This window comes from Rattus norvegicus, chromosome 16, assembly GCF_036323735.1.
Source record: "Rattus norvegicus strain BN/NHsdMcwi chromosome 16, GRCr8, whole genome shotgun sequence".
Taxonomy (NCBI): domain Eukaryota; kingdom Metazoa; phylum Chordata; class Mammalia; order Rodentia; family Muridae; genus Rattus; species Rattus norvegicus.
The window spans coordinates 64,919,903-65,177,828 of record NC_086034.1 but is presented as its reverse complement, the minus strand read 5'-3'; the positions used below and the strand labels follow the sequence as shown (position 1 = coordinate 65,177,828).

The following is a 257,926-nucleotide window of genomic DNA, read 5'->3' as shown; positions in this document are numbered from 1 at the left end:
GCTGGGGGTGGGATTGTCATAGTTGACAGGTAGAGCGCATGCTCAAGGCTGTGGATTGGAGTCGCAGTGCCATAAAAATAAACGGAGGCAGGCGTGACGGATGGCTGTAATTCTGTCACTCTAGAAGCAGAGAAGGAGTTTCTGGGGCAAAGCTGGCTAGCGAGACTTGAGAGAATTAACAAGCTCCAGGTTCATCGAGAGACCCTGCCTCAATAAACGTAAGGGGGAAAGAATCAGGAAGACACCTGACGTCAACTTCCGGTCTCTACACATGTGCGCCACAACTTATTTTTGGTCTCCCTATGGTCACGCATGTACGTATGCAAGCATGCTGCCACACAAATACTTAACAAGAAAATATTGCGTACCTACCACAGCTTAGCTCTGATGGGTAACAATGGAACTTCTAGGAAGTATAAAAAGGGAAAAAAAATGCACATTTTCACTGATGTCAACTGAAGGAATTGTTTTATCATTTACATATTTAAGTGCTGGAGATTAAAATAAATAAATAAAAAGATTTGAGTGTGCCCCACCCTACCAGGGAGCTACACTCTCAGCCCTATTACTGAGTGAATGTTTTAAAATCTTTGTTTCTCACTTGGATGGGGGAAAATAAAAAGATGTTTATTTCAAAATTAGAGGTACATTTAACCCCTTTCACTTTACGCAGACCTTGAGGCAGATGTACATTTCCTCAGATGCCCAACCCTAGACTAGAGGACTGGCTACACCTTCCCTCCCAGCCTCATTCACAGTCAGACTGGAAGGGCGGCTCCTGGAGTCGTCCACCATCCTCTGTGGTCACAATGGCCTCTGGTATTTGTAGTCCGGTTTCCCAGATGCTGCCTCTTTACCCCTTGCATCCTGATTTGTCATGAGCCTGACCTCTGTACAGTGTGAGCTGCCCACAGCCAAACCGACCTCTCTGATGTTCCTCCAAAGGATCTCCACTGAGTTTCCAGGGCTCTTGGCTCAGGCTGCTGTCTGCTCTGGATCATTTTAGTGTTGTGACATTTTAATCCTGGTGGTATTTCTTTACTCTTCCTCCTACTTAGACATAGGGACCATTCATGATCACGTTTAGAATAAAAATATTCACTGGAAGTTCACGGGTGAATCACAAAACATTAAATTCTCCCTATTTACTAAGGCAACACTTCTCAACCAACAAGTCTATTGATTGTTTAATATTTAGTGAGCATGGACTTCGAGCCTAGCCAATTAATGGAGATGCATTCCTTTAAATAAATTTTTGAAAGCCTTTGTCTTTTAGGAATCACTTAGAAAGCTATTTGTATTGGTCAGGGTTCTCTAAGAGTAACAGGAGTTATAGAATGTAATGTGTGAAAAAAAAAAGAAAAAAATGCAAACAGCAAACACCATCATTTTAAAGGGATTGGGGATTTAGCTCAGTGATAGAGCGCTTGCCTAGCAAGGGCAAGGCCCTGGGTTCGGTCCCCAGCTCCGAAAAAGAAAAAAAAAAAAAAAAGAAAAGAAAAAAAATGCAAACAGAATGTAACGTGGGGGGGGGGGGGCTGGAACTCCCTCTGTAGACCAGGTTGATCTTTTTTTTTTTTTTTTTAAGATTTACTTATTTATTATTTATGAGTACACTGTAGCTGTCTTCAGATACACCAGAAGAGGGCATCAGATCCCATTACAGATGGTTGTGAGTCACCATGTGGTTGCTGGGAATTGAACTCATGACCTCTGGAAGAGCAGTCAGTGCTCTTAACCGGTGAGCCATCTCTCCAGCCCCCCAGGTTGGTCTTGAACTCACAGAGACATGTCTCGGCCTCCTGAAGGGTGGATGTCATAACATCCAGCTGATATGATTCCTTAAGAAAACTAGATATAGATGATTGGAGGCGTGGCTCTACGGTAAAGTACTTGCCTAGCATGTGTGAGTCACACACACACACACACACACACACACACACACACACAAACACATGAACCCACACAGAGATGGGGGAGAGAGGGAGGGAAAGATGAAAGATAAAGAGGAAGAGATAGACTAGAGAGAGAGAGAGGAGAGTCAATGTGACCCAGTAATCACTTCTTTGCATATACCCAAAAGAACAGAAGGAATAGCAAGCATATATTGCATCATTTTACCATCATCAAAAAACAAAACAAACAAACAAACAAAGGAAACCAGAAACAGCCCAGTGGTGGTGGCTCAAATCTTTATTCCTAGCACTTGGGAGGCAGAGGAAGTAGATATCTGCTAGTTCAAGGGTAGCTTGATCTACAGAGAGAGTTTCAGGATAGCCAAGGCTACACAGAGAAACTCTGCCTTAAACAAACCAAACAAAACACAGAAACAACCCAAAGTTCAACAGATAAATACAAAACAAAATATAGTATGTGAAATACTATTCAGCCTTACAAAGGAAGGAAATGCTGATAACACGGTATTCATGGATAAACTTTGAAGGCATTGCAGTCAATGAAGCAACCCAGATAGAAACACTAAATTGCAAATATGCCTGTCCAGACCAGGATGTTTTCACATCCTCCCACTTGCAACAGCCTTTCACCACAGAAAGATGTATATGACCCCAAAGGAACAGGCACAGTCAAGAGAGGCTTCGAACGTAGAATCGACAGGATTGGCTGACAAACCCCAGTGGCTGAGAGGATGGATTCCCACAGGTTACCAGAGCAACCTCACACCTGGCCCCTGAAAGCTGACTGCCAAACTTTCCAACAGATTTGCACGCTGGTTGTAAAACACAGCCTTTATTAAAGTTAAAACTAAAAAGCACATTTAAAATAAAGTAAATTGCAATAAAGTAAATTATCATTAACTGCAATTAGGTAAATCACATTAAAAACAAAGGTTACGGGGGGAGGGGGATGTTTGCCCGGAAACCAGGAAAGGGAATAACACTCGAAATGTATATAAGAAATACTCAAGTTAATAAAAAAAAAAACAAAAAAACAAAGGTTACAAAGATTCTAAGTTTATTCTTGATTGATTGTTCTATGATTCGTCATCTTGGAGGGATCTCCATCTACTGTGTTTGTTTTATGGAGATAAGAGTGTAGAGGGGAAGGAAGTTATACCACACAGCCCTCTCTACAGCTCCTCATCCACTGATGTTGCTGGGTCAGCAGCTTGAATTAGGTCAAGGTAGAAGAATTGACAGTGTGGGACTTAACAAGGCCACAAACTAGTGCTTGCTACCTTTACCAGGAGGGCATTGGGAGGACCCAATCTCTGACTCAGGTAACACTGAGTGTCACTTCAATAACTAAGCGGACATCAAGGAGCAAGGTTGAGGACAAAGCATTAAGGTTTTGTATTTTGTGTGTGTGTATGTGTGTGTATGTCTGTATGTGTATGTCTCTATGTGTGTATGTGTGTGTATATGTATGTCTGTGTGTGTATGTCTGTATGTGTAGGTCTGTGTGGTATGTGTGTGTATGTATGTGTATGTCTGTGTGTGTATGTCTGTATGTGTGTGGTGTGTGTATATGTACATGTATGTCTATGTATGTGTGTGGTGTGTGTGTATATGTGTGTGTATGTATATGTGTGTGTATGTCTATGCATGTGTGTGTGTCTGTGTATGTATTTTATGTCTATGTATGTGTGTGTGGTGTGTGTATGTCTGTGTGTGGTGTGTGTGTATATGTGTGTGTATGTATATGTGTGTGTATGTCTATGCATGTGTGTGTATGTATTTTATGTCTATGTATGTGTGTGTGGTGTGTGTGTATATGTGTATGTGTGTATATGTGTGTGTATGTCTATGCATGTGTGTGTATGTATTGTATGTCTATGTATATGTGTGTGGTGTGTGTATATGTGTGTGTATGTCTATGCATGTGTGTGTATGTATTGTATGTCTATGTATGTGTGTGTGGTGTGTGTATATGTGTGTATGTCTATGCATGCGTGTGTATGTATTGTATGTCTATGTATGTGTGTGTGGTGTGTGTATATGTATGTATGTCTATGTATGTGTGTGTCTGTATGTGCCTATGTGTACGTGTTGTCTTGTGTATGCCAGAGGAGGATGTTCAGTTCTTTTTGTCACTCTCCACCTTATTTTTGAGGTAGGGTTTCTTGCTGAACCTGCAGCTCACTGTTTCTGATAGGCTGAGGCCTGGGGCTCTGCCTATATCTGGCTCCCAACAATGTGGTTATAGACATGTACCACTCTCCCCGGCTTTCAAGTGGGAGCTGGGAATAAGAACTCAGGTCCTCAGGTTTGCATAGCTAGCACTCTACTCGCAGAAACCTCCCCATCCCCGCCCCATCATAATATCAAGTTTTGGGTATATCAGAGTTGAGGGGCGAACATAAAAGGGACTAAATTTAGGAACTATTTTAACCATGGAAAGAGGTTGAAGGATCACATGGGAGTTGGGGAAAGGCAAGTTAATGACCAAGAATGGATTGCTTCAGGTTTTTCATTGTTGCCTCGCTCATACCTAATCCAATCAAAAAATTTTTTTTTCTTTTCTTTTTTTCGGAGCTGGGGACCGAACCCAGGGCCTTGCGCTTGCTAGGCAAGCGCTCTACCACTGAGCTAAATCCCCAACCTCCCAATCAAATTTATTTACACTTTGTATTTTTTTTTTTTGTAAGGATCAAACTCAGGGCCTCACACACCGTAAACAGTACTCTACCACTCACCTACCTACGCCCTAGCCCTCAACGGTAATTTTAAAAAGATATTTGTCTTTATGAAGCCTATCTAAAGCATTCGGCATCAGGTGATCACGCTGCGTTAGGCTACGCAACGTCAAACTCAATTACATAGCAACAGTGACACCCACAACTCCCACAATCCTGTTGGGTCACACAGCTGAGACTCGATTAAGTATGCAATGGAGCCGATGGGAGCAAAAGTTCAACAGTGTTCAGTAAATAGCTCACACAGTTTGGAGAGCAGGGAGAACCAGTGTGTGGTCTGCAGCTAAGGGGACACCTGAGAGCCCCTATGGTGGCAGCAGCGTAGGTGGGTGGGTGGGGCCTGTGCCCGGCTGTTCCCAGACAGTCTTCTGCCAATTGAGTCTCAATGATTTTATTTGTGTGTTTTATACATTTGTGTGTGTGTGTATGTGTGTGTGTGTGTGTGTGTGTGTGTGTGTGTGTGTGTGTGTGTGTGTGTCAGAGCCACAGTGCGCATGTGGAGGCAGAGAACAAGTTGTCCGCTCTCTCCTTCCCTCCCTGGGTTCCAGTGATGGTTCACAGGGTACAGATTTGACAACAGACCCCTTTGCCTGCTGAGCCACTGTCCTGGCCCAGGTCTTTTAATTTTTACAATTATATAAAGTATCAGGGTATAGAAAGTGACATAAGGCTTGAAAATCTTTCGAGTAATGCTACCATTTATTTATTTGCTCTCTTTCTCTCTCTCTCCCTCTCTCTCTCTCTCTCTCTCTCTCTCTCTCTCTCTCTTTTCTTTTAGACAGGGTCTTACATAACCGGGCTGGCCTCAGACTACTGATTTTCCCGCCCCTGCCTACCAAGTAGTGACACCACAGGCATGCACACACCCCCCAGCCCCATCATACATTTTAAAACAAAGCCTCACATCTGGGCTTTACAATTGATTTCCCTGATTTCTTGGATCGTTAGAAACATCCTAACGGCTCGTTATATTAATGTAAATCATAGCAAGGCTTGCTTGCTTAGATGTGGTAGGTCCTTTGTACAGTAAATTAACTTATGAGTATCTAATGAGCATATAATTACGGCTTACTTCGAATAAGTGCTGTGTCTGAAACTTCTCATCAGTGTAATTGACGAGGAGGTTGTTTAGCAATGGGTGGACACCACTGTGTCGACAATAATTCATTCCCAGCCTTCCTTTCTCCCTAGAAACGTCATCCTAGAGGCTGGGCTACAGCAAGGCTGTGGTAGGGTGCTTGCTTAGCATGGCTAAGGCCCTGGAATCAGACACAAGCGCCAGCTGGAGAGATGGCTCAGTGGTTAAGAGCACTGACTGCTCTTCCAGAGGTCCTGAGTTCAAATCCCAGCAACCACATGGTGGCTCACCACCATCTGTAATGAGACCTGATGCCCTCTTCTGGTGTGTCTGAAGACAGCTATGGTGTATTTATATATAATAAATAAATAAATCTTTAAAAAAAAGACTTTGGATTTGGCACAATGTCCAGGAATAAGCAGAAATATGTGGGTGAACTTCACATGCCAGGAAGTGGAAGACGTGTATTTCGTGTGTCCTTCACGCAGTTCTCAGAAGTGTCCTAGTTAGGCATCTCTCACCAGAGTTAGCCAGAGCCAGGCTGACTCCATGACAGGCTGCAAACTGGCAGTTTGGCTGATTAGGCCTAAGTTTTTGTTTCCCAGCAATGAGAACCTGGATCCAGGAATCTGTGGTCAGCCAACCACAGCCGTGGGCAGTCAATCCAAGGACACCTTGTCATCTGGCCCGAAGCAAGAATAGGTAGCCAGAATGAGTAAGCGACCATGCCGCGAAGGAGAGCCCAACCAATTACAGAATCAGTCAGACCGCTGAGAAAGCGCTAACTAATCAAGGTAAAAAAGGACACACACCTCCCCGGGATTCCTGGAACTGCCCGTGAGAGCTGACCTTGCGAGTCTGGAGTATCTTGTGTTATGATCCTCACACCCTTACAATGTGAACTCTGGGTAAGTCAAGTCATCCAGGGACTTACCAGGAGCAGCTCTCAGAGAGGAGGACGAGATCAATTTGAGGAAGGATGGGAACCAAGGATAGTACATGAAGCTTTTTCTACAGAACTCAGACGTTGGCTCTCCAAGATACTCAGTCATAGGATTCAATGGCTACCCAGTGTTTCTGAGTGTGTCTGGCTTGACATTCACAGTTACGGGAAGGAAGTGTCTGATTTTTGGGGATTGATTCGTACTTGTGAAATGGAATGCTATGCAGGACAACTTCCTTAGAAGAACAGGAATTAGAGAAACAGTTGTCTGATGAATGTCACCAGAAGAAAGAGAGGAAAGGTTGCTGGCCAGGTAGCAGCATCCAATGTCCTCTAGACAGGTTTTGGGTTTCCAGAAATCTCTCCAAAAGGTGCAACGGTCTGTTTCCCCTAATCTCTATTTCTGGAAGATTCATTGCCCCTGATCCTCTAATATAGGCCTGCACTGTGGTTCAAGAAGCATTCGGCAGTAAAACTGATGCCAACCAAGATGAATGGTCTCATTTAGGGATGAATTCTTGGCTCTGGAAATCATATCTTAATGCCTGATATATAAAGAGGCATGAGTAATGTAAATTGGTGCTGTTGACATTACATGCACATGTGAGGGGAAAGTTGCTTGGTGTTCCTACAGGCAAGCTCTCTTGTTGCAGAGGGCCATTTAGAGCAAAGTTTGCTGGGTATAAAAGTGAGTAGGAGCCATAATGGTGATATATACCTGTGGAGGGCTAAAGCAGTAGAGTACTTAGTTTGAGGCCAGTCTGTCCAGAGACTCTGTCTTAGTTACTGTTCTTTTCCTGTAAAGAGACACCATGACCTTGGGAACTCTTATAAAGGACATTTAATTCAGGCTGGCTTACAGTTTCAAAGGTTCAGTCCATTATCATCATTGTGGGAAACATGGTGGCATGCAGGTAGATGCAGTGCTGGAGAAGGAACTGAGTGTTCTACATCCTGATCAGCATGCAGTAGGGAGAGAGAGAGAGAGAGAGAGAGAGAGAGAGAGAGAGAGAGAGAGAGACTGACTGGACCTGGCTTGAGCTTCTGAAAAATTCAATGTCTCTCCCCAACCCCCATAGTGGTACATTTCCTCCAACAAAGCCACACCTGCTCCAACAAGGCCACACCTCCTAATAGTAACACATTCCCTATAGACCAAGCATTCATACACATGAATCTATGGTGGCCATTCCTATTTAAATCACCACAAATGACCAAAGCAACTCTTAGAGAAGAAAGTGTTTAAATGGGGGCTTGCTTACAATTTCAGAGGGTTCGTCCATTTTCATCATGGCAGGAAGCAGACAGACATGGTGCTAAAGCAGTAGCTGATTGGTTTACATCCTGCTTCATAGGCATCAGACAAAGAGAGAGTCTAGCATGGACTTTTGAAACTTCAAAGCCCATCCCCAGGAATGTACCTCCTCCAACAGGGTCAAGGCTCTTAACCCTTCCCAAACAGTCCATCAGCTGGGGACTAAGCATGCAAAGATATGAACCTATGTGGGTCATTCTCATGCAAACCACAGAGCCTGTGTCAAAACACATATCAAAATGAATGGACCAGGTCTACCTTTGTCTTTGAGGAAGGGTGAGGCATATGTGATATGGTTAACTTTGAGGTCTGCTACTTTCAAATACCCTGAAGGCTCAAGAGGAGCTCTTTGTCTCCACGAAAAGTAGAACTCTGCCCTCTGGGCATGATGTGGTTGTTGCCTTTTTGAAATCAGAACAGCTGTGATTACCTGAACACAAAACCCTCACAAGACTGGGACCCATTGGCATTCCCTCACAGAGAAGAAGGGGGACCTATAAGGGAGGGCGCTAGACTCATAAGGCCTTACTCCTTCCACTCCCACCCCTGGGAAGATATATAGGCAGTTGCTGGAAGACAAGAGATTTTCTTCAGGGGTATAGCTGCTCATAAGTTGCACATCTTCCCGTAGGTAACCCTTCACTCATGTTCAAAGAGACAAGTCCATGTCTCAGTAATGGACATGCACAATGCATGCCTTAGTTAGGGTTTTACTGCTGTGAACAGACACCATGACCAAGGCAAGTCTTTGTCCCCAAACCTCCAGTCTAGCAAACACCAGCTCAGGGTTTACAGTGTGATCAAATATCCTGAAACATAAACCTCTCCTTGAAGGGTGGGATTTTTTTTATGTTTTTGTTTTTGTTTTTTGTTTGTTTGTTGAGGTTTTGTTTGGTTGTTTGGGTTTTGTTTTGTTTTTGTTTTTGTTTCTGTTTCTGTTTTTGTTTTTGAGACAAGATCTCTTTGTATAACCTTGACTGGCCAGGAACTCACTATACAGACCATAATAGCCTGGAATTCAAAGATCTACCTACTCTGCCTACTGAGTGCTGGGATAAAAGTCGTGTGCTACCACACCTGACTGGTTTTATTTTTAAATTACACAAACAAACCAATCAAACTTCTCAGGAGGATCCTGAAAGTGAGGAATGGTTGTTATAGCATGCATTCTGAGATAACAGACAGACCTATTTCAAGCAACGAAGCAATGACATAAAGGAATCTTGCTAGCAACCTAATCTAATGGGTTGAGCAACTGAGACAACATACACACACACACACACACACACACACACACACACACACGGATACACACACACAGAGACATACACATAGACACACACAGACATACACACACACAGAGACACACACACAACACACACAGACACACACACACAGACATACACAGACACACACACAGACACACACACAGACACACACAGACACACACAGACACACACACACAGACACACACAGACACACACACACAAAACAAATCAACCCAGAGTTTAAGGGAACAAGATGTCAGCAGAAGTGAAAAGAACTGAGAACAAGAACTTGAAGATTGTTTGCTTCTGCCCTGAAAGAGCAACATAAACCCCATTTGTCTCCATTTAAGGACCAGGCCTGATTTCAATAAAGGTCATAGGCACCAGTTTCAGGAAAAGACCATAAATCCCAGAAACTAACTCATATGACACCAGCTCTAGGAATAGACCATCACATCCAGGACAAGATGATAAACCCCCCTGGGGATAACCACAAAAATGAACTATCTTATCTCAGAATGGGCCATCTGCACTGGGGAGCCCTATCTCATTCTGTGTTTAAACGTCCATGACATAAGAATTCAGACCGCTGGGGTAGGTCCCCATCCAGTGACCATCCAGTACCTACAGATGGAATTTTAAAGAGTCCCCTGGTTCCCTATGAGAAGCCTGGCACCTCTGTCTGGGGTTGCCATTTTAGAGAATAGTTGATGTCCTGCATGCTGGTTATTTCTGCGGAATAAACACTCTGTTTTTTGCATGCTGAGTCTGGGTTCTTCCTTCAGCAACATTTGGACCCTTACAGCTCTGGATATGTCACCTAGGCAAGTGGTCTCATGTGTGGATGGTAACTTGAACTGTTGACGGTGAAGGAGAGCCATTGCTGATCACCATGGATGAGTCAGAAGCAGCCAAAGGAAATGTTAGGAACTGGGTGAAATGGAGTTACTTTTCCTGTAAATACGGTAACTGAACCCTGGGTAGACAGGGTTGTGAGGGGCATCAATTTTGAACCTATGAAGGGCCCAAGTGAGCTAGTTGAACTCAGTAGAGGCTTATTTCCTCAGTAGAGGCATGGGGCTGGAGGAAATGCCTTCACACAGCATCAAGGAGCCAAGCTCCCTGGGACTTTTCCTTTTACTAGTCTTTCGAAGGTTGGTTTCCGGTGTGGCTTGTCAGTCGATTCAAACTGTGTGACAACTGCTTCTAGCGTTTCTAGTGTCACATTTGTGTTCCAAACAGTTTGAAGTATGAGTACTATCTGTATCAGGAAACAAAGCCCTTGCCAGAAATCTCCAACGTGCTTCTGCTTATGTGAAAGTCGTGTGTCACATAGACATCCTAGCACAAGGAACTGACAAACAAGCATTCTGGATGGACACACCATCTAGATCAGTGGTTTGCTACCTGTGGGTTAAGACCCTTTTGGGGGCAGGGGACACATATCAGATATTCTACATATGAGATATTTACATTAGGATTCATAACAGAAGCAAAATTATAGTTATGAAGTAGCAATGAAAATAATTTTATGCTTGGGGGTCATAACAACATGAGGAATATGTGACATGTTGGAAAAGGTCACAGCATTAGGAAGGTTGAGAGCCACTAATCTTGATGCACACATCATCAACCTGAGTGAAATTTGAAAAGCAAGGGAAGGCGGGACTGGTTGGGGAGGTAACCTATGGGCTACATAGAAGGATATTGTCAGAGCCTGCAGCAGTGGGGGCTCACATCTTTAATCCCAGCACTTGGGAGGCAGAGGCAGGCCAACCTGGTCTACAGAATGTTGAGGTTTTGTCTTTTACTGTGTTGTAATGCTAAGTGTAGGCCCCCAAGACTTGGAGTCTGCACATAGGCCCTGTAACCCTGCCCCAAGTTAAGTCTGACTGGTGAATAAAGATGCCAATAGCCAATAGCTGAATAGAGGAGACATAGGTGGAGTTTAAGGTTTCGTGGGCTTAGGGGGAGAGAGCTACAAGGAAGAAGGTGGTGCAGGAGAGGAGGCAGGAGAAGCCACCATGTGTTAAGGGTCAAGAGAGAGTGGCCCTGAGGGCTGCCCAGTTGGAACTAAGAGCAGCCCAGATGGAACATGGTAAATAGAAAGTAATAACTATCGATAGGAAAGTAGATTCTAACAGCATGGAGGGGAGGCAGCTGCCCAGCTCTTGTGCTGCTTACAGCTTATCGTAAATATAAAGGCTGTGAGTGTGCCTTTCATCCGGGAACTCAATAGCCAAAGGCAGGGTAGAAACCCAGGCTGGGATTTTAATAATTTCTACAACAGAGTGAATTTCAGGAAAAAGTCCTTGGACCCCACCCCCACCTCCAATCGAGCAAAGCAAAGTAAAAATACATTGTTGTTAAACTCTTAGTTGCCTAGAGGAGGCATACCACCCTGGCAGGAGTGGGGAGTGTGAGGAAGCTCTAGGGAAATGAACAGCAAGTGTGGCCAAGAGATTCAATCATGGCCTCCATGGGTATAAGCAGGCAAAGCTGGTAGGCAGGTTTAGGATTCAGTGAAGATGGTGGGTGGTTTGCATATGAAGGGCATCCTCACGTAGATTTTCTTCATCTACCATTTACTGCACCTGGAAGTTGACCAGTTCTGAGAGGAGCCAAGCCACACCGAGTCTGAGGTCAGCCACACCTGGTCTGAGGTCTTTCTCAGAGGGCAAAGCGTCCGAACATTGAAAATAGCTGGGGTGTAGCTCAGTGGTAGAACATTTGCCTAACATGGTTGAGGCCCTGGGACCAACCCCAGCTTCATTTAGAAAAAAAAAATGGCTCGTACTTGTTGAAATCTAGCATCTGGGAGCTAGAGGCAGAAGGATCCTAAGATCAAGGCCAAGCTGAGCTGCCTAGCATGACTCTGTCAAAAACCAAACCAGAACATGGACAATCAGAGCCATGATTATATACAGCACGGTGGGTCTCATTCTCTAGAGCAGTAATGCAAAATCGTGGCCTTAATTAAAAGTATGGTTATCCCCCTCCCCCCAAAAAATTCAACATCAATTCTGAAACATCTCTTGAGAACGAGATGTAAGACTGCTTTCACTTTACATTTTAATCATAGAGTTGAATCGAATTTACAAGTCTCTCTCTCTCTCTCTCCTTGACATAAGATCTTTTGTGTGGCCCACACTGGCCTCACACTTTTTGGTGATCCTTTTGCTTCCTGTAAATTGGAATTACTGGTATGACGCACAGCACTTAATTCGCAGAGTCTCATACTTTTATGTTTCAAATTGCTTTAAGAAATATGTCAGACCATAAACCATATTAATCAAAATAGTATTCATCCATCAAGTAATTCATTTTTTAAAAAATTTCCTTATTTATTTTGAGAAGGATTTCACCATGTAGCCCTAGCTGTCCTGGTACTCACTCTGTAGATCTCAGAGATCCACCTGCCTCTGCCTCCCTAGACCTGGGATTAAAGATATGCACCATCAAGCCAGGATAAGCTATTTATTCTTTTATTTGTTTTAGACAGGGTTTCTCTGTGTAGCCTTGGCTGTCCTGGGACTTGCTCTGTAGACCAGACTGGCCTCGAACTCACAGAGGTCCACCTGTCTCTGCCAATGAAAGGTCTAGAAATCTAACGAATAAAAAAAAATTTTTTTGGTTCTTTTTTTCGGAGCTGGGGACCGAACCCAGGGCCTTGCGCTTCCTAGGTAAGCGCTCTACCACTGAGCTAAATCCCCAGCCCCAACGAATAAAAATTTTTAATTCCCCAGGAAGTATACTGATCTCTTCAGAGGGAGCCGCTGACAAAAGGACATTGATCAGTGATGGCCCTGACGCAGGGAGGATCAGTCTGGAGCTGAGTCAGCTCCTGGGACTCCTAGAAGAGATAACAAGGCCAGAATAGAGCTGGTTTCTGAAATTCTTCCAGGTCTCAGCAATTATAACGAAACTAACATAGCAACCAATCAAAATTGTACTAATGTCACTGCTTTGCCCCTACCAATCGTATTAGAGGTTACGTAAGCTGGAACATTCCCCTAGCACTGCATAAAATGGGCCTCTGAGCCCCTCTGGTCATCACCATTTTGATGAATGGCTGACCCCTGTGTGCTGGTAATTTCTGCAGAATAAACAGTCCTTGCCTTTGCATACTATTTCAGTCTGCAGGCTTCCTTCAGCTATCCTTGGACCCTAACACTTAGACTAACGGCATGTGCCACAGCTGCCTTGCTAATTTCTTCTTTCTCACATCAATGGCAATTGCTTAACATTATGCTTAAGTCAAGTCTTTAATTGGTAAGCCAATTCTTTAAGTGAACTAGCACCATCTAGTGGGGGAACATTGGAAGCTCTTCGTTCTCTCACTGAAGTCTTAATCCGTTTTCTTGTGTGTGTGTGTGTGTGTGTGTGTGTGTGTGTGTGTGTGTGTGTGTGTGACTAAGGCGATGTGTTAGTCTGGATTCGCGAGAGTAACAGAACCAAGAGAAAGAGTCTACATTCTTTCTTATTTTTAAAAAGAGATTTATTTATTTTTATGTGTATGGTATTTTACCTGCTCATGTATTTATATACCACACGCCTGGCCCATGGAGGCCAGAAGATGGTGTCAAATCCCCTGAGACTGGAGTTATGGATGGTTGTAAACCGCCACAAGGGTGCTCATAATCTAACCTGCATCCTCTGGAAGACAGGCCAGTTCTATTAACCACTGAGCCATCACTCCAACACCCGACTGAGTATTTACTCTAAAAGGAGATTTATCAAACAGCTTATGTAACCAGCAGAGCTGGTAGGCTGTGAGGTGCTGGGCCACTAGGATGTCCGAGTGAGATCTGCCTTTTGAATACACTCAACTATGCATGCAAACATTCTTTACGGAAATTACAGTAGTTTCATATAGACCTAAATCTCACTAAGCGGGGAACAGCCAGGCTGGAAATGCAGCCGGCTTCCGCTGCAGAATCCTCTGTAACTTTAATTCTTTAAAAGCTTACTTTTGATGACGATTTGTTTTTTGTTTTGTTTTGTTTTGTTTTTTTCCCCGGAGCTGGGGACTGAACCCAGGGCCTTGTGCTTGCTAGGCAAGCGCTCTACCACTGAGCTAAATCCCCACCCCCTTGATGACGATTTGTAAGTGTTGTAACCGCCCTTTGAGCCCACCACCCACCAGAGGTAGTGAAAAAGACAGGTTATCATGCTATGGGGGGGAAGTGGACCTGTTTAGAAATGGTTCTTCGAGGGGCAAATCTCATCTGTATTGTCAGGAAATCAGCAGTTTTGCTCACAGGTCAGTAACAGCAGTTCTATCTATTCATAAACATTTTACAGATGTAGCAGCTACTCCTGGTTGTCAACTTGACTATATCTGGAATGAGCTACAATTCAGAATTGGAGGGCTCGCCTGTGGTCCAGATCTTGAGGCTGGGAGATACAAGTTTCTGACCTGGATCTTGGCATGGAGATCTTGAGGCAAAGTGGCTATGAATCTCAGGAGACCAAGGCAAGGAGATCTTTTTAAGGTCATCTGGAACAAATCAAGTCCCAGATCCAGACTTGGTTGTACACACCTTTAATCTGAGCCATACCTTCTGTTGGAGACCTCCATAAAAGACATTGGAGGAAGAAAGAGCCTCATTACTTCCCCTGCCTGCCTTGTGGGACTGAGCCACTGCTAGTTCCTGGGACTTCCATTCACAGCTGCTGTTCGGAGTTGGATTATAGACTGTAAGTCATCAACAAATTCCCTTACTATATAGAGACGACCCATAAGTTCTGTGACTCTAGAGAACCCTGACTAATACAAAGGTTGGCACTGGGAGTGGAGTATTCCTGTGACAACCTGACCATGTTTTGGGGAGGACTGTGGAAGGTCATTGGGACTTTTGGGCTAGAAGAGCCATTGGGATGTTAAGAGCATCTGTAGGAGCTTGGAAGTTAATGTTGAGAACAGTGCAGAAGGTGGGGGCCTGGCTTGTGAAATTTCAGAGGGACGATTAAAGACTCTTGTCAGGGCTGTTGCTATTTTGATTGTGAAGATTCCGTGATTTTGGTTAGCTGGGGCTGAAGAATCAGCTGTGATTAACAGGATACCAGAACTACTAGTATTGTTGATGCTGGTCAGCCGGAACTAAGAAATTAGTGGTGATTAAGAAGAGACCAGCAGGGGTTGGGGATTTAGCTCAGTGGTAGAGCGCTTGCCTAGCAAGCGCAAGGCCCTGGGTTCGGTCCCCAGCTCCGAAGAAAAAAAAAAAAAAAAAAAAGAAGAAGAAGAAGAAGAGACCAGCATCATTGAGGTGAAATCTGGGAAGTGTTTTCTGAGAGCACAAAGAGGCTGTTTTCCAGAGAAAGCCAAGGTTGTACCTTGTGCTGTACCTTGTGCTGTGGCTGGACTTGGTACTATGTAAGAGTCACTCAGGTGGTACTGTTTTGAAGGCGTGAAGGGGTCATGAAGGGCAGCTGAGGCTGGGCACTGTGAGAGGCCATGGAAAGTCATTGGTGAAGGTGCAGCCTCAGTTGCAGTTGATGGCCCAGGACTGAAGGGGTCATGCAAAGGAGTTGAGGCCTGGCACCATGAGGAGAGCCTGTGAGAGGCTATTGGTGAAGCCTCGCTGCAGCGGAAGACAGCAGTGTTTTGGAGATGCCAGTACCATGAGCAGCCGCAGCAGTGGAGAACAGGCATCTGGAGCCTAAAGGCCAGGTGTGTGCTACATAGGGCAGAGCTGGAGAAGTGACCCAAGCCCTTGGGAGCTCAGAAGATCACGAGTGGATCCCAGATATTGGACGGTTAGAGTGTGATTTCACTTTTGATTTTGACTGTGCCCTGATATTTTTACCTCTTGAAGGAAGAAAGTATTTTGGTGAAGCCCACAGTTAAGAGACTTTGAATTTTAAAAGAGATTGGCTATTTTAAAGGGATTGAAAATTTAATATGTAAGAATTTGTAAAGACTGTGGAACTTTTGAAGTTATTTAGATTTTGGGAACTTTTGAAGTTATTTTAGATTTTAGTTATTTAGATAAGAAAGTAAGAATTGAGGCTTCATAGTGATGTGTTTGTGTGTCAACTTGACATAAGCTGGAGTTATCACAGAGAAAGGAGCCTCGGTTGAGGAAATGCCTCCATGAGACCGCCCAGCTATAAGGCATTTTCTCAACTAGTGATCAAGGAGGGAGAGCCCAGCCCACTGTGAGTGGTGCTGTCTCTTGGCTGGTAGTCTCGGGTTCCATAAGAAAGCAAGCTGAGCAAGCCAGGGGGAAGCAAGCCAGTAAGCAGCACCCTCCATGGCTTCTGCATCAGCTCCTGCCTCCAAGTTGCTACCCTATGTGAGTTCCTGTCCTGACTTCCTTCGATGATGAACAGCAATGTGGAAGTGTAAGCTGAATAAACCCTTTCCTCCCCAACTTGCTTCTTGATCATGATGTTTTGGGTAGGAATAGAAACCCTAAGACAGGGGTGATAAGGAGAAGGCTCATTACTTGAGTCAAGGATAGTGGAAGTTTCTTCTGATTGAGATTTTATAGCTAGGAGGAGCTGAGTCAGGGAACCGGAACAACAAAGAGAAGATTTGGAGGGAAGGTAAGAAAAAGCCTGAATGTAGGAAACCTCTTTCCATTTTCCAGATCACTGACAATAGTTGGAATAGGATCAAAAGTGCCATTAGGCAGCCATTTAGAATAGCCATCTAGTGGGCATCGGAGCCAAGTTTGATTACAGAGGCACATGAGTCTAGAAGCCTTTCTAGAAGTCAGTCACTAGGTTTAGAGGTTTGAGGTTTTCCAAGAGGCATTCCCAGTGGGGCGCCTGGAAATATGGATGAAGAAAGATGCAATTCCCATGAGCAATGAAAAAAGTTTTTTTTTTCCACCACTTGCGGCATCCCAAGCGTAGAGAAAATAAGAGTGCTAGTACAAAATGGCTGAACAAGTTGTCACGTGACAGCCAGGGACCAATGGGTATAAGCCGGAGAAACGTGGACCACCCTTCACTGGGATTGTCAAGAGAAAAGCGAAGAGAAGAGCCGTGTCTTGAGAGAAGTCGTGCCCAAGGGAAGAGGTCTATGGTGGGGGATGGTCAATTAGAAGGGTCCGTTGTAGCTGTGAAGGCTAAGGCTGGGGATTCCTTTGATCCAAAAGACACCAGAGGGACATCAAGAGCTCAATGGTCGGTCTCTTGTGTCCAGGGGGTCGTTGATACTGATAAGGAGGAGAAACTCGGGGCTGGGGATTTAGCTCAGTGGTAGAGCGCTTACCTAGGAAGCGCAAGGCCCTGGGTTCGGTCCCCAGCTCCGAAAAAAGAACCAAAAAAAAAAAAAAAAAAAAAAAAAAAAAAAAAAAAGGAGGAGAAACTCACTGACCTGCTGGTATTTGAAAGCAGAGCTCTAGTGATCCGGTGGCCAGAAAGCGAGTGTCCCAGCCTGTGAGCTTACCCCACGGTGGGATGCATGCAGCGGGGTGCACGCGGTGGGACCACGAATCTGACTCTAAGCTCCACTGACGGAACTAAGTGGTGGGTTTCGACAAAATCACACCATGCAACAGGTGCGGGAGGTTTGTTTAGAGAGAGGGGTGTTGGGGACACAGCGGCTGGCTCTGGGAGGAGGAAGGGAAGAAGGGGTGGGGGAAGGAAAAAAATGCAGCTTTTTATCGGGGTCGTGGTGCATGCTCAGGAGGACACATTACCTGTGCGACAATGGGAATGTGTTGTCTCGCAGAGGTTAGTGATGACGTGTCTTGTTGCCATGCTGAGTTCTTTTTTGGCTGGCTAGGAAGGTGCCTGACTGCTAACACCAAACACTTCGGAGACACAGTGCTGGGTGTCCTTAGAACATCTCTGACAGCTGCTCGGTGATGGCTGATGGGAGGCAGAGGCAGGCAAATCTCTGGGTTCAGTCTGGTCTACTGAGCTAGCTCTAGAATGGCCAGAGCTACACAGAGAAACCCCATCTCAAACAAACAAATGAAAGGAAAATTATACAGATTTGAGGTTTAAAAATATGAAGTTAAAAGAATAAGTTTTAAATTCAGACTCAGGGCTAAACACTGTGAAAAGCAAGCCCAGGCAGCCCCGCCCTGCCGCTAGAACTAACAGACCATAAAAGGAAAGGAATGCAGAACAGACCAGGAGTACGGATCTGACTCACAGGCCACCTGGCAGGAAGAGATAAGCCCCCAGCCCCCGACATCCAGGACACCCCAAACCTGCCAATGTGTGTAGCTATACCTTATTACCTCATCATGTGAAATAGCCAATCATATGTGAACATGTCTATGTGCCTCGTTTGAATCCACCAGTCCCCGTAACTATGCATCTGCTTCTGTACGCCCGCTTCTGCTTCCCCAAACCCTATAAAAGCCCCATGCTGGAGCTGCTGGGCGCGCAAGTCCTCCGAACAGACTGTGTGCCCGCAGGTACCTGTGTTTTCCAATAAACCCTCTTGCTGATTGCATCCGAGTGGACTCGGCTCGGTCATTGGGCGCTTGGGACTCCTCCTGAGGGAAAGGTCCTCTCCGGGGGTCTTTCACAAACAAACAAACAAACAAACAAACAAGCAACAGAAAAACAAACCAAAAACGTATCTCCGACAAACTTCTACATATAATGACATGATTCATTTTCTTCTTTTGAACTGGACCAGGGCGTGGGGGCTTACCTCACTTTGACTTTGACTTCTCGAGTTCACCCGTTAGGGAATAGTTATTTTGTTTACATTATTATAAGGGATTTGTTATGTCGTAAAGTGTAACCTAGGAAGGATCATCAACCACTTAATCAAAATGGATCTGGATTATTACTCTGTAAAATTCACAGCAGTATATTTTTGTTGAATATATAGGTTTGTTTTTTTTTTCGGGTCTGAGGACCGAACCCAGGGCCTTGCACTTGCTAGGCAAGCGCTCTACCACTGAGCTAAATTCCCAACCCCATATATAGGTTTTTTTAAGCTGGTGAGAAGGAGTGTTGTGGATGGGTCTGTTATGTATGGCGTTGTTAACACTGCCTCCCAAGATCTGGTCGCCTCAGGGACGAGAGAATCTTCACGGACGCCAGGTGGTGCTATGTGACCTTGCTCCTTGATTTAAAACTGTTGATTGAATAAAGATGCTAACAGCCTATAGCTGGCTAGAGAGAGGTAGGCAGGGTTTTGGTTCCTGTGCTTGGGGTCTGAGGCAGGACCTCAAAAGGAGAAGAGCGAGAATACACCATGCAGTAAGGGATGGTGAGAACTGGCCAGGAGGGCTGGCCAGGTGGAGTAAGAGCGGCCTAGGTGGAACATGGCAGGTCGTACCTCAGGGTTATCAGCAGGGAAGTAAATACTAATAGCTTAGAGGGTAGACACAAGCCCTCGTGCCTTCAAGGCTTACCACAGACCAAGTTTTGTGTCTTTTACCTAGAAACTGAATGGTCAAAAGTGGGGTAGGAAACTGATTGAAATTAAATACTATAACAACAGAGAGGTTAACTGATGTAGAAAGGGCTTTCGTCTAGGCGTTTTAGTTTGGCATAATGAGGAAGTCTAGCTAGCAAGGGGAGGGATGAGTTGAAGGCTCTTAAGTCCCTTACTGCTTTCAGGGGGTTGGGGATAAAGATGTCTCTTAACTGCCTAGATCTGACAAAAGGGGTCATGTCTAAAGGGCAGTGGTTAGAGTGCCTCGGATGATGGCCCATCCAAGGGGCCACAGTAAAATCTAACAGGCGGCAAACGTCTAGAATATAAGCCATTTGCTAATAATATAATTATGGATCGTGTTTTGGGAGGGAGGCAATGACTATACAACTTTGTGGGGAACACTAAGAGACCACGTTAATGAAGAAAAAATTTTACATCAAGCTTAGTTTTCTTTTTGGTAAGGTTGAATGTAATTGTACAACTGGCTGCACCCTGTACCAGAGTTTGATAGAAGGTGAAGGTAACTGTAATTAGCTGTTTGTTACATCCGACGCCTGCATAAGGAACCAGACCTGGAATCTTTGTAAAGAAAGTCAGTTAAATCCAGCATCTAATGTGTAGTTGAAAGGAGAAATAGAATCCTCTTGAGTCTTTCTTATAAGATTGCTGAATAGTTTTCCAAGTCTGATGACAGAGAGCCTACAGCTTCCTCATCAGGGGAACATGGGTGGTTAGGGTACGGATCCTGAAGTTCGATTTTGCTAAGAGGAAGAATTGAAAGCCAGGGTAAAAGTGATTTCCAACTGAACTAGCATGCAGGTTTCATACCGGTCAGGCTTAGGTACAAGACTCTCCTGGTCACAGCGTCCTCACATGTCAGTTCAGAGGACAACGAAAGCCGAATAAAGACTATTTGCCTCTCTGATGTTTAGACATTGAGAATGTAGAGCCTAACATCTTCCACTGGAAAAGAGAATCCATTGCCCTGGTCATATGGGGTAGGAAGAGTAATTCACCTTCCCTGTAGGTAAGCGGGGAGGGGTTTTCTGGTCTGGCTTACACAGCCTGAGCTGCCCAGGCTTGCATAGCTGGAGACAGGAGCAGCAGACAGGAGCAAATCTTAGCTCTCCAAGCATCCCCAACCTGCAACCAGGCTTGCCTGTTCCTGCTGGGGTCTAGGTACCATCCCAGGGAACTGGAGTCTGAGGATGTCCTGCCGTGCAGATGGCTGGTACATTTAGCACATTTTGCACAGACATTTCAAGTGTTTGTAACCAGGGTTTAAGAAAAACATTCCTGACTTTGAATATTATTTTACATTAAGTAACATTTAACTTTAAACATGGTGTACTGAGTTCTTTGTTTTAGGCTTTGACAACACACACAGAAGGCTGTATAATGGGAGATGTGAAATGGTCTCTTTCTCTAAGCTTGTCTCTGTAAGTGAATTTCATTTGTCCTTAATATGACTGCCAATACAACTCTGTGCTCATTAAAAAATTCAATCATGGATAAGGTAACTGATCATTAACTTTAAAGTCTTAACTACTTTTAATAGTTTATAATAAATTAGTAACTTTCATAAGATTAGGATTTTATTTTTATTAATTATTTAGGTTTTGTGAGACAGGGTTTTTCTATATAGCCCTGGTTGTCCTGGAACTCACTCTGTAGCCCAGGCTGGCCTCTGCCTCCCAAACACTATGATGAAAGGTGGACTATTACCGCCCAGTTTAGGATTTTATAACCTTATCCCTATTCAACTAAATTCAGTTAAATATTCAATTAAAAATCACAATTTTGGAGTTTATTTTAGTACCAAATTAAACTTTGTACAGTCCATGGAGAGACAGGGAACCTCATTTTCCTGCTCCTTTGACAGCGTACTTTTACACACTATCACAGTTTTTTGTGTGACTCAGATTTTTCTGATTAGCTAAGGCTTAGCAAAGTTAGCAAAGACATAGCTGGTTAGGCATACATCTTTAAATCAGTTCTTGTTAGCATGAAGACCCATATAAACTTAGGAACTTACAAATCTTACTCATAAAACATGTGATTCTTGAGTCCTATTCTCATATACCCTGTACTCAGACCCTTTGTGACTTAGCTATTTTGTTTTGGTTTTTGTTTTTTGAGTCAGTTTCTATGTAGCTCTCTCTGGCTGTCCCGGAGCTCACTCTGTAGACCAGGCTGGCAGGAAAGTTGGAGGTAGGGTACTAGGAAGTAAGCATCCTGTGTTGTGCTGTGGAAACACCCAGCTGGTGCAACTATGAGGGGGCCAAGAACATAGGCCTCAAATGTTAAGTTAGCAACCATCCTGAGGAAGTCCTGATGGCTCTACACGTTGTGGTATAATGATATGGCTGAGAGTTTTATCATGTGTGGGCTGGTTTTGTCAAATCTCTCATCATTCATAAAGCAGCATGAAGAATGTAACTAATTCTGTGAAGAGGTGACAAACTTGAGTATACAGTCTTTAAAGAAAGGAGTATTAGAATAAAAACTGCTAAACTGGGGTTGGGGATTTAGCTCAGTGGTAGAGCGCTTGCCTAGCAAGCGCAAGGTCCTGGGTTTGGTCCCCAGCTCCTAAAAACAAAAACAAAAACAAACAAACAAACAAAAAACAAAAAAACCTGCTAAACTGGGGTTGCCTGCAACCATTTCTCAGGGGGATGAGATTTTTAACCTTTGGGATTGTTTTTACTGTACTGTGTGGGTCTTCCCACGCTTGTGAGTCATCTGCTGATATGGTTCACCTGGGCAGTGGGTGCAGAGATGATGGGGGTGGGGTGGGAGTGTTCAGGGGTTTGGAAGTTCTGTGTGTACACATGGTGAATGACCACACATGGACCAGTTATCAGGCGGCAGATCAACTTTATTAGGGTGATTCAAGGTATATAAAGTTTTGGGGGACTGAGGGTAGGAACATCCAGGATGGGCAAAGATCATTGGTTGGCTATTTTAGGGCAGCAAAATGCCTCATTAGCGTGGGGAAGCATTTCAGGAATCTCAGGTGCTAGTTGAACAGGTTTTATCAGGAGAAAGAAAGGCTATGTGATTTTCCTCAGGTAGAGGTATATATGTGGGGATTTTGAATTCCCCAGACAAGGTCAGAGAAGGAGAAACCCTGCTAATGAAGGGAGTCTTCCATATTGCAGAGGCTGTCTGGTCATGGTAGACTTCCACCTTAATTAATAGAGTTTTCCCCCAGTATTGGACCCTATTGGGTCCAAAGTGAACATCACCAAAGTGGCAGTGCTGCTGCCAATGTCATACATGACAGTCTGGGTTCAGCTCAGGCTGAACTCTTGACAGCGTAGACAGAAGGATTGATGGTGGATAAACAAAGGCCTAAAATTTGCATTTCCCAGAAAATTATGAATGGGTCTCTGTTTCTCAGGAAGAGCACTGCTTCCCTTCTGCCTCTATGGCTCACCTCTGGCAGTGGAGCATCTGGTCCCTTAGCAACGCACACCTGTAACACACATCAAAGTCCCCACACTAGCTCCTAGGCTTTTCTGGACTAAACCTCCCTCCCCCTGCTAACCTAATTTCCGGGCTGTCCCCATTTACATGCTTCCTTTAGCTGCAATTTGTCCCTTTAAAACTAGCCAGGTTGCCAGGCATGGTGGTGCACACTGTTAATCCCAGCACTCGGGAGGCAGAGCCAGAGTTGGGGCCGATCTGGGGCCCATGGGAAAATTCCCACCACAAACCTCCAAGCACAAGGACCCCTCACTTCCAGGAAGAAAAGAGCTGGTTTAGTCCCTGGAACAGCTGCAAGCCAAATGGTCACACAAAGCTACCAGACTCCCAGCTGAAAGTCTTGAGTTGATCTGAAGGTTGTTTCACTCCACCAAATGTGCATGGTACCCTGCCTGGTTACCATTGTTTGAATTCTGCCCCAACTGTTTGCAAGGTATCCTGTTAAAATCTGCTTGGGGTCGTCTTTCCCTTGAAGTGATATGACCCCAACATGTTGGAATGATTAAACTCCCCTGGCTTTTTTCTCTGTGGTTCTCGTTCAGGGGATCCCAGGCGAGGTTCAATTTGGACCTCACAGTAAGAGGTTCTCCTTTTCTATAAGAAAGCGTGCTGAGCAAGCCAGTAAGTAGCACTTCCCCCAACCCCATTCCCTCTGCATTAGCTACTGCCCTGACTTCCCTCGGTGATGACTTACTTGGAAGCGTAAGCTGAAAGAAACCTTTTCCTCCCCAAGTGGCTTTCGTCATGATGCTTCATCACGGAAACGGCAACTCTAAGATTGTATTCACGTTTGGCACCAGATGTATGCAAGAGGGGTACAGTAAAGAAACTGCCAACATGACCACCCCATTATATGGTTAAGGTGTTTATTGGAGAGGAGGGAGTGAACAGCCAGAGGCATCTGGGAGAGTCCAGGGCAGAGAGAGAAAGCAGACTGGGCCTTGCCAGGGCTGTTTACAAGAAAAAGGAAAATGGCCACAGATAGAAAACCGGGCAAGCATATTGAGAAGAGCAGCAGCAGGAGCTGAGGAGTAAAAACGGATTGGCTACAAGAAAGAGTAACTGCTGGTTGAGGAGGGCTAGGAGACTGGTGAGCCGGCTTTGAAATGTGTTAAGTGCTTGTAAGGACTGAGGGAGCCTGGAGGCTGACAGCACCTTGTTATGCTGATGTGTCGAGAGCCATATGTTTCTTTTGCTGGAGGTAAGGGAAATGAGTCTTTTTTTCTAGATAGGAATCAGCTTCACTGATTCCAGAGGAATGCTGTCTTTGTCTGATCATTAGAAATCCTCCTATAGTTCAGGCTGAGTTCATTTATGGATCTTTGGACTGTCATTTGAAGTTTAGGGAATTAGAGTCTCCTTTGGGCTTGACAAAGATGTAGTTAAACATAGCTAGTTTCTGCATCATTAGTATCCTATGGGGGTGGGGAGGATGGACGACAAAACTAAGACCCAAGGTATCTAGTACTAATACACTACAGCTATGGGATGTTCACACACTGGATTAAGTTGTACAAACAAGGAAAGGATAGTTGGAAGGGTGCAGGATGGGCCAATTATTATTTGTTGTTGTTGCCAAACATTGCACCACATCTTTTTGTCCAAAGATCAAAGACAGTTCACAGGTATGAAAAGCCGGCGTTCGAAGGGTAGAAGCTGAGCTGTAAGTTTTGAGCTTGAAATCCAGAAGTTGAATTCTATGTTGAGTTTTGCCTTTGCTAGACTGTTTCCCCCGCCCCCCCACCCGCCACACTGTTAAAGGTTCTGGTGAATAGTATTTAAGATAAAGTAAAAAAGCTTAGCATGGAGCATACATCTGTAATCTCAGCACTTGGGAGGCTGAGGCAGAACGATCTCTGCGAGGCTGAGGCAGAACGATTTCTGCAATTTTGAGGTCAAAGTAGTCTAGAATTCAAGTTCCAGGCCAACCAGACAACACTGGGAGACCTTGCTCAAAAAAAAAAAAACCCAAAATAACCCATCCCCTCCCCCCATCATAAAATATTGGTAATGTTGCCGGTTGGGTTAGATTCCAGAGCCCACTGAAGGAGCTGGTCCTAAGCTCTTTGTGCCAAGGAAAGTATCTTCCTGTTCTCTAAAGTAGAACCTGTGACGTTAATGTGGCGGGTAGCCTCTGAGCGCCCTCCGGTCGTCATGGAGACTTAGGGCGGAGCACACAGTGACGCACGCGCTTTTCGGAGCAGCGTTTCGCGGTGGTTGCCGGGAGCAAGCGTCCAGCTGCCGCACCAGGAAGTGGAGGGCGGAGCCGGGACTGAGTCGCCGCCTCGGGCTCGGAGGCCGGAGGCTCGACCCCCTCAGCAGGTCTGCGCTGGGCGCGCGCGGCGGCGGGGAAGCGCTGACGAGGGGCGGGAAGTGGGGCCGCGGTGGGCGGGTGTGCGTGAGTGCGTGCGACTGAGGCGGAGGCCAGGAGGCGGCGCGGGTTGCGGGTGCTGAGGTAGGGGCCACGGCGGCGGCGGGCGAAGGGGCGAGTCCCTAGTGAGACTCCGCTACCCTGAGGCGGGACGCGGCTTCCGAGGGGAGGCGCGTGAACGCCACGCCGCCAAGCTGTTCTCCAAGCCGATCCCCTTTAGGGGCTCGCTCTAGCCAGCATTGTCTTTTAGGCCGGACGTCCATAAGGCAAACTTTTGGGTTGGAAACCGGGAAGATTCCTGGTGGGCGAGCGGATTGTACCGCCTCTGAGCCCCTAGGTTTTTAGTCTGTGTGGAGTTGGGGGCACCGTGGCGTCCCCTCCCGACTGGTGTCTCCCCTGCTTTTTCTAATGCTGCTTAACTTTTGAGTTGTGTGTTTTCTGAGGAGTCGAGAGACATTTTCCAGATTGAACTCTGCTGTCCGTTTTGTGGTGTGCTCTGGTGTCAGGGCGAGCCGAGAAGCCAGAGACAGAGTAGACAGGCTGGAAGATTGCAGATTCTGGGGTGGGAAAGAACTGGACAGTGGAGCCTGAAGATTTTAAATGTTAGTTTCCCGGTACTATCCGCTGTGAAACTCTCAGTCGTATATCCTGATCCGGGGGTTTTGATTGACCAACGTGGACGTGGGATATAGTTTGTCTGCCACACAGGTTAGCCTTGAGATGCGCCATGCAAAACAGATGTTGCAAAAGGAGGAAACGTTACTTGAATCCCTGGAAACTAAACCGCTTGCTCGGGGTGCCTTTGTTGGTATATAGAGGTCTCTTATTTTAGAGCGCTTTGCTAGGGTTCCAGGACTGGGGCACATGACTTCTTCCACCCGTGACCTTAGTTGTGCCTCTCCCATTCAGGTTTTATTTGTTAATTTGTTGCAAACTGCCTGTTTCCTCAGTCTTCTCACTTGTGAATTTTGTCTTACTGTTTTCATGCTTTCCCTTCTCCCTATACCTTCCTCACTTGCATAGTAATAGTTAATGTTAATTTCTTACCCAATACAACCAAAATAACAATTACTCTTGAAAAAAATCTTTAATAAATACTTCCTCACTTTTACAGTTGGGCCAAATATGTACAACACTAATAGTGCCCCCCCCTTTCCCGGACTTAGGGAGAAAATTGAATTTAGAACAGTTACGCAGATTGTTGCTTTGATGTTAGGAATTGAAACTGAGAGAAGCAGGTGTTTTACTCATAACAGGAACTCTTCAAACTCTTCTTACATGAAATTCACACTGAGTAAGGAAATTTCCTTATGAGTATTTTTTTTTTCTGGATCAAGATTGAACGTGCCACACTGCCACATGCCACTCTCAAGCTATATCTCCAGTCTCTATCTTCCTATTTTAATCAAGGAACTCAATGCATGTGGAACCAGTTAGATGCTTCAGTTTCCCTGAAGATGTGGAAGCAATACTTAGTAAGAACTGAACTTGAGGTTGTGATGTTTTGCTAGGCTAGTGACTTAGTGTTGTCCTTTAATGATGCTGGGCAGCCATATTGAGCTCCCAGTTGATATCACAAAGGCATAGTTGATACTCCATTGTGTACCAGGTTGCTAGGCATTTATGTTCAGTACAAAAAATGTATTAAATGAATTTATCGGCTTAAAATATTTTCAGTATATGAAAGGGTTATCAGGTATAACCCCATTGAAAGTCAAGGAGCCTCTGTAGAATGGTCTTACCACCGTAAATGAACACTTTCCATGTAGTTCTGGCTGTCCTAGAACTCTGTATGTAGCCCATTCTTACCTTGAACTCACAGAAATCAGCTTGCTTCTGTTCCCAGAATGTAGAGATTAAAGTTGTGCACCACTATGCTCAGCTTTTGTAGACATTTAATACCTTAATCCAGCTTTCTCAAGAAGAGAACACTGGTTTTTTAAAATACACCATTTCATTTATAGCAGTTCTGATCCCCTCCCCTCTTTCTTCCTTTCCTTCTCCCTTTCCCTCTCCCTTCCCTCTTTCCCTCCCCCTTCCCTTATCCCTTCCCTTTTCCCTTCTTCCTTCTTTACTGAGCCTAAATCTGCTCTCTAACTTCTGCCCAGATTTTGTTTCTAGAGCACTGGTGGTACATAGTATATAATATGAGCTTCAAGTATGAGCTATGTTTGTAATTAGAATTTGTGTGTATGATTAGATTATGGTACTGGGGATTTAACCCAGGGCCCCATGAAACAAGGCAAGTACTCTTATCAACTGATATATATCCTCAGGTAGGGCCAGCAAGGGGGGGTAATTTATCTCTCTATTTCTCTTGTCTGCGTCTCTGTCTGTCTCTCTTTGTATGTCTGTGTGTGTATGTATGTATGTATGTATGTATGTATGTATGTATGTGTATTTTGTACTAAGTCATTTGTTGCCATTAAGTTACCAATCTGAATCTATATACTGGGAAACACTGAAACTTTTTGCCACAGAAAATCATGTGTATGGCTAACTGAAGGATATGCTGTTATCACTAAAGAAAGGTTAAGAATTTTGAATACTTAAGACCTTACAGTTACAAAATTTTGTTCTCTTTGATTTTTATGACACAAAACTCAATAGATAATATACATATTACTACATATTACTGGAGATAAAACCATCATTCAAAATTATCAGTTGCATATTTTGGACTGCTCTTGAAGGAAGCTGTGTGCACTGATAGGGCAGAGTTGGTTTAGGGTTTGTTGGCTAGTCTATAAAGTTGGTGTGGCTATTAAACATAGCATTCTAGGTTTTCCCCTCAGCGAGACTATGTACCCTGATCTGTGGCTTTGCAAAGTGGCTGGGGCATTGTCCCTTTCAAGAGCTGGTTCTTGTATTGCTAATAAAGACACTCCTCACTCATCTCATAGTAGATAAGCTGTGTTCCCTGAAGGAGCTGATCCATTTCATTTGTTACATGACATGCAGATAGAGGCCAGATTCCAGGTTGTACCTTGTAAGCAAATCTCATGAATGTCAACAGGACGGAAGCCCTACACTCACTGAAAATCTCTGGAGACTTCTAAATGTCATTGATGGCTGAAGTTGGGAGACCCTAGTAGACTTCTAAATGTCGTTGATGGCTGAAGTTGGGAGACCCTAGTTGGCAGCTGGTTCCCCGAAGTGCTTGCTTCATGAGATAGTCCTGGAAGTCCCTGTGCACCACCTCCCCAGCCCTGGTCATGCCACTTACTGTGCAGCTGCTCTTTAGAACAGTGACACTTTATTTTGTGGGAACTAAGTTGCCAAGGACTGTAGACTTGGCACGCAGGTTTGAGTGATCTGAATTTATATTAAAGGTCTGTGTTTGTTTTGTAGCATTATGGACCCAAGCCTGTTGAGAGATCGAGAACTGTTCAAAAAACGAGCTCTTTCCACTCCTGTGGTAGAGAAACGTGCTGTGCCTTCAGAGTCACCCTCCTCCTCATCCAAGAAGAAGAAGGCAAAAGTCGAGCATGGGGGATCATCAGGCTCTAAACAAAATTCAGGTGAGGATTGTTTCGGAATTTGTTACTATTTTTCAGGGAACTAGTAATGGCAAGTTTAGTTTCTCTTGAGATATGGACTCCAGGCAGCCCCGGCTGGCCTGGAATTTCCTATGTAGACAAGACTGTCCGGTAGAGTTGGCTGTCCATGCCTCCTGAGAGCTGAGATCAAAGACCTTTGCTATCACACCAAGAAAGTTTAATATTATCAATGAGTTTCAGATTCTTGGTTGAATATAAAAGATTAATTTAGCCTATAGTATGAGCCTATAGTATGTTCCCAGAACCCACATGGCAGCTTGCAACTAATTCTGGTCTGCATGGACACACATGATGACAAAATATTCATAAAGTAAAATTAAAGGGGAAGAAAGTGTACACCACTATTACTAGGGGGAAATGTTTGTTTTTTTTTAAGATTTACTGTATGTGAGTGAGTATACTAGCTGTCTTCAGACACATCAGAAGAGGACATTAGATTCCATTACAGATGGTTGTGACCCACCATGTGGTTGCTGGGAATTGAACTCAGGACCTTTGGAAGAGTGTTCAGTGCTCTTAACTGCTAAGCCATCTCTCCAGCCAAAGGGTAAAAAGTTTTAAAGAACAAAACCAATAACCTATGCTTTACTGTTACAGAATATGCTCTTTATATTTTAGAAATATGATGCAACTATTACTCCCATTTTAGAATATTTCCATTATCATTCGATAGTCTGGTATGTGCTCATTTGCGGTGACTTCTGATCCCGGCCCCAGATGACCAACAATCTACTTTCTGTCTATACATTGCTTTTCCAGACAATTGCTGTAGGTAGACTTATATACAGAGTGCTCTTTTGTATGTGGCGTCTTTACTTAATGTTTTTCATTTTTATCTATGTTATTGAGTAAATCAGTATCTTATTGCCAAAGAGTATTCTTTTGTATTGATATATCACAGTTTGCTTATTTACTGGTTGATGGAGGTTGAATACATAGACTCCTGCTATGTAGCCAAGGCTGGCTTGGTTTTCACTAGGTGGGTCAGTGTAGTCTCAAATGCATTGATTCTCCTCCCTAGAGGCTGGAATTTCTGGATACTGTGAATTCGTTTAGCTTGTAAAGACACTATCAAAATGACTCTTGAGGATTGGTCTTTTTGCTGCTGTGCTAAAAAACACAGACCAGAAGTACCTTGGGGAAGGAAAAGTTTGTTTGGCTTATAGCCCATCATGAGGGAAGCTGAGGCAGAAACTGAAGCAGAGACCACTGGGTATGGTGCTGCCTACTGGCCTACTTCCCCTTGCCAGACGCCAACTCCTCCTTCTCCTCCTCCTCCTCTTCTTCCTCCTTCAAGATTCATGTGGGTGTTTAGTCTGCATGTATGTCTGTGTACCACATGCATGCCTGGTGCCTATGGAGGACAGAATAATTAATTGGATTCCCTGGAACTGGAGTTGCAGAGTGTTACGAGTTACATGCTGTTACTGGGAATTGACCTGTCTTAGGAGGAATAGCCTGTGGTTTTTTTTTTTTTTTTTTTTTTTTTTTTGGTTCTTTTTTTCGGAGCTGGGGACCGAACCCAAGGCCTTGAGCTTCCTAGGCAAGTGCTCTACCACTGAGCTAAATCCCCAGCCCCATAGCCTGTGTTCTTAACCACTGAGCTGCCATCTCTTTAACCTTAGTCAGCCTTCAGGAACAGCTCAGGAACACTAGCCCAGGGATGTCACTGTCCACATCAGTGAGAGAGTTAGCACTCAAGATGGTGCCCCACAGATGTGCTGTGTACAGAGCCAGTCTTGATGGAGGCAGTTCTTTGATTAAGGGTCCCTCTTCCCAGATGTGTCAAGTTGACAATCAAAATTGGCCATCATAGTAAGTAGATTGTTTTACCTTTTCACCAGTGACGAAGGAAGGTCTAGTAATTTCTCATCCTTACCAATACTTATTTTTTTCTTGTCTCTTCGTTTATAGCAGTTCTTAGTGGACGTGAGTGAATATTACTGTAGGAGTATCATTGTGTGTTTTTATTTGATTTATTTTTTTGAGACAGTCTCTTATTTTGTATTCCAGACTGATTTATATGTAGTTCATTGTACAGTCCATGTTGACATCAAACTTATGGCAATTCTCCTGCCTCATCCTCCAATGCTGAGGTTATAGGCATGAGTTATGGGCTTCATAGTGTTTTTATTTTTCTTCTTTAATTTTTAGGTCCTTATTTTTATGAGTATTTACCTGCATGTATGTATGTGTACTTCATGTGTGCCTGGTACTTTTAGAGACCAGAAGAGGATGTTGAATCCTCTGGAATTGAGTTAGAGATGACTGAGCTGTTGTGGGTACTGGAGCCCAAACTCAGGACTTCTGCAAGAACAGCAAATATTCTTTTTTTTTTTTTTTTTGGTTCTTTTTTTCGGAGCTGGGGACTGAACCCAGGGCCTTGCGCTTCCTAGGTAAGCGCTCTACCACTGAGCTAAATCCCCAGCCCAACAGCAAATATTCTTAACCACTGAGCAGCCAGTTTTTTTTTTTTTTTTTAATATATTGATCCTACGTGCCAGTGTGGTTTTGTGATCCTTGTGTGATCTCTTCTTATCCTTTAGACATATTTCACTCTTCTTGGAGGAGACACGTCTCAGTTGGTGGAGTGCTTGCCTAGCATGTTTGATGTCCTGAATTTTATCTTTGCATTTTATAACCTAGGTGTGGTGGCACAAATCTATAAAATCAACAGAGGGTTCAACAGTTCCACATATTCAGCATTTTTAAAAATTATTTTTTAATGATTTATTTGAGGCGCATTGGTGTTCTGTGTGCATATATGAGTCTGTCTGTAAGGTATCGATCCCCTGGAACTGGAGTTACGGACAGTTCTGAGCTACTGTATAGACTCTGGGAATTGGACCCGGCTCTCCGGAAACGGAAGAGTAGCTGGTGCTCTTAACTGTGGAGCTATTTCTCTAGCCTTATTCTTTTAAGAGACAGTCGTTCTGTGTAGTCCAGGTTGGCCTCTCTGTGTAGCCCTAGTTGGTCTTGAACTAATGGATGGTCTTTCTGTCTCAGCCTTTCAAGTGCTGGGGTTACAGGCATGTTCATGTGCAGCTTCTGCTTAGTTGATTTGTTTTTGTCTCTAGTTTTCTACTGGGAATAAAATTTTTTCACCATAGAGCTAGTTAGTAATAGGAGGCAAAGACTTTAGAAGTGAATGTGCAATTGGCTTATGAATTTGGATCACAGAACTGTGATCTTAGGGCCTAATGTCAGTATATGTACTTATATGCACACCTATTTTACCTGGAACACATGTAATAGCAAAGAGTTCCCAGAGCCCTTTGGTTGCAGTGTGTATTTTTAACCCCCAGAATATTGTATATTTTTGCATATAATCTACTATTTATAAATAAAGACAAACAAAAATACAACTTCTTTTTTAAGGTTTTCACCTAAAAGTTGTATTATATATTATATATTATATATTACATAATCCCCTTATTCTTGGGAATGCATTCCAAGAGTCTAGATGTCTGAAACTGAGTAGTACTGAGCCATATATGGATTTTGGTTTTCATATGCACATTTTTATACACTTAACTTGTAAATTGGATACAATAAAAGAATCAAAATAACTACTAATAAAGTAGAACTACTAAGAATTAAAACAAGTTGACCTGGTCTCTCTTAGACTATCTAATTGTACTTTTACTCTGATTCAAGATGCTATTATTCCTGCATGGTCTTAGGCCACTATAGAAGGGTTGCTTGAACACAAAAACTGCCTTGGTAGTACATCTGACAACCTAGACAATCACTTCATAACTAACACATGTGTAGTATATTCAGAGTGGATACACTGGAAAGAGATGACTCGTAGCCCAGGATGGACAGAGCAGGACAAAGAGCTGCCGTGTGGTTGGGAATTGACCTGGCTTTTTTAGAAGAGCAACAAGTATTCTTAACCACCGAGCCATCTTTCCAGCTTCTAATGTAGTTTTTAAAAATAGCATGTAAAATAACGGATTTCATCATGACGATTTTTTCAGACATGTATAGATTATTTATTCTGAGATAATTTCCTGGAATAAATTAGTAGCTGTTATTTATGGCCTAAAGGTAATGTACTGGTCTTTTTAGATTTCCTCGTAGGTGATAGCAAAACTATAAGAAGGTAAAATGCGTTTATCTGTGTGCCACTGGGGTAACAAGAAGCACAATGGGATGAGACGGTGGCTGAGCTGTGAAGAGCACTTGTGTTCTTGAAGAGGAACTGGGCTCTCCACCTTGCACTATTCGTGGAAGTTTAGGTCTCCACTCCAGTTCTAGGGCATCTGATGCCCTCTTTTGGCCGTAGTGGGCAGTAGGCACACATGCATATAGTGCACATAAACCAGGTTCATACTCATAAAATAACAAGAAAAGAAAGCTGGGTGGTAGTGGAGCACACCTTTAGTCCCTCTAATACTTGGGAGACAGAGGCTGGGCACATCTGAGTTCGAGGCCAGCCTGGTCTACAGAGTGAATTCCAGGACAGCCAGGGCTACACAGAGAAACTTTGTCTAGAGAGACGGAGGTGGGGTGGGGGTGTGGGGGGTGTGGGGGTGTGGGGGGAGACGAGGAGAGAGAGAGTGAGTTCTATTTCTTTTTTCTCTTTTCCTCCACTCCCTCACTTCCTTCCCCTCTCCCTCCCTTCCTTCCCTCCTCCCTTCCTTCCTTTTTGAGGCAGGGTCTGGCCACCTTGGTCTTATGGCAGTCTTCCTGCCTCTACTTCATGGGTGTTGGGATTACAGGCATGTGCCACCACATGTGGCCTAAAACTACTACATTGTTTTTTTTTAAGAAATGTGTGCTCACTTGTAACATGCAAAGTAGAGGCCAGAAGACAACTGTGTTTTCCTTTCCTTTCATCTTGAAACAGGGTCTCTTCCCAGCTACCTGGCATAAACTTGGGGAGGTTATCTTGTCTCTTGCTTATGAGTGCTGGGTTATAGCCTTGACCACTGTCTTTATGTGGGTTTGGGAGTCTGGATTTAGATCCTCACTGTATGGCAAATTCTTTACCTATGAAATTACCTTCTAATCCCCAGACGGCCACCATTCTTAGTAGGTGTCTAATGTCTTTAATATTTTTCTTAGAGACAGGTGTGGTAGTGTAAACCTGTAATCCCTGTAATTGGGGAGTGGAGGCTAGCTTGGGCTGCACCTCAAAATAAGTAAAATAAAATTGTCATAAATCCTGGGGGAATGGAGAGATGGCTCAGTGTTCAGAGCACTGGCTTCTCTTCTAGAAGTCGTGAGTCAATTCCAAGCCCCATATGGAGGCTCACAAACACCTATATAATTGTAGTTCCATAGGATCCGAAGTCCTCTTCTGTTCATGCAACAAAACATTCCTATACATAAAAATACACACACACAACCAATCTTGCTGGGTAATGGTGGCACATGCCTTTTATCCCAGCACTTGGGAGTCAGAGGACGGTGGGTCTCAGTGAGTTTGAGGCCAGCTTGGTCTACAGAGTGAGTTCCAGAATAGCCAATGCTAAACAGAGAAACCCTGTCTGGAAAAATGAAGACAAAAAGTAAAATAAATCCCAAACCAAACCCAAGCCTCCAAAACTCTGTCAGCTCTAACAAAAGCTTTTCACTTTTCTTAGTTTTTTGTACATTGAGTATCATTAGATCTTGATAGAGTGGGTAAGAGAAGTAAAGATAAAAGAATACTTTAGAGAAATGTAATTTACAGGTGTAGTAGTATGTTTCAGTTTGGAAGTAACCTCGGCTTCTAGACCAAAAACAAGTGAGTTTGTGGGAACCATACTTGGTGACCTTCCTGATCATTTGAGATACATTCATATTAACACTAATGTGTGTGGAAGGCAAGTCATTAAAAATACATTGTCTTCAGTCAGTTTTAAAGTACTGGGTTTTAAATCAATAGGGACTTTATGCCATGGTGCCACATGCCTATAATCCTGTCACTTTGGAGGTTGGGGCAGTATAGTTGCTGCAAGATTGAGGTTAGCCTGGGCTATAGATCAAGACTGTCTCATCCCTTCCTTGTACTGTAATCAAGGAATTCTGGATGGACATGCTTTATTCTGGGTTTAGAGGCACTTTTTTTTTTTTTTTTTGGAGCTGAGGACCGAACCCAGGGCCTTGCGCTTGCTAGGCAATGCTCTACCACTGAGCTAAATCCCCAACCCCTAGAGGCACCTTTTAACAGTAGGATTTTGCTACCTAAATACTACTTTTTAATCTGCGTGACCTTGTACAGAATGACTTATTTTAGCAGTCAGCTGTGCTTATTTCTTATAGTTTGCCTGGAAACTGGAATATTGCTGCTTAATGTGCTGGGGATGTTCATCTAGTTTTTGAGATGCTGTATTAAGTAGACTGGTAAGTTCACACTATGAACTGCATATTTAATGAGGATACATACACGAGAGTGCACATTTCACATGTTTTCTTTTCTACTAGAATTCTTTTAGCCATTCAAAGTCAGATCAATTTTGTAATAAAGGTTGGCCTCAGGAAAGTTTCATTTTCCTCAGAAGAGGCGGACGGCTGTTCTTAAAGCTTTTGTTTATCTTCTGTGGAAGGCTAGACCACCTCACTGTCACGTTTTCTGATGTTGTCCATCATACTTCTAAGAGGATTCGGCTCGCTTTTCAAGTCCTTCACAGTTTTGTTCTTTGCACAGCAGCAGCAGTCAAGTACCTCATAAAGGAAAGCCAGCACAACCAAGGACACCACAGTAAATATGAACAGAAGCAGGATGACAAAGCAGGCAGTGTTCCAGTTATCATGGAAAGGGTAAATCTTTTGCACTTGAAACCCAAGGTACTGGTAAACAGAGGTTGTGGTTTCATTCCAGTGGCTGGAGGCCATCCTTGAGACTCCACTTCTTGTACTGCTGTTTGGAATCTACACAAAGGAAGAAAATGAATATATATATAACCAAACTACAGATTGTGCATTCAGATCTCAGCACTAAAATTCCTTAGTAAATTTATGTAGACACTGTGGATTTACTAACAGAATTAATAATGGAATTAATATAATTTTTTTGTGTGTATTTATACCAATTAGTTAATTATATGCATTTCACTTATATAATATTTGTGTCTGGGATTCATCCACACACAGAAAGAAAAAAGATTTGCTTGTGGAAATTACAGCTAATAAAGGGGAGCACCTACCAACTTGAAGCTTGGCTACAGCAGTGGTCAGTGAGCAATGGTCTAAGGCCATGGGAAGTCTTGTCATCCCCTTTAGGTCCTTCTTACCTTCTTTGGTTAAGGTGTTTCTGTCTCTTATTGCCACTTCTGTTAGCTTTGATTTGAATCTACAAATGGTAGCTGATATAAAATAACAGAAAAAGAAAAGCCAAATACTGTCAGTTTTCAGAATGAGGATAAAATAAAGTTTTAGATAAGTTGACTATGAAGTCATGATACTGTTGGTAGTATTAGCTATGTCAATAATAGTCTTAAATATTTCATAAACATAAGCGGCCAGTGATATTTAAAATGGGTAAGCTTAGGGCTGGCAAGATGGCGCAGGAGGTAAAGACGGCGGCAGCTAAGCCTAATGAGTTGAATTTGATCTCTGAGATCTACGTGGTGACTTGCAAGTTTCTCTCTGACCTCTGTTTGCATTCTGTGGCGTGTACAATGGTCTTTTCCCATGGATAAAATGTAATTTTTTTTTTTTTTTGGTTCTTTTTTTCGGAGCTGGGGACTGAACCCAGGGCCTTGCGCTTCCTAGGTAAGCGCTCTACCACTGAGCTAAATCCCCAGCCCGATAAAATGTAATTTTAAAAAAGTAGACAAATTTAATCCTTTAAGAAGTGTCGATTATTTCATGAAGAAAGCTACTGAGTTAAATTTCTGTTTTTACACCACCGGGCTACTTCCTTGGAATTTATTTTTGGTGTTTTGTTTTTGTTTTTAAATGATAAACTCATCATGGTCTTAAGTTTGGTATGTAGATGAGGCTGACTTTGAACTTTGGATCTTTTTTTTTCTTTGCCTTCTTAGTGCTTGGATTGTAATAGTTGTCTTAGTTAGGGTTTTACTGCTGTGAACAGACACCATGACCAAGGACAACATTTAATTGGGGCTGGCTTACAGGTTCAGAGGTTCAGTCCATTATCATCAAGGCAGGAGCATGGAAACATCCAGGCAGGCATGGTGCAGGAAGAGTTGAGAGTTCTACATCTTCATCTGAAGGCTGCTAGTGGAAGACTGGCTTCCAGGCAGCTAGGGTGAGGGAGGGTCTTACACCCAGGCCCACAGTGACATACCTACTCCAATAATGCCATGTCTTCTAATCCTGCCACTCCCTGGGCCGAGCATATACAAACAATCAAAAAAGTGCATTACTATTCTTGCTGATTTCAGTATTTTTTGATTTTGTTGACTTGTTATATCTTACATGAGAGTGTGAAGATTGAAAATTTGCTGTAACAGAAAATCTATAGGTTTTTTTTTTCTTTTTTCGTTTTTTGAGATGGGGTCTTATTGTGTAGCCTTGGCTGACTTTCAGAAACTCATCTGTCTGCTTCTCAAGTCCTCAGTTTAAAGACACATGCCACCACTATCTTGATATTTTTTGTTTGTTTTGTTTTGTTTTTAATTCAATTCTCTTGAGACAATGTTTCTTTAAGTATCCCTAGCTATCCTGGAACTTACTCTGTAGACCAGGCTGGCCTTGAACTCAACAGAGATCCACCTGCTTCTGTTTTCAAAGGGCTAAGATTAAGGTTATATGCCACCACTATCTTGATTTTTTTTTTTTTCTCTCTTTAAATAAGGTTTTTCTGTGTAACCTTGGTTGTCCTGGAACTTGATCTGTAGACAAGGCTGCTTGGCCTCAAACTGACAGAGATCTGCCTTCCTCTGCCTCCCTCAGACTAAAGCTGGGTACTACCACTGCCCAGTTTATTATCTTGATTTTTTTTTTTTTTTTCGGAGCTGGGGACCGAACCCAGGGCCTTGCGCTTCCTAGGCAAGCACTCTACCACTGAGATAAATCCCCAACCCCTATTATCTTGATTTTTAAAAAACATTTTAAGTCTTTTTGAAAACAGTCATTAATGCCTATACAGTTAAAGAAAAGGAAGGGGCTGGGGATTTAGCTCAGTGGTAGAGCGCTTACCTAGGAAGCGCAAGGCCCTGGGTTCGGTCCCCAGCTCCGAAAAAAAGAACCAAAAAAAAAAAAAAAAAAAAGAAAAGGAATAAAATCACAATTTAATTTATTTAATTTGCCAGTAATATTTTCTCTACTTCACTACATTCTCGTAAACAGTTTCATGTATATTGACAACAAATGTCTTATCCACTGTGTGTACTGAATCTACAATTTTCTAACTGGTAGAGATGTCTTATGTGTATGTTTTTATGTGGATGTAAAGAAAATGTCAACCTAGTACATAAAGAATATAATACCCATGGCATTGCGGTAGGTGCCTGTGGTCTAGGCACTGGGAGACAGAAGCAGGAAGAACATGAGTTTGCGGCCAGCCTAGGCTACAGTAGGAGCTCCAGATGAGTCTGAGCTTTATAGTGAGACCTTTGTCTAAAAAAAGCAAAGAGCCTGTAAGGAGCCCATGTGTTCATGCTCTGTCGTTATCAGTAGTTGGGCATTCTGAGTTCACCTGCATGCGCCTGTCACATGCCTCATTGGAAAGCAACACCATTTTATCCAGAAATAATTCAGCACTTCTTCTTTGTTTGGTTGCCTTTTTTTTTTTTTTTTTTTGAGGCAGGATTTTTGTTTGTTTGTTTGTTTGTTTGTTTGTTTTTTTGTTTCGTGCAATCCAGACTGTGTTGGAACCTGCTCTGTAGACTAGGCTGGCCTTGAACTTAGAGATCTACCTCCCTCTGCTTCTTGGCGTGCTGGGATTAAAGGTATGCACCACTCCCGCCTGGCTTTCAGTACTTATTTGTAAAAGATGAAGACTGTTCTAAATACAAGCAGAGTGTTTCCACACCCAGACTGTGAGTTCATATTGGTTAAATTTCTTTGTTTTCCTCGTAAACAGAATTTTATAATTTTATAAAGTTATGTTTTATAAGGTTTTAGTTTCTGTTCTAAATCGTTTGTTTTTACAAAGTCCTATCTCTCTGGTTAGCCTCTTGCTTGCTTCCTATATTTTGAAGGTTAGATTATCTGAAGCCAGAAGTAAAGGCTTAAATACCTGTTTTGTTTGCATTTGAGACTCTGTTTCATGTGCATTGTCATTCTTCATTCTTCAGTGAGAGGCAACAGATTTAATGGGTGCATGTGATTGAATTACTTCTGTTAGGTATGTCACTTCATGGTACATTTCATTATTTTCAAGCTATGTCTCTAGATGGAGGATTTCAAAATTACCTTGTCCTTGGACTGTTCTCTTGAGAGTACATTCTTTTTTTTTTAAATTAAAATAGATTTTTCCATATAATATTCTGATTATAGTTTCCCAACCTCATATGCCTCTCAGTTCTTCTTCAATACCCTCCCATCAGGATCCACTCCTGTCTCTCCTTAGAAAACAAATAGGCATCTAAAGAATGATAAAAAAAAAAAAAAAGAATGATAATAAAAATAAAACAAAAACAAATCAACAGTATAAAAAAGCCAAACCAAAGCAAAAGAGAAACACCCATTTATACATACAGGGGTCTCATAAAACATAATGATAGAAGCCATGAGTTCACTGTGGCCCAAAGACCCTCCAGGTAGGCCACTGAGTTCATTTGCTGTTGGCCATCAACAGCTGAGCAAGCCTCATCCTGCCCTTAAGAGTGGCTTGTTTTCCCAGTGAGATTTCCCCTAGAGAAAAGTAATTTTTATCTGCAAGTGGCAATCAACTGGAGACAGCATCTGGGGATGTAGGTCCATTTCCCCCTTTAGTTCTAGGACCTCATCTGATATAGACCTGTGGAATGCATTCTTATGGAAAAATGACAGCAGTTGCTGGTACCACTGCCATAATGCAGTGTTAAGTGATGCCTCTTCTGAGTCTAAACAACACAGATACAAATGTACAAGTACTTGGAAACCTGGTTACAGAGAGACAAAATCTAGGGGTGTGTGTGTGTGTGTGTGTGTGTGTGTGTGTGTGTGTTTCAATAAAGGCACATGTATGTGCATACTTCCCATGTGACTTTAAGATAATTGGCTTTTGAAGCACCTTTAAGGTTTAGGACACTAGTATAGTGTGAATATTTTTGCAAGGAGACCACATATTGCCACAGTTGCTTTTATGTTAACATAAATGAGTTTTCAGATTCTTTTTGAAGAGCAGAGGTAATAGTGATAGATATAGGAAGACTCAGATTTCAGAAACTATGTGTGCTAGGAGAACACTCTGCCACTGTCTTATATACCAACTTACACGTGAAAATTCATATAATGGTTCACGATGACCATGGAGTAACAGTATGTTTGCCAAAGGTATTTATGTGCTCTGCCGAAAGTGTCTGAGCAGTTTAGGAAGGACTTCATATGAGTGGTAGTTTGAATAAGAATGGTTCCTCATAGGCTTATATATTCAACTCTTCAGTCACCGGGGAGTGCCATGATTAGGATTAGGAGGTGTGGCCTTGTTGGAGGAAGTCTGTCACTGGAGGTAGCTTTGAGGTTTCAAAAGCACATACCAGGCCTAGGCTTTTTTCCTGTGGATCAGGATGTAGCTGTCAGTTACTGCCCCAGTACCTGCCTGTATGCTGCCATGTTCCCACCATGATGATGGTGGACTAGCCCACTGAAACTGTAAGCCAGCCTTCTACTAAATCCTTCCTTAGTAAAAGTTACTGTGGTCGTGGTGAAGAGCAGTGACTGGGGTGCCGTTCCAAGGCGAGGCGTATGTTACACACTTCGCCACTTCCGACAGTGCTGAAGCTGATGAGGAGGTCAAAACAGTGTTGCTTTAGTTAACTGCTGGACACCTGAAACACGTAAGGCCTGGGTAGTAGGTGTCACTGCCCCTGCAGTTAAATGTGCAGTCCTTCAAAGTACAGAAGAGCTTAGTAGTCCTGCTGTGTGTCAGACTCAAGGTAAAGACTACATTTTATGGCAATGGTGTACTTAAGCACCTGAAAGAAGTACACCATGAAGGTGTCCTATTCTGGACTACGTTTTTCAAATTAAAATTAAATTTTTATAAAGGAAATGCTTTAAGCACATTATAAAAACTGGGAGAAAATGATTAGAAATACATTTGTGGATCCCCCTTTATAATTTTATTATAGGGATGGGAAGCTTGAAAGAAAATCATATAATTTCTAGTTTTGTTTTATTTTTTTTCTATATTCCTCATACCTGTTTTTCACCCTTTTCAAAAGGCTCCAGTGGAATATTTATGGGGCTAGGTCTTGTGACCTTGGATCACCAGATTAGAAATTATGAGTTAGCTCTAGTTACATGAAAACTGGTAAACTTAATTCTCTGGCACTTTGAAGCACACCACTTTGAAATATGATCAGTTAATTATAATAGCCTTTAAATATAGAGCCACTTATTCAGTTAGGTTCTGAGATTCTGAGATAGGGGATACTTGAAAGATGATTTGGTGAGCAGTAACAGACCTCCATTTATGCTAATAGTAGATCAGTTTGAAATTTTAAAGCGGGGGTTGGGGATTTAGCTCAGTGGTTAGAGCGCTTGCCTAACAAGCGCAAGGCCCTGGGTTCGGTCCCCAGCTCCGAAAAAAAAAAAAAGAAAAAAAGAAAAAAGAAAAAAAAAGAAATTTTAAAACTGTTAATTGACAGTTATTTTTATATTACCTGGTTCCCATATCTTATGGTAAGCAGAATGGTTTCTAGGTAATTAACCTGCTGTGCTGAACTTGAGATCTAGTGTCTTGTTACAGCAACCTTTGAGTTTCTCAAGAGATAATCTGTCTGTTTAACCTGAATGCTAAGAAACAGAAGGAATAGAAATTATGAAAAGCAGAAGTTAAAAAGAAAAGAAAACCCTAGGAGTAAATGCCCTTAGCATCCAGGTAAAGGGCAGCTGGGTAAGCAGAGTGTTAAGTGCATGTAGAGCGGCACCCACTGAGTAGGGTTTCATCTTCACATGCAGTTCAGACATTTGGACGCTTATGAGCTGGGAAAGTAATTCCACTTCGTAGAATCACTCTTCTACTGTAGCCAGTGCTACTGAGGACATACTTCATTTTAAGATGTACTTTATCAGACTGAATTCGGATGTATCAGTACCTAATTACTTTAATTTTTTGTGTGGCTTGTACTTTAAGGATATTTTAAAAGATTGCTGTGTAATAACATGGCTTATATTGTATGGTGAGATTTTACTGTGAGGAATTATTTTAATTAAGATGTTAGGAAAATCCGATGCTTTGTAAGTTATCTCTGTTTACAATATAATACAACTCACATAATGATATATGTTAAAGAATTTTTATATACAAATTTAACTGGCATTTTCTTGGCATTCTCTACATTAGTACTCAAAGTAAAATATAAATAATTTGAATTATCTTATTCGTTGAAATACAAACTTTCTTGTAACTGCTCTTTACCAGCTAGCATGATTTGTACATACAATCAGAAAGCTTTAGCCAAAGGCTTTCTGCTATTATTTTAGATGTTTTCCTTTGAGAACATCCTTTGTTAAGACAGACCAAGCTACTGAAATAAATCTGCTTTGAGAAAATGAAATTAGCGAGACTCAGGTTAAACATCAAATGCTTTTGTCTTACTTACGGTCTGGGTAGAGATCAGATTAGTAGGAAATGTAATGAATTTTCCATTAGGGCACAGATGGTAAGGATGCTTATCAAATAGCACAAGGCGGTCGTCATTTTCATGACAGAATCTTACCAAATAATGGGTCAGTACAGTTTTACGTCTTTAGCAGGCATAATGCTTTCTGGCTTTTGTGGTAAAATATTTTCCTACTGCTTCATAAGGGTATAGACTGCTGAATAAAAAGGATCAAATAAACCTACCTCTTGTCTGGAAAGATGCTGCTGAGGCGATGGTACCGTCTGTAATGCAGTCTAGTGCACAGCCAAGATGGAGCTGTGCTTCTATTGGTCCGACGCATAATGCAGCTGACAGTTTCCTTTGTGCTCATTTGCATTAAGTCCTACCGTCCTGAGGAGTAGATCATTCATAAACTTGAATAGGGCTGTCTGGGCTATCACCTGCCACCCCTTTCTTTTAATTTTTTTTGTCTTTAAGCTAATTTTTCACATGGGAACATATTACTGATTCTTATGTTTTTTTTTTCTCCTCCTATAAAATGTAACATCCCTCTGAACAGTGCAGTGCTAGAACACAGTCTCCAGAGGTAGTTACCTAGGAAACAGCTGCTCAGGTTAACCACTTTGGTAAAATGTTAGCAGGAAATGTGCATAAAATCTCATAAGTAAGTTTAAAGTTAAAACTTTTCCTCAATATGTTCTCAAGTCTTCTGGAGTTATGGACACAGCACTTGTATTTGGGAGAAATTTTGAGGGAAAAGAACAAATATTTTAGTTTTTAAAGATATAGTAGAGTTAATTTAGGTAGGTAATTTTTTTTTTCAAAATTGTAAGAGATAGATAGCTTTTATGTTTTTAATGGGGTCTAATTCAATGGGCTGTTCATCATTTTTAGTTATGGTGAAAAGAGTTTGGCCTAATCATAGCAGAATCAAGATTTACTTTTAATGAAAGGAGTAACTCTTAAAATGCAAGAGCTGTGCATGTTGGTGCACCCTTTTTATTCCCCGCACTTGAGAGGCAGAAGCTGGCCTGGTCTGCATAGTGAGTTCCAGAATACATACTGAGATCCTGTCTCCAACAAACAACAAAACCCCACCAAAAGTCAATCAGTGGAACATATACATATATGTCATTATATATCATATATTATCCATAAATTATATGTAAAGATATAGTATTGTAAGGTAAACTTAATAATACTAATTAAAATGGTATGGGTCGATCATCCAGCTACTCAGGAGTCTGAAGCAGGATCACAAGTTTAAGATCAATCTAAGTAACTTTTAAAATACTTATTATTTTATGTCTATGGGTATTTTGTCTGCATGCATGACTGTGCACTCATGTGTGCCCATAGAGACTGGAGGCAGGTGTCAGATCCCCTGGAACTGGAGTTATAGGTAGTTGTGACCCTCTGTGTGGGTGTTAGGAATGAACCCTGCAGAAGCAGCTAGTATTCTAACCACTGAGCCATTTCCCCAACACCAGTCTAAGTTAGTTAATGAGAGTGTCTCAAAAAGTAAAAATAGGGCTGGGGTTAAGCTCAGTGGTAGAATATTTGCCTAGTATTCATGAGGTCCTAGGCTAATGTGCATTTATTATGGATGTCTATGTTCTGACAAAATGGCCTATGTTAGATGGGATAATAATGTGTAGAGGGAATTTGGTAGATCTTAAGTAGGGCAATAATAGTACAGGGTTACAGCTTCATTTAAATCTGTGCCTTGTTACAACTCTCATAATTTTTATGTTTTTTTTTTTTTTTTCATGTGGAGAGGTTTAATGAGAGAAGGAGAGGAAAGGAGGCCAGCCATGGGCATGTGGTGGGAAGGGGGAAAGGGACAAGAACAGAGAAGAACAAAGAGCAAGCAAGAGAAGTTTTATGTTTAAAACAGAACAATTAGAGCTGGGGAGGTGGCTGAGTTGTTAAAGTGCTTATTGTACAAGCAAGAGCATCTTCTAAGTTCAGATTCCCAGCATCCATATGAAAGATCCTGGCATCCCAGTACTGAGGAGGTGGTAAAGGAAGATTACTGGGGCTTACTGGCCAGTTGGTGAGCTTTAGGCTCCGTGAGAGACCCTGCTTGGAAAAATATAGGGGCAGGAGAGCTGGCTTAGTGATAAGAACACTGGCTGCTCTTCCAGGGGACCTTGGTTTGATTACCAGAGCACACATGGGTGCTCACAACTGTCTGTAACTCCAGTTCCAGGCCATCTGATGCCCTTCCTATTCTGGCCTTTGGGAGCACCAGGGAATTCAAAGGGTTATAGGCAAAGCACCCATACACATAAGATAAAAATTAAAAATAAAAAAAGGTGGAGAAGCAGTGAGGAAGACCAACCTCCCCCATCCCCCCCCCACTCTAAATACATAAAAGAGGACAATAAAACCTTTTAAATAGATTTATGCATAAGGATTAAGTGTGAAATCACTTAGTGTGATACTTGGCAGATATTAGGTTCAATAAAAGTTACTATTATTAAAAACCTTTAAACGTTTTGGAAAATAACCATTTAGTTAGTATTTCATAACTGAAACAAATGTATTATTATTTTTGAGACAGCATCTTTTATAGCCCAGGCTAGCCCTGGAGTTGCTATGGAGCAAAGCATGACCTTAAACATTTAGAAAAATATTTATGTAATTTTGTATGTATCTGTATGAGTGTGTGCCACATGTGTGTATGTCCTTGGAGTCCAGAAAAGGACATTCGATTCCCTGGAGCTAGAGTTACAAGTAGTTGTGAGCTGCCAGAAGTGAGTGTAGAGGATTGAATTCATGGCCTCTAGAAGAACAGCGAACACTTCTGTTTTGGTTTGGTTTTGTATTTTTTTTTCTTTTGAGCTAATATAATTACATCATTTTTCTTCTCTCCTTTCCCCTTTCTGACCCTCCATACTTCCTCTTTTGTGATTCTCCTGCCTCAGCCTACCAAGTTCTGAGTTCAGAGATGCCACTACCTCTGGATTTTGAAACAGTGTATGTAAAGGTTTATCAGCTTATCAGTAAGGTATTCTTTTCTTTTCCCCTCCCTCCCTCCCTCCCTCCCTCCCTCCCTCCCTCCCTCCCTCCCTCCCTCCCTCCTTCCTATTTTGAAACAAGATTTCTCTGTGTACTAGAGCCTTGGTTACCCTGACCTCCATTTGTAGACCAGACTCAAAGATCTTCTGCCTCTGCCTCCCAAGTGCTGGCATTAAGGCATTTATAATGTTGCTGGTTTGGGAACATAGTATACTTTAATGTGCCAATTGAGGTACTTTTTTTTCGAAATTATAGGCTATTTCTAAGGGAAAATTTCAAAGGACATTGTATTTTATTAAAGGAAAGAAAACATGCAATAAAGACTTTTCACTAATTTCAAAGGAGTATTACATCTAGAAACTTGTTTTGGATCTCTGACAATTGTTGTATTTGACTGTGGTTGTTCTAATGCAATCTTTTGTTTAAATAGTTATTACTGAGCTGATGCCAGAAATAGCTTCCTCCTCTTCTCTTCTTTAACCACTCTCTTTGTGGGTGATCCGTGTGGGAAGTGTATATCTGATCTAATATCTTGCTAATAGAATGTGTGCTTCAGAAATGCTTTTCTTGAATTTATAATGAATTTTTTAACTTCTCTGGCTGTGGCTCAAATGCATTTGTGATACTGTGATGGCATTAAAGATCTATCTGGAAGGAGGCAACAGATTGGTAGATATTTTGAAACAGTACATAAGGATTTCTGAGAGTAGAGGGTCAAGAAGGGAGACAGATGAAGAGGAAGTTATGGGGGGATAGATAACAGTGTGGCCATCACTCATTTCCTGTGTTTATAACGTTCTCTTGTCTATTATTTGAGGACTCTAATCAAGTTTAAGGTAAGAGTGGAATGAGGCAGAAGTACTTAGGATTGTGTTTTGTTTTGGGTGTGGTGGCACAGAGCATTTATTGTAGTGAGGAGGCTGAGGCAGGTGGATCTTTATGAGTTGGAGACTAGAGTGGTCTCGTATTGAAACAAACAGCAACAAAAGAGTATTGTTTGGGCTAGTGCTGCAGCTCATTGTTAGTGTCTAATCCTCACACATCCCTAAATTCGGTTTCCAGCACTTTCCTTTCCAAACTATACTTTAATGCTTTTAAATTACTTTAGCCCAGGATATGGTATAATCTTATAATCCCAACACTTTTGAACTGAGGTGGGGGATGGCGAGTTCAAGACTAACCTATATTACAGTGAGACCCTCTCACTAAAGAAGGGTAAATGTGTGGTGGGAATTGATGATTCAATGTACATGTATGAATCTTGTGAATTTTGCCAAAACATGATAGGATAGACTTCAGTAGATGAAAAAAAATTCAAAGAATATTTATTTTTACTGCTTAAATCATAACATATATGAAAATGTTACAGTAATTCATTTGAACTTCATTTCCAGATCATAACAATGGATCATTTAACTTGAAAGCTCTGTCTGGAAGCTCTGGATATAAGTTCGGTGTTCTTGCTAAGATTGTGAATTATATGAAAGTAAGTACTTAAATAACAAAAATCCTTTTTTTTTTTTTTTTTTTTTGACTAAAGGGGAATTAGATTTGGCTTTCAGAACTTAGATATTTATGTAAAGATGCCAGGAGTTATTAAATTATGCATTTTATAGTCTGCGAGGCTTATTATGTTTGTATACTTGAAGTATCTGCGTATACTCAGGAAAGCCCTGACGGATGTAATGCTTACAGCCTTTTGTCCTCTGTTAAACTGGCACTCACTCCAGTAATGCACTCAACTAAAACTGGTTGACATCGGAGTCCGGTGCACAGCTCAAGCTTGCCCTCTGGCTTAAGAGGAGTGCGCCCGAGCAGTAGGATGGAGGGGGCCCCATGGCATCGCCTCCAGTCTCCTGAGCCAGATGATGGCCTCTGAGTCATCCTTGAAGCAGATGATGGCCACTGCTCTCTGCTTGGAGAAGAAAGTTAGAGAGTCACTCTCATCTTAGAAAGCAATGATGCGGGCTGGAGAGATGATTCCGAGGTTAAGAGCACCAACTGCTCTTCCAGAGGTCCTGAGTTCAGTTCCCAGCAACCACATGGTGGCTCACAACCATCTGTAATGAGATCTGATGCCCTCTTCTGTTGTGTCTGAAGACAGCTACAGTGTACTTACATATAATAAATAAATCTTTAAAAGAAAGTGTTGATGCAAAAGAATTAGAGGCTGGGTATATCTGACTGTCTCTGAATTTTGTAGTTTGTACTTGCTTGGTAATAGAAACATTTTAGTTTATATTTCTCAGTATTTGATGATAGTACATTTTGACTGTTCATTCCTTTCATCTATTGCCCTATGTGTTGAACAGTTATTATAATCTACTGCTGATAGTGGAATAATAAGAAAGACCATCCTTCCGGATGCTGTCGATCAGTTGAAGGAAATCAACAGTGGTTTACAATCTTCTTAACTCCTAATTTTACTTTCCTTTGTAATATACAAATAAAGTTAGCCTATTTATTGTGATCACAAAGCTTTTGATTTGAGCTGCTTTGCAGTTATTGATAAAGAGTTGATTAGGATAGACTGATTGAGTTTGCTTTGTATATACCAGTAATCCTGCAAGGAAATGAGAATAATCCTCTTCTTTCTGTGTCTGGGATGCTTGTTAGTGATTGATGGGGTAAAGTAGAATTTGGCACTAAATGTGCTGCTGCTTTTAGATTCGCAGTTTAAGTGCCGAGAAGTGAGTGCTCCTAAAGCTCAGTTCTAATGGAAGCTTTGTGACAAACACAGTCCACTTATCCTCACGCATCTGTCATGTGATATGTAGTTTTGTTGAAAATAGAACAGGGGGGCTGGGGATTTAGCTCAGTGGTACAGTGCTTGCCTAGGAATCGCAAGACCCTGGGTTCGGTCCCCAGCTCCAAAAAAAAAGAAAAGGAAGAAAAAAAAAAAAAAGAAAATAGAACAGTGAAAACTACCTAACTTGTCAAAGGATGTGTTATCTACCTGTCAACTACTTACTTTATTAGTCTTCAGAAAATGAGTCAGAAAGGTGGGCCTTGGGCTGTATAGCTCAGTGATAGGGTGCAACCATCCTTGGTACTCTCCCTAGCACTGCAGGACAAAACCAGAACAAGCCTTGTGTGTGACATAGCCTTGTAATCCCTTATATGGGAAGGGGATGAAGGACAGTCATTCACAAGTTTCAAGGCCAGTCCTTGTGGAGGTCAGAGGACAACTCTTAATGAGTTGGTTTCTTTTTTTTTTTTTTTCTCTTTCCTTTTTTTTTGGAGCTGGGGACCGAACTCAGGGCCTTGCGCTTGCTAGGACAAGCTCTACCACTGAGCTAAATCCCCAGCCCTGAGTTGGTCTTCTCCTTACACACTAAGTTCTAAAGATCAAACTTTTTAAAAAAAAAATTTTTTTTTTTTATTTATATGAGTACACTATAGCTGTCTTCAGACACACCAGAGGGCATCAGATTCCGTTACAGATGGTTGTGAGCCACCATGTGGATGCTGGGAATTGAACTCAGGACCTCTGGAAGAACAGTTGGTGCTCGTAACTGCTGAGCCATCACTCCAGCCTCAGAAATGAAACTCTTAAGGCCATCAGGTTAGGCAGCAAACACCTTAAACCCCCCCGCCCCCCCTTTTTTTAAAATTTATTTTATTTATATGAGTATACTGTAGCTGTCTTCAGACACAGCAGAAGAGGGCATCCAATCCCATTACAGATGGTTGTGAGCCACCATGTGATTGTTCTTAACCACGGAGCCATCTTTCCAGCCTTCCTCCCCCCCATTTTCTATTTTTCTATTTTTATTTTTTATTTTTTGGTTCTTTTTTTCAGAGCTGGGGATCGAACCCAGGGCCTTGCGCTTCCTAGGCAAGCGCTCTACCACTGAGCTAAATCCCCAACCCCTATTTTTAATTTTTAAAGACATGGTCTTACCATGTTGTTCTGGATGGCCTGGAACTCACAGAGATCTTCTGCCTCTGGGATTAAAGGTATATACCACTTAATGGGTTTTTACGTAGCATAATTAGAACAGCTTGGTAGTCCTAGTAAATATTTTTGTTACTTAAAGGAAATGGCTTCCCAGTAGATACTGCTTTAGCTCTTTTTTTTTTTTTTTTTTTTTTTGGTTCTTTTTTTTGGAGCTGGGGACCGAACCCAGGGCCTTGCGCTTCCTAGGTAAGCGCTCTACCACTGAGCTAAATCCCCAGCCCCGCTTTAGCTCTTTAAATATACATTTTTCCCCAAAATTAATAGTTAAGGAATGAACTTTGGGAGTCCTGAAGAAAATTACTTAGATTTAAATATTTGGATTGGGGGTGTTATTCTCTTTGTTTTTTATCTCACACTTTCCTGAGAACAGTGCACTCTTGGATAATACTGAATGGAGTTGAAGTACGTTAGGATTAGAAGAGGAGAAGTTGTTTAAAAGGGGAGCCGATCAGTTTTACAAAGTATATGAGAATTTGGAGTGTTGTAGGTAGGGCCAAAGTGCCCTGTGTCTGTGTGGAGGCATGGGAGGACAGTGTTGGTGATCAAACTCTGGGTTTTGTGCATGCTAAGCAATCATCTTTTATTACTGAGCACCACTTTAGGCTGGCCTCAGTTCACTGTCTAGAGGATGGCTTTGACCCTCCTGTCCCCAGCTCCCTGAGCTCCCAGTGCTAGGGTTATGGGTGTGGTGCCATGCCTAGTTAGGCTGTATGTGTGCTGGGCAGGCACTCTGCTCACTGAGCTATATTAGATTTTCTTTTTAAACAGTTTTTTGTTATTTTATCTTTGTTGCAAGGTCTGGTGTATGGACTTTGTAGATGACAACTGTGTCATAGTGTCAAAAGATTGAATGTGCCTGAATTTAAGCAAAACCCTTGCAAATTGTGAGTGGAAGCGGGCTGTATCCCTTCTTCCTTTCTCCCTCCTTTCTCCTAAGGCCTGTTTTTAAAGGGCAAGTGTGCATATCTAATAGAAAGTAACTTGTAAACTGGCAAGGTTTGTCAGTTGTCCTGTTTCTCTCCTTTTAGAGGATCTATAAAAGGAACTTCAAAAGCAAAATAGGTAAATATAACATCACAAATACTTGCAGTAGACCTCTTTAGTTGCTCACTAAAAACTATGGAAAGTTCAAGGAGAGTTATAGGGCAACCGAGGTAGATGCAGGGATTGTTGTAGTTCATTGCTTCAAGAGACACCATAATCAGTGCTACTCTTATAAAGGCAAACATTTAATTGATTTACAGTGTCAGAGGTCAGTTCATTATCATGCATCCAGGCAGATACGGTACTGAAGGAGCCAAGAGTTCTACATCTTAATCCCATCTTGATCCAGAAGGCAAGAGAGAAGATGAGTTCCGTAGTGGACAGAGTTTAAGCATAGGAGACTTTGAGAAAAGTCCTCCCCCTCCCCCTCCCCTCCAGTGACACACTTCCTTCCAAGGCCACACCTCCAAATAGTGCCATTCCCCATGGGCCAAACATTCAAACACATGAGTCTTCGGGGTCCTGACTATTCAAATCAACACAGTGATTTTACAGCAAGAAGTGAGAACCTCAGAGAAAGTGCTAGCAGATATGTGCGTGCATGTGTGAGCCACGCAGGGGCGCGCCCGCGCGCCCGCGCGCCCGCACGCGCGCACACACCCACACACACACACACACCATACTAAAATGTACACAGAAAAGACAGGTATAAGACCTTTGAAAATACAGAATAAATATAAAATATAGAATAATATGAAAAGATTGAGACACAAGTCATTCTCAGTCCTTAATCCTGCTGTCTTATCCCTGTGGTATCTTGTTCACCTTTTAGATGGATGTGTCCCATGAGAAGCCACTTACTTTAGAACACATTTCCCTTAACATCCAGGTGCACAGCGCGGTGACTGGATTAATCTTAGAATCTCACTGTCTTCTGAGAGGCCCGTTCAGGAGCCACATCCCCCACCTCTGGGTTACCACCTTTGGCATTCATAAGTTGGCAATATATATGTGTGTGTGTGTGTGTGTGTGTGTGTACAGTCTATCCCTGATCAGCTTTTGGATCTACTTACGGAAGTTGCCATCGGTGATCTCATTGTTTGTGTCCAGCCCATCCCTTTTACCACAGTGGAGGACACTAGAGGTGACCTTTTCTTGAAGCATGAGCGTACGACTATGGTCCAATAGTGAAATGGCCACACAGACAACTTCCTGTTTAAAAGAAAACAACTATATAGCATTTATTGTGCTGTAGCTAAATTAGTCCTCACCAATGGTCATGCTGTTAAGAGTGCATTTTGTTTCCTGTAAGGGTCGAGGTACTTTATATTGTGATAGTCAGTGAGAAAGCCTATTTCCTATGACGCATCAGACATTCATAGTTTTCTATCTGATCGTGAGAAGCATCTTGGCGAGTTGTCTGTTTATGTTTAAGGACATTTGAATTTCTTTTTCTGTTATCTATGGTTTCCTGCAAGTTTTGTTTAATTGATTTGCAATAACTAGGAAAGTCTGTTTTTGGGGCTGGGGATTTAGCTCAGTGGTAGAGCGCTTACCTAGGAAGCGCAAGGCCCGGGGTTTGGTCCCCAGCTCCGAAAAAAAGATCCAAAAAAAAAAAAAAAAGGAAAGTCTGTTTTTGCTGTCATCCTCCTCTTCCAGATCAATACATCTTCATCTTGTTATGTACCCTCTATCAGTTTTGAACTTTTATGTAGATTAGGCTAGACTTGAAGTCATCATTTCGCCTAGGCTGGTCTTCAACTTAGGACTCTCTTGCCTAAGCATCCCACATACTGCGGTTACAGGTGTGTACTCCCATACCTGGCTTAAAGTTGGAAAACTGATGTTTTTCCTTGTTAGTTTATCGTTTGACTTTTTACCAATCTGGTTTTGTATGATTTCATGTTGTTGATCCTGGTAGTCATACTGCCTCAGATATTACATGTTGTATATTCCTGAAAAGATCAGTTTATATCAGTTTACATATAAAACTTTCCTCTACAGACACGACATCAGCGAGGAGATACGCATCCCTTAACTCTGGAAGAGATTTTGGATGAAACACAGCACTTAGACATTGGACTCAAGCAGAAACAATGGCTAATGACAGAGGTAAGACGACTCTTAAAACTTGTAAAAATGGGTATTTGCTACATCTATCTAGAGGTGTGTGTGTGTGTGTGTGTGTGTGTGTGTGTGTGTGTGTATGTGTGTGTGTGTGAGTGGGGGAGGGAGGCAGGCAGGCAGGCAACGCAGGGTCTTTCGTAGTGTGTGTTGACTTCGGACTCAGGGCACTCTGCTTTAGCTTCAAGAGTCACCATGCTTGGCTCCGAGTGTTTCTTTGTTCTTTAAATAAATCCTGTAATTTGTTAATACTTTTTACTTTTTCTTAAAAGACTTGATGTAGAGTCTTGGTTGAATTTAAACATACACATTTCTATAATTTGGTTGTTGGTTTCCACATAATATTATAATTTTATTTATGTTTTAGAAAGTCTTCTAAGACTACAGTAGAGCTGTGAAGTCAGTCACCAATTTTGTTTTCATTTTCATAAATAGTATTTTGAATTGCTTGTAAGTTATATATTGCATGTGTGCTTTAGAAAACTTAAAGCCTAAGGCGTTAGGGACAGTAACATTTTATTGCATTATAGCAAATGAGTTATCATTTCTAGTTACTTAGAGGAATAATATGATTGTTATGTTAAATAAATACCACCTTGAAGGAAGCCTAAAACAGTCACCAACCATGCCAGTTTGCAAGTGAACGACATCTTACATCTTATCTATTTGGGTGTTCGCTTCTTTAAAGTCTATTGGTACTGAAGAATAATATGTTCAAGACCAGTGATATGTCTGAGGACCAATATGAGCGGGGATATAGTGGCACATGTCTGTGATCCCAGCACTTGGGATATCAAAGCAGAAGGACCCCAAGTTTACGGCATTGTTAGTTCCATAGTGAGTTCAAAGCCAGCCTGGCAACATTTAAAACATGAAATATCCCTAAACAACCCGATATAATTAATCATTTATTCATTTATTTATTTCAGGCAGGTTTTTATAGACATCCTCCCATCCTCCTGCCTCTGCCACCCAAATGCAGGGATTAAAGACATGTGCTGGGCTGGAGAGATGGCTCAGTGGTTAAGAGCACTGGCTGCTCTTCCAGAGGTCCTGAGTTCAATTCTCAGCAACCACATGGTGGCTCACAACCATCTGTAAAGGGATCCGATGCCCTCTTCTGCTGTGTCTGAAGATAGCATACTCATACATAAAGTGTATGTATATATATGAACTCATTTACATAAAATACAGTCTCTCTCTTTTTTTTTTTTTTCCGGAGCTGGGGACCGAACCCAGGCCTTGCGCTTGCTAGGCAAGCGCTCTACCATTGAGCTAAATCCCCAACCCCACATAGTCTTTTTAAATACATTTGCTACCATGACTGGCCTAACTGAATTTATTTTATCCAGCAAGATGTAGTTCTTGATTTTCATACTATAAAATGATTTGACTTAGTCCAAATCATTGAAGGTCACGACTTCCGTCACTTACCTGTTACTAGAATCAGAACCCACCTAAGATTGCTCTGGTTTTGCTTTATTCTTTTTATATGTGTGATTTTTTTTGGTTCTTTTTTTTTTTCGGAGCTGGGGACCGAACCCAGGGCCTTGCGCTTCCTTTTTTTTTTTTTTTTTTTTTTTTTTTCCGGGGCTGGGGACCGAACCCAGGGCCTTGCGCTCGCTAGGCAAGCGCTCTACCGCTGAGCTAAATCCCCAACCCCTGGGCCTTGCGCTTCCTAGGTAAGTGCTCTACCACTGAGCCAAATCCCCAGCCCCAATATATGTGTGATTTTTTGCTTGTTTTTGTTTTCTTTCTTTTTTTTTTTTTTTTTTTTTTTTGAGACAGGGTCTCACTGTGTAGTTCTGGCTGTCCTAAACTCACTGTATAGACCAGGCTGGCCTCAAACTCACTGAGATCCATCTGTTTCCCAAGTACTGGGGTCAGAGGTTTGCACCACTACTTCTAGCTAAAATCGTACCCTGTAGTTCAGGCTGGCTCTCACTTGGCAGTAGTTTCCTGCCTCAGCTTCCTAACTGCCGAGAGTACAGGTAGAGTCTCCACAGCCAGCTCTACCTAAGATTTTTAACTTGAATCTGTTTACACGGAGATGTTGTAGATGATGATAATAAATATTGGTGACACACAGATGATGGTAATCCATAGCTAAGTATGCAGAGTTACGTAAATGTAGTTCCATATAGTTAGCAACACTCAAGTTTTACATTTTTAAAAATTTTATCTGTCGTTATGAGCATAAGGGTGGGTAGGTACATGTGTGCCACAGTTCGCATGGAGCAGCCAAAGGCAGTTCTGTTTATCATCAGCGTTTACTCTCTTGTTCTTACCCATATGTGGGGTTGAACATGTGTCGTCAGGATTCTGTGTCAAGTGCTTTTAGAGAACTCTGAACCATGTTGCCGCCCAAAGATTATTTTTAGTCAGTACTATTCTGTTTCATTTTCTTTCTCTTTTTCTGTGCCTGATTGGCAATTGAGAAAGAAGTATGTAGGCTTCTTTTTTCTCTTTTTGGTACTATGGCTTGGACACAGGAAGGACTTTATATATTAGTCAAGTACTCACTGAGCTGTATCTCTGGCCTTCCTTTTAACTTTTTGCTTTGAGACTTAATCACTAAGTTGCACAGGCTGACCTAGTGTACCTGTAACCTAGGTGGTTTTCACTGTCTAATCTTCCTGTTTTAGCCTACTGAGTAACTGGGAGCTCCTTTACTACCAGGCTGGGTTGCTCTGTTCTTTTTTTTTTTTTTTTTGGTTCTTTTTTTCGGAGCTGGGGACCAAACCCAGGGCCTTGCGCTTCCTAGGTAAGCGCTCTACCACTGAGCTAAATCCCCAGCCCCGGTTGCTCTGTTCTTGAGGAGCTTTCCTTCTGACAGTAGCTTGGTACCAGATCTTGTAAGAATGTTAGGTTCAGTAGCTGTGTTCTATTGACATTAGAGGTAACGTTTCCATGTGCGTTAGGCTGGCCTTCTGTTCTCTCCACAGCTTCAGTTTCAGCTGATGCCAGGAGAGGAGGACTTACTGTTGACTAATTTTTGCCAGTACGAGATAGACTGGGTATACTTTGGAGGAGGAGTAGGTGATACCTAGTTCACTGTGTCTACTAATAGGTATTTTTTTGATTCTTACCTTGTCTTCTAAAAGAATAAAGGTTCTTCAAAGCAGTTGTGATAAACAGGTTTCTCTCTAAAGAATGTATGCAAATAATGTATAGATCTTTCATTCTTTTTAAATAAGCGGCAAGCTCTGTGCTGATCCACTTGTTCTGGGATCCTAGATGCCCAGTGTTTCAGGTCTGCTAGTTTATGTTTATAAGATACTTCAAAGGGGTGTTGGGGATTTAGCTCAGTGGTAGAGTGCTTGCCTACCAAGCGCAAGGCCCTGGGTTCGGCCCCCAGCTCCGAAAAAAAGAAAAGAAAAAAAAAGATACTTCAATATGCCACTATGTGGGGGATGTAAGAATTTAAGGACATACACATGAGGTTTGCTTTTATACATATATCTAAATTGTGTTTCTTTTTACAGGCTTTAGTCAACAATCCCAAAATTGAAGTAGTAGATGGGAAATACGCCTTCAAACCTAAGTACAACTTGAAAGATAAGAAGGCCCTGCTCAGGCTTCTAGATAACCATGACCAGCGAGGACTGGGAGGCATTCTCTTAGAAGACATAGAAGAGGGATTGCCTAATTCTCAGAAAGCTGTCAAGGTAATCATTCTTTTCCTCCTACATCGTAGCTATAGATTGAATTGGTAATGTCTTTTTTAAAATTTTCTTTATCTCCTGAGACAGGGTCTTACTGTGTAGCCCTGGCTGTCCTGGAACTCAGAGGTCTGTTTGCCTCTACCTCCTGAGAAATGGGAGTGAAAGCATGTGCTACCATGCCCGGCTTCCTATGCTTTTCAGATATATTTGTTTTTATGTATGTGTCTGGGTATCTGCCCACGTCAAGGAAAGGAGAGCATGTTGTTGGATCCCTTGGAGCTGAAGCTGCTACAGGCAGTGTGAGCTGCCTGCTGTTGGTGACGGGACCTGAACTTGGGTCCTAGGGTTAGGGTTAGGGTTAGGATTGGGGGGATATGGAGTTCTTTTTAAAGTGTTTATCCTGGCGTCTTAGTGATCCAGTTAAAGTTTGAACTTTGTGGGGCTGGAGGGATAGATGGTTTAGCAGTTGATTTTGTTCCCAGCACCCACATGGTGGCTCACAGCAATGTCTAACTCCACGTCACAGGGATAGTGGCTTCTCTTCTGACCTCTGAGGGCTAGGCCATACACAATACTCATACCTGCAGTTAGACAAAGCACTTATACTCACAAACTAAAAACACTCGGTGCCACAGAGCCAGAAAGAAAATAATCATCTCTGTGTAATGTTAACAGGTTTTTTTTTTGGGGGGGGGTGGCTTTTGTTTTGTTTTTATGTTGCATCAGGGTTTAATTCTTCAGAAGAGTTCTAGAAAGTTTTTCTCAAAGACATTGGTTTTCTTGTTATTTGAAATAAAAACTCTTCCAACAATAGTGTTTGATAATGCTTACACCGGGAACTAGAGGCATTAAAGCATACTAAGGCCATTGCTTACTAACAAGTTCTGATGTCCTAAGGAGTTTGCAGTGAAAGTTAGGGTTATGAACACGACATTTTGGGTTAACTCTGAGACTCACTTGTAAAAGCTTCTTGTTGCCATTGCATGTTGAGCAAGTGCTGAATGGCTGAACTGGACCTCCAGCTTACCCAGCATCAACTAAATGCCTCTGAAGGAATGAAATGGTCTCTTTTGGGAGGTGTAGCAGTGGAGGAGAGAGTCTGGGTCTCACTATATAGTTCTGCCCAGCATGAACCACTTTTTGTAAACCAGGCTGTTCTTAAACTCACAGAAATGTCTGCCTCCCGAATGCTGGGACTAAAGAGGGGTGTGTGTGTGTGTGTGTGTGTGTGTGTGTGTGTGTGTGTGTGTGTGTGTGTCTGTCTGTCTGTCTGTCTGTCTGTGTCTGTGTCTACCCTGGGCTGTCTTTTGATTTTGAGATAAGACTTCACATGCCTAAGACTGGCCTTAAACTCCTGGTCCTCCTGTTGACATCCTGGGTGCTGGACTGACGGATAGCCCTGGTGATATAACACCACCAGACGAGCTTCTCACGTGTTATTCAGCTTTCCTGAACCACAGTGAAATAATTGACATAATCAGAGTTACAAACAAAGGGCTTATTTTAGCTTATGATTTTAGAGGTTTCAGTCCATGCTCAGTTTTATGAGACAGTCTACCATGGCAGGAGCATATAGTAATGCAAAAGTACCACCACCTTCATGCCCAGGAAGGAAAAGAGAGTCGCAGTCACTCCCTTGGTGATCTAATGACTTATCTTACCTGGCTCCTACTGTGCCACCCTGAGGCCATGCCTTAAAATGTGGGTCTTTTGGGAAATGTTCAAGATCCAGTGTGTAGATTTATCAAAAGTAGAACTATCTTAAATTTTAACTTCATGGCATCAAATTTTGACCTGTATAGATGTTGTAGATAATGACTGTTGTGTATGTGAGTCGTGTGCATACCTGGTGCTGGTGGAGTGCAGAAGACGTGTTGGATCCCTGCAGCTGGAGTTACAGTTGTTCAGGAGCCACCAAGTGGGTGCATGGGACTGAACAAGTGTCTTAACTATGGAAGCGCCCTCCAGCCTGACCTTACTTATTTTAAATGTATAATTCAGAGGGGTTATAGTCATATTCTAATGCTCAAGATTTCCCGAACTGTTGTTGTTTTGCATAACTGAACAGCACCTTTCAACAACTACTCTTTCCCCACTGTTTGTAGCCATTACCAGTGTGTTTGAGTCTGACCTTACCAGTGTCTGTGTTTTTGTGACTAGCTTATTTTTATATCCTTATGGTTCAACTGTTGCAGCACATGGGAGGATTTCCTCCCCTTTGTTTGTTATATGTGTACATTGCATTTTTGTTGATCCAGTTATCTAATTTTATTTCTTTTGGCTTTGGTTTTTCTAGACAGGATTTCTCTGTGTAGCCCTTCCTGACTTGGAACTTGCTCTGTAGACCAGGCTGGCCTCAGAGAGATCTACCTGCCTCTGCCTCCGGAGTGCTGGGATTAAAGCATGTGGCACTTCCTGGTTTACATTTTGTTTTAAAAGATGAAATTTTGGCTCTCTTGCCTTATTGCTCTAGCTCTGTCCTCTCCCTCCTGCTCCCCCATCTCAACCCCCCTCCCATGTGCTAATGGCTGGCCTATACTCCTTTACTCTCTCTCTCTGCCTTTCTCTGTCTCTACTGCCCTCTCAACTTCCCTCCCCATGCCCTGTATAACCTCTATTCTATACTTAAAAAAAAATAGATGAAGTTTGAGGGCTGAGGATGTTTTGTAGTCAGTAAAATACTTGTTGGACAAGCATGAGAGCCTGAGTTCAGGTCCCCAGTGCCCAGGCAACAGTACCAGTACCAGCTCCAGGGCACATTAAAACAAGTAGCTCTCAGGGGTTCTCTAGCTCACCTAGGTTCAGTGAGAGATGCTGTCCCACAAAACAAGATGAGGAAGAAGATACCCAAAGTCGATATCTGGATTCTGCATTTCTTCAAGCACTAACAAGGACACAGAAACAGAGACACACATAGACCTTTATGTTCTTTGACAGTTATCTAAGAAATCTGAAAGTATCCACGGAGATAAAATTAGTAAAGAAAGAAATTCAGCTCCAACCTGGAGCACGTAGGCTCTAATGATGACTGTGGGTTGAAAGAAAAGCCTTTGTGTTCTCTCTTTCCTCCCTATATATAGATACAGATATGTGTGTGTGAGAGAGTATGTGTATCATATGTATAGTGTGTGTTTTTAAATGAGTAATTTGATGTTAATTAATTTTTTTTTATCTTTAAGGCTTTAGGGGACCAGATTCTATTTGTAAGTCGTCCTGATAAGAAGAAAATACTATTCTTCAATGATAAAAGCTGTCAGTTTTCTGTGGATGAAGGTGAGACATTTTCTGTAGATCTTAAAGTTGCAAGTATGTCACAGTTTTAAGGTGATAAAGCTCGCAATACTTATATTGTAAATTAATATTGTTGGCGATTTTAGCATCACCATCTCTTAGCTTATAGCTAAAAGACACATATCTACTATCACATCCTAGAATGCGCTGAAATGCTCACTTGAAAGGTTTTAAGTCATTTGTACATGAAATTACAGTGTAGTGCCTTGTGATTTAATTATTTTTTTAATGAATGTTTTTGCTGGCATGTATTTTTTTGCACCACTTGCATTCCTGATGCCCAACAGAGGCCAGAAGAGGGTACGAGAGCCTTTGAAACTAAAGTTACAGATCTTTGTGAGCCACCTTGTGACTGCTTAGAATCAAACCCAGGTCCTCTGCAAGAGCAGCCCAGTGTCTTCACCACTGAGCCAACTTTCTAGCCCCAGTTCCTGTTTTCTTATGCTGATATCTCACTTGTGCCAAGTAGAATTTAGTTTTGAATGGTCTTAGTCAGGGTTTCTATTCCTGTACAACATCATGACCAAGAAACAAGTTGGGGAGGAAAGGGTTTATTCAGCTTACACTTCCACATTGCTGTTCATCAAAGGAATCAGAACTGGAACTCAAGCAGGTCAGGAAGCAGGAGCTGATGCAAAGGTCATGGAGGGATGTTACTTCCTGGCTTGCTTCCCCTGGCTTGCTCAGCTTGCTCTCTTATAGAATCCAGGACCACCAGCCCAGGGACGGCACCATCCACAATGGGCAGGGCCCTCCTGCCTTGATCACTGATTGAGAAAATGCCTTACAGCTGGGTCTCACGAAGGCATTTCCACAACTGAGGCTCCTCTCTCTCTGATAACTCCAGCTTGTGTCAAGTTGACACACAGAACCAGCCAGGACATGAATCCTGCGGCTATTTCCTTAGTTTTTATTTTTAAAAGGTTTTATTACTGGCTCTGGGTGTGGTGGCCCAGCACTTTGGAGGCAGAGGCTGGTTGGTCCCAGTGAATTCAAGGCCATCCTGGTTTATATACCTGCTCAGAGTCATCCAGGGCTACGTAGTAAGGCAGTATCTCATAAACAGAACCAGACAGTCTCATCGTATATGGACCGTATGGTAGGGCATTTCATACAGTGCTTATGTTGTAGTAAGCATGGTTCCCTCATGTCTTCCTTGCCTTTACTTTCTCACCTCGTCTGGACTTATATTGACATCATAAGCTGAGAAAGACTTGATGCATGATGTGAAAATATAAATATTTGTTGGTGACTGATATTCTCTTGGGAATCTTTCAATTACTAAATTTATAAGAAAGAAATTCATGTTTTTCATTTACGACAATTGTATAGTTGTGTGCTATGCTATTTTGATTTGATCTTTAGAATTTATGAGAGAGAGAGAGAGAGAGAGAGAGAGAGAGAATATGAATCTGTGTGTGTCTGTGTGTAACTGAATTCAATGCCTCAAATTTGCCCAACAAGCACTACACACTGTCTCCAGGCCTCTAGCATATTCTTATCTCTGTTTCAGTGTCTCTTTCTCTTTTTTTTTTTTTTTTTTTCTTTTTTTCGGAGCTGGGGACCGAACCCAGGGCCTTGTGCTTGCTAGGCAAGCGCTCTACCACTGAGCTAAATCCCCAACCCAGTGTCTCTCTTTGCTCAGCATAAATATGCCACTTAGTTTATTCAACCTTTGTCTTGGCTCCTTTGATGTATCCACATGTTCTTGGTCACAGTTTTTCATGTGAAACTTGCTCTGTAGCATTGTCTGCTCTGGAAGATGTTTGAGTCAAGGTGAGTTGTTGATAGAAAAGAGGTTGAAATAGCCACAGAGAACTTCTTGATAGCAGTTTGTGGAGCCATTTCAGGAATATTCTTTGTTTAACAGTAGTAGAAGTGTGTGTGTGTGTGTGTGTGTGTGTGTGTGTGTGTACAGCATTCTGCCTGCATGTATAACCTAACAGGCCAGAAGAGGGCATCGGATCTCATTGCAGATGGTTGTGAGCCACCATGTGGTTACCAAGCAATTGAGGCAGACCCACTAGGGGAGGGATCCTGGGGTGTGTCAGGAGCAGGTGAAGGAGGTGTGCCCTAGTGTTTCTATAGCTGTGATACAACAATGTGATCAGTAAGTGATTTTGTAGGAGAGGAATTATTTCAGTTTTGAACTCGGGAATTGAACTCGGGACTCTGAAGAGCAGCCAGTGCTCTTAACCACTGAGCCATCTCTCCAGCCCCCAGGACCGTGTATTCCTACAGTCTTCTGCTAAGCTATTAATGTTGCCTGTCTCTAATGGGATTTTTCTAAGGATATTGCTGCTTAGCTTTGTTACTAGTTTTCTGTTTGTGTCTTTTACTCGCACTTAGATTATTTACTATTGCATCTAGTTTAGTTTGTCATTTATATGTCCTTTGTTGGCCTAAAATCTTACTTGGCTGGCAGAGACAAATGGGAGTTTTTATTCCCTCACCTCTCCAGATTATAAAAGTAATATATATGACTACATGTGGTAAATTTTCACATAACTTTCACATGAAAGTTATGTTTTTGACTTAGAATACAGAAAAGTAGGCAGGCTTAGCAGTGAAGATCCGGAAGCAGATCTGGGTTCTTTATAGCAACATATTCAGATTTATAATACATGTATGTGTGTGTGAGTCCAGGTATCCTAGGAAGCTAGAGGGTTTGATTCCCTGAAGCTGGAGTTAAAGGTGGCTGTGAGCCACCCATAATGGCTCTGGGAACTGAACCTGTGTCCTCCGCCAGAGCAGTACTCACTCTAAACCTCCACACCCTTTGCTCACATTTCTGCTTCAGCTTGGTCGCTGCTTTCCTGCTCTCCTTGCCTTCATTTTTAACTCGAGTATTAGATTCCTTGGATGCTTGAATGTGCTCAGTAGGATTCTATTGGATTGGTCGTCTTGTACTTTGACAGTATTTTTTTTTTTTAATTTAATCTTTTTTTTTTACATTTTATTTATTTATTTTTTTTTATTAACTTGAGTATTTCTTATATACATTTCGAGTGTTATTCCCTTTCCCGGTATCCGGGCAAACCTCCCCCTCCCCCCTCCCCTTCCTTATGGGTGTTCCCCTCCCAACCCTCCCCCCATTGCCGCCCTCCCCCCACCAGTCTAGTTCACTGGGGGTTCAGTCTTAGCAGGACCCAGGGCTTCCCCTTCCACTGGTGCTCTTACTAGGATATTCATTGCTACCTATGAGGTCAGAGTCCAGGGTCAGTCCATGTATAGTCTTTAGGTAGTGGCTTAGTCCCTGGAAGCTCTGGTTGCTTGGCATTGTTGTACATATGGGGTCTCGAGCCCCTTCAAGCTCTTCCAGTTCTTTCTCTGATTCCTTCAACGGGGGTCCTATTCTCAGTTCAGTGGTTTGCTGCTGGCATTCGCCTCTGTATTTGCTGTATTCTGGCTGTGTCTCTCAGGAGCGATCTACATCCGGCTCCTGTCGGTCTGCACTTCTTTGCTTCATCCATCTTGTCTAATTGGGTGGCTGTATATGTATGGGCCACATGTGGGGCAGGCTCTGAATGGGTGTTCCTTCAGTCTCTGTTTTAATCTTTGCCTCTCTCTTCCCTGCCAAGGGTATTCTTGTTCCCCTTTTAAAGAAGGAGTGAAGCATTCACATTTTGATCATCCGTCTTGAGTTTCATTTGTTCTAGGCATCTAGGGTAATTCAAGCATTTGGGCTAATAGCCACTTATCAATGAGTGCATACCATGTATGTCTTTCTGTGATTGGGTTAGCTCACTCAGGATGATGTTTTCCAGTTCCAACCATTTGCCTACGAATTTCATAAAGTCGTTGTTTTTGATAGCTGAGTAATATTCCATTGTGTAGATGTACCACATTTTCTGTATCCATTCCTCTGTTGAAGGGCATCTGGGTTCTTTCCAGCTTCTGGCTATTATAAATAAGGCTGCAATGAACATAGTGGAGCACGTGTCTTTTTTATATGTTGGGGCATCTTTTGGGTATATGCCCAAGAGAGGTATAGCTGGATCCTCAGGCAGTTCAATGTCCAATTTTCTGAGGATCCTCCAGACTGATTTCCAGAATGGTTGTACCAGTTTGCAATCCCACCAACAATGGAGGAGTGTTCCTCTTTCTCCACATCCTCACCAGCATCTGTTGTCCCCTGAGTTTTTGATCTTAGCCATTCTCACTGGTGTGAGGTGAAATCTCAGGGTTGTTTTGATTTGCATTTCCCTTATGACTAAAGATGTTGAACATTTCTTTAGGTGTTTCTCAGCCATTCGGCATTCCTCAGCTGTGAATTCTTTGTTTAGCTCTGAACCCCATTTTTTAATAGGGTTATTTGTTTCCCTGCGGTCTAACTTCTTGAGTTCTTTGTATATTTTGGATATAAGGCCTCTATCTGTTGTAGGATTGGTAAAGATCTTTTCCCAATCTGTTGGTTGCCGTTTTGTCCTGACCACAGTGTCCTTTGCCTTACAGAAGCTTTGCAGTTTTATGAGATCCCATTTGTCGATTCTTGATCTTAGAGCGTAAGCCATTGGTGTTTTGTTCAGGAAATTTTTTCCAGTGCCCATGTGTTCCAGATGCTTCCCTAGTTTTTCTTCTATTAGTTTGAGTGTGTCTGGTTTGATGTGGAGGTCCTTGATCCACTTGGACTTAAGCTTTGTACAGGGTGATAAGCATGGATCGATCTGCATTCTTCTACATGTTGACCTCCAGTTGAACCAGCACCATTTGCTGAAAATGCTATCTTTTTTCCATTTGATGGTTTTGGCTCCTTTGTCAAAAATCAAGTGACCATAGGTGTGTGGGTTCATTTCTGGGTCTTCAGTTCTATTCCATTGGTCTATTTTTGACAGTATTCTTAGGGTGGTCTTAGCTTTGTATTTACTTTTGTTCTTTTAGGTTTTCTCTTTTGTGTGTCAGTCACAGTAAATTGTGTTTTATTTCAAAATCATCTATTTGTAAGTTGCTTCTTTAATGGCAACAGACCTGCAGAAGATGGCTTCCAGAACCTTGATGTTCTGTTATTCTGCTTCTTAATTGCCAACTTTTTATACTTGCTGTGGCTTCTTTGTCAAACTATTATTTTACTCTTGTTGCTTCTTGTTAAGTTTTTACTTTAACAGCATATAATCTGTCAGATCATTTGCTACCTATACTCTGAACAATGATTAATCAGACATTAAAGTTTCACAGTTTTAATGGTTTTGTTGATCTCCTTCAGTACTTTGTATAATTGATATGTTACATATTTTCACGCAGTTTTAAGTCTGTGCATGTCCTTGAATGATAATAGTTTAAGGATCATACTCATTCTCACGTGGGGTTCTTCTCAGTTGCCCTGTGTTACTTTACTGCAGTTCAGTTCTTATATTAGAGTCCTCTCTAGCTCACGTGTAACATCTCTCTCACCTCTGGTTGCCTGACACAGTTTTGCATGGCCTTTGCTTTCACTTGCATCTTCTTTAAGCCATTTCTATTGTGGGTGGCTGTGATTGTCCTTAGCTTTTAACACAATTTCATTTACTTTCTTTATGGGTGTGGGTGTTTCACCTGGATATATAGTTGTGCACCATGTGCGTGCCTGGTGCTGGAGGAGGCCAGAAGAGGGAGTTGAATACCCTGTAAACCACCATGTGGGTGTTGGGAATTGAACTTAGGTCCTCTCAAAAGAGCAGCCAGTATACCCAACCACTGCTATCTCTCTAGCTCTTCTTTAAGATTTTTAATCAGTTCTGGTGCCATTTTATATTTCTGTCTTTCATGGGCATCCATCCTACCCTTCATTTTGAAAATTGTACAACTTATTTTCTTTTACTCTCTACCAACTTTTTTTTGAGACCAGCATCTCACAGTGTTATTCTGGCAGTGTAGCCTCACTCTATAGCCCTAGCTCTGTAGATCAGGCTGGACTCAAAGCTTCCTAAAGTGCCGGGATAAAAGGCATATGCCATCATACCAGGCTTTCTGCAGACTTTTTGTTCTGTTTTTGACAGGGTCTGGTTTTTACTTTAGTCTCTGAGTGCTTATGTAAACCTACTAAATAATTTGTTCTGTGTGCAGTAGTCGTTAAGTGAAGACATTCTACTAAAGGGTTCTTTTTCTCTTCTAACATTTGTTTGTTTACTGGGTGGGGACATGTACACCATGGCACTCATGTGGAGAACTATGTGTAGAGTTGGTCCTTCAAACACATGGGTCCTTACAGTTGAACTCAGGTCATCAGGCCTGCTGATAGACTATGCCATCTCGCCAGCCTTGAAGCCTACCTTCTGAAGAAGGTTGTACAAATCTAAAAATACTACAGATAGTCAATATACTAGGAGGGACATAAACAAGCTTTTTGCCATGCTTGTTTAAGGGGGAAGGTGGGTGCAGTTCAGAGATGACCTCGTGAAAATAGATGAGGTTAGCTGAAACCCGAGCCATGTGGAGCCAGCCAGAAGCACGTCCATGACTCCACATTTGATACGTGATAGCTATAGGTAACCAGTAGATGTTTGATGCATGGGCAGCATATGTTCTGTAACTCGTGACTTCCTTAGTCATTGCCTTCAGAATTCTTGGTGAAGCTCTAGAACGTGAAGAGTGTATCTCTTCTATGGTTTACAAAAGCAAGCCATTCTAGGTACAGTATACAACGTAGAAAATGAAGAATTAAAAAACGCAAAATAGTTGTAAACAGTATTGAATTATAAACTCCATTATATTATATATTATATGTATTATATATTATATATTATAAACTGGTATTTTTTAGTAGTTAATACCTTCTAGGAAAGATGATGGGAACAGAATTTTCAATTTTGGCAACATTGACATTTGAGGCTGAAATTTTTGTTGTTTTTGTTGTAGATAGTTATTCTGTGCAATATAGAACATTTCTCAGCATTTTTGGCTTGTTTAACTGTCAGAGTCACAGCTTCCCCATGGTGTGAAGCCATAGCTGCCTCCATATATTACCAAATATCCCTTGGGAGGCACACTTGCTCTGGATGAAGACTGGATTAAAGGTTCAGCTAATATTTATAAAAGAAAGAAGATGGACTGAGATATATGTTCTTTAAGTTCTTTTTCCCACGGGTTCATTCATTTAGCACACTCAGTGAATAAAGTTTTTATTGACCTTATAGGCAGTGACGTGAGAACCTCATTTTGCTAAATGTGCTGCTATTCAGTAGATTAGGTGCATTTCAGTTTATATGTTCAGCTTACCAGTGAGTTTATCAGATGTAACCCATTCATTGTAAGGCAAACATCTGTATGGTACAACATGCTGCATGACAATTTTATTATCATACAGTGCTCCAGAGACATCGTAGGGAAGAGTCATGGACAAGAGCCCTGAGGATACCATACAATTTTTTAGTAGAGTTTGGTATAAATCACTGATAAAACTTAATTTGAAAAAAGTTTTTGTTTATGATGTAAATATGTATTTCAATGTACAACCAATTGAAAATCTACAGATTTTGGAGCTGGGGTATTGTAATAGTTTTTGCCTAGCATATATGAGGCTCTGAGTTCATCCCTAGCCCTGTATCCTTCCACCCTCAGTCATGGCACACTGATACTTGTCTTTGCTGTGGTGGCATCAGTGGTGATGTTTGCTTTAGCCCACTAGGTGTCAGTCTCCACTGTAGCGCAGAAATGCTCTTGCATGGACACGGTTCAAGCAAGGGAAAGATCACCCTTAATTTTGTCTATAATAAAAGCACATGTCCTACAGTTTGTTCTGTAGGAATTTTCTTAATCAGAAAAGTAAACAAATTGAGACCAAAGCATGCAATTAATTTCAAAAAGACATTTATTTCCTTAAACCAGACTCGTATTGATTTAGATATAATATAAATGTTGATGGTCAAGAACAGTCCGAGGAATTAAATCTGTAGCTTAGACAACATAACTGGGAATCTTTACCTCGTGAGGTTATGATGTGTAAGTACAAGGAAACCTGGTTCCTGATTAGTACATAGGAATTGCTAGTAGTAGTATTGAAAAGACAGTGTCTAAAATAAAAGTTGTTTAGTCTACCTATCTGGCCACTTGTTATCTTGAATCAAGGTTTTGTAGTTTGGGGTTTGATTGGTCAAATAGGAAAGAAGTAGATCAATTTTAATAATCTGGGCTATGTTTGCAACTGTCTTCTACAGCTACATAGTTTAGTGGCTTTTGGTATTTCTGGTGAGAATCCCTGTATGAGACTATCTCCTCATTGCTGATAACTTTTTTTTAGAAGCTTAAACTGTTTCCTCTCTATTCTCAGAGTTCCAGGTTCCTTCTGGAAGCTGCAATTGTTGAGTCTTTACTTTGTACTCTGCTGCTCCTTTAAGTGATTATTTAGTTTTAGTTTTGCAGTGCTGTGAATGAACCTAGGACCTTATACATGCTGGGCAGGTTCTTTACCACAGCACGGCAGCCCATTTTGATGGTTTGGTAACATGTATTCCATGCATGTACTTTAGCACAATTTTTAAGCCGATCGAAAGTTTTTGTTTGTATGTGTCTGTCTGCTGTCTGTCTAGCCAGATGCTGCTATTATGAGTGATGCTTGATCTCATGCATGCATATGGCCATTTTGTTTGTTTGAGACAATCTGTCTACATAGCCCTCTCTGTCCTGAACTCAAAGTTCCTGCCTTGGCTTCTTACAAGGTTGGACTGTAACCTGTAAGCTCTTCCTTCCTGAGTTGGATTCAGTCAGTGTTTTATCACAGTAACAGACAGCAAAACAGAACACCTTTGCTTCAGAAATGCCTTCACAGGTATAACGAGAGGTGTATCTTATAGGTGACTCCAACTCTATCAGGCCAACAGTGAAGATTGTGTCTGTTTGTCTTCCTATCCACCTACTTTACTATCTGAGATAAGAGTTTCGCTTTTTCCACTTTGGTCCACTCCAGAGTTCAGTCTAGTCCCAGTTATATTGTATCCAGCTTAGTTTGTTTTTAAAGTGACTTGACAATATTAGAGGAAATAAGGATTAAGCTGGGTATGGTGGTAGACACTTTGGTCCCCACACTTGAGAGGCTGAGACAGGTGGGACCTCTTGAGTTTGAGATCACCCTGATCTACAAAGTTCCAGGACAGCCAGGCGACAGAGAAATACTCTGGGAAAACAACAACAACAAAAACAACAAAATAATAAAAATTACCTCGTTTTTTTTTTTGGTTCTTTTTTTCGGAGCTGGGGACCGAACCCAGGGCCTTGCGCTTCCTAGGTAAGCGCTCTGCCACTGAGCTAAATCCCCAGCCCCTCGTTTTTTAAGTAGTAGTTTTTTAGAAATGTTTATAAATGTAAAAAGTTTATTCCAGTTTGCACCATTATTGAACATTTTGCATCTTCAAAATGTTAAAAACCAATTAAATTTGGGCTCCTCTCAAGCACTATTGAAATTTGCCTTGTGATCTAATGTTCATCTTAAATATTTGAGTAGCTATAATATATCTATAGCTTCATTGATAACAAAGCCTACAACAGCATTAGGCTAAAAAAAAAAAAAAAGGTAAAGCTTCCATAAAAATGGTACATGCCGGGTTGGGGATTTAGCTCAGTGGTAGAGCGCTTGCCTAGCAAGCGCAAGGCCCTGGGTTTGGTCCCCATCTCCGAAAAAAAAAAAAATGGTACATGCCTGGATTTTCAATACATGGACGGTTGAGGCAGGAGGCCAGGCTGAGTAACATAGCTAGACCTTGGTTTAAAGCACACAGTACTTGGAGATATAATATAGCTAAGATAGAATCTTTGCTTGGTGTATGCAAGGCCCTGGAATTGTTCATTAGCACTGAAAAAAAAAAGGTAGGTAAATGAGCACAAAGAAATCAGGAAGTTTTCTCTGAAAATGATTTAGTAGCCACGTCTTTAAAGGGAATAGTTAAGTTTTGTTTTAATGCATGAAGAGTATTTATCTTAGATTGGGTTACTATTGCTATTAACACCATGACCAAAGCAAGCTGGGGAGGAAAGGGCTTATTTGGTCTACACTTACACAGCACTGTTCATCACAGGAGATCAGGAGAGGGGCTCAAACAGGGAAGGCGCCTGGAGGCAGGAGCTGATGCAGACCCATGGAGGGTGCTGCTTACTGGCTTGTTCCTCAAGGTTTGCTCAGCCTGCTTTCTTATAACACCCAGAAAAAAACAGTTCAGGGCTAGCACCACCCACAGTAGGCTAGGCCTTCCCCCATCAATCACGAATTAAGATAATGTCCTGCAGCTGGATCTTATGAATGCATTTTGCCCTTAGAAATGAGGTTTCCTCATGGTTTAGCTTGTGTCAAGTTGACATAAAACTAGCCGGGAGAGCATGTATTTTGAGGTTCTGTGTTAATGAACAAATTCATTTGTTAGACCATGGCTAGCACTATCCTAGTAAGGAACACTTTTATGACCATGTAATAAGAAATCTTTAGCACTCAAGCTACTTTTTGTTGTTGTTGTTGTTACTTACTTGGTAGACCCAGGCTGGCTTTAAACTCACAGAGATCCATCTGCCTCTGCCTCCTGAGTGCTGGGATTAAAGGCATGTGTCACCACTCCCTGGCAGCATGCAAACTTTTCCACACATCAAATAAAAAGGCAGATTAAGCAGTTCATTTTCAGAGAATTTAAATTTTACAGTGTTACCATCAGAAGCATGCTAAAAGTCTCTTGAATGAAATTAACCAATGAATAAGTGACTTTTTTTTTTAAGATTTATTTAATTTATAAGTACACTGTAACTATCTTCAGACATACCAGAAGAGGGCATCAGATCTCATTACAGATGGTTGTGAGCCACCATGTGGTTGCTGGGATTTGAACTCAGGACCTCTGGAAGAGCAGCCAGTGCTCTTAACCGCTGAGCCATCTCTCCAGCCCTCATATGTTACTTGTAAGTGAATGATATATTTTCATCTAATGTAGGCAGAATCATCACATTGTCTTAAAGTTTGTCTTTTAAGGGCTGGAGAGAGAATTCCACTGTGAAAAACACTAGTTGCTCTTGTAGGAACCTCTAAAAATGCCTGTAACTTCTGTTTCAGGGAAAATCAGACACCCACTTCTGGACTCTGCAAGCAAGTGTCTGCATGCAAACATCTGCATGCAAACGTGTATGAACCTCTACGTGCATATGCAATATATACACACATACTGATAATTTTAAAAATGAATCTTAAAAAGAAAAACCCTGGTTATTAGGTAGTTGGGAACTTCTAGCTCCTTCTTAGATCATACCCCTATGCCATGCCAGGAATCTGAAAATTTAGGACCTTTTTAGTCTGTCAGGGATCTGAGGTTACAGAACAGTCTATGAACAGATATCCCAAGAGAAGATGAGGTGTGGATACTCACTGAGATAGACAGAATGAGCACTAATCAAAAGAATGTAGCTAAAAGTGTGACGGTATTACTAAAGACCTAGTACTGATTAGTATGAGGACACAGATCTTAAGGGTGCTGTGGATTCAGGGGTACAAATTCCCCCCTCCAAGCCCTTCTCCATAGACTCCATTAGATTCTTAGCAGCGAAGGTTAAGGCTGTTCTTCTAGAGAACCTATGACTTGATTTGATTTCTAGCACCCACCCACATGGTGGCTCACAATTCAATTTCTAGGGCCTCTGATGTTCTTGTGACCTCCACTGCCCTGCTCACATATGGTGCACAACATACATGCAGGAGAAATACCCGTAGTAATGTGGAGTTCCAGAGCACACGCAGACATAGGAGAGACAGTGTAGCAGGGAAACCCAAGACTGGACATCAGCAGCCACTGAAAACACTTCTGGCAAACCAGGCCCTGTCATGAACACAAGGTGTGGCTTTAAGAATTGGAAGCTAGTTCATTATGGCTAACACGAGATAGCAGAAGATCTTGCTGACCAAGCTCACACCCTGACTGGATTGACTCACTCTCTGCAGGCTTGGCAGAGGAAAGGCGTTCCCATTTCCAGGCATACAGACTATTAACTCTGATTTCAACTATCCCACAGAGGATGTCCTGCTTTTAAAAAAAAAAAAAAAAAAGGCATTAAAAAAAGACAAAGGAAATGTCAGTAATGAGACCAAACTTTTTTTTTTCTTTTTTTTTGGAGCTGGGGACCGAACTCAGGGCCTTGTGCATGCTAGGCAAGTGCTCTACCACTGAGCTAAATCCCCAACCCCGAGACCAAACTTTTAAGACACACATACTTGAACTACTAACTACAACTGCCGGACACAGAATTTAAAATAACTGTTAATGTTGAACTAAGTAGTAGAAAAGGCCAGATCAACTGTTAGGATGAAGTGGAATATTTCAACTAAGAAAATCTAGTGAAAAGTGTGGCGACAGAGCTGAGGAACAGCTCCAGGAGCCTCTCGTAAACATGGTGTAACCACGGGAAATGAACGCTGATACACAAACAGAAGGAAGTGTGAAAAAACCAACTGCACCTTCGAGTTATAGGACAATAGCAGATGGTCTTCATGGATAATTTGAGTCTGAAGGAGATGGTGGAAGAGGCAGTTGAATGGCAGTGGCCAAGAATTTTCCAGAATTAATGACATCAAACCAGGATGGATCTAAATCATGAGGACATGAGATAAGTCGTCCCTCTCCAAACAAACGAAAGAGGAAAACACCAGACATGGTTTATTCAGACTGCTGACCACTGAAGATAAAGACAGTGAGGGAAGAGAAGGAGTCATTACAGAGGGACAAATAATTACAGCAGAGCTCTTAAAAAACTCTGTGTGCGTCTGTCATTAATCTTAATTGAGTTTACTGCTGCACAGAGTATGGGATAAAAACCTCCTTTTCTGCTTGTAGGTTCAATTATTTTTCTGGCCCACTTTATTTTTTTCGTGTGGGTGTTTTGCATGCATGTATATCTGTATGCACTTACAGGAGACCCACAGAGGCCAGAACTGAAATTAAGAGCCACCATGCAGGTGCTCAGGAAGCCAACCAGGTCCTCTGGAGGAGTAGTTGGTGCTCCTAACTGCTGAGATATCTCTCCAGCCACACTTGCTCCCCAACCCAAGACACTATTAAAGAGACTTCGTTTCATTTTCTGTTTTTAACATCTTTATTAAAAATCAACTGAGATATTTATTTTAGTGGATGTTAAGACAATCCTCTCTGTACTCTGTGTTCTGTTTCATAGGTTGACATTTCTTTATTTTTAGGCTGCTTTGATTACTGTAGCTTTGCAATGCGGTTTGTGGTCGTGTTGTCTCTTGCCTCCAGCTCTGTTCCTTTTAGCTTAAGATTGCTGTCCTAGTCTTTTGTTAAGTTATGAAGCAAAGCGGCTTATTCAGAGGCTTTCTTGTTAGAATTCTGGGGTATAGGGTGTCAAGTGTTGAAGGTGTGGGAACACACTAAACAATAGCCAGACTAGCTGTGTGAACTTTGATTCTTGAAATAATGCATTAGTCGCTTGCATGTTTTCACATGCACATAGCCTTAGTCGCCATTTGTTTGTTTTAGATTGAAAGAATTTGGAAAAAAATTTATCTTTTTTTTTTTTTGCATGAGTATTTTGCCTGCATGTATGTTGGTGCTCTTAACTGCTGAGCAGGGCAGTGGAGGTCACATGGGTGTGAGAGCCCCCAGAACTTGAGTTAGAGATGGTTGTGAGCCACCTTGTAGGTGGGTGCTGGGAATCAAATCTTAGGTCCTCTTGAAGAACAGCCTTAACCACTGAGCCATCACATAGCTTGCAAATGAAGTATGTGACAGTCTGCAGGACGGCTAGGGGACTGGCAAGGATGGGAGGTGCATGTTGGTGTAGGGGTTGGCATCATAGTCAGGAGCTTTCCCTTTCTCGGCTTCCAGAATACACGCTGCAAGACTGCATCACAGGTGGGTGTGTGTGGGGAAGGCTTCAAGGCTGCTCATGAGCCTGGTCGGGAGAGCTGTCTTTAGGAGCAGAATTGAAAGCATAAAGGATTTTTGTTTTGTACATATCCAGTATGAGAATGAGATATCTAGGAGACACTTGCCTTTTTCCTTTGTTCATGGTAAGGAGTGTTCTCCTCTTCCTCTTCATCCTCTTCCTCTTCCTTCTCCTCCTCCTCAAGTGCTAACTGCCTCTTCCCTTTGAAGATGGGAGAAGCTTCAACTACAGCACCCTCCTCCAGCTAAATCATAAAACATAGAGCACACTGGTGGTCCTGTCAGACGCCTTCCAGGTCACATGACCTACTGGTGCTTCTTCCAGCTTTGACATACGTTTGCTCTGTGTCTGTGTCTGTCTCTTTCCTTCTTTTTTGAGACAATGTCTCACTATGTATCCTCATTGTTTGCCTGGAACTTGCTATGTTAGGTGGGGTTGGCCTTGAACTTGCGGAGGTCTGCCTGCTTTGCTTCCCAAGTGCCGGGGTTTAAGGTATTTCTTTGTTTTCTTAGTGAAATCTCAGACGTGTTAATTTAGGCCCAGGACATATAATCTTCAAGGTGAATTTTGATCGCCAGGATGTTATGGTTTATACAAATTTATGGAAAAATAACTGCTGTCTTCTTGGTATAGAGTTCCAGAAACTGTGGAGGAGTGTTACTGTGGATTCAATGGATGAGGAGAAAATTGAAGAGTATCTGAAGCGACAGGGTATTTCTTCCATGCAGGAATCTGGACCAAAGAAAGTGGTATGTAGTCTTTAGAAAAGCAGTTTGTCCTTTCTCTTAACAGTTAGCTGCTTCTCATCCTGCTCTCCAACTATTGAGGAAGTGATTCCCTTTGATGGAGACAGCACAGAAATTCACTGCCTCTTAATGACTCAATAAGTTGTGTTATGCTTTCGTGCCTGCCTGTTCTTTTCCAGTGGAGGTTTATAAAGCCTCGTGGTGTCAGAAGGCACCAGGTCTAGCTGGAGGCTGGGTATGTGCTGTGAAGGGGGTGTTTGAGGCTGGGCCTCCAAGCAAGAACCAGGGAAGGCTCAGAACCCTGTGCCTATGCTGCTGGTCTTTGGGCTTGTTGAGTAAATGTTAACCATCTGCCCCTAGGGTCACTTGTGTTTAACTGTCTTTACCTTGTCCTGCAGGCCTCTATTCAGAGAAGGAAAAAGCCTGCTTCACAGAAAAAGCGACGGTTTAAGACTCACAATGAACACTTGGCTGGAGTGCTGAAGGATTACTCGGACATTACCCCTGGCAAATAGGGAATATTTTTATCCATAAAGTTACAGACGCACAGTCAAGATCTTTCTTGATGCTCTCGGGATCTGAAGACTTTCTGCCTTCCCGTCTGCTCCTCAGGACTGAGGAGAGGAGCAATTCAGTTTACAGAACAGGAGCGGATTACCAAACTCATTATTTTCATCCAGCAGGCTAGTGGGACTGGGTGTTCCTGTTTAACTTTCTGGGTTTGTTTGTTTTATTTTACTAGAAAGACACTTAGCATGGCACTCAGGTGTCTGCTGTTTATCTTGATTTCTAAATGGTTCTGGATTCCATGTTTTCTCTTCTGCTTTAGAACAAGTTGGAAGATAGTGCTGAATACAGCCTTTGTTTATTCCAAGAGAAATATTTATAATAAAATCATTTGTAGGAAGATCTTTAAGAAGTTAGGAATTTCAGTTTGTCTCTTCTTGAAAATGGCAGGGAGCAGCTGCAGTCCCTGACTTGTCTGGATGGGTGTTTGGGATGTGACAGAGACTGGAGTCAGTACTGTTGGCACGCTTGAGGACTTGATCTTTGGAACACAGGGTATGCCTCTGGTCAATAAGCTGAGCAATAAAAGTACACTAAATATAATTGTTATGCTTTCTTTTAAAAGGCTAAGCAGTTAATACATTGGATTCATGATTTGCTACCACCTTGAACATGAATGGGGAAACTCTTCTTGCCAACCTGAACATTCGCTTCACCATAGCCCAGTTCTCACTTGAGAGATGTTCTGGCCATTTCTACTGAGGGGCCCTCTGTCATTTGTTACAGTCCAGTTCAATAAAAGCCATTACCAAGTATGGTGAATTTGTAGGGTTTTCCCTGTACTTTGAAGAAGGCATTTCTTTTTTTCTTTTTTTTTTTTGGTTCTTTTTTTTCGGAGCTGGGGACCAAACCTAGGGCCTTGCGCTTCCTAGGTAAGTGCTCTACCACTGAGCTAAATCCCCAGCCCCGAAGAAGGCATTTCTTACCTGCACTTTCCTCTTACGTGCCACGCTCCTTTGAGTTGATCAATCTCGGGTCTTATCTCACATATTAAATGATGTTAGGATATAAAAGCCAGGTTTGACATCCTCAGAAAAGGTGGGACTGTAACCCAAAGCACTGGACTCTGATGAATACTTCATTCATTGCTTTACCTTTTTTTTTTTTAACCTCTGAGCTCCAAAATACAATCTAAGAAGATGTCACATTGTGGTTTCCATATCAGTTAGAATATAAGGAATGTATTGTCTTACTTGGTGTCTCAAGGTTTTTGCTCATAGGATCTGTAATGCTTCCCCATAAATTTAGAATTCACTTACCTCTTAGCAGTACCTCCACTTGCAAACCATGTTCTCCAAGCTAGGTTATGGCCAAGGTCTGGAAGGGCAAGTCTGTCTGTCTTCCTGCTTCATCTGGCTTTATAAGGAAGGAGGCAGACCTGAGGCCTCCTGGACAGGTAGGTGCTCATATACATGCTTTACTGTCAGGTCTGTGCTGGTGATTTCTAGCTCAGCCTGCCCTTGTTTGTTTTCTTAGGGACTGGTCTAATAATTAATTCTATTTTTTACCTCACTCCACAGAAATGAAGAAACTAAATCTAGAAAAACTAGTATCTCATTGTCAAACTGTAAATTCTCTAATTTTGTTTCATTCGCTTGCATTGTCTTCCATGCCACTGTTCTCTTTGTTGTTCTCTGTGCTGAAGTACTAGACGGTATCACTGGGAGGTGTGTAGGGAATAGATAGTCTCCGTGGGAAGCTTAAGAGCTTGGTTGTGTTCAGTGGCTTTAATAGAAAAGAAAAGATTCTGGCAGCAGTTCTTCTGGGTGACTAGTCATTCCTCCAGAAATTTCAAGTTGAAGTCTTGGTCTCACCTCTGTCTGTTCGTGTCAGATCTGCTGCCATTTAGAAGCAGGTGGGAGAATCGAAAGGCCCAGGCAGTCTTCAGTGCATCTGATCTATAATTCATCCCAGTCACAAGAAGCTTTTAGGACTAGCTAAGGGAAATGTAGTTGAACTTAGATAAAGTATAAAAAAATGACCATTTGGCTGCTGCTGTCACAGCCTGTAAATGTGGTCAGATGATGGGTGGACCCAGGGGATGGAGAAACACTCAAGACTTGTTGATGTGAGTACTGGGAAAAAGCCGCGTTGGAACTTCAGTCCTGCTACTTCTGGGGAATCTGCGGATGTACAGCCCTGGATTTCTCTCGTGAGCCTTTGTTCGGAATCACTAGAGCAGAAGCATGTTCTGAAGGTAGGCACTCATGTGGGACAAATACATTTGGATTTATTGAACTTCCCAGTTCCTGTAATGGCAATCATCCTAGGCATAGAAGATGAAATCTAGTGTCCCCTTTGTTTCTGGTACTGTTTTTTTTACTTTGATTTATTTTTGGGAAGGTTGGGACTTTTTTCTCAGGTTTCACTGTTATTTGCTAGCTGAGACTAGTGATGTGCCTGGGAACCAGCGATGACCTCTTGTCTATCTCATTGCTGTCTGTGGAGCTCCATGTAGGACAGTTCATTGTTTTGCAGCAGGTCTGTCCTGAGAGATGATAGGTGTTCATGAAAGGAAGGCTCAGTGGAAACCTCTCAGACTAATTTGGACCACCTAGCTCTGGCCTGTCTTGTGAATCTGAGGAGAACATGCTTTGGACGGAACAGTCTGCCATTGCCCCTCTTCTGGTTCTAGAGTAAAAGCACATTTTCCTTCACAAAGGTTTTTCCACTAGAAATAACTATGAATGGCTAGTTCTTGACCCTAATACCTTAAACATGTCTTGTCGTAGAAACTGAGTGTGATCTGGCATGCATGGGAGAAATACGTCCCTCTTTAGCAGATGGACAAAGGCTCTCTGGAAGTTGGTTAGCAATTCCTGTGACCTCATGTGACCTCCTGCTTCCTTCCAGTGACATTTCACCTGGCCAGAACACTGCATGCACATGGCTCGTGATAAGTACCTAGAGCCTAAACCAACAGCCTCATCCTCACCAGCCAGTTCTAGAAATGTCAAAACTTTTATTTTTGCACTTGACTACTAGAAGACACTGAACATGTTTGGCAAGTCCTTACACTGAAATCCTGTGTTGTAGTTTTAGGAGAATGCTCCTTTGTCCTGGTAAATATTTTAATTTGAACATTATCTCAAAGTGCATTTAGGCCTGTTTTTGCTCAAAAGACATCTTGGGTGAAATTTAAGCATTTGACCTAATCACATTTCACTGGGGATAGGGATGGGAAAGGGTGTGGTTTTGTAGTTCATTTCTTCGTCCTGTCTCAGCTCCATGAATGCTGGGATCACAAGCATGTGTTGCTGTACCCAGCTTCAAATCTGCATCACATCAGTTTTTAAGTGAGGAGTGCATATAAACAGTTGACACAGGCTAAACTGTTGGGTTATTTAACATTTTTTAAGTGTGTATTGGTGTTTTGCTTGCATGTATGTCTATGTGAGAGTTTCAGATCTGGGAAGTTTGGGACCATCCTGGCCTACAAAGGAAGTTTGATGTAAGCCTGGGAATTCATAAGACCTGGGGTGGGGGTGGGGGGAGAGTGTATAGAATACTGTCTATCATCTTGGCTAAATCAGCAGCTACATTTTTCTAGATTTTCAATCTTTTTCTTAAGTTTTCATTTTATTTATGTGTTGTATATGTACTATTACTATTATATATGTTACTGCTAGGAGTCCCTAGATTACTGGTAACCTAACTTCTGAGTCATCTACCCCCCCCCCCCCCACACACACACACAGAATCTGACCCCTCTTCCCAGTTTAGTTCTGGCTGTCCTGAAACTCACTATGTAGATCAGGCTGGACTCCATCTCATAGGATCTGTCTATCTCTTGGGATTTAAGGTGCATGCCGCTATGCTTGGCAGAATCTTAACAATTTTGACCTCAAACTGTAAGGGTCCATGATTCACTGACTAAAGATACCCCGGACTCAAATAGTAAGCAGAGTGTTCTGCAGAAGCCAGCATGCTTGGGTCTACCATGTACCAAGATGGACGCACCGCAGTGAGCTCACAGGGCCGATTTAAAGCACACTAGGGGAATGGGTGGGGGGGGGGTATAGGTGGGAGTGTCAGTGACCTCTATCTTAATCTGTTGGCTCTATTGCTAGGGACATTCCAGAACCATTGCTGGGAGGGGGTGGGGCGGAAAACTGTTGCTGACCCATTGCCCATGCCTCAGGCCAGGGATTTTTTTTTCAGTAGCTGACTTGCCTAGCCTACTGAACTGCCAATTTGAAGCCTGTCATGGAGTCAGCCTGTCTCAAGACTAGGTAGGTTAGGGTGGTTGGTACCTTTCACTGAGCAAAAGGTCTGTGGATCCCTTGGTGGCACCTGGGTGTGTTGTAATTACCCTGACTTCCACCACAGTCTGAATCCTGCCTCGTTTGCCACAGCCTAGAAATGGGAATCTCTGCTTTGTAGGACATGCTTGGCTGATGTTGTAAGTTGTCAGACAAATCATGTAATGGCTGGAATAAACTTTTATTATCTTTTAAAAAAATGACAATACAAAAGTACCTTTACACAATTATAAAAGCATAATCGATGATAAGTGGCTCACTCTCTTTAAAGCAAGTAGAGGAGTCTTACAGTCAAGTGGCACGGAACACCACCTGGATGCTAATTCCCCAGTGCTGCCTGCCCCGGCCTCTAGTTTACAGAGAAAAGGCCCTTATTACAGGCCTTGGTGTTTCTCTTTTTAATAACCTTTAAAAACTTGACATTTTTTACTTCTCTTGAAAAATAATGAAATAACCCTCCCAAACCACCGAAATATTCATTAAAATATGACGTTTTCAACACAATACAAGCAGATCAATAACAAAGATACAAAGATTGTGATTATGTCTAGTAGTATCAGCAGCTGGAAATTCTGAGGTCAACGTAGTATGCATGGCTCGTTTGAGGAGCGGGAAGACTGCCATCACAGCCTCTGGGAATGTGTTGGCACACAACACAAGACTAACTTTGGGCTTTGAAGAGGTCTTGAAGCAAGGGTAACAGTGTTCATCGCACATGGCCAAGTTTCATGCCCCACACTGCAATGTAGTAGGTAGTCTCAAGATGAGCATGTAGCGTTCCAGAGAATGTGATGGATGGTCTGACTGACATGGCTGCCAGACCAGAACAGCTAGCTACTCAGGCAGGCCAACGCTTTGCTGACCCACTTGAGAGATGTGATGCCCAGCGCAGGCTGAGTGGGCAAAGCCTGAGGCATGTTTGCCTCCAAACTAAAGGCCAACCACATAAATGGAAGGTGGACCTTGCAGTTCGTTCCACTGCGGAACAGTTTCTGGAAGTTGGGTGATATATATTAAGTTGCACACTCTGAGGGTGCTATCCTAAACGACACAAGCATAGAATGTCAATATGTCCCCGGGCACAGTTTGTATAGTCACAGCCAGAGTGGCCATGGTTTTCAGAGACATTACCTAAGTAGTCTTTGCCCAGTGGTTTATACACTACAATGGCAGATGCTTTGGGGCACTGATTGTCTTGCAGGGAGATCCCTGGGAGCCAGGATTACAGAGCTAATACTGCAGAAGCGCATTTCTACACCCAGCTACTAATGGGGCTGACTCTGGGCCAGGCAGAGGGAGTCCACACATTCACAACACAATTGTGGAAACTTGGATGCTATTTAGAGATATGTTTCAAACATGCATCTTATTTCAGAAGAAAAATAAGATAAACACCATTAAAAGCATTCAAAAATCAAACAAAAGTCGTGATGTAGCCTAGTGTAAAGAATCCATCTGTCCACTCTTAAAATGTCTGTTATAAAAATACTAACCATCCTGGCTTTACTGCTCATGTCTCCAAACTGTACAGAAATGTCAGACCATGCATTCACAAATAACACATTTCTTAAAATTATACAGTGTAAAAGAGTAAAACACATTTTATTATATATTTTTTTTTCTTTGAGGAAAACAGATGTGTGATAGAGGCTGTTATGAAGTCTTGAAGGGATCAAAACTGGGCAAGGTGTTTTCAAGCCTGAAACAGAAAGAAAAATGTGTTGGGAGGGTAACTTTGGAAATCCCATACAGTACTGTTACTGTGCCCCTGTGGGACTGGTAGACTCAGCAGACTTGTGGGCAGTAGGTGAGGACCAGGCTGGGTGCAGTCCAGCACTGGAGACCGAGGCAGGAGGATCAGCTGGGGTTCCAGGCCAGACAGGGCTAGAGAGAGATGCTGTCTGAAGGAAATGAAGCAAGAGGTCCAGCTAGACGGTTCAGTGGGTAGACATTGTTAGTGACCCAAGTTCAATCCTGGGGATTCATCGTAGAGAACAGATTCATGCAAGATGGCCTCTCACCTTCGTATCTCCCTCCTTTCCCTGGAGTTTTAACAAATGCCTGTGTGTTTTGCTTTGTGGCAAAGCTGTGGTTGGTCCTGGATTATTTTTTTATCTGGTTCTCCCGCTGAGTACTGCCAGCCTAGGTTCTGGAGTTTGCCAGCCACGCTCTGTGGTGCTCCCTGGGATACTCTGTAAGGCCCCTTTTTTCTGTCATTCATTTTATATTCTCTAACTCCCGTATTTTCTTGCCGTCTTACTGACAGAATAGACTCATAATACAGAAGAGATATGCCTATCAGTTCTGTACAGAGAAATGCTTATGTTGTATCAATGCCTACACGTTTTAAGGGTCAAATATAATCACCATGTACATGTAGAGCTTGGAAAGGCACCAGGGAGAAAGCAAGCTGTGCACAGCTTTCCAGAGCATCGGTGTACTGTGCTATTACTCGGCTTTTCTGTCTCTCCCAATTGTTGCAAATGTGGAATCCTGGCACATCACCACCTACTTCCTGTAGAGAGCTGTAGGAATGCTTTAGTGTTGCACACACAGTGACCACTTCCTTTTTCCCATCTCCTGGCAGCAGCATTCTGAGTCGCAGCATTTATCTAACAGAGATAACAACTAAAACCCCTCTAGGGAATTCTCACTTCTTGCTTCCTCTGCTTCCTGGTGTTTGCCTATTTAGTGCCAGCAGGGACCCACATACGCTGTGATGTTCAAGTAAAGGGATTCCATCTCTAGGTAGGGGATGCCTTTAACCTCATAGGCATGGAGATCTCTCAAGTTCCTGGCCAGTCAGAGAACTACATTTTTAGACACAAAGAACCACTCTCCCTAGAAGTGGGACTCTGGGGCAGAAGGTGCCATCACCTTTTAGGTGACAGCAACAGTAGTTCCTTTGTGAGCCTTTTACTGGCCCTACTTACTGCTCCACAGTCAAATCTGTCCCTGCACCGAGGCCTGGGTAGCTCCGTCCCTTACACAGGTGCCAACATAGCTTTCGCCAACCTCTCAATTTCCAGTCTTCAGCCACTTTGCCGAGTAGCAAAGTGAAAATGATTCTTTCTGTGGCTCATTGTGTCTTTTCATATTTTTCCTATCCTTAGATAGGTCTCAATCTTTCTAATGCTATGACCCTTTCATGTTGCGGTGACCCCCAACCAGAAAATTATTTTGTTGCTATGTCATAACTATAATTTTGCTACTGTTATAAATATTTACTGTGACCTGGCTAAGAGGGTTGTTGGACCTCCAAAAGGATTGAGCCCAACAGGTTGAGAACAATGCCTTGGAATTGACTCTGTCTCAGGCGTTTTTTCCCTCTCTTTTCTCACTCCTTACCCCCACACTCCAGCATTTATAAACTCTTGTCTTTGAAAACTCAACCTTTTCTAGGCCCCTCAGTTCTGAAGGGCTTTGTAATAAGTCCATGTAGAACTTTTAGATGAGTTATCTTGAATGTTATTTTCTTCCCTAAAATGATCCTTAATCCCAGATGGAGGTTACAGCAAAATGTTCCTTCATTGAGACACTTGGGCCCCTCTTAACAATGCTGTAGTCTGCCAGACAGGGGACTGCATCTGGAGGTCTAGCCTGGGCTCTACATAACCAGTTCAGATGCACCCTCTTTAGGAGGCTGATCCCTGAGGGTAGGGTAAGCAAGCCCCTCGTTCTCCACACACGCTTCCTTTCCCTGCATCTCTTAACAGGATCTTTTGAGGCTGGGATAAAGGAGACGTGCAGAGACTAGTTCACTGAGCTTTCTAGAACCTACCATGGAGATGTGATTCTCACATGGGAAAAGAATGTATCCACACTGCCATCTATGTCCCAGACTGAACACAAGGTCAAAATGGAGCTATTTCAGTCTCTGTAAACAAGAGCTTTAGCTAGGAATGGAGTTCAAACCTTGGAATGTGTTAACAAGGACATTTAAACAGAATCCAAAGACATCCGGGAACACAAAGCACCACAGAGAGGGACAGCAGGCTGGGGTGACTAGGGGCAGATTCTTTTCAGAGTCTTTTGGGAAAGGGGGCCCAAGATCAGCATGTAAATGATCTCCAAAACCCAGAGTAAACAGATGGCAACATGGCTCTGCAAAAGCCAGCCAGACACCTGCTCACAAGCAGCTCCTGAAGGTTGTTCTGCTTCAAGAACAGGTTAATGAATGTGGTGGTTGGGGGTCACCACAGCATGAGCAAGTCTATTAAATAAGGCTGAGAACCACTGTCTTATAAAGTACATACAATCCTAAAACATCTGACTTCACCTGGTTTTGATGTGTGAGCTCACTAGGGCACTTTGCTGACTGACGGCTGGAGGATGTAGCAAGAGAACTGTCTGGGCTTCTACATGGCTAAGCCACACTGCTGGCCAGGACCAGGTAAGCTTCTCCCCCGCATCCTTCTGCTTTCACCATCCCCATACGCTTGGCCTAACTACTGATTACCCTCAGCTTAACTTTAACCTAACATTCATTTTTGCCAGGTCAGGTAAGAAATACTCCCCTGCTGCCCTGAGTCCAAGTAAACCCAGGGCATTTGACAAATTAGTTTTCATGCCTATCAGCTTAATTTAATCAAGTACAAATATTTATGATAGGTGAATATTTGAAACATTTCAAGTGTTTGTAGTCTTCTGTAGAAACCAATCTTCCTGTACTCTCCTTGGCTGGGTTTATTCATGGCTTTATCCCTAAGGGCAGATGGACCACCTCCTTACTCAGCCCAGGTGTAACTTTCTGACAAGGTTGGCTCACGAGAGCATTGCCTTAGATTGGTAAGAACAGCCTCACGATCTTGCCTGTCTATAACCCATGGTGGTCTGGGAACTGCAGAGCCATGAGCTGAACTGAGTCAGTGTTACCACACCCCACCCCCCAGTACCCCCGCTTCACTGCCATCACCTGGCCTTTTTTCTGAGCACTCCAGGGGCATGTGACCCTCTAGTCCTCAGCCCATGCTTGCCTCCTTCTCCTCCTTTATTATTAGGTCCTTCTGGTATCAGATATGTCCCCACCTACTTCTGACACTGGGCTGGTGGTTGGTGAACAGCTAATATTTTGGATGTGTTACTGCATTTATGTCTAGCACTGAGGAACTCTGGGAGAGCACTTGGCATAGCATGCACAAAGACCTGGTTTCTAACCATGCCCACATAAACTGCAGGAGTAGCTATAAACTGACCTTTAAATTACACCAGAGAAAGGAAGCCCTTCAAAACAAAAACAACCCATGACCATGACACTTATCATGGGCACTACTGCTGAGAGCCACGATGAAAAGAAACAGATTCGAAGGGCATACAACTAATGGGAAATCATCAATGCCCTACGTGATGTATCACATATGGTGCCTGTGACAGCCTGTGCTACTATGGCAAACAAGACATCAGTGAGAAAAATACAATGTCAGAGGTGTGCACTTCTAAACAAGTGCTAAGAGATGGTACTCTCAGCATAAAGTCACTCAAGCCCCCAAAATGTGGTAATGACCTCCTTGGACACCACCTGACTCTGCCCTTAGCAGCAATCTCTTGTCCTCCTTTTTGACTCATCTTTTTTTATAGGCACCACAGAAGGAATGAAATTCACCTCCTTATTTAGGCTACAGCATGAAGTGTCCCTGGCATTCTGCTATCCACAGCCAATTTCTGCAAAGTCATGAGAAGCTGCCATATGAGGTAGCAGAGGGCAGGCGTCTGTCTGTTCATTATATTCATGTAAAGCCTCCTGCTGAGGGCCAGGCTGGGACACACCTGTAAGTTCAGCACTTGGAAGGCTGAGGGATGGAGGAAGATCCCAAGTTCCATGCTGGCCTGGGCTGTACAGTGAGAATCTGCCTTCCCAACCACACTAAACTGAAACTAACTGAGGCAGTGACAGCTACCGGCGGAAAGACGGGCTGTCAACTTACCAGCCGGAAAAGCACTGCCAGAGAGGAGCCCCGAGAGAGTCCCACAGTCACACTCATCCTGATTTCAGAAGACCCTCATAAAAACATCCCCTGGTAGAGAAATGGCTTCACTATACTTCATGTAATTGTTCAGATAAGAAAGGAACATATACATTATGTCTCAGATTTCCAACAAACTTCTAATTTCAAACCGAAGGCTTGGGAAGTGAAAGCGAGGAAAATACTTCATTTACGTATGAGATTCCCCATAGGTCATGATGCCAGCCTTACTTGAGAAGGTCATGGTGTGACTTATTGTCAGTCGTGGGGGTGGGGGAACACAGAACTTTTCCAGTGCTAGAGAGGCTGAGGCAGGAAAATCAAGATTAAGGCTAGTCTGGGCTACATAGTAAGATACTGTTTCAAAACAAAAGCACCCACCAATAAACCCAAGAAACAGAACTACCTATTATTAACATTCTGGCGGACCTTAAGTGGTTTGTGGCTGTGGAAGGGCCTGCCGGATAACTGGAAAGGGTTGTATGCAGGCACCATGGGCCCTTGCAGAGGCTGTGTTTCCAGGAGATACTGGTGCCCATCCTGCCCACACTGGTTGCCACCTGACTTTGGCACTCACCAGCAAGCTCCAGTTTTGCAGAACAGCTGGATGACAGTCGCCACCAGTGAAGACCGCATTAATACCCACAAGACAGATTGCAGCCGCCATCACACACCCGAGACCTGGGTGGACAGAGAGATCTGTTAACTGCATATGGTAACCTTTTCCATGGGTCTCATGCTGCCCTGGATCAAGCTGACCAGTCTGCACTGCTGGGGCAAGGAGCTGAGCGTAGCTGTCACTGCACAAGGACCTTGCAAGCAGCACAGAATGCTTGCAGACAGGAAAGTGATCTTGGGACTTAGAAAAATATGAGAAGGCCACTGGGACAGAGGTGTGGGCACAGAAAAGTTGCTGGGGTAAGAGCCGTCGTACCTGAGGTTATCTGTCTAGCCTGTGGGGATGCTGCCCCTGGAGTTACAGTGTGGGAATTCTACGGCCCCTGCTAGACCCCAAAGCCTGCCAACCAGATCATGAGATTTTAAGTCCACACAGACTTAAGACAGTCACCAGTTCCAGGGGCTGCCTCAGACCTAACAGCTTCAGACAGCGCGAGAGCCCTGTCATTAAGGTCTGCTATGAGCAGGAAGCACATCTGACTGTCTTGGAGTGCCCAAGGTGCTAAGAGTCGTGAAACAAATGTTACTGGCTGTCTCATCTTTAATATACTTGGCAACTTGGCTGGCCCAGCTGGGTTCTCCAAAATTCCGCATGCCAAGAACGGAGTCCAGCTCCATGAGTATGACCAGCGAAGATCCTACTGGAGTGCTGTTTCCACATGCTCACTGATACCTTCTAGACTCAGGCTGTTTCTAGCTCAGAGGGCTTCCTGTCTGGTGCTCTGGAATTCCATGTGATGGGAGTGCACGTGGAATCTGTTCTTTCTAGAATTAGGGGTGAGTCTGTAGGACAGGCTGCCTATCTTATTAGAATAAATGGGAAAGATTTCACTACAGAAACATTCAAGGAGTAGGTAAGATTCTGGTTTCCTAGTAGAAGCTAGGTTATTTGAGGAGAGAAAAATACCTGATTTCTCCCTCACCTTTGTCACACCCTCCACAGTGACCAAGGGTGCCCCCCAAAGACTTGCTAAAGTAGCAGGCCCATGGGGCCTCCTGAGGTTGCCAAGCTGCCCTGAGTTTTGTGAATGCCCACTGTTGCTGAAGTCACACTGGTGGCTGACTCCCTCATGACTTCTGGATTATGCTAAGCAGGAGGACTAACCCTGGCCCTATGTTCATCAGAACATGGGGCTTGGCCAGCAAGCTGTGCACACCAGGGCTCACGGGTGGCGGGGGGCAAAAGAAAGTCATCACAGACAGTAAAGTGATGATCACCAGCCAAGCAGTGTCCCAGAAGGTTCATTTTCCATATCTTGCTGAAAACCCCCTGCACACCCTCCAAAACTCAGAAGAGGCACAGGAACCGGAGGGTGGGGCAGAGGCTGGTTGGGTATCCCGCTCTCAGCATATAGTCTAACACATGGCCACCATCTTCAAACTTAGAGGGACAGCAATACATGGAACAGGTCAAGGGACAGGCTGCAGCTTTTGTGTACGTGTCTATCAGGGAGCCTGGTAGTCATGGTGGGAGCAAAAGTGCTGGGCTTCAGATTACAGGGTTTAGGAATCTGGGACTGCAGTATCTGGCAGGACAGAGGTTTGCAGCCTTGTAACATACATGTAACCACAACAGACCTAGGCTAGCAGCAGTAAGAGCCAGACCCCTGTGTACCTGTTGAGATGACAAGGAGGAGTCTCTCAGAAGACTTTCCCTGAGGCCACAGGTCACTGTCCAGGCCCATCTACTTTTTTTTTTTTTTTGGTTTTGGTTCTGGTTTTTCAAGACAGGGTTTCTCTGTATATTCCTGGCTGCCCTGGAACTTGCTCTGTAAACCAGGCTGGCCTCAAACTCAAGAGACCAAGACTTCCACCCTCACCCCTGGGTGCTGGGATTAAAGGTATGCACCACCACTGCCCGGCTCCATCTACTTTGATTTAGCCACGGGAGAGGCGATAGGATTGGAGTAGTTGCATTTCTGGTACAGAGGGGTCTGCTGGGCAGGATTTGGACGGCTTGGCAGACCTGCTTCCTACATGGAGCCTCACAAGCTGTTGCACCCCAGCAATTGACCTCCTATTCCTACCAGACCTCACGGTCCCCACCACACTGGGGTCTATTTGACCTATTGTGCCCATTTTACTACTCCATCCCCCTCCTTAGCACGCTGCAGGTGTTCACTGAATATTTACTGCGGTAAGTAGAAGTACAAAGGGAAGGTCAGTCACAAGGACAGCTCTATAGTCCTGGCTTCTGGGTACACTGCAATGTGGAGCACAGCACTGGGTGTCTCCTGAGGGGGAGAGCAGGGAGATTGCTACACATCAGCCTGCATGAAGACCCAGCTGCAAAGACAAGGACGGACTAGGCTGTTCCCCCCAAACAAGATGTAGTTTGCATAAACTGCTACAAGTTCCAGCTATTTTATCTCCCACTGTTCTCTCCGCTTTGCTAAGGCTGTAACAACACGTGCTTACAATTCTACGCCATGGTCCTGGTCAAAGGCCAGAAACTTCACAAGTTCCTAAGAATATTATCTCATCCCACACCAATTCCCAAGCTCTCAAATAATTGTTTAACTATATTTGGATATCCAACGAGGAAAGCCATCACTTCTACTTGCAAGGCACAACAGAAAACTTATTCATGCTCTCTTGTTCTTGATGGAGCTGGGAAACTGGTAATTTTCAAAACGTTAGTTTGTCTCCCAAACATTATCATAGTTCTCTGTCACATGGCTGGACCATCACCAACACTAGTGATGGGGTGATTGAACATGTAGACAGACTAAACTCAACTACCTACTACACGCCAAGTGGACATCAGCACCCTTGGCCCCTCTTCCAAAGGTCTTCCGCACGCCACCGATGAGAGCAAACCCACAGACCCTTCTCCACAGGCTGAGCCCAGGGCACCCTGAGCAGTTGTTCTGTGCAATACTGTGTCCACGAGGCTCCCACGAGAATGCAGGTACAGCCCACACTTACACAAAGAGTAAAGAGATGTCTAGTTTAGTCATTTATTACACGCGAGCACCAAAGAGTTAAAAGCGGACAAACTAGAGATCTCACAGGCTGCCAGGCATGCATGGCACACTGTACGCCTATAAGTCCAACACTTGAGAGCCAGAGGCAAGATGATCTCAGGTCTCAGACCAGCCTGCTACATGAGACGTCTCAGAGAGCCTAACACAGACACCCGAAGGCCTCTTCTGCAGCAGGCCAAGAGCTGTCCAGAATTTGAAGGACAGCATTCAACCCTCTGTAACATCAGGGGTGATGGTATGCTGTTTGGTACTGACATCCCTATTGCCTCCTGTGGTAGGGAGTTGGCCACCTGGCCAGCACTAGCCTTTCTGATGTGCTTTCGTCTGTGTTTCTATTAGCTCATCAACACCAGTGTTTCCAACTCTGTTACACATTCTGCAAGATTACACAGCTTGGGTTATTAGCTGACTTGGGAAGGACTTTATCCAAGACTCTGGAAGGAGCTGGAATGATGGCTATACGTGTCTAGCTCCACACGACAGTACTGGGCACCGCTCCCCAAGTTTCTTCCAGACTATCCCCACCGGACACATACCCCAAGAGTTCACACACCAGCCAAGCTCTGGCCCGTGGCCAGAGCTGAGAAGTCAGCTCAGAAGAGACGACTTGTTTTCAATAGATGCCACACTGTTTGGTTCGGGTCTTTCTAGGGCTTTTAGAATCTGTGTGTCGATGGCACCCTGTTTTGGAAGCTGCTGCCACCACCACTGGCCCTCTGACTGCTACTTTTTTTTTTTTTTTTTTTTGGGTTCTTTTTTTCGGAGCTGGGGACCAAACCCAGGGCCTTGCGCTTCCTAGCCTCTACCACTGAGCTAAATCCCCAACCCCGACTGACAGCTACTTTAATGGGTCTGTGAGAAATAAGGATTTGGGGGAAAACATGGCCATGCTAGTACAAAGCATGTGGTCTTTTAAACTGGAACCCATACACACAAAGACTTATTTCTTCCTTTAAGCTTATATAAACAGCAAAATAAACCAAAGAGAAGCCCTACCTTAGACTTTGTGTCATCATCACTGGCTGACTTGTCCACCAGCTGAACGCAGTGTTCTCAGAGCGCCTACCACTGTGGACAGAAGCCACGTGGCTCTCCTGCCACGCCGAGTACACTATATGGATTCCAGCTGGATGTTCCTAACAGGACCCAAGCCTGCTCCTCCGCCTGCTCGTCTCCCTTCCTCATTCATAAAACACTAAGCAAGAAGCTCCTGGGACTGGATCACTTAGAAAACGTCATTTTAGTCAGAATTCCCATCAAGTTACATACAGTTCAGAATTAGGGTGCCTCCTGCTTAGTCAGAAATTCAGTCAAGGTGCTAAACTACAGAAGGCAGTGTGGGTTTTCTCTTTGAATTGACAAGAGACAATTCACCTGACTGTTGTCTGAACTGCAGGTAGGCCTAACCCGGCACAAAGATGCTACTGTAGGACACCGCTTTTAACCACACTTAGGGGCAGGTCTTATGACCAAGATGGCCAACAAGAAACAAACTCAATGGCATTTGTGTTGACATTTTTGTGTCATATTGCTTTGTTTGGGTGTTTGTTTTAATGGATGGTCCTTTGTATATTATAGTTTTCATTTTTTTTTTTTTAATGACAGGATTTGTGTCTGTGTTTCTTGTGTCTTTTTTAAATTCTAGTTTGGTTTCTATTCATTTTCGATTAGGAGGGTGGGGAGGTAGGAAGGGGAACCTATGAACAGAAATATATTTGGAAAAAATTCAAGTTCAATAAACGGAAAAGGGAACATATATATATATATACATACATATACATATACATATATATATATATATATATACATATATATATATATGAATAAAGTGAGGGCTGGAGAGATGGCTCCGTGGGTAAGAGCACTTGTTGCTCTTGTCCAGGACCTGAGTTTGGTCCCAGAACACACATGGTGGCTCACAACCACCTATAGCTCCAGTTCCAAGGAATCCAACACCCGCTTTTGGGCTTTTACTATATGCATGTAGTGTGCATGCATGTGTGTAGGCAACACCAGGACCTCATACATGTAAGGAACAAATTAAAAAAATGAAAAATCATTTTTGTGGGTTTTCCTGTCTTAAAGCAGGCCTTGGCATCAGCACCTCTGCCTTCTGTACAAAAACTTCTGTATTTGAGTGCATGATGGGTCCTGATGTAGACGTTGGAGGATGTTAGGAGCAGGAGAAGCACAACCGAGTTCTCAAACCCCCGGATGCCTGGTCCACAGGCCCCAGCACTGCTGCTGACACATGGAACTGAGTCCCCCAGTGAGACTCAAGCCAGGCTGGGCCTGCTCCTCACGTTCCCACACGAATGCAGGAGATATGCCCACGTTCTTCCTGCATGGAGGAAACTGCGGATTACAGACATCCATCAAGAATGGGCTAGGTGTGCAGACCGACCTTCCCCTAGGGTACTTACACAGCCTCAGCAGAACTGCCGGGACTTCCAGCCCTGGGAAGTAGCCTCGGAGGGAGGGAGCCAGCGCATCTGAAAAGACAGGAAAAGCTGTGAGCCAGAGGTCCCCACCTCATTCTGGGTCTTCAGACCCCCTCGTTGCTCCAAGATGGGTCAAGTCACAATGGCCCAGTGGCATTTTCTGCCCAGGGTAAAGAAGTCCTACAGTAGCACCCTCAATCTGTATGTGCCCTATGAACTCCAGCCAAACTCACTGGGCAGCCCATTCCGGCCAATATTGACGCTCTGCCAATTCCCCTTCCTTTTCAGAGGTCACAGCCATTAGAGGCCATTATAGATTCTCCTCTCTGTACTCCCCAAGCTGGGGAGACTAAGTTAAAATATAAACAAAGGGAGGGGCAATTCATGACCCCTCTTGAGGCTGGCCTGGCTGGAATTGAACTTGGGTCAGCTTCCTGGTATATTGTACCACGCTAAGCAAAAGCTGAACAACAGAGGGCAAGCACATTTCATTCTCAAACACCCATCCACTGACAATGCCAGTTTTCTCTATAACCTGTTGGGCAGAAGAAGGCATGCTTACCAATGGCCGACCCACCATTCTTTTTTACTTTTTGAGACAGGGTCTCCCGTAGCCCAGGCTAGCCTCTTACTCATGAACTCCTGTTCCTTGTCTCTACTTCCAAAGAGCCTGGCTTACCAGGCTAACTCCTCCCACTGAGCATGAAGAGCAACACAGAAAATGCTCCTGGGGGCAAGGACTATGTAAATGACAGCAAAGCTTGGGAAGTAGGGGAGGGACCTTAACAGGAAGGTTTACAGAGGTTCCTTAAACATCAAGAGGAATGAAGCAGGAGCCACTCTGGCTGTGGTTGGGGGTACAACTGGGCCAGAGGCAACTTGCAGAAACCCTATGAAGATTCGGAACTGGGGGGGCTAGTGGAAAACTTCCCCTTTCTCTCTTTCACAAGGGTGGGAAACAAGCTGCCCCAGAATCCACCTCAGAAGGCAGAACCAGGGTCCATTAGGTCCTGCTAACTACCTGGTCCTAAAGGCTGAGAAGCCGAGGAATTGGGTCCTAGGGAGAAGCTCATTTTTGCCCCAGTCCCTAAGCACTCCCTGTGGTTTCCTTCTGACTCAAAGACCCCAGGAAGAGGCACACTGGGGAACTCCACTCCAACTGGGCTAGAGTTCTGGTCTGCGCTGCCACACATGTAGCCCTGAAGAAACCAAGGCAAACTCTGAGGAGAAGTGTCCACTTCTGCTACATCAGAATCTACCTCAGGTATCCCTTGGGGCATCTTATACACCTCGAGGACGTCAGATGTTATTTCCAGAGGCTCAGAACCTGTGAGGGTAAAGCCATTGCCTGGGAGTCATCGGAGCCTCGAGAGAGCCCTAGGCACCTCTCCTATCACTCACAGCAGGAGGAACTGAGTGACCCGACACTTATCCTTGGAGACAGCCTAAATACCCCACACCGATTGTCTGTAAAGCAGTAAGACTCACAAACAGACAGACGAACAGACAGACAAGAGGGGATGATGTGGAGAGAGGTGGGTTAGGAAGGCAGGAGGGTGGAAAGTCCGAAGGCAGAAGAGACAAGTACCTACCCTTGGCTCAGGATTCTCCTCAGTCCGTTTGCTCACTAAGCAGAGAGCACAGCTGGAGCTGCCTTCCTGAGACAGCTGGGGAAGGGCAGCCTCGGGGCCAGAGCCCTCCGGCAAGGGACGCTGGGGACCTAAACCCAAAATGGTCCATGTGCACTGGGTCAGTGTGGAGCAGTGGTGGTGGTTGTGCGGCCTGGGTGTGGGGTGGGGATGTAAGGCCCCGAGTCCAACATGGAGTAGTGGTCACCAAGGGGGTCACAGGGAGGGGCTGGCAGGGAGGACAGTGAGCTGCAGGGGAGACAGCATGGGTCTGAGACTGGTGAAGGTGACTGAGAAAAAGAGGCCTCCTTGCTGTCTGCCACTCTCTTGATCCAGTGCTCCCCACCCTCCATTGAGAGCAAGTGACACACACACACACACACACACACACACACACACACACACACACACACACCCCCTTCCTCCCTCTCTCTCAATCACGAATGGAGGATGGAGAAAAGATGAACTCCCAAATCTGCCTTCCAAGACATCGTGGCTCTTGCTGCTTTCAGACACCAGAGGCACCCACCTTCCAGCGGGGGGGCAGTGGATGCCAGGTCAAACTGGGCACCTTCCTGTTCTTGCACCCACAGAGGGGCAGAGTCCAAGGGGCATAGCCAGGAATGCAGGCAGCTGGCCCAGGAGAACAAGCTGTTTTGTGCTAATCACGGCTGTTTGGAGGATGGCAAGGAGAGGCTTCACCTTTCCTCCCATTTAGGCTGTTTGTTCTGCTGTAACTTTGGCCCAGGTCAACTCCCGTCCATGCCCTGGAGGCTTCCTGATTTCTCATTATCACTGCCTGCAGGGGCCACAGGCTTCCCCAGACTTGCTCAAACTCAACTCTTCAGAAACAGTTGAGGACATACATTGTAGCCATGGAAGAGAAGCTGGCTTACTTAACAGTCATCCTGGTGATTTCCGCACTATCAACAGAACACACACACACACACACACACACACACACACACACACACACACACACACACACACACACACACACACCACTCTTACATGCCTACATACAATTCCAGGGGTTTGAGGCTTCCATGAGAACTTCTAACGAAATACTTAGCTCACACAAACCCTGTCTTAGTTTGCGCCAGGCAGAGACAGTGTCAGGTGAACCAGGCTGAGAAGCCTAGAGGCCTGGAAGATTTCTGAGTAACAGTGATTCAGTTCACTGCTTGGTGCCACACTGTGTGGCCTCTACCATCACACTCTACTTCTCATCCCAAGGTGACTTTGTCAGACTCCAATATCCCAAAGTGGTGACAGACCAGATAGGAAGAGCGTAGAGATAGGAGATACCCGGGGAGTAAATAATCGGAAGGGAAAAAGAAATCACGCCAGAGATAGTAAATTCTCCCAAGATATGGAACAGAACGGGACACCTAAGCACCACACAGAATTTATGGTTCCCATGGTGAGGCCAAGGACAGAAAGGCCCGATGCCTCCAGGGTGGGACTCAATGCACCATCCCTGGCACATCTGTGCACCGAGCTACACAGGGCAGGGCAGGTCTAACGGTCACTGGCTCCGACTGTCCTCTCTTTAGTGACGGAGTCTATTATCACTGTCCTCTTTAGATTCTAACAGCCATGAGGAAGGCTGCCGGGCACACCGATCAGTAGTGAGCAGACATCTTTGGTGGCTTTTTCCTCTGGTCCACCAGGCTCACTTAGCTTGGCCTTTCAGAAATGTGGTCATTCTAGGGCTAGGGTCATCTAAAACAATCAGACGCTGTTTATTTCATGAATTCGTCTCTCTCTCTCTCTCTCTCTCTCTCTCTCTCTCTCTCTCTGTGTGTGTGTGTGTGTGTGTGTGGGGGCAGCCTGGGTGAGTGGGCGGGCTCCTGGTTCCACCACCAGGCCTCGTGGCAAGGACTCTTGCTTGCTGACTGACCCATCTCACTTGCATTTGAAGTGCTCACCCAGATGTGAGGTAGTACTCTTGACTTAGATCTTCAAAAGTGTGCCGGGAACAATACTTATCTAGAAAGGCTCTCCAACCCAGAAAGTTTCGAGAGCAACACACAGTGTCTTCAGGTTGACTGACACAAAGCAGTGTGTGAAAGGTTTGGCCGAGATACGGAGGGACTTGTTCCGTTACTCCTTGGGCATCCCAAGGTCATCTGACTGCAAAACTGTTTGATTCTCTGCCAGCTACTGATACCCATAGAGCTGGGAGAAGCCAGTGTGGGGCCCGGTCAGTGGTAAAGAGGTGGATCTAGGTGGCTGAGGTGTGAACAATGTGTCATCCAAACTTCCTGGTCTATTCGCTGCGGAACAGACCCCACTCCCTTTGACTGATACCCCGAATTCCATTCCTGGTCCACAGTGTAAGTTCATCATCATCTTACTCATCCTAGCACCTGCAGAAGAACCAAGTGAGAACTTCTTGGCTATAGCCAAAAGCTGGCTTATACTATAATCCCAGCACTGGAGAGGCTGAAGCAGGAGGATTACTGTGACTGAGGCTAGCCTTGAAGGCATGGCAAGCACTATCTCAAAATACCAAGAAGACGCAGCTGGAGAAGGCTGGTTCTTCAAAGATACCAGGATGACAGTACGTTGGTCACTGGCTTGTGAACCTCACAATGGAGGTCCTAGGACCACAAGTCCCCTCTTCAAAGACCAATCACGCCCCGGGGACCAAGAACAAGCTAAGCCCTTGGGGCTCTCTTTCCTGAGTCTCGGTCTTTCTGGCTATTCTGAACACAAGTTTGGTTCCTGTTTCCAGAGAGGTGTGTGAAATGTGCTTCCACATCTCCGAGTTCACTGAGACGCCACTCGGTTGAGGGCATCCGAGTGTGTAACACCCTGCGTCAGATTCAGTCCATAGTGGCAGCTTACCATCCGCATTTAATCATGTCAGCTTGTTAATTTTTAACTATGTTTGCTAGCAAGGGCCATTAGAGATCCCTGGGCGCTGAGCTCAGTGAAGCGAGCAGGGCTCGTGCACAATGTATGAAGCTTAAAGTTGGGGTGTCCCATTTTCCTATCCTGTCACTGGGCTCTGGCCATCCACACTGGCAGCACAAACTCTGAATAAAATATGATGCCATTTGGAGTCAATTTTCCTTTTGCTCCCGTCAAAACTTATTTTCTTCAAAGAGAAAAGTTCACTTTCTCCTTTTATGAAGCTGGTGCTCGATAATTACAAAGTTTCATTGCGGCTCTGGGTTGGTTTCCAAAACTCCAAAGTCACTTACTGAATGTACCTAGGAGCTTGTGCCTCGGGGAGCAATCCATGGTGGAACCCCAAATGTCACAAATTGGGGACTTGGGAGCCTTGCCTCAAGAAGCAACTAGAACCTACAATGGACCACATGGTGCCTCTCTTGTTCACACCACAAGCTCCGGGCGGTCGTGCCCACTCTTTCTGTGACCCCCACAACCAAGCACAAAGGCTTCACTCACCAGGTCCTACTCTGCAGATTCCTCCCGCTCACCGAGGTACTTGGGAGCCTCTAGTAACACCAGGCTACGTTCTGACAAAGGCAAGGTGTGGAGAGGCTCTTTAGTGAGTTCTGAATGCCACACATATTTGCATTCATCCTCTCAAATTAACGGTCTGTGACAGATGTTCATTCCTCTGTTTATACAGAAAGAAATGGAGGCCCAGGAGGATGAAAGAAACTTGCCTAAAATGTCAAATTTAACAGACTGGGTAGCAACCATCATTAAAGAAGAATCCTGTTCGCCGGGTGAGCTAAATGGTTCAGCAAACAGAGCACTGGCCGTGAAAGCCAGAAAACCCAAGTTCAAACCCTGGAGCTCACAGGAAGGTGGAGAGAGAGAGAACTGACTCCACCAAGCTGTCCTCTGACCTCAGGTGTGCAGTACAGATGTCCAAACACACAATCACAGACACACACAAGTGGTGGTGTGCCTGCAATCCCCACACTCGGGAGGCCTCTACAGCAGAAGGATCATAAATTTGAGGATGGCCTGGGCCAGAGTAAGACCTTGTCTCAAGAACCAAACAATAAAATTACTGTTGATTTTCTTTTTGGGAAACTTGTGAACTTGAAGCAGTGACCTTCCTACTTCTAGGTCCTGAATGCTGGTGTCACAGCCATGACCTTAGCTCAGAGATGTTGACAGTGACGACAAGGTCACTGACAGCAGCAGAGTCCCTGGGCTTGAATCACAGCTCTGAAGGGTAACGTTCCAAGGTGCCAGACATGCCTGGAGCCAGGAGACAGAACCCACAGGCCTTTCTGTGTGGATCTCTAGGCACCATGCTGTTCTCTGGGGTTCCCAGTGTCCTGGTATTGGCTGTGGGGGGAATCATGTTAGAGGTGGCACTAGCAGTTGAGGAAGACACTGCGGGGTGCTGCTGTCCCAGGGCAGCAGTGAGACACCTGTCACCTGATAACGCATCTCTCCCTGCCTGTCACTTTTCCGGTCTTTGGCTTTGGTCTCAGGGCTCGGCAGGCAGGAGAGGTTTTTGCTACTGCTGTCTTGTGGGAAGCTTGGGCTGAGTCCCTTTCTGTGCAGAAAATTCAAACATTCCTTAAAAAAGTCACCTTGAAGTGCTAAACTTGGGTAGGGGGGGTAGAGAGGGGATGGGGTGGGGGGTGATAGAGAAGAGGGGACGGTTTGTAAAACACAACTCGGGTGAAATGCTCTTCTAGAATGCTCTATCCCTAGTACTGGGGGGAAAAAAAGCAGCATAAAAACCCAAACAGCAAGTCACTCCGATGTATCAGACATTACTAATGCTTTATAACCAAGACTCTTAGCCCCACCATCTTGAAGCTCTGAGATGTTTAGAGCTGAGATTGCACAGCTGTCACAGGGTCCTGCACCACTCACTGCCTAAAGGAGGGCCTCAGGCAGAAAAGGGATTTCGACCTGAACAGCCGAGTCGAGCAATACCTTCTCCTATAACCCCAACCTCTACCACAGACTGCTGGACTTCCCACTCCAGAAAGCCTGCTGGGCGCAGAAGAGTGGCATTTTGTGGGGGTGCTCTCCCCAACACGGCCTTACAGAGCTGCAAGGTCGGGGGAGAAGTTGAAAGCGAAAAGCGCCCCGGCCACCGTTCAGCAAAGCCTGGACTTCCCTCAGCCCCTCAGGGACAGCAAGTGTTCAAGGACAAGCTAGGGCTATGAGATGATCTGTGGGTCATAGCAGTACACACCCCAAGTTCCCAGGGCCTACCCTGACCTCTGAGAAAGGCTATTACTAAGGTATTTAAACTCCTGCTGGGGGTCAGAAGGCCCAGTTTAGCCAACACAACACAACTTGCTACTGCTGAGCTAGAGAGAGTGTGAAACCTTGGCCAAACCATGTTGATTGTCACCAGGTACCAGATGGTCTCCCAGGGTCCTCATCCCTGTCCATAAACCCTTGTGCTCTGAGGCACACCTTGGGTGTCCAAGCCTGAAGTCTATGTCTCGTTCTCTGTTCTCCACAGGGCAGTGGTTACTGACAGCAAGATGATTATTAAAACAAACAAAATCTTAATCCAAGTCTTGTTAGATATATCACTGGGGCTGGGGAGACGGCTCAGTGGTCAGGGCCCTCATGGAACTGAGGAGTGACTGGGCGTGACTGCCCTCGTTAGGCCCAGTCCTCCACGTGCACACGTGCATGTGCACCCACATATGTGCACACCACAAACATAAAAATGGAAATAGAAAGTTACACTCCACTGAGTAAACATGCAGCTCTGGTGACAATGGGTACAGACCTGAGGTCAGGTAAACCTATACAGCCTCTAGGGCTAGGGTCCATCTGTGGCCTTTATTGGGTTTGCCAGTGGTTCTTTCCTGCAGACCAGTTCTTTATTTGTTCAAAGCTAAACCCCCTGTAAAAATTTTCCAGCCATGTCTCAGGGACATCTCAAGACACACGCGACCTGAGAAGTCTGCTATGGTTTACAAAGTGCAAAAGGAGTCTGTCCCCTGAAGTAGCAGACCTCGGGACCTTCTCTTGGCCCCCTCCCCTGAGAATCTTTCAGGCTCAACTCTGGGGCTGCCTCTAGTGGGGTATGGGGACCCCACTTCTACCATGAGGTGAGACCAGCAGATTCAAAAGGTTATGACAGGTGGTGACAGAGCGTCTGTATGTTGTTTACCTTCCAGAAAGTGGAAGATGAAACTTATCTGCTAACCAATGACTCACATAACGTATTTCGTAAATGTCACACATCAACGGCTGTGAGGTTAAAGCAGACATCACTTAAAAAATATTAATGACAGACATCTGACGTTGGCTATGGAGTCTCGCTTCCTCTGTAAGAATACTAAGGCAGTGCATGCACTCTGCTGTCCTGTTACTTTATCCGGTTGGAGAATGTGGGAGTTGAGGAAATCTTACTAAAGCATAGGCTGCCCAAGTGTTCTGGATTCGTCTGCCTCTGCCTCCCAAGCACAGGGATTACAGGCGTCTGTCTGCTACCATTAGAACAAAACCAGTGGCATTTGATAGCACAGGAGGACATTAAAACCAGAGCTGAGGATGGCTCGTGGCTAGAACTGAAGCAGACATGGGATCCAACTCATTTTTAATGGCAGGTCCTGTTTCTTGGCTCCTCCCTCCCTTCCTTAGGAGCAGAGCAGGAACACAGGGAGTATGTGTTCTACCTAGATACGTCAGCCTTGTTTTGTTCTGATGTAAGAACTTCTGGTAGCAGATGACTTGTTGGCCCGAGGATCTTCTAGCTTGGGGTGGCTTCGGAGCTCAAGAAACGGGAAGCAGCGTCGATGAGAGCCCGGCACTGGCAGTCTTCTGGGGTGCTCTTTCAGAGTGTGCTCCCATGGTACGTACAGCTTAGTTGCTAGGGGCCTGGTCCTCACAAATTTCAGTCAGAGATCAAATACCTCGGCTCCAAAATTGTAGCACCGTGAAGACAGAAAAAACACTGTAGTCTACTTGAGACCATTTTTTTTTTGCTCTGATTAAAATTTTTATTGAAATCTCTCAAATATCATCAAGAAATAGTTTTTGCAAAAGGGGGCAGGGGAGGCTTGCTAATAAATTCAACATGGGAGCTCCCTCTGTTGGTCTGCAGTGGGTTGATACGTGACAAACACATTCCCAGAGACAAATCTAATTTGCTGAAGAAGTGGACAAAAGACAGGTGTGTTGGGCTTTGCCTCTGGAGAGAAACACTAGAAGAAAAAAAAAAATCCATGTCTCAAAATAGAGCACAACATTGCAAAAAGAAAAAAAAGAAAAAAAAGGTAAAACTAGAAGACTCTCAAAAACTTTTAAGTTTCCAGAATGAAACCTAGTCTAGTAAAACAACAATCTAGTAAAAAAACAAAACAAAACAAAACAATCACCTAGTAAGGGGCCGCCCACTCTGCTCTCTCTGGTTAGCATTCTTGGAAGTCATCTTTGCCTCCAACTCTCTTCTGACAGATTTCCCACTTAGAGGGAAAAGTTCCAAGGAGGCCTCTCCAAAATTCCATTAGGAGAAAGTCTCTGGTGAGCCAGCGCCCTGCTGTGTTAGTCAGCAAGGAGGACAGGTGACACTTGCTCTAGTCACCATGGAAGCACTGTGATTTGGGGGCAGCTTTCCATCTTCTCAGACCTGTTTCCTCTTTATACAATGGGTTGGACCAGCTACTTATAAAGCCTCTACTGGTTCCCTCTGAGTCCCACCATGGACCAATACATTCGATAAGAATGTTCTATTAAGTGACTCCAGAGAAGAAGTGGGATTCCAAGACTCAGACCTCACTGCCAGCAGGTCAGAGTCCCACACAGTCTAGGATTCCAGGTGGGGTAAAGTCTCAGTAGACAGCGCATGGCCCAAGAGCCATCTAATCTTGCACCGTCCCTCCGTCCTTCCTTCCTCAGTGGCATAGGCTTCCTAACTCTCCTATGTTAGAACCTTCACCCTCCGTGTCCCTCCTGATCCGTCTGTGTCACATCATGACCAGAGCCAGCGTTCGCCGCTCTTTCTGGACACCGCCAGGTAGGTCCTGATCCTCCGGGACAGTCATGACTACCCAAAGCCACAGGTTCTGCAGACCACGTGCAACTGTGCACGGTTCTAAGGCATGACCCCTAATGACCTCAACTGCCGGTTGCTCCGTTCTGAGAGGGGGCACAGCACCCGCGCATGAGGTATGGGGCACACAGAAAAGGGGCTTTGAGTCACTCTTTGCGGTCAACAAAGAAGAAAAATATAAAGGACTCAGTGATAGACAGCCGCGACCTAGCTAGCCCCCCACCTGCCTGCTACCTGTCAGCTATGAGGGTTACTGAACACTGACTGATGCAGGGATGCTGGGAGGAGTACAGAAAAGCACGAGGCACGTCTGGTCCTTGACTTCACTTTGTTTCCTAGGGCCACGGCCATCCCCAGCCATTCACTGCCACCTCGGCACGGTTTCCTCATTCCCCACACTGCTTTACACAGGAGAGGGTATCTTGGCTTGTGGCACAGTACTGAGGGCTTCCTGCCTGCTTGGAGCTGAGGGGCCCTGGGAGAGCATCTCACAAGGCCAGTTGCCAACGCAGGCAAGAAAAGCACTGATGGATGTGTCAGATTTAGACTCAAAGGGTGCTCAGCCCTAAGTACTCCTGACGGGGTGGCATGGGGACGCTCAATGGGACCTTAATCAGGACTGCTCTGTGTAATAGGTTTCATCAAGAATGGGAAGGAAACACCAAGCAAAATTAAACACGCACCCCATCTGACCAGCCCAACAACTCCAAAAGGTTTACTGTGTTTGTTTAGCGTGCTTGTATGCACGCACCTCACACGTGCGTGTGCAAGGCAGAGGACAACCAGAAGGCAGTTCTCTCTTCCACCGTGTAAGTCCTGAGGATTGAACGCAAGTCGTTAGGCTTGGCAGCAAGCACCTTTACCCTGATGAGCCATCTCGCCCGCCCGGAGTCAGCCAGTTTTAAAAGGCCAGGCCGAGAGGCGTATTAGTGAGAAATATTTAATAGTGTTTTGCTCGTTAACAACCAGCACTTTCCATGGCCCAATGAAATGAGGGCCGACTTCCAAGGGTGAAGCTCAGCTCTGATTACTATCCTCACACGAGATGGATCTCGGAGAGCCATGGCCTCTGGGAGAGAGGAGGACTGTTCTTAACGAAGCAAAAGGACGCAGCAGACGTCTACCCTTGCCTTGTACCTGTCCTACACACAGCAATAAACACGCTTTTACCTTTCCTGAAACTTACATGAAAAGACCAAGCTTCCTCATGGAAGCTTCCCTTTGGTTCCTCAGCTTCCTGAGGACAGGAGAGCAAGCCTCTTAATTCATATACGCCAAGCACACATTAAAACCTGGGCCTCAAGTTCAGGTCTCCCTTCCATACCGGATGCACGCACGCATGCACGCAATCACGCACGCCCTTATGTCCCTGTGGTGCTCTTTTGGTAGCTGGGAGCCAAGGAGGGAAGCCGGCTTGGTCTTCGCGTGTGATATGAGGGTGAGATCATTAGGGAAGAGAGGTGTCCTTTGGGGGGGGGGGGGGGGAGGGCAGACATCAGGCAGTGGGTGGGATCATGGCTGTCAGATGGTCCTTGGAGGTCCTGGAGGGGTGTCAGCTTGTTGTAGAGGGAAATCATTCACTTCCTGGAGGTGGATCTGTTAGCTGGGTAGGTGTTAGTCACATGGTGTGCTCTGGGGGACCAGGTCTGAAAGGGCTGGTGGTGGTGGAGTGAGTGGAGTGGTGGCCGATGGGCATAAATTACCTGGGCATGCAGTGAAGCGGGATAGGTGAAAGCGGCAGGAGGAGGAAGAGCAGGCGCTAACTCCGCTGGGTACAGAGGGTACGGGGCCCACACTTCAGGGCTACTGGGGTAAAGTGCAGGTACTGTGAGCTCATCTGCAAGAGAAGAATAAGGAAGAGTTAGTGGTTACCACACGGCTGCGTTCACATCAGAAAACAAACACCCAGCAACCCTGAGCCCGGATCAATGTCAGGTCAGAGGTCAGAGGTCAAATACCCTCCCCTCCTCCTCCTTCTCTTCTTCCTCCTCACAACCTGCTGCTTTGCTCCTCCAAGCTCTAAGCAAAGAACTTTAAGTACGGAACAAATTAAGTCTAGCATCTGCTGCCTGTCCAGCAAGGTCAGTCATGGGCCTGGGCTCCGCCCTCTATGCTGTGATGTCTCTCTGGCCCGCCCGTAGCTGGGGACCCAAGAACAGTGGGAACTTCCTGCTGAAACAGAGCGTGGTCCCCTGAGGGATGGAAGGAAGACAGAGTGTGTATCTGGAGGAGACATCCCACGAGAACCTTCTGCGTGCCTCTCAGGGAACAATGGGTTACTGGCAGGACCCCAACAGGCCAGAACTTATCAGCATTGTTACAGACAAACCATGATAAAGCATTTTCCATTTTGTCCTCAAAGGACAGGGCCAAATACAGGGACCACAGGACACTTCGACTGTTACAAACTCAGAGAAATGAAGGGCCCTGAATGTCCCCAGTGAATCTGCCAAAGGACGCAGTGAGAAGGTTTCAAAGGCTGCTCATTCTGACTATTTTATTTGGTCTAAAAGTTCCTTGTGTAGCTCAGATTCTGTTCAGGTCAGCCTGCAGCTGCCGGAGGGGAGGCCCACTGCCCAGCTGTCCCATGCATCCAGAAGCAGGCGGCTCAAAGCAGACGCAAGTGCACTGGTGAGCTGGGCCCAGCAGAACCACTACCGCTCACAGGACTCTGAGGCGGCAATCTCGACATTTGCTTTTCTCGCCTGTCAACATCTGAAACCATGCAGGCTGAGGATGCTTCCCAAGACAGCCGGGGGAGGAAGGAGAGGGTGACTGTAAAAAGCCATTAGTAACGGCAGACCGGGCGGCCCAGAGATACAGGGGATGTGTTACCAGAGGGCAAGAGACACTTCCCTTCTTGTTTCCAAGCGACCAGCCTCCCTCTATCCTCCCCTGCCCCAGAAACTCTGGGCTTCTGCCTGGACCTTCAATATAAGGGAAGGGCACAGGGGACAGCAAACTGCTCTGCTGGGTGTGTCGTGGGTATAGATCCACAGAGCAGCCAGGAAATGGAGTAAGTGTACACGAGACAGGCACAGGATCCTGCATGGACAGAACTCTTCCTGTGGCAGCTGGGGGAATGGGTAACCCTCATTCAGAGGCAATGCTCATCTCCAGTCACACAAGATCCCCTTCCCTCCTCACACCTCTCCTTGTGGCTAGACAGATAAAACACGGGTGGAAACCGACCGAGACTCCAGGTGGCGGAGAGCAATGCTAATTGCTAAGTGTGAAACTAATTATTACCACTTAACCAGGAAAATAATAGGTCCACTAATGACTTAAAAGATAAATTACCAAGTCTACGTATCTACTTCAAGTCCTGGGGTGTGTGGCGCAGCTGAAGGCTCAGGGAATCCCTGAGAGGGTGGAGAGAAAGCCCCACAGACCCTGCACTTCCTGCTGGGAAGGGACATGTGCTTTTCATCAGAGTTGCTCCTGTGGGAGCCTGGCTAGTGGGAACCAAGGCCTCAAACAACCAACCACACTCAGAAATGGAGAGCTATTATTGTTGTTATTGTTATTTTAGCTACCGAACTATTTTAAGACATTCTGCGTCTTTTATAAAAGTCAAGAGTGTCTCATGCCCCGTGCACTCCTTGCTAGCTCTTGCTTATTGGGCCAGAGGTGACAGCAGGAGACGTTAGAGCTGACTGTTAACTGGTAGACACCAGCAGAGGGGAGTGCTCGACTGCGACCAGTCTGTGATCCCCAAGTCACACCAGTAACAGGAGGTGACTGACTCCAGGGGGAAGTTCCACCTACAGTGAGCTCAGCCTGATGATGCAGAAGAAGAAAAATCCCAGAACCCCCATCTGACAGCACACTGCGCCCTTCTTAGACACCCCAGGAATACTTTCAACAGATATTTTGCAAACGAGAGAATTTTAGTAGCTCCACAAACACTCTGAAAGAGAAATCCGGCCTCATGCCATTATAAGGGGTGAAATTATTCGCTGGTTACTTTTTGTCTCGACCACACGGTGGGGGATGTGGAGCCGGGAGGCGGTCGACATTTCTGAAGATGGCTGACTTGTCAGAGCACAGACTGAGCGGGAGGAGGAGGGCCCCGAGGATGTGGTAGAATCAGACTTCGGTCTTGACCTGATGGATGTGATGGAAGATTTCCAGGCCTTTCTACACTTTCATGATGACTTCTATCACATCTGTGTGGTAGAACAACTCACCTGAGAACAGTTGTTTGGATGGGGCTCAGCAGAATGGGATGGATTGAACATCCCCTAAATGCAGGTGCTGAGCTGGCCACAGCACGGTGTGGTTAGGGTGAGCCTCCTGGCACATCTAAGCAGTCCTCTCTCCCAGCGGGCATGAGTAGGGATTTATGGCTCCCTGAATGTCCAGAGACTGCTGCCTGCTCCTTGGGTTGCAACCTACCCCTGGAAGCAGTCCTCACAGGCTTCAAAAACATCCCCTTCTATGAAGCTGGCTTTCTGCTTGCTAATACGGTCTGGAGAAAAGGGCAGCTGGCAGAGCCTCGAGTAGAGCAAGGACACCTTCCCTAACCATCGCTCTAATGTCCAAGCCAGCAGGATGGGGAAGAGAGGGGAAGCCCATGGTCCGGGGGACGAAACACAGTCCAGATGGAGTCAAACCCCTCTTGAGCACCCACAGTAGGCAGATGTGGGGAGCAGGGCCTTTACATCTGGATTTGGTCCAAACTTCCCAAGAGGCTGGGCAAATCCTTTCCCATCGCACAGATCACCCTACAGCCCCATACCCTTTCTCCTTTTGCAACTCTGGGTTGTAAAGGGCAAAATACGGCTAAATGAGTCTTAAAGATGCAAACAAACCCCAGACCTAAGAATACGTGATCTAAAAAGCTCGTCATGTTCTGAGGAACAAGGACTGTACAGGTTCCCACTCTCTAACCTCTCTAGAGAGGGAAAGCGCAGATGGAGGTTTATGTAAGAGCCCTGAGGTGTGGAAACAGGCAGAGGCCAAGCTTCTGGTCCAAAGGGAAGCTTTAAGGGAACTGGAGTCAAAGAACTTCTGCTCCATATTTTCTTTCTTTTTTTTTTTTTTTGCCTCCTAGAAGGTTCTATTTGGTGACATTGCACAACAATACGCTCAACTGAATGACACACTGAGAGCAAACGCACCATGAAGCACCTGCCTGCCTCCATCCAGACTCTAGGAAGGACGCCCTTACACTGGTTGCCCAGACAGCAGGCACAACTGATTTGTCACCAGGGGCCTTGATTCAACCTTATCATGAAGTCTGACGTCAGCCACTTACAGTGCATTATAGAGGAGGGTCTCTTGCTTGCCACCCTAAAATACATACTCTGGTCTCATCATAATTCCCTTTCTCAGTCCCTGTGCAGCTCCTGGGGTGGTCTAAAAAAAAAAAAAAATCCCTGGATTTCTTGTTTTCCCTGTGGTCTAGGCTCTGACTGTACCCCTACCCCAGCAAATCTCAGGGCCCCTGCTGGGTAAGCTCTTAGTCTAGTGTGTATAAGCATGACAGGACTAGCAAAGAGCCAAGTGCCCACAGTTCATAAATGAAGATACACACCTTATCCTGCCTCCACAGAGTGGAAATAAATCACGGTCACTTCTCTGATAGGAAAGAAACATGCAGAAGTGCACCAAGGCCTAAAATCTCCAAGTTAATTTACAGGAGCCAAGGTCTCTTTCTCACTCAGAGTTCTGTTCACACACTCTCCACCCCTACCTACCCCTGCTCCCCTGCTTCTGCACAGGTAACGAGCTATTACAGATGGGGCTGGGGGACCCCAGAGGCAGGGTGGAGGTGGTCTTCAGCTGTAGCTTTTAGAACACCCAATTTATAATAAACTGAAGGACAGAGAATTAGAAACCAGAAAGCTTCTTTAACTTAAAAAAAAATTATTTATTTATTTTTGCTTTTTGAGACAGTTTTTCTGTGCAGCTCTGGCTGCCCTGGATCAAACTCTGTAGACCAGGCTGTCCTAAAACTCAAGAGATCCTCCTGCCAATGACTCCTGCATGCTGGGTTCCCGACTTCACAAAGCTTTTTTAGAAGACGAAATTTAAGCCAGGAAAATCAGTGGCCATAACATAGGCCTAAACATTTCTGTTGTTGTTGTTGTTGCTCACCCCCCCCCCCAAAAAAACCCAGGATTTCTCTGTGTAGACCAGGCTCTCCTCAAACTCCATCTGCACCTCCCTCCCTAGTGTTGGAATTAAAGGCATGGACCAGCATTGACCAGCTAAGAGAAACATTTTTAATTGAGAAGAGGAAAAAGAAACCCTTCTATTGGCAGGGACCCTTCACCTTGCCTACATACCCCAGGCAAGTGACTTAAGTACCCCTATAGTCATTCTGCTGGTGACCCCTCTTCTACGGTCTGACTCCCCAGGATACTCTTCTGTATCTTTCGTATTAGTGAGACAAGGTGTGCATTGGGAGGAAGGAAACCTCTGAAAGTTCTCGCTAAGAACCAGGAGTTCCAGGACAATTAGCAATGCTTGTATGAGAGCTACTTTACAGAGGAGATGCTCTTTTCTGCACAGATTATTTTCAAGTAAGCACAATAATCAGCAAGGAGCCACACGCTTAGGGGCTGAGCCTATATGATCTAGGAATGGCCGGATCTCTTCTCCGGGTATTTTCTGGAAACCTTACAGACAAACTTTTTCACTGTAAAAGTTACCTTAATTTCCCACGCAACCCTTGTGAGCTTATCAGATGTAATCCCATCCAATGCTGACCTAAAAGGCTACTGAAAGTGAGGGGGGGGGGGTGCACATGCCTGTCTGTCTGCCTCGGGTAGAGAATCTCCATTGGGGTTGCAGAGACACAAATCAGCACAGTAAACGTCTGGGTTCAGCAAACTGCACTAAATCCTGGGCACACGAGGAGAAGCCAGGGCTAGCTCCAGTCCCAGATACCATAGACCTTGGCCATTTCTTTTGTTCCAGTTACTAGTTATAATGACCCATTAAAACCATTTTGCTTTCTAACCCACTATACTAAACTCACCAAGCCCAATCCATTGAAAAGATCCATTCACTGTCATGTATCAACCAGTTCCTTTTCCTACTTTCAGTACATACATACATGTATATGTGCATGCACTGGACATGCGCGGGTTGTACACACGGGCAACGGTCAGAGGGGGATGTCTACTGTCGTCCTGCTCTATCATTCCTGGAGCAATCCTCCTGTCTCTACCCCACATGAAGCCGGGGTCACAGGCCCATGTGCTTCCTGAGTAGGTGCTGGGATGAACCTGGGAGGTCCTCATGCTTGCACAGCAAACACTCATCACACATCCGTCTGTTCTGCCCCACAATGCATTCCTCTCTCCATTTCACAAGAAAAGCCTCTTCACATCTCGTGTCCAAACAGCTGTTAATTTCTAGTGATAAAATAGAACAACGGAAACGACTTAACGCCAGTGGCGGTACTCAGAATGCTAGGTAGTTAAGTAGGTAGTTAGGTTGACCAGTTGGCTGTGTCCGTCCTATGTCCCGAGCGATGTATCACAGGCATGAGCACCAGCTCCTTGCCATTCTGGAGAAACAGGGAGGCAGAGCCCACTGTCTAGCCCAGTCGCTCTAGGCACAGATGATGTGGGAAGAAAGCACAGTTCACTGTGGGTGGTGTCACACCAGGGCCAGCTGTTTAAGAAAGCAGGCAAAGCAAGCCACCAAGAGCAAGCTAATAAGCAGTACCCGTAGATGGCGTCTGCTTTAGTTCCTGCCTGCAGCCACCCCACCCCCACCCCACACCCGACTGCCCTTCTTTATGAACTGTGATGGGGTCAGGTAAACCGAGTAAGCGGCTTTCTTCCCAGGCTGCTTTCAGTTGTAGGGTTTTATCACAACAACAGATAGCAAACTCTGTTTGCATATATGAAGTACATGTGGTCCCTTGTGTAATTCTGAGAAAACAAATGATGTGTGAAGAGGTCCCTAGCATACCTTATACAAACCAAGAAATGTGACTACCTTTACAGACACAACAAAAAACCAGTACCTAGCTTGTGAATTTTGTATTCGTAATGAGAATTAGGAGGGGTTGGGGATTTGGCTCAGTGGTAGAGCGCTTGCCTAGCAAGCGCAAGGCCCTGGGTTCGGTCCCCAGCTCTGAAAAAAAGAAAAAAAAAAAAAGTTTAGACAACGAGAATTAGGAACTTTTCACCACTAGAAAGCAGGGAGCCCAAAGGCTAAGAAGGAGCGGCCATTAAGATCCTATGAGTAAAAGTAAAAACATCATAGATAAAAACTTGAAAGGTTGTAATGTTTCCCCAGATTCTCATAGGAATTGAAATCAACACCGTAATTAGGACCCAGCAAGATGGCTTGGTACATAAAGTGCTTGTCATGCATATTTGAATCCTTAGAACTCAAGAAAAAGCCAAATTCCATAGCAAGCACCTGAAACCCCAGGGATAATTTCCAGAGACAGAGAAGCTCCCAAGAAGCCTGACTGTCAACTGGCCTGGCCCACAGCAGGGCAACCTTGCTTCAATATTAATGTGGACGGTGGAAACCGGCTGCTTCAAAGTGTCCTCTGAGCTCCATGGGTGTGCACTCACACACTCTACATGCTTGTGTACACACACACACACACACACACACACACACACATGTGTGGAGTGTGAAAGCTATCTGTGGAGCAGTGAAAGCTATCATCTCAAGACTTGGAATGTAGAGGCGGTTGGATCAACCTGTCTGTAGAAGACCCTGCCTCCCCAAAATAACCTCAGAACCATCAGATTGTTCAATGGAACACAGTAGCAATTTTGAGACCGAGCTAACTCTGGGCTCCTAACAATAAGAGTCCTTACCCCACCCTTACCAGGATATCCGCCTCCTTCCCACCCTCCTGGATGCAGGACACTGAGACGTATATCTGAGTGCAAACAGAGGCCAAATCAGGAGAATGGCATTTGGAATCAACGTGTTGTCAATGTCAAAGGGTCCCAGGCCCACACAAGAACATGCACTCCCACCCCTTCCTGCCCAGGCCTCGATTGGAAGACAGACTTGGGGGATGGGAGGAACTTAAAGTCTGAGGCAATCAGAGTGTCTCAGCTCCACCTCGGCTCTCCAGAAGGCCCCTCCCTCTGCCGGCACTGTTTAACGTTACTGGAAATACAGAGGTAAAGGGTTTAAAAGTATTTAAGTCTTTATCACCTACGTTCAATAATGTTATTTCTAGGGATTCACTCTACATTAACACAAACTACAGAAAAATATCTGAGAAGCTACAGAAGCTTTCCAGTGTCAAAACCCACAGAAATGGTTACTAGGGATAACTGTCCTGGCTGTCCTGGAACACAGAGGCCGCCTAAGTGCTGGGATTAAAGGCCTGTGCCACCATACCTGGCTCAAACCCTATCATTTAATGGCTTTCTGTCTATGACTTTCTGTCTTAATGATTCGCCTGTCTATGCTTAATTAAAGGCCATGAAAATGCTGATCGATTTTAAAGAAAGGCCTGATTAGGTATGATTAATGATTGAAATTCTACTTTAAAATTCTGTTAAGGGAGCCGAGAAATCTGAGCAAATCCAATACGTCCATTTGGGGAGGCTTTAGTGACTTGTGATAGGGGATGACACAGCTCATGTTGGGGCTGCAGTGGAGGGGAGGAGGCATTCTAGACAGACTGTAACCCCTCCTTTACACCGCCAGGCTATTCAATGGACCCCTTAAGTGTCCTCAGGCATCTCCAACTGGAGGAAGAGGAAGGCCAGATAAGCTCAAGCTATAATAATCAGGAAGACCTAGCCTGACAGCTCTGCCCCTACAAGATAAATAATTAGCATATGCCCCACCCTAGAAGGTAAATCAGCATATGCATATGTCCAGCCTTAGTGTCACCATTCCTAGAGAACTGTTAACACTGCTATGCACAGGCAGCAGTCGCTCTTTCCTTGTGTTTTCCTTTCCCAATTGGTTTCCAAATTTAAGATACAAGGAAATCATGCCATGAGTTTGTGAATCTCATGCTTGGTAACAGAAACAAAACCATGAAGACCAAGGACTGGACTAGCAGAGAGAGAGAGAGAGAGAGAGAGAGAGAGAGAGAGAGAGAGAGAGAGAGAGAGAGAGAGAGAGAGAGAGCGCCCCTGCCTCAAAAGAGAAAGAATGACAGGGGACATGGCATACCCTTCTACGTGAACATACACTCATACAAATGTACCTTTTGAAGGAAAAGAGCTGGTAAGGGTGGCTGAGGCAGAAGGGGACCCTGAAAACAAAAGAGCAAAAGAGCCTGAGTTCGATCCCTAGTGCCTATGACTAAGCTCTCTCGGAACTCCCTGGTCTCTGACCAGGTATTCTAGTCTAACTGGTGAGCTCCAAGCCAGTGAGACACTTCCCTCAAAGGAAGTGGATGCCACTCCTGATGATGTTGCCTGCACCCAGCATACATGCACATCTGATAATGAGATTTGCTTTTAGATCCTGACTCATACCGAGGCTCGTTACCTAACGGGTACTAACTTTCTGGGCTGGAGAGATGGCCAAACAGTTACAGGCTGACACAGGATAACCATGAGATTGGGCTTGGACCACAGAGCAAACAAACATCAGCCTGTGACATCCTGTGTCAAAATAACAACCAAAAAGCCCAGACAACACCCCCCCTCTCAGTTTGTGGAGGGCTTTTGGCTTTGAGAGATGAACAAGGCCACAAGAACTAGAGGGTCTCCAGGTAAGAGTCAAATAAAGAGAGTCAGTGTGAATAAATGAAGCCCACAGAACTAAACACACATCAGTTTCTTCAGGGTCACCCTCAGATTTTGGTCAACGTCTTCAATACCTACTGTGAACAAAAAGGCAGGTAGAGAATCTTGATTTTACTTTTCCAGTCCGCTTGCTGATTCCTGCTGAAAGCACTGGTACCCCGGGCACCCGGGCACAGTATCAGAACAACATTCTTGGAAATGAAAAGAGACCAGGCCCAAGTTAAGTCACGGCAGCAGTCTACTAGGGGACAGGTCACCAGACAGGAGCTGGGGCATTGGTGACTCGAATGGGCGCAGATGGGACAAACACAAGTGACGTCCTTGTATAATGAACTTCACACGAGGCTTCTCGAGTGTTACCCATCTCAAGCCGTGCACCAAGTGTGTGAGGTGATCTCCGAGTCCCAGAGGCTGGACAGCGAGGGTACAGGTGAGACCAGCCAGGTGAGTAAGAGGAGAACTGAACCAAAGCAAAGACACGAAAACAGGGGAGGACTTGGAAAGAACCAGGGTTTGGTGGGAATAAGATGAGAAGAAGGGAGGAAGAAAACACCATGACATGGAACTGTTCAAGAAAGGGGGTGGGGGTGGGGGAAGCCAGGTTACAAAGCATGAAGACTCTGAGATGCCCACATTAGAGACACACTAGCTGGCACAATCTGGAGCTGTGATCAAGGTGGCCCACGCTGAAGGAAATCCACTTGTCCTTCTTCAAAGATTTACTTTCGTTTTTATTTATGTGTGTGACTGCCTCAGCTAGGTGTCTAGAAGCAATGTGAGTTGTCCTTAATTTCTAAGAGCGGTGTTCACACCACAGTTTACAGTCTTGAGTTTAAAATTCACAGGTCTCTTTAAGAGCGGAAGGCTTCCTTTAAGAGGCTCCGAGCCTCCAGCTGTGCCCAGGGACTCTGACTTGCTCCAAGTTCTGGTTCATTAAACAGCCACTCAAGTGCCTCTGAAGTGTCTGACTCCGATTCCTTGAGCATCCGTCCAAAGTCCCATGCTGCATTCCCAAAGCAGCCTGAGGTATCCAATCACCCAGTCCTGACTGGTTAGGCTGGCTGGTATCCCTTTCTACAGAAATTTCACGAGTTTAAGAGTCATAGCAAACGCCTGGATTTCAATAATGCAGACTCTGTCACATGGTCGACTTTTCAGTGAGATAGACAGCTATGGTTTTGCAAATGCTGGCCTAAGAGAGCCCCTTCCCACCCTCTCATTCCTGGGGACTGTACTCATTCCGGGCAGTAAAGGACAAGCAGAGTTCATTTACTAAAAACAGGGCACCCTAACCTGGCTAAAGGCGGCTGAATATCCAAAGGAAACTGGAGGAACTAAACCAAGGTTCTGAGCTTCTGTCTCAGGATGGCCAAGGAGTCAGTGATGCAGCTTCCTCTTGAAAAGGGGCTCTCACTCTGACTCCACGAGACAGCAGGGAAGTGTGTGTGTGTGCAGGCAGCAGGATGCTTTTCAGGCAGGTAAGGTACACTGGATCATGTGGGGAGTCTTCTGAGGTGGCTTAGCCAGCTTGGTGTAAGGAAGATTTATGCTCCTTTCTCTCTGGCCAGAACTCATCAAAGAAGGAAGTGGAAGGTGCTAGAATCTAACTGAGGCGAAGGCTCTTCCCCCTACTATCAAGGAGGCCCTGGAATTGCCAGCAAAAATAAAACATAAACACATTTAATTTAATTAAGGAGGAGGAGGAAGAAAAAGAAGGAAGAGAGGAGCAAAGAAAAAGAAAAGAGGAGGAAGAAAAAGGAGGGGGAAAGGAGTAAGAAAAAGGAAAAAAGGAGGAGGAGCTGGAGGAGGAGGAGGAGGCAGCAGCAGGCACACAGGGGTCCGTGTCACTAATGAAGCGGGATGACAAGTCCAACATGGAGTGACAGGAGTGTGTGTGCACTGCTGGGAGTGCCCCGTGCATATCACCTGCCGATCTGTGCACGTCCTTCAGACCTATAAACACAGCTGTCTTATGTTTAACTGTTTAACACAGCTCTAATACCCCGTTTAATAATTATACACGCAGTGCATAGTTGTGCATTAATGAGCCTTCATCCCCGTCTTTTCAAAACTCTCACAACCATCTTTGTAATGTGTACTGAGCCCGCTTGTCCATCAAGGGTCTCAGCAGACCGTTTCCTGTACCACAGAGGAGGGAGACACGAAGAACGATTGGAGGGCAGCCCCAGATTGTATTGATCGTCTCAATAAACACACCTACAAATACATATACACCCAAGGAAGCCAGACACAGAAGGTCAACATTATAATCCCACGGATACTAAGCAGCTTGACTGGACAGAGTCACAGAGAGGAAGGTAGGGAGGCTAACAGTTGGGATCTGAGGTAATGAGAAGTGTGAGGTAACCACTGTAAAGCCTTGGACAAGTAACGGATGTCATTGAATGATTACACCAATCTTTTAAAGTGTATGTGACAGCACATGCACACGAAACGACATCAGAGGGTAACTTCATGAAGTCAGTTCTCGCCTTATGTCCACTCTTGCCTGCCCAGTGAATTATTATGTTTAAAACAGGAAGTTCTGTTGTACTTTACCACTTCTGACCTGCAAAAACAAGAAAATCCGAGGCTGGACACTTGGTTTGTTCTTGTTTTAAGACAGAATTTCGCAATGTAGTACAGGCTGTTTGTGAACTCTGGTTGTAGCTCAGGCTAGCCCCAAACTCACTGTTCTCCTCTTGTCTTAGCCTTCTAAATGCTTGGCTTGGAAGACTTAACTGTGCACCTCAGATGGGCACCTTACCTAGGCAAATTTTTTCAAATCTGTGAGCCTGATACCTCATTTTAAAAAAGCCAGGGCCAGCATCAAGCGTGCTATGACTGAGGATGACCTGGATTCCTGATCCTTCAGAGCACTGCCTGGCTTGACTCACCCCCTCTGTGAAACGAGGACAATTTGTGAAGCAGGCTATGGGGAAGGTTGACCAAGGTTATCAGAGAGCTTCAGGAGTCTGTGGATGAACAGCAGCTACAGTACCGGGCTCTCACCACACACGGTGGTCAGGCTTAGGTGGTCTGCAGGTGTGGAAGAGCTGCAGGCCGGTGGGTGCACGACTGGGGGGGGGGAGAGCAAATGTCTACACTAACGAGGCTGGCAGAAGGGGCCGGGAGCTCTCTCAGGGTGCAGCAGGGTCGTGCCCAGAGTCAGACTCACGGTGTGGATATCCCGTACAGGTTCTTTCGCTGGCTTCCTCCCACCTGCTGCAAATACAGAAGAAGGAGTGGGGCTCTATAGCCTGTCAGGGAGTTTCACAGGGTTCTGAATGAGCAGCGGTGATGGATAACAGGACCTCACCAGGTCCACACTATCTTACTAAAACTCTGTCTTCTGAAAATCTCAGTGACCCCCAGAGTACTCAGACTCCAGCTTGCTGCCTGGGATCTATAGTAACTTGTTCCAGGTTTTTGTTGGGAACTTATTTTTTCTTCAAGCACAATTTCCCATGGGTCAAAGGGTCCTATAAATAAACAGAGGGGACGCAAGGATGGGGCAAGTTCTGTGGGTGTGGAGAGAATGACCCACTTGAGCACTTCAGGATGTAGCGCCCAGCCCCTTCTGCATGGTAGCCTGCACTTCAGTGTTCCTATTAGAAGTGGAACACTGGACCCGCACAGACAGGCAAGCACCTTACCAACTGGGCTGCATCCTAGCCCACGAGATACACTTCAGTTATCATCTTCGTCTTTTTCAAATTAAAAAAGGAAAGGGAGGGGAAGCAATATGTATTTGTGTGCCTGTGCAGGGGTGTATGTGTGTCACGGGTGTCACAGGCGCCACAGTACGTGTGGGGAGGTCAGAGTACAATCTGCAGGTTTCACCTTCCACCATATGGGTCCTGGTGATTGAATTAAGTCATCAAATTTAGTGACCACCGTTTCTATCTGATGGCCCATCTCGTTGGTTCCCCACTTCCTTACAACCTACCACTCTCATAAAATCATAGATCCTACAGCTGCCAACACCTTCTGAACTGCTCACTTTACCGTCTTAAGGACCTCCGTAGAGCCCTCTCCACACGCTCCACCAACTCACCTGTGCCTGAGTAAAATTAGAGATGGCTCCTTGAACAGAGCCAGCCCTGCCACCCAATTTCCCTTCTTCCCCTTGCCTGGAATGTAAGTCATCAGAGTCCCAAGCTCACAACAGGTTTCCCCAAGGCATCATGGGAGCATTAAGTCCACTACAAGCTTTCCAGGGCTTCAAAGTCACTGAGGTCGAGACCGCATCCCGCACCCGTGCATTTGGGCAGTCTTCCCGGTTCTGTGGTTCTGCCCGCTTCCTGACAGGCTCCACCTGCTTTCCCTAGGACGAGGCAATCCTTTTGCCCTCTGTAGTCAGCTCATCTACAAACCTGCCCTGGTACGAGAAGTCACTCTTCCGGAACATTCTTCTCTCTCTGAAGAACCAGACCTCAGAAATCTAGATTCTTCAAGGAAGCCGTATGAGGCCGGTGAACACAAGTTCAGAGCACACGGATCTTGGTCAAATAGTAACAGAGATGTGGCTACAATTAATTAATTAATGACGAGTATTTATTACACAGCAACTATGTGTCAAGACACTATACAGAGCCTACTTTTATCATAAAGGAACCTACAGATCAGAGAGAGAAAAGAAGGACGGAAAAGCAAGGGCCTGGAAACGTACCCATTTGTAATCAGGGCACTCGAGGGGGAAGGTGAGGGCTGTGAGTCTGCGAATAGCACGCACTATACACAAGATCCCATCCCTCCTCCTCCTGCACCTAGTCATGAAGGAACTGAATGATGGCCAGGGAGTAACGAGTCTGAAAAAGGTTCAGAAGCAAGGAGAACATGGCAGACTCTTTGACCTTTGAGTGCTTCTCTGGACGGCAGAGAGCATACTGGGTATGAGGATTAGTGGTGGTGCCAATCAGAGCGTGCGCGCCTTGAAGACTCTGGGGGCTACATATGCCGCTGTCTTCAGGGTTTGCAGACTGTGAGATGGCTCAGCTAAGAGAGCGGCTTGATATGACCCACTATCAATCCCTGGAACCCACATGGCAGGAGGAGAGAACAAATCCTCCTTCAAGTTGCCACTGACCCCCACACTCATGCCCTGGCGTGCACATACATGTGCACATATGCATGTGCATGCACAAATCATGCCTGTTATCATGGCTATTAATCTAGGGACTAAAACAGATAAAACATTTTTAGATGATTCAACACATAGATGGTGATGTCTAAGTGATGAGGAATTCTTTTACACACCCATAGTTATTCAGAAAAGAGTCCAAGGGAGTTGGGCAGTGTTGGCGCATGCTTTTAACCCCAACACTTGGGAGGCAGAAGCAGCCAGATCTCTGTAAGTTTGAGGCCGGCCTGGTCTATAGAGCAAGTTCAGGACAGCCAAGGTTACACAGAGAAACCCTGTCTTGAAAAATACGTAAGTAAGTAAGTAAGTAAGTAAGTAAGTAAAGTAAGTAAGTAAGTAAGTAAGTAAGTAAGTAAGTGTGGTGTGTGTGTGTGTGTGTGTGTGTGTGTGTGTGTGTGTGTGTGTGTGTGTGTGTGGTGGTTAAGCAGCTGGCCCCATCCATGGTGACAGAGCTGGAGGGGCAGCTATGGAGGACACTCTCTCTGATGGACCCTGACCTCAGCCATCATCTACAAGCCCAGTAAAATGGAGAAGGAAATCAAATGCTTTTGCTAACAGCATTAGCCCAACCTACCTCCTGTACCCTCAAAGACTTAAAGCTCATCTCATCTAAAACACTCCTCACTGAGTTTACTCAGCAAGTGCCTTCCAGGACTCACAGATGTCCCAGTAACCAATGGGAAGGGACTTCATGTTTCCCAAGTGAGAAGCCTGGGTTGTGTCCCCAGTCTGTACTGTGACTTTACCTTACGGCTTAGAGACATTTGCCTCTGCTTGGTGTGTCGGCGGCCCTGAAAGTATCTGACCCGAGGGATGAGGGAAGGAGAGGTGATTCCTAAGCTTTCCACAGGGCTGCTCTAGGTTCTTCACGGGATGAGAGGGGGGACAAGTGGAGGGGGACAAAATGATTTGCTTTCCATCTTCTCTTTCCAAATAGTCGGTTTTCTTTTTGAGTATCCTTCCTGGCGCTTGTTGGCATCATTGTCTGGGCCTTAAGTGAGGTCAGAGGATTCTAGTCCTTTAAAGTTCTTTTGGACCTGGACTAGAAGCGGGAGGGGTTAAAGTCTAAACTTAACATCGCACAAGGCTATTTATTCAGTCAGCGTTTGCCAGAAGTCAAGTCACATTGCTGTTTTAGGGAAAGAGCTTAAGCAAGTTCAGAAACATTCACTGTGAAATCAAATAATCTCTTAAATAAATTTTAGTGACAGTTCATCAAACACATCTATACTAAATTTATCCAGGACATATAGTCACTGAAATAGCAGCGTGCTCGGAAACAAACGTGCAAGCTTAGGGAAGCTGACAGACTAGCCTAGGAGCGCCCATGTCCCTGGCACCGGCATTCTCTATGGATAGACTTGATAACTATCTCTGAAAGGCACAATAGAAAGTGGATAGATACTGGCTAAGGTTGAAATCAAGATTCCACAGCTAATACAGTCCAATTAACTCTTGACAAATGCACGTGACTGGAGGAGAGACAGAAACCGGTGTCAGCCTTGAGACAGAAGCAAGACTGTGTTGTGTGTTGTGTTGAGTTTCAGGTGTGGTTCTCCACACCTTGTGACCTGGGTGAAAACTAGGAGCCCAGGTTCATTTTACAAAACAATGGTTTGATAATTTAAAGTAATTTAAAATAAAGGACAAGTATGTAATCAAACGAAAGGAGAAACGGGCATAGTATATCTTGACTGCCCATCACAGAGGTAGGCAGTTCAATGTTTAGCAGTGTCATCATCAGAACATTCCTGAAGGGATCTAATCAGTGTCATTTGTTCATTGATTTATGATCACTTTACATTAAAAGGCACCCCATTCCCTGGCACACTGTCCAGATGGAGCCTCATGTACCCAGAGTTGTCCTCAAACTTCTTACGTAGCTGAACCTTGTGCTGCTTCTGCCTCTCTACCTCTCAAGTGCTAATTTCTGTATGTTGGTCTTCAAAACAAGTTAAATTACAACCAACTCCTGTGGTCAATCTTTGTGAGTACTTTTTCCCACACTTTATCCCTTCAGTTTCACACCCATCACTAGATAGGAAAGAAGGATAGGGGAGGAGGGAGAGAGGGAGAGGGAGAGGGAGGAGAGAGAGAGAGAGAGAGAACGAGTGAGTGCCTTGAATCGCTCAAAGTCAGGGGGAAAAAAGGAAAGAAATTCAACCCAGCCCTGATGGTTCACACCTTTAATCCCAGCACCCAGGAGGCGATGGCAAATGTCTGTGCATGAGGCCAGCCTGGTTTACACAGAGAGTTCCAGGACAACCAGGGCTAGACAGCAAGAACCTGTCTCAAACACCAAAAGAAAGAAAAAAATTTAAACAAGTAGAGGAAAAACCCAAAACTCCCCATAAAAGGGAAAACACTAATCTGAGTGGGTCCAAGCTACTATAAATCATGAGAATTAGGGAAGCCAGACGACTCAGCCCCCAGTGAAGAAATGGGGGAAAGATCAATGGACAAGGCTTTATAAAGAAGTTGGTGTGGTACATTATCTGTAATTCCAGCACTCAAGGAGTGGCAGGAGGGTCAGAAGAGAGGCGAGTTCAAGGCCAGCCTAGTCTACAAAAGGAGCTGCAGCTTAGTCAAGGGTATACCAGGACACTGTCTCAAAACATCAGCCAATCAAACTGATAAGGACTGTAACATGAATGGATGGATGGATTCACTATCTGAGTCCACAGTCCCTCCTAGCTCCCAACAAGGACTCAGCTTCACGACTGTCAGGGGAAGTGACGTCCATGTGGACCTAGGCTGCATTCTTGTTCAAAAGGCATACCCGAACTCCAACCTAATCTCATTGCCTTTTATTTTAAAGCCAACAGAGGAACAAGGGAACCAAGAAGGGCCCTGAAGACGAATAAAACCTACAGACCCCAAAGGAGGACTTTTTAATCAAGAAGGCGAATACCTTATCTTTAAAAATCAATGATATGAAAACGAAGGGAAGGAAGTGTTCTAGATTAAAGCCAGCCAAGAGACATAAGTGGATGCTACATGGTCCTGACAGAATGAGTCAATCACTGAGACCCCAGAAGGGATTCTAAGTAAATAATGGCCAAAAGTCTACTCGCTATGAATGGTGTGCTATTATTGGTTACACTGTTGTCTTTACATTGGTATATCTGAAAACATGAGGGTGTGTGTGTGTGTGTGTGCGCGCACGAGTGTGTGTGCGCGTGTGTGTGCGTATGTACATGTGTGCACCCCAAGTTCCTCAGCAAAAATAAAACATGAACCATGGAGATGCCAACCTTTCTATACAAAGGGAAATAGTAAAGTGCTTGCTTTGAGAGCCTGAGGTCCTGAGTTCAATCCCCACAGACAGCGTACAAATACCAGGTGTGGTGGCACATACCTATGACACGAGCATGGGGAGGTAGACATGGGTGGATCCTTGGGCTGAATGCCAGCTAGCTACGATAACCTAATTGGTGAGTCAGATTTTGGTGTTTCAAAGGAAGCAACTCTAGCTGTTTCTGTGGCCTCCACACACATTCATCTTCTAGCCCCATCCACAGTAAAGCGAAAACAATAAACAAGTCGCTTCTTTAAAAACTGCTGACAGACTCAATCCAACATGGACTGAGTGAATTCCACTGCCCAGGGAATGTTTCTACTAACAGTACTCCGCTCCAATCCCACCTGGTGTGGTCACTTCCTTCTGTGGGGTGCAGCTCTCCTGCAGCTGCCAGTTGAGCTGCTGGGGATTCTCCTCCTCTACATTTTGATCTGCACACAGGCTTTCTGGTCAGTTCAATTTCCAGAGGTCTTTCCCATGCCCAGCTAGCAAGTTCACAGAGTTCTAGTCGCCCCCTCTGCCTTCTTGCCCACGGTCCTCAGCCTCGCTGGTGTGCCTCTTCATAGTCTATAAAGCCACTCTTAGCTTTTGTTGGCTTCATGTTGTCGGTCCCCATAGGGTGAGCACAACTTCTCTCCCCTTGCCCCAAATGTTTGCTAAACTTGAGTGAGAGAATTAGGAGGGGAATTCAACACTGCTTCCTGTATGGGACTGTTAATGTTTGACCAGCTTGATCTCCTTGACCTTCAAAGACTATTTCATTAAAGGACAGAGAGGCACTCCTCCACCTCCGGCCACTAATTAAACTATGTTGAAGCAGACACACATTGCTTCTGTCTTTGTTGTATTACAGCTGAGCCCGGGGAGGCTAAGTTTCTGCAGGGAGCAGGGAAGACTCAAGATTTCAGTGGCAAATGCATTACACCCGAAGCCTTTCCACTTATGTCCCTCTCCTGGCAGAGGTCGCCTGCAGGGAATCCCAAGATTAGGAATCAGCTACACATTCCTGGGTATGAAATCCATGAGGCCCAAAGCTGGGAATCAAAGCAGATGTTGTTGGCACAGGAATGGATAACCCATTCAGTCAGCTTTCTGTATGTTTACTCACTGTTATTTACCCACCATACTAAAGTGCTGTCTCCTGGACAAACAGTTTTCTCCAAATTTTCTATTAAATTCAAACAGTCACATTATGATGGGGGAGACACCAAAGAATATGAAAAAATTATATACACATGTTTAAAATTCATGTTATGATGATGTCTTAAAACCACCATGTTTAAATGTTCAACGTCTGAACTCCTTGAGACACTGGCCTTGGTAACAAATGGGGAGGCCAACCAGGCTGGGTCATCACCATACGGAGTGACTTTGAGAATAACTGGTGGCACCATGCTATACCCGGGCAGGAGGTGTTCTTGCTTGATGAAGCAAAAAGCTTGCAGAGCCCCAGGTCCTTCCAGTCTCTGTTGCTGCCACACTCCCTTGTGCAGATTCCCAAGGCCACTCAACCGGAACAGATGTTAACGTTACAAAGCAAAGTAGCCCAGGATGACCAAGAAATTCCGATCCTCCTGCCCATTCCGGGCTGAGTCTAGGGCTCAGGTAAGCTAGACATCACTTGTCTGTTTTCTCCTAGACTGGCTCAGAACCTTCTGTGCCCAACTTGTCTGGAGGCAGGAGGTCTTAGGAAAAGATTTGGGAGAGAGGACAACCCAACAGCGATGACATTCAGGGGAACAATCAACGCTCCAAGGAGTCTGTAAGGTGAGAGCGTCAACTAACGCCAGCTCTGCTGAGCACACTAAACAGAATCCAGTTAGAAAAGCCATTAATATTAAAGGGGGTGGGGGTGGGCAGGGCATCACATTCCAAGACAAGACAAGGCTTTAGTTCTGTATTCGTGCAAATCTCTTTAGTATCTGGTTTACTTGAAGACAATTAGAGCCTCACATCTGCTTCTAATTAAATCCATCTCAACATACTGTTCTGCTTCTAGGGCATGACAAAAATATGGCCTGCACAACAAGCGGGAAGACCTTCTGATATCACAACAAACTGTGACAAAGAACATTTCTTTTTAAAAAGTAATTATTCTAAGCCAGTGAATGAAATAATGGTCTTCAATATTCATGTTTAAGACTTTTTCATTGCTTACTTATGTGCTATGTATTGGTGTATATTATAGCCTGCATGCATGTCTGTGTGAGGGTTTCTGACTCTGGAGTTACATACAACCGTGAGCTGTCATGTGGGTGCTGGGAACTGAACTCAGGACCTCTGGAAGAGCAGCCAGTACTCTTAACCACTGAGCCATCTCTCCAGCCTCATCTAATATAAATTTTCTACATTTATTCCAATGCACTTTGCTCAAGTTTATTCCTCATCGTCTGACCCTTTCTGCCCAATCCTGCCGAAATCCTCTCCCTCCTCCCTCCAAGACCCTTTCTACTTGATGTCATAGATAGTCAAATACAGACTCCACACATGAGAACACCTTAGGTGTGTGTCCCCCGGAAGGGGAGGGGGCCCATCACCCTCTCTTGTTACCCTCTCCCTTTAGATTGGACAAGTAGTTGCATCATGGGACCTAAAAAACATTACAATGAATGAATTTCATATTCTGTTACATTGAAAACAACGGTTAATTTTAGGATTTTCTTCCACATCCAACTTTGTAATAAATCATGCCATTGGAAAAATACTGGTTGAGTTATGTAGCTCTTCCAAATGTTGACTCATTCCACTGTGCAAAAAAAAAAAAAAAAAAAAAAAAAAAATCCATTAGCTTCATAGTTCTGTGTAGGGAAGCTGGAACTCATGGTAGAAGGGAAGTTACTAAACTAAATTTTCAATTAATTAAAACTTTAGTGTCTGATTTCTACTTCTAAATTTTTGGTCATAAGTTATTTTCTTTAAAATGACAGTTTTGCATATTTGTGAGAAAACCTGTCTGCCAAATCTTCCTGTGCCAGTCTATCAGTTTCTATTAAAGTCGCATTACAAAGGAAAGCAACTGGGCTGGGGAGATGGCTCAGTGGTTAGGAGCACTGACTGCTCTTCCAGAGGTCCTGAGTTCAATTCCCAGCAACCACATGGTGGCTCGCAACTATCTGTAGTGGGATCTGACGCCCTCTTCTGCTGTGTCTGAAGACAGCAACGTTGTACTCTGATACATAAATAAAGCTTTAAAAGGAAAAAAAAGGAAAAGGAGAAAACACCCATGTCCACTTAAAACTACAAAAGAACCAGTTTTTATTGACACACACACACAGACACACACACACACACACCCCCTTGGAGGATTCACTACTGCACTTACAAGTTGACAGATGAATATCATTTTTTTATAGTGCTGGGGAACCAACCAAGGGTCTCACTGACTCCAGTCAAGTGACCTGATACTCAGTTACCTTCTTCTACCTCCTCATCAAGGACATTATTAGATAAAATTTTATTTTTTTAATAGTAAAAGTGTAAAGAATATAATTTTAGCTGGCAAATCTTGTATAAAAAGGCCAGTAACTTCACCACTGTCCACTGGAGAAGAGAAACTACTCTCACGGGAAGAGCTAAACTGAGGGCTGCAGCCATTGGAGCTCAACTGGAGTGAAGAACAAGAAAGGGAGAGAAGACCAGAGACCACCTAAAGGTTGGAGGACCGCACTGAGAACTGCTGTTCTGTGCAAGCCGCAGCTGCTGTTTATTTGAGGACCACAGAATGGAAGGCAAGAACAAACAGAAATTTGTAAGAGTTGTTAGCAACATAGTAACACCTAAGGTGGTTAGCAACACAGTTTAACACCTAACAAACAACTGTAGCCCGCACCACAGAGTGGAGCACAGACCTGCAGTCACAATACTTGGAAGGTCCAGGACAGCCTGAGTTACATGAGACCCTGCCCTAAACAAGTCTAATTAAATAAATGCTACCTGCTTCTTCTTTTTTTTTTTTAAACAATTACTTTTTTTAAGTTTTTTTTATTTTTTTAATTTATTATATATAAGCACACTGTAGCTGTTGTCAGACACACCAGGCATTAGATGGTTGTGAGCCACCGTGTGGTTGCTGGGAATTGAACTCAGGCCCACTGGAAGAGCAGACAGTGCTCTAACCACTGAGCCATCTCTCCAGACCTACCTGCTTCTTCTGAATCAATCCTGTATGCTCAGTGCTTCTAGAAAAACTGTCACCAATAAGCTTAGTTTACAAAGCACGGATGGGGAAAATTGCCTGGATTACAAAGTCTATTATTTTAAAAACGATGGGCTAGACTTATTGAGATTTTCACACACATTTTAGTGTTAGGGGGGAAGAGAGGTGTTCAGGAAGAAAGACACACTCCAGTTCCTGGGTTCTGAAGGAGAGCTTGTTTGTAACAGAGCTAGGCTCTGATGGTGAAACGGATACTAAGCCAGCCCTGAGATCTGGGAGGAAAGGAATTCAAGGTCAGCTGTGTAACAATTTATTTTCCATTTGAAAAAAAGCTGTGTCCATAGTTAGATACAGTATCACCAAACTGATTGCCTCATAATGTCATTAAATTATTAAAACCATAAACACCGACCACTACAGGTATTCCTAGGTTTGAAGACAGATGGGCGGTGGAGGTGGACAATGTTGGGCACTAGAGTTGGGTCTTCAATATCCCCCAGGGGCCATTTTACAGGCTCCATGTACACAGTGGAAACTTCTGGTCTGACCTCATGGGGTCTTGGGGTCACCAAGAGCATGCCCTTTCTTTCTTGGCTTCTTGGTGATAAATGGGTGTTGATGCTATAAAGAGCATGTGCCATAGGCAAGAGGCCCAAACCAATCACAGCTCAAAATCGTGTGCCAAAATAAAGCTCTCTTCTTTGTAAGTCGGATTTTCTCAGGTATCATTACAGGACAGAAGGTGAGTAAGAGAGAATGGCTCGGCTAAAGATGGATCCTCCTTACAGTAGTTTGTCCTGGCATCTTTTGGGCTGGGCTGGCTGAACTGGTTATCCTCGCCTTCCAGGACCTGGGTACCTGGTGTATCTCCAGTGGCAGTCCTGTGGCCTCTTGGGACTATACCTCCTAGAGGAGGTCATTCGGGGAATGGGCAAGGGGCTGCTGACCAGTGTCATGTTGCTGTGACTGTTGTGAACTCACCAGGTTCAAGGACAGATTCCTTAGGCCTGAGTCCCATGACAGGACGCTCAAAGAGAAAAGCCGAGAGCCACCTCTCTCTTTTTTTTTTTTTTCTTTTTTTCTTTTTTTTTTTTTTTTTCCGGAGCTGAGGACCGAACCCAGGGCCTTGCGCTTCCTAGGCAAGCGCTCTACCACTGAGCTAAATCCCCAACCCCACTGAGCTAAATCCCCAACCCCGCCACCTCTCTCACTACAGGCTGGAGTACTGTCCCTGAGACCTCTGTCCCCCAGCTGACTTGTGGGGGTTTAGGGGGAGGTGGGGTTAAATCAGGGTCCTGGGCCCCAGGCTGGCCCGAACATCTGCACCCTTGGCTTCCACTTCTCAGTACATGCACCAACATGTCTCTTCCCTGTTCCCTGTTATTTCTGACCACCTATTACAGTTTCCTTTCAGCCCTCTTTTGGTTTGTTTTGGGGTGGGATTGGGGGTGAAGAACACTTCATAATGTTACCCAACCTGGCCTTCAAGTCAGTCAGTTTTCCTGCCTTGGCCTCTAGTGCACTGAAGCCCCCTTCCCCCCATGCCCAGCTTACGTTTAGATCCTTACCCATCAAAACCAGTTGGGGTAAGATAAATAAAGATGTGTGTCCTATCATCCCCCTCAGGAGTGGGTGGCCCTGGGGTATTCCAGGCCACGTCAAGGGGACAGTGAAGGGGCCAAGGTTTCTTATTAATATGTTCCTCCTCTATACATTATATCTAAGATATTTAAAAAGGTAATACATATAGCCCTTCTGTTCTTGCCCCTGGTCTTTCCAAGGCAGCTTTTCCCAAAGTGTTGGAGGGAGGATGAGTATCTTACTGTCCCCACTTGGCCTCTGCCCGTCAGCTGGAACTCACCCCTTTCCCAACTCGAACCTTAAAGGTTCTGCTCTGGTGATAGTGGTTGGACAAGTGAAACACAGCTTAGTCTTATAATTCCAACCAAACAACACACCAGGGCTGCTATTTTATACATGTTATGCCGTAGGTAGGATACACAGATGTGAGCCGAGTACTTCTGGATGGTGAGAAGTTATTATTACTGTTAATTTCTTTGACTGCAGATACAACATCACTGCTCACTTCCTTGGTGGCTGGTACCACTGTGCCTCCCGAACCATAAAGCAAAATAGCTCTGTTTGTCAGGAATTTCCTCGCAGCAGTGGCAAAAGTCAAGTACACACATCAAAACTAAACAGGACAAAGACGACTCTTTTCTGGGCCTGGATTCTTGCTTTCAATCCTGAGAGCTGGAAACAGCTCAGTTGGTAAAGTAGCTGAGTGGTTACTCAGGTACTTAATTACCCCCAGCGCCCATATAAAACAGTCATCTGCAGAGTGATTACGGTCTCCTGTACTCCCGCACGTGAGGGGAGGGGTTGGAGTCAGGAAGCTCCCCAGGTTTACTGCCCAGCTCGTGTAGCCAACCACTGAGCTACAGGTTCAGTCAGACCCTGCTTTGCAAGAATAAGGTGGCCAGTGACAGAGAAAGAACTCCTGTCCTCCACATTCACCTGCACAAAAGTTTGCACACATGAATAAACCACACACATGCATGCACACTCGACAGAGATCGTCAGGAGACACTTGAAATTTTTATCACCAGACCAATGAAGTTTAGGTTCTGCAAAGTTCACATGGCCCCTAAAGGAGCTGCTTCCGGGCTCAGGGTTCTGCTCTCAGCACTGCAAACCTGCGAGTCAGCATTTTTGCTTCCGGCTTCCTGTCTCCTGCCCACTCGATTCTCCTGCCCTTTTCCCACCTTCCCAAAAGGTCCCACTTATGGAGAGTAGGGTTCCTAGCACCTTGCAGCACTGGCACTGCACCCAGCACACTGTCAGGACAAACATCTGGACAGACAAATGTCTACAGAGACTGCAAAGGCATGCTGGGTTGCTGCTCAGGAAGACAAACACAGAGTTGTTGTTTTATGGTCATGTTGAGCTTCAGAGATGGAGGTTCAATCCCCAGGCCCTGCCCCCCCATTATGGACTTCACAGACCCAAACTTTCATGGGATCCCTTGAGGTGTGAAGCTTAAACAGTGCTGGGTGAATGGGAAACTGCAGTTGCAGGCTTTGGAGGCTGCAAGGACAGAGGGAAGATAGAAGGGTGAAGGTTGTTCAATTCCTTGGCCTACTGACATTCCCAAATACAACTGTGTGCCTAACAATTCAGAGGTAAAGGCCAGGGGACATAGCTTGGTCAGTAAAATGGCTTAGCCCAAAGACATAAAGATCGGAATTCAAGTTTTAGCATCCACACAGAAAGCCAGGCATGGAGGACCCTGCTTGTAATCCAGTGTTGGGGAAGTAGAGTCAGGAGATCCTCAAGGATTACTGGCCTAGCCTTTATGGTTAGCAAACTATAGGTTTCTGTGAGAAACTACAGGCCTCACACATATACTCAGTCCCAGTACAGATCCCACAGAACCATAAACCCCTAGGGTTGGAACTCCGGAAGAAGGATCACTACAGAGTCTGTGGATAATCTGCTCAAGGCTCAACTGAGGTCCAGGGATGGCCCCCAGGCGGCAGAAAGATTCAGTGCCCAGAACTACAAGAAACGTGGCCGTGGCGCTGATGAACACCCGGTTATCGGTTATCTCAGCACTTGGGAGGTGGAGGGAGGAAGACCAGGAGTTCAAGGTCACTGATTCAGGCACATAATGAGGTAAGGCCAACCAGCCTTTAAATAAAGAATGGAAAAAGAGGACAGTTTAATTTGAGCAAACAAAGGCCCCATTAGGTGTTGGCTGCCTCTGCCTTTAGGAACACTGCAATCTACGGCATGCTGCAGACAGTCTAAATCAAAAGCATTCAATTCCCTATGCACGATGGGAGTATGATTAGAGTTATACTTCCTAAGTACTGGGATATGCTGAAGTGCACGCAGACTGGACATCCTCAGGGGAGGTTACTAGGAAGATGGCTCAGCAGTTAAGAGCCCTTACTGCCTTCCAGAGCCTGAATTCGGTCTCCAGCTCTCACAAGCTGCATGAAAACCACCTGTACCTCCAGGGGATCTGACACCTTTCCCTGGCATCCACTGGCATGTGCATGCACGTGACACACGAGTGCACGCGCACACACTTTTACCGGCTTCTTACTGTGCAGCTTCTACATTTTGCTGGCAGTAAGCAATTATGAGCAGACTTAAAAAAACATAAAAGCAAATCCAGTTAAAAAAAAATCCATGAGCAATAATTCTGGCTGCTCGATATTGAATGTCCAAATGCAGACAACTGCAGGAGCCGTGACTTTGAGGAGCAAAGGCACGTAACACACATGTTTATACACACACACACAGGACCATCTATGAGGCCACTTTCAAACATCTCACATACAGCAGTAAGCCTGTGGGTGACTAACCAGATTCACTCTATGACACCTGAGAAAGCAAACACAGGATGACGGTGAGATGGTTAGACCAAAGGGGTCATGATCTTCAATCCATCCCAACATGCTGGTCTGTCAGGGCTGGCCTGACAGACATCCATAAACTGTGTAAACAATCATCTATCTGTCACACAGGCTTTCGGTCAACCAAGGCCAAGGCCAAGGCCAGGCAGGCCTGATTCTCCTGGGGCCCCTCCTTCACCCAGAGGGCTGCCATTTCCCATGTGTACTTAGGGGCCTCTCTCATTATGCCACAGAACTCACCCACCCTCCTTCCCTCCATCCCTCCCTCCCTCCCTCCCTCCCTCCCTAAGGATAATGGTGGTATTGGATGGGGTTCCATCCACCTAACTTTGGGTCTCATTTGAACTCAAATCACCTCTTTTAAAGATTTTTCTTGGTGGTGTTAACCACCCGTCATTAATCCCAACACTTGGGAGGCAGAGGCAGGTGGATCTGAGTTCAAAGCCAGTCTGGTCTACAGGGCAAACCTGTCTTCCAGAACAGCCAAGGCTATACAGAGGGATCCTGTAGAGAGAAGGCTGGGGATGTAAATCAAAGGCAGAGTACTTCTCTAGCCTGGGAACCTCAGTTTTATTCTTGGTATTGTGAAAACAAGCAGGCAAGCAAACAAAATCTCAACATTACCACAAAACATTAGACAACGACGGCTGCAAGGAGTATGAACTTCGAACAATTGATCTCATTTGTGAAAATACAGATAATCTGGGCACACACACAGCTATAAACAGGACTGAGAGGCAGACGAGCAGGAGAACGGCCTCAAGTTCAAAGCTGGCTTAACCTTCTCTGGAGTTCCAGGCTACCCAGGGATACACATTGAGTCCCTTCAGGATATGTTCCCCTCACAACTCCCCAAAATCGGTTAGGAAGGAAGACATACTAGTTTCCTGGAATTGTACCGTCACTCTCTCCTAAACACGAGCCACCAACTAGTGGGGAAGAATGGCGACCCACAGGCCCTGTAAAAACAAAACTGGGGGCTGGAGAGATGTCTCAGCCGTTAAGAGCACTGATTGCTCTTCCATAGGTCCTGAGTTCAAACCCAGCAACCACATGGTGGCTCACAACCATCTGTAATGGGATCTCTTCTGGTGTGTCTGAAGACAACTACTACGGTGTACTCATATACATTAAATAAATCTTGAAACAAAAACAAACAAACAAAAAAAAAAACTGGACTGCATCGTACATTCACCTGCCACGCCACGGACATTTACGTCTTCCTAATCCTAAACGGGTGATCCTGGGACATGGCTTTGTTAGCGCTCACAACGATCATGTGACTGAAACATAATTTTCATTTTATAAAGAACAGGAGCATGGAAAACTTAAAACGTTTTTGTGAAGGTCGATAAATGTGTCAACAGCTGCCACAGCCAAGGCTACCACCACCACCCTCACTCAGACAGTGAATCTGGTTCCTGGCCTCTGTGTGGTCAGCAGACAAAGGAAGGAGTCAGATGCCATTAGACTAATGCAGCGCCTCCCTCATGTCCTTCACAATGGGGCCCAGACTCCCTAGCAACTGCGACTGCCATGACTTCTTGGATTAATGGCTCCGGTGGGCAGCAGCCACAGCTTCCTTCTTTCCCAGGATGCAGTGCACGCTGACTCCCCGGTTCAGATCAGCGGGTATTGCTGGAGAACTGAGAGCAGTTGTTGGTTGTACGGTTGAGTCAGAGGACGGCAGAGAACTTCCCATGTGAGAAGACGGACAGCCTTCACGTCGGTTCCTCAGCTTTTCCAGCCCCAGAACTAACTGTGAGCTCCTCCTGACAGGTGGTTAAACAGAACAACTGCACAATACAACTGAACCAGCCAGGCCGCACCCCTCAGGCATTTAGCCTGGGATAGGATTCTCAGAAAACAGTTATGCTGTATGGGCTATGGAAAGTCACAGCTCCCAGAGGGACCGCCGGTGGATGGCAAGGTCAGCTGACTCACAGTGAAGGGCTGTTCGTCAGGGCCTCTGGCGTAAAAAGGAGCTATATAAAGAAAAAGTCTGCCTACTTTAATTTTCTCAAGAAAACGCTACTATTCCCCCCTCCCCCTCAAATGGCTTTCTGGTTAGGGTTTTGGGGACAGATCTGTTTTTATGGGGGGGGGGGGGGGATCCCAACACCTACTATGTAGCTCAGGCCGACCTCAAACTTCTTGCCACCTCCTGCTGCATCTCGCCACACCCCAGCGCTCGCCACCCTGAGCTGGGATTACAGGTGTGCACCACCACACCCAGCTTCACGTTTGTTTTGCCAGGATCTGCCCGGTTTGTTTGTGCCAGGGAATCTATCTGACCACTTCGGACTTCTGTTCTATTGCCATGCAAGGAAAGTGACCAGTGTGGCCAGACAGCTGAGCTCTGCCGACACGCGCTTAGGGGCCAAGGATGGTTACCAGCCCCCCACACACCCACTGCCCCAGCTTCTACCACCCTCTGTGATCAGGCTGTCTCTCTCGTCACTAGGCACGGGCAACGCAGGTTTGAATTCTAAGAAAAGCAGCCAGCATACATATGAAAGGCTGAAGGTCTGATCTATCACCAGGGTGACACTTCCTGTTTGAATTAATCACAGTCACGTGACGAGATCCAAGGCAGGCAGATATTCACACACACACACATACACACACACACACACAGAACTCAAAGCACCCTAAAAGTCTTTTGTAAATGCCCTGTCAAGAAAGAAAGCTTCCAGACACAAAGATAGGTGTACCTGCTTCCAGACAGCCAAATTCAAATCTTAACGTACTCGTCTACTTCCGTCAATAAATGTTTGTTTGTAAATAGAATATTATGTATCAGAAAGCACTGGCCTAACCGGGTCAGGATGAATTATGTGAGTCATGGCTTACATTCTCAGATGCAGTTCTACTTAGAGTCCCTTCCTAAGCAGTCAAACTTCTCTAAGACACAAAAGAGCACAGCGCACCCCCCTTCCCCTGCCATGACTTTCTTCTCTGACTCCATTAAAACCTTTGTGTTTGGCAGTAGTAGGGACGAAGCTCTTATCTCCTGTCTCCCTGCCAGCACCAGCTTTCTTAAGCTGACCGGGCTCCAGATAATTAGCTTTCAGGAGGATCTGATTGAATTTGACACGCGTATGACACGGGGCAGGCAAGGAAGCCACGTGCCTTTTAACTACCCCAGAGAAGGGTACGGCCAGGGAAGGGTCAGGACTTCGTGCTTTGGCAAGAAGATCAGGAACCATGGGACAGAACATTCCAGATAACCGTGCGTAACCTGGACGTCTACGAGTGTCCTGCCATATTAAATCACATATGGCTCTGTAATGAAAGGGAAAATTAAAGCCCATCTCATGCCTCAGCTCTGCCCCTGATAGAGCTTAGCTGAGAAAATGAAGTCAGCCCTCTGAAGTTATTCACCAAAGAAGTCATTGTCTCCATGGTTAAAGGCATAAGCTCGGTCATGTGAGGCAAAAAAAAAAAAAAAAAATCTTGTTCGACAATTAGCCAGTGTCCTTAAATAATTGAAAACAGAAAACCTAGGTTCTCTAAAGTTTCGCTGGTCTTAGAATGCTGGAACTGACTGCTCGGGGCTACAAGCCCTCTGTCCGTGCGTCCATTACTCGCCCTACGGTTCTCAACACAGGATCACTTGCTCCCAAACATCTGCTCCTTTTATTTTTAATATTTTTCCAAAGCCAAAGAACTGATGTCACAGTAAAGTGAATTCAATAACCCAGCCACTCCTCCCAAGAACGAGGACAGGGAAGACAGTTACAGGCACACTCACAGCGGCCAACGGCATGTCAAGCAAACCCAGAGAACGAAAATCTAGAAGGCACAGTTTTGCTCAAGCTGGACCGTGGTTTTACGATGGCCAACCACCAACAAGAGAGCCCTCAGGATTTAGACGGGAGGAACAGGCCATTTCTTCGCCACCATGGAAAACAAGAACCAGCTTGGCATCCCACGGTGTTATCTCACGAGCACCTCGTAACAGTCCTTTGCTGTTGCTGATTTCAAAATGAGGAGTAGATCAACTTACATGGCTCCCTGGCAATGAACTGAGGTACAGTGTTGGGCAGAGGAGTACTGGGGTTTGGAGTCCCTACGAGTTTGTTCTTGGCCATCTTCGTGTTTGCCTTAGCAAACTCTAGTCGTAGTGTTTGCGGGATTTCAGGATCGAAGCGGATGCCCTTTGGAAAAAGAGAACAAAGGGAAGATGTAAACCAGAATGGTGACAAAGTAAACACATAAACTCTGACCTATCCGGGAACAGGGCTGGCGAGGGCTCTCATCCTCAGTATTTACACGGAACATGCAAAGCTCACAGTACAATGTGGCTGGGCCACTGAATCTTCAGGTACGTGGATACTCGAACATCCCTGTTCCTCCTGACCCATCTCTACTTTGACTTTTAGAATGTGGACTGACAAGTTCACAACTTGTCAGTTGTGAACTTAAAGACACTGACTGGCGACTGCTGTCAGTGCACAGCACGGAAAACTGTGATCCAGAGAGTGACAAGGGAGGATGCCACCTGCAATCCTGAGCAGGCTGCACTCAGAACAAGAAACAGTCAAAGTCTTCCGTGTAGCTCCCACAAATAGAAGAAAGACACTCTGTCTCCAGTTCAGATTTACAAAGGCAATAAGAGGCCACGCATACCCCCGCATACCCGCAACAGAGGAATTCAATGGCTACAGTATTTAAATGTAACATCATTTGATTCTGTTACTACATGAATTGCTAGGCTAAAAGCAGTGGAATCCTAACTATTTTTACGGTTGGCTTTCTTTCTTTTTTTTTTATTAACTTGAGTATTTCTTATATACATTTCGAGTGTTATTCCCTTTCCCGGTTTCTGGGCAAACATCCCCCTCTCTCCTCCCCTTCCTTATGAGTGTTCCCCTCCCCATCCTCCCCCCATTGCCGCCCTCCCCCCAACAATCTAGTTCACTGGGGGTTCAGTCTTAGCAGGACCCAGGGCTTCCCCTTCCACTGGTGCTCTTACTAGGATATTCATTGCTACCTATGAGGTCAGAGTCCAGGGTCAGTCCATGTATAGTCTACGTGAGCAAACAAAAGACTCCACGAGCCTGAGATGAAGTTCAGGTGCTCATCCCCATCACCTTTAAAAATCGAGAGAGGATTTCGGCAAGCACAGTAGTGCACACCTTCAACACCAGCCAGGAAGGCAGAGGCAGGTGGTTCTCTTGAGTTTGAGGCCCGCCTGGTCTGCAGAGTGAGTTCCAGGACAGCCAGGGCTACAAGAGGAAACCCCCATCCCCCAAGAAAAAAACCAACAAAGACCATGTTTTAATAAAGCAGATCCCAAGCACTCTATACTGCAAGATTTACACATCAAGTGGGTTTCAGGACCTCCTCACTCAAGAATGTCTCCATGACCAGGCAAAACTAACAATCTAATGAAAACCATTCACTGCCAGGAATTCTGGGTACTACCAACGGTGTCAAAAAGACACACCAGATTCTGATCCCACGTTTGTCTCAGTCCTAAAAGTGAATTATTCTCAGAATACACACTTCATTTACGTGGCCCTGACTGTCCCCCACAACCCTTCCTTTCTTTAAATTTATCTTGAGAATTTCCTGTATGTGATCCCCCACCTTTTTTTCATTTAAAGAAAAGTTAGGAGTGTTTTTACAGGAAACTAATACGAATCTCTTGGCTCTGTAGACCAGAATGAGTGGCTCTGAACGTCATAGGTTCAGTTCCAAAGACACAAGGAAGAACCAGTCATAGGAACCCGGACTGTAGGCAAACCACAGCCCTGACACAGAGATACCCTGGAGGAGCATGAAGAACTTATTCCTGACTTAGTTATTTTCGGGGAATATGACCATTAAGGCTAGATAACACTTCGAGGGGCAGTGAACATCACATATACATAGATCTAACCAGCAAGGTCAAAAAGAGAAGTACCAGGTTTGTGAAATATATAACTATATATTTTATATATTATAAATACACACACACACACACACACAAAACCTTTGGGGCCCGTCTGACTGTATTCCCAGAACAGACATCAGGAGACAAGGCTGTCGTCTGGAGCAACATTCACTTCCGCCAACACACAACTGAGACCCGCTTCCTCCCACCACACCTGTTGTCACCAGCTCACACCAGGAGTCTTAGCACATGGGAGGAAGCAGAGGCAAGAGAGTTACCATGAGTTCCAGGATATCATGGGCCATAGACTAAGACCCTGTGCTGAAGGAAAACAAGACAGAAAAACCAGTAACGTCACCCTTACAACCAAGCAGTCTGGAACACGGACCTATAGAGTGTCTTTGCTGAGAGGTAACTGTGGTTCCTCCAGAAGGCCCTGAGCGTTCACACCAGAGAATGTCAGACACAGAAGCAGCAGAGAGTTCTCTCCTACACTAATCACCAACCTTTTCTGGAAGCATCTTTTAGTTCTGAGCCTCTATCAATCCAAGGAGAGATGGCAAGCACTCTGAATCCTGTTCATGGTCCCTATAGCGGCTAGTCGTAGGCTTTGGGGCTGAACATTTGAATTCTCCCTTCAGCTCGCCTATGGATTTTCTGGAACCCACCAAGACTGTCAGTGTGCTTGCTTCTTACACAACCAACCTAAAACTTGCTGGACTGAGCCTCCCTCCTCCCTGCCCCCTCCTCAGACCCTTCTCTTGTTTGAGCTAAAATAACATCAACATCATGTTCCAAATCAAAGTTCCAGCATCTTATTAACAAAAACAAAACAAAACAAGAAAGCTCAGAAGTTAAAATGACCTAATTTGTTTGGCAGCTTATTGGGCGGCCAGAGGCTCAGAATACAAGCCACATTCCGTCAGCATCTTTTGCAGCAATACCATATTTGGCAATCAATATCCTGCTCCACTAAGTTTCCATCCACAGGGATTAGCCAAGTCCCAAACATCTTAAATGGTACAGGATGATGAGCCTCGGGAGGGACGACATGCAGAGAGGGAGAAGGAAAAGGAGACAGACAGGACACGGCGGGGGACAAACACCTGGTGCTTCTCATTAGAGGTTAATAGGATTCATGTCTGGCTAGAGTAACTCGGTATTAAATGCTGTCAGAGTGAGAATATTTTTCAAGTTTAAAAAAACAAGACAAACAAAACAAACCAAACAACAAACAGAAAACCAGGGAGACTGCTACTCAAAATCAACTTCTGACCCTCCAGCTAATAATTTATCAAAACTCGATTATAACGTATCAAAACTCTCTTGAAAATGGAAATGGCCGAACATGGGCCAAAAAAGGATACTTTCTAACGATCAGTATTAATTATTAAAATAAAGAAATTGTTATTTATTGTTATTATTTACAAACCACCCAAACCAACTATTATGGGGACATGTGATGCATCAGAGAGCACAAGGGCAGATCCAGATGAGGCAAGTGCCTGGGAGAGTGAGGGAAAGAGCTGTGGAAGATCCAAGGCCCGGTTCACCAGGGGCAGAGTCACAAAGTGGCGGTGGGAGTGGCCATGGGTGAGCTCATACAGGGGTATCCAGACACTGGGGGGGGGGGGGGACCTCTGCAGTTACTGTGTGGCTGAGGTCCTCACAAGATCGCATGGGGACTTGCTTTGGTTGCAGGGCCGGGTCACTGTGATTTTTGGTGCAGAACTTCAAAGATGAAATCCTATTTCCCAAGACTGCTGGGTAATTCTGATGCCACCAGTGCAGCGGTTATGTGATTCACGGCAGTCAGCAGTAAGACAGGAAGTGATCAGAGTAAGAGCAGCTAGTTGGGAGGGCAGCTCAGTGGTCCTTCTCTAGAATGGGCACCGGGGGACCAATGTCTGTTCCCGGTGCCCTTGCTTCTCTGACCATAGCTGATTTCGCAAGGGATAGAGGGTCCCCTAAATGAGTAAATAATCCTTTCTGTCTTGGGACTGAAGCCTTGATACATACAGAAGGCGGCCAGAGTGGTCGCCTTGCCTCTTGGACATAGCAGGTGTTCATTAGATTCTCACCCCAATGCCAGGGAAAGTGTTATGTGGTAGGGTAAACAGAGTGCTTCAATTCTGTGTCTGACAACTAGGCTGAGGTACTTAGTAAGTAGTTCCATGATTAAGGGGGTCTACCAGTCCCCAGCACTGAGTTTCAGGGGCAGTGGAATCAAGTACGGAAAGAGAGAAAATACAGCAAGAACAAGGCAACAGTAGCAGACATAGACCGTCTTAAAGACATCCAAGGGCTGTATTAGGCTTTTGCTGTTTTAAGAAAGGGGAGAGTCGGGGCTGGGGATTTAGCTCAGTGGTAGAGCGCTTACCTAGGAAGCGCAAGGCCCTGGGTTCGGTCCCCAGCTCCGAAAAAAAAGAACCAAAAAAAAAAAAAAAAAAAAAAAAAAAAAGAAAGGGGAGAGTCACACATAGCCTGTGTCGTGTGGATCCTCATGAACCTCAGTTGACGGTATAATCGTTAAATTTATACATCCAGCAGTTCTCTTCAGAAAGAGTGAATCACATAATCAGTGAGGTTGCTGGCTGCCAACACACATGGTAGAGAGAGGTTTTCTCCTCTACTTCCGCGAGTTGCCCTCTGACCTCCACATGTGTGCCTATGGTGGTAAACACTAAATAAATTCTTTTTAAAGAGATCACACCAGAATCAGCATGAAGGGGCCCCTTAAGGGATACAACAGTCAGTTGGTGCTTTCCGCTTACCTTGGTGGATAAAGGTGTTTGCTGTGTAAGATCGACAACCTAAGTTCCACCTCTGGAGCCCATGTAAAATCGGAAACAGAACTGACTTCTGCAAAGTTATTTTCTGACCGCCACACGTGTCATGGCCTGCCCTCCTACCTGCCTCCCTATCTGTGTTTTTTAAATTATTGAAAAATAACTCGAGAATAGGTTTGTAGTAAGACTCCCTGGTGCCTGCATACAGGTCCCTGAGGCTGGTCTATTACCACACACTTCACTTCAGTTCTCCTCTTAGGCCTCTACGCACAGTTTTTAACCAAGCTTTATAAAGTAGTATTTTAACTTTATTGAGTCGACACTTCCTAAAACTGTGTTTTTTGATCCAGATTCTGACCCAGAATTATATGGAGTATTAACCTGTCACCTGCTCAGTCTCCTTGACATTTAGAGAGTACTGGCCATTTGTTTTGTAAACTGTCCCTCGATTCAACTTTATTGTATGTGTGTAAATTTCTGGTTTACATACAGCTCAGTTCCAGTAGGCACTTGATGTCATTCTAGTCCCTGAGGTGCTGACAGGAGCTTTGATCAGTTGCCAGACTTCCTCTGGTGTAAAGTTTCTAAAATTTTGTTTTTTGAGTTTAAGTGTCTCATTCTATAACCCAAACTCAGAGAGGTCCTAGCCCAGCCTCCAAAGCGCGTACAGGCCGGCATTGAGAGCCACCGTGCCTGGCTAGTTCTTCTTAGTTTCTAAGCGCTTCAGAAGAACCATCAGACTTGAGAAACGCCCTGTTTCTCCTCAAGCCTGCCATCAGCGTAAGGCTTACTCCTGATTCCTATGGCTGATGAAGGCTGGGTTATAATCGATCTGCCCCTTTCCTGTGTTTCTTCTGTCTCACTATGTAGCTCTGTGGGAACTCACTGTGTAGACCAGTCTGGCCCCAAATTCACAAAAACTTTTTGCTTCCTGAGTGCTGGGATTAAAGGTGCATGCCACCAAGCCTGGGCCCTTCCCTTTCTAACTGGTAATTTTCTCACCCCAGGAAAAATTTTCAGTTTTCCACTACCCTTTATGAGCCATGCACATTGAGACTGACACACAGGCTCAACCTACATGAACCTAGACTTGGAGGCGTGGCCATCATGGAGTCAACTGTTTGCAGACTGAGAATGTCTAATACTAAAAACTAACCCAGAATGTCCAGAAGAGCAGTGTACTGTGAGTTAGTTTTTACTGTCAACCTGGCATAACCTAGACTCTCCAGTGAAGAGGGGTACTGGATTGAGGAATTGCTCAGGTCAGACTGGCCTGAGGTCTTGTCTGTGAGAGATTATCTTGATCAGGGGTTGATATATCAGGGCTCACTGTGGAGGGCAACTGAGTAGCAAGAAAGCTGGCTTAGGAGCAGGCTCAGTTCCAGCATCTCTCTCTCTATGGTGGCTCTAAACTGTCACTCGAATCCCAGGGTATCTTGGTATTCCCTGCTGGCTTCTGTGAGCACTGTGCACGCACACGCACTTGCATGCACACACACACAACACTAATAGATCTGTCCGCCCACTCGTGCGCGTGCACGCCTTTTGTTTCAGTGCTTTTGGAGGTAGAAGCAGGAGGGTCTCTGTGATTTTAAGGCCAGCCAAGTTTCTATACTGAGGCAGATGAGCCAGACCTAGAGTCCATGTCTTTAAAAACAAAAAGAAAAAATTTAAAATAATAAAACAAAAGACCGAGAGCTTCTCATCCAGCAAGGCGGTGAGCGGGCCAGCAGGCAGAGTTCCCCAGGAGTTTCTGAGTTCCTGATCTGAATTCCTTCAGTGATGGCACAGACCCTTTCCTCTCGGAGTTGTTATGCCTGAGCGATTTATCACAGTGAGGAAAGCAAACAGAACACACATTGACACACGCCCTGCATCCCAGGGCCTGGAAGCCAAGGCAAGAGGATCTGACTCAAAGCCAGTCTGGGACAGAGAGAGATGCTGCTTCTGATGGTGGGGGGGGGGGGGGGGCGGGGAGGGGGAGACCCACACACAGAATGCTCAACATGAGCGGCCACACTAAGCTCCTTTCCTGTTGTTATTCCTGAACCATACAGGAAACCACTATTTACGAGGGACCTTGAGGAGCTCCCATCTCTGATCTGGGTGAGTTACAAAACATACTGGAGTCTTTCCCCTCAGGAGTTCATTCACATAGGCCTGTAAATCATGTGACAGGAATGCACAGGGCGGGAAACTGAGGCACCTGACAATATGTGGAGTAGGATTGTGCTCACACATTCCAGAAGCTCCTCCCCTCGCTGTGGTGGCTTACAGATTCCCAATGCGATGAAGCCTGATAGCCTTTTTGCACTCTAACTCAAAAGAAGTTTCCCTTTCCACCTTTTCATCTCCTTTGGACACCAACCAAAATCTTAAGCAGGCTGCTCAGACAGCCTGTGCCCTCTCCTCTTTCTGGCCAGCCTTCGCCTTCTTGTGCTCTAGCTCAAAAGACACAACTCTCATCCTCTCTCCAACTCTCTCTGTTCCTGGCAGCTGCCGGGAATGTCAGACAGCAGCCTGCTTGCCCCGTTGACTTTCTCTCAAACTCTAGTAAAAGGGTCCTCAGGCTTTTTTCAAGGTGAAGAAGGAACTCGAATCCCCCTAGTAACTCTACCGTCCAAGCCCAAAGTCTAAAGAACTTACTGACAGACAGGCTCCTGACTGAACTCTCAGTCCTCTTTGCGTCTCCTTCCCAAGTGTCTGCATGGATCATGGGGTTCCAACCACACCCCAACCCACTGGTTCAAGTGTGTGCTCTGATGAACAGTCATGTGGAACTGTCTCTGTTGAGAAGCAGCACACCACCCCCCAGAACACTCACTGTCAGACTTCCCCACTCTCTCTCAGCCTAGTGATCCATGGGATGTGAAATGCACGCATAGAAAACAAAACTTACGTTAGAGCTGCCGTGTCCCAAGGCTCAGCTCGCTCAGACTTTCCTTCCTCCACACCTAGCTCCTTCAGCTTTAAGGAATAGGGGTCCCAGAAGCAGACCATCGAGGTGCTTATGTCCAAGTGAGAGACAAAATGGCCTTTTATTTAAGTAACAGCAGTTTACCCAATCCATTCTTACTTTCAGAGTACCAGAAATTACACAGAGAATCGGGATGTAGGAAAGTCCATTTAGTTTTAAAGGAATCTGCTTGGCTCTTCCTTAGCCTTGGAATCACATTCAGGGCTGGCGACATGGCCCAGCCAGTAAAGAGTAGTACCGCTCCTCTTGAGGGCCTGAGTTTGATTGTCAGCACCCCCTTCTGGCCTCTATGGGTACCGTACTCATGTGCACATACTCATAGACATACCACACACACACACACACACACACACACACACACACACACACAATCAATTTAAAACAATCCTTTTTAAAAAATCATCTAACTTCATAGCACATCAACAGAACTCCCATGTCAAATCTCAGAAAACAGCAAGGAACCTGAGACGGCCCTCAAGTAAAAGCCAAGTGTGCCACTGAACCAACACTCTGTCTATACTGCTAACAGAGCCCGGATCTTCCACTGTTCCTTCTGCTCCACAACTTGGTGGTTTCCAGCTGTAAAACCTCCTATTCTGGAGTCCTGCTATTATCTTCTGGTTTTCCCAAGCACAGACCCCAGCAAATGCAGTTGCTCTGCACCCTACAGTTCCTTTATAACCCAGTCTCTACTGTGAAGAAGCTGGTTCACTGGCTCCTACCTGCCGCCCTGTCTTATCACTGCCTACATCGGGTGACGATCATGAATTACGTCTTATTTCTCTACACAGAGGTAACTCTCTCCTCCTGGAAGGCTTAAGAACTCAGTGAGGCTAGTGGGAGGGGCAGGAAAGTGATTTCCTGTACAACTATCAGTACGTAGCAAGCATTGAACAATGGAGTGGAATCAGAAGTGTTGGTTACTGTCAGCAGTAGCAACAGAAAACAGTGCCCGGAGGAGGAAGTGCTAACCCAGCCCTCAGGAGTAAACAGAGTGGTGAATGACCCGGTGGAGGTTTTCCTGGGTTTTTAGATTTAGGACCAGTGAGGTCATCACTTGGCTGGGCCTTACTAATCAGTGACTGGTCTCCAGGCAACCTGCTGCTTCTAGAAGAAAACTCTCTCCCCTGCAGCTGACCGTAATGGCTGGGAGGAGGACTTTTAGCCATTCTGAAGCATGCTAAACCCAAGTTTCCCATCACAGCGGCGTGTGGGAACGCCACGGGCAAGAGATCCAGGGTTGGAGGCGGTTTAATTATACAATATTACGTTCAAAATATTTCTTTTGGCTAGGTGGGGTGGCATTTGAGAGGCCAGAGGAGTTCAAGGGCAGCCCAGGGGTATGCAGTGAAACCTGTCTCAGAACAGACTTCCTGTACCACAAGAAATGCATCTGAGGCTTTGCTCACATTTCGAAAATAAATTCGGTACCAGTTAGCAACTACTCTCTTTCTCCCTTTTCTCTCCTAATTCTCCCCCCAACAGCACAAATAATAATGTTTCCATCTGAATGAGTACATAGCTCGGTATGTAGCATGTAGTGTTTTCTGACAGGACCCTTTATCAAGATTACTGGGTTCCAGGGTTGTTTATGATGTCGTAGTACACAGCAGTATTTCACTGATTTTCTGTTGTTGTTGAATAATTTTCCACTGTACAGGTATTAAATGACCACACCTTACTTAACAATCTTTCACTGGTTAATGGCCATTAGATTGTTTCTATGTAAAAAGAAAATTGGGGGAGAGGGGGGTGCACACTACATGCACCTAGAGGCCTTTGGGCGATCAGAGGAAAACTTGTGTCAATCAGTTCTCTCCTACCGCCACGTGGGTTCTAGGGCTCACTCAGTCTTGGGGTGCTAGGCGTGGCCACAAGGGCCATCACCACTCAACTACCTCACAGCCTGTTTCGGCTTTTTTACTGTGTTGTGACAAAGGCCACTCCACACCTGGAACAGGCCTCCGTAGGAACACACACTTTTACCACCCTCTGGGCAGAACTGCAGTAGGAGCTAATTGTATGTTAACTTTTCTGAAGAAGAGCTTTTCAAACCCTTTCGGTTCCACCATAAATGCCCAAGCCTCCTGATCTCCTCACGCCCTTGACCAGATACTACCTGCTGCCTGTCTTCGAGTTGGCCGCCTCATGGCTATGAAGTCGTTCCTGTTATGGCTTACAGGGAGAGTAAGTCTCCTGTTTTCAAAGGGCATTTTGGTCACAGAGAGAGGAAGTACCCTGGGGACAGGGCTTTCAACAGAAGGAAATTAAGCTGAAAGACCTGACTTTTACTTTAGAAATTAAAAGCAAAAGTGAGGAATAAAAGCAAGTTTTGGAAGGCTCTCATGGGTGTGCCACCTCTGTCACAGGGTAAGTACACACTTGAAAAGATGCTCCAAGGGCTCATGGGGGCTGAGGTGGAACAGATTTATAGTTTTCTTGAGTGTTATCAGCTTTCACTTCTGCAAGAATCATAAAACAGATTAGAAACAGATTCTGAGCAGGTTTTAGGCGAAGCTCTCCCTAGGGGTCTGTGAAAAGAACCTTTTCATTCAGCTGAGAATGTAGGCAGGGCAAAGACAAACCACTCCGGGTCACAGTTACCTGGGTAGGATTCATTCAGAGACAATAGCTGGCAGTCACAGAGAGTGCGGCCCGTTGCGAACATAAATAAAGAAGGGTGACTTGACAGAGGCAGGAAATGAAAGGATTGGGAAACAAAAAATATGTATAATAATAATAAAAAAAATCAATGCACAAAAATCTTTCTCATCTCACTGTTATTTCTGAAAATGAATTAGAAAATTCCTACCACTTAATAACCACCATTATGTCCCAGTGAAAACTTGTTAATAGTTTAAGATGAGGGAATAATGCAAATTTTATAGCCAAGTTGGAGGAGGACAGGCTGGGGTCACTGGTGCTTGGTGGAGGACTGAGGAGGACCAGGATGGGCTGTCTGGTGCTCAGTGGAGGGTTATCTATAAAAAGCAAGAAGTTCACACAATTTTAGAGGCCGCTTAGCCTACTGTGTTCTCATCTGCGCATAGGACTGTATGCTAGCCTTGGAGGTGCTTGAGGGCGCTGACCACAGATCTCCCGAGAACGGCACAAGCCTCGTCAAGAACAGACATAAGTGCCTGCCCAGCACGCACAAGGTCTCGGGTTCAATTCCCGGAAGGCTGGGGTATGAGGGTGGGGGTTGGGGGCTGTTAGGCTCACCTTAATCATGACCCTTGGCCACTCTGCATTGAGTAATCCACTCCCATCGCCAGGTGAATACTTAGAAGCCACCACACTTCACTTTTCTGTTTCTCCTGCCTGGGACAGGTTGCTCGTTTTATAAAGACCACATTGTTCATGTAATAATCACAGCTGTCCATTCTCCACTGTGCTGAAACCTGGGTGCACGTGGGTTCCCGAAAAGAATGAACAATGGGGAGCATCCATCAGAGGCGGCCGCATCTCATACTTTTCCTAAATAAGGAAGCTGCTGGCAGAAACCTCGGGACTGTTAATACCACAGCGAGGACTGCTGGGCTGCTGCCCATGGAGAAACTATAGCAGACCAATCACGCTCTGTTTTCTTCCTTAATCCAGCTACCTCCAAGAAGAGCTTGTCCCGGCTTTACCTCAGAACAATCTAATTTAATGCTTGCTGTCTGTGTTTGGGTTAGACCCACTTGACAGCATTTGTGCTTCTCCACCAGTAAGATATGGCTACACTTCAATAAGTAGAGCCCCTTTCCAGGGCTGTCTATGGACACATGGCTGTGTGGCCGGTGGGTTCAGCCTACACAGGGCTATGAATTCAGTCATAATTCCTTATCAAAGGAAGCACTAGGTTGCTAGATATTATCTTTTCCTTCATTAAAATCCTTGAATGAAAACTGGAGGGGGGAGTTGTCCCTTTAAAAACTATGAAACTGTATATTGCTTTGAAGTGACACAAGATAGCATTGCTCCAGGCCTAGTCTACAAGGTATCCAGAGGGTTAGACATCATTTCCGGAATGTGTAAATTTTACCTCTGACAAAGTAAGGTTTCTGAGTGCTACAATACAATGAATGTGACCCTGACAGAAGTCTGCTGGCCTTTCCTAGCGACCAGGCTATCTCCTCAAGAGCAGTGCGGCCTTCACTCTCATTCACGTGCTGAAATGGGAAGTCACAAGCCCCGAGCTCTCAACGCTGCCTCAGGTTAGAGATGCACATGTCTTAAAGATACACTGGGGAACCCTTATCACTGCCCTAGGATGGATGGTCTTGCTTGATTCCCTCCCACTTTCTATCCAGAAACAGTAAGAAAGCCAGAGGTCCAGAGGCTAATTACAGTGACAACTATGAAAGCAACGCCTAACATCCAGGCCACGATTCTGTGGATTCCTCGCAAGCAAGCTTTGATTCTGCATCACAGGGATAGGTTTTGGGGTCTATGGCTGCCTAGACCCAAACACTACCTTTCACTGCCGTCATCTGTATGTCAGACTTCTTAACTATAAACTGTGAATGGGTATGGTTGTGGGGTTTGCTGAGAAGAGAAACTGAGTCTCTCCTGTGGGTGTTTAGACCAACACACTGCATATGAATACACACTGATCCCAGAGGTCCAGCACCTACAACTAAGCACATGCTATCCCTCCTAATTTGAAGCTTCCTTCCTTCTTGTCCGTCCCTCTTCTGGAAGGATCTCTCCACCTGTCTAAGACCCCTACACACACACACACACACACACACACACACACACACACACACACACACTCCTTCCCTCCCTCTCTTGGCCCCTCTCCAACCTTTTTGGAAAGGTGTTTGTAACACTTGTGGAAGGAAGCAAAAAGAATGTCATTAATACTGGGCACTCAATTTGCCAATCGGGAGTCAGAAATTAGAACTCTGCTATCCAGACTAGCATTGTGTAGTTTGAGAGATTCTTTTCATCCATGGGATTCTACTTCTTCAGTTAAAAGCTGAACTCTGTTCTGCTTTGCAAGCCTGCTGTCTGCTGGTTCAGTCTGACCTGCTCCTAGGGGCCTGGACTAACCACAGAAACTGGTGCAACAGAGAGGGATCAGTCTCCACCCGACTTGGCTCCCCCAAGCTAAATTGATTTCCACTAGAACAGATGTACTTTCTGATAGCCAGGAGCCCCTGTGCATACAACCGTGCCCAAGAAGAATCTGCTTTGTATAGGATGACTATAAAGTCATGACAAGGCCTTTGAAGAAACTATAAACTCCATCTTTAACATGTCAACACAATCAGAGCCAACCAGAGTTTATTTTCCAAAAGGTTAAGAGGGCATGGGTGTTTGAACTTTTGCCTCTATGTTCTCAAACGCTCCTGAAAAGGATAATTGAAAGACCTGTAGGCTGACAATGTCAGGAAGGGGCTGTCTACAAGCCAAATGCAGCCAGCCAGCTACTCATTAAAGCAGAATTTTACAGTGTAGCTTTGAAATATGTATAGCATGAAAAGGGACATGGGCCAGAGAGGAGATGGCACTCTTTCCCCAGGGACCCAGAGGCTTCACTCCAAGAACTCTGGAGGTAAATAGGGGCACCTGCCCCAGAAAAGACAGACGCGACCTGGGGAAAACACAGAAATACCAGAGTGGCTGTGACAATCCCTGAACCCAAACTCCATACCTTCTCCGCTTTCCTGACTGCTGGGACACTGCACACGTAAGCATGGCCCTGTCCCCTGTCATGAAATCAGGTTTACTCCTAAGACTTCCACTCAAACAAGTGGGAGTCAAACTGGAAGCTTCACCAGGGCCAATGGTTCGAGCTCAGGTAGTTGACCCGAGTGCCTGCATAGCACACAGGACACCCAAAGTTGGTCACTAGTGCTCCATTAGCAAAGTGTGGTGGACATGACTGTGGTCTTAGCAGCTGGGGTGGATGCAGAAGGATCAGAAGTTCGAGGCCATTCAACCTCACACAGAGAGCTGGTTTAGAGACTGTCTCAAAATGTAAAACTAATCAAATTCACGAGTGTAAGCTAGAGTTCAGATCAACACTGCCAAGCCCAGGCCCCCGGGATCCAGCCAAAGCTGCTACTGCAGCTACGTTGTCGCCGCCATCATAATGATCATCGTCATCGGATGACGCAGAGCAAACTTGTGAGTGTACTTTCTCAGTGACCCACATTTGCTTAACGATGGCCAGAGTCACTGGACACCAGAGAAATGGAACACACAGAATTTTGGTAGTCACTTCACTGGCTTTTTTGTTCGTTTGGTGGGGTTTTGTTTTTGGAAATCAGTGAAGTGTATCTACCTCAATTACACACTTTATCGGACTTAAAGGGCCTATATGGGACTCAGGAAAAATTCCAAGATTAGAAATTGGACAAAGAAATATTAGGAGGCTGGAGAGATGGTTTGGTGGTGGAGAACTTCAGAGGACTTGAGTTTGGCCCCCATGTCAGTTAGCTTATTATAGCAACCTGCAACTTGGGGACCAGCACACGTGGGGAGCGTGCGCGCGCGCGCGCGCACACACACACACACACACACACACACACACACACACGAGTACACACATTTTAAAAAGTAAATACAGAATTAAGAGTGTGTGTAAGTAATCCTCCTATTTCCATGGTCGTGCATGTGATCTTTTTAAGATACAAGGAGACACACCTAGAGAAACAAAAGCCGGAGGGGGACTTGAAAGCAGGGTGCGCACACACACACACACACACACACACACACACACACACACACACACACGAATTTTAGTGTGTATGTGTGTAAGAGAGAGGTCTCACTGTGTATCCTTGGCTAGTCTTGAACTCACAGAGATCCACCTGCCTCTGCCTCCCAAGTGCTAACATTAAAGGTGTGTGCCACTATGCCAGTCTCCTAAAAAAAAAACTGAAAAGCTTAAACAAAACAACAAAACCCAACTTCTTTCTCAAGGCCCTGCGTGCACAGACAGACAGCTTAGCTTGTACACAGCACAAAGCCCAGGAACACACTGGGGAAGCTGAAACACTGATGTCATGGGGAACCTATCATATGCCACCTGTACCCAACTGTATAGGTGTTTTACAGACAACTCCTGTGGTAAAGGAAAAGAGGGATTACTGATGCTGACCTAACATTTGAAGGATATTTTGTCAGAAGTAATCTTCTAATTATTGAAAATGAGGTCTGAGTTTGCATGTAATACATGTATCTTACTACAGGTGAAACAAAACAAAAGCCCCCAGATACGTGTGTTTCACAGATGTGGAGATGTGTTTACTGACTAACACTGTACAACATAAAGATTCACAATTATAAAGGCCAACTTGTAATTGTGTGCCCTGGGGTCTACTGCTTAAAGCATGAAGAATAACACTTTGTAAGGTAGGCAGGCTGAGAAAGCATGTCTAACACGCTGTTCTCCTGGCCTAATCTAAGGGCTTGTCAGGTAATCTGAAGATCATTTAGCTTTCTGTGCTATAAGGATTGTTCTGGAAAGTTTACTTTGAGCTTTTATTAGTGGCTGGTGGAGAAGGGTAATGGGGGACAAGGGAGAAGAGAAAAACAGAACTGACGTAAGCAAAATCTACAATTGAGAAAATACAGTTGCCTGAACTTTCCAAGAGCTGTTTTTAAAAGGCTTCCATTTTTAAGATTGCACATGGACCATAGTGGGCCCTCAGGTTTATTTTAAAGCCCTCCTCGTATGGTCTAGTTTCTCTGTGGTCAATTCCCCCACTCCCTTACCCCATGCACTCCAGGCTTCCCAACAGTAATGAAGAGCAATCAAGTACATATATACAAGTATTTAAGCTATGCAGTCTGAGGAAAGTCCTCAGAAGGGAAAGGGTGCGCGTGTGCGCGCGCGCGCGCGCGCGCACACACACGCACGCACACACACACACACACACACACACACATACCCCTACCTTCTACCTTGCTCAGGATCGAATTCTGGGCCACGTGTGCACAAGTATCTTCTACTTCACCTCAGCGATACTCTGGAGCCGTGCACGCGTGCATGCCTATCTGTTTGTCTTCTACTTCACTGAGGATAATCTGGGGCTACCTATACCAACCTACTTACTTATCCTCAAAGTCATTTACTGACATCAACGCAGACAGGCTATTCACGGTGGGGATAAGTGGGCAGTCTCAAGAATACAGTACAATTTCAGAGCAAAGGGGGACAGGTTTATACCTTACAAATTTCTTATTGTTCTTTTATTACAGACAGAGCCATACCTGGGCTACCCTCGTGACATAGTTGAGGAGAAGAAGAGTTCTGGGGTTCGCACCCGGAGCTCTGAGCACAGTAGGTGGGCAAGGATTCTACCAGCTGAGCTATATCCTGAGCCAACATTTTTATTTAAAATGCTGGTGATGGAACCCAGGGCCCTGTACTCAAGAGGCCAGGATTCTTATTCAGATATATACATCCCACTTTTACAAACTATTTAAAAACCTTTAGCACAAACCATACAGCTCGAGCACTTATCCCAAATGAGGACTTGGAGCTTAGGCCCAAGTTGCTTAAACAGAATATAAACAGTAGAGTCTAAACTTTAGTAGGACTCCACAGTGAAGTATTTCCTGTTTTGTACAGGGAGCAAAACAATGAGGCAAAAGGCATGGAACCCTGAGGAGGCCGTATCAAAGCTCTCGCTCTCCACCGAGGAGCTTGAGATCACTCGGTGACAGCAGAGAGCTGAGACAGAGTTCCGCATACATGACAAACTACAAGTCAGACATCTCCCCTGCAGCTGAATAAAGAGAGGGTTCTGACTAGAAACCCGACTGAGTTGGGCACAGACAGGGACGCAGCGTTAAAGCGGGAAACGGAGCTGCGGTGGGACCTTTTGCTTTCCGACAGTTAGGCCTGAGACTGAAGGACAATGTCGCAGATCCCTGCCCCGGTCTCAAAAAGGCCCAAGGAAGGACAGATGGACTAGTGATTAATTGGAAGTCAGTGTTCACAAACATTCTGACCTCAGTGGAACTTGGAATTCCAGAGGAGTTATTTTTAAACCACTCTGCAGGAAAGGAGACTTTAGGAATAAATACCAGCGCTCTCCGAAGGCCGCCATTGCCATCCATCATCTGTGTTTCTACCACTCTGAACGCTGGGTCCAAAAACGGACTTACGTCCAGGGGCGGGAGAAGGGGCTCAGCAGTGCAGAGCACAGGGAGAGGTAAAGGACAGACCAGTCGCCCCTTTCTGGCCTCCACGGGGGAGGGGGGTGCACACCCATGCATGAATCTTAAGAATTTAATTTGATTTAATCTGTTCATGCTTTGAGGTGCAAGCTATCACACATATATTGTGAGAGTGGGAACTGAGGATGATTAAGGAGTCTGAGAACAATAAGCCATTTAACCAGAATTAAACCAAAGGCTGCCTGTCTGTGGCAGGTCCGTCGGTGGTCAAGGAGAAAGCCTATCTGGGGTCCTGAGAGTGTGATTCAGTGGTCAGTAAAGTCTACACTGCTCATGCAGAAGGCCCTTGGCTTCTCTCTACCACACTGTCCTTCCTTTCCCAAGCTCCCATTTTGGTTCAGATTGGGCTATGGAGTCTTCTACAGGTCTGAGTTCTAACACTGTTAGGTACAGCAGCACAAACCATCCTAACACAGCCAACATTATGCTTTGAATCACCAGTCAGTGGCCTTGAATTTTGGAGGTACTGGTAACGGGCTTCGTGGAGGGGATGAGGCAGACAGACATCTGGGTTGTGCCTGTGATTTTAATACTCGGAGGGCTGAGGCAGGAAGACTGAGCTGGAGACGGTGTCCTGACACTGGAAGGACACACTAAAACAACGGGAAGACTTGGCGATGCTGCTGCCACCATTAACAAGGCCACAGAAGGGTCTCCACTAGCTGTTGCTTGAGATGTCTACACAGTTCACCCAGTTCTCCACAGCATGCTCTGTGCACAGTCTGTTATCTGTAAATCGTGACATTTGTCTCCTGAGGGAACACTGAAATCCTGGGGGAAGTTAGGCCGCAGGATTATGTGTGGGTTCTGGATTTTGTAGTCGTGTAGAAACAATACCTTTAAACTTTGTTCCTTCATTAGAAGGAAGCGTCTTTTTCATCTAAACTCAGTTTGAAATTTACTCTTTCAAGGTACCTGAATGCTCACTTTGCTTCCGACTAATGTCTTGCTGGCAGTAAATAAGGGGAAACATCAGACTCTTTTAGCCACTCGTACCCGTTTACTGGACAGTGTTCATCTCAACTGCTGCTCTGAGGAGATTTTGTTTTGTTTCTGAGACAGGGTTTCAATGTGTACCCCTGGTCATCCTAGAACTCAATCTGTAGACCGGGCTGGCCTTGAACTCACGGAGCTCTAACTGCCTCTGCCTCCCGAGCGCTGGGATTAAAGGTGTGCACCACTGGCTCCCGGCTTGTTTAAGATTAAGTGTCACAGAATAACTAGAAAACCCACTTTGGATGCTGTTGTGCTGTCTGTTTCCCAGGGCACTGCCTCTGTTTTTCAAAACGTTCTGGAACTTAATACTCTGTTTCGAGGATTTATGCTGACCTTAAGAATAGACTTTGCGGGGTTGGGGATATAGCTCAGTGGTAGAGCGCTTGCCTAGGAAGCGCAAGGCCCTGGGTTTGGTCCCCAGCTCCGGAAAAAAAAAAAAAAAAGAAAAAAAGAAAAGAAGTCTAATCATGTTTGTTAATATATATATATATATAAAATATATAAAATTATTACTTTGCTATTTATCTCACTGTATTGGGGGACGGGGGGGGGGGGACCTGACATGCACATATGTATAGAGGTGGGCACATTTACATGTTCAAGCAGAGACCAGCAGAGGACAACATACAGCCTGCTCTTTGACTTTGAGACAGAATCTCTCACTGAACCTGGGACTAGGCTCTCGGTCATCAAGTCCTAGGGACACTCCTGTCCCCACCCCTCCCCCACACCTGTCCTGCGGTTACAAGTGTGATCGTGGCCAGCTTTGATGTATGTTCTGGGGACATCGCTTAGACCTTCACACTTAAAGCTCTCTTGACCAACCTCCACAGACTGTTAAGCTCGCGTGTTTAACGGAGGTAGCTGAGGTACCTTTTGCTAGGTAGCTAAGGCTGGCCTTGAACTCCGATGGTCCTGATTAGAATTCAGTTTTATATCTTACTCGTTCCATTCTTACATTTACTAAATATTAGACAGTATGTTTCCAAATTCTAGAAACGTTTATTCTCTCTTCTCACGAGAAATCTTAGCGGACCTTATCTTGAACGAGGGAGAAGCCTTCGTGTAGGGATGGCATTGGAGCTGGTAGCACGGTAGCTCAGCCCGGGGAAGAGAACTGGGTCCTGCTCCCGCACTGAACAGTAAAAGAGTGGTGAATCCTGTGGTTCTCATGTAATGGCCTACAGAATCACTAAGGCACAGAGCATGCAACTGATTACTACACAAGAAAGCACATTACATGGGAAGAAAGCACATTACATGAGAACTACACTGCAAACTTAAGACTGTCCTATCGAAGAGACCCTTCCTCACTGAAGGGGCCAAGATACACTCTACCCCTTATTTCCAGCTCCTTCTAAGTGCAGGTTTAAGACCTCAGGTGCAGACCTGTGTCACCGGGCTGGGGCCGAAGTCTCTGAAAAAGTGATACGAGTCTTCTGGTGACCAGCTGTGTTATAGGTGATGTGGATGTAAAGATTCAAGAACCGTTCCTCACAACACCTTCGCTCTCCGCCTGTTGTGACTAGGCGTGCCAAACACTGCATTTTCTACGTACATTTTTCTGAAGTACCTGGAGCACCCTGGAAACAGGGCAATATCAAATGCAGCGGCCCTTCTCAATGTAGCTGAAATACATTCAGTAGTAGATCCCCAACTATGGCCACGAGGAGAATCCAGAGCTGTCACTCACAGCCACATGGCACGTGACCATTGCTCTGTCTACAGAACCCTGCAGTGTCCCTGTGCAGACGGCATCCGTGGGCAGTGTGAGATCCTGTGGTCCTTCCTACCTGCTGCCCTCAGGAAAGGAGGATCCCGTGCCTCCTTCCTGTGATCTGCGATGTCCAGTTTTCCACTAGATGCTCAAGAAATGTCACACATTCCTATAAGGCAAAGACTAGTAACAGGAGACCAACAGATTTCATACTGCTGTAAGACACGAAATGTTTTTCCAGCACAATGCTGGCTCATTGATTGACTGATCGATTGACTGATGATTGGAACGATATCTTTAGCTGCATCCCAAGACTGTTTTCCTTCCCTGGTCTCCCTTCCAAGGAACTGCAGCCATCCTTAAGCTCCTTTCGACATAACTTCTAAGTTGTGGGCCGGACCTTCTGAATGGTTTAACAAGCATCCCAAAGTGCAGCGTCATTAGACGTCAAGGCTGTGGCTGTCATGCACCAGGCACTAGCTACAGAGTGCTCTCTGGTTTTGTTGTTTTTAAACTGAGTTTACGTGGGTTATGAGTCATTTGAGGTAGCTTATTTTTATTTTATGGTAAAGCTGAAACTGTGCTAAAATGGGAAGATTTTCCTCTTATTATTGTAAGAGTAAAAGTGTAAGTGTGTGTGTGTGTGTGTGTGTGTGTGTGTGTGTGTGTGTGTGTGTGTACACATTCCAAAACTGAACAGAGGGACGTCAGAGGGACAACATTCTGGAATAAGTTCTCTTCAAGTCACCAGGCATTTTTTTGTGCCTGCTAAGACATTTCCTTGGCCTTTGGGTAGTTTTTGAAGCCCAGGTTAATGCAAAGGGTCGAGAAAAAGAAATGGGTCTAACAGCAGCTAGCTCCGGGTCCTGGGGCTCTATCTAAGCAGAGGCCTAGTCCCCAGCTCTGTGACATCATTGGCTGCCTTAGAACTCCGAAAGCCAAGAGTCAGCCATTATAAACAGACTTAACAGATAAACAGCGGGTCAGCCCGATGGTCTCATCCTGCCGTCCTGCCTATTTCCCGAACGAAAGTCCCAGCTGGGCCCTCATTACCCGGGGCCTCTTCAACCACCTTGAGCAACAGGCTAAAGAGAAACTAAGGGAGAGAATTTCAAAAATGGCAAGAAACGCCCTGACAGGGTGCCTAGTGGGGGGAGGAAGGCTGAGAGAGGCCATCTGGACACTCGCATTTGTGAACAGTTCTGTTTAGTGGAAATAATTGACCCAACTCATAAGCTGGATAAATATTAAGATCAAAAGTCCTAACTTCCACAGCTGTCAGGAAAGCCTGGGTTACAGGAAACAGACTGACAGCACAGGCCTGACAGAAGCCAAAGGCCTTCTTCATGCGGCCTGGGATTCCTCTGGTACCAAGCATCTGGTAACATCTTAGGGCTAGGAAGGCATTTCCTGCCCTAGGTGATGTTATCGGTATGCAATCTTTGCAATTAGCAACTTCCCTTGACACTTCAGAATCAGGCACAACCTTGTCTTACAGCTGAGGGACAAGGCACAGGACAAATGAACTCATGCGCCTGAGGTCAAAGGAAGTCATGTGAAGGGCTGGAGAAAAATAACCTCTAAGTGAAGGATTTGCTTGAGTGTCTGTCAGAGTCATGAAGATTTCCTGATCATGCCATTTTTGGAGGGGTTGTTTTTTTGTTTGTTTGTTTTTTGGGAGGGGGAGAATATGTAGCACTATTTGGTGCTCTTTAAAATGTGTTTTAGGCGAGTGTGGTGGCTCTTGTCTTTAATCCCAGCACCTGGAAAGCAGAAGCAGGAAGATCTAAGTTCGAGACCAGCCTGGCTCACAGAGAAGTCCAGGACAGCCAGCACTGCATAGAGAACCCTGTCTCCACAAAAAAAAAAGCCAAAATATTTGTCACAGATCATTAAAGCTTTTTATAAAATTTCTTATCATAATGTATAAATCAAATTTCAAAACAAATGTCACGGCATAATTCCTTTGCGTGTCTTTCTCCACATATATCCAAAGTTCCTCTTTTCTCATTCACTAGAGTTAGTCTTCCCCTTCAGTTACTTATTAAAAGATAAAATACACTGCTCAAGGGTAATTGTGGCTCCAATCGGATCTGCCATCATACAGGTTTAAAGTCGTACAGGATTCACGAAGAACTCAACCGTACCAATGCAATCCGTCAAAGACCTGGGCTGTCTATGGATAAAGGACACCGGCCACCAACCGTGGCAGGATAAAACCTGTTTTCTCATCTCTACCTGAACACCCACATAGTAAAAATGAAACAATGAAACCTCATGACAAGTGTAAAACCACAAGGGCTGTGAGAACTTAAAAACAAAACAAAACAAAACAAAACAGTAACAGGCGCTGATGAGAATATTGAAACCAAAAATCTAATGCAAGTCCATGGAGAGGGCGAAAGGGCGAACCTCGAAACCACAGTGGACAGTTTGGTGATTACAGAGTGAACAAGCACACCACAAATGTAAAATTCCACTCCAGATGTGTACAAAAACCAGAAGACAGACTGAAGAGACCCGTATGTATGCCCACTGGGCATGTCAGCACTTGCTGCAGACAGGCAGACAGACGTACAGACACATGCACTGCCAATGTTCACTACACAACAGTCAAAAGGTAGAAGCAAGCCGGGTGGTGGAGTTCACACCTTTAACTCCAGAACTCAGAGGAAACAGAGGCAGGTGGACCTCTGAGTTTGAGACCAAAACTGGTCTAGAGCGAGTTCCAGGGCAGTCAGGGCTACACAGATGAACCCTGTCTTTTTTTTCTTTTTTTTTTTTTTTAGATGAATAATTCTATCCATATAAAATGGAGTACTTCCTTTTCACAAAAGTGAGTTATATAGCTGGTCAGACAGGGGAATTGGGTAGCGTGGGCAAGAAGCCCGAGTTTGGTCCCCAGGACCTCTAACCACTCTCAAAGAAGGGAAAAAAATTCATATTTGGAAAAGGTCTCTACATGAAAGATCCTGAACGGATCATCACACTAGGGAAGGAAGCGGCAGAAACAAAAAGAGAACTACGTCAATATTTAGGATTCGCAACTTGAGGCGGCCGGAAAGTGGATCAGAGGTGAGCGGTAGCTGGGGCGGGACAGCAGGCGAGGGTTGCTTCACAATATGGAGCCGCTGCTTGGTGCTTGAGGTCATGAAATGTTTTAGGAAACCATGAAACTTGCACAACCTGGTGAATAGAACTAATGACTCTAAATTATAGGCCTAAAGGTTGTGCAGATGGCAAAGCTTTGTGTCAACATAACTTTAAAATATTTAATGAAAATGTAATCAAAACTACTAAATTGTATGGTGTGGGAATCATACCAAGAAAGTCATTTTAAAGTGAAAACCATCCTGTGCACTAGAGAGCGCGCCGAGTGATGAGTGCCTTCTGAGACTATGTAAAGGGCGACACTCACTCAAAAATCAAGAGAAAACAAAAACAACAAGAATACTGTCAATCTGGGATCGCCTGGATCAATGTACACACACAATCACACACGCTCAATTAAGAATGTGGGTGGCTAAGGCAAGTTGGATTAACGCAGTGACTCGATTCTTTCGGTCCTCTCCGTCCTGCTGTACCTTACAGCAAAGTCTAAGCTAAAGCCTGTGTGGGAGCCGCTTAAGACGAGGGAGGGAGACCCGGTTAATGGCACCCATATAAAGAGCTGTGGTGCTTTACGAGCAGCTCAATTCCCATCACATCAGGGAACCTCGGCCAGGACCCTGATGATGGCTGTGGCTCTGAGGCACTACCTACCACCATCCTTATTTACTAGAACAGGAATCCTAGTAGGCAGTGAGGTGATCCGTTAAGAGATACCCAGAAATAGCGTTCCACACTGCTCAAGGGCTTGCGTGCTTCTGCTAAAAATTTCCCAAATCAGGCTAGCTTCAGATCATCACTATATTTACCTCCCAAAAGCACAAATAAACTCTACAAGCAATATAGTGCTAGTCAACTTTCTCGTTTTTCATGGGAAGAGCTAACTGTCCAAAAGCATCAACTGTATGCAAAGGGTAAAGTGGGCTAGACATTCTTCTGTTCAAGGATGGAAGGGGTTCCAGTCATGTGGCTAACAGAGCCCTAAGTAACCAAAAGGAAATCTGGGAGTGTGAGCAACCTTGGATCAGGGTTCAGTGTTACTACAACCTGAGGACACTGTCCCAGTAACTGAAGCTTGGGTCGGAAGTGGCAGAAAAGCCAATGGATTTAAAAGTCATTGTCTCCAGAAAGCTAACACTAATTACTTAATTAGGCAGTCACTGAGACAAAGTAACCAGGAAAGCTCCAAACAGGGAAGTGGTTCCTAACTGTCCATTATTCTCTAAGAGACGCTTTGTGCTTTGTGGATCAAGGTTTACGTTTCTCAACAGTGGAACCAAACCGGGTATTACACCACTAGACTATTCTCTAAGGATCCCAGCGAACGCTTTGAAAACAGCCTCAGCAAAGGGCACAGGGAACGTTGGGCAATGGCTGCGGGCAACAGAGATTTTTAGCTCCTTACAAAAGATGACCCTGGAAAGAGCAAATAGGTCAGCTCCAGAGAGATAATCAGTAGCTTATGTCTAAGTACATTACCATGAATGGACCCATTTTTCTCTGCAGAGAGGGGTAACTGGGCAGAACTTTATCCTGGCTATGTGTCCTGGACAGTGGGAAGTAACAGTTTCTAACTGCCATCAGAAACAGTGTAGCAACAAGCCAGGCGGAACAGACAGGACTAAGATGCTGACTGAGGATCTCAGGGTCTAACAGGGTCTGACTGTAAGTCACCAAGCCCACTCTCGGTCTTCTCTGTTTCCCTACTGCAGGTTTCTTTCTCTCCCCTCCCCCCGTTTTTCTTTTTAGTTTTTTGAGACAGGGATTTACTGTGCCCTGGCTGTCCTAGAACTCTGTAGACCAAACTGGCCTCAAATGCAAGAGACCTGCCTGCCTCAGCCTCCCAAGCACCACCTACCACCCAGCACTGCCAGGTTTCCAAGGTGCAGCAAAGCTCTAACGCTATGCTAGCAAGTTAACCACATCAAGAAAGAGATGATCCAGGCACTCAGTCAGCCCTGGGCAGCAGCAAGCCCAGACTCACTGTTCCACTCATAAAAAGAAGCCTCTTCAACAAAGCCGGAAGATTAGATCGCTATTATTTGAGATTCTTAGTGATCAACACAAATGATTATGACACCAAGGGACAAGATATGCTGTTCTTGAAACAGATTTACTGCTGGAGAGAAGAGAGAGCCGGGCACAAGATAAAAATCTATCACTAGACTCAGGACGACAAGGCTCCTGGGGCAAACAGAATACACCTGGGCAACAACCGAAACGGAAATGATGTCTGGTGGGTTTTACTTGGTACCGCAAGGAGCCATCACAGCCATCACAACTGTGGTTATTAAAACAGGAGCCTCACATATACGAAGCAAGGGAATGCTGCCCGCTTACTGACCGTGTCACTGTAGAAGCCTGTTGTTCTTAGGACGGTATCAGTGATGTCAGTTACACATAGCAGAAACTGGGCGGGGCAAACTAGGGCTGCACTGGCCACGCCTTCCTTTACAAGAACAAAGGAATTAGCTTTAAGGGACCCAGCACAGTTCAGAGTTTAGAAGATGACCACGTGTTGGGAATAAAAGAAAACGCAGCCTACACAGAGCTGGTAGGTTTTTTTGTCTAAAGTTTGGTGATACTGAGAATATTTTGCTTATATGAACATATAGTGAAAAAAAAAATCACTAAAAAAATTTTTGTGGAACTGACAACTGGGTCATACCTGCTAGACATACCCTCTGTTCCTGAGCTCTATAAAGTAACTATAACATTACAACATTCTATAACACACTGTTTCACAGTGTGAAGCCAGTGCTCAGTACATGACTGGTTTACATATTGCTCTCAAGAAGACAGTTATTCTGCCCAGAGGTCACTAACTCAACACAGGAAAAATTTCTACACTCGTTGGGAGATCCTGGAGTCCTAAGTCACCCGTAGGTGCCATGCACACAAGGATATACACATTATTTTTTGTTTCGAACCCTAAAATCCTATGTCACCATTATGTGGGGTGGAATATTCAGAGGTTTCCCTGGGACCTCCGTGTCAGTTTCAGGTCTCCCACAACTCATAACTACACATAGTCCACCAACACAGTCCTGGCTGTCTCAGAACTCAAAGACTTTCCAGCCTGTCTCCTGAGTGCTGGGGATTAAAGGTGTGCTCCGTCACACACAGTCAACAACTCTTTTCTTAAGGTCCATTACAGAGCGTCTAGACAAGTTCCAGGAGCTCATACGTGGCAGCACTTGTGGTCCGGTTGGGAAAACCTGGTTCACCTGAGCTGCCTTTCCTTTCTGCTAACTGCCTGGGGCACACCTCAGCCAGACTTCACTGAAACCCAAGGGCCAGCACGTGGCCAGCAGGAACTGAGCTCAGCTGTCTTCTCGCCCTTAGGGATGGTTTGTTTCAACATTCAAAAGGAGGGGAAAGCTCATTAGGAAAATGCTGGTATGAGACACTAACAAATGTGGTGAATAAGGATCCGTACAACTGACTACCACTGTAATACAGCACAGTAATGCAGAATGTCTTCCGAGAGAGCATCAGGTCCAAGTTGCTCTGTTCTTGGCTTAGGTGTTTAGGGCCCAATGGCGATCAGCATAGGTTCTCTATCGGCTTCTATGCAGAAGACAGACACAGATGAATGCCAGCATGGCAATGTCAGACACAAGTTACAACACATGCATTTTGGTAAGACTGCTAGAGGAAAAGCAAAGTGCTACTCGATAATTTGTCTGGTTTTGATCCAGGAAGAATTAGCTCAAGATGACTAATTAAATGGACAAGTCCCTTGCTGCTCATCTTGGGCACTCATATTTCTGTCACCATTCTGGCAAGAGTAAAAGTCTGTCTGTCTGTCTGTCTGTCTGCATAGTACTAAGGAATGGAGCCAGAGCCTTTGCATGCAAGGCGAGCATTCCACCATTAAGCTATAGCCACCAGTTTTGGGTGAGTGGGGTTGGAGACAGAGTATCCTATCAGCTCAGGTGATCCTCAAAGTCGCTTTGAACTTATCCACTTATCTCTACCCGTCAAATCTAGGATTACGTCATCCTGGGATTGTGTCATCACACTGAGTTCTGACGCCATGCTACAGATCAATGCCAGGGCTTCCTGCCTCCCAGGCCAGCAAGTGAGCTACAGACCAGCCTCAAAGACATGAGAGAGAGAGAGAGGGGGGGGGGGGGGGGGAGAGAGACAGACAGACAGACACAGAGACAGATACCTGCACCCAAAGCAGGAACTAAGACAATGGTGGCAGTGAAGGGCAGGTAGGCCCCAAGTTCATCAGGACTTCTGAGCTGTGTTCACCCCCAGGCTGTGCCCTGAACTTAAATTATAGCAGAACTCCAAAGATAGAGATTAGTGGTAGATTGCTCCTTATTTATTCCATTTCCCAGTATGGCTATACCACAAAACAAAAAACAAAAAAACAAAAAACAAAAAAACAAAAAAAAACAAAAACATTTCTATTTCAATAAGAATGATTTCCACAGGTTCACATATTTATATCCTTAGGCAGTGGCACTATTTAAAAGGATTAGACGTGGCATTGTTGGAGGAAGTGTGTTACTGGAGATGGGCTTTGAGGTTTCAAAAGCCCGTGTCAGGCCCAGGCTCTCTCTGATGGCTGCCTGGGAATCAGGATGTAGAACTCTCGGGTAGTTCTAGCACCATGCTTCCCACCATGATAAGCTCTGAGTGTGTAAGTCACCCCCTAAAAAAATGTTTTCTTTTTTTAAGTGTTTCCAAGGTCATGGTGTCTCTTCAGAGCAACAGAACAATGATGAAGAAACTGGTACCAGGAGTGGGATACTGCTGTGACAGGCCTGACTACACTGTTTGTTGTAGGAATGTGAGGAAACTTGGGAGACTTAAACTTCAATGCTTTAGGCAGAGGGGGAAATGGGGTGGGAAGCTAATGGACCAGCCTAGTGGGAACATGGGGGACCAGAGCTGAGGCGGATTTGAACTGTGGGAGCCCAGCTAAAGAGGTTTCAGAGAGGAAGAATATTAGTAAAAGACCTAGAGACCATTGTTGTTGAATTTTAACAAAGAACGTGGCTACTTAAAAAAAAAAAAAAAAAAAAAAAAACTAAAAAATCCTCTTGATGATGGGGCTGGAGAGACTGCTCAGTAGTTAAGAGCACTGACTTCTCTTCCGGAGGTCCTGAGTTCAATTCCCAGCAACCATACAATGGCTCACAACCATCTGTAATTGGATCCCATGCCCTCCTCTGGTGTGTCTGAAGACAGAAAATGAATTTAAAAAAAAAAAGTTTCAAAAAAGAAAGTCTTCCTGATGTTAAATTGAGATTAATGGCATTGGCAGATTTCAAAAGGGTCTAACATTGGCTGTGTTATGTGGTTTTAGCAATACCTTTTATGCATATCTATGAGGAAAGGGAACAAACTGGACAAAGACATAGAAAAGCGTACATCTTGAGGAGAACAGGAGCATCATGGGTGTAATGGAGCCAAGTCCAGTGCCTGCTGCAAATGGAGTAAAAAGAGTAGTGACCTCAGGGCAAGACCCCAAGCAACAGAGCTTTACAGAAGGAATTAAAGAGCAGCGTAAGCCCTGGAGAAAAGCTGAAGCGAATGTAATTGAATGCAGAGGCCAGGTTCCAGCCCCAACAAGCACCAGAACTTGGCAGCTTCTGAGATGTGGTTCCTGCTCTGGAGCCAAGGGCCCAAGAAACGGGCTGTGGAATCTCCCTCCAGGGCCAAGGAAAGCCCCTGAGGCCAGGTGTGTGTCAGGGGTGTCCCTGCAGGGAGGCCCAGAAGTTATTGTGTAAAGTTGTGAAGGTGCGGCCTGGATTGCATTGGAGACCCGGATATGTTGGAGATGCAGGTTCCTGGGATACCCACACAGGAAAGTCCCACAGGAAGGGTGTAGAGCGGGAGGGAAATCAGCCCAGGAGAAGACTGTTTGCAGTCAGCAAAACAGAAAGGAACTGAAGATCTGAAGAGCACTGTGACCATCACACATAGAGATGCAGAATTTGGGAGTTGACCTGCTGGTTTTTACTTGGCCCAGTATTTCAGCACTAGGCTCGCTCTTCTCCCTTTTGGATTGGTAGTGTGTATTCTGTGCTGCTACGTCCTCTATGTTAGAAGGATGTGATGTGCCGCAGAGACCCACGGCCCAACACTGGATGGAGCTTGGGGATTCTTATGGCAGAGTTGGGGGAAGGATTATGGGCCTTAAAGGGGATGGGAACTCCAAAGGAAGACCAACTGAGTCAACCAACCTAGACCTTTGGTGTCTCTCAAAGACTGAGCACCAACCAAAGAACATACACAGGATGGACCTAGTGCCCCTCCCCCTATGCGGGAAGATGTACAGCTCGGTCTTTATGTGGCTCCTGAACAACTGGAACAGGGCTATCCCTAAAGCTGTTGTCTGTCTGTGGAATCTGTCCCCTTATCTTGGCTGGCTTGTCTGGCCTCAGTGGGAGAAGTGTGTAGCCCTGCAGAGACTGATTGATATACAAGTGCGGGGGCTGGGGATGGGGGGTGGGAGGTCCCATTCTCTCAGAGGAAAAGGGAAAGGGGGTGGTTGAGAGGGACTGTGGGAGGAGGAACCAGGAGGGGAGACAGGGCTCAGGATGTAAAGTGAATTAAAAAAAAAACAAAAACAAAAACAAAACAAAACCAACAACAAAAACCCAAAAAACCAGTTATATAAAAACAGTACGTGATCGGTTTGTAAATTTTGATTTGACGGGGCTGGGGATTTAGCTCAGAGGTAGAGTGCTTGCCTAACAAGCGCAAGGCCCTGAGTTCGGTCCCCAGCTCCGGAAAAAAAAAAAAATTTGATTTGACATAGGATTAGAGTTAAAAAAATTGCCATGAACCTCTCAGAGACATTGAACTTTGCATTTATAAACAGTGTTGAGCCTGACAGACTATGAGAGCCTTTAAGCTGGACTCAATGTAGTTTTGCGATATATGGCTACAAGCCCATTGGGGACAGAGAAGGATGTGGCAGTTTGAATAAGAATGGCATCAACTAGGTTTGAACGGTCAGTCACCAGACTCTGTCTACCTGTGGGCCAGGATGTGGCTCTCACAGAGCTCCCCTCCAAGATGGATTTGCCCTGTTCTCTGTCTCTTCCCAGCAGTAGAACAGTGACTAAGACAATTAGTCCCATTACTATTTGGCTGTTTAATGGCGTGTAGGGGGACAAGAAGCCAGGTGTGGCTTGTCAGGGCTGCGGAAGCCCAGGCTTCCATACTAACAACTCCGGTGACACTCCACGTGACCTCTGATCTGCTGGGGTTCTACCGCTTCCCCATTACCTAAGGAAATGCACACGATCAGAGAGATGCACACTTACGTTCAAAGCATTCTTTGCGGCCTCTGCTTCTGAGCGACTGTCGAAACTGACAAAGCCTACGGGCTGAGGGAAAAAGAAAGAAAAATCAAGATTAAAAAAAAAAAAAAAAAACCAAACCAAGTTCAAGGGACATCTGTTTTCTAAGTCAAGGGCGGTGTCTAACTGAGAACTAAGATAAAGAGATGACCACAGGCAATGGGTAGAAATAAGAAAGCCAATCCCAAGAACCAGGATCTGACGGCTTAACCAAATTTCTTACGTGAATCAAAGGGAAGGTGAGGGCAGTTCTGAGGGCACAGCCAAGAATTTAGAGAATCACGTTTGTTAAAAAAGAAATTAAAAAAAAAAAAAAAAAAGAGGTGGTTGGAAGGTGAGTGGCGGTGAACAGGGGACAGGAAAATCTGGGCTGGAGAGGCTCTAGTCTCCTAATCAAATTCACTGTACCTCAGCTTCGTCGTCTTTTAAAATGCAAAGAGAAAGCGAATCACGTTTGGTTCACTGTAAGTGCAAGGAATATAATGATACAGTGGTAAGAAGCCCTGTGCCTTCACCGCGCAACCAAAACTACGAAGTGAGCCTCCGTCTCCTTCTAAGACACTTCACATTCACAGGCCTGCAAGGACACCGCTCCAAGTCACAGGCTCCTTTCAGATCCCTCGCTGGGTAGGCTGCCTGCAACCTAGTTCATCTCTGATATAGCAGAGGTTACCTGACTTACTGAGAAGCTTCAAAGAGAAACATTCAGACGGTCTCCGTGAACCCCGTCCATCACCATCTGCAGCCTGACCTTGCTACACTTCACTCTATACCTGGGTTCCGCCTGTGGTTTTCTGTTCTGTTGGGTTTTTCATTTATTTGTTTGTTTGGATTTGAGACAGGGTTTCTCTGTGTAGCCCCGGATATCCTGGAACTCACTCTGTGGACCAGGCTGTCCTGGAACTCACAGTGATCCACCTGCTGGGGTTACAGGCATGTGCGACCACCACACCACCTGGCTTTTCATCTGTGATTTTATGGGTTTGGTAGACAGTACGACTGATTATTTACCATCTAATATTCTTATACAAATGGCAAATATTTCATGAAGAGAACTAGTCAAGAACTGGGACTAGGGCTGCAGAGATGGTGCGCAGTGGTTAAGATCACTGAGAGGACCCATGTTTGATTCCCAACACTAACATGTAGCTTACAACTTTCTTTACCTCCAGTTCCTGGGGATTTACGCCCTCTTCTGGCCTCTATGGACGAGTGTATGCAAATATATGTATGCAATCTCTTACTATTTTCCTATACTAATTCCCAGTCAAGTTCACCTTTAATTCAGATAGCACATAGGTCCAAAATTCTAGTTGAAACAAAACAATATTTATTGGGCTTAATTAGCAAACAGTGACCATTTTTGGATGTTCTAAATCCTTACCTGTTTAGATGTGAGCTTTATGAGAGAACCTTCATAGCCCTGAAAAACAGAGACCAGGTTTAGAAGGAAGAAACAGCGTTACGATTCCATCCTCAAGTAAAATGAGTCATTAAAGCCTCAGACTGCGAACTATGCCGTACGTCTCACAGATGTTACTTAACAAAACACATTATAGACCAACACCAGACACACAGGATGTCAGGTGTAGCTCAGGGTAGGGTGTTTGACCAGCATACACAAAGCCTTTGGTTTAATCTCCAATACTCCCAAACAAAACAAAACCGATAACCATGTGAAACTCAGGAAAGGCTGAGCAGGAGAGAGAGCATTCCTTTGAGCTCTCATTGCTTAAATGAAATGACCAACTTCCATTGTGGAGTTTGATGGAGGTTGGGAGGCATTCCTGCCTTTCTCTAGCCCTCTTTCAGCCTTCCTGGATCCTCGGAAGAGAAATCCGTACTTCTTTCTAGAAATATCAATGGCTGGTAGAATGCACTGACAGGTGACACAGGGAAACACCGATTATCAGTGTAGAGACAGACTTGAAGAGCAGGGATGGCTGCCCTGGGCTGTAATTAAACTAGGGTTGCTAGGGATATGCCAAGGTCCTGACTTCAGCGTTGGGGTTTCTAAGCAGTGCTGGGACTGATTCATCCTTCTGTCTTTCCCAACAGAAAACTGAGTTGCCAACTAGTTACTGTAAGCATTTACATCCAAGGCCTTGAGTGAGGCTATCCAAGCTGGTCATAATTCAGAGCACTGCCTCTTCCTCTTTCCCAAGGGGCGCCTTTTCTTAGAAACTGCAGAGATTTCAAACCTTGAAAGTCTCAGATGCAAAGAGCAAGCAGTAAGACAGCACGAGAATGGTCACCAACAGGAACCAAATGGTTTCTCTCTGCTGTCATTGTTACTGATGCAATATGGGAATGGCTGTCTACCTGTCCACACAAGGTGCCTTCTTGGCCCATCAACTGTATTCTCATCTTTGTGGGTCATATCTGATTGTTTCCTGAATCATTCTCCTTTCCAACTCCTGTGTTTTCTGTCACCTTATCTCCACCAGGCTGAATCCTGTCTCTCAAGTGTCCTTTCATCAGGACAGTCCAGAAACCAAAGCCATCACCATCTCTCAGCTGTAAGGTTGGCCCTGCCGGGCTTCAGTTCTCTTCCTGCTGCTAACAAAACCCCACTTAACTCACAGGTCCCACACTCGGGATGCCTTCCCGGCCATATTCTGGGTCTGAAAAGCCAACCTTCAAGGTTTTGTCTTGAGATCATAGCTACTCCAGTTTTAGTCCAACTTTAAGGTTAGACTGACTTTAACTTGAAGCCCAACCTTCAATCCCCAACATTTAGTATCTCTAAGATGACTGTATTTCCACAGAAATGACGGGAAACTCCCTCAGACAGGTCATTAAACACCAGGCAAAGATTTCCCTTCAGTTCATACAAGTTAGCCTATAATGTTTTGCTTTGTTGAACATTTATGACGTTTGGTATAAATGAAGCACAAGGTTCTTAACCACACGCATACACGCAATTTGCTACAGGGCACTTTCTCAAACACATTCCCACGTTAAGGCTACACGAAACATCACAAAGTACCTTGAATGGCCTGAAGAGCAGGTACAGCTCTCGGGGCTTGATGTCCAGAGGCAGGCCACTGACAAACAGGGTCCGGACCTAGAAAATAAATGGAATAGGAGAGTGATCAAGGGTGGGGAGAATCCAGAGGCTACTTTTCACCTTAAATCTCAACAGGTCCCCGACGCCCCTACAATGCTCTCTGTGACAGAACGAATGGAAGCTCCGTATAATTTTAATATTGTTTAAAACTGTATCGTGAGGACGTGAGGACGATACAGACTTTCTGCTCTTCTCCCACAGCAATAGGTCACACTTGAAAAGAAAACTCAAGTTTTGGCTTCTCTTGCTTTCAGTCTCTCTGGTCATTGTGTCGCTTGGTGGTGTTAATTACCACCATTTTAATAAATATAAAAGAAGTGAGATTAAGTCAAGCGTGTTTACACAAGAGCACCCTGTTCCTCTCACCAACTGCTGTTTCTACGAACAACACACACCGTCAAGGTACCTGCTGGTGCCAACAACAGAAGTCGCCCAACACGTGTGTGAACATACACAGGAGACACTGCACACAAACAATCGTCTGCTAAGGTAAACAATCACAACCTACTTCTGACTGAAAACTCAGAGAAAGAAAGCTGGTGAGTGAACCAGAACCCAGAAAAGAGTTTACCTGAGAGAGATGAGGGTCAAGGGGGGGAAGGAAGGAAGAAAATTCAAGCTGGGCAAAGTGCAGGGCCGCACATTCTAGGGGCAGAGTGTGACAGACTACACAGCAACCTAGGGTCAAATCACAGGGTGCATGGAAAGCTAATGGCTCAGGAACCTCATCCGGACTCCAGAGTCAAGGACTGGCTACAGAGTAAGCATTGCCTAGCTTTCCACTCTCTTACTCTACTCAGGAATACAACATGACTGTGCTTCTCCTTAGATGTCATGTTCTACCATTAACTATATATAAGTGACAAAGAGGGACACTACATGACGTCTAACACTTTCCACAGTTGTGAGTACAGAATTGAAAATCGGTAAGGCTCTTTTATTGGTCCAGCAAATGTCAGGCCATCTGCATGTTAGTGGTTCATACACGCTGTTCACATAGCAATCTCAGAATGCTGACTGCTTTCTTTCAATTTATTAAAATACCTATGCTCTATGTCTTGAAAATGTAGGGTTTGTTTAGTTTTCTCTGTCTGGTCTGTCATTCTGTCTGACTGACTGACTGTCTGTCTGTCTGTCTCTCTCTCTCTCTCACACACACACACACACACACACACACACACACACACACACACACACACACATACACACACTTGTGAGACCATCAAAACTGAGTGAGAGAACCCATCACCTTTCATGGCGCCTCCTCAGAGTCTCACTTCACAGACCAGGTAGACCTCGAACTCACAACCCTTCTTCCTCAGCAGTAAGTACTAACCAGGATCACAGGCACTGGGCCACCATTCCTGACGTCACACATTCCTTTACTCCTCCCAGCCCTGTCCCACCATCCCCAGGTATTAGCTGTGACTATGGATGAATACATTTGCTCCAAAGTCAAAATAGAACCACAGAATAGAAGTGCGGACGGAGTTTGTCTCAGTTCATTCCTCCTTACAGGGAGCTAATTTCATCCGTACTGCTGTCTATCGGAAGTCCATCCATTGCCTTCTTACTGAGTAGTGTCCTGTTATATGGATGTACCAGTTCATGTATCCATGAACCTGTTCACACAGAGTAAGGTATGGTTTAACTTAAAAATGAAAATGCGGGCTGGAGAGATGGCTCAGTGGTTAAGAACACTAACTGTCTGCTCTTCCAGAGGTCCTGAGTTCAATTCCCAGCAGCCACATGGTAGTTCACAACCATCTGCAATAGGGTCCGATGCCCTCTTCTGGTGTGTCTGAAGACAATGACAGTGTACTCAAATCAATCTATCAATCAATCAATCAATCAATCAATCAATCTTTAAAAAAAAATGAAAATGCTCCTTCCATTCCTTGTCTTATGCCTCAGAGCACTGCACTGAGTTCCTCAGACAAGTGTATGCTTGGCTGATGCCCCATGGAGTAGTCTAATACAGTCAGTTAGGTCAGGTTTGTTGACCAACTCTGTATGTCTTTTTCCTTTCTTCTTTTGTCTCTGACACAAAGAAAGTTCTTGAGGAAAAGGTGAAATTGCTGACAGGTGCACGAGGGAACTCTCCTTCCCAGCTGCTCACCTGCCTTCTCATGGAGCAAAACTGAATAGCATCTGGGTCGTTCTGGTGGGGACAACATGGGCAAGAGAATCAACCCTAACTCCAAGTACCTGCCACATCCTAGCTCTGTGCAGAGTATGGACCGGATGGAAGATTTACACAGAAACGTGATATGCAGACCCTGTGTTGTACAGTTAGGACACTGTCTGCCCAGCAGGACAGCGAGCTGTGGGTCACACTGGGTAAGTTTGGGGAATTCACTCAAGAGATTAACTTACATTTCTTTTTTTTTTTTTTTTTTCGGAGCTGGGGACCGAACCCAGGGCCTTGCGTTTGCTAGGCAAGCTCTCTACCGCTGAGCTAAATCCCCAAACCCCTTAACTTCCATTTCTAATACTGTTCTAAAGAAAAAGGTTTTATAGACTTGCCAATTTACCAATGAAACTCACTAGATACCTGGAAATTGTGAACAAAAGGCAATGTGTAAGTCAATTACACCAATAATAAAAAAAAATATTATGCTACCAGTAAAAAAAAAGAAAGGTGTGAAAAACAGTGTCAAGAAGGCTCAGCAGATAAAGCCACTTGCCACCAAACCTAACCAGTGTGTTCAGGAGAGACCTACCTCCCCTATGGTGACCTCTGACTCTCTCATGCATGTACCCACATGTATACAAGAGAACAGGAAAAAATAAAAAAATATGCAAGGAAAAGATGCCATTTGGTTTCAGCATTTAGGGAGGGAAGCACCTTTAGCACACAGATGCGAGCATATACGATCCGCTGAGAAGAATGACCCCAGGGGTTATGACAGCTTCAGTGTTTTCTCATTCTGTGAGGAGAATAACCCAGTAGCGTGCATTATACTTGAAGGTGTTTGGGAGTTTCTGTTTTTAGACAGGATTTCGTGTAGCCCAGGCTGACCTCAAAATTGTTATGCAGCCAAGGATGACCCAAAAGGTAGAGTTAGGTCTGGGTATTGGTAAGGGTAGTGGTAGGGATTGGGTAAGGTAAGGATAAGGGTGAGGGTAAAGGTTACAGTTAGGGTTTGGGTTAGGGTAAGCGGTCTGCATTCACCTCCAAAGTGCTGGGACTAAGACATACCCTGCACCGTGCCTGGATTAAACACTTCAGGTTTGTAAGCGGAGGATCACCCGGATATCTGCTTTGTCTTAGAAAGTTAAGAGGTTGGTATTTATACTAACACGAATTGTAGTGTTTGTGGAGGAAGCCTTAGGTAAACATTCTGGACTGAGATGTGAGAGACTTTTGTTCTAATGTTCTAGAAAGAAACTGCCATATATGGGAGAGGAAGAAAAGCCAACTCTTGGTGTGCCCAAGTTTGCAAGTCACCTATAAACAAACACAAAAGGCTCAAACCAACTCTTCGAGTTGTGGGAAACTAATAAAAGACTGGCGTTTCATGTCAACATAGACAAAATGGCGTTTCCTAGAATCTAGGGAAGCTCACTCCATTTGAGAAGCCTACCTCACTATCTGGGGGTTGCTCACACCTTCTCCTGTGACTGAACATAGGAAGAAACTCATAAGGGGAAATAGAAATAAGTCTTGAGGGGTTAGGGATTTAGCTCAGTGGTAGAGCACTTGCCTAGGAAGCGCAAGGCCCTGGGTTCGGTCCCCAGCTCCGAAAAAAAAGAACCAAAAAAAAAAAAAAAAAAAAGAAATGTCTTGAATATTTACATTATACACTGCTATTCAACTAAAGGCCACTAGTTTCCAGAGTATGATGTGCTTACAATCGTTTCTAGTCTGCCCCACATCTGGTAAACTTAATCAGCTTCATTTAAAAAAAAAAAAAAAAAGAGGAGGAGGAGGGAAGAGGGTAAAGAGGGGCGGAGAACTAGAAGGAGAATGAGGGAGGAGGAGGGATGGAGGAGAAGGAGAAAGAAAAAAAGGAAAGACAGGTTGGGGATTTAGCTCAGTGGTAGAGCACTTGCCTAGCAAGCGCAAGGCCCTGGGTTCGGTCCTCAACTCAACTCAAAAAAAAAAAAAAAAAAAGGAAAGAAAAGGGAAAGGAAGAAAAAAATCTAGATAACAAAGAAGTGGAAAAATAACTCTGTAAATCTCAGCTGTACTCCCCTGGTGGCAAGCAGGGACAGAGTCACAGGATTGAAGGCGTATCTCATCACACACTCAGTCTGGGTCAGCACATAGCAGTGAGCTGAAATCAGAAAGACAAGATCCTCACTGCGGGAAGCTGACTGTCATAAACTCATCACCTATGGCAACATAAGCTCAGCTCTGTCACAAGGTGGCCCAGCTGGAACCGGAGGGGAAAAGGGCTATACTCCAAAAAATCCTTGTCCCCCTACCAATGACAAAGGATGTCTGTCACGGGAACTTTGTGGCAGCCCTTAATTTACAAGCACTGTCTCTGAACACAGACGTGCTGGGCACCATGCCTTCAACAACCCAGATGTTCCCTTTAAAAAAACACAGGAAAGGGCATCTCTTAGTCAAGGACAAAGAGAAGTTCAAAAGATGACGCTAGTGACAGATATATCCCAAAGGGGCTCTAAAGGATCCTGTGGGTGCGACTTTCATTCTTGCCCCAACCAGGCTAAAGATTTAACAGAAAAGGCTCTGCGCTGTGTTGGATGAGCATGCGAGCCTTAGCCACCATCTAACATTACTGCAGAACCACGGCTGGGCCTTAGGTAAAAACCACCATGGTGTACATCACTTCCTCATTGGGAAAAGAGCGTCATTGTAGTGGCTGACTTGTTACTCGATAAACTTCAGAAGTCACTGCAAATCTGAGGTTTGCCTACATCAGAAGATTATGAACCTAGAATATGGATCACATGAGGAGGGCGAGTCAGATCGGGGCGGTGGGGCAGGCGTAATTCGGGCACGTGGTAATGTTCATCTGTAACCGGCGGTCACACCTGACGAGCGTTTGCCCAAGGTTTGGTGTGTGTTTGTATACAATGGTTTCAAGGATCTCCTCCACGTGTTCTCTATATTTAAATCAGGCTACAGGAAGAGGTCGATTTCCACTTTCTAAAGGCCCACCAGAGTCCCTCTCTGCTTATCTAGCCCCCTGTAAAAGTTCATCATCTCTGAAACTACCTTTTCTTTTCATCAGGGTCTAACTATGTGGTAATGGCTAACCTCAAATTTACAACCCTCCTACCTCAGCCTCCCAAACTGGAGCACATGCATGGATCAACACACGGGGATGCAATATACCAGATCTGTGTCGTGCATGTGCACACGTGCTCTTGAATGTGTGGGCTCTCGCATGGCGGTCAGAGAATAACATCTAGGGATTGATTCTCCTTCCACCACGCAGGTTCCGGGAATTGAACTCGGGACACCAGGTTTAACAGCACGTGTCTTCAGTCAGAACTAACTTGTTGGCCTGTCTTTCCCATGTAACTGGTCTATACTTACACACACACACACGAAACTTCTAAATGTGTTGTGCGAATCATCCCAATGTAAAAACTATTCTTCTAGAAGCAAGATCCAAAGAAAGGATTTCTCTCAGGTTACAAAAGAGGTTCTTCTTTTTTGCCGTGTTTCACACAGTAGGAAGCACGGAGGGGGCAAGTATCCCTAGGCTGATTTATGAGTCTTCAAACACATACACACCCAAAGCACATAGGCGTTGCTTGTCAACGGTTCTGAAGATGTTGTGGCAAACAGGACAAAGTGACTAATTTCCCAGTCTCGCTGCACAGTATCAGCAGCTACAACACCAGTGACCAATCCCTTCATGGGACAGGCAGGCAGAAAAGATTAGTATGCATTAACCTCTCCTCCTATAAAATTAAGGATTAAAAAAAAAAAAAAGAAATCACACGTCATAGATTGCTAGGTGTGCCACAATGACCAACAGTTCAAAGCCAGCATGGTACCCATGAGATCCTGCCTCAAACAAACAAGCAGACCCAAGAGTGTTAGGGGACAAGACCCCAACAAGGGTGTGGGGGTGGGGGAAGCACATGTGTGCGGGAAAATACCATCTTTAAAAAACATGGGAAGCTAACTACATGTCTACTTCTGCTCTCACTTGGACACCTCACCCCCAACCCCCATTTTCCTGTTCATTCTTGATCCACAGGGTCAGGCTTACCTAGCAAAACAAAACAAAACAGGACAAAACCTCTGTGTAACATGACTCATTTCAACTCTGACCGCAAGGCAGTGTTTCGTTCTGTTTTGCTTTGTCTTGTTTCCCAGGTTGGCCGGGAACTACGGAGCTGAGGACAACCTTGAACTCTTGATCCTCCTGCTTTCTCGGCTGCCGTTACAGGCATGCACTGGTTACGTAGGCGTTCCAAACACATACATCTGAGACAAAACCAAAACCAGACCAACCAAAAAAGGTCACTGAGTTATGGCCCAAGGTGCAGGGCCATCCTGGTACCTGTGAGGAGACATTCTTGCTTTGAGAATGGCCCACTACTCTGGGATCAGTGAGAGGTCGGGTAACACAAAATCTTTAGGACTGAGACAGACTCACTTAGGATGTGGTGGTGCATGCCTTTCAACTTAGCATGAGAGGACAGGGACAAGTGGGTCTCTGGGAATTTGAAGCCAACCAGAAGTACATAGTTGGGGCTACACTGAGGGTCCGTCCCAGAGAGAGGGAGGGAAGGAGGTATGGACGGACAGACAGACAGACAGACAGATAGAGACTCAGCCATATAAATATTACTGGTTAATTATTTTCAGTCATCTAATACCAAAAGGTCGGCCGTAAAATATACACATACAAGTGACTTCCTGTAGACTGAGCCGTTTGTACTTTCGTATTTGGTGTGCGTGCGTGCGTGCATACACACATACACACCGGGGGGGGGGGGGGGAGGCGCACGAGCTAAGGACTACTAGCCATGTCATTGCCACGGGTGGCTTTTTTTTTTTTTTTTTTTTTTTTTTGGCTTCCTAGTCATGTGTTGACACCATGAAAATTGATTATACACAAGTAATAAAATGGTCTCCTGGGCATTTAATTCTAATTACAGGCAAACAGCAAGAAGTGACCAGTCTTTGTCAAGCTCCAGTTTCTTAACTGAAAGAATTTTTAAAGACTATTTATGTACATGAATACTTTGACTACATGTATGTATGTGTACAGTACATACACCTGCTGCCTACAGAGGTCAGAAAAGAATGTCAGATGATCCCAGAACTGGAGTTATTGGTGATCGTGGGGCACAATGTGGGTGTGGGGGAAACCAACTCCAGGTCCTCTGTAAGAGCAACAAGTACTTTTAGCCTCTGGTCCATCTCTTCAGCTCCAACTCTAGGTCCTTTTTCTGTTTAAAGATTTATATACTTTAAAAGGATTTCTTTATTTTATGTATGTGAGTACACTGTAGCTGTCTTCAGACACACCAGAATGGACATCAGCTCCCATTACAGATGGCTGTGAGCCACCATGTGGTTGCTGGCAGGACTTAACCACTGAGCCATCTCTCCAGCCCTGTCAACTCTAATTTCTTAACGACGCTGGCTTCAGGATGGAGCCAGGGGCCTGGTTCTGACAATGTCCTCAACACTAGACTTTACACACCTTTCTCATACCCTAGGAAAGTATTTTCGGGACATCAGCTATAGGCAGAAGACTGAATTGTGATAAGAGTCACTATACTGGAGGGAGCCCAAACTGCCTAATATTGCCTCCCTAATTTGAAGATATCTACCGTTTGCCACCATACCTAGTGGGTTAACCCTCTGCACACAGCGGCCAAACACCAGAGGCATGCCATGATGTTTTGCTGAGGTGCTCAGAAAGCTCCAGAAGGACCAGGACAAGGAGAAGAGCAATGCAAGAGAGGAAGCATTCACAGAAGCAATGTCAGGGCAGCACTGGGTCAATCCAGTCCCTGTGTCCAGTGGGCCTTTCTTACGACACGGTTCATAGTCTTTTACTTTAAGTCTCCCCTAAGCTACCTTCCAATGAAGGAGAAAAGGTGCTCTCACACGTGAGCACCGAACCTGCATTTCAAACCAATTCTTAGGGATCCAAGAAATCAGGAATCTGGAGTGTTTGTTAGTGTAACTAGAAAATTGTGTGTATGTGTGTATAGATATTATACATTGTATTATAAGAACTTCGTCAATGAAATTAACTTCGGGTCCTGTTGCTCGTCTGCTCAGGTCCCCTTAGTTCTTTTGACCCATTTCAGTGACCTGCTGCCGTGACCCTGAGTGGCCCACAGAGCTTTACTCTTCACTCAAACCCTCCTTATACCATTAAATCGTATTCTAGAACACACGTGTTAAAGTAGCACACCGTCACCAGCGCTGTGCCTTCCGGTTCCCTAGAGTACCCTCAAATTAAGACACGTCAGAAGAACTGCACAAAGCTGGCTTTCTCATGGACGGACAAAGTCCAAAGAGTCTACCATGATTCCCCAACCTCTTTTCCTTCTTCAGCACAGAGACTGGATAATGCTACTTGACAAGTCGGTTTTAAAGGCAGCTGTCACTCTGCATATCACAAACTACACACACAAAGCAAAGCAACACAGAACATGGATGTCTATGGTCCCTTAAAGGACCTTAATGGCACAGCAGGCGTACACAGGAGATGCTTCCAACACTGCCCAGGGCACTCACTGTTCTGACAGAAGTGGCAGGCAAGGCCACTTGAGGTGCCTTCCCTCTGGCACCACCTGGGTTTGCGAGCCATCCCCGGAACTACACACGATGTTTACTGTCTTCACAGGAGAATGTGAAACACAGAACATAGGGAACTGTAGGCAAGGGTTTGCCACGCTAGTTACCCAACACGTATCCTTCAATGCCAGCTTGGTTCACTTTCAGAGTGTTCCCATGAGAAATCAGCAGAGAGGGTGGATCCCAAATGATAAAGAGAGTTTCCTTGCCGCCGGGCGGTGCACACCCTTAACCCCAGCAGGAGGCAGACAGATCTATATGAGTTCGAGACCAGCCTGGTCTACACGGTGAGCTCTAGGACAGCAGGACCACATAGAGAAACCCTGTCTAGAAAGAAAGAAAGAGAAGGGGGGTTGGGGAGGAGGAAGGAAGGAAGGATGGAAAGAAGGGAGGGAGGGAGGGAGGGAGGGGGGAAGGAAGGAAGGGAGGAAGGGAGGAAGAAAGGGAGGGAGGGAGGAAGGAAGGGAGGGAGGGAGGAAGGAAGGAAAAGAAACCCGCAGGTTATCTTTATAATACACTAAATGAGCTAAGCATTAGTAAAAGAACAGGGAAGGAGCCATAAAAGAAATTACTATGGTTTTGCTTAGGAAGCAGCTAAGCTGGCAGGGTAGCTGTTACGAAAGTGGGAAATCCTGGGTTTGATGCCCAGGCTCCCAGAAACAGGTGAGGTGGTGCACACACCTGGAATCCAGCCCCGGGAAGATGGAGAATGGTGGGTCAGAGCGCAAGGTCATTGTTGGCTTCGTAAGGGTAAAACCAGACAAGGCTATGTCCTTGGAGGCCCTGCCTCCCTCCCAGCCCCTCCTCTGGCACATGGCAAGAGATCCAGATAGAAGGCTGAGGACAGCTCAGGCCACAAAAGGCTGCTCCACAGCAGGAGTCCCTGGATTTGGTCCCCAGACCCATGGTTTTCATTTTGTTTGGTTTGGTTTGTTTAGAGGAGCTGGGGATATATAGAAAGGAGGGGCTTTTGCAGTCGACAGGGTGGATCCCTGAGGCTCCCTGCCCAGCAAGCTTAGCCAAATAAAGGAAACCCCAGGCTACCGAGACACACGCACATGCACGCACAAATAACCTAACAGAAATGGAAACATAACAAAGAGAAAATAAAGTAGCAGTGGTTTTTTACATGGATTTTAGAGGTCTGTTTTATCAATTAAAAAAAAAAAATCCACCCGGGACCAATCTGCTTGTATGCTGTCCCTCATAGACAAGAAATGTCCCCTCGCCATTCTGAAATGTTCTCCTCTTAAGACATGCCTGCAATTCTCTGATACTTCTCTTTTCAAGATGTAATTTTGCGGGGTTGGGGATTTAGCTCAGTGGTAGAGCGCTTGCCTAGCAAGCACAAGGCCCTGGGTTCCGTCCCCAGCTCCGAAAAAAAGAAAAGAAAAAAAAAAAAAAGATGTAATTTTGTTTTGAAATAGGGTCTCATGTTACTGTGTAGCGGCTCCCCTCCCCCAACTCAGACCTCAAAGACAGCCACCTGCCCCTGCCTCCGCCTACCTCTGCTGCAGTTAATGGCTTACGCCACCATGCCTAGAAGGATATACACTGTAATTCTCTACTGTGTAACTCTGTAACATTCTTTATGCCTTATTTAAGATCCATAGCTGGCTGTATCTTCTCATATATAAAGAATTTTGACAAGAACAATGTTGGCAAAGGCAAGAAACAGAGCCCCACAGATGTTGGCGACATGATCACTCGGAAACGTCTGATGGTCTCTTATAACCCAGCAGTTCACTACCTCATGGTGATTCACATCCTTCGTCTTTGCGTTTGTTTGGTTTGGGTTTTTTGAGACAAGGTTTCTCTGAATATTGTACAGTCCTGGCTGTCCTGGCATTTGTTCTGTAGACCAGGCTGGCCTTGAACTTAAGGCTCGGACTGTCCCAAGTGCTGGAATTGAAGGCATGCATGACCACTGCCCAGCATGGCGATCCACTTCTAACAAAAGAGAATACAGCAGTCAGACACAAAGGCCAGTGGCTTCCATGGAGCTGTCCTGTTCCTTTACCTAGTGTTTACTCAATGGCCCCTACAAAGAGGCTTTGGGGATAATAGGGGTGGGGGTGGGACTCTGGGAAAAAGTCAGATACCCAAGGCTGGTAAGGTTTAAATAACTACAGCCCCTACTCAACATGTCTTCTTGCAATCTTGAGACCTTGGACTAGATCTGAGTAGCCAAGCTGTTTCTAGATTGCTGGCCCTCGTCAAGTAGCCAAGAGTTTTAAGCTGTTGTGTTTTGGGGAACGTTTTTAGGTGTTACAAGAGTAAAACGAATTGATTTGTGTGAAGAATTGATTTGTGTGAATATAGTATACATACAGAATAGGAGCAACCCCAGGGGTGGCCTGTCCCCTCTTCCTGCAGCTGGCCTTCGGTGGCCTGTAAAAAGGGCTCAATTACTTCCAGGGCAACAGAACCATGTGACTCAAGAGACTCAAATCTCAGTGTTCTCCAGAACGACGCCCAGGCCATCATGGGTACGCATATCCAAAAGGCCACCAAGTGAGAAAGACATCACTCTAAAGAGTCATGTGTGGTGGAGTCAGGAGGTGTGCCCAGATCAAAGGGCGGGGCACAGGGTTGGTGGCCCAAAGAGAGTAAATCTTGAGAGTAATGCTGAACTTATGGGCTTGGTTAGATGCAGGTTCTCTGGTCACTGAACAAACCCAAGAAACAAAGACCTGAGACGGATTGTCCATGAGAGATGATTTACCATCACTGAAAAGGGATAATAAACTTCCTATGCCAGAAGGGGAAAGGAAAGAGATATCCCAGAAGAGAGCGAAGAAGCCAAGAAACAGATGCAAACAAAAGCTTAAAAATAATACAAACAACAGCTCACAGAAACCAACATAGCACCTTCCCATTCTGTGAATGTTTTCACCCCTATCTAGCACTCCCCTCCCTCCCTCCCTCCCCCCTCCCTCCCTCTCCCCTCCCCCTCCCTCCCCCCTCCCTCCCTCCTCCCCCCTCCCTCCCCCTCCCTCCCTCCCTCTCTCTCTAGGAACTGGCTCCCTCCTTCCATCTGTCGGTTCCATCAATGAACTCAGGTTGTCAGGCTTGGCACAAACGCCCTTACCCACTGAGCCATCTTGCTGGCGAACTTTAAACAACCTAGACAGTTTCTAAAGCTGTTCTTTCCGAATTCGGAAAGAATTTCCCAAACTGTCAGAACCTAGGGGGACGTGAAAAATCTTTTTAGAGCGGACGTGATCTGGCCCGCCAGTGACCTCTGGAATCCAGTGCGCCAGCTCAGCTCTGACTGGAACACAGATGAAGATATGTGAGGGCAAAACAGCCCTCACCGTGCCAGAGACTCTATTCTAATATGGCCAAATAAAGACACAGCCAACGGCATCTCGCACGGGCAGCTCTGTCGAGCCAAAGCTTTTCCATCACTCATGCAAATAGTCAAATCTTAGTTACTGCCATTTGGATTGAGTGGAAGAATGTCCAATTCATCTACATATAATAAAGAACGTCATTCGAAAGCAGAGACAGCATAGGTAAGACAGAACAAAGTTATGCCTGCTGTTAAAAAGACAGGTCTTTTTAGTAAGGTCACCACCACAACACAACACTGTTTCTACATCTCAGAAAGATCCCCTGGCCTCTACCTCCTGAGTGCTGGGACTAAAGGTGTGTGCCGCCAGGCCTCGCTATGTGTAAATTTCACCAACTTAAAAATCTCAAACCATGGGGCTGGGGATTTAGCTCAGTGGTAGAGCGCTTACCTAGGAAGCGCAAGGCCCTGGGTTCGGTCCCCAGCTCCGAAAAAAAAGAACCCCCCCCCCAAAAAAAAATCTCAAACCATACAGTACATGATTTAACCACGGATCTATACATGTAAACTAACAGATTCAAAGACACATCAGACAGAGGTACCCTGTATCTCACAATTCATTGCTCTGTCATGTCAACATATGAGATCTCATCCATGGTTATTGACCAACGACATGACTTGAGTCTTTCCAGGAGCCAGCTTACCTCTTGCCGAGTTCAGAAGAATGGGGTAAGACTTTGAATTTGCAATACTCCAAAGTAAGTAATGTGCTGATGGCTGAACCTCAATGCAGTGATCAGCTGGGCTCGGGGGAGGGGCTGAGTAAGAGCTGACTTAAATTAGTGGATTAATTCACTGACAATCAATCTGAAGACGACCGGGGAGTTCAGAAACAAGGAGATGGGGGCTGAGTTAGAGATGTAGGCCACTGGGGGGCATGTCCTTCCAGGGAAGGCTGTCCTTGATCTCTTCCTGGCTGCCATGAACAACTACGATCTGTCAAGGGCTCTCTATCATCATATGCTGCCTTATTTGGGTCCCAAAAGCAAAATAGTGGCTCAAATATAGACCAGAACCTCTAAGAGCATGAGCGAAGGAAAGTCCTTCGTTCCAGAAACCGTTTTGTGGGTATTTATCGGTGATGAGAACCTGACCGAGACAAGCATTTAATTAGCAGGAAGTGGAAGGCCGGCTTCACTACGTAGCAGTAGTCTGTCTCTGTGGTTAGAGCACATCTGAGAACTAATGTAAAGAAAGGAACTTCGGGGTAAGAGATGACAAGTCACAGCTGGACGGAGAGGCACACTGAGATAGATCCCAGCACTTGTCGGGTGGAAACAGAAGATCAGGAGTTCAAGATCCTCTTCAAGTACGTATGGGGTTCAAGGTCAGTCTGAGCTACAGGAGACCTCTCAGGAGGGAGGTGGGAAGGGGAGCGGAGGGAGAGAGGCTATGTAACAGTTATGTATACCTCCTCCCTGTGACCCTACCCAAACACGATCCCCCACATCCCCATACGGTCTGTGTATCATCAGTTTCCAATTTGAGATCTTAGTTTCCCTGGAAGCAAAATGTACGTTATTAACGCACGGCTTGTTTGTAATGTTTTTCAAAAGTTAAGTTTGAAATGATTCATTAGCGCACATTTTTAGAGTCTGGGAAAAACAGCGCTTTGAGGAGCCATGGGCCCCCTGAGTACGAGGATGAGGTCCTGATGCGTGTGTGGGGGGAGGTTTGGGGGAGAGCACAGCCATGTTGAGGACCAATGCCTCTCAGACCCATGGGAAACTGGCACGTTTGTGTAAGCACTGACAGAATGCTCTGCCAGGTCTTGGAGGATGGTGCTGAGTTTTCAAAAACCACATAAAAACACCCCTTTAAACCGACCCCACTTGGAGGAGACTGTGGCCATTGGGCCTGCTGGAGTGGGCGGACTGAGCCGAGAGTGAATCCTGCAGAGGAGGAGAATTAGGTCTGCCTGATGAGAACAGATTTTGCAATTAAGTTTTATGAGCTACTTCTGACTTTACTTAGGAAACCGCGAAGCCTGTGCCCGATGGAGTGAATCACGAGCTTTCCTAGTATCTCCATTTATTCTTTACTGAATATGAATAAATAAAAGAAAATAGTCTCCTGAGACACTCCCGAAATCTCAGAGAAGCTAAGTCTATGTAGGGAGGGCTGCATCGTTTTATTTTTATTCATTACTAAATATACTGTAATAAGAGAACTCTTCTGGGACTGGAGAGATGGTTCAGAGGTTAAGAGCACTGACTGCTCCTCCAGAGGTCCTAAGTTCAATTCCCACAACCGCTTGGTGGCTCTCAACCATCTGGAATGGGATCCGATGCCCTCTTCTGGTGTGTCTGAAGAGAGAGAGTGTACCCATATACATAAATAATCTTTAAAAAAGAGGATCCTTCTGAGATACTTCCTAAACTTCTAAAATGCTAAACACCTGAGGGTTGGTTGGTTGTTGTATGAAAAGCAGACCCACTAGTCAGAGACAACTGTTAGCTAACGAATATGCAATTAACTCACACTTGAGCACTGGCAGCATCATGCAGGGTGTGTGAGCAGACTCAAGCTCTGACTGGGTAGACTAATGAGTCCTAAGAGTCTGCAAGATTCTACAGGACAGTCTCAGAATGAGTTACTGGACACGAAGCCTCCAGTCTCCTTCCTGCCTGCTCTGGTGAAGTAACTGATGGCAGGTCTTGGGAATCTCACCAGGAATCACATACAGGTGACTGTGGCACCAACACTGCCAATCTATAAAATACACACCGAGAAACAGAGAGATGTGCATGCAGGCCTGAGTAAGACCCATAGAATCCTGGGATACCAACAGACGGCTCAGCGGTTACGAGCACTGGCTGCCCTTCCAGGGTACCTGGTTTTAACTCCCAGCAGCCACATGGCAGCTCGCAAAACATCTTTAATTCCAGTTCCAGAAGATCTGGTATTTTCCCACAAACACATAATTCAGGCAAAACATCAGTGCACATAAATCTTTAAAAAAAAAAAAAAAACAGAACAAAACAATACCACACCCTTGAGTGCACACGGTGGAAGGAGAACAGAGTCCTGCACACTAGCTTCTGACCTCCACACTTGACACACATGCCCACACACAAAACAAATAAATGCAAAAATGGTTAAGCCTAGCTCCAGACTTGATGAGAGACCCTATCTGGAGAGGATGAGGAATGACAGAACTTACTCGTCCATTTTTAACTTCCTAGGCCTCTGCATGCACATGCATAGTACACACACACACACACACACACACACACACACACACAATTTTTTCTTTTCTTTCAAGACTAGGTTTCTCTAAGAAGCCCTGACTATCCTGGAACTCACTCTGTAGACCAGGTTGGCCTCCAACTCAAGAGCTCTGCCTGCCTCTGTCTCTGAAGTGCTGGGATCAAAGGTGTGCACCATGGTCTGCACCATGAATTGCCCAGCCAGAAATTAAATTTTTAATTTAATTTAGTGATAAAAACTAATAAAGTTTAGATTTCTTGCCTAGGAGTTTATAGGAATAGGGAAAGAAAACATTTGTGTTAAGTAAGTATATATTGCGGGCTGGAGAGATGGCTCAGCTGTTAAGAGCACTGACTGCTCTTCCAGAGGTCCTGAGTTCAATTCCCAGCAACCACATGGTGGCTCACAACCATCTGTAATAGGATCTGATACCCTCTTCTGCTGTGTCTGAAGGCAGCTACAGCGTACTCATAAATTAAAAAATAAATAAATATGTTGCAAAACACTGGTACCTACCAGAGCCCCTGTTATAGTTTGAATATTCTCAGCCCAGAGAGTGACACTATTTGGAGATGTGGCCTTGCTGGAGTAGGTGAGTCACTGTGGGCATGGGCTTTCACACCCTCATCCTAGCTGCCTGGAAGCCAGTATTCTGCTAGCAGCCTTCAGATGAAGATGTAGAACTCTCAGCTCCTCCTGCACCATGCCTGCCTGGATGCTGCCATGTTCCCACCTTGATGATAACGGACTGAACCTTTGAACCTGTAAGCCGGCCCCAGTTAAATGTTGTCCTTATAAGAGTTGCCTTGGTCATGGTGTCTGTTCACAGCAGGAAAACCCTAACTAAGACAGTCCCCAAGATGCTCTTAGAGACTGGATATAGGAATTGCAGTAAGAAAAAAAGAATCTGGGAAAGATACTAAAGTTCTGACTTTAACGGTAATGTCTAAATGAAAAAAGTGTTTTTTCTAGACAGCTATTATGTGCACAAAAAACACAAAATACCAGCTCCCCCCATAATCTCTAATGTATAACATATAAGTTATCATAATATTATATAGGGCAAAGATGGCTGCCCCCAAAGCCCTTCAGCACAAACACAAATAACTAGAGAGTTGGCTGGCATCAGAGGCTCGAGGATCACGAAGCCTTGCCCACTTAGGCATCTTTGTAGAAGTCTAAAACACCAACAGAAGAAACAAGGGCTGTGTCCGCACACGGACACCTCTGTCGCTCCTTTTGTTTGCAGAGACAGGATCTCCCTATGCAGCCCTGGCTGGCCTAGGAAGGGCTAGGCTCTGTCAAGGGCTCCCTGTCATCATGTTCTGCCTTATTTGGAGGCCAAAAGCAAGATAGTGGCTACACCAAGCTAGGCTCAAAGTCAGAGATCCCTCTGCCTGCCTTGGTCTCTCAGTGCCAGGACCAAAGGTGTACACCACCACGCCCGACTCTAATGGAATTTCTGGAGCTCCTGCAGGGAGCTGAGGGAGACCTTACTAGAACTTCAGTGATCTTGTCCATCTTGTCCAGGCAACACGTGGCCTCCCACCTACTGAGTCTCTACTGCCCCTCCCCGCTGCAGCTAGCACGCTCTGTTTAATACAAGCTGCGCGTCTTCTCTGTAAGCGACAACACCTGGTATGACCATCGCCGTCCAAATATGACGTATTCATCCCTTCGGCTCTCCAGACTGGATTTCAAGGACACTGGCCGCATCTGATGGCTCTGAGGGACACCCCTGTGTTCTTGTTATCACAACCAAGCACTGACGATGTCCGATGCGCTCATTACTGCCTGCCTAGCTCGCAAGAGGAACGCAGCCTTGCTGAGGCATCTCACAAGAGGAAGACAGATGTGGGGAGAAAGCACCACGTAGGCAACTGTGTGTCGGCTCCACTGGAGACTGCCACCTGCCAGTGTGACATCCTACTGAGCACAGAATCTAGGGATCAACATACGGATAGAAAAGAACCACAAAACGAGCCATTATGATGTTAGCGTCAGACTAAAGACAATTCTTAGAATAACACTCTCACTGACTTCTCCAGCCCTTAGAAGATGGGATAGATCTGAGCAATTAGCAATTTGAAAGACAGACAGACAGAAACAGACTGACTGACTGACTAAACAATGACAATAAACATAAGGGTCTAAATGTCTGCCTGCCTAGCACCCGCCTCCCAGGCCTGTGCACCTCTCCAACCTCTGGCTTGTACTTTCTTCACAGTGTATCTGTCACCGGCAGACAGTTTCCTGCTGAGAAACATCAGCAAGATGGCAATTTTCCCAAGAAAGACACTAGACCCATTCACACTTCCAGAGCCTGAGCTAATGTGAGGAGGTATTCTCCAAAGAGAAAACTGTCTGAGGTGGGGGAGAGATAATCATCTGTACTTCCTGTGCAAAACATTCTGGCTTTGCTTGACAGACAACCTTCATATGACCTATATCAAATAAATAAATATGAATAAATAAATAAATAAATATCCTGCCCACTGCAAGTAAAAGACAGCCCAGCCTAATCAGCAGCAGTCCTTGACCACAGACCCTGCATCCGCAGCTCAAGATGTCCAGATATGCATCATTCTGAGCATGGGGTTCGCTGTAAAAAGGAACAGCCATGACACAGGTTTGTCTGGAGAACAATGAAAACAAAAACTTCTCGGCCAAGGGCACTGAAATGGCAGGTGGACAGCAAAGATGTGAGGCGCTCAGGTCTGAGACGTGAAAAGCTTCTGCTATAAACCAACTTGTGGGAGAAGAGAAAGGGAGAAAAACAGACTGAACCGTGAGCCTATCTACAGCAGGTGGGTGACACATGCCTGCAATCCCAGGACTTGGGAGGCTGAGGCAAGAGGATCATCCTGAGCATGGGACCCGCATGGGCTGTACAACCAAGGTTAAGGGGAGACCAAACAGGCTGGAGAGATGGCTCAGTGGTCAAGAACACAGTTCCTCTTACAAAGGAGCTGGTTTGGTTCCCAACCCCTGTGGTCTCCAGTTCCAGGGGCTCTGATGCCCTGTTCTGGCCTCCATGGGCACCACGCACAAATATGCTGATGCACATACATGCAGGCAAAGGTCATACATATAAAATCATCTTTTTGGAAAAGAAAGAAACACAGCAAGGAGGGTATGGGTGAAGGGATGGTTTGGGGGGGGGGGGGACGTTCTGCTCTGCTGTGGTGTCTAGGGCCTGTTTGAAAAGCCCTCTTTATTGAGGCGTATAAATAATTATTTTATCTCTGGGGTTGTAGTTTTAAGTTTCACGTTTATTTCATGTGTATGAGTGTTTTGCATGCCCCATGTGCATGTGGCAGAGGATGTCCTGGAACTGGGAGGTATCGTCTGGGTGCTGGGACTCAAATAGAGTGCCCCGGAAGAGTTAGCTGGTGCCCTTAAACCACTAAGCAAACTCTCCAGCCCCCTCAATCTGCGGGTATTTTAAGTAGCAAGATATGCTTTAAGCAAATGAGAAATAAGATAAAAATTATAAGGTATCTGCTACATTGTTTTGTGTTTTTCAGTCACACAGCTCTGGAAAAGCACAAGTTTACCTAGCCAGTCTCCCTACACCCACGCCTCCAGTCTGAACTGGCCAGAGGCTACTATCAAAGATGCCATTTGCTTTAAACTCAGGGACACCCTGCCAACAATGCAGGGAATGAGTGCTCACACCCTCGGGTCCCTAACACCAAAGTCACTTCCCCATGGAGTCTGTCCTACTTCCTCAAAGTCAAGTTCTGGAGGAGGGAGCAAAAGCAAATAGATGGAGTTAAAACAAGCGGAAACTGTCTACCTGAGAGGAAACAGCAAACCCAAAGCCCCTCTCTCTAAGCCATCTTCATGATGGCTTAATTAGCCATCGCTCAAGGGATTACATATTTTACCATTAGGAAAACAACTTTTCCTTTTTTGACACAAGAGATCCCATCCCAAGCTAGCCTTGAACTCCCCACATAGCCAAGAAGAGTGACCTTCTGGACTCCTACCTACACGCGACAGGAGCCAACATGTCTGGGTAGTGGGGATTCAAATGAAGGTTTAATACATGCCAGCAGGAACTCTACTAACTGAGATATATCCCTTAAACAGTAAACTTCAAAGAGGAAAATGCTGGCCTTTAATGCCAGCTCTCAAGAGGCAGAGATAGGCAGGTCTCTATGAGCTTGAAGAGGACAGCCTGGTATGTATGTGTATGTATATGTGGGTGTGTGGAAACACACACACAGACACACACAGGCACACACAGACACACACAGGCACACCCAGGCACACACAGGCACACACAGGCACACACAGGCACACACAGACACACACACACAGGCACACACAGACACACACAGGCACACACACCCTGATCTACACAGTTCCAGGCCAGTCAAAGCTAAACAGTGAGACCCTGTCACCTCGCTCCCCAATTTTAAAATATCTTAAGTATAAACAATGTAAATTTATTTATTTTTGCTAAATAAGAAATTAAAATCCATTTTCCTACCTCTCCTTTGGAGAGGAACGTTACTTGGGAGAAAGAAACTATGTTAACAATTTATTTTGATGTGGGAACCTGTCTTTCATCTGTGTCCTCGGTAATACCTCTTCTTGTTTAAAAGAAAGATAAACTGTTCCTTTAAAAAGGGTTGGAGCCCTGTTTCCAAACAGGACATTCTAGTTGACTTGAAATGTAACTAAAAGTAAATTGTAATTTTTCAAGATTTTCTGCTGAAACAAATCCTACTCATAAAACTGGAGAGTCTGGCCACAAGGGGTTATTTTTATAACAATGGAAAAGTACTTTGAAGGAGCAATGGGGGAGCAGGAAGCTCTGGACCTGGCCTCAGGTCTCGTCTAAGCGGTGGCATTCTCCCCGGTGAACGGCTGAGTGCGTTCCACTGTCCCCAGCTGGAGAAGGGTGATGGGTCACTTGGGTCCTAGGTGAGGCCAGTGGCAGGAAGAAGAGAGACTGAGGGGAGGAGACATCGCTGAAGCAGCGTGAGGACAGCAGAATATGGGCCTGAGGCAGAAAAGCAAGACCATGGAGGACAGACTCAAAGAATGAAACAAATCTGAGAATGAACAGCGTGTTAGTTCCCTCGTGTTAATAGAACAGTCATCTGAAGGGCTGTAAAGTCTGTTTATTTTCCGTCTTCCACTCCCAACCCTTCTTTCATCTCCATTTAGATGGACCACAGCGGGAATGGGTTTCGGCGAATGGAAAACCCAATAAACTAAAAGTACTAAGTGCAGAGTTAGTGCTGGCTGCTGCGGCCCTGGCAGACACTACCGGTCACTCCTCAGTATCCCCAGGTAAATTCGATGTGTGATGGACCAAATCCCTTCCTTTCTGAGCTTTCCTTTAGTACAGGCAGACACACGAGTCAGAGTGACTGACAGAAGAAACTGAAGGGCGGAGAAGCTCTCCTGTGGTTAATCAATCTTTGGGTAGTTTTGATGAATTCCACCGAGATCATACAAACATCCTAGCAAGCATTTTGCGTCACGCGCTATTTACTTCAACCTAACCCCAACGAAGTAGGCAGTCGAACCTGTTTTCCTGATGAGGTAGCAAAACCAGAAAGTAACAGGCGAGACGGTGAACGGGTGAACATTGGACAAGAGCTGACTGGACAGTTGGACACCGTCTCTCACCTCATTTTTACAACTGCGCTCTACATACTTTTCTAGGTCCTTCCGAGCCAGCTTCTTTTCTGTGCTGTGGTATTTCCATCTGAAAAGTCCAGTACAAAGGAGAACAGATACCTGCTCGACTGGAGAGGCATCGAACCAAGAAGAGGAGGGGACAGCCGGAAGCTGGTTTTGACATCAGGGCTGCTGGGAATGTTGGCATACACCTTTGATCCCAACACTTGCAAAGCTAGAGGTGGGTCTCTGTGAGAGGCTAGCCTGGTCTACACAGCAGGTTCCAGGACAGCCAGGGCTAGCTCAAAATACCAACAAGTAGTACTGAAAACAAACAGGAAGTGCTGGCCCTAACTAAAACAGATGATAGGATAGTCACAGGGTCTAATCACAGAAACTAGCCTTGCGACCACACTGTGGAATTTCTACCTCAGTTCTATGGCACAACCAAACAATGAATACGTGGGAACCTTGAGCAAGCTAAATGGTACAGGAAAAAGTACCGGACACAGGGGTTACCTTTCCGATATCTAACCGACATCCACTACTAAGGTAAATTCTAGCTATTTAAATACACAGAAAATAATTGTGCAAATACATAGAAATAAACACCAGTTTAGCTTGTCTGCAGTGGGCCCTGCAGTTGTCAGGGATCTTAGTAACTTTTGCTGAAAGCTTTGAGAAGCACATGCATTCTCACAGCAGGGGGAGATCAGGAATAGTGGACAGCCTAAGTAAATACACACTCTTGAGAAAAGAAGGCAATGGACTAGGAGCTTCCAGAAAGTTCCTGTTTATACGAGAGCTATATAATCTATCACCTATCAAATAAAAACCCTTTACAAATGAAGCTACGTGACAGTTACGTTAACCGCACTATTTTGAAATTTCCCCCACACATACCAAATAGCATTTTCTTTAAAATTAAAAAAAAAAAGTTAACAGGACGGATGGAGATGTGGCTTAGTTGGTACAGGGCTAGCCAAGCATTCCCCCCAGCATGTGGTGGCCCAGCCCAGAATCCGAGCACCAGTCAGAGGCCAATCTGTTGATCCTAGAGAGAAAGAAAGCTCTACCAGTCACTACTGACAGTAGCACAGTTCTCTATACCAGCCCAATAAAAGTATGGCGCTCCGGGAAAGACGCAGTTTTCTCCCCGGGTCTTACTGTGCTGCTGCTTGTTTTTAGCAGACCTGCAGCTCAGACCCAAGTTGTTCTTGTATGTGTTAAGCAAGCACTCTCAACCACTGAGGCACTCCCAAACCATGTTTCTTAAAGCAATTCTATACCTTTACAGAGTCTAAATTAAGATTAGGAGACGGTTTCTGAACAACTGCCAAGTAAGAAGAAAATGTTGGGGAGCTGGAGAGATGGCTCAGGGGTTGAGAACACCGACTGCTCTTCTAGAGGACCCGGGTTCAATTCCCAGCACCCACATGGCAGCTCACGACTGTCTGTAACTCCAGTCCCAGGGGACCTGGCACCTTCACAGACAGACAGACATGCATGCAGGCAAAACACCAGTGCACATATTTTCTAGGGATTTTGGTAGCTTATAGTCCCAGTGGCTACTTGATAGTTGGGTTTTTCCCACTTCATGAATAACCACAATTCAAAAATGTCATATACTTCAGTCTCAACTGCCCATTCCCGGCAATATTTATTCTTCTAATTTCATGTACAAAGGAATTCTGGCTGAGCACACAGTTTTCTAAACTCCCCCGCTAATGACGACCAGGACTGCATTGCTTTGTCCTGGCCTATGCAGTGGACACAGTGATTAGCTGTAACTGTCAGGCTATGCTATTTAAAACGAATATCCCTCTCCTCTTTCCTGTTGTGTACAACATGACCACAGTAACTAAGGGGCCTAAGATGGCAGCTACCTGTTGAAGACAGCAGGGAGGACACTAGGAATTCTCAGCCATGCTCAATCTGGTAATTCGCTGGGTGGCTCAACCTGATATCCCAGCATGGGGGAGGTGGGGACAGAAGGACCAGGATCTAGGACTTCAAACACCTACTGCTACACAGCAAGTGTGAGGGGAGCAGGAGCTACAGGAGACTGTACTTCAAGAGGATCGGGTGATGGCTCACTTGGTAATATATCTGACTTGTCATCATGAGGATGGACTTGAGTTCCGGTCCCTAAGCACCCAGGTAAAAACCTGGCATGGGTGCAGCACTGTAACCTGTGCCTCGGAATGGTTTATAGCCCATATCATTTCGATTTTCTGCTGCTGTGCCCACGTTCAACCATATGTACATATGTGCATACCACGTTTGAATACTGTCACTGTCATCTCATCTCAACACTTAGGCCATGGTGTGTGACAAGTGAAAACCAACCAACTTGTATTAAACCTTAGAATAGAGGGCGTGCAATATGGCTCAGGAGATAAAGGTGCTTGCGGCCAAGCCTGAGCATGGGCCCTGTGACCCACATGACATAGGAAAAGAACAGACCTCTGACCTCCATGCAAATATCTTTCAATTCTTGGCCTTGCTTCCATTTCTTTTGAGGAGATATGTATCTCCAGAAGTGAGACTGCAGGATTACAAGGTAATCATTTCTAGGTTTATTTAGGGGTTGTTTTTGTTTGTTTGTTTTGGAAGAAGGGTCATAACCTTTTCCTTACAGTCCCATCAACAGTACATAGAGGTCCCTGAGGTTTTATTACTATTCCAATACTTCTTTTAAGGCGGTGTTGGGGATCTAGCTCAGTGGTAGAGCGCTTGCCTAGCAAGCGCAAGGCCCTGGGTTCGGTCCCCAGCTCCGAAAAAGAGAAAAAAGAAGAAGAAGAAAAAGAAAGAAAAAAAAAAACCAGCAGTCATAAATGGTAGTGTTTGACAATCACAACGATCGAGTAACTTCTGAGCATCTGGGGGTGTACAAATGCAAGGGTGAGCAGCCAACAGAGTTAAAATTTCCCCCAGTCACTCCCTACAAAACTGTGAAACTCCTTCCTGGCTTTGTTATTTACCATTGTCTAGTGCCCAGCACAGTGTCACCCTTCATTGTCAGCAGTTTGCCCTGAAGATTTTCAGCCTTGGTTTAAAAAAAAAAAAACCAACAGCGCATGGAAAGTGCAGATAGATCCCAAACTTGACATAGCTACTAGGGGGAAAAAAAAAACGAGTTCAGGAAGACAGACCGTGGACAACACATTACTCACGTCACAGGAGTTTACACATAAGGTGTAGAAGTGCTGGGACGTTCCTTGCCCATTAATGGAAATGCCAGAGACGAAAGTCAAGAAGACAGATAAGGAGGTGTCTTCAGTGATTCACACACACCCCCTTTGCTCCCTTCCTTTGTTTCATTTTCTTCCTCTTAACTCTGAAAAATAAACCCTCCAGAAAACTAAGAAAAAAATGTTTTGAAAGTTTTTATGTCATCAGCATTTCTTGTTCATGAGGTAAGTCTCTAAATACTAAAAGTTAGTTTTATAATCTGGTTCCTCTTGACAACATGCTTTTAGAGGATCTGGTAGAACGGGATAGAGGAGCAAGGATGACTTTTTTCCTAAGCACATACAGAGGCTAGAGATGTGCCCTGGGTCTAACATACCACGTTCTCTCTGGTCATGCAGGCAATGTTAAGCTACAGTATGAAAGAAGCATCTAGATTTTTGCTATTAAGATGAGAGAGGCAGAGAACAGCTTTGAGCCCCACTTTGGAGCTTAACTTCCTCAGCTACCTCTCTCTCACTGGTCCCTAGCATCTCTAGAGTGTGGGTCTGTCAGCGGCGCCTCATCCTGTTTCTGTAAATCTTTGAGTCCGCAGCCTTTCCCATTAAACCCCACCCTAAGTCAGATGGAAGGCTTTCCTGTTTTGTCACAGTATGCTCTGCTCTCTTGGGGCCTTCTTCTTAGCTGTAGTCTTTTCTCCGGCCCAGGGATGCAGGGCGTGGGACCTTCAGCTGCCAAGACCGGAAGCGGAAGCCTGGGGCAGCAGCTACACTTCCGGCCACAGCCTCAGAGGCAGCCATTGCGGCTTGTCCGGCCAGCACCTCTGGCAGAACACATAAAGCTAAGGTGTCTGTACTGGAGCTAACTTCTTCCTCCCCGGGGTTAGCAGAAGGGCCACAGGCTGTGTCTGTACGAGAAGGCCAGGCAAAGCCTGGTCTCCAAAGTCATATTCCTTCAACCTGCTTGAGCAAGTTTCTCTGGCCAAGTAAACTTAAAAACCTGAGGTGTTGCCATTTGGAGCTGCTACTGCTTTCCTTACCCCTTGAAATAGTAACGACCGTCAACTTCCTGGTTCTGCTTAAGTGTGTTTTCCTTGACTACACAGGAAGGATATAAGAGAAAAATGTACGTGTGCTGTGTATCTGATAAAGGTTATGGGGAACATCGTAAAACTTGGAAAGAAAACAGAGCAAAACAAGCATTTGGCTTGTACCTTCACTGGCCATATTATTTTTAGAAACATGTTCATTTTCTGGTCTTTTTACCAAAAGCCAGGAGACCATTTGTCAGCAAGAAAAGGGAAAGAAAGAATGAATAACAATAAATAGCTAAAATTATACTCTAAGACAAAATTGTGTTACAGATAATCAACTCCTATGTTAAAAAAAAAAAAAACAGTTCTCGAAAGGAAAAAAAAAAGGACTGAACCAGTTGAGTACAAAACTCATCTGAAGTTTGTTTTTCCAAATGTCAACCTGATAAAATCAATTTTAATGTTTCGACCTATAATCCGGACAACTCCGGGTCAAATTGCTACACATACCATGACGATCAAGTACAAGCATTTAAAGGCCCATTACTCATTCTGTTAAATTTATGGAGCACCATACGCATGGACCTCTGTTGGTACAAAAGCCAGTTCTATGAATTCAACACGGTAACTCATAAAAGAAAACACAAGCAAGCTATGTGGAAGACGCCAGGGCATCAATGAGCTATGACCTACCACACACCCCCAGACTCAGACAAGCACTGAAACAGAAGGACATGACTGAATATATAGTAGGTACCAAACTACCCAACTTTAAGACCTGGATGTGTTGGAGGGTGGGGGGTGTTATTCATCTAAGGGAAGCTGGGACCCCAATGAAGAAGAGTAATTAGGTCAATAAAGGATCTGAAAAGCGTGACACAGAAATTGTTAGGGGACCAGTGAGGTGACTCTGTGGGGTAAAGTTGCTTGCCACCAAGTCAGACTGATAGCCTGAGTCTGATCCCTGAAATCATGTGACTGAAGAGAAAGCACAACTTTCACGTAAGGTGTTGCCTAGAGGGGACTAACTCTAGCTTAGCCAGTCCCAAGCAAGGCCACATGGACACATTGTCTTTGGAAGTGTTTCAAAACCCTTTTGCTTTTCTGTCACGAATCCTAGCAGAGGTTATAAATTCCTTGAGGCCAGTGATGTCTTTCTTCTTCTAAACCAAGAGAACCTTTAGTTTTAGCTGATAATTACACGGACTTCTGCAAACTCACCAACAAAAGAAGAAACAAAAGGAAGAAAAAAAAAAAAAACAAGGAGAATAAATCATGTATGTATGTGTATCATGATGAGCTAATTAGGGTTTTTAGAAATAGAGCAGAATCAAGAAGTAACTTATTTTTTGTTCCCAGGAAGAACAAAAGATGACAAACTTCCTTTGTCCCACTCACATACAACCCTTGGTATGTATACCTTATGTCACACACAACTCTTGGTATGTATACCTTATGTCACATACAACCCCTAGTGTGTATATATACCTTATGTCCTAGGAGTTGTGGGAATGAGAAAATGATTCCATTATTACCAGACTTAACATCACAGCACGTCAGAATATGAAGAACGTTGTCACTGTCCGCTGCTACCAACTTTTTCATTTTAAAATACAGACAAAATGTAACTGCTTAAAAGCCCATAGCCCCAGTCTTGGCCTGCAATTAATGATTTATCCAATCATTTTATTCTAAGAGATAACTTCAATAAAGGCAGAACCTGGATCTCAAGCCCTGTAGTGTCGTCAATGTCAGAAGTTGCCATTTTGTCAGTTTCCCCCACATACTAGCCAACTGATCGGATCCTGTGCACAATATGTGTGCAGATCTCCATATAAAGAGATACAGACAGACTGTCACCCCGTGATCCTGACATCGTAACTGTCCCTATTTAACAGCTAAGGTAAATGAGGCTTGGTAGGCCCAAAGCCAATCCTCTGGAGTGTGGGTTTAAATTTACGCTGTGTGACTTTAAAATCCTCTGTTCTCTTTACTTGGACTGGGCCACTTTAAGCAGTGTTCTTCAAAACTGCCCCAGGTCTCTAAGACCACATTTCCCAAGTGTTTGAAGAGGTCCAGAGGAGGGAAGGCATACTTCACTGAGCCAAGGGCTTCAGGCCCTTGACTTACTGGTTCAAAATAATCAAAGCACACAGAACAAAGAGCTATTCTTAGATGTCTATCAGCAAATCTTAGTAAGTCTTATGAAATTAGGTTTTCATAAATTACCATCCTTAAAAGCCACAGGACAGTGCTCAGGTAGATAACTTATAAATTATTCCTAATTTGGTATAAATACCCTAGAAAGATAAACCCACAAAAAAAATGGATATTTTAAAAGTCAAAATAGAAAAATCTCTATTTGTCCCATAATTAAGTGGCCATTGGAAGATAATTTTTTTTTCAACATTTTGTTAAGTCATCTTACATTAGGCCCAGGAAAGTAATGACTTGTTTTCTTTGAAAGTTCATGCTTGGGTCAGCCAAGTTTTAACGGTAAAATTATATTGCTGTGTTGTCAAGTGGGGAGGGGGAGCTGCTGGCTATTGAACAGACTGCAGGATGCCTTATCAGGATTATATCTACAAAGGGGGGTGGGGGATCCAGTCTTCGACAAAAGGAATCAGTGCTAGAGAAAAGGCTTGCCCAGGTTTTACTCACGAGTCCACATAGCAGGCTCAAATGAATGTTTCCAGAGCTCGAGGTTTTCTTGGGTCAATGAAATGTCTAAGTAAAAAGATTTTCCTTTTCTCTCTTATGTTCTTAGTGAGGCAGCAAAAAAAAAAAAAAAAATGTGTAGGGATGTCTTTTCTTCTTGGTCATTTTTTGCTTGAGACAGTCTTGCCATATAGCCCAAGCTAGCCTCCCACCTGCAATCTTCCAGCCCCAGGCACCCGACTTCAGGGACTCCTCACTCGTCTCACGGCCTACTAGTGCAGCCAGCCTTGTGGAGCCGTGACTGCAATGAGAAGGACCCAGTCGAGGAGGGTCATGAAGTGCTTGCTTGAGGAACCTGGGCTCTTCAGTGACCATATTTAGCAGCCAGAGCACAACATACAGAAGACCATACAAGGCCAGCTTTTCTACGGCTTGCCATGTAACCGGAGACTCAGAAGCATCTTATCACAGGCTGGGGTGAAAGGTTACATCTTGGGCTGTCGTCAGTTTATTTAAACTGTAGAATTACTTCAAACTAAAGACCGGCACTTAGGAGCAGACCCTTGGAAGCTGAGTTGTCCCCCTTCCTTAGGTGAAAGCCGTCCGCCAAGAAGTAAAACCAAGGGCCACGTGCTCTCTCTTCTCCACCTCAACACATCATAAAGTCATACCCCACCCTGGAGCCATAGATCAATTCCCAGCATGTACACATCCACCCCAGCCCTCCATAGCTCTCAGTCACATGCAGGTACTGATTGAGACTATTAAAGTGCATGACCTAGGGGCTGGGGATTTAGCTCAGTGGTAGAGCGCTTACCTAGGAAGCGCAAGGCCCTGGGTTCGGTCCCCAGCTCCGAAAAAAAAGAACCAAAAAAAAAATAAAATAAAATAAAGTGCATGACCTAAAAGGACTGTAATATACTTTAAAAAAAAATCACACAAATGATTTATCCCGCCACAGTGGAACACATACTCTACATTGATACATTGCTTCTCTTTCCGCTGCCCGTACCAAAGGAGAAATAGGCCGCCTTCATCTTTAAATTTCAGCAGCTTACACAGCATTCTAACACGAGATTCGTTTTTTAAAATAAGTGAATTATAAGATGCTCTCTTCTCCACACTTAAGTCAACATCCCAAGAAGAAGTGCAGTGTTGGCCTTTAGGAGAAACCACTAAACACGGTTCAGGTACTCACTCCTGGTGTACAAAAGGGGTCTTTACATTATCAACTAAGACCAGCCACTAGGAGCGCTGCTCTTCACACAACATTGAAGGATCCCCGCTATTGCCTGTTTTTGTCCTTCAATGTACTTCATACAGTACTTTAGGGAAGGGGTCAAAGTAACTGAGTAACTCACTAAAGACTGGTTTCTTTCCAAGATCTGAAAACTGTTCCGAAATACATTTTCCTGCCCGGCGCAATTAAGCCCCTACATTCGACGTGGAATTAAGTACCTTCCCCTCCTTACGGGAAAGCATCGGGACAGTTGTTTCCAGCCGCAGTACCATCTACAACGCGTTGCCTGCCAACTTACAACATCTCAGAGTTTTTAGATTCGCCGAGTTTACTGTGTACTCTGTATCTGTAGAACTATAATCAAAAGTATGTTTTATTTTTCCCTGCGGCGGTGGGTGATTGTAGATGTCCAGGCTTGGCACACCCTGCTTATCTACTGATAAGCTACAACCCTCCCCTTTTTCTTGAGATGGGAGTCTCATTATAGTGTCCCAGGCTAACTATTGGGCTCAATCAATCCACCAGACTATGCGTTGAACAGCCACCAGTGACCGGCCCAATCGATCTTGGATTCCCTCCCTAAATTAAAGTTACGGCAGCTTGGATATTTAATTATTGAATTACTATTATTTCATTTCTTCTCTCCCTCCGTCACATTAAACCCAGCGCTAACATCACAAAAAGGCAGGCATTTCGAAAACCAAGGACAACAGCAAATGGGCACGTCTTTGCGAACATGGACTCTAGAGATAATGGTGCCCGTGCTGAGCCACAAACTGTAACCCATGCAGCCACCAATAATCCAGGGCACAAAAGGAGACAACCCGACTGCCAGAGACATCAGATCGCTCTGATGCAGTGAACGTTGATACAAAACCAATGACTGAGGACTTTTATATTCTATTGCAAAGACGTCGGGCTGCATGTTGTTCAGCCACTGGGTGGGTAAGGATTCTCACACTGTTGGTATCATAATTGCTCCATCATTTTATTTTATTTCCTTTTCTAATTTAGGCAAGCACTGGGAAACACTACAAAAGAAAGCCTCCGAGACAAAAGCTGTGTTGTGTGTCTGAACATAGGGTCCCCCAAACAGAATGAGGAAGTCGGCCCCATCCCCCCACCATTGCCTTCTCAGACCCTGTGCCTTCTATCCACAGGACCAGCCTGCCATCACTGACAGACCCTCCCCTGACACAGCTCTGACCCAGTGTTATCATTCGAGCTGCAGGGGCCTGGGCTTCTTTATCTGCAGAGGAAAATGAGGCTATTGAATGGGTCTGTTTTTTGTTTTCTCCAGTTCTGAGATAGGATTATCTTTATGACTTTCACGGGGTATCTGTGGCCCGCAGACAAAATGATGAAGGAGAGCTACATATACTTGATGATAGTTTTGTAAAAATCACTACATCTGACTTGCTCTAAAAGAGGGAAAAACAAATGCTCTACATGTCACAAATTAAAAGGCTACAGAAGGCGACCTCCCCACACTCCCACCTCCAAAGCTTGCTAGGCCCAGTGAAAAGAAAGTTTGTCTCAACAAGGTTTTTAAATACACTAAATAGTGTACAGAGTGCACGCATGTATGAGCGTGCGCGCGCGCGCACACACACACACACACACACACACACACGACATTCTCCACAGTACAAGCCTCCAAATGATTAAGGGATCACACAGTGACAGCTAACTTTGGTTTTCTAGTTCTGTTGTTGCTGGAGAATCAAACTGGGGGACCTCGTGCACTACAAGCTAAACAAAGCTGTACCCCTGAGCTACACCACTGAGGCCAAGGAAATGGGTACGAATTAGAGATAATATCCTACTCCCAGCCTCTCTGGGAGCCCTATAGAACACATGTACTTCCTAGCCAGATGTGGGAACACACACCTCCGATCTCACATACTCAGGAGATGGACGAAAGAAGGCTCTGGAGTGGAGCCAGTCCGGCAACTTAGCTAGTCACTGTCTCAAAACACAAGAGAGACGTATTCTAGCATATTCTTTTCTTTCAAAGATTTATTTATTATGTATAGGTACACTGTAGCTGTCTTCAGACACACAAAAGGAGGGCGTCAGATCCCATTACAGATGATTGTGAGCCACCATGTGGTTGCTGGGATTTGAACTCAGGACCTCTGGAAGAGCAGGCAGTGCTCTTAACCACTGAGCCATCACTCCAGACCGCTAGCATACACTCTTAATCTCCAGCACTGCAAGAGGCCCATGCTGTGATTTCAATGTGGAAAAATGCAGAATCAGCTCAGTCTCTAAAAGACTTAAAGCATCTTCTCTTGTCATGACACCCTTCTAAAGTGTCTTACTTCCCGTCATGACACCCTTCTGAAGTTGTCTCACTTCCTCAGCAGTAATATTACTCAGCGTTACCGAGTACCAGAACGGTTAGCGCACACTGAGTCCTACAGCACAGACTGGGCAGGCTTCTGGGGGTCTCCACACCCTGGCTCGATTCCCCAAGCCCCTGTAAGTCTACCCAAGAAGAGACTCGTGTCTCCAAACTCATCAAGTCCCGATCTGAATCCTGGCGTCTTACCCAACCCTACTTGTTTAAGCTCTGGCCAGCAAACCCTACTCACACCTGACTCTGTGCTGGGTGATCAAAGATGCTGAAGACAAACGTGGTTTATAGGCCATGGGACCTGCCAAACATATAAAAATAATTACAGTGTAATATGTGGGCTGCAACAAAGGCCTTTAAAGCTCCCTGTGGAAACAGGAGTAGGGAGGCTGCCCAGATTCAGGAAGGCCCGGTTCTGACCTGGGTACTGAAAGATGAGCGGGCATTTGTGGGGAGGGAGGGGAAGGCATTAGAGGTGTGGCAGGTGCACAGGGGGAGCATGAGCACAGGGAATTCAGTGAGGGGAGAGGGACACCTGACCAGACCAACTGGACTCCTTTCCCATCGGTCCCTACGGGGCTGCTGGTGCTCAGAGAAGCAGGGTCTGCCCCTGAAGTGATGACTTCTGAGTCTGAGAGAACGTCTACCTTAGGATGTGCACTTCAGGCAGACTTTAAAATGCAAAACAGTCCTTGGGTGTGAACAAAAACTGTTACGTACAAGGTCCCTGGTTTACACTGATTCAATTTTTTGTCTCTTTGATGATTTGAAAGTCCTACTTTTATGTTCATGTGATGTATTTTCAGTCTGCAGCAACTAGACCCATTTTCCTTTTTTAAAAAAAGGATCCTTTTCTTTTTAAAATTATGAGTATGTACGTGTATCTAAGTGTGGGTTTGTGTAGAAGGGTAGGCCAGAAGAGGGCGTCAACCCCTCTCTCCTCCACTCAGCAGGAGTTAGAGAAAGCTGTGATGGGAACTGAACTCACGTTCTATACTGAGGCATCTCTCCGGCCCTCAAATTTTTCTTTCTTTCTTTCTTTTATATTTGATTGCTTGGTTTTCTTGTTTTAATTTTTGAGACATCAGCGTCCTGGAACCCACTACGAAGCCCAGGCCTGCCTCAAATTCAGAGATCCACCAGACTCGAGGGCTGGGGTTAAAAGTGCACCGCCACATAACAAGTCTTCACTGTAACTCTCCCTGAGGTGCTGTGAAGTGGCAGGAAGCCACAGCTCCCAGTCAGATGGGGCCGGGAATCTACAGCGTGCCATGTTGATAAGCCAAGGTACTCAGTAGGTGAGGGGCATTCGGTGCATTTCCAACTTACCACATTTTCACATGGTTTATTTATCCTCCATGTCCCACGCTAGCTCAAGGAGCATCGGAGTACACAACGAACCCCCTGGGTTTTACAGCCAGGGTAGTACACACAAAGTCAATAGTTTTCCTGATAAATTGCATATACTCTTAGGTTTATAAAAGTAACAGTGGCAATATAGCCAGGGTTCTCCAAGGGATCAATGACAAGTCCTCCTAGTCCCCCCCAAAAAAACGTATAAATCCCTGCTTTTAAAACAGGCTGGAAGCGAGACCTCCATGCAACTTATCACACTTGGAGAAAGGCCTTAGACACAGTAGAAGTTGAGAATCCCTGCAAACAAGAGGAGCAGCAAGCCTTCTCTAGGTGGCTCTAAGGCATACTTGAAACCACGACCAAACACGTTAGAGCCCAGGATGGGTCAAAAGGCCGTATAAGGCCATTCATGCATGGTAGCACTCACCTTCAACCCCAGCACTGACATCACCTTCAACCCCAGCACTGACAAGGCAGAGGAAGGGATCTGTGAGTCAAAGGCCAGCCTGGTCTACATGCGAGTCCAGGCTGGTCAGGGCTACAAGGTGAGACCCAGGCTTTTAAACAGCTCAACAGTTAAAGAGAAAATTGCTCTTTCAGAGAACGTGAGTTCAATTCCAAGCACCTACAGGACAGGTCAAAGCCATGTGTAGAACTGTAGTTCTAGGGGATCTGATGCCCTCCTCTGGCCTCCAAAGGCAACAGACACAGAAGTGATACACAGGACAGCGTGCTGGTAAATCACTCACACATAAAATAAAAAGTGTTTCTGGGCATTGGGGAGCACACCTTTAATCCGAGCTCTCCAGCAGCAGAGGCAGAGGCAGAGGCAGAGGCAGAGGCAGAGGCAGAGGCAGAGGCAGAGGCAGAGGCAGAGGCAGAGGCAGAGGCAGAGGCAGAGGCAGAGGCAGAGGCAGAGGCAGAGGCAGAGGCAGAGGCAGAGGCAGAGGCAGAGGCAGAGGCAGAGGCAGAGGCAGAGGCAGAGGCAGAGGCAGAGGCAGAGGCAGAGGCAGAGGCAGAGGCAGAGGCAGAGGCAGAGGCAGAGGCAGAGGCAGAGGCAGAGGCAGAGGCAGAGGCAGAGGCAGAGGCAGAGGCAGAGGCAGAGGCAGAGGCAGAGGCAGAGGCAGAGGCAGAGGCAGAGGCAGAGGCAGAGGCAGAGGCAGAGGCAGAGGCAGAGGCAGAGGCAGAGGCAGAGGCAGAGGCAGAGGCAGAGGCAGAGGCAGAGGCAGAGGCAGAGGCAGAGGCAGAGGCAGAGGCAGAGGCAGAGGCAGAGGCAGAGGCAGAGGCAGAGGCAGAGGCAGAGGCAGAGGCAGAGGCAGAGGCAGAGGCAGAGGCAGAGGCAGAGGCAGAGGCAGAGGCAGAGGCAGAGGCAGAGGCAGAGGCAGAGGCAGAGGCAGAGGCAGAGGCAGAGGCAGAGGCAGAGGCAGAGGCAGAGGCAGAGGCAGAGGCAGAGGCAGAGGCAGAGGCAGAGGCAGAGGCAGAGGCAGAGGCAGAGGCAGAGGCAGAGGCAGAGGCAGAGGCAGAGGCAGAGGCAGAGGCAGAGGCAGAGGCAGAGGCAGAGGCAGAGGCAGAGGCAGAGGCAGAGGCAGAGGCAGAGGCAGAGGCAGAGGCAGAGGCAGAGGCAGAGGCAGAGGCAGAGGCAGAGGCAGAGGCAGAGGCAGAGGCAGAGGCAGAGGCAGAGGCAGAGGCAGAGGCAGAGGCAGAGGCAGAGGCAGAGGCAGAGGCAGAGGCAGAGGCAGAGGCAGAGGCAGAGGCAGAGGCAGAGGCAGAGGCAGAGGCAGAGGCAGAGGCAGAGGCAGAGGCAGAGGCAGAGGCAGAGGCAGAGGCAGAGGCAGAGGCAGAGGCAGAGGCAGAGGCAGAGGCAGAGGCAGAGGCAGAGGCAGAGGCAGAGGCAGAGGCAGAGGCAGAGGCAGAGGCAGAGGCAGAGGCAGAGGCAGAGGCAGAGGCAGAGGCAGAGGCAGAGGCAGAGGCAGAGGCAGAGGCAGAGGCAGAGGCAGAGGCAGAGGCAGAGGCAGAGGCAGAGGCAGAGGCAGAGGCAGAGGCAGAGGCAGAGGCAGAGGCAGAGGCAGAGGCAGAGGCAGAGGCAGAGGCAGAGGCAGAGGCAGAGGCAGAGGCAGAGGCAGAGGCAGAGGCAGAGGCAGAGGCAGAGGCAGAGGCAGAGGCAGAGGCAGAGGCAGAGGCAGAGGCAGAGGCAGAGGCAGAGGCAGAGGCAGAGGCAGAGGCAGAGGCAGAGGCAGAGGCAGAGGCAGAGGCAGAGGCAGAGGCAGAGGCAGAGGCAGAGGCAGAGGCAGAGGCAGAGGCAGAGGCAGAGGCAGAGGCAGAGGCAGAGGCAGAGGCAGAGGCAGAGGCAGAGGCAGAGGCAGAGGCAGAGGCAGAGGCAGAGGCAGAGGCAGAGGCAGAGGCAGAGGCAGAGGCAGAGGCAGAGGCAGAGGCAGAGGCAGAGGCAGAGGCAGAGGCAGAGGCAGAGGCAGAGGCAGAGGCAGAGGCAGAGGCAGAGGCAGAGGCAGAGGCAGAGGCAGAGGCAGAGGCAGAGACAGAGACAGAGACAGAGACAGAGACAGAGGCAGGCAAAGCACTGTGAGTTCAAGGTCAGCCTGGTCTACAGAGTGAATTCCAATCAGAGTTATGGAAAGACCCTGTTTCAAAATAAATTAATTAATTAATTAAAAACTTTCAGTATGATGGCACAAGCTGGTAATCCCAGCACCTGGAGGGCAGAGGTAGATAGACCACTTTGAATCTGAGACCAACCTGGCCTATATATATATAGTAAGACTATGTCTCAAACAACAACAAAAACGCCCCTTGTTTTACAGCCTTTTAGGGGAGCTAGAGATGGCCCAGTAATTAAGAGCTCTGGTTACTCTTCTTCCAGAGGACCAGGTTAGATCACAACACCTACCTGCAGCTAACTACCATTGCTAACCCCAATTCTAGGGGAGCCCTGTACTCTGCCCTTCATGGGCAACACATACATGTGATGTACATAGGCAACACTTTCATAAACATAAAATATAAATAAAAAAGCGTCTTTGTCTGACTGAGATCGGTCCCTGTGGGCTGAAATATTTGCATGCTTGGTCTCTGTTTTGTGGAACTGTTTAGGAAGGATTAGGAGGAGGAGGTGCTACTGGGGGTAAGTTCAAAAGCCACACCAAGCAGTGTCTGCCTGCGCGCGCGCGCGTGTGTGTGTCTGTCTGTCTGTCCGTCTGTGTGCCTACAGATCAGGAAATAAAGCTAGAATACCAGCTGCTATGCTCCCTCCATGATAACAATGGACTAATCATCTCAAACTATAAGCCAGGCCCAACTAAACGCTTTCTTTTGAACAAGTTGCCTTGGTCATGACCTCCTCCAACTAAGACCTGGTGTTTGCCTAACTTATAGTCAAGTCCTATTATGTGCGCCCACCACCTATACCGGACTCCAAATGATCTACTGATAAGTCGAATGTCCAACCCTCCCAACCTGTGAGCAAATTTCCCTAAGAAGCCTTCTCTCCAGACCGTGGGAGAAAAAGAAGGCAAAAGCTGGATCCACAGGCTAGACACCTAATTTCTCTCAAACTCACACTTCAGTGGAACACATTTTAACTTTCTACCACATGAGTAAAAGAATGACTGCCCCTCACCCACAGAGGAAAGAGAATCACCCAGGTTGAGCTGTAGTTATACCCCGGGTAAAGCATGAACATCCGGCCTAACACCCGTCAGGACCCTCAAATTTCATATCACCAGCACCCACACACACCAGAGCCTTCTCCTTTCTCCATCTCGCTGCCTAAAAGCAGCTCTCCAAGTGAAAGGGAGGGGCTCTGCCTTGAGTAAGAGAGCAGAGCCCAGTGTGGTTCATTACACCCACCACTGAGGTGGGAAGGCTTTGTAGCTCAGTGGCGGAGTGCAGTCTTTCCATGAATGAGAGCATCCTATTCATTTCTCAGAGGGGAAAAAGAGAACAAAAAGATTAAGAAAATGGAATTGGGGGTGGGGTGGGATAGGGGTAAAGGAAGTGTTGTCATGGACATCAGTGGGTCCCCTGTGAGGCAAGGCGGTCAGGCACACACAGCAAGCACTTTTACCCTGCTGACCAATCTCGCTGGCCCTAGCAGTTAATATTTAATAACAGGCGAATGCTGTATGTTTGTTTTCTGAAAAATAAAAGCTGTGTCAAGTTCGGGAACAGATGCTCATGCTTCAGGGACACATGAGCAATCAGTCGCTGAACATTAATTGCTTTCCCAGAGCTTTAAGTCACAACGCAGGAGCCAGGGTCACTAGGTGCAAGAACATTTGCAAGTAAAGAGTATTGGGACCCCACTCGCAACCACCACCCCACCCCACCCCCTCTCCCTGCGCGCTCGTTTCTTTCTGTGCCACACAGCACAGGATGATGTGCCTCACACACCAGGATCTCCTTCATTTATCCTTACACCTCCGCAGAGCAGATGCTGGCGCTATTATTCTTTTCTCACAGCCGGAAAAACTGAAACTGAGAGAGGCTAAAAGTTAACCAGTCAGGAGGCTAGAAATGTGGCTCCACCCACCCTTAGGAGCGCTTTTTCCGGTTCCCAGCACGGACAGGGCAGCAGGCATCGCACAACTGTCTGTAACTGGGGTTCCAGAAGATCCCATGGGCCCTCTTCTGGTCTCCGTGAGCACTGCATGTCTGTGGTGCACACATGCAGGCAAAACACTGAAACACTTTTAAAAACAAACAAACAAACAAACAAAAACAAAACCCCACAATAATCTACCCAGTCAGTAAGCAGACGCAACTAGTTATGAATCTAAACCACTCAAGCACTGTAGGTAACTGGTTTATAATAAAGGTTCTGATTTCACAAAAGCTGGGATCCTAGACCGATGTCTCCCTAAGAGTCTTCATTTTACAACGCAGACCTTTTCCAAACAGTAACGGTAGTGGCTCCCCACTCCTAACCACATTATTCAAGTTCTATCAGGGTCTGATCTTTATACTTAGTGATACAACTGGAATCCAACTGTAAATCAGTGTCACCCCTAAATTACGTAACAACCAGCCACAAAGAAACTAAGTAGCCTCCCTCTCTCAGCCATGGCTTTGCTCTCCCCAGTTTGGTAGCTGCATAACCTATGGCCTGAACCGATTAAATGGAAAATTCCAGAAAGAAATAAACAAGTCGTAAGTTTGACTTGCATTCTATTCCGAGTCTCATGAGGAAATCTCACCCAGGATGTGAATCACCCCTTTGTCTATCCAGTACAGTGCCATTTACAAACCCCATTTTCATCTGACAGCCATTCCAACTATTGCATGATAGTCAGGTCTCCTTGATGGCCCCAAAGTACAAAAGGAGATGTGCCAGAGAAGCCGCAGAAGGCTGAATATTTTACACATCTCTCCTAATTCCTGTCGTACTACCTTATTCTAGTAGTAAACTAGAGATTGTTGTTAATGTGTGTGAAGTTTAAATTTAACCGGAAAGGACTGGGACTAGATGGTCAGTGGTTAAGAGAGCTCTCTCAGCAGGCAGTGGATCTCTGAATGAGGCCAGCCTGGTCTATAAAGCAAGTTCCAGAACAGCCAAGCTAAATGGGGGGGGGGGGGGGGGTAGGTAGAGAGATGGAAAATAGGGGGAGTCGTAGGACATTGGGAAGGAGAGAGGAAGTGGGGGAGGAAGCATGAGCTCCTTCAGAAGACTGGAGTTGGGTTCCAGGACCACTCAGTCAGTTCAGAACTGCTTGTCACTCCAGCTCCAGAGGCATCCAACGCTCTCTTCCACCGCACGCACCCACCCACCCACCCACCCACGCACGCACGCACGCACGCACGCACGCAACACATGCGTAAAATATTAGGGGATGGACTAGCTGAGGACCCAGCTACCCACTGGGGGTCTTGGGATAGACTTCCTGTGAATAAGGAAGGCAACAGCTGATAAGCGGAAGCCAGACTGGAAGCTGGGTGTCAAACCAAAACTGAAGGTGGACAGAAGAAATCCTGCCTGCATTGTCTGATGGATTAGATTCCTTAAAAACTCTCAGCACATGCTTCCCCCCCACACATTCCCCCTGAGCGTCTTCTCTCCCCTTCGATAGCTTCTCTCCGAAATATCTAAGCTAAGCTTTACTTGCCCAGAAAGTCTGTCACCCTCCAGTTTAACCCACTGATCCCTTGGCCCAGGTGGTCACAGTGGGGGAGCTCTAAGCAGAAATGAGAAACAGTAAGATAGGGGAAAACTGGACACGGAAGGGAAGATGGCCCCACCGCACGGCCATCTCCTAACTCCTGTTTCTTCTCAGCTTCCTCCTTTCCACACCAGGCCTCATCCGGTCCCCTCAGAGGTAGCTAGGCAACCAGGTCCTGCGCAAATCACACCAGCTTCACCCGGCAGACAGCGCGCGGGGACGCGCGCGCGCGCGCACACACACACACACACACACACACACACACACACACACACACACACACACACACAAAGAGGTGCCAGGCCAGGCCAGACAGGTCTTCAAACAAACGGAGAACTGTTAACCTATAAATACCCACAAGGTGATGGAAACAGATAAGGGGCAGGCATTACAGCTGTCTGATTCTAGATCTCCAACAACGGAAAATAAAGAGTCCATGGAGACACTGCTAGGAAGGGAAGTGGTCACTGAGACCAGGAAGAAACACCAGGCTTGATTCAGGACCTGCAGGAACCAGCTGGAGAAACTGAAAGCCTTTTTCCCAGCACGGATTTTGTAGGATACACTTAATTGCTTGGGGTCCTGGGGTCAGATCCTGGTCCTCCTCCTCCGAGGGCTGAGACCAACAGGACCTCCATAAAGAATTGTGAGCTAGAGAAGGCATCCACTCGATTAATAGAACCCCTTGCTTTGCTCAGTTTTGGAGCACAAATGGCACATCTCAACAGATACTTATTGAAAGCACAGTAAAAAGAATCTACTTCCCACCACTCAAGATGAAATTACAGGGATATGCACCCCAGTAAGACTGAGCCTAGGGCCTTGCTAGGGAAGCGCTTTGCCAAAGAACTACACCCCCAACCACCCTCCATGTTTGTTCAGGAAGGCAGATTTGTTATGCCTGTGGCTTTTTGTGTTCTGATTTAAGTAAAAAAATTTTGGGGAAGAAAGGAGCAACTGGATGGTGGTGGCATTCAACTTTAATCCCAGCACTCGGGAGGCTGAGGCTGAGGCCGAAGCAGGCCTCTGAGTTCAAGACCAGGGCCTGGTCTAAGTAGTTGAGTTCCAGGACAGCCAGGTCTACACAGAGAAACCCATCTCAAAACATGCACACACACACACACACACACACACACATACACATACATACATACACACACACACACACACACACACACACACATTCAAGCAGACACGCACTGGCCCAAGGGAGGGAGGGAGGGAGGGAGGGAGGGAGGGAGAGAAAGAGAGAGAGGGAGGGAGGGAGGGAGGGAGGGAGGGGAGGAAGGAAGGAAAGAAGGAAAAAGTGAGCAAAGAAAGTGAGTCCAAATAGGTTTTCTAACAAAAAAAAAAAATCCTCAGATTATTTAAATTTGCTCAGCATAGTAACGTGTTTCTCTGAAACCCTGTGTGGCTCCTCAAGAGGAAGTGCTACGGGCAGCTTCTCATGCCTAAACAAAGCCCAGGTTTGTGTACATGAAGTAACAGCGGTAATCCTGCACACCTCACTCATGAAACAACGTCCCTCAACCTCCATCCGTAAGGCTCTGACTTCTGTTGTTAGAGCCCTTGGCCTTCCCCAGCCGTGCCTAACACAGTCCATCTAGCTAGCCCACCCCCTGTTTAACGATGTACAGTATGCACCTAAAAAGATGCCCTTTCAAGTTACGATCACTAAGACACGTGTTAACATTCAGATACATACATACATTTAAAACTTGTGCTCTGAGGAGTTGGGGATTTAGCTCGGTGGTAGAGTGCTTGCCTAGGAAGCGCAAGGCCCTGGGTTCGGTCCCCAGCTCCAAAAAAAGAACCAAAAAAAAAAAACTTGTGCTCTGAGGAAATGTTAGTGAGATGTACACCCCAATGAAACACTGTAGAAGAAGTCAAGCACTTCCTGCACTTTCTTGGAGAGATTTACACAGAAGGCGGATCACTGAAGACTTGCCTGTCCTGTGCTCACCTGAACCAGCCCGGTTGCTGATGTCAGGTGACAAGTTACTTAGTGCCGGGAAGCTGGTAAGTCTGTGATTAACCCTGCTTCCCCTAGCTCCACCCCAGATGCTAACAAATTTGCTGAACAAAAGGTACTGCAACTGCTTGGCTCACACAAGGCGCGTACACACACACACACACACACACACACACACACACACACACACACACGCACCCCGCAATGCCCTACGGCAAGCCAACTAACTTTGCCAAATCCTCCTGCAAGCCATTACACACAAATTCCAAATCTCTTCTAATCTCTACACTTTTTCCTCTGTGTTGTTCATAATTCAGCAGAAACCGATTAAAAGCATGAAAGAGGACTAGCTAGATCCCTCTGCAGGCTAACTGATGACTCAGGTCAGTCCAGGAGATCCCAAACATTGCTGTCACACACACGCACGCACGCTCACATGTGCACACACACGCACGCACACGCACACAGAAATGAACGCGAGCCATTTAATTAAGAAATTAAGCATAGAAGGAAAAGAAATAAAAACTGGATCTTTTCACGAATTCAACAAATATTTTAAATTTCTGATTCACAAAGTCTCTAAAACTACGGAGTAGATGGTTGCTCTGAGGTTTCTAATCTGCTCTCTCACGGATGCTCCTGGGACTCCATTCCCTTTCTGCCCCCACCTCCTACAGGTGAGAAACAGTCATGGGGAAAAGAGACCGGGAACTAACCAGCTGGCTTTACATTAGCATTTTCTCTTCTACCCACAGTTCAAGGCCAGCGAATGTGCAGGAACCCTGTACAAATCATTCTCCCAATGGCTTTTCTAGTGGTAATGAGGATTCCCCAGATGTGCAGGAGAACTTCGTCCAGACCCAGGAAACACCTCTGACTGGCTTTAGCTGTTCCTGGTAAGTTTCTTCTCTCTCTCTCTCTCTCTCTTTCTTTTCTTTTCTTTTTTTTCTTTTTTCTTTTCTTTTCTTTTCTTTTTTTCGGAGCTGAGGACCAAACTCAGGGGCTTGAGCTTGCTAGGCAAGTGCTCTACCACTGAGCTAAATCCCCAACCCTCCTGGGTAACTTTCCTCATCTGGTGATTTTGTCTTTTTTAAAATCAAGAACATGAAATGGGTTTAATACATAACAAGAAAGTCCCTTTCTCATAGTTCTTTTCAAAAAAATTGACTTTATTTATGAGTTCCATTGGGTCTTTCCATTAGATCAAGGTCTAAGGGTAGAATAAACTAAAAAAAAAAATGGTGAAAAGAAATTCGTAAACATGAAGTTGTTCATGCCTGCGTGGCTTAATTATTCACATATATAAATATAAACTATATTTAACGATGTGCATATATCACAAAGAACGTACTGGAAATACTAAAATGCGTATTTCTCATCGTAATGATTACATACACCAGGGAGAATTCTAGTTAACCACATCCGTGCCAACTTCACTGCCCAATCAGACTTGCCGATGTTTAATCTATACCCAAAGATACACAGTTGATTCTTATAGCTGTATTAGCAAAAGCAACAAACTGTTAAAATAATCCAAATGTCAGTCGACAGGAGACAGCTGTATCTTCTTCTAACCACACAATTAAGTACTACATGCCAATTAAAGTAAACAAGCTGAGAGGCTGGAGAGATGGCTCAGCAGTTAAGAGCAATGGCCGCTCTTCCGGAGGACCAGGGTTTGATTCTCAGCACCCACTGGGCAAGACTTGCTGGCAGGGAGGACCTTTAATCCCAGTTTGGTCTACAGAGTGAACTCTGGGACAGCCCGAGTTACACAAAGAAAGAAAGAAAGAAAGAAAGAAAGAAAGAAAGAAAGAAAGAAAGAAAGAAAGAAAGAAAGAAAGAAAGAAAGAAAGAAAGAAAGAGAGAAAGACAGAGAGAGAGAGAAAGAGAGAGAGAGAGAGGGAAGAGAGAGAGAGAGAGAAAGTTTAACTCCAGGGGGTCTGATGCCCCTTTTCCTGGCTTCCATGGGCACTGGGCACACCAAATGCAGGCAAAACACTCATTCATACACATAAAATAAAAGTAATAAGCAAGTTAGGAGCCCCAGCTGTTTACAGCAATATCTGTAACCTAAGACTGGAAAAAGCTGAAACCCACAAGCCAGCTTGCTAACACACACTGCAATCCCAAAAGAGAGAGCAGAAGACTTAAGATGGATTTAAACCAGTAGCTATAATTTCTAAATTATAATTACTCCTAGAACGAGGGTGGTTCATGGGTTACGAGACTGGGGGAAGCACTTGAATTATTTGTTCTGCATGCTTCTGTGTTTTTACATTAAAAAAAAAAAAAAATCCAGCCAGAGGCAGGTGGATATCTGTGAGCTCTAGGCTAGCCTGGTCTACACTGGGATGTGAGAGAAGACTACCTACAGAGGCTTGGTCTTCAATTTAAAAGAAAAAAAAATCTATACTTCCTGCTACTGCCGGTGTTCTGGTCTTTGTAAAACAGGGACACACTGTAGACCAGACTGAGCTTGTACTCCCAGAGATTCACCTGCATCAGCATCCCAAGTGCTATGGTAAGACAGGTCTGCCTCATCCATTTAAAGTAAGAGTTACTGCAAAGTGTCAGGGTATCTGTAAGTTTGGTTTATTGGTGTTACTGTTGCTTTTAGCGTTGTAAAACTTTATGAAAGCAGGTTTCTGGAACAGCGTCCATGTCTCCCACCTTATCAGTTACCTGGCACTGAACAGTGAAGAAGGAAGAAAAAAAAACAGACGCCGGCCAGTAACTCCCCCAGAGTCCGTCCGGTAAAAACACCCAGTCACGCTGATGGGTTGCTTTGTTTTTCTGAAAGTAAAATTCTTGAACATACTAGCAAATTCTTCGGCCATCATAAATAATCAGAAGATGTTACATGGCTTCCCTGACCAAAGCCGGGAGAGCAAAGAAAGCGCTCTGAGTGAGACACCGGAAGCACCATGGGTTAATGTTTATGCAAACACCAACTTCATCGGTGGGAGCCTTCTGCCTTTATCATTCCGTTTAGTTTATGTGACCCGGACATAAAGTACAAAAGGAAAACCCAAGAAGCAGCAGGAGGCATGGCTTACACTACTGCCCATCTTCCAACTCCCAAGACACTAACAAGTCCGGAATAAACACTCCATACCCTGGGTCACAGGGGTTTCCCAATTCTGAAAATCCCGAACTGTAACGTGACATCACTCAGCTTTTTGATAGAAAGAAGAAAGATTCATTGTACTTCACTAAAATTTAGTCCTGGGCGAGCGACGTTATTTTAAGTACAAGGCTAAGACGAAGCCAAACTGAAAAACCTTGGAACTTAGTTCCGATAAGGCAATCCGGATGTCCAGCAGCATCTGGAGCTCAATGCTGGACTCCTCCCTAACGTGTGTGTAGGAGGCCACAGATTTGATCCCCTACTCTGTTAAAACAAAACAAAACACTCAGGATGTCCTTCCTCTGTGCACAAGCTTGGCTCTGAGTAAAGCAGGGAAGATCTGCAGGAGAGGGGCCATAGAGGAAGCTCTCCAACCAGGAGACTCAGAGGCAGATTGATGACACATTTGCATTTTTTTCATCCTTGTTTGGAAGGACTGAAGCAGGTCTGGGGACAGGAAAATGGTGCCGGTTTGCTGGTGGCCTGACTGGTCCAGTGCATGGGAAGATGGAGTTAAATCAAGAGAGCTGGGAAAGAGGTTGGGGAGCAGTGAAGACAGATGAGGGGTTGCTAAAGGAGGGAGAGACAGATGGACAGCTGGGTGAAGGGAGACTCCTATAGATGGGAAGACAGCAAAGCAGGTTTGGAAACAGAGAAATGCAAGCAACTCGAGGGACTTCGAACTGAGTGGAGACACCCATGTGGAGGTGCTGCAGTCGCTGGTGTTCATTATCTGAATCTGGAGCTCAGGACAGAATGGGAGACAGAGAGGACACAGGTGGGGGTGAAGGATAACACTGAAAGGGACCAGATATAGATCTCTCCTGAGATCCAGTGCATGTCCAATATAGAGGTCAACGCTAGCAGCAAACCACTGCACTGAGAACAGGACCCCCTTTGGGGGAATTAGAGGAAGGATTGAAAGAGCTGAAGGAGCTTGAAACCCCACAAGAACAACAATGCCAACCAACCAGAGCTTCCAAACACTAAGCCACTACCCAAAGACTATACATGGACTGACCCTGGGCTCCAACTGCATATGTAGCAGAGAATAGCCTTGTTGAGGTGCCAGGGGAAGGGGAAGCCCTTGGTCCTGCCAAGGTTGGACCCCCAGTGCAGGGGAATATGGGAGGGGGGCAACAAGGGGGATGTATAGGGGGAATACCTGTATGGGGGAGGGGGAGGGGAGGGAATGGGGGCTTATGGACAGGAAACCGGGAAGGGGACAGCTAAGGAGCACCAGCAGCTGAGGAGCCATCCAAGGGGAAGAAAGGCAGGAGCAAGTAAGGGTGGCTTAGAGAAAGAAGGAAGCCAAGAGAACTCCAGGGATGGAAAAATCCAATATGCAACCTCTGTCAGCTCCAGAATAAAAGGGGGATTTTAGTTTCCTTCCTCACGCTTCCCCAGGATTCTCACTAATATTGCCACTTATTACCCAAAACTTACAAGGCATCTGTTTCAAGTCCTTTCGCAGGGTCTGCAGATGGGTTTACACTGTCACACCCTTGTGACCAATGGCACACATGGCCCAGCCTCCGGGCCAAGGTCTGGAATCCCAGCAGGGTCAGCTGACCCACACACAGATGGCCCAGTGACCTTGAGTTCATTAGCATACCGTTCTAATCAAATGAGCTAACCAGCGACAGACCCTGCCCACTTTGTCCCACTGCCCACCGCTACTTGATACTCGGGCCAAAGTTCCTCCACTCTGAACCATTTCCTATAAACAAATGGTTGCCTGAAAACACTCACTGGGACACAGGAGGTCCAAGGCTCACCAAAAAATATTTGTTCTCTGGCTCTACACCGAGTTGATGTTTACTTACAAGCTACTTGCCCCAATAAACAGAAGTGCTTAGTTAATGGAAAAGCTGGTAGCCATTAAGACAACCTACTGAACAGCCGATAACCCAAGGCAACACTAAGAGAACAGAAGTGGGGTGGGCGGGCAAGGGGGATCAAACACTTCTAAAGTCAAGGATTTAAGGAACAATATTCTACCTCCTACCAATCCCTTGACGCTCCTCCATCTATGAGATATGTGATATTCGTTTTAACAGTACTGGTCTGCAATAGTCTCATCATGGTAGTCTACAAGGGATCTGTCGTCCCTCCTCCTTCATGTTTAAATATTCAAATGTAGACATCAGCACTCTTTCTAGAAATGGGGATCAAGTAGAACAGTGTCAGTTGAAGTACTGTAGCTTTAAAGGAAGAAATGCAAGCATGAGGACCTACTTAAAAAGCCAAGAGTATGGGGTTGGGGATTTAGGTCAGTGGTAGAGCGTTTGCCTGGCAAGCGTAAGGTCCTGGGTTCGGTCCCCAGCTCTGAAAAAAAAAGAAAAAAGAAAGAAAAAAAAAAGCCAAGAGTATGCACACCATGTGTACGTGTGTACACACACACACACACACACACACACACACACACACACACACAAAATGCATCTCATGCCCAGTCCCCAGGTCCCCCTCAAGAACATGCTGCACGAAAGCACCTTCTACTTAGTTCCTTCCCACTCGGCACGCAAAGCCTATGACAGTCCTAGTCTCAAGCATTGCCCTGACGACCAAGAGAAACATCTGGAAAATTCGCTTTTGATTTTTGCAAAATTCCCATGTTTACATGTTTAAAAAGAAGAAAGCGTCTGTACCAATCTACACGACAGGGTCGATACAGGAAAATTGGTAGAGTACATGTCTTGACAAGCAGAAAACCCTGGCTCAATCACCACCAACGACATATATAGGCAGGAAGTGGCCTACGGGGTCGGTGGAGGAAGAAGATCAGAAGTTCAAGGTCACCTGGGCTATGAAAGAGATGGACCTTCAGGCAGAGGTGGGAAGCAGGGGTGGGGGGACAGAGAAAGACAGACAGTTTGTACATTCCTTTAACTCTGAATGTAACTGGGCTTACAGGTTGGCACCCCTATGGTTCTGTGCCCATAGCTACAGGCATTCTATACACTCTCCACCAACCAAAGTCACAGCACTAAACATATATTTGCACACACTGATTCATTGATTTGTAAAGTATATAAGGCACTATTAGAATGTTTTAGTTTTCAAAACGGCATTTTTTTTCTTTAAAGAATAATTTACTAAGTAGTTCTTGGGTTAAGCAGCCTATGTTCCCAGGAAAAGAAAATTTAAGAACTGAACTTTGACTGAATGAACACTTCTATTCAAATGGACTTTTACTATAATTGGTGCTGGGAGGACGAGAAGAACGAAGACGGGGTGCTAAAAATAGATCCTGTAAAACTTGGGGGAACATAGTTGTGAGACCAACACTAACAATTTGCGAAATGTGGTATCACTAGTATTAAAATAGGAAATCTGAGCCCATCCCGGGAACGCTGTCATGAACTGCCACGGTCATCTGGGATCTGGGGTGGCTCGGCACCTCAGAGGTCCTCAGCTCAGGGGACAGCCTTATAAGGAGATTGTGCTAGAGAGCAGATAAGAACGCCACCAAGCACTTAACATTTCCAGAGGCCTCTGCAAATATTAACTCATTCGTTCTTGTGGTATTCACTCCGAGAGTGGGGGGGGGGGGACCCCTGATTAGTTAAAATTAATTATAGCAAGGTGGAGAGGGAGCTGGCCACCTTCCTCAGGCACCTGGCTCCAGGCCAGACAAGCCTAATGAACAGGAGGGAGGAGAGTTATTTCTCCATTTTGACAGCAAGTGAGGGACAGGCTCCCCCTCCCTCTCCTATCTCCCACAGAGTCCCCACAAGATTCCAGACCTTAAAATAACTGAGACTCCCACTTGAACAGTCTAGGACAGGAGAGAGGCCAGAGCAGGGTCTGGTATAGACACACAGAAGGGCGTGATGGTGTGCTTCTCCGGTGAAAGAAACTTAGCAACTACGGTTACTATGCTAGTAAAAAGCAAAACAAGCCAGGTGTGGTGCCCATCTTTAATCCCAGAATTCGGAAGGTAGAGGTAGGAGATGTCTGAGAGTTAGAGGCCAGCCTGAGTTCCAGGGCAGCCAAGACTACACAGAGGGACCTTGTCGAAAGAAAAGAAAAGCAAAGGAGAGAAGAGAAGAGAAAACACGGACAGAAGGAAGGATGGACAGAAAGAAGGAAGGACAGAAGGAAGGGAAGGGAAGGGAAGGGAAGGGAAGAGGGAGGGAGGGAGGGAGGGAGGGGGCAAGACAACAACCTATACAGTCAGTGGAAGATGAAAATGGCCTCATTGAACATTTTAAATTAGGAAAACCTCAAAATGAGATAAAACTGTTAAGTATTTTGAGGCTCTAAGGTATCTTGAAGCCGGATGCTGTAAATAAAGAGCAACAATTATACACTTCAAAAAAAATAAGCCAGGTGCATGCATATTTTTCCTGCTAAAGCAGGAAGTTAGAAATGCGAGGGTCAAGAGTTCAAGACCAGCCCTGTCTCAGAGCAAGGCCAGCCAAGGGAGGGCAGAACTAAATGCAAAATGTCAGACAGTTAAGAGAGGCTTATTTGATGCACGAGTAGGTGACGTGGTGTGTCCCAACTAGAGCGTCAGCTGCTTTACAAGGTGGAGATTGCTTTTTAACAAGACACCATCCCAGTCAGGGAGAAAGAAGGACGATGGATTAATTCCTTCCAGGTGGAACCCATGATCCAAACCCTGCTTCTAAAACTGCACCACAGCAGAGCGAGGTTCCAGCACATGAACTTTGTGGGACAGACTCAAGTTCATCCACCACCAGCACAGATATGACAGGAGTAGGTAAAAAACTGAGCAGACAATGAACAGGGTAAGTCAATGCCCAACTGCAGCCCTGCAGGGCACAAAGCCCGTAAACTAAGAACGCTATCCCATAGTTAAACTGGAACAATGACAACCAAGGACTGAAGAATGCACACACCAGGCCCTTAGAAATCCAGGGGGTTGGAGGTCAAATGTCAGATCCCTTTGCAGTAACCACCCCCACCCGACAAAGGGCAACAGCACAAGGATGAGTAAACAAAATAATTACCAACCTGATTAAAATCTAGACTCACCCAGACGACAGGACTCTGGATATACCTGAAGGGAACTACGTTAACTGCCATTAATTGAGGTGACAAGACATGCCCACTGTGGGTGGCTCCATTCCCTGGCTCATCCTTCTCTGCTTCCCTACTGAGGATGTGATCCACCCAGCTGCCTCCAGCCTTGGCTTCCCCACCACAGTTTACCAGAATCTTGAACCATAAACTTATTTAGTTTTATTTTATCTAAATAAGCCCTTTCCCCCATCAGTTGCTTCAGTTAAGAGAGTCACAGCAAAAGGAAAAGGAACCAAGAAATAAAACTAAACATCAATGAAGGCTACTGACACAACTATTATATTGCAAATTATATATAAATAATATAACTATGAGAATTAGCAGCCAGCTGAGAATGCAGTCCAATGAATGGGTAGGGTGTTTACATAACACGAATGAAGTCTTGGGCTCAAGGTCTCCTGTGTTGTATATACCCAGTACGGCATCACTCACCATGCCAGCTTTTGGGAAGTGAGGACAAGAGAACTAGGAGTTCAAGTTCGCCATTGGCTATTTGTCAGGTTTAAAATTGGCTACTTATCAAGTCTACACCCAGCCTGGGCTACCCTGACACCCTGTCTCAAAAAAAAAAAAAAAAAAAAAAAAGGTATAAAAAAGAATTTAAAAAGAATGATCTTCCTAGGCAGTGGTGGCATACGCCTTTGATCCCAGCAGCCCTGGGTCTCTAAGGCCAGCCTGATCTAACAGAGCAAACCTGAAGACGGCCAGGAGGACAGAGAAATCCTGTCTTGAAAAACAAGAAGGGGGTTGGAGATGGCTCAGAGGTTGAGAGCACTGGCTGCTCTTCCCAAGGTCCTGAGTTCAATTCCCAGCAACCACATGGTAGCTCACAACCATCTGTAATGAGATCCAACGCCCTCTCTGGTGTGTCTGAAGACAGCAACAGTGTACTCATATATGAAATAAATAAATCTTTTAAAAAAAAAAAAAAAAGAAAGAAAGAAAAACAAGAAGGGGAGGGGGAGGGGGTGCGCGTGCCATTAATGAGGAGAGTCCACTCTGGGCCGGAATCTGATTTACGTTGGTTCAGTTCTGAGGAAGAGGGATGAAGGAGCAGACTGTAGCTGCAGGGTTAACAGCAGGAGCCAACTTGGACTGAATAGAGCGGACAGTAAGGGGAAGGGGAGCGACACCCACCCACCAAGTTTCCTGTCACCTGTGTCCATCTTCCTTCTCTTTGCTAGCAGGCACTTGGTCCCCACTACCAAGTCTGCTCACTTGGCGGCATCACCAGGGAACTAGAGATTAGGCTAACACAGTGGATCAACACCCTGGTGTTTTCAAGAGGCTGAGCAGGGCTTGAAATAAGTGGGCCCGTGGAATAAACGCCTTCAAGGGACGACGCCAGGGAGAAAAACAGCTTTCTCTTTCTCATTCGAACAGCTTGCATGGCTTTGCACACCTAAGAAAAGGAAAGGCTTAGCATGTCTGCTATAGTGATTGGTCGCATAAAGATCACCTGTGGAACAGGACTGAGACGCCAAGACAGATGATAAAAAAATTCTTTAAAGTATCCAAACATGTAACACTCCCCTGCTCCATGTTCACACAAAAGAACTAGAGAGACTCGACTTTTCTACATCCCCCAGAAAGGCCAAGGCGATGCCAGGCTGTCAGCCTGTCTTCAGCAAATACCATTCCTGCATCCCGGGGGACTCATTGGGCCTCCCAAGTAATCAATGTTCTCCTCACCATCTGTCAACCTGAATCAAGTGGCCGGTACTGCTTCGCCAAAGAGCTTCCACCTCCTCAGAGAAAGTGCCAGGATGCGTAAGATTTCAGTGTCTTCACGAACTCAATGAGAAGTCACACTCAAGTACTACTGAGAGTAGAAAACGCCCAAGCGAAGTGAATTCCGCTCGTCTAACAGATGGGATGAGTCAAGAGAGAGGTTTCCATTACATCTGCTCATTTCCTAGACTCACGCTCAAACAATATGTGTGCTGGCTTTGCGCAGGGTGTGCTCCACAGAATGTTCTGGTAACAATTAAGGAGGCCTGCGGGCTGGGGTTAATGATGACCGCCCTGCCCACACGGGAAGACCTGGGCTACACTCCTCAGGCAATGTTTGGCTCCTGGTATGCTGGGGGCATCTGCAAAACAGCCCTTCCTGGGAGGACAAGAACACCCTAACTGGCTTAGTAACACTCAGCGGCTCCCACACTGGGGCTCCATGCTTCCTCTTGTCCTCACAGGGAAAGGTGAAAAGGGAATTTTCCTAAGTCCGAGTGCACTGTGACCCATCCAGGAAAAGACATGGCTATTTAAATGGAAGCTCCTTCCAGGTGTCAAACTGGCTAGCTGTTCATCCGCAGTAGGTCTAACTGACCAGAAATATCTACCACTGTCTCTGTCCTCGCCCCAAGAGCAAACCAACCAAGTGGCCAGAAAAGGAAAAAGATGGAGGACAAACCCATGGGCTCTGAGGCGCACGCCCATACGGAGATGTCTATAAACCAGTATGGTTAAGGTGGTGCCCCTACGCCAACACACCTGGAGGTGATTCACAAAACAGAGCACAAGAAGCCAAGGATGGGCACACCTTTAACCCCAACACGAGGAGGCAGAGGCAGATGGACCTCTGTGAAGTCAGGGCCAGCCTGGTCTACATGGTGTTCCAGAATAGTCAGGGCTATGCAGAGAGAATCTGACTCATAAAAGGAGGAGGAAGAAAGGGAAGAAAGACTCAGACCCAGGTTTGATTTCCAGCACCCACAAAGCAGCTGACGACTATCTGTAACTCCAAATCTGTTGGATGCTATGAGTCAGAAAAGTCAGTGTCACACGTAGGTGCTGCACGTTGGTCATGGGCTCGGCAGACTGGCTATGAGTCACAGAACCCCACGTGCCAAACTATGAAGAGGCATTCTATATCATCTTTAAATTTCAGGGGCAGGGGATGCAGAAAAAAAAAAATAGGCCTTGGCGGGCATACTCCGGTACAGTGCTTCTAGAGGAGACTCAGCAATAAAACATCGAATGTCTTTAAAAGAATGCATGCTCTTTGCCCCGGAAATTCCATTTCTAAGACTTCGAGCTAAGGAAACCACTTAGGAGTATACTCGCAATTCTTATCTAGGAGGATACACAGAATTATTTATACCAAAAGCCTAGGAGGGGTCAATGCCCGTTAATAAGGATTGGGCAAATTCATGTTATGACAGGGAATGGAGAATTTTAAATTTGTGACAGAACTGTCTTTGCTGGCTTTGAAATCAGGTGTCACGCTGTGCAAGAAGCCCTCCATACCCAGGCTGCAGGCCAGGGACACGGGTGTGGGTAGTAATAAGGCCTTCACCCCAAAAAGAGGAGCTGAAGAAAGCCGAGACCCTAAAATCCAGGGAAGGGCCCCTGGGCACAGCAAGACTGAAATCTGGCAAAGATCATGCAGTTCCTTGTACCTGGGATGGCAGTGGCCCTCTCCCATTCCTTTAAACATCCAGATTCCCTTCACTGGCCATCTTTTGCCACCTACAGCTAGAATGCAGAGTCATCTTAGAGCCTGTCGTGCATTGCAACGGACAGGTCTCTCCTGACGTGCAAACATTAAATGGAAAAAAGAAATCAAAACACTCAGATTTCATGTTAAAAATGTATGTATAGGGGAGGGGACAAAAAAAATGTATGTATAGGGGGCTGGAGAGACGGGTCAGCATTTAAGAGAACTGACTGCTCTTCCAGAGGTCCTGAGTTCAATCCCCAGCAGCCCCATGGTGGCTCACAACCATCTGTAATGGACTTCGATTCCCTCTTCTAGTGTGTCTAAAGACAGCGACAGTGTACTCACATACATAAAACAAATAAATAAATCTTTAGAAATATGTATAGACAAACCTAAGGTGGTATTCTGTCTTTCTCTCTTCCCCTCAGACAGGGTCTCAGTAAATAAGCTGCCCTCAGATTCCCAACCTTCCTGTTTCCGTTTCCAGGGTGCTGTATACGCTGGTGCTACCAGGCACAATCTGTTAGTTGTTTTCTTTTCTTTTTCCCTTCTCCTACATGTTCTGATAAGGTGGAAAATACAGAAGAATGTATCTGCCAATAAGAGGAAATTTCAAAATCTAAGTCCCACTAGATATGAGTGACTGACTTCTGAGTCTCAATGTTGTCAATCTGATTATCAGATAAATGATATAGCAAGAATAATGACTGAAGCTTTATAGTGTCGCTCACCTGCAGAAGTAATTCCTACAAATTCTTATTATACAACGACCAAAAGAAAGAGGGGGGCGGTATACTACCCTAAGGCTTTTGGAAAAGGGGAGCAACCTCAGGGCTTCTCTTTATCCCAACGTGCGAAGAATTCCCTAAATTGTGAGACAGAAATGGACTTGGGCATGCAGGTTGGGAGGGGACTTACAGAAGGCTCTCAGGGAAATAATTTCAATCTGGCAAGTGCAATTAATGCTTGTTAAGTTTGCAGAGACTCTAAGCCAGCACCATACGGAATGGAGAACCCAGGTCAAACCTCTCCTCAGCCTTCCCAGTCCATGGAGAGAGAGCTCCTCAGCCTCCCCTGTCTGTGGAGAGAGAGCTCCTCTGCCTCTCCTGTCTGTGGAGAGTGCGCTCTTTTACTTACATCAAGGTCAACAGATGACTCAGCCCTGACCAATAGTGATCCATGGTATTACAAAAGGCACAGGCAAGCTTTGTCTTACCTAGATTTCTACAGCTGTAATAGAACACCAGACCAAAAACAACTTGGGGAGCCAAGGGGTAGAGCACAGCTTTAGTCAGAGAGGAAGGCAGTCAGGGCTGAAATTCAGGTTGAACCCTGAAGGCAGGCTGATTAGGACTTGCCTCCCCGCAACTCCCAGGCCTTTTCAATCTCCCTTTCTTACGCCACCCAGGGCCACTTGCTGGGATTGGGGGCGAGGTACTCTCCCCAGTAGTCCAGCCCTCCTACATCAACCATTAGTCAAGAGACTGATACACCCTCCGGATACACAGCCAGTCTCATAGAGGCCTCTGCTCGGTTGAGTTTTTCCCACAAATCTAGTTTATGACAAACTAGGACGGCCCCCGCAGAGAGTTTTCAAGAACAAACAGGTGGGGGACAGTTAATGGTTAAAACATGGATGGAGCTTCAGGTGTAGCCCAGTGGGCAAGCAAGCCAAAACCAAACGGGACAAACCCGAGCTTCTTAGCCGAAATCAGAGGCTCACAGCGGATCCCCAAGCTGTATACACTTCAAGCATTCCTCCATTTAAAAATGCCTCTTCTTTTTAAGACTCACAATCAGTCAGGTGGGTACAGGACAAGGACCAAATAGAGACAGACACACTTCTGTTAGGTCCGATGGAGCACTCCAAAATGGCAGTTCTGGCCTCACTGTCATCAACTTTAGTATTGTGTTTGACACAGTAAACTGGAAAATTGTTACCCAGCAAGCAAGCCTAAAGGTGGGTTTTTGTTCACCAGGAAACTCTGCCCTTCATCCACCCTAAAGGTCAACTACCCTGGGCAAAGGCACTCGTTCTGGGTCAGTTGAAACAGCTCCATGTAAAATCCGCTGGCTTTCCCACCAGATTCCTCTTCCCCCTGCCCTTCCTCCCAAGTCTTTCGGGTTTGATCTGCAATATGGCATGGCTTACCTAACAGTTTTTAAAATGTACTAAGGTCTGGCTGTTTCCCGGGACAGGGGAGGAGATGCTTATCAGGCTTCCAGGTTCTCCCAGCATCCCTCAGTCCCTACCTGTTACAGGGCGTGGCTGGCAATACCCCGCCCTCTACCCAGAACTTTCCTTCTTCACTATATAATCCAGACACTGGGCAAGCTTCCACTCAGCACTCCCCCTCTCTTTGCCCCGCCCCCTGCCTCTGGCCTTTTCTGTCTCCCAGTCTGGACGGGGACTTCTCTGACCACATGCTGGGAGATCAGCGAACCCTCCCTTTAGGTACTTCTAATTTGGCTTGAATTGATTATTTTGTTGGTGGAGGAAACCTATCATGGGAGTTACAGTTTGGTGGAAAGAACACCTGGCTTTTTACTCAATCCCTCACACAACATTAAAAAAAAAATAAACAAACGGAACAGAAAAGATGGATCTGGTGCGGGACTCTGATCCCAACACCCAGGAGACAGAGGCAGGCAGATCTCGACTGTGAATTCAAATTCAAGGCCAGCCTGGTCTACAAAACAAGTTCCAGGACAGGATTAACACACTGGGAAACCCGGTCTCAAAGAAGGAAAAAAAAAAAAAAAAAAAAACCCCAACCACACAAAAAACAAAGAACAATTTTAAAAAAGACAGAAATACATCAGTATTCCAGATACTGGGTTTTTCAGTAAGAATAACTTTCCCCTATAAACTGAATTTCCAATGCTTGTGTTCTTTTAACAGCACAGGACTGGGCCTCACATCCAAAACTCGGAGCTTCCAGCACACTTAGCATACAAATAAAACCCTTTACCTAGGGAGTTGAATGGCTGCTTTAATCTTATCTCTGCACTTAGGGCGATGTTAACTGTTTGATGCCAGGGAGTAAATACTCCACATCCCTCCACCCCCCACACAAGGGCTGTTCACAAAACATTTATCAACTGGCCTTCTGGGTGTAGCACTTAAAAAGAAAACACAGAACTCGAAAAACTGTCCTTACAAAGATGTTTGTCCTTTTCAGCTGAAAACTAAGAAAACCCCAAACCTACTTTCGGCAAAAAGTGTGTCTCTAGTTACAGAGATGTGTACTCCTTAAAAAAAGATGTGCTGGGGGCTGGTGAAATGGCTCTGAGGTTAAGAGGATTGACTGCTCTTCCAGAGGTCCTGAGTTCAACTCCCAGCAACCACATGGTGGCTCACAGTTGTGGGTAATGCATACAATTCCCTCTTCCAGTGTACAGCAGCTACACTGTACTCATATCCATAAAACGAATAATTTTTTTAAAAGATGCACTAGGAAGTTTATTGCTGCAAGTCAGCAAAAGTTTGTAATGAAAAAAAAAAATACTGAAGCGGGGGTAACATTCAAACAAAGGGTCAGGCCTTCTTCTTCGTGGGTCTAGTATCTGAAATCCACTGATTAAAACTGTTTTGTCTTGACTTAAAGGCTACCTACCATAGACACCTCCTACTGTGGGACAGCCAGTCTAGATAAAGAAAAAAAAAATCTGCTTTTATTTATGCACAGACCAAGTCTCACAGTCCAGCAAACCTCCTGCCTCAGCCTCCTTACTACTGGGCTGTCTCTCCTGAGCCTGCATAGCAAAATCTCTTCCCTCTGCATTCCCATTCTGATTACATCCCAGCATTCCAATGGGCACCACCTTTTAAGCAAAAGCTTGAAGCCAGAGTCAAACTTACTTGGCACACCAGGTATACTTCTGGCCACGAGACGGTCGGTGATTTTCTCCCCTCCCTTTAGGAGGGGTGGGAAACCCAAAGGACTGCCAGGCCTCACTCTTGGGCTCCCAATGGTGGGTGCTGCCTGGCTTGGCCTGGCACTAGACTCAGAGCAGCGTCCCTCCACCTGTGGGTTGAGACCCCTATGGGTTGCATGAGATATTTATATTACTGATTCGTAATAGTGACAAAACAATCACAGTTACAAAGTAGCAATGAAATAATCTTATGGTTGGGGGTCAGAGCTCCCAGGAACTGTATTAAGGGCTGCAGCATTAACAGGGTTCGGAACCTCTGCTCTAGGGAGTATTCACCAAGCTGACTGACTACCCCAACCCCTCTTCCCTCACAGAGAAAAACTAAAGCCCTGATTGCAAACTCCGGTTTTCTGCATAACCCCTTTCAAAGCACAAAGGCTCAGGATGGGCCTTAAATAATCCTTTTGTTTACTGAGGGTCATTTCCTGCAGTCAGCTCACACCCACGGAGTCGCACCCGACTCCCTGGGAGAGCCAGAGACACGCTCTATAAAAAACAAAACTGAAACTATTGGGAAGCCAACCAGGTGTAAGAAACTCCTTTAACAAAAAGAAACTCCCCCTCCCCGAATTAAGATAATTTAACAAATGAAACAAAATCCACAGGGTTTGTACAGAAAAGACTTAACCAGGGTTCTCTCCACACAGCCCACCAGGGACATGTTTTGGCCTTCGGTGTCACGGTTGGGAAATGGACAGTAGAAAAGATAGGAATCACAACTCCTTCAACAGCAATAGGCGATGCCCCTACAATCCCCTTTTAGTCAAGCAAGGGAGGCAGCTTCCCAAAGCAGCGTAAGAGACTTGTCATGTGCCCCACAGACACAAAGAAAGTGAGATAATAAAACTGACCGGTAGTGACAGGCTGGCCAAGAACTGACTTCTTCAGAATACCTCTGGCTGTGACGTTATCCAACAATGGGTGACAAAGATCCTACTAACCACCCAACCCAGGTCAGATTTGGACACAAAAACAAGGAGGGCCAGCGTTTTCCAGCCCCATTTATCTGCTCATTAACAGATGGCTTCAGTCTGGTGATAAGTAAATGACAAGGGACTTTTTTTTAGCCCTGTGATGTTATCCGTTCTGCTTCACAATGAGAAGCAAAAATAGAACAAAAAAAAAAAATAATAACTCCCAAGTTTATGAAGACAAGAGGGCGCGGCCTGAGGCTGCTCCAAAGGATCCCTTCACGGTGGAACCCAGGTCCTTAGAGTCTGATCCAGCCACCCAAAGCCAGAATGACCCTGAACTTATACCTCTTGGTAGGAAAGAAAAAACAAGGAAGCTAACAGAGCTGGAGGCTAGACTAGGCCAGAGGCTCAGAAGTGGTCAGTCTCATTCCAAGTCAACTCTGAGTAGGTTATAAACATTTAACCCTATGGAGGTCAAAGTCACACCTGTCAAAATGTACCTGCCCCTCCAACAGCCACAGGCCACTGTTAATTTATTCCAGCCACGCCTGCATTTCTGTTTCAGCACAGCTGTGAGTAACTGGACAAAGGGGAAGACATCCTCTTTGTGTGCAAAGGGGCGATCATCTACCAACCAAACAAACTTAGACTCAAAGGTGTGAAATGATACTGTGTTCCAGATGTAATTTAAGAGAGAGGAGGGGATCAGAAATATTCACCTCAAAGAAAGACAGAAACAATTAAGACTTACCTGAACCTGGCAGAGTTTGCTCAGGTCTTGAATCCCAGCAATCAGGAGGCCGAGGCAAGTGGCTCTCTGAGTTCAAGGTTAGCCTGTTCTACATATCAAGTTTCAGAACAGCCAGAGCTACACACAAAATAGAAACACTGCCTCAAAAAGGGGTGGGGAGAGGAAGGAGGAGGAGGAAGAGGAGGAGGACGAGGAGGAGGACGAAGAGTAGAAGGAGGAGAAGAAGAAAAAGAAAGAAAGGGAAAATAAAACAATCCAGAATGGCTAATCAGGTTTTCACAGTGTGACTCATTACAGATGTCAGTCTTTGAAAGGTAAGTTTGTATACTTTTCACAAGCAACAATGTATTGGACGGTTCTGGAGTTGCTGGGGGAGTGGGGGCTGCTTGTTTTTGTTTGTTTTAAGAAAGATCGGGGCTGGAGAGCTGGCTCAGCGGTTAAGAGCACTAGCTACTTATTCCAGGGGTCCTGAGTTCAATTCCCAGCAACCACATGGAAGCTCACAACTATCTACAGTGGAATCTGTTGCCCCCTTCTGGTGGGCAAGTGTACATGCAGGCAGAAATCTGTCTACACAATAAATCAATCTTTAAAAAAGAAGAGAAAGAAATATTAAATAACACAGGAAGTTTCTGCTGCCAGAGTCCCAGAGGTACATGGCCAGCAAGTGCAACAGTCACACAGTGTTGAGGGTTGCCACCTGGAAAGTAAGCGGATGTGACATGAATGGATGAGGACAGCGGCAGAAGCATGGGCCACTCGAACCTGTAGGCGACAGGTGTTTTTGGATGACGACAGAACTGGGACTAAGACGAATGACAAGGTCAGGGTCAATCTGTAACATACAGAATGGCTGACACAAAGTTCCAGAGGCACAGGGGACCCAATGAAGACCCTACCTACTAAAGCACTACAAATGCAGCTAGGATTCCCAGCCGATGGGTCAGAGGTCCAGCAGGAACCAGCCTCACGAACCTCGGTGGCACTGGACATTTTTAAGCTCCAACCCACCAGCTGTAAAAACCTCGGAACCAATTAATTTCTCAGTACCCCTCAGTTTTCTCAACCCTAAACGTGGCCCAAGAGTTCGCTCCCTTTTTTAATGAGTATTGTTGAGCGCTGAGCAGGTGGGGGGCGGGGAACAGAACATTAGCACCCTCCCAGCACAAACACACAGCCATACACACACAGACCCACTCACGAAATCCAGCTGTCATCTCATCGGGTGGGGAGATAGGTCAAGGGTAGCCTTGGCTACAAAGTGAGCTAAAGGCCATCCTAGTCCATTACGAGCCCAGCATCTTATGAGAGGGAGTGAGGCACTTTGGACTAGGCAAATGCTAACCAGCCAGCATGGAAAAACCACAAGTCCTTTTTCCTTTTTTTTAATTTCTTTTTTTTTTTTAAACTATGTAGAAGGGGGCTGGAGAGATGGCTCAGTGGTCAAGAGCACTGACTGTTCTTCTAGAGGTCCTGAGTTCAATTCCCAACAAACACATGGTGGCTCACAACCATCTGTAAAGGGATCTGATACCCTCTTCTGGTGTGAGTGAAGACAGCTACAGTGTACTTACATAAAATAAATACATCTTAAAGAAAACAAAAAACAAAAAAAAACTATGTAACCCTGGCTATCTTGGAACTTGCTTCATAGACCAGGCTGGCAGCCTAGAACTCATAGAGATCTGCCTTCTTCTGTCTCCCTAGTGCTGGCATTAAAGGCTTTCACTACCACTGCTCTCGGGTTTTCTCCACGTCTTTATATTAACACTGAAAAAGGAATCCCTACCCCTAGGAGCGAGACTCTGTAGGTCATTACTGGAAAAGCACAAATGGAAAGGGTTAACTGTAAAGCAAGAGTGGTCCCTAATCACCCAGGATCCAAGGGCAGGTGTGTGTGTTTTTTTGGGGGGGTCCCCCTCTTGCTCCCCCATCACACAACTCTTCTTGGAGCATTCTGGAATGATATTACATACAAAAACGGGCCTTTTGGAAACTCACGCCTCCTGTCTTGCAAATCGCACATGCTGGGTAAGGTAATTACACCTCCGTAGCACTTCCCCTCCGAGCACAAAGGAAATTCTGCTATTTCGGTAATAAGATCACACTTTGAGCTTGTCCCCTAGTCCCTGGCGGCCTCAAGTATGCAGCCTAGAGGTGGCAAAGAGGAATTTTCACAAAAAACAAGATCCTGGGGAGTCAAGAAGAAGAAAATCATCTGTAGGATTCTCCTGGGATAGTACTGGCCACTGGCCAGCATCTTCTACCTAGGGACATAAAGGAATCTGGGGAATGCTATGACCTCTTGTCATTAACATCACTTGGGTAAATAAGGAACTCACTGAAGGTGTTTGAAGGGTTGAGGAGATGTTTGGTACCTGGCTAATTCCAAGATGCTCAGATTCCTCCTACCTGTCCCAAGAGCTGACAGGATTACACTAGGCTGCCTAAGAACTTCTTTTGCCTTTTAAATTGGTGCAACAATACAGGTCGGCTCGCTGGCCTCTCTTCCTGGTCTGTCCTGCATTTGTTCCTACCATTTCCTCCTCCTCTTTGCAGTTCATTAACATAGATCCTAACCGGATTAGTACCTTGCAAGAAATGCAGCTACATGTTGTGGCTGTGTCCTTTCCTTCCCAGGACCTAGATGGGTACTGAACAAGAAAGACAGCAGCGAGCCCACAGCAAAGCAGTAATGAAAATAAGACCCATAGAGCATAGGGCCTCGAGTAGGCAGCCCACGGCTCAGCGTCTTCTTTTTTAACCTCTGATAAAAAGAGAAAGAAAATTCAAGCTTCCCTAGATTTTACATAGGATAGCCTGGCCTTCAACAAAAGAAAACTGCAAGTCTGGGAGCTGATGACAAATTTAGGGAAAAGGCAAATTCCTCGGACTTTGATGAAAGCCACACCAAAAAATAAATAAATAAATAAAATAAAATAAACCCACCATGAGAAATACTATATATACCTAGATATTTCTGACTCCTGCCCTCCCCCACCCCCAGCGGACAAAGATAGTAAATACTATTATAACCAGGCAGTTTCTAAGTAATACATCCTTATGTATTAAAATTAGTCTCTTTCCCTGAGAACTTTCAATGTTTCCCCTCTGTCCCCAGAAGCCTTTTCTCTTTCCTTGCTTTTTGCCACAAGGTTTCCCAGGGATTGGAATTCTATTTTCTGGACACTCATTCACGTGGTCCACATTACGCAGATACATGCAAACTGTTCTTAAAAAAAACTTATTTTTGTCGGGGTTGGGGATTTAGCTCAGTGGTAGAGCGCTTGCCTAGCAAGCGCAAGGCCCTGGGTTCGGTCCCCAGCTCCGGAAAAAAACAAAACAAAACAAAAACCTTATTATAACATCTGGCCCATCCCGTGCACCCCAAACCCAGCACCACTTGCTCCTTGCTGCCTGGCCTACTTTTACTTCGACAAGCCACCATTTATCTGGTCATCCAAAGGAGAGCCCAAGAGGTGTCGGCGTCGACCCATCAAGCACACTTCAGTCGTGGATTCTAGCAGCCAGGGCCTCGCTAATTCTTCTGATGCTGGCTGTGCGATGTGTCCTGTCCCACTGGAACAAGATGCTGCTCTGTGCGATGCGACACTCCTAGCTCTGTAGTTTCCTAGCTCAGAAAGCAACTGCCATATCCTTCTGGCCAACGCCCCCTTCTCCTGTTCCCTCTAAACAGCCTCCTCTTTCCTGTCTGGCTTTGCTCACTGCTCCCCAAAAGGAGCCTTGAATATCCACACAGAATCCCTGCCCGTTGTCCTCCCACCGGCCCAATCTCAATCTTCCTCACAGATCAAAGTCTTCAGAAGTAGCTGAATCGCTGACTCTTCGCGTTCTCTGGCAAAGCTCCACGACCTTATCCAGAGTAGGCTTGCTTCTGGTTCAAGCCACATCGACTTTCAGGGCATGCCTTATTAAACCTGTTAAGTTGTGCGTGACTGCCCCTCCATGAAACTGAGCAACTGGGCCTGGAAGGTGGCCCACACCTTTAATGTCATCATTAAGGAGGCAGAGGTAGGCGGATCTTTGAGTCTGAGGCCAGCCTGGTCTACAGAGCGAGTTCTAGGACAGCCAGGGCTACACAGAGAAACCCTGTTTCTAAAAACAAAAACAAAAGAGGAGCAAAAGCCTCTCCGAGATCCTGGCACCCCTCCAGGGTCTACACCTGAAGGGCCTAATCGGTTAGCCAAATGTCACTGTCACACTGCCTCAGTTGCCTACCCATAAAACGAACAGCAAAACACTTATCTGGATACACCTATAATCCCAGCACTCAAGAGGTTAACATAGGAGAGGACACTGTATGCCAAGACAGACTGGACTAAATAGTAAGACTGTCTCCAACACACAAGCACGAAGGAAAAACAAACAAACAAAACCCTACATTAGCTTCTGAGGATTAAAAAAAAAAAAAAAATGGTTGTAGGTGGCCCAGTGCTTAACCTGGCACACAGAGAAAACTAAGCCAAGAGTCAGGGATTGGCCAGGCATACTGGATTGTGCTTTAATCACAGCACTTAGGCAGGGGCAGAGGGAGGTGGCCAGCCTGGTCTCCACGACAAGTTCCAGGGCAGCCAAGGCTACCACAATGAGACACCCTGTTTCTCTACACAAATTAAGTATTAGTGATTAGTATTTCTGAAATTTTCGTAGGCTAAAGGATCCCGATAGCTCTGTTCTGCAAACTGGGGCCACTTTATTCTCAGGAGCTCAAGCAGACGTCCTTCAGCTTCAAGCTCCAGGTTACATCAAGAAGCATCCCTCACCTCCTCCAATATATACACATGCTCGTGCACGCACACACAGTGCACATTAAAGATAGAGATGTGAGAGTGCAAGGTTGTACGCAAGTTATCCCTCATAGAAGCTCATCTTCATCAGGGGCCGGCACAGGCAAGGCTCAAGGCCTGGTCCTGCCCCGGCTCCCCGTCCACTGAACTATGCGTCCACTTTTGCTCCAGCCGTTGAGTTCATTCTCCTCATTCTTTCCTAAGGTTTTTCTTTGCCCAAAGCAAGCACTGTTCAAGAGGAACACTGGCGTTCCCTTTCCACTGCCCCCCAGGCAGACACTAAGGTGCCAAATGAAACTGAATGCAAACATTCCAAAGTGCCTGTCACACAGAGCAGGCTTGTTGGGGGCTGGGGGTCCCTGCTCTTCCACTGAGCTAAGGCTTCTACCCAGAAGCCCCTAACCAGAAGGTCAGAAAGGAGTTCCCCAGGAGAACCCGAATTCGATTAGTCAGAGCCCAGTAGCTCTAGGGAAGGATTAGAACCATCAAGCACCACAGGTGAGAAAGAGCATTCTCTAATATGTGGGCTCATAACCTTTTGAAATTGCTAACAGGAAAAGGCTCTCAATATTAAGCAGGTAGCTGGCCATGTAGTTTTCCAAATTCTGCATACACCTATAAGGATTATGTGTGTGCAGGACAGTGGGACTGGAGTACGGAAGTGTGACTGTGAAGAGAGTCCTGTTCGGTGGCATCCGTCTCTTCTGCAGAACTGTGTGACAGAGATGATGATGACCTAGAAGCTAAGCAGAGATAACAAAGAACTTCTTGGGGCAATAACACCTCCATGTATGTGGGTGGTGGGCACAGAGAGAGAGGTTACAGCTTGAATCCTGCTCAGCCTGGGGCCAGAACAGAGGAACCAAACAGTCGGTTCGCAGAACACAGGGACAGACTGGTACAATGCCGACTGTCGAGTGTGGACTTTTGTTCTGTGCAGATCAGAGCTGTGCAGAAGGAAGGATCTGGGATAACGTGAGACGCAACGAATGGCACTGCGTTGGATTGAGAAAGGATGTTAGACAGTGGGAGCAGCTGAGGAACACTAAATGGTTTGGGATACACCAAGGAGATGAATCTTGTGAGGAAGAGCCGGAGGAGAAACAGAACAGACCTGCCCAAGCCAGATCCGACCAACCTGACCTCGTTAACCCTGCATGGATCACAAAGGAAATAAACAAAACCTTCAAGGCACTGCTCCACTTGTCTACACAGCCGTTACGGAAACCCACGAGGGTCTGTATGCGACTCACCGATTACACAGGTTTTATTTACATCGGGTTTCATGTACGAGTTAAAGAACTGTTTTGGAGGGAGGAAAGGGAAGACGGAATTGAGGTGATATATATAAATATTATATATATATATATATATATATATATATATAAATAAAGATATAAAGTTCTACAGAACATACCCCTCTGAGGGCCGCATAACATTTCCTATAAAGTCATTTAATTTACTTGGCAAAGTCCCGTTTGTTAAACAGTTTCTGTGAATTTTCACAATCATCATTCTGCAATAATCACCTCTAAAAGAGATCTTTAGGGCTGGAGAGATGGCTCAGTGGCTAAGAGCACTGACTGCACATCCAGAGGTCCTGAGTTCAATTCCCAGCAACCACATGGTGGCTCACAGCCATCTGTAATGGGATCTGATGCCCTCTCTTCTGGTGTATCTGAAGACAGCTACAGCGTACTTATAATAAATAAATAAATAAATAAATAAATCTTAAAAAGACAGATCTTTAGTACACCTGTTCCCTCAAATTCTTAACAATGCAGGCACTAAACCAAAGGGCAAGAACCTATTTTGATGCCTCCTGCCAAAACCCCTCAGAGCCACAGCCCTAATTTCTATCACTGTTAATCACGTTCCCAGTTTATCACCCCAGCTCTAAACACTAAATCCGGCAGAAAACAGGATCCTTCACAAACAGTCTGAGACAGTGTCTCCAAAGAAGCGTCTACCTCAACCAAACGGCAAACAGGGAGAGCACAACAGGGACGCACCAGGTGCTCAGAGAAACTGGAAAACCACACTTTGGCAAAGTAGCCACACTGTCAGTGCTCTCGGGACACCCTTCTCAGAACGAGGTCACATTTCCAAAATCCAAATCACTGTTACCAAGTTCTATGCCATGACTGAAACACGTTGACTGTATTAAGATTCGGTGTGCAACAATAGGTCAAAGTGTACCAAACTACCCTGGCTGGAACCTTCCGGAAGCCATGTCAAGGAATCTTAATGTTCAACGAGATCCTGAGGCAACCGCACCACTGACACTGAGCGTTCTCTATGCTAATTATCAAAACAAAACAAAAAACCCTACAGCCCCAGTGAAAATACTGAAGACCTGAGGTAAAATTCATGACCCTCGTACGATCTGATTTGAGGCCATTCCTGCCAGACATCCCAATCACAGTTGCTACGCTGCCACCTCTTGCTTCTCTTAGTTAGACCCTAGACTGCTTTCCCAGAACCGAGATGCTAAACTGCTTCAACAGAAGGTGATCCACCTAAAAAGTACCCAACGACATGAATGAATCTAAAAATACAACCAAATGACACTCCCCGCCCCTCAAAACACTCACTCACCCATAGGTTCTGTAACACACAAAGTCCCACTATGTTTGAATACATTAAAACCTACTAATGATGGTTAAATTGCTACAAATTATGAGTTTAGTAGCTACATACTTATTAACTAATAAAATCTGATCATACAATTGGAGACACATTATAAGAACTTAAAAAAAAAAAAAAAAGACTTTTTGAGGCCATATCTCACTCTGGAGCCCTGACTGGGAAAGAACTTGCTAAGTAGACCAGGCTGGCCTCAGACTCAGAGACTGCCTGGCTCTCTCACAAAGTGAAGGCCATCACCATACCGGACTACTAAGAACTTCTGTTTTGGGCTGGGGATTTAGCTCAGTGGTAGAGCACTTGCCTAGCAAGCACAAGGCCCTGGGTTCGGTCCCCAGCTCCAAAAAAAAGAAAAGAAAAAAAAAAAAAAAAAGAACTTTTGTTTTAAACCAGAGAGAGCCTTGCCATGTGCAAAGACTCGCTTCTGAACTTCCCATCTTCCTGCCAGAATTACTTTCTTAGTTGTAAAAATAATATAAGAATAACCCAATGCCCTGCACATACAAACAAACCCCTTGCAATCCTCAGATCCCAGAAAGATTGACAATTGGTTGCCTTTGCAGAAAAGCTTGCAGAAGAGCACACACAACACACTAGAGAGCCAGATGTTTTATCTCTGACACAGCTGCAAAGTCTTAAAATCACTCTCCTCTGCTTTAAGAGCCATACAAGGCTGCACACTCTCAAAACCTTTTCAATCACAGAAAAGATGAGGAAGGGGTTGGGGATTTAGCTCAGTGGTAGAGCGCTTGCCTAGCAAGCACAAGGCCCTGGGTTCGGTCCCCAGCTCCGAAAAAAAGAGAGGGAAAAAAAAAAAAAAGAATGTTCCTAAGTCCTAGATTTTTAATTCTGCACATAACTGTATCTTCATGAGCATATCAGTGTCATTACTGCAAAGAAAGCTAGCAGAGGCTTAGGGGTAAAACGTGCTGATTGAGAAGAGGAACTGGTTTCAAACAGAGGAGGGAAACAAAGCCTTGAATTCTCCAATGTAGGAGAAAGTCTAAACCCAACAGTCATCTAGGAGAGCAACCGTTTTCTCTTATTGATAGTTGGATTCACTTTTCAAACTCGGTTCAGTGGCCACCAGAAATTATAAGCATATATCCCTTCTCTTTTCTTCATGTACATATGTATACATTGTGTGTGTGTGTGTGTGTGTGTGTGTGTGTGTGTGTGTGCGCGCGCGCGCGCGCTCTATTTACTAGAGTCCACTCCAAGGCTCTCCAATGTGTTGGAACAGTTTGCTGATCCACTGGGTGGGCAGGGAATGGGTCCAGTGCTGTGGTTTTCTATAATGACAAGCACATTAATGGGACTCACCAAATACTCTATTTGTTTTACTTGTGGCTTTCAGGGTCATGGAGGGGGAGGGGGAGGAATTTCTCAAAAACCAAGTATACACAGAGAGCAGAGAATTATGATAAAATTACCTGGATCACTCAGACCAATTTTCTTTCCCTGTATTTCTATTATGCTACCTAGCCAGGTGTGGTGATAAATGCCCTTAATCCTAGCACTCTTAGGCCGGAAGGCAATTTCAAAGCCTGACTGGGAGACCCTACTTATAATCAAAATGTATAAAATAGTCAGAGTGTGTGCCTGGTGTGCCTATGGGCCTGGGTTCACTGGAAACAAAGGTCAAGTAACTAAAGGTCACTTATGACAGTGTCTGTAATTTACACATTTTTACACACTCCCACCAGCACACAATCAAAGCTCTGAAATCTTCCTGCTAGGTCATATTTCTCCAAGAATGAGTGTGTACCAGGAAAGAGTTAACACCTACCAGAATCACATGCTGCTCCTACCTGACTGGGAACACAGGGCAACAAGGTAAATAAGGCAGAAGATTGCACTAGCCCAGCCCAGCCCGGCCTTTACTTACTAGATGAGATCACCAGGAATAGAGGACCTTAGTGCGGCCAGCATTTTCAGCTGAGATGGCAAGAGTAAAATCTGATTTGCCATAATTTTAAGTCCAGTGGGTATGGGACTTGGAGACAAATCTAATGTTCTGTACCAAAACTTTGAAAACAAACAAACAAAACAAAACAAAAACCAAAAAACAAAACTATGGGGCTCTGTTATCTCCCAAAAATCATTTTCAAAGGACCAAATTGTGTTTTTCTTGTTGGTAGGATTGTTTTTCCCAGTTCCAACTTTTCTGAGCCAGATAAAGGAAAAAAAGATGGTTTCCTAGGACTATCTTTTAGCAGGCTAAAGGTATTACTGATCATAAATGAGCTACCTTCTGCTAATTAAAAAAAAAACAAAAACAAAAACAAAACTAAACACCAGCAATTTCTTTAACAGTTTAACTGGTCAGGAAATAAACGGAAAAACAGCCGGAACTTGCTGCCGGCCCCTGCTTTGTTATAAAACAGCATACGCGAAACTTTCCGAAGCAGTATTTGCTGATAAAATAGGTAATTTCTTCAGGTGGAGATGCGATTTTCAGCTAGCCCATTCATTTAGGGCGCACCACCTCCCAAGTGTGGTATGCTCTATTTTGCACTGATTCGCATACGTTTAATCTCTCCTGTCTTCCCCGTTTAAACAGTTCCCATTTTACCAGTGGATAGTTCCCGCGGGTCAGGGAGTTGGGTGGATGGATGAACTCTTTCAATGTTTGGTTTCACTCTCGGTCTAAGTTTGCACAAGTGTCTAAATACTGTCACCATGCTAACTGCTTTGGACGTCAGTTCGGGTCGCTTTCATCCTCTTTATTAGGATGTAAATTACCTCTAAGAACACTTTTTACATTAGAGTGGGATGGGCAGTCTCCGCTTCTGCACTCAATTCTGGGAGACCTTAAAAAAAGATAAACACAATTTCTTGGACTCCAGATAACCCACTAGCAGCAGGAGTGAAGTCGAGACAGGATATCACAAAACCGACAAAATTCACGAGCCCCCATGTACACACCGGCGTTCTCAATGAGAAACGCACCACAGCTGCAAATTGTTTTCTATCATCATTCCGAGTGTGCCACATAAAGTTGTGGGTTTTTTTTTTCCCCTATTAAAAAAACACCCCCCACGCACCTTTGCTTTGGTGAACCCAAAGCTTTTAGTCCTTGTTATTCTACCCCCACCCCCACATTCGACATCTCCCAGGTTCGGCGGGGGTCTCGGACTCATCGCAGAAGAATGTGGCTGATGAGTTATCTATTAATCCAAAATGTCTCAGCTAAGAAGATATTTCACCCAGAACTTTTAACACGGAAAGGAAGGGAGGGAGGAAGGGAGGGAGGGAGGGGAGGGAGCTGGGGTCGGAAGTATCTTTTACCGAGAACTTTCCCAGAGTTTCTAGCTTCACCCTACCTCCCTCCCTCCTTCCCAATTTCCAGCCGCAAGGCGCAGAACCCAAGTCCTGACCCTCCCTGGTCCCAATCATCTGAGGTCACCCGGGAGTCAGCTCTCGATTCCGCTTTCAACATCCCGGGTAGACAAAGCTGAGCATTCTACTTACAAAAGTCTCGGGAAAGTCCTCAAAACTTATGCAATCATGGGAGGCACGCGGACGCGCGTGGACTCAGCCGGGAGCCCTCGGGACGCCGCGTCCCGTGGTACAACCACCCCCCCCCGCCCGTGCGCCCCGCACCCCCCAACCAGTCCCCCTCCGTACCTCCTCCTCCTGAAGGTTGGCCTCGCTCGGGGTGTTCTCCTTCTCGGCTTTGCCGCCGCCGTTCATCTTCCCGGTCCTTCGTCGCCGCGCGGGGCTGGGGCGCGGGGCTGGAGGCGAGGGCGCGCTCGCCCGCTGCTACCTTCCCCCCGGGGCGGGCTGCGGGGCTGGAGCCGGGCGGCACAGCGGAGAGCGGAGTCGGGCGGGGACCTCCGAGAGGCCGGGCGAGCCCGGGAGTCGGGACGCGGCCGAGGCGGAGGAGGCGAGGCGGCGGGCGCGGTTAGGACCCGAGCGGCCGAGGGCGCGCAGCTGGCAGGCTCTGGGCAGCGGGGCCGCACGCAGCGCGCTTTCTCTCGCCTTTCTCCCTCCTCCCCTCCCCTCCCAGCCCTCCCCTCCTCCCTCCGCCCTCCCTGGACGTGCGCAGCCAGCCGCAGCCCAGAGGGACGCGGCTCCGGACGGCGAAGCCCCCCGCGGGAGGAGGGGCGCGGGGCGGAGCGGTCGACCCCAGTATTGGGCTGGGTTGGGAGGGGGGGGTCACCGGGGTCAGGAGGCCGCAGGGACGGCAGGAGGAAGGGTCTGGACCGCCCCCTCTCTCTGCAACCCCTGGGACCTAGGCGTCCGGGCAGACCAGCGGTGGTTGGCGGCTTGAGGAGGGGACTGGGGCGTGGGGGGCAAGCCTTTTGCGGGGGCGCATGGACTGGAGCGCACTACTTTTGTTTGCTGGCTTTTCACGACGGATGTGCACCCAAACCCACCCTCCTTGGTAGTACCCGACAAGACTCGGTTCTTCCCGGGCCGAAAAGTGACGGACACGTGGGACAGCCCACCACCGAGCCTCGCTTTTGCAGGAGACCGCTTGCCACCCCACTGAGGGTGCCGGAGTCCAGCGAAGCCTCCCCCGGCCCCCCCCCCCCCCAACCTCGGCCGCTATCGCTCTCTAGGCTTCCGGCCGCCCCTGTTCAGACTCGCACAGCCGGCACCAGACTGTTCTGGAATCGTTTTGTTTACTTCACTCTTCGGGGAGCCCCTTCCTGGAATACAAAACTGCGTCCTGTTTATCTTTTTCACTCTGCCACAACTTAAGTAGGCTACCTGGAGTGTAGTTCTGGAGCGTAGTAGGTCCTCAATATGTACTTGTTAACTGAAAATCCCTCACAGCCCCTCAAAGGTCAGGACATTTACCTCTGGAGAAGCAAAACAATTATCCAACACTGGATGACCACATAGATCCATTTCCTCATCTATGAAATGTATATATATTTTTTCATACACATACATACATATTCTCCCACTGATGATAATATTATATATTATATATACATATATATAATCTCCCAGGATTTTAGAGATTATAGCTGGGGCGAGCCTCCACTCCTAAACTCATACTTGCACAATTGTGGTTTACAATAGGCGGAAGCTAGCATTATTATTAAGGAAGTTCCCATTTTCCTGGTCCTACAGAACTTTTCCAACAATAGATCCTGTCTGCTTCTAGACCGTGACTAGTTTGGACAGACCTTTAAAACCCACGGCTCAGTAGTAGATGGTGCCTGTCTCTCTGAGGAAGTTAGTCTGGCTTGCCGCACCAATCACGACTTATCATTTATGGCTTGGTTTAAATGTTTATCTCTTTCTCCCTGCTCGACATTCTTTACCCTTCCCTGCTCTGAGTGCGGTTGGAGGTGGGGTGAGGAGGGGGCGGGTGGGAGCTGAAGATAAGGACCCTGTCTTTAGGCAATTCAAAGTGGTGTTGTGGAGACAAGATACCCCAAACAACTCCAAGGCAACATAACCGCTGAGTCCTGGTTCAAATTATAAAAAGCAGGATACACGCAACACTGTTCTTCTGCTTTTAAAGGCGTTACGAAGTGAAGATCTATAGTGACACTTGGTTTCAGCTAAGTTTTCTTTGACCAGATCTGGAGATGTGGGAAAGTTTCTGAAGGAAAAGAATGTTTTAAGTTGCTGTTGCAATGCCACTGCTCTCTATAGGAACAAAGGTGCTATATTTCCTGGGAGGAAATGAACCAAGAGTCTTTGGAACAGCGGCGGAAAAGTTCAGAAGCAAAACTGCAGTGATCAGAAACTTTGTCCGTGTTTTGATTTATTGATTGTGTTGATTGGCAACTTTTTGCTCGGCCGGTTTTTCATTCAGTTATAAGAGGAACCACCAGGGGGCAGTGTCTTCCTGAGCGATGAGTGAGTGGTGGGCTTGGGTGGCTGAACCGGCCAGTAGAACCAGCCCTTTGCCCTCCTTGGCTATTCCTGCCTGTTACTGAACACACTCCACAGAGAGACATTGTTTTGCAGGGGCCTGGCAAGAATCCAAGAAAAAATGACAAGCTCGTCCTTAATGGTTCCAGTCGGAGCCCATTTAGAAGAAGGTAGATAAGGTTGTATGGTTGTAGTATGGGTAGTTCTCTCACCAGGAAAACAGTGGTTTAACTCCAGAAGTAGAACCTGATTTTTTTATTTTATTTTATTTTATTCTATTTTATCTTATTTTATTTGTGGTCTTGAAGCCAAACCAGAACTTTGTCTTTTGTTACAAAGTTAGCAACCTCTGGTGTGAGAAAGAATAATAAATCCTGTGAGAGGAGCCTTGCCTGGCATCTTTGAGTGTTCCCAACATCTAGACAGTGCCTAAAACATTGCAGACACTGTTATTTTTTTTTTTTTTTGGTTCTTTTTTTTCGGAGCTGGGGACCGAACCCAGGGCCTTGCGCTTCCTAGGTAAGCACTCTACCACTGAGCTAAATCCCCAGCCCCGACACTGTTATTTTTAATGAATATAAACACACCAGGTAGTGGTGGCACATGCCATTAATCCTAGCACTCAGGAGGCAGAGACAGGCAGATCTCTGAGTTTGAAGCCAGCCCCTGGTCTACAGAGCAAGTTCCAGGAAAGCCAGGGCTACACAAAAAGACGCTTTCTCAAAAAAAAGAAAAGGGAAAAAAAAAAGCACAAATAAAAAACCCTGAAAAAAAATGGTCACTACACAAAGTCATAATTAAATTCTGAAAGGTGTGGCCTGGGTGGAGACACTGCCTACAATAGGAGAACAGAAGAAAGAGATTTCAAGAAATGAAATGTAAAAATCACACCATTGTATTGACACAGAAGGCAATAAAGTTGTCAGAGACATCAGGCATCTCAGAGCACGGTAATATGCCTGGAAGGGCAGGATTTCATTTCTCTCCTTTCAGGAAAGGGATGGTATATACTTATTCAGAAGAAAAAACCTAGTAACGTATTACCGACCAAACCCAAGGAAAATCCACAAGCAGACTTTTCACTATTTATAAAACGGCCACAGAGAAAGAGGAGAGGGAAGGAAGGAGTTCCATGTTCAGTCAAGCTATGACTTCTTTACTATTTCAAGGATGAAGTTTCAAGACTGAGGCACTCATGGTCGCTGCTAGTTGCCAGGCATGCTAAGAATTATGTGACAACAAAGGGAGTTTATATCCCGGCAAAACGGAGCTATTGACCGGGAGACATTTGCCCTCTCACCTGCCTCTTGGTCTGCCATATTTCTGCCTGGCCTACAAGGCTGCATACCAGGTTAAAAGGGAAATATTGTGTGCACCTGTAGTCCCCATGACTCATCACTGCTACACTGGCAGCATTCCTTTTGAGCCTTGCTTTAAGAAATCCAAACCCGTAATTATGTCTTAAACGGTTGTCTCTGGGAATTGCAGGCATGAAAGGTCGGTTTGGGGGCTATTTGCACCACACTGAGTTATTTATCTGGAATAAAGTTGCAGCAGGAGACTACAGAACCTACCACGAGTGTTACTACTGTTTACTTTGTTGATCCAAAGTTTTTGAGCCAATTACTGTTTTCTTAGCTTTTTTTTTTTTTTAAATCCTTAACAAGGCAACTCCTCCCCAGTTCATCGCCTTCTCTTTTTTCCCTTTTCAATAGTGGCAGAAGGCACATGAAGTTTACCTTAGCCATTTAAATGCACAGTTCGACAGTGTTAAATATATATTCAACTTGTACCGCATCCCCTGAGTTTTATCACCTCCAAAGTTGTAAAAACAAAATCCTATCACTCATTTCAAGAAACACAAGCAAGGATCACATAAGGCTGGACCAGGCAAGGAAGAAAATCAGTTCCCAGCATCCTGCTCCAGCCAGCTCTCAGCAGAGAGGGCCAGGACCTAGTGGCCAACCATGTAAGTAAACCCTCCAGCCCCAGGTGAGTGCTCCCAATTGATGCCACGTGGTAAAAAGATGAGCGTTCTCCAGCAAGTGCTGGAGAAATTACAAAATTGTTAGTAATTATATATAAAAAAGTAAATGCTGTTGCAGTGTACCAAGTAAGGTTTAGGTGGCTTTTTTAAATAGCATTCAACGAAGGAGTGTAATTGCATATCCTCAGGTGGGGTCCTGCTACAAAACAAAGCCAGGGCAAATAAAGGCATTGGAGTGACACATTGGGTAGAACCTGGCAAAGTTTCCATCTTGAGGAATCTGTTAGCCAAAACCAGTACTCAAGCCCAGGATATTGCTTTGCAAGCTGTACCTAATTCAGAGACTGGAGGGAAAAACCAATTAGTTAAATTAGTTTGCAGGAGGGGCTGGAGAGATGGCTCAGCAGTTAAGAGCACTGACTGTTCTTCTAGAGGTCCTGGGTTCAATTCCCAGCAACTACATGGTGACTCACAACCATGTGTAATGGGATCCATGGTCCTCTTCTGGTGTGTCTGAAGACAGCTACAATATACTCATCGTGTGTGTGTGTGTGTGTGTGTGTGTGTGTGTGTGTGTGTGTGTGTGTCTTTAAAAAAGAAAAAAATAAAAAGAAATTAGCTTGCAAGAAAGAGAAAAAACGCCTAATGTATATGTGGATCAAGCTGTGGATGTTTCTAGATAGAATATTGAAAGGATTGGGTGGTTTTGTTCATGTATTTATCTATCAGTAGTGGAAAAATCTAGCTCTCCATGCATGCAAGCATCTCTACCACTCAGCTGTACTTGAGACTTGAAAGGTTTGATTTATTTGTTTTCTACATTTTTCTTTTGTTTTGAGATGGAGTTTCCCTATGTAGACCTGCTGGGCCTGAACTCACTGTATGGACCAGGCTGGCATCAAACTGGCAAAGATCTGCCTGCCTCCAACTGCCAAGTGTTTTCTATACTTTTAGTTGTATATTCATTTTACAAAATAATGACATTTTTAGCTGAGGAGTTTTTTTTTTTTTTCTTTTCTTTTCTTTTTTTCGGACCTGGGGACCGAACCCAGGGCCTTGCGCTTGCTAGGCAAGCGCTCTACCACTGAGCCAAATCCCCAACCCCAATAATGACATTTTTATGTATGACTCATGTGGACTTCGATTGCTCTCACCTTTCCACTAACCTGTCTCTCCCTACCCCAGCTGTCACCAAAAGAGAAAAAACAAAACAAAACAAAAACAAATGAACAAGCCAAACAACAACAAACAAACAAACAAACAAACAAAAACCTCTTTCCTTTTCCCAAAGAATTCCCCCTCCTATACTCATGTCTTCTTTAAAAAAAAATAAAAGCTCCCAGGGACTAAACCACTACCCAAATAGTACACACGGACAGAGCCATGGCTCCAGCTGCATATGTAGCAGAGGATGGCCTTGTTGGGCACCAATAGGAGGAAAAGCCCTTGGTCCTGCCAAGGCTGCATCCTCCAGTGTAGGGGAATGTCAGAACCAGGAGGCAGGAAAGGGTGGGTGGATGGGTAGGGGAACATCCTCATAGAAGAAGGGGAGGGGGAAAGGGATAGGAGGTTATGGGTGGAAAACTGGGAAGGGGATAACATTTGAAATGTAAGTAAAAAAATATAAAATAAATAAATTAAGGAGTTTCATATAAAAGTAAAAAATTCAATATTTGGCTTATTTTTCTTTATATGGTGGTCTCTGGTTCTATCAATTTTCCTGAAAATGACATGATTTTATTTATATTTATGGCTAAATATAAAGTTTTGTTGAGCCAGGTGTGGTGACACAAACTGCTAATTCCAGGCTTCTGGAGCAGAGGCAGGCAGATAGCAAGGTCAACCTGGTCTACAGAGGAAGTTCCAGGACAGGTACAGCTACCCAGAGAAACCCAAATGAAAAACCAAAATGACAACGACAACAGCAGCAGCAGCAGCAACAATAAGAAGAAACCTTTCTTTTGTGCCTATATCACGTTTCCTTTATCCTTTTAATCTACGAATGGCCATCTCCAATGATTCTGACAATTGGCTGCTGTGAAGAATGTATAATCAGAGATGCTCAAGCACTTTCCTAGGCCCTTGATGTACAGGTCAGTAAGTACGAACTCAGCTGGGGCACACGGTGGCTCTAGTCTGAGTTTTGAGACCCCTCTGTAGTGATGTCCATAGTGACTGCACTAGGTCATAGTCAGTGGCAATAGTGTAGCACAGTCAGTGGCAACAGTGTGTCACAGTCAATCACAGTCAGTGGCAACAGTGTGTCACAGTCAGTGGAAACAGTGTGTCACAGTCAGTCACAGTCAGTGGCAACAGTGTATCGTCTCCATCCTGCCCTTCCTCACCAGCACCTATTTTTCTTTTTTAAATTAATTTTGTAATTATTTTTTAAGATCATAATATAATTTACATCATTTCCTCCTTCCCTTTCATTCCTCCAAACCTTCCCTTGCTCTCTTTCAAATCCATGGCTCCCTTTCTTCTCATTGTGTTACACATTAATTGTGTGCATGTGTGTTAAATGGTCAACATAGTACTATACTGTGTTTATAGGCTGTGTATGTGCTTTCAGGGCTGATCATTTGATATTGGATAACGAGTATGTATGCTCTTCCCTGGGGAAGACCATTTCTCCAATTCTCCTATTTTTTGATGTTTGTTTGTTTGTTAATATAATGTCTTTCTACATAACCCTGATTGTCCTGAAACTCACCGTGTAGACCAGGCTGAACTCAAGCTCCCAGATCCACCGGTCTCTGCCTCCTAAGTGCTGGGACTAAAGGTGTGTGCCACTATACCCGCCCCACTCAGTTTTCTGTCTAGTGAGATCTGTTTCTTTCATTTGTGTTTCCCTACAGTCTGGGGTTGTGTGTTGTCTTCTCCTATGCCTTTGTCCATCTGCACATCTTTGAGAACGATCTGTTCAAGGGGTTTGCCCATATTTGATGGATGCTTTTCGTTTTTCTCTTTGTTTAGTTTTTGGAGTTCTTTGTAGATTCTAGATATCGGTCTCCTGTTGGGTGGTAGCTGGCAGGTTTTCTCTCTTCCTCTATCCTGTCATCGTCTCACTGTTGACTCTGGCTGTTCTGGAGGCTTCTGATTCCTGACAGCTCCCTTGTCAGTCCTATGCCTTTCTGTTCTACTGCTGTCCTGACAGAAAGTGCTGGCCTATGCTTCTCCCTTGAAGTATCTCCCCCATATATTCCTTCAGCGCTTTCAAAGGTTCAGGCCTTATATTAACATCTTTGACCTAGTTTGAATTAATTTTTGTACATGATAAGGAATGCAGATCTGATATGTAGATAGCATTTTGCCACCATTATATGATTGGGAAAACAAAAGTGGTCTTTTCTCCAATGAGGTGTTTTGGCAGCTTTGTTGAAAGGCAGAAGGCAGATTGGGGATTTAGCTCAGTGGTAGAGCGCTTGCCTAGCAAATGCTAGGCCCTGGGTTCGGTCCCCAGCTCCAAAAAAAAAAAAAAAAAAAGAAAAGCAGAAGACTGTAGGTACATAAGCTCATTTCTAGATCCTCTATTCTATCCTATTGCTCTGTCCCAGTACATGCTGTTCTTTTTTTTTTTTTTTAAAGATTTATTTATTTATTCCATGTATGTGGGTACACTGTCACTGTCTTTTGACAGACCAGAAGAGGGCATTGGATCCCATTACAGATGGTTGTGAGCCACCATGTGGTTGCTGGGAATTGAACTCAGGTCCTTAGGAAGAGCAGTCAGTGCTCTTAACCACTGAGCCATCTCTCCAGCCCCATGCTGTTCTTGTTACTATGGCTTTAGAGTACAATTTGAAATCCAGTCTAACTCTTCTATATGAATCTTAGGATTTGTTCTCCTAATCATTGTATTAGGGATTACATTGAATCTGTAGATCATTTTTTGGTAATACAGAAGCTTTTGCAATATAAATTCTGCCAATCCATGAGCATAAGGTATCTTTCTATCTTCCAGTGCCTTCTTCAATTTCTTTCTTCAGTGTTTTAAAGTTTTCATGAATGGCTTCTTTGAGAATCTTATATTATAACCCCCCCCCCAAAGAAACCAAGTGAACTCTCTCTACTTCTTGTGTGCAGATGAATGTGATCTGCTGCCTGCTGTTCCTGCCCCCAGCCTTCCTTGCCTGCTATGTCTAACATACAGTGATGGCTCTCCCTCTGGAACTCTGTTCATAGCTGAGTTTGTGATGATGCTCAGAAGGGATTTTGGACTTGGACTCTAGAGCAACCCTGGTACTACTGAGACCTTGGAAATGCTTAGAGAAGACTGCTTTTGAACTAGGAGTCGGACTAGCGAGCCTTTGAAGGCCAGGCATGGAATGAAGGGATGAGAGCCACAAGTTTAAATCTTAGCTCTCAAACCAAGATCAAAGTAGACATTGTGGCATCTTTAAGATGTGGAGTCTAGTGGAAACTTTGATTTATTAGGGACATTTCTCAAAGGGCATTGTGGGATACCAGGCTGTAGTTAGCAAGAGAAACCCTGAGTCAACCAAGTCCCGAGAGTATGCATATTGTTGATATGGGCGCAGCTATCCCAAGGATAAGGGCCTCAGGCCCATGGGAAACGTGCTAAGTCTTTTCCCATCCATATGGGTCATGCTTGAAATTGGCAAAGCCTTCTTCCTGTGGGCTAAGTATGAGTATTTTGGGACAATTGACTAGTGTGTATAAAAACTAGCAACTGTGGGCTTCCTCCCCGGCGAAGTTTACAGCCAGAGACTCCTGGTTTACAGAGACTCCTACTAATTCTAGGTAACCCCAGCCTTGTGTTCTACAGAATAAACAGACTGAGGTTCTGGGGTGCATGGATAGTAGATAGGGCTCCATCAGAACACCCAGCCCACTGGACGCCTGCTTTTCTCTCTTTAAATCCATGTGTCTATCATTTCTTTAGTGTCTCTTCTTTTCCTCATTTCTTACCATATCTAATCAGGGTTCTGGGACCAAGATGTGGGGTCTAGTGGGGATTTCAATTTATTAGTGACACACACTCTCAAAGTGAATTGTGGGATACCACTCCCTTCCATCAGAGTCCATCAGCCTATATTGCCCCACGTTTCCACCATGATAGACTGTTTATTCTGCAGCCTCAATATATATATATATATATATATATATATATATATATATAGAGAGAGAGAGAGAGAGAGAGAGAGAGACAGAGACAGAGACAGAGAGACAGAGAGACAGAGAGACAGAGACAGAGAGAGACAGAGAGACAGAGAGAGATAGAGACAGAGACAGAGACAGACAGACACAGAGAGAATATCTAAAAAAGGAACTGCTCCATTATGCCATCTGAATTTAGAGAAAACATAAACCAGAAATTGTGGAGGTTAATATAAAATTCAACAGGCAGTGATGAATCACGCCTTGAATCCCAGCACTTGGAAGACAGAGGCAGGCATATCTCTGAGTTCGAGGCCAGCCTGGTTTACAGAGTTCCAGGACCACCAGGGCTACACAGAGAAACCCTGTTTTGAAAACCAAACAACCAGGGGTTGGAGATTTAGCTCAGTGGTAAAGCGCTTGCCTAGCAAGCGCAAGGCCCTGGGTTCGGTCCCCAGCTCGGAAAAAAAGAAAAGGAAAAAAAAAAAAAAAGAAAGAAAACCAAACAACCAAATAAATACATACAATAAAACATTCTCACTTCCTGTGTATTCAGATGATGAGACTCAGAATAAGAAGTTGCCTAGGAACAAAGGACTTGCTAGACACCTCCAGGAAACCAACGAAGGCCATAGGTAGACTTAGGAACAAGGATGTTATTGGAGGACACTCAGGTAGGCAGCTTCCAGAGAAGTCCACAGTCACTTTTTGGTACTCCATGTCTGTGTAATTATGTCCCCGTTAGTGTCAGCTGCAGGGATTGTCTTCTAACAGACCCAGCACCACAACAATGTTTTCCATGTCCCTTTGGTGAAAGCCAGCTGTCATGTTATAAATGCCCAAGGAACCATGGAGCCTGCCATCCAAGAGCCAGAGAGAGAGGAACTGCCTTTAAGTTCAGCATCTCTCGTGTCTCCTGGATCCGAGCTCTGCCAGGACCTGTTTGAATAAAGGTGGACCTTGGTTCTCCTCAAGTGAGGTCTGTATGTGAAACTTGTTGTGGATTGGAGGCCTGTGTCCTCCCTCAAAACTCATAGACCCCTACCCTCCAAGATGATAATATTAACAGTAAGTCAGCCCTTCAGAAGGAATTAGAGTCAGATGAGGTAGGTAAGAGGGGGTCTACTCTGCAGTGGAGTCAGTCTCCTTTATGCGTATAAGAAAAACTTGTCTATGTGTGCTCTGTGTCTGTTTTTGTTCAGTCTGTCTGTCTGTCTGTCTGTCTATCTATCTTCCATCTATCCATCCATCTATCATCTATCTTCTATCATATATCTATCAATTGATCATCTGTCATCTATCGTCTTTCTATTTTCTATCAATCATCTGTCTTCTATCTTTCTATCAAAAACCATCCATCTATCTATATCTCTTTTCATCTTATAGCAAGGTGGCCATCAACAGCTAAGAAGAAGGGGTTGGGGATTTAGCTCAGCGGTAGAGCGCTTGCCTAGCGAGCGCAAGGCCCTGGGTTCAGTCCCCAGCCCCGGAAAAAAAAAAAAAAGAAAAAAAAAAAAAAGACTTAAAAAAAAAAAAAAGACTTAAAAAAAAAAAAAAACAGCTAAGAAGAGGGCCTATTCCAGGAACAAAATTTCCTTGCACCTTGGTTTTAGAATTGCCAGCCACCAGGTGTGTGAGGAATGATTAATGTTTAAGCCATCCAGTCTGTGGTGCTTTCTCATGACAACCTGCCTTAAGACAGTAATTGATGGGGTTGGGGATTTAGCTCAGTGGTAGAGCGCTTGCCTAGGAAGCGCAAGGCCCTCGGTTCGGTCCCCAGCTTCGAAAAAAAGAACCAAAAAAAAAAAAAAAAGACAGTAATTGATAATGGGATTGGTTGATATCGTAATTAATAGCTAAAAGTGTAGAAATGGCTTAGGACTAATGAATAGATGGATAGAAGAGTTTTGATGTATGTGCAACAAGAAGTCGATATTTCTGTGAGTTACCAAAGGTGACTCTGATGGTGGCTGAGAAAGAACAGAAGGCCGGTAACTCTTGGTCAGCCATTTTAGATAACGTATAAGAAAGCATTAACACAATGTTAAGCTAAACAGACAGGAGAGATCATTCTAATAAAGTCTCAGATGGAGAGGAAGCCGGTTTTGGGAAATGTGCAAAGGCAGTCTTTAAGAACTTCACTGAGGGGGTTGGGGATTTAGCTCAGTGGTAGAGCGCTTGCCTAGCAACCGCAAGGCCCTGGGTTCGGTCCCCAGCTCCGAAAAAAAAAGAACCAAAAAAAAAAAAAAAAGAACTTCACTGAGGGTTGGGGATTTAGCTCAGTGGTAAAGCGCTTGCCTAGGAAGCGCAAGGCCCTGGGTTCGGTCCCCAGCTCCGAAAAAAAAAAGAACCAAAAAAAAAAAAAGAACTTCACTGAACCGTGCACTGAAATGTGGGATGGAAGGGAGGACTTCACAGAAATTGGATATTTAGCTTCAGAGACGTCTAATGGAAGCGTTGAGGGAAGAGTACTTTGTGAAACTGGCACGATGGTTCAGTGGGTAAAATGCACGCTGAGTAAACTTAAGCGCTTGAGTTGGATTCCCAGCAAGGGGGCGGGGCTAGGTGTGATCACGCCCATCCGTAGCCACAGCGCTGGCCTCCTGGGGAGAGCAGGGACTGGCTGATCTCAGAGCTTGACTCCAGGTTAAGTGGAGAGGCAACAAACAGCAAAAAACAAACAGCAACCCTTAATCCTAACCGCTAGAAGCCTGTGAAAGCCAGCCTTGCCTGGGTGAGTTTAGGCCAGCCAAGGCTGCATAGAGCACTTTAGAGCACTTGCAAAGGTCATGGGTTCAGTTCCCAGCAACCGCAGACTCACCACCGCCAGTAACTCTGGTCCCGAGGACTCTGACTTCCAAAAACACAGCACACACGTGGTACACATAAATAAAAATAATAAATCTTTTTGTTAAAGAAAGATACATGGAATTTGTGTTCTTCCTTGAATCTGAGCTGGACCTATAAGAACGTTGCCCAGTCAAATGCAGAGGAAGGGGGCATTCTGGGAATTGTCAGCCTAGGCATTCTAAAATCCTGGCAGATTCTAGTTTCTTCCCCTGGGACTGAGCCTCTCCAGAATAGAAAGCCCAATCAATCACCCAGAGAGGCCTGCTGGGAAATTAAACTGCTATCAGTATCCCCAAGGCTTCATCTCAGCCTCCTGTCTACAGGCCACTGGTCGGTCCGCCATCTTGGAGGCACCACCCAGCTGATACACCATGACACAGAAACAAGGTAGGCGCTCAGATTCCTACAAACAACTTATTGTTTTAAACCACTATGCTTTGGGGGTTGTTATTTATGTAGCACCAGGAGACAGGGACAAAGTAAGCAAGGCCCTGGAAATCAGGAATCATCTGGCATTTCAGACATCTAAGCCTGACATAAGAATTAGATCTAGGAGCTGGAGAGATGGCTCAGTGGTTAAGAGCACTGACTGCTCTTCCAGAGGCCCTGAGTTCAGTTCCCAGCAAACAAATGGTGGCTCACAACCATCTGTAATGGGATCTGATGCCCTCTTCTGGTGTGTTTGAAGACAGTGACAGTGTACTCATATAAATAAAGAAATAAATCTTTAAAAGATAAAATAATAATAAATAAATAAGAATTAGATCTATAAGACAACAAATGCTGTTTATACCAACATGTGTTTACGCCAGTGTGTGTTTGTGTGTGTGTGTGTGAGAGAGAGAGAGAGAGAGAGAGAGAGAATGAATATGCATGTAATTTTTTAGAGCCTTAATAGAAATACCCAAATGTAAGATAATAAGGAGAAAACAAAGGCCAGTTAAGGTGTGGCTACGGAGTGGCTAACCATCAATGACACGATTAAGAGACTGCTCCTTGCAGGGGGCCGGCCTGGCCTGCAGTGGTTTGAAGAGGCACACATTTTTGGACATAGATGTAGCAAGAAAGACTGATGGTCTCTGACCTTCTAGTTCTCGGTCTGTACTGAACACCACTGACTTCTAAAATAATACTAAAAACTTTCTTATTTAAAAAACACTGGCTTAGTCGATTAACACCCTTGCCTAGCAGTAGGGAATTAAGTAAAAAATTTATTGCTATCATTCCTTTCTCTGTCCAGGCAGCTGGAAGCTTCTCTGGCTAGGCTGCTTAACTCTTTGTGAACCAGAGATGGGGAAGGAAAAAGAATTAAGATGCTTTATACAGGCAAATATGCACAGACACATATACAGCCACACACATTTATGTTTTCATTCACCTTCTCGTTTACACGTTAACACATTCACATTTTTGTTGGGCCCAACTACCTTTCTCATACACTTCACAAGTATTCACGAATGCTCACACATACACATATATCTACACATGTATGTACAGACAAACAGACATATGCATTTGGATGGATGGATGGATGGATGGATGAATGGATGGATGGATGGATGGATGGGGCAGAGCTCCCCAAGCCAAACCATTCAAACAACAATTTTATTTCTTTTCTCTGATTTTTTTAATACCGTCTTAGACAAAAAAGTTCTTTAGAAAATTACTTCAGAGATAAACTATTACATAAAATGGGAGTTACAGAATGATGTTGATATTAAGCTCAAAGAAGTATTTCATTCTCTAAGCTCATTATAAGTTTAAAGCAACAGTTTTTACAACCTTACCTTAACATAGTGTATAGCTGTGGCTTTATCCTTGGACCTAAATATTTTTCCTTGAACACAAATTTGTCCAAAATCTATTTCTCTTTTTAGTGTGTTATAAAAGCTCATTGTATTTTTTTTTCTTTTTTTCAGGCTGGGGACCGAACCCAGGGCCTTGCGGTTGCTAGGCAAGCACTCTACCACTGAGCCAAACCCCCAACCCCTCATTGTGTTTCTTAATATGCAGCCTTTACTTAACTCTATGAAGACTGGGCACATTCTATTCTTGATTTTAACTTTTTTTTAAAGAGCTATTTAAATAAGTACACTGTAGTTGTCTTCAGGTTCATCAGAAGAGAGCATCAGATCCCAGTACAGATAGTTGTGAGCCACCATGTGGTTGCTGAGAATTGAACCCATGACCTCTGGAAGAACAGTCTGTGTTCTTAACCACTGAGCCACCTCTCCAGCCCTTGATTCTAACTTTATTACATCTGTCTGGCAAAGCAACTAAAATCATCTCTAAAAACTTCCTTCCTAAAATTATTTGAATCAAACCAGAAATTCTATAGAATCATCAATTCATCTAAGCAGCATTACTTCATGAAAGTTCATCTTTATGTTGACCTGTAGGAAATCTGATCAATATAGTAGGCTGATGCCCACCATATTAATTATTATTAATTTAATAATGACAGGAAAGGCATAGCTGCAAGAAGCAACCTTGACATGAAGTCTCTTTGGAACCTTACCATCGAGCTCACTTATCATAGGCCATGCAAAAATGGTGGGCCACCTCCAGGAAAGCCACCTTCTAGCCTTAGCCTATCCTAGATGGCTCCTGACAGTTTCCCTTAGTCTTTTTTACTTTGTTTTTATTTTTCAAGACAGGGTTTCTTTTTATAGCCCTGGCTGTCTTGGAATTAGCTCTGTAGGCCAGGGTGGTCTTGAACTCACAGAGCTCCACCTGCCTCTGCCTCCTGAATGCTGGGTTAAAGACATGTACCACCACCACCTGGACTTTTCCTTTAAAATAGCACCTGGGATTTGAATCTGAGCCTTAGGAAAGGAATGATCAGTTAATGTTTCTGATGAGTAACATCGAGTGAAAACTTTGTAACATTTAAATCTACAAGTGTTAAGAATCAAGACTGAAGATCTAACTCTTTTAGTCAAGCCCTTCAGAGAGAGCATTTCAGTATCTGTCTCAGGGTGAATTTAAGTGAGGCAGGAGGGAATTGGAAATGCTATCACTGCATGGTCTGTGGAAGCAACTGATGGAAAGACGGTGTGACAATTTGCCATCTCTGTCTCCATAGATTGACAGATGCCTAGAAGATTGGTACAGCCTACAGAGTGTGACTGTGAAGCCATTTCCTGAGAACTGAAGGAAGGAAAGGCCCATCCTGAGTGGAGACAGAACCTATCAGATAGGCTGGGGCTCCATGGAGTAAAAGCAGAGAGGAGGGCAGCCCAGCCCATGTTGCAAGCTCAATTTTCAAAATAAAAATTGAGGCAGGGGAATCATGGGATATAGAAGTAAAAACTTGGAGCTGGAGAGATGGCTTAGCAGTTAAGGGCACTGTCTGCTCTTTCAGAGGACCTGAGTTCAATTCCCAGCACCTGTATCACAGTTCACAACTCTCTTTTTTTCTTTTCTTTTCTTTTTTTTTTCGGAGCTGGGGACCGAACCCAGGGCCTTGCGCTTGCTAGGCAAGCGCTCTACCACTGAGCTAAATCCCCAACCCCTCACAACTCTCTTTAACATCAGTTCGAGGGGATCTGATGTCCTCTCAAAGACACACGTGCAGGAAAAACGCCAATGCACATAGAAATAAATTTTACAAAAAGTGATAGATTATTTCCCTGTGGGTGAAATGAGCCACTTCAAGCCACAATAGATTATATTAAATGCAGGTTTATTGGGAAGCTGCTCTCAGAAGAGTTCATTGGCACCAAGGATAGAGACCAGGGAAGTAACCATGGGAAGAGAGAAGGAGGGGAGGGAGAAGAGGAATAGGGAAAGGGTGGGCATGTAGAGAGAGAAGAGAGAAAAGGGGAGAGAGGGGGAGAGACCAAAATGTCTGGATTGCATAGGGAAGAGCCCTGGGGGAGGGGCAGTCCAGCTACTGGGCTGGAAAGTTCAGGGTTGGAGGCCAAAGTATACCAGATAGGGACTGAGGGATGCTGGGAGAACCTGGAGGTCAGACTTGCTTTGATATGTAAAATATGCACCATCAGTTCCTTGTCCCAGGGTCCGGAAACCAAACAAAGTAAAGACTTTTTTATGATATCTGTATATATCAAAATATCACACAGCACTGCATAAATACCCTTTTGGCTTCTATGTGTCAGGTAAATACATTTTACTTTTTGAAAACAAAACCAAACAGAAAGAATCCTGGAGTCAGTTCTCTTTTTCCACCGTCTTGTGAGTTATATTAAATGCAGGTTTATTGAACCTGCATTTGAACTCAGATCACAGGACTTTCGTGAGTGAGCATTGAGTACCTTTATCCACTGAGCCATCTTCCAGGCCTTGGCTCAGCTCCTCCCTAGTGTGCCTGTCTGTTGCCACTTCTCAGCCTTAGCATGCAGACTCACACCAGTGGCTCTCCGGGAACTTAGAAGCCTTCAGTGGACTACGTTGATTTTTGGGTTGCATTCCTGGTTGTCATTTGTATAAGATTTCCTGTTTCTTTCTAGCATCCAGACAGCCATTATGCTAATCTACGTATAATCTGATAGTGTCCCTATTGTCCCTGTTACAAGTATACACAGCTATGAATCATTTCTTTTTGTTCTGTTACTCTAGGGAACCTTGACTAACACAGACGGAAAGGCAAGGAAGCCACTTCTAAGAGTCAATCTGTATGATTTGACAAATATCAGATATAGGGGCTACAGAACCTGGCTGTTTATGATGGCTTGAATAGGAACCCTGAAAAACTCACATGTGGTGCCTGGCTGGTAGGTGCAGTCATTGAGAAATGGTGGCATCAGGAAGGATCTGACGTAATTGGTGGACTAATTCTCTGATGGATTCTTATTTCATGGCATTATTGGGAAGCGTTAGAAAATATGGAGGTGGTTCCTGATTGGTGGAAGGAAGTTGCCTGTGCATATCCCAGGTTCATCTCTGACTCTCTGTTTCCTAGCATCTTCCAGGTGTTCATCATCCCTGCCACGAAGTCTGATCTTGGACTAAAACTCAAAACTATGAGTCAAATATATCTTTTCTCCTTTTCAATTGTTCCTCTTGAAATGACGAAGACAGAATCTCAATCAGCATGGAAGACAGGAAGGAAGGACGGACGGACGGAAGGAAGGAAGGAAGGAAGGAAGGAAGGAACCCACATCTGTTTTATAAAGTGCTATAGATCAAAACCAGGACTTTGTGGATGCCAGGCAAGCACTGTACCAAGATGACCTTGAGCTTGCCCTCTGGCTCATACTTCCCAAACGCTAGGATTACAGCTTGCATTCCCATGCCTGGCTTTATGTATCTCTGAGGATGAAACCCAGGGCTGTGCGCATGCCAGGCAAGCACTTTACAAACCAAGCTATATCCTCAAGCACCAAGCAACATTTTTTTTTCTTTTTCTTTTTTTTTCCTTTTTCTTTTTTTCGGAGCTGGGGACTGAACCCAGGGCCTTGCGCTTGCTAGGCAAGCGCTCTACCACTAAGCCAAATCCCCAACCCCACCAAGCAACATTTTTAAAAAATGTGTGCGTACCGCATATCTGCTCGCAAGTGGCTGGGAATATGACGTCTCTTCTGGGCTCCCCAGGCACTGCAGACAAGTGGTGCACAATGCATACAGGCAGGCAAAATATCCACGTAGGTAAAAATAAACAAATGATACATAAAAATAAACAAATGTAAATAACAGCTGGGCATGGTGGCACATGCCTTTAATCTCAGGCACGTGGAGGCAGAGGCAGGAGGATCTCTGTGAGTTTGTGACCAGCCTGGTCTATACAGCAAGTTCCAGGGCAGCCGAGCTGATCTAGAGAAGTTAGAACATTGAGTTAAATCTAAAATAAAATAAAATAAAATAAAATAAAATAAAATAAAATGTGTGTGAATACTCAAAACAATTGCATACATTTCTTAATATTAAAAAGGCTTTTATTTTTATTTTTTGAGACAGGGTATTGATGTATAGTGGAGACTAACCACAAATTTATAATCCTCCTGCCTCAGCCTCCTGAGAGCTGTTATGGTGGTTGTGCATGACTATAACTTGCTTCCTTGAGATTATTTTGTTCCTGTAAATTTGTGATTCAGGGGGTTGGGGATTTAGCTCAGTGGTAGAGCGCTTCCCCAGCTCTGGAAAAAAAAAAAGAAAGAAAGAAAGAAAAAAAAGAAAAAAAAATTTTGTGATTCAGTCTTGTGTCCCACTGATGGCTATTGATCACTGTGACTAGTCCTTAGAAAACAGGAGGCATCGGGGAAAGTGTTGATCCTAGCGATGACCATGAGAATTATTAAACAGGTCCATGAAGAAATGTTTGCAATTTATAAAAGCTTAAAATTCTTGAGAGTTCAAAAACATGGCAAATACACACTCTGGAAAGGGGGCTGTGGCTTCCAGAGGAAGTGACGTCATAACAAGTGCAGAATGATAGATGACTGATGTAGCCAGTTAAGGGAGGAACAAAGTACCTACCAGAAACTAGTCTACTCAAACGATGAAAGTCTTTTGCTGGGGAACTAAAAACCCCAGAGAAAGCAAAAACTGGAAAGTTGGTGAGCGATGAGCTTAGGGAAGAAAGAAGAGACTGATTCGTTTTTTAAGTTATAAGAGGTTGCATGCACTTTTTTAAAAGACTTATTTATTATATATAAGTACACTGTAGCTGTCTTCAGACACACCAGAACAGGGCATCAGATCTCATTACAGATCGCTGTGAGCCACCATGTGGTTGCTGGGATGTGAACTCAGGACCTCTGGAAGAGCAGTCAGTGCTCTTAACCACTGAGCCATCTCTTCTCTCCAGCCCTGCATGCACTTTTTTTTTTTCTTTTTCTTTTTTTCGGAGCTGGGGACCGAACCCAGGGCCTTGCGCTTGCTAGGCAAGCGCTCTACCACTGAGCTAAATCCCCAACCCCCCTGCATGCACTTCTAAGGCAGGAATAAAATGCAGTCATTGAACTGTTTCAGCTGTAACAAAACAAAATTGATGCATTAGCTACTTTGTCCTCATTGTAACAGAATTCCCTCATGAGGGAGGAAAGATTTATTTTGGTCACAGTTTAGAGGGTGAGTTTCCATCTTTGTGGGAAAAGTATGGCGGGCTGACTCACTTCACAGTGGCGGTGGTGCATGGTAGAGACTCTTCACAGCACAGCAGGTCAGAAAGCAGAGAGTGAGAGAGGAAGTAGGCAGTGATAGATAATAGGGTCTCAAGGACTTGCCTCCTAGTGACCTACCTCTGTGGACTGGGTCCCTCCTCCTAAACTGTCCGTAGGCCCCAAAACAGCTCCACCAGCTAGGAGCAGTGCTTAAAACATGAGCCTGGGGGTTGGGGATTTAGCTCAGCGGTAGAGCGCTTGTTTAGCGAGTGCAAGTCCCTGGGTTCAGTTCCCAGCTCCGGAAAAAAAAAAGAAAAAAGAAAAAAAAAAATGAGCCTGTAGGAGACTGTTTCCACTTCAAACTGTAACAGGACTTAGCAGTAACTCAATAGGGAACTGCAAAAAGAAACCTTAAAATCTCCCAAACTCGGAAGTGTAGCACCTGACTTGCTTCGTTCAATCCTTGTTTCTCTCTATGCTGCTGCTTTGCAGGGTATGACTCCCCTCCTGACCACATGATCTCTCTCTACTGGTCCTAAGGTTGCTACAATTCTGAGTCTGACCTCTTTACACAGTTTTGTTCAATGGCTTGGGAAATGAAGGCAGATTCTCGGTTGACAGATATGAAAGCATTTTCTAGAAGCTTCTGGCAGGATTCGTTATTTCTCCTTGGTCAGAACCAGGTCACAGGGGAACCCCAAGTTGTACTGATTGCTGAAAAAGTGGGTACCTGGCTTCTAGCTACAGGGGAGAGTAGGAGGCATTGGGTAGGTAATGAATAGAGTTCTTCTCTGTGTTTGAGGGTCTCTCTCTCTCTCTCTCTCTCTCTCTCTCACACACACACACACACACACACACACACACACACACACACACACACACACAGTCCCGGTCCTTTATTTCCTTTTTGTCCATTAGGCCATGAATCCCTATGGAATGGGCTCCATCAGCTCAGGCTCCTTTCCGTTAGTCCTCACAAAGTGGGCTTCTCTGGGTGGCTCAGGCTGGTGCTTCAGCTGAACCCAGGTGCCCTTCTCTTTGGCTTCCTTTTTCTTCTGATCACTCTCCTTCACCTGCTTCAGGAAGCTGTCTCTGCTCTTCAAGTGCTTGATGTGCTCAATCCGCACATTGATCCTCTTGGCCAGAATCTTGCCTTTAACTTGCTTGTTTACAATGATGCCCATGGCATGCTGAGTAACATTGTAGTCTCTTCTAGCTTTGCCGTGGTAACACTGATGGGGCATTCCTTTTGAACAATGCCCATTTCCTTGATGTCTGCAATATCACTCTTCTCGTAGATTCACACCTATGTGGCCAAAGGAACAACTACATGTTACCTAAAATGTAGGGAGCTGCGATGTGCCACACCCAAAGGTGGTGCTAGCTTCTGCCCTCCGCCCTCCGCCCTCCGCCCTCCACCCTCCGCCCGCCGCCCGTCGCCCGCCGCCGCCGCCGCCCGGCGCCCTCCCAGCGAGTGCTCCTTGTAGTAAACAAGTCCTTATTTGGCTATGTCTGCCTGGCCAGTTAGTTTCCGCTGTGCGACGGCCTATCTGCTTGACCCACGTGGCATACTGAGGTTGGTCAGCGCCAGGTATTTTAGCTGATACAGGGCGTTCGGGGGAGGGGGGCGGGGGGAGAGAAGAAGCTCGTACAAGGTTCCTGAATAAACTGCTTAAAGAAGATCTCCTCTGGACGTGTCTTCCTTGCTGGTCAAGGTTGGGCGCGACAACTGGTGGTCTGTACGGGGGAAACAACATCAAATCCACCGAAAAGAAAATCAACTCTCTCCGGGATCAGAACTTTTCGCAGTCAGGGTGGTGCTGGTAAGTTCCCAGGTAAAGTGGGACAATACAAGTCCGCGGTAGTAAGCGGCGGTAAGGTCTCCGGGTGTGGAGCAAGTGTAAAGTTTAATTTTTATGGACCCCGCTCTAGTGGCGGTGTGTTGGTTGATAGCCAACGTTATTGTTTGGAGCATAGTGTTTTATCTGTGCTCGTGCTTGTGGCCCTCGCAGTAAGGGGAAGTGAACCAGCTTCCCCTCCCTATGAGCGTATCACCCCAGGCCCAGGAAAACTGGGCATGACTTTCTGTCCGGAAGTATGCAGAGCAGTGCTGACTGAGTTACATCTGACCTATCCCGTTTTTGTGGACGCTAATCAGCAGAGATACCATGAACCCCTTGATTTTAAAATAATCAAAACATTGGCCAAATCGGTGCGCAGTTATGGTATCTCAGCCTCCTTTACTATTGCTCAAGTTGAGGCCTTACACCGCTTCTGCATGACTCCCTCTGATTGGTCTAATCTAGCCAGAGCTTACCTCGGTCCAGGACAGTATCTGGATTGGAGGGCATTTCTTATAGAATATGCCAATGAACAGGCAGCAGTGAATTTAGCTACAGGAGGAGGACAAGCTGCCTGGGATAGATATATGTTGTTAGGGCAAAGCCGTTTTGCTAACGCACAGACAGGGTATCCAGGGCAGGTTTATAATCAGATTAATGAGATTGTTACTAAAGCATGGACATCATTGCCCAATAAAAGAGAAGTGAGTGGGAATCTTACAAAGATATTACAGGATCCCATGGAACCTTTCTCAGATTTTGTGGCTAGATTAGTTGAGGCTGCAGGAAAAGTTTTTGGTGACCCCGACACAGCGATGCCATTAATAAAACAGCTGGCTTATGAACAATGTACTAAAGAATGCAGAGCGGCAATCACACCTTATAAGAACAAAGGCATTGAAGCCTGGATGAAAGTGTGCAGAGAAATAGGAGGGCCATTGACCAATGCTGGATTAGCAGCTGCCGTCATGCAGATGACCCAGAGAAAAGATAGTAAATTAGGGGCCTGTTTCAGATGTGGTAAACAAGGACACTTAAGAAGGCAATGTCCAGGGGTTGGGGATTTAGCTCAGTGGTAGAGTGCTTGCCTAGCAAGCGCAAGGCCCTGGGTTCGGTCCCCAGCTCCGAAAAAAAGAAAAGGGGGAAAAAAAAAAAAAAGAAGGCAATGTCCAGAAAAAGGGGGCATAATTACTGCTGGAAATGGCCAACGCCCAAGGCAGCCAGGACTATGCCCAAAATGCAAAAAGGGGAACCATTGGGCCAATGAATGTCGCTCAGTAAAAGACATTAATGGGCAACCTCTTGGCTCTGATTATGGTGGTGCTCATCCGAAAAACGGATAGCGGGGCCCACAACCCCAGGGCCCACAAATATATGGGGCAGTAAAGAGTCAGACAGAAGAACAGAGTCATGAGAGATGGCCATCTCTCCGCCATCTGAGGGACTGAGGAGGACCACTAAGGGCTCCGCGGGATTGGACCTCTGCTCCACCACCAGACTCGTACTAATTCCTAGGATGGGGATCCAATTAATAGAGACCGATTTCAAAGGACTCCTGGATCTGGCACAGTAGGGTTACTTATAGGGAGATCATCTAAAGCTCTAAGAGGACTACACGTCCATCCAGGAGTTATTGACCCAGATTATACTGGGGTAGTCAAGATCATAGTAGAATCACCTAAAGGAATAATTGCTATTTCCCCTGGAGACAGAATAGCTCAGCTGTTACTGTTGCCTAGCCTACATGAAAGATTTGTGCTCAGTCTAAAGAAAAGGGGGAAAAAGGATTTGGGTCTACTGGTTCTGACTTAACATTCTTAGCTTTGGGCCTTGACCAGCATCCAACCTTGGAATTGCAAATTGATGAAAAGAGGATTCTGGGGTTATTAGATACCGGGGCCGATGGAAGTATAGTAGCTAAGAAAGATTGGCCTTCTGGATGGCCGGTACAGGCCTCATCTCTTTTTTTTTTTTTTTTTCCGGAGCT

At 45.2% G+C, this 257,926-nt stretch overlaps 3 protein-coding genes and 1 long non-coding RNA gene across 18 annotated transcripts; 2 read left to right on the top strand and 2 right to left on the bottom strand.

Annotated features, from left to right (window-relative positions):
* The first annotated feature begins 25,265 nt into the window (after positions 1 to 25,265).
* Positions 25,266 to 75,443, top strand: Gtf2e2 (general transcription factor IIE subunit 2). 5 transcript variants are annotated; one of them, XM_006253230.5, is made up of 8 exons: positions 25,266 to 25,432; positions 28,833 to 29,002; positions 47,118 to 47,209; positions 52,673 to 52,780; positions 56,278 to 56,460; positions 59,637 to 59,730; positions 74,221 to 74,336; positions 74,732 to 75,443. In XM_006253230.5, exons 2-8 carry the CDS (start codon positions 28,837 to 28,839, stop codon positions 74,846 to 74,848), a joined length of 876 nt encoding a protein of 291 aa, XP_006253292.1. In that variant the 5' UTR covers positions 25,266 to 25,432; positions 28,833 to 28,836; the 3' UTR covers positions 74,849 to 75,443.
* Smim18 (small integral membrane protein 18) lies at positions 35,383 to 43,074 on the bottom strand. 4 transcript variants are annotated; one of them, XM_063274971.1, is made up of 3 exons: positions 42,942 to 43,074; positions 36,181 to 36,339; positions 35,383 to 35,905 (listed from the first exon to the last, which is right to left on the bottom strand). In XM_063274971.1, the coding sequence occupies exon 3, from the start codon at positions 35,867 to 35,869 to the stop codon at positions 35,582 to 35,584; it is 288 nt and encodes a 95-aa protein (XP_063131041.1). In that variant the 5' UTR covers positions 35,870 to 35,905; positions 36,181 to 36,339; positions 42,942 to 43,074; the 3' UTR covers positions 35,383 to 35,581. The 4 variants fall into 4 exon arrangements, with proteins under 4 accessions (XP_063131041.1, NP_001386327.1, XP_038951014.1 ...); NM_001399398.1 differs by having other exon boundaries at positions 36,268 to 36,339; positions 42,942 to 42,994; XM_039095086.2 differs by lacking the exon at positions 42,942 to 43,074 and adding an exon at positions 41,755 to 42,893 and having other exon boundaries at positions 36,268 to 36,339.
* Positions 75,444 to 79,324: 3,881 nt separating the features above from the next.
* Rbpms (RNA binding protein, mRNA processing factor) lies at positions 79,325 to 235,670 on the bottom strand. Of its 8 annotated transcripts, XR_010058306.1 has the most exons (9): positions 234,866 to 235,670; positions 165,536 to 165,613; positions 163,931 to 163,969; positions 162,511 to 162,573; positions 132,574 to 132,724; positions 102,535 to 102,668; positions 99,456 to 99,983; positions 91,214 to 91,282; positions 80,739 to 80,861 (listed from the first exon to the last, which is right to left on the bottom strand). XR_010058306.1 is itself a non-coding variant. In XM_006253241.5 (8 exons), the coding sequence occupies exons 1-8, from the start codon at positions 234,929 to 234,931 to the stop codon at positions 80,856 to 80,858; spliced, it is 576 nt and encodes a 191-aa protein (XP_006253303.1). In that variant the 5' UTR covers positions 234,932 to 235,670; the 3' UTR covers positions 79,325 to 80,855. The 8 variants fall into 8 exon arrangements, 5 of the variants coding, with proteins under 5 accessions (XP_006253303.1, XP_006253300.1, XP_006253302.1 ...); XM_006253241.5 differs by lacking the exons at positions 99,456 to 99,983; positions 102,535 to 102,668 and adding an exon at positions 85,703 to 85,806 and having other exon boundaries at positions 79,325 to 80,861; XR_010058307.1 differs by lacking the exon at positions 102,535 to 102,668.
* On the top strand, positions 80,861 to 98,334 carry LOC120097493 (uncharacterized). Its single transcript, XR_005494930.2, has 2 exons — positions 80,861 to 83,555; positions 84,740 to 98,334. It is a non-coding gene; the product is annotated as an uncharacterized LOC120097493 (long non-coding RNA).
* Positions 235,671 to 257,926: the final 22,256 nt, after the last annotated feature.

What these genes read in the sequence shown, in the direction of transcription:
- Rbpms (XM_006253238.5), bottom strand. Translation starts at nt 234,931, where the DNA reads ATGAACGGCGGCGGCAAAGCCGAGAAGGAGAACACCCCGAGCGAGGCC. An exon ending in TAAAGCTCACATCTAAACAG is followed by an intron (nt 162,574 to 163,930) that starts GTAAGGATTTAG and finishes TTTTTCCCTCAG; the next exon opens with CCCGTAGGCTTTGTCAGTTT. An exon ending in GTTCATTGCCAGGGAGCCAT is followed by an intron (nt 91,283 to 132,573) that starts GTAAGTTGATCT and finishes CTGTCTTTTCAG; the next exon opens with ATGCGCTGGCTCCCTCCCTC.
- Smim18 (XM_063274971.1), bottom strand. Translation starts at nt 35,869, where the DNA reads ATGGCCTCCAGCCACTGGAATGAAACCACAACCTCTGTTTACCAGTAC.
- Gtf2e2 (XM_006253230.5), top strand. Translation starts at nt 28,837, where the DNA reads ATGGACCCAAGCCTGTTGAGAGATCGAGAACTGTTCAAAAAACGAGCT. An exon ending in AGGCTCTAAACAAAATTCAG is followed by an intron (nt 29,003 to 47,117) that starts GTGAGGATTGTT and finishes CTTCATTTCCAG; the next exon opens with ATCATAACAATGGATCATTT. An exon ending in TCAGTTTTCTGTGGATGAAG is followed by an intron (nt 59,731 to 74,220) that starts GTGAGACATTTT and finishes TTCTTGGTATAG; the next exon opens with AGTTCCAGAAACTGTGGAGG.